Source organism: Microtus oregoni, unplaced genomic scaffold, assembly GCF_018167655.1.
Source record: "Microtus oregoni isolate MIOR12 unplaced genomic scaffold, Mior012 000031F_ref0000149, whole genome shotgun sequence".
In the NCBI taxonomy this organism is placed as follows: Eukaryota; Metazoa; Chordata; class Mammalia; order Rodentia; family Cricetidae; genus Microtus; species Microtus oregoni.
Window position 1 is genome coordinate 2,066,043 of NW_024543090.1, and position 288,358 is coordinate 2,354,400.

The 288,358-nt window shown below is 45.6% G+C and overlaps 4 protein-coding genes and 1 long non-coding RNA gene across 11 annotated transcripts in view; 3 read left to right on the forward strand and 2 right to left on the reverse strand.

The window, feature by feature from the left end:
- Positions 1-3,308: 3,308 nt before the first annotated feature.
- Positions 3,309-26,763, forward strand: Traf6 (TNF receptor associated factor 6). 2 transcript variants are annotated; one of them, XM_041678946.1, is made up of 8 exons: positions 3,309-3,384; positions 6,349-6,516; positions 9,423-9,740; positions 12,644-12,794; positions 14,768-14,926; positions 16,504-16,575; positions 18,148-18,225; positions 20,328-26,763. In XM_041678946.1, exons 3-8 carry the CDS (start codon positions 9,445-9,447, stop codon positions 21,162-21,164), a joined length of 1,593 nt encoding a protein of 530 aa, XP_041534880.1. In that variant the 5' UTR covers positions 3,309-3,384; positions 6,349-6,516; positions 9,423-9,444; the 3' UTR covers positions 21,165-26,763. The 2 variants fall into 2 exon arrangements, with proteins under 2 accessions (XP_041534880.1, XP_041534881.1); XM_041678947.1 differs by lacking the exon at positions 3,309-3,384 and adding an exon at positions 3,551-4,285.
- Positions 26,764-38,565: 11,802 nt separating this feature from the next.
- On the reverse strand, positions 38,566-217,797 carry Prr5l (proline rich 5 like). Of its 4 annotated transcripts, none has more exons than XM_041679263.1 (10): positions 217,672-217,797; positions 197,736-197,832; positions 90,792-91,072; positions 89,527-89,607; positions 76,346-76,394; positions 64,236-64,293; positions 59,527-59,618; positions 53,015-53,155; positions 47,355-47,481; positions 38,566-39,815 (listed from the first exon to the last, which is right to left on the reverse strand). In XM_041679263.1, the coding sequence occupies exons 2-10, from the start codon at positions 197,766-197,768 to the stop codon at positions 39,415-39,417; spliced, it is 1,263 nt and encodes a 420-aa protein (XP_041535197.1). In that variant the 5' UTR covers positions 197,769-197,832; positions 217,672-217,797; the 3' UTR covers positions 38,566-39,414. The 4 variants fall into 4 exon arrangements, with proteins under 4 accessions (XP_041535197.1, XP_041535199.1, XP_041535198.1 ...); XM_041679266.1 differs by having other exon boundaries at positions 39,642-39,811; XM_041679265.1 differs by lacking the exons at positions 197,736-197,832; positions 217,672-217,797 and adding an exon at positions 127,467-127,515.
- A 3,071-nt stretch (positions 217,798-220,868) lies between these two features.
- Positions 220,869-235,271, forward strand: Commd9 (COMM domain containing 9). Its single transcript, XM_041679051.1, has 6 exons — positions 220,869-220,928; positions 228,539-228,664; positions 230,772-230,911; positions 232,614-232,648; positions 233,551-233,654; positions 234,587-235,271. Exons 1-6 carry the CDS (start codon positions 220,878-220,880, stop codon positions 234,725-234,727), a joined length of 597 nt encoding a protein of 198 aa, XP_041534985.1. The 5' UTR covers positions 220,869-220,877; the 3' UTR covers positions 234,728-235,271.
- A 13,361-nt stretch (positions 235,272-248,632) lies between these two features.
- On the forward strand, positions 248,633-256,073 carry LOC121465457. Its single transcript, XR_005976662.1, has 3 exons — positions 248,633-248,936; positions 251,750-252,167; positions 255,714-256,073. It is a non-coding gene; the product is annotated as an uncharacterized LOC121465457 (long non-coding RNA).
- A 25,910-nt stretch (positions 256,074-281,983) lies between these two features.
- The window catches only part of Ldlrad3 (low density lipoprotein receptor class A domain containing 3), a 239,583-nt gene continuing 233,208 nt past the window's right edge, over positions 281,984-288,358 (reverse strand). For all 3 annotated transcript variants that reach the window (XM_041679275.1, XM_041679274.1, XM_041679273.1), the window contains exons 5-6: positions 286,640-286,985; positions 281,984-284,950 (exon numbers count right to left, since the gene is read on the reverse strand). In XM_041679275.1, the coding sequence (XP_041535209.1) occupies positions 284,713-284,950; positions 286,640-286,985 (584 nt within the window). In that variant the 3' untranslated portion in view covers positions 281,984-284,712. The remainder of the gene's footprint in view (positions 284,951-286,639; positions 286,986-288,358) is intronic.

Below are 288,358 nucleotides of genomic sequence, written 5' to 3' on the forward strand. Positions count from 1 at the left end.
TGAGGTCACCTGATCAGGATCCAGTTTACTGATAAGCAAAGCCAGAAGTGCAACTTTGGCATTCTGATTGCTCTGATCAGAAGACAGACTAAGAAGGAAATGTGTCTAACATGGACTGGATTATATTTCAGAAATCAACTACACCATCTCAATGGCTTCAAACAAAAGAATTGCTCACGTAAATCCAAAGTAGGGATTAACCTTCCAAGGTGACTCCCCTCCACACAAGGCAAGGACTCACCTCTTCCTTCTAGAAGACTCTTCACGGCCTCCAGGGTTGTGTTGGTTAACCTTGACTGTAAACTTGATACTTAGGAAACTAGTAATGATGCCATGAATTAGAATCTCAATCATCTACTGGGAGGGGGTAGTACTCTGGAAAGTGGGGTCTGGATGGAGAAGGTTGCTGATGAGGCTGAGAGGCCTGGCCTTAAGGTCAGTGTCTTGTGCTGACCCTTTCCCCTTCCTCTCCCTTCCTCCTCCTCCTTCCACTCCCCGTCTTCTGTACCATGAGCTGCTCACCCTCCACGCTGCCATGCATTCCTTGCCATGGACTTACAGGTCTGAAACAAGGAACTAAGATTAAGTTTTTCCTGTTTAAGTTCTTTCAGACATGGATTTTGGCCACAGCCATACAACAGGAGCTAATAAGGTGGTCAAACACAGGCAGCAGAGCGGAAATCAAATGTGTTAGCCCCAAATGGCAAGCATCCTTCTCCATCACAGCTCATGAGCCCTTTCTCATAGCCCTACTTGACTGCAAGCAGACAGAGATGTGTAAGTTTCCTGTGTCCGGGGCACAGGTGAGCTCAAGACTCTCTGTGTACAACTAAGATTAAGTTTTTCCTGTTTAAGTTCTTTCAGACATGGATTTTGGCCACAGCCATACAACAGGAGCTAATAAGGTGGTCAAACACAGGCAGCAGAGCGGAAATCAAATGTGTTAGCCCCAAATGGCAAGCATCCTTCTCCATCACAGCTCATGAGCCCTTTCTCATAGCCCTACTTGACTGCAAGCAGACAGAGATGTGTAAGTTTCCTGTGTCCGGGGCACAGGTGAGCTCAAGACTCTCTGTGTACAAAAATTAGTAAAGTATGTACAGGATTTATAGAAATAGGAAACAATTCTTGAGGTCCCTCAAGGACGCTTAGAAAAACAGTGTGAAGAAATAAGCACAAAACATCTGCTCTTTTTGAAAGCCTCTTGCTAGCTCTCTCCTGTTCTTTCACTAGTTCACCTTGACAACACACCTGGTTAACGGAGACACCATCCCCTTTTCTATGGCTTAGGAAGTGGAAGATTGATAAGTAGCTAACGTGCCCAGAAGTCACACTAATAAACTGTCGAGGACTAGCCTCGACAAAAATACTTCTTACTAGGGTAGGGGCATGGGAATTTTAGAAATACAAGTAAAGAATATGAAGACGCATGAAAAATAATAAGACAGAAACCGTAGAAAAGTACCAAGAAGGTGTTCCAATGATAACTGAAATCCTGAAAATTCCTGTGTTTATTTTTCCATAGCTTTTATACTCAATGTAAATGAGGGGCTATCAAAAGACTTTATTAACATGATACAAAGGACAACTCAAACAGTCAATCACTTTAACACTTTGAGATAGCAAATCATTAGCATTCTGTTGTCTAGGTAGCGAAGCTGGAAGGTGCTTTAGATCCTGTAAGTTGAAGACCGCCCCTCCCCAGGTGACCTCATAGTTAGAAAAGAAGGAGCAGAAGTACAATTGCATATCCTGACCACCTATCAGGATGACATGGACCTACTTGAATGAGCTGTTTTAATGTTAAAAGAAGCAAGCAATCACATCCTGAGTTGGGACCTGCAACTACACTGACCGACAGACAAGGTGAAAATAGGCACTCATTTTAGCGTCTCCACAGTAAATGGAGGAAATCCGATGCCCTTGTTCTTTCTTTCTCTGTCCTTCTTTTTCTTTAAGTGTGTGCATATGTGTGTGTGTCTATGTGTACACACATGTGCATGCCATTGCGTACACGAGTAGTTCCGAGGATAACTTTTGGGAATTGGTTCTCTTCTAAAATGTAGGTTCCGGAGTTCCAACTCCTAGCGTCAGGGTTAAAGGCGTGCTCGTTACCCACTGGGCCGTCTGACCCTCTCCTCATCTCTTGGTTTTGTATGACCTGTTCTCCATCCCTCGGGAGCTTATGTAAGTGGACGAGGCAGCTGTGGAGGAGGATGCGCAGAGAGTAGCGTCGGCAGGATCCTTTACTTCTTACACCGTAGGACGTGCTCACAGACGCTTCCGTGTAACTCTTTACACTTTTCAGGCCTTAACTATTTCAAAGCACGTTTTAAAGGGCAGACTGAGTCTGAGTAGTGACAGATTCTTACGCTGGAAAGAATACGTTAGTTAAAATGTCAGCAAAAATGGGCATGCAGATTGTTCGTATTTATTGCACTATTATTTCCTATATAACTTTAAACCATTTATTTACGTGCATTTACTCACGTTACCTAGCAACGCGAATGTGAGATGAGAGAGTTGAAGCTTGTAAGTATAGATTAAATAACTTGATCTAACGTGACAAGACTTTGTGTGTGTGTGACAAGATTTATATAGGGGAAAAACTGGTTTTGAAAGCACACATCTAGTTTCAGGATGTGCGCACGTGACCCTGCAATACCCTCCCTACCGAGTGGAGAAGATGAGTCAGATCTTCAGATGAGGGTGAAAATCTTTGGGCCATCTATCGCAGTGTGTCTGTTACAATTCGTAGATTCCATTTAAACTGGGAATTGAAAACGGCTTTCCCGTGACGATGCCGGAGAATGGGCTAGTGCAAATGCAGCAACTGTGAAGAAATTTTTCATGCATCGATGAAAGGAAGAACTACTTGATTAATTAATGTAGGGTTCTACCTACTGGTAGGAGTAGGGGTAGAACTGTAAAAAGTCTAAGAAAATACAATTTTGGATTGTTGCTATCATGCTATCAAGGCTATTGATGCCCCATCACCATCAAATTTCTCATTTTAACACACACACACACACACACACACACACACACACACACACACACACACACACCCTTCAATCAGTTCAGAATTGCAAGGCGGGGTTGACAGCCGCAGGGTGGAGGACCGCGGCCAGGGGGCGCCCTCACTCCCGGGGCCGCTCTGTCTCGGAACGCGCTCCCTTCCCCTCGCTGCTCCTGGCTGGCTGAGAAGGCGGAAGCAGCAGCGACAGCCGCGGCTGGGGCTGAGGCTCCGGCCGTCGGCGGACGCGGCGGCTGCTGCCCTCGAACCCGGAGTCTGGCGTTGGAATCACTCGGTCTCGGAGCGCCGCGTGTGTTGGCGATCGGGAGCCTTCCCGGTCGTCTGTGGCGTCTGTGCGTGGGCGAGCGGTGAGTGAGCGGCTTCGAACTTGGGTTCCGGCGGCCGTGGGCCCGGGAGCGTCACCCCGGCTCCCCGCGGGACGGGGACGTGTCGCCGCGCGCCCTCGCCTGCCACAGACCGGCGCCGCCCTTCCCTCGTCCCCGCACAAGTCCGGGACTCCGCCCCTCTCCCCTCCAGTCTGGGTGGCCCCAGGACCCCCGTCTCGGCGCGCAGCCGCCTCTGCCCTCGGTGCCCGGCGTCTAACAGGTGCCGGACGCGCCCGCAGCCCTCGCACAGGCCAGGGACGCCCTCGTGCCCTCCCCGGGCCGCTCTTGCCCCAAAGTCCTGGCCCGGCCCCTGGTCTGGGAGCCTCTCCCGCCGATCCAGTCCCTTCCCGGCTCACTGCATCCCACTTCCTCAGCCCGGCTGATCCTCACCTCGTGTTTCCCTGCCCAGGGAAGGAAATCGCCCGCTGGGTTTTCCCGTCCCTTCCAGCTTAAATTAAAAAGAAAAAAAAATAAAAATAAAAAAAACCTTCAAACTTCCAGAGTGCAGGGGGAAACTTTTTTGTGTTCCCTATTAAATTCGATAGAGGTCCTAAGCCATAAGTTAGAAAGAAAAGAAAAAAAAAAAGTTCGATGACACCCATGTTCCCTCCCCAACCCTGCTCTCTAGAGATTGTTCCAGACACTGTGTCGATAAAACTGTTCCTAGTATTTGACTTCAGGGGAACTCCAGCTGAGACTTAGACCATCGTGTGTGGACAGAAAGCACCCAAAGCTTGGATGTATAGGATTTGCATGTGTCTCTGAGAGCAGGTAACTAGCCTGCTGCACAAGTCTAGAAACGAGAACAACTTGTCACATCCAAAGTGTAGGCTTTGTGCCTTGAGCCGCTGGCATTTCACACCTCCTTTGATGATGCTCCGAGGTAAAGGAGCTTTTTTTTTTTCCTTTTGGGGTTTGAAGTGGAGGGTGGAGTGTAGATGGCTTGGTGTCATGTGACTCAAGGAAAGTGTTTGAGCTATGGTTGTCCACATGATGCATACAAGAATCATATCTGAGATTCAGCCTTGATGCGCTGTGTGTGTGTGTGTGTGTGTGTGTACTGTTTCAAAATTACAGCCTTGTTTGTCTGTGATAATAAATTCTGCTGCTAAACCAAATTGGTCACTTGGTTTGTGTAAGAGATTGTCCAAAAATCCTTGGCTTTTCGAGGAGCAAACAATGTCTGGATAAGCAAAATCACTTTGAATTTGAGTTCAAAACTAAACTACAACCGTCAAATATTTTGTAGCATTTCTTAACCACTGTACCCCATTTGCAGGTCTTTGTATTTTAAGAATGAGTTTGTTATTGTTTTGGTTTTATGTTGTTGTTTTTCAAGACAGGGTTTCTCTGTATAACAGGTCTGGCTATCATCCCCCCTCCCCCCCAGCTCACTCTGTAGCCCAGGGTGGCCTTGAACTCACAGAGATCCAACTGCCTCTACCTCCCAAGTGCTGAGATTATAGGTGTGGGCCACCACCACCCAGAAAGAATGGGTTTTTAAGGACTTGGCACACAGTTAGTAAAGAAATTTGGGTTTTGCTTTTACATAATTATTTAGTGTATTCCTGTGTGTGTATATCGGCCTTTGTGCCTAAGCTCATGTGTGGAAGTCACAGGATAAGTCACTTCTCTCCTTCCACCTGGTGAATCCCACCAGGTGAGTCCCTTGTAGAAAGTTAAGTAATTGTCAGTGTTTTCTTTTATGTGGCCTTGATTTATGAATTACATGTTTACTTGTGTGTGCACCCCAGTTAACATAAAATGTATGCTTTCAAGAGGTAACATCCACATTTCCTAGCATAGCATTTGTCTTTGTGGGTCACCCTACCCTTCATGTAAGACATCTAACTTCATTGTCTTTGAATTATAATATATACCTAGGTACAGATTTGTAGATACAAGCCATGACTTCTGGTAAGGCTAATTTTATTACTTACTCACTGTGTAGTTGAGGTTAGTTGGTAATGGTTACCTCTGTGGCACTTCACTAAAGTGTGCCTTACTAGAGTCTCAGCAGCAAACAGGATTGCAGTCGTGAGGTACAAGATAAAGAATGACCTAAATTTTATTCTGCCCTCTCTATCCTGGAGAAAGTCATCCAAATAACTAAAAACTATGCTGAGAAATACTTTGTAGCAAAGCGTAACTTACTGCAGTGAGTCTGGAGTCTGCTTTTGTAGCAGCTCGTGGATTGCTCAGAGCACCGTGTTCTACACACACACACACACACACACACACACGCACACACACCACTGTATTCTCACTTCTGTAGCTGATTCAGGACACCATTCCTTCTTCTCTAAGTGTTAATAAAGACAACTACTCACTGTTGGGAAATTATAGAGATGTGGCTTTGTTACTTAAGTCATTGCAACACATAAAAATAGAGGTAAAATATTTTAACTTGCCTCAGAAAAGGTGGCTGTGCTTGTTGTAGCTTAACTTCCCTAGTAGTAATCAAGTTTGAGTCTAATTTCTACACTGTGTGTTAAAATATCTCAGTATATGTTAAACACAGATACACACGTACAGGTGCACACACACCTGTAGACCTTCAAGGTGTATGTATTATCTGAAGAGTATTTGGAAGACATAGAGCTTCTCTGTTCTTAAAGCATGGAAAGTAATGAAAGCAACTTGATATTGGTAGGTTTTTTTTTTTTCTAATAACGCCCATGGTGTTTTATACCCTAAGAGCGGATATGTATGTATGTTCATATTTGATAAACCCATGAGTTTAATTAGGGATGCCCTCAGGACATAGGCAACTTAACAGTGACTGCACTACTGCGGAAAAGTCCCTCCAGCAACCTTTAACTGTAAGTCAGACCTTGGAAAAGGGCAGTGCTCTGTGAACTCTCCCCCACCTTGGCACTGGTAAGTGGATCTTTATCTTTTTAATTAATTAATTCTATTTAATGTGTGTATGTGTGTATGCCTCAGGTGTGTAGCCCACAGAAGTCAGAAGAAGGTATAGATCCCCAGGAACTGATAAGTGGTTCTCAGACTCTGCTATGGAAGCTGGATCTGAACTTGGGTCTTCTGGAAGAACTGCACTTGTTCTTAACTGCTGAGCTATCTCTGCAGCTTCCAAGGAGGGACCTTGAACAGGTAATAATGGCTGCTGAGAGAGTTCAGAATGCTGCATCCCCCTTCTCGCCCTCCTTATGTTCTCGCCTCGCCTTTGCCCACGGATGCCCCTACAGGTTTTTAAGAACGTACTTGCAGTGTGTTCCTTCAGTGGAAATTCTCTTAAATTGTTAATTGTTACTGTCAAGCATGTTTAACTAGGAATGTGTAGTTCGCAAAAGATCTCTTTAAATCAGGTGACACTCAAGTCTTCAAGTGGACAGCAAGAAAGCAATATAAAGCCTGACTATAGCTGAATTTTAAATTGAACATTTGGCAGGAAGGGCAGTCTTAGTTCCCTCAAGTTCGCCATACAGATAAAGCTAACACTGTGATATGTGCTGTATAGCTTAGTAATAAATATCAATATCTCAGAAATGACTTTACTAAGCAAAGCAGAACAAAACAGACTAAGATTCTAAAGGCCTGTTCTTATCAAGGGTGTATAAAATGGACACTCTGGTACATACTATGTGGGAGTGGAGATTTGAAAGCCTTCGATGTATACTGGGTAAACAACGTCATGTATCAGAAAATTTTGAGAATTGCATGCTCTTCCCCGACAGGTCTACTTTAGAAACCATGACTAAAGAAGTAGAGGTAGGATGCAATCTGTAGAGAGGCACAGCTGTCCTTTGTCCTCCATATAAAAGCAGTAAAGGCGGGCGGTCTAATACTCAATCTTTGCCTACTTCTGCTGTGTGCCAGTTTCTCATTCTTTCCTGTCTTCCAATCAGAATGGGCTTGTCCCAGGTATTCACGTTAGAAATGGTAAGGCTTTAGGAGGTAATTTCAACTTTTCAAAACTATATCAAAAATAAAGTAAAATGGTATGAGGTGTCAGGCGACTTTTTGGAGTTAAATCAACTCAGTGTAATAACACTGGACAGCACTTAAAAAGAAATAAATTTTAAATTATTTTGTCACAACACAGATAAACATAATGTAGTGCAGAAGGTTCTAGGGTCAGGTAGACTTGTGGATTGATCCCACTCTGCTACTTAGTTGGTGATCTTAGGCAAGTTGACCTTTTTAAACTCTATGGTTTCACTCTAATAAGCGAAGACAATCCTGTGTAAAACTGTATGAAATAATAACTTGTTCTGACTGCAGCTACAGCTCTCAGTGTTCAGTGCATATTAACACATGTCATCCTAGCAGGAACTCTAGATGGAACTCTCACTAATAAGAGAGGAAACTGAAGCATAGGGTTATCCGGTTTGCCTCAGTCGTGACCACAAGACTAAGAAAGGCCTAGGTGCAGACTGCCTAGCCCCGAGGCTGCACTGTACTACACTCTGCCCCTGCCACCAGAGCACTGCACTTCGATGTTTTGGTTTTTCTGTTTTATTTTGTTTTTTACGATTTATTTTATTTTCTGTTATTTGTCCATGCGAGTCCAGGTGCATAGAGAAGCCAGATTCCCTTAGAGCCAGAGTTACGGGTGGATCAGCCACCCAGCATGGGAGAAGGGCTCCAGCTCAGATCCCCTGGAAGAGCAGGAGCTCTTTACCTCTGAGCTGTCCTCCAGCCCCTCCTGCTTCTGTAGGAACCTGTCAGACAGTGACTGAAAGACTTGAGGCATCCAGAAAGGTGTTTGTTTCTAGGGGTGCAAAGACTGGGAGCCCTGTCCTTATTTCCAGTTCAAGGGGTTGAACCTAGAGCCTCACAGTGGCCAGGCCAAGTCCTCTGCCACTGGGCTGTTTCTCAACCCTCTTTTGACTGTTTTAAAGCGGGCTCATCCAGAATCCATCCTCCTGCCTCAGCTTCCCTAGTAGTTAAGATTACAGACCTGCCCCCACCAGACCCAGTGGAGAACTTCTTTTGTTGTTGTTGTTGTTAGGGGTTTTATTGTTGTTTAGTACATTTGTGTACTGCTGTGTGAGAGGAGTGTAGGTGGCACCTGTATGGAGGTCAGAGGACAACTTATGGGTTCCAGGTGTTAGACTCAGGTGGTCAGGTTTAGAGGCAAGCACCTTTACCCACTGAGCCATCTCACTGACCTGGTAGCTTAATCCTCCAATTGGCAAACTGTAAGACAGAATTTTTATGTAGACAGGTATGGGGGTTGTTGTCTGCTGTATTGACTAGAGGTTTGCATTCTGCTTCTAGAACTATAGTTTACATTAGGAATTTCCTCCAGGATAATTAAGCTAAAGACATGACTGGTTATAGGTATTATAAGTTGCTTTTAAACATTCATAGCTCATATATATAATATAACAGTTTAGAATGTGAAGGCATCTATCTGCTCCTAATACAATAATTTTCCATAGGCAAAGAAACCTCACATGTTTTTCCAGTCACTAGTAGTGAAACATGGTCATCTGATCTGACTTGAAGGCAGAAAGATAAATATACACTTTTAAATTCCATTCCTTCTATATAAAAGAAATTGCCATACTGAGCATTTAGAAATCCACATGGGGTTTAAGTTCTGAGTGGTCCAGATCACACACACACCCAGTACTGCTGTTCCCTGCAGGCTGTACTATTCTCTTCAACTAAGAATACCTAATGGACCCTTGATTACGTGAAAAACCTCCTCAGTAGATGTTTAGTGAGCATCTACCACCATGTGAAGAACTCGTGTGCTGGGCATGGCAGTGAACACTAAATTCCTGATCTTGGTGTAAACAGATGCTCGGGCGTAGTAACTGAAGGGCTTTCCTTTTCCAACCTCCCGTTGTCATTACATAGACAGGGAACTTTCCTTTGTGTTCGGCATAGGTGATTCATAAACATTTTGAAGGAGGGAATCAGATAACTTACCATGAAGTGGTAGTCACTCTAGAAATTATTTGTAAATAATATTACAACAGTATGTGACTAGTATGGGTAAGCTATGTGTTTGCATGCTGAAGCATTTTTTCTCGCTTTGTGTGCAGATTGACTGATAACAAAGCTACTATGAGTCTGTTAAACTGTGAAAACAGCTGTGGGTCCAGCCAGTCCTCAAGTGACTGCTGTGCTGCCATGGCCGCCTCCTGCAGTGCTGCGATGAAAGATGACAGTGTGAGTGGGTCTGCCAGCACGGGGAACTTCTCCAGCTCCTTTATGGAGGAGATCCAGGGATTCGACGTGGAGTTTGACCCACCTTTGGAGAGCAAGTATGAGTGCCCCATCTGCTTGATGGCGTTACGGGAACCAGTGCAAACACCATGTGGCCACAGGTTCTGCAAAGCCTGCATCATCAAATCTATAAGGTATTTGATTTTAAGAAAGAACGATGCTTATAACAACCAAATACAAAGAGCATGTTAGAAACAGGCCATCCCTAGAGTGGTGGTGGCAAATGCCTTTTTTAATCGCAGCACTTAGGAGGCAGAGGCGGGAAGATCCCTGAGTTTGAGGCCAGTCTGGTCTACAGAGCAAGTTCCAAGACAGCCAGGACTACATAGAAATAAACCTGTCTCAAAAGAAAAAAGGGAAGAAGGAAGAAAAGAAACAGGTCATCCTAAGAGTAGGCAGACAGAAAAAGCTGCTCTGAAAAAAAGAAGACGACAGAAAAGTGAGTGAGTTAGGGGCCTATCCCAGTTTGTGCTGCAGTATGAAAGGAGGCTCCTGTGTTTCCCATCCCTTATCAGGCTAGGCTTTGATTTTTTTACCCCTAGCATTTTTCCCTTAAACAATTGATAACTGATGCGGGTTTGTTTTTGTTTTTGTTTTCTGCCTACAGCACTGGAAAGTAGATCCTTGAGACTGAGATGTTAAACTGGCTTTCTCTAGTTACAGCAATAGTTCCTTCCCTCACAGTAGGTGCTTGGTGTATGAATGTTGTAACTGGATTAAAATATACAAGACAAAAAGATCCTCATTCAGTTCTGCTGGGTCTTACCTCTTGGGTTTCCATTACCTTCACACTGACCAACAGACTGAACCCTCAAATGGATAAATCCACTGAGGAGGTCAGAGCCCTCATTGAGTTCCAGTCACATCTCCAAAGCTCTGTTTTGAGCATTGCTGCATTAGGGACCAAACTGCAATGATTTCTAAGTAGACTAAGGCCATCTTGGGATACTTAATGGTCTATGAATTCTTACAGAGAATTTTTGTACCAGCTTTTCAATAAAACTCCATCCTTGGGGCTTGAATTAAGAAACAAAGGAGCAGCACATTTTTTTAATTTGAGGGGAAATGTGTTGCCTGGCATTGAATCAGTAGGAACTGTAGAGGATAAGGTTATGTTATGTGTTTGTTTGCCAGCCTTGGCGCTGCTGATATTTTGAGCCAGATGATTCTTTATTGAGGCAGGATGTCTAGACCCTGAGCTTCATGCCTGCTGTGTGTCCACTGAATGCTAATAGTACCACCTTCAGCCCAGCCTGTGAGGTCACAGCCAGCGGTGTTTAAGGCTCATCCTCCCGTCCCTGTTTTAATGTAGTATAATTAGGTAAAATGGTAGCACATGCGGCATGCTGATGTCTATAAGGGAGAAATGCACACTGTGTCATCAAGTGTCCAGGACGCTACCTTGCTAAGCTTTGTAACAAAATGTTTTGAAAGTTGTAGGATAGTGATAAGAGAAACAAATCCCACAAAAGGAAATCTGAGGCCTTAGTCCTGTTTCCCTCGAGGCTAGAAATGACAGAGTACTATGGTTTTAATCTCTTAAAAGGAACTGCTGTAAAGTCTTCATTGACTATCATTCAAGAAATCAAAATGGGTCTTGATCTAATTCATTTTCTTTTGGGTTTTCTAAAACTGTGGGTAGTGGTTTTAGATTTACTTTGTAAAGTTATTAATTTCCCTTAGATATGCATGTTTTACAAGGTTTGTTTCCACTTTCTATGTTTTAAAAGTATTTGATAGTTTATTGTGTAATTTTTTTTTGAGACAAGGAATATAGTCTTAATTGTCCTGGAGCTCCCTACATGGTCAGGTTGACCTTGAACTCAAAGAGATCCCATACCTGGCATGCATTATGTAATCTTAAACAGAACCCATAAAGATCAGCTCTGTCTCTCTTAGTTCTGTGCTGTTTGACAGTAGTGTTGAAGAAACGTTCAGTAATTGATTAAGGCTCCCGTGGCTTATCTGATTATCACATTTTCTGACACAAGACTGAGACATCTCTGGATGGCTGGAGGGATGGCATCTACTGCTCTTGCAGATGACTCAAGTCAGTTCCCAGAACCCCCAGCAGGTAGTTCATAACTGCTTATACCTACAGCTCCACAGGACCCAATACCTCTGACCTCCATAAGCACCTGCGTTCATGTGCACATGCCCCCACACAGATACAGATACATAGTTAAAAATAAGATATCTTAAAATGATATTTTGAAAATCAAAAAATTCAAAGGGAATAGCAGACTCCCTGGTTTTCTGAGGCTGATTTTTCCCACCAAAGATGAGGGGAGAGCTGGGCGATGGTGGCGCACACCTTTAATCCCAGCACTCGGGAGGCAGAGGCAGGCGGATCTCTGTGAGTTCAAGACCAGCCTGGTCTACAGAGCTAGTTCCAGGACAGGCTCCAAAGCCACAGAGAAACCCTGTCTCGAAAAACAAGCAAAAAAAAAAAAAAAAAAAAAAAGATGAGGGGAGGTAGAACATCGGGAAGCCCACCACAGAAGTCCTCTAGCTCTGCGGTAGTTCACCCTTGATATGCAAATGAAATCATTCTATGGCTCAGGAGATGGTGTCATCATAGACCTCACTTCAGAACTTACCAGAAGCCTCAGAAGAGTTCTGCTAACCAGTTTGACTTGTGTTTGTAACACTATGAATGTGTTGCTAAGACTGTAAGCAGCGTAGTCTGACTTAGTGGTCGACTGTAGAGGTATTACAGAGCACAGCCAGCCAGACTGCCAGAAGTCTTTCCTAACTGACCTTCACTTCATTTTTATGCCAAACTATAATTTTATTCAGTGTTTTGCTTATTTTCCAGCTGGAATTTATCCTACCATCTACAGCCCATCTGCTTTTGATAAATAGTGCAGCGCTAGTTTGCATCCATTTTATAAGTGAATTCATAAACTCCACAGTGCACTATCATTCTGGTGTTGTTGTGAAATATAATGCATGCCTTATTTCATAAGGAGAGCTGCAGTCAGTCTTCCAAGGTGAACGTTTCAGGCTACTAACTTTAAGTTCCTGCTTCTTTTAGGGATGCAGGTCACAAGTGTCCAGTTGACAATGAAATACTGCTGGAAAATCAACTGTTTCCTGACAATTTTGCAAAACGAGAGATCCTTTCCCTGACTGTAAAATGCCCAAATAAAGGCTGTTTGCAGAAGATGGAACTGAGACATCTCGAGGTATTAAGATGTTTTCTAGCTGTTGTCACTACACAATGTAGTCTGTAGAGCATAACGACTTTGCCCTGTTGTGTGTGTATCATTATAGCAGATCAGGATGGGTGAATAAATTCTTGCCGTTATTAAGTGTAAAAAAAAAACAGAAAATGTTTTATTCTTTCTACTTTGACTTTGTCCCCGCAATAAAATAAGTCTGTGCTCTTGGGAGGGTTTCAGATAAGCACTTTTACAGTTCAACAGTTGAAGAGCTCCTTAATTGGAGATTACATCTTAACCTAACTTTATTTCTCTCATTTTGAAATAAGAAACAAAGTGTCTTACAGCCATCATCTCAGTACCTTCATCATACTTTCTCTATTTTTTTAAATTGCACATTGTTTTATTCCCTGAATCAAATATTCATATAGTTTATGAATGTTTAGGTTGGGTTTCAAGTCTGTCCCTTTTATTTTGTTCTTTAAAAAAAAAAAAAAAAGATTTCCTCCTTTCAGTATGTGTGTGTGGTATGCGCAGGTGCTCATGGAGGCCAGAAGAGGTATTGGATTCCCTGGGATTACAGAAAGTTGTTTACAGCCCAGTGAGGGTGCTGAGAACAGAAATCTGGTCTTCCTGAAGAACAGCATTCCCTTTTAACCAGTGAGCCACCTCTTTAGTTCTATTAGTGGGAGTTACCCTTTGTTGTGAGCCATGCCATGGTGGGCTGCCATATGTCGGGAGCCACCTTTTTGGGGTGAATACTGCTGTGATCCTAGCCGTGGCGGGTTTGTGTCCCAGGGTAGGGGCGTGAAGATTAGAAAAGTTGAGGAATCACAGTGACACAGGATAGTAACAGGAGGGCAACTTAGTGAACACTGAATGCTGAATTTTTCTGAGTTCGAGTTCTGAGTTAGCCAGTGTTTATTTTTCCATGCACTTTATTACCCCAAGGGGGTGTACAAAAGGGGGGACAAAGGCAAAAGACTGCTTTAACATGATACAAAGGACAGCCAGAACAGTTACTTGCTTCAGTGCTTGAGACATCAAGCCATTAATTAATGAGAAAAGCATTCTGTTGTTTAGGCAGTGAGCCCACCCTAGACCAAGTATCCTGAAGGCAGCCACACCATAGGTCAAACCTCCTATTTCAAAAGAAGTAAATTCTCTGACCTTAGGTCAGGGTGGAGTGGATCTACCTGTATGGGCCATATTAATGTTCACAACACCAAGCAACCACACCCTAGGTCAGGGTGTGTAGACACAGTTGTTGTCAACAACTTTGAGCAAGCTCAAACTCTGACCTTCAGACAAGGTGGAATAGGCTCACATTTTTGGGCCTCCGTAACCCTTTCAGCACAGAATAAATTACTAATCTGGAAATCTAACTTCTTTCCAAAACTTCTCTAACTGGAAATTTAACTTGAGACTTCTTATTCTTTTTATAAACTTGACATCACAATTATTGTTTGAAAGACTTTATTAAGGCCTCCATGCTGTTTGTGGCTAGAGAATGTGGTCTTTTGTTACTGTCCATATTTAGTCTCTATCCTGTGAAGATACACTCTGACCAAGCAGTTTAGAGTAGGAAAGGCTGTGTTTGGCTTATAGTTCCAGATCGTAATCTGTTGTTGAGGAAGTCAGGCCTGGACTCACACAGAATCCTTGGAGGAACACGATTTCCTGGCTAGCTCAGAGGCCCTTACTCAGCTAGCTTTCTTATACATCCCAGGACCACCTGCCCAGTAATGGTGCCACCCACAGTGGGCTGGCCTTCCTCCATCAGTTAACAGTTAAACATCCCCTGTAAACATGCCCAGAAGCCAATCTGATCTGTGCAGTCCCTTAATTGAGACTCCCTTTTCAGGTGACTTGTGTTATGCCAGATTGACAGTTAAAAGTAATCCTGGAAGAAAAAAATTGTTTTCTTGGAAAAGATTATCTTTAGAAAACATTTTTAGGGTTTTCAGATACTAATCAATTATTTTCCTTTATCACAGGATCACCAAGCACATTGTGAATTTGCTCTTATGAATTGTCCCCAATGTCAACGTCCTTTCCAAAAGTGCCAGTTTAATATACATGTTATTGAGGATTGTCCCAGGAGACAGGTGTCTTGTGTAAACTGTGCTGTATCCATGCCATTTGAAGAGAAAGAGGTATGTACTAACTTAGATGTGTTCGTTACATTTAAAGTACATATTTGAAGGGGTTAGCATTAAGATAAGGATGTAAATACAAAAATTAATTTATATTATCAGGTTTTGTTTTGAATTTTTTTGTTGTTGAATTCACTCTGTAGTCCAGGTTGGCCTCAAACTCAGAGATCTGCTCCACCACCACCCAGCTATATTATCAGTTTTTAAAAGCTAAGTTTTATGAAAGAAATGAAGTTTCAGGGAACCCAGGGACCTTAAATGTAGAGTTCATATTTCCATATCCTTCGAAAGCATTAGACTAATTACTGAGAGTAAACAATGAACAGGAGCTGCTAGGAAAGATACCTGCTGCTTTCCTCCCTGTCCATGAATATCAGTGAACAGTCTGGTGGCAGATACTGTGAAAAAGGGATACAGACTGGTTTACATAGGGTGTCAACTATTGCATCTGTAAGAAAGAATTTATTAAATACAGCAAAGTGTGTTCCACTGGTACTAAGCCATTGGCTCCATTCACTTTTCAGTGTGTATATTGTCCTTCAGTTGAAGCTAACCTTTAAAAAGAAACAGTATGGTGCCTGGCAGCATCATAATGGGACGGCACTTGTTTCCATCCGGCTGGGTTGTAAAGAGGCTAATTAGTTTCACGCTATGTTTCAGTGTTCCGGTGACATTGAACCCTACCCTTGTACTCTGTACTAAAATAACCTGCGTAAGTTTATCTTCCTCTGTAACTGATACTTAGTTACTTCCTTAAATTTATACTCTTCTAAATTTGTTTCTTAGAAAATTGAGCATTTTATATTAAGTGTGTTGATAAAAATAGTCAAGAAAATTGTTGAGCGATGGTAGCGCACACCTTTAATCCCAGCACTCAGGTGGCAGAGGCAGGCGGATCTCTGTGAGTTCAAGGCCAGCCTGGTCTACAAGAGCTAGTTCCAGGACAGGCTCCGAAGCTACAGTGAAACCCTGTCTTGAAAAACCAAAAAAAAAAAAAAAACACATAATAATAATAATAAATAAAATAGTCAAGAAAATTCAGCTAACTTGCTAATAATAAATATGTAAAATCTCAGTCATAATTGGAACAGATTTGGTGAACTGATGAGGAAGGCTTGTCTCTTTTCGGCATATCTGTTAAACCAGAGTTACTGTGTTCTACAAAGTGGGACTCCTCCTTTTGAGAGTTTTAAGTACCAAAGCCTGTGCCCTAACACCTTTTGATTGATGGCTTGCTTGCTTTAAGTTACCGGAAAGAATTGTAATTAGCTTGTTATGCTGCTATTGAAACTTTTGCCCTTGGAGAATTACACCAGCCGGTACTCCATGCTACTCCGGTACCATGCTACTCCGGGGTGCTCTGCTTCAAGTTCAAAAGGAGTCATATCTGTTTTGCATGCTAACAAATTCTTTGAAGGAGATTGAAAACCGAGTCTCATTAACTAGCAAAAGTCTCACGTTGTGACTGTACATAAATGTTCTTCATTTGCACACACTGAAAAAAATTATTGTAAAAATTAGTCTTTTTATGTTTTCAGACTTTCTCATACATTTCTTAATTCTCTCATACAACTTAGATCCATGATCAGACTTGTCCGTTGGCAAATATCATCTGTGAGTACTGTGGTACAATCCTCATCAGGGAACAGGTAGGTGTCTCTTTTGCAAATTACTGTGTCCTTAAGAGCTTAAAGAAGTGCTACCGTTTTTTTTTTAATTGAGAATATAAAAAATAAGGCAAAGTCAGTATATGTTGAAGCATTCTGTTGTACAAAAAAATATGTAAGTTAATGTAATTGAATAAATATTTAAAAGGAACAAAAATTAGTATTTGTAGATGCTTGAATCATGGTGGCTGGTATATACCTTTACTCAACACTCAGGAGGCAGGAGCAGGTGGATCTCTGAGTTCTAAGCCAGCCTCATCTACATAGTGAGTTCCTGGACTTCATAGAGAGACATTTCTCAAAAAATAAAAAAATAAAAGGATTCCATTGGCTAGGAATGGAACTCAGAGGACTAGAGACCCTACCTAGTGTGCCCAGCACAGACAAAGAAATCAAAACTGAACCAAAACAGATGAATTTCAAATGAAAACAATTGAAAGTGAAGGGCCCCACTTAAAAACAGACTCGTAGAAGAACACATGTACACATTGGCATGAGGCCTGGTTGTCTGGAGGTTGACTGAGAGAACGAGGAAGCAGAAGAAAGCTCCGGCTCAGCAGCACAGTACTGTGCAGCACCAGCTCCTACAGAATGCAGAGGGCTTCCGGAACCACTGCAGAGCATCACCAAAGACAACAGTTGTCATAGAAAACTGTTATACTTTAATTGCTAATAAAGGAAAATTCCATCAGATTGCTCTCTGTTGAAAGTTAGGGAGTTTACCACAAAGGATGAATATTAGTCACTAAATCTGTGTGAGCTAGAAGTATAGTGAAAACCTCACTGACTGCCTTACTTGGTAAGACGTTGACTAAATGTTCCCATGGGTTTGTTTGTAGTGTTTTTCCCAAGAATCCTAATTTGAAGGTATTAAATGTTTTGCTTATGAAGTCATCTTGTACCCCTGGTTTTCTTTTTTGTTCTCAATTAATATTTAAAGGAAACTATGCTATGCCAAACTTAAAAAAGCTCAATGAAAGTAAAATTTAATAAAGACAAAAACCATAGTGAAACTTCAGAAAAACTGAACTTTGATCTACAACTATTTCCAGAAGAATAGCAGACGTCAGGCAGCGTTGACTGTGCTGACTGGTGACACTTCTCCTATGACCAGTCGAGTCTGGGGTGCTGTATCCAGCCAAGGATGGTTGTATCTCTACCATATAATAACCAAGTTCCCCAGTAGAGCCAAAATAAATATGCCTGGGTTTCAAAGATAAGATGATTTATAAAAGATTGTCATATGGGAAGTAATAGGTCTGTTCAGAGGCTTTCATGAATGTATGACTGGTCCCTGGGTTTGCTGTGGAAGTTGTTAGGGTGTGTAAACGCCACAAGAGGGCACCAGTGTTCTATCATAGAAACAAACCCATTTTAAGAAATGAAGTTTAGTGAATTGGGTGATGTAGATGTTAATATTTAATTTTTCTCAGAATTGTGAAAAAACCGTAGATAATACACAGTTTTGCTTACTTTAAGATTTTAAATGTACTGTCATCATCTAGAGCATGATATTCAGGGAAAGACATTTTTCAGCTTCATTTTGATTTTCAGATGCCTAATCATTACGATCTGGACTGCCCGACAGCACCAATCCCTTGCACCTTCAGTGTTTTTGGTTGTCATGAGAAGGTAAGGTTTTTTTGAATTCTGCAATATGAATTCAGAAATATATATATTATACACACACCATACTCAGGTCTATACTGAAGAATACCAACAAATTTAAGTGTTTAGAAACATTTATATATAAACACTGTTATTGTAAATTATTATGAATATTAATGCTATTACACATGTAGTAATGGCTTAAGTATTTAGGTACACATGAATGAACATATATTACTGAATCTTTGCCCTTTTTAATTTGTGTGTGTGCACATATGCACATCAGTATGCATGTGGGTATGTGTGTTCCATGGCATACATGTAGAGGCCAAAGGATAGCTGATAGGAGTTGGTTCTTTCTTCGCCCATGTAGATACCAGGAGATCAATCTCAGGTTGTCAGTCTTGGTGGCAGGCACCATTGCCGTCTTACCAGCCTGTGGACTGAATCTTAACAGGTGGGGAAAGCAGTGTTCAGGGCAGCTCTGCAAGATGTCTCAGTGGTTCCTGGCACCGACCTACATCATGTGGCTCACAGTGGCCAGGAACTTCGGCCCCAGGACTCCTACACCTCTGTATAGCACCTGCATTCACATGCATCCCCAAACTCAGACACACACTCCTACCTGTAGTTTAAAATAAAAATAAAATTTTACTTAAAAAAAACAGACAAGAAGACGAGAGAAAGTGAGAGTAAGTGTAGTGACTTATTTTTTTGTTTGGAGGTTTGGTTTTTTTTTTTTAAATATTGTTCAATCTAGCGACAACAAGGAAGATATGAAGTAGAATAAGGGAAGGCAGTATCAGAACTTTTTACTAACAACACTCAAAATAAGGTCAGCATGCATAATGAAAGTGAATGGAGAGAGAGCTCTAGGAACCCTGGACACATTTAGGAGAGAAGGTCTAATAGTAATGAAGTAGGTACAATAGGCAGAGAAGGGGGCATCCAGAATGACTGTAGGTTTATGGTCTCAGTCACTGGGTTGGAAGGAAAGACTTGAACAAAAAGAGTAAACACAGAAAGAGCTGTGCAGCTGAGAACTTAAAAAGAAAGAAAAGGTGTTTTAGTAGTAGTGAGTCTAGCCAGCTCTGTGCATTCGAATGGAGATGGCCCATGTGTAGCCTAGAGTACTGACTTGGAAAAGTAAGAAGAAATGGAAACAGTATTGCAGTGCTACAGAATTTGTCTTACAGAAAAGAGAGGTAAGCAAGGCAAGAAACCTGAACAAACAGTATTCAAAACAAGTGCATGGTAAGGAGGAAAGTCCTGCATTGTCTCCTAGGTTAGCTCTAAGATGAGGTCACAGTGTGAAGTGTCTGACCGCTTACTATGTGTCACTCTTACTATGGCCTGGTTCTCTCTGGTGTACATAATTGCATGTTTTTCTCTGCTCTACTTTTACAGTACTTAGAATAAACATATTTCACAGCTTAAAAGATAAAATTGGTAACTCATACTTAAAGGTTATGAAGAAGTTCTATATTATGTGTGCATAGAGAAAAAACTGAAGGATATCAAAATGCTAAGACAGATAATAGGTAGCCTATTTTCTTTTTAATCACCTGTATTTTTTATTTTTCTGTAATATACATTATTTTATAGTTATGATTATCATAAAACATTTAGGATTTTTGGTGGTCTTAGAATGCTGTGGAGATGGCAGTTTGCAGTAAGTCAGCACCATAAGGGGAGCTGAGGTAGGCTCAGGCGGCTTTAAAGGGGAGAAAAATGATGTTGACTAAAGAAAGCATGATCCATAGAAAGCTTTGCCTTGTTTTTCTAATGCAAAAGTTTTATTAGCTGTACTCTGATGAGAGAAACATTAGAGGAAGGAACATGGGAGAAGGAGACCTAGGTGTTTGCTGTCTTCAAGTCAACAAAGAAGGATGGGTGTCCATGCTGCCTTGACAGAAGGGAGATGAATTGGAGTAACAGCTGAGTGCTCTTGAAGTGCACCAGTCAAATAAGAGAATTATTTCATTGGATCAGGTAACAACACAGAGAAGTGATAAAGGTTTAAGAGAAATTGTGATGCTACTTTTCAAACCTCTTGTCTGTCTGACTGGGTCCTTTTCTTCTTCCTCAGTGAATGCTCCCAACTTGTGACTTGTGCTTTGTTTCAGATGCAGAGAAATCACTTGGCGCGACACCTGCAAGAGAATACCCAGTTGCACATGAGACTGCTGGCCCAGGCTGTTCATGATGTAAACCTTGCTTTGCGTACATGTGATACTTCCTCTCCGTCCCGGGGATGTTGTCCAGACGACCCAAATTATGAGGAAACTATCAAACAGTTGGAAAGTCGCCTAGTAAGACAGGACCATCAAATCCGGGAACTGACTGCCAAAATGGAAACTCAGAGTATATATGTAAGCGAGCTCAAACGGACCATTCGAACCCTTGAGGACAAAGTTGCTGAAATGGAAGCACAGCAGTGTAATGGGATTTACATTTGGAAGATTGGCAACTTTGGGATGCACTTGAAATCCCAAGAAGAGGAAAAACCTGTTGTCATTCATAGCCCAGGATTCTACACAGGCAGACCTGGGTACAAGCTGTGCATGCGCCTGCACCTTCAGTTACCCACTGCTCAGCGCTGTGCAAACTATATATCCCTGTTTGTCCACACAATGCAAGGAGATTATGACAGTCATCTCCCCTGGCCTTTCCAGGGCACCATACGCCTTACAATTCTTGATCAGTCTGAAGCAGTAATAAGGCAAAACCACGAAGAGGTCATGGATGCTAAACCAGAGCTGCTTGCCTTTCAGCGTCCCACAATCCCACGGAACCCCAAAGGTTTTGGCTACGTAACATTTATGCATCTGGAAGCCTTAAGACAGGGGACCTTCGTTAAGGATGATACATTATTAGTGCGCTGTGAAGTCTCTACCCGCTTTGACATGGGTGGCCTTCGGAAGGAGGGTTTCCAGCCACGAAGTACTGATGCAGGAGTCTAGCATCCATTTACTTGGGTTAAAAAAACTACAAACCATATGGAAAACCAGTTCCTTCCTTGCCTGCTCCCAGTCAACAGTATTCAGACAAGCAGTGGGAAAGGCGTAGCACCAGCAGCAAGTGTCGGCAGTGAGGTCCCTCCACTGCTTACTGTTACAAATACCTGAGGCAGTCTTCACAGGAATCTACAAATCTATATGTCCCCTGTGTCTTCAGAAACCTAACATTGGCGGGGCCTGTGGCTCATCTGTCAGTTAGTATACCTCTTTGTTGTACTTCATGGACTTTTTCCAGGTACTTCACTGTAAAAGAAAAAAAAAGGCCAGAGTTAGTGTGCTGAAGCTGAATTGTTTAATAATGCTCGGTGCCGTAGAATGGTGGGCTAGTTTTAGGATGTTTAGGTACTATATTAAGCAGAATCACTACTGCCTGTGCTTACACCAGTGAGAAAGTTGCTGCTCTGGTGCTGAGTTCTCATTTTAGTGGACGCTTGTGAATTTCAGAAGCTTTGATCCATGGCCCTGGAAAGTCTTAAGTTCTCATGTGCTCCCTTCCATTATTCTCTAAGGGTCCAGGGACTGCTTTAGCCCTTCCTTACTTAGTGTAAGCATTTTATCTGTTGAGCACCAAGTACTTCTTCCCTGCTTCCATATTTTGAGGCTCAGGCAGCAGCTTCTCCAGTTTGTAATATGCGGTAATGTGGTTGCCAACTGTTAAATGCTGTGGCCATATAAGCTTCCTTGTCTTTGCAGTGTAGCTTGGTGTCTGCATCCCTGAGCACGTCTTCTGTCGCTTGCCGACAGAATCACCAACATAAACATTCGAAGTGATTCAGCTCACCAGCCATTAAAGGTCATCTGCGGATGACTGCCGAACTCTTACAGCCAGGGAATTTGTCAGCCCTCTTGACTGCCTTTTGATTTAACTTAGTTAATTGAAATAGAACTGATTTTTTCAACGGACTGGAGAGATGGCTCAGCGGTTAAGAGCAGCTCTTCCAAAGCCTGGTTCAACTCCTAGCCCCTGCATGGCAGTTCACAACTGTCTGTGACTCCAGTTCCAGAGAGTCCGACACCTTCATACAGATATACATGCAGGCAAAGCACCAAAGCACATAATTTGAAAATTAATAAATAGAATAGATTTCCTCAAAACAGAGTTTGTTAAAACTTGAGAAATTATAGGTTCTTGAGAGATGACTAAACCAAGGCTGGCAGTCATAATGGTTGTATGAACACCCTGCTCAGTGCCAGCCTGAGCATGTTCTGTCGAATGTCGTGGTGTGGAGAGGGCATTATTGTGCTGTTCTGTGTCTGCTAATGGCCTGTGCATATAAAATACTGTGGAAGTAGTTCTCAGGGAGTCCTACATCTAATTAGAGCATTGGTAAAGAACCTAAGGGGATCTGTCTGCTGCTGTTTACACAAGATCGTTCAAGTTTTCTGGTAGGAAGAAAAGGCTCTTCTGTCTCCGGCCAAATCCGAGCCACTGGCCAGCGCTAGATCTGCCCTGCTTCCCAGAGGACGCTCAGAGACCTCGGTGGAGGAAGGAGTCTGATTTTCACTTGTAGCCTGTCCCCAACAAGTGGCACTTTGACCTCTTAATTTTTCTCTCTTTGCTTCCATTCCACCCACAAAAATGAAGGAAAGGCTTTGTCCCCTACCTTACACAAGCTCACCATGCATCACCAGTTGGTTTCCTGGTGGTGTGGGTTAGCTGTGCCTTTAGCAGTCTTTGAGCCTCTTGCAACACCTCCCGCCTAGGGAAGCCTGCATTGCCCTATTCCTGCAGTTGTTTCCCACTGAAGAAATGTGGGGTTTCCTGAAAAAGCAAGCAATAGTTATTTTTTATTTACTTTTGAAAATGTACTCAATTATTTGAGGGTCTATTTTCTGTGTGTATTCTTAATTTTTTTTTGTATTCCATAGTAAGCATTTTTATCAGTTAAGTGTTACCACAAAATATCAGCCCCCCCCCCCCTTCCCCTCTCAGTTTTGAAAAAGGAAATGATATTTAAAAGCTTCCTGGTCAGATTTCTATTTAAAAGATGTCTGTATTAGGTACTAAGAACAGTCATTTCCTGCCTTGGTTTTGGCCTTTTTTTTTTTTTTAACTCCAGCGTCATAAGTTTTTTGCCTAAGTTAAACTTTTTCCAACATGGTGATGTTCCTGCCTATGAAACAAATTGGACTAGATGTCTCTAGTGTATGTGTTGAGGAGCTCAGTGCTAAGCCACAAAACATTGACAGTACTGGCTTTACCAGTGGAAAATTGGTGTGACTGTCCCCACTACTGACATGAACGCTTTACTTAATGTCCATCAGCTGATGTGCATCTTAGTTTTATAACTTCCTGCATTTGGTGTTTGTAATAAACGAGTCAGCTAGTTTATGATACTCAGTCACCATGGATACAGAGTAAAAATAATCAAGCTGATATTAAAAGACAGCCCTTGACAAGGTCTACTCAGAATCAAGTTTTAACCTAGAAAGCTGGTTTCTTAATTGTCTCCCCACTCCTGAACATTTCCTGATTCACCAGTTAACCTGTGTCTACAGTGTGTTGGCCATGGTTTCTTAACAATCTAGAACATTGCTATTTTTCAAATTGTTTTTTCTTCCAAAAATGTCCAACTTATTATTGGAGATTTTTTTCCAAGTCAAATATCTTCTATTAGAAATCAAGCCTGTTGGTGATTGTAGTTTGGTAATTGGCTACTGTCCTTTGGGTGTGACCATTTCTGGCTATTCAACTTACTTTCACAGACTGAAGAGGGGAAACGGCGAATTAGAATCACAAGTGCTTTTTCACCCTAACAAGAACCCACCCTAACAAGAACTGACAGGCGCTGGGTGATTTCTCAGTTAAATTTTATGACTGGCGTAAAGCTGAGTTTTTACCAGTATCAAGCAAAGTAAGACTAACTTGTGAATTATGTGTGCAATTAGACTGTTCTCTTACAGAGAAGTTGCTTGCTGCTGCTCTACCTAGACTCTCAATCTCTTGTGACCAGAAAGTTAATTACTAGAGAGCTTATTCTAACTTAAGACTTTGAAGGGCTTTTTTTTTCTTTCTCTTTCCTGTTATTAACCCACTTCTTTCCTGACATGCCTAAAATTCTCTTCATTGTCTTAACATAAAATGTCATTACATTTTTTGTGGGGTGTTGGGTGGTTATTTTCCTAGATGCCCTAAGCGGGTGACTAGGACACAGTCAGTAATCATCTGATTGTCTGTTGAAATACTCTAAATGTCAGCAGGCTCAGAAGAGCTGTCATTTGTCTCACAGTTGATGTAACTGTCTGTGGAATGGATTGGTGTTTCCCAAGTCCCAGAATCCAGAAAAATGAACCAAATGTGATCAACCCGAACAAGTTAACACTTGCTCACATGCCTTGAAGTCACTCGAATGGAATTAACCTAGTTCTTTCTCTGAAGGTCACCTGTGTCCTTGATGTTTTAAACTGCTCATCCCCCACCAAAAAAAAATTCGGGTTAATAAAAAGATAAAACTGGAGAACGATTCTAGTTCAAAACATTGTGGAGTGTGGAGAGGTGTTCCTTGTCCTGCCCAGTGTCTCCTTAGCAGACACTTTGTATCTCCTGGGTAGCCCTACCTGGCAGAGAAGAGAAAGGGTGGCCTACAGGACACTTGACACTCAGAATATAGCACCGTTTGTCTCCTGGAGCCGCAGTTCCCTTCTTTGCAGGACCCAGTGAAGGCCAAGGTCCTGTTCTAGTGGCTCCCGAACCCCCTGTTCTCAGCATACTGTACATGGGCCTGAGCAGTATGTGGCAACACCTAGTGGAAGCCAGCTGCTTCCCAGGTAGGCAGCTTATGTAAGGTTGCTAAGGTGAATGTTACGGGTTTTGCGTTTTCCCCAGCACTTTATCATAACAGTTCTCAAATATGGAGATAGGTTTAAACCCAGTGGACATCTGCCACCCAGGACAGTGTTACCCTCTGTGCGGCTCCTACTTCTCTTTAAGACTGTTCAGTCCTCAAATAATTAAACAGCTTGGAGTTGTCTCAGATTTTCCTTGGAAACTTGTGAATTTTATTGTAATTCAAACTGTATCCTCTGCTTTATGTCATCTTAGAGTTTGTGTGAATGTTGTGTGGAGCTTTAATCTCTTTTTGTCTACAGGAGAATTCCCATAAAGGGTTTACTTGGAGGTTCCTGGTTATGCAGACTGTTCTAATGTTACTTTCTTATTTGAGTTAATTCAGTGGATAAGAGTGTAATTTGGGGCACATTTTGCTAATATATATGATTTAGTTCCCTGGGGACTAAAGTGATTTAGCATAGATACTATATTTGGAGTCAGGAGATAAATTGTTGTGGGGCTCTCTGTGACCTCTCTGGCTAGCATCGTGATGGTCCTCAGGAGGCGAGAAAACAATTCAGTTCAGCACGACTGTGCAATTGTTATTAGTTCAAACTTCAGGAGCCTGACCCCAAGTAGTTTTGGGGGACATATTTAAGCACAGTACAGTTTGATGGAAACTTTTCCAGTGAAAATTAATTCAGTCCTGTGTATACAATAAAACATACATAAATCTCTTTGAGGAGCAAAGTAAGCTAAATAAAGATCCAATGTGACCACATCAGTACTTCATAAAGTACACATGACACCTTCCATAATGGATCCTGTAGACTTAATGCACAGAAAGCTTTAGATGGGGGTCTGGAGGAGGGTCAGATGTGATCTCCTACCACACCGATTGCACAAAGGTCACCAAGCTAGACACTTTTCTGTTCCCAGCCTTCCAAGTGGATCCCATTCCTTGTCTTGAAGTAATAGCCCTGTGTGCTGACATTCCAGGTTCCCCTAGTGCTTGTCCATGACTACGGGCTGGTCATATATGTTCAGTTTTATTCTGAGTTTAGCTGCCTGTAAAGTGGGAATTTGAAATTGAAATATTATGGAGTAGGTAGCATTATTAATGCCCAGGTCTGTTTTTGAGGGTATTTTTATAGACTTAGGGAAGGCGCTTATAATTTTATAACTGAAAATTAGCATGAAATCTGACTTTAAAAATCAAAATGCAATGACGAGATGGTCACAAGCCTGCTGTGCTCAGAGGGCTGCTGTGGAATTGGTAAGGGGACTCAGAGTTTCACTGTGTGAGGGGGAGTGTAACGACGAGGTATGCGTGGTAATAAGCTTAGGTTGCAGCAAGCAGGTTTGTTTGGGAACACTCTCTGCCAGGTGCTATGTAAAGCAGACCCTGCCTGGCCCCCACCTTGCCTCACATGGTCTCCCTCAAGCCAATGCAGCTGATTGCAGGATTGATGCAGAGGGAAGGTCTGAGGTTACTGTGCTGCAAACTCTGCACTCCATCTAGATAGGTGTGACATCTTCCCAAACCCAGGTCACACATGTGCACTCCCGTTCATCTTGCAAGAGACACCTGGATCTGACTTTCATATGTGCCTTAGCTGTAAAGATGCGCCAAAATGTATGCCTTGAGTTGTTTTGAACGTGTTGACTGACATACCTCCTCCCCTTCTTATCAGCCTGTATATTGCACACTCTTTACAAACGAATGCTTAATTGAAATAAAATATAGATGCAAATATCACAATGGTATTAAAATAACAAAAGTGTCGGGTAATGGTGGTACATGCCTTTCGTTCCAGAACTTGGGAGGCAGAGGCAGGTGGACCTCTGTGAATTTGAGGCCTGCCTGGTCTACAGAGTTAGTTCCAGAACAGCTAGGGCTGTTACAGAGAGAAGTCCTGTTTTGGAAAATCAAATAATAATAATATATGATTGATTTGCCTTAGGGTTCCCTCTGTTTAGGGTACTGGGCCTCACTAGGACAAGAAGAAAAATAACCAGGCACTACTTTCTATTTAAAATAAAAAATCATGAATACCTTGATCCTTAGGAAACAATAAATGAGGACTCACTGTATTTCCTGATTTCAGCAATGATTTCTGACCTGAAGATTCAAGTTTGAAATACAAGCCCAGAGAGTTTTCTATACTGTAGGCCCAGTGAAAAACATGACCACATGAATTTATTTTAGACAGAAACTGGCAGGGTATCCATTCTCCCCGATTCCAAGCCTCCGGATTTGCTCTGCCATCCCCTTAACAAACTCCCCTACTGTTTTGTTTTTATGTACAGCGTGTGTGTGTGTGTGCCAGGTGCCCTGGGAGGTCAGAAGATGGCATTGGATCCCCTGGGACTGGAACTGCATATGACTGAGCTCTGAAATAGGTGTCAGGAATCAAATGTGTGCCCTCCAGAGGAGCAGCCGGTGCTGGTAACTGAGTTGTCTCTCAGAATAAAGGTGCTCCCGTTATAGGGCTATTAGAAGTTTTTTGGAGCTTTTCTATCTAAAATAGACTCAGCAACCCTAAGGACAATATCAAGATGGTAGGGCGTGTAAATGCTTTAAAAGATGCTACCTTAATTTGAAATTCCAAATACAGAAGGCTTTTTAATTTAGCATCCCACTTCTATTTTGGTAAGCTGCCCACTCTTAGACTGTTTCCATGTGTGTAGTTAATTTTTCTATTCATGTGTACATGTTCATGTGGGGGGATATTCGTGTACATAAAGTGCACATTGGAGATACATGTGCACATATGTCCTTGTTGGGGTCACGTGTGCATGTCAAGGCCAGAGCTCAATGTTGGGTGTCTCCTTGATGGCTCTCCCCCTTGGTTTTTTTGGGGCAGAGTCACTGAACCTGGAACTCACCAATTTGGCTAGACTGGCCAGTGAGCTCCAGGGATTGATCCACTTTGTCTTGGTCTCCATCCCCCACAGTGCTGGAGTTACCAGTCCCATGCCTGGCTATCTTACGTGGGTGCTGGGGATTGAACTCGGGTCCTCATGCTTGTGCAGCAGGCCTGTTACCAGCTGAGCCATCTCTAGCCTGTTTCCACATTTGATTACATTTTATATTAGGATCAGTATGCGTAAGAGTACCTCACACTGCATTAAATATAATCCTTTGCTTTAGAGGGTTCTGTCTCTGGAATGTCTGAGGCAGCCAAATGCCTGGGACAGGCTTATTGTGGCTCTTGGTGTAAGGTGATTCAGTCCACAGCTGACCCTGCTTCTCTGGGCCTCTGGCATGCCTGGCTGGCTGGGGCCTCAGAGTCCCCTCCATGTGCATGTTCCCAATGCTAACTTCTCCCAACAGGCCCCACCTCTTCTAAGTTAAATTGTCTCAGAATACTGCTGCATCCTGAAGCACATGGCCTTTAGGGGGCATTTCCAGACCCAAGCTATAGCACTTGAGATAGAGATTTTTACATTTTAATATGAAACTGAGTCTGATGGCAGACTTCATACTCCAAAAACATTAAGTAAACCACACTAAAAGGCAAATTTCAAAATCCTGAAACAGATAATTTAAAAAATAATAACAATATGGCTCATACCAATACCAAACCAGCATGTGTTAATTTTATGAAATCTGGCTAAGATCACATGTAGTAAAACATTTTATGAAATCGTAATGAGGGAACCAAGGGATGCTACAACTAGTTCCAAGAAGAAGCCAGACAACAGACACAGAAGTACTGGAATAAATATGTAAACAGACCAATCCTTGCTTCCTCCAGAGCGGAGGAGGAAAGAGCAGGGCACAATTCCTCCTCTAAAACCAACGATGACTTTGCATTGCTGTCAGCTATCCACAAGGCAGAGTTGTACGGTAAGTCACCTGTTCTAGACTGAGCTACGCTGAGTTCACTGAAGCAATTCTCCCCACACCCTGTGCTAAAAGCTCAATGAAACATGCGGATTGTAAGTAAATCGAGCTGGGCCCAGTGGTGCAGGGCTACGAGCATGTGGAGCGCAGGTTCAAAGCCTGCCAGTGAGATGGGAAGCCTGGCATCCCAAGACGCAGTGGAACGAAAGAAATGGCTCCTGCAAGCTGTCCTCTGACCTCCACACAGGCATGCACTCGTACAGACTAAGCACAATTTCAAAATTTATTTTAATGACAGTTAGGATGGCAGTTTATTGGGAGAGCACTTTCCTAACAGGTATGAAGTCTGAGATTCAGTTCCCAGAACTGAAGAAAAGGTGTGGGGGGGGGGGGGTCCCAGTTCAGTCTGTTATCATACTTTTCTGTCAGCATCTGCAAAACCCCAGACTAGAAGATTGCCTGACAAGACTGCAGAGCAAAGCCAATGTAAGAACAGCACAGTAGGTGCTGAAGGGATCCCAAGCCTGCGGAGCACTGGCTGCTCTTCCAGAGGACCCGAGTTCAATTCCTAGCACCCACATGACCACTAACAGCCATCTGTAACTCCAGTTCCAGGGGGTCTGATGCCTTCTTCCAGTCTGCACGGGCAATGCACACATGTGGCACACAGACAGAGATGCAAGCAAAACACCCATTCAAGTAAAATAAAAAATATATCACTCTTTAAAAAGAGAAAGAAAAAGAACATTGTGGCAGTAGGTGGCAGCAGAAGCCTACTCCTGAAAACTACAGTCTTCAAAAAGAAAGCGTAGAACAGGCTCCATAAATTTTCCCGATGGTACAGAAGTTGGAATGGACTCATTTTTTTCTGGGAAGCAAGTCCTTAATTTTTGCTTTACACCCAATGAAAGCTATGAGGCATTTTCAGCAAATGTTGGGAAGCCTCATTTCAATTATATTGGATTGCCAAATAGCTTCAAGTTAGAAACCCTTGGGGAGTTATTAGATCTTACCGTACACTGCCATTTTTGAAAGTCAATAAAGAGTTAAGTTTTGGCAGTTTCATGTGATTCAACCTATATATACAGATTCATGGTCGTCCCCAGTCCCCTTTCTATTACAGTTGATGGTGGGTTCACATTTAAGAGCAGCTGCCTTGTCTACGTTTATGTTTAGGAAAATGGACTATCAGGCTCTAGTCCATCCCAAGGCTGAACAATGAGAACCAATGTGGCATTCACATCCCCACCCATCCAGTTCACTGGGCAGCTTTCTCAAGGTGTTTGATCGAAGAACCTCTCCACGTGCTTACCGAAGTGCCTATAAGGGCTGAGGGTGTAGCTTAGGGATTAAGTGCTAACCTAGCCTGCACATGGCTTTTGATTCAGTCACCAGTACTTAAAAAAAGAGAGAAGGAAGAGAAGGAATGTGGAGGATGTGAGAGAGTAGAACAGAAGAAAGGGGGTGGGGAGAAGCCGTCTCCACTACTGCAACCACCTATGCCAAACCCCTAGCCAACTTGCTACATTAGACTCCAAGGGAGTGGGCAAAGAGATCTTGATTTTAAGGATGCTCCTGGCACCAGGAGGAGGGATGAGAGGAGGTGTGTGGGCATCAAATGGGATTGTTAAAACCATGACTCTCACACCAGTGTAGAGACCAGAGCATGTCAAAGTATGTGCTCTGTTCATTAATTTCTGACTGAACCACAAGGTGAAACTAACTCAGTGAGTACGTGGGGAGAGAGACTTGTACAATCCTCCAGGAGATGCCTGCTCAGAACAAGTGGGAATAGCAGAGCGAGAGTACCTGGTTACAGATGGCAATGCTGAGTCCCTCGGGGAGGAAAGGGGATATTATGGAATTTGACCCCCCCCCAAAAAAAGAAAAGGATGCTGTAGAGTTTGACCCAAACTAGCACACAATTTCATGGTATCCAACTCTAACAAAGAACCTGGAGGATCAAACACACAAAAAATCCTAGAGAATCAAATAATTCTTAGTTAATAAACTCACTTCACAGGACAAGTTTATCATTCATAAATTTATAATAGGATCTCATTTACTAATTTTTTTTACATTTTGAGAATGAATAATTAGTTTGACTTAAATAATTATATTGAAGTATGTTTTATATATCATAAATTTCTCCAGTGTCCAGGTGTCTCTTAGACAGCAATCAAAACAGTATCATTCCCAAGTATAAAAGGGAGAGCCCAAATATCCAAGTTGGATGAAAGGTCAAGTCATTATGCATATAATGGAATACTCTTCAGCCTTAAAAATAAGAGAAAAATTTACAGTTCTACAATGGAGGGACCTTAAAGACATCCTGAGTGAAGTGAGCCTGTCGCATAAGGCAGGCCTCCACTGACTGGAGTTACGGGAGTTAACGTAGAATCACTACAAAAAGTAGAATGGCGCCTGCCCATTAAAAGGAGGGGCAGTGAGAGTTGGTGTGGCACGGGTAGGGAATTTCAGCTGGGTAGCTGGCAATGCTCTGGAATGCTCTGGAGATGATGGTGGCGATAGCTGCATGGCAATGTGATTTGCCTGATGCCACAAAACTGTAGGTTTAAAACTGGCTAAAGGTATAAAGACATGTCTGCCATCCCAGCAGCCAGAAGCAAGAGGATCGTGTAGAGGCAAGCTTGAGCTGGTCAGCCTGGCCGCATAGTATGTCCCAGCTGTTTCCAGTTGGGGTTCTAATGCATAACACTGCTTGAACATACATATATATGAGGAGTGTGTGCGCATAAGTGTGTGTGTGTGTGTGTGCGTGCATGTGTGTACTTATTTATTTCTCTTAAGTAGAAACCTAGAGCACTTAAATTTTTGAGAAACTGCCAAACTTACAAAGCAGCTGCACCACTTTGCATGCTGGCCAACAGTGGACAAAGGTTCCCATTCGCTCACTTCCTGGCCAGCACTTGCTACTGTCTGTCTTCTGCAATGGAACCAGTTGTCCTAGTAGGCATGAAGTGTTATCTTGAGGTCTAAAACTCCCATTTCGCCCCTGCTCAGTAGGGTCAATCTTCATTTTGTGAGAGCTTCCCAACCATTTAAATGTTTTCTTGGGTGAACTTTTATTCACAACTTGTGCTTTTTCCCCCATTGAATTTATTGTCATATTTCTAAGAATTCTTTGTGAGTCTTGCTGCAAATCCTTGACAAATATGTATTTTGCAAGTATATCCCTCTAGTCTGTTGTCTTGGTGGTGTTTTCGATTTTCTTCTTAATTATTTTAATGAAGCCTAATGATGTGTTTCTTTATAGCCTGGAAGAACTTTTTACTTAACTTATTGTTTCAATCATTTTCTCCTTTTCTCTTCTAAAATGTTTTGTATTAGCGCTCACGTTAAGCCTCTTGTCTATTGAGTTCATTTGTATGTGTGGTGCTGGCAACGGTCTACAATCACTGCCTTGTGTGAGTATCTGGTATCAGCAACAAGCACGAGTTGTTGGATTATTTTAAGCAGTTCTCTAGTCAACTGCTTTGCACATTTGTAGAAACACTACGAGGAGAAACAGTTGACTGTAAATACAACGATTCTCATTTCGGTTCTGTTCCATTGACCTACATGTCTTCACAGGAGTGACATATCGTCTTGATACTGTGGCTATAAGCACAGGAACTCAGACAAAGCCAGATTTGAATAATGTCTTATCTGTACCTTTGTCTAGCTATGTGACCTCAGGAACTGGGGCTTTAACTTCCTTATCTAGTAAGACTGGGATACTAAAACTTGCTTCATAAAATTACTCAGAGGGCTCATACAAAACAACTAATGTATAATACTTAATAATGGTCCTTGAACTATAGCTGATGACTAACAAATGTTAATTTGTGTATTGTGATTCATATCTTCCTTTTGAATTGATCATTAATCATTATGAAATTTGCATCCTTCTAATTGGCAACATCAAGTTTCTCTTGCTAACTGTTATTTTTACATGCTATATATTTTTCTGTCATTGTAGTATCAGTCTGTTTTTTTATATTTAAAGTGTGTCTCTTGTTGGACATGGTGGCACATGCTTTTAGATTTATCACTCGGGACAGAGACAGGCATATCTTTGTAAGTTCAAGGCCAGCCTGGTCTACATAATGAGCTTCAGAACAGCCTACATAGTGAGACTCTTGTCTCAAAATAAGTAAGTAAATAATAAATTGTGTATCTCTTAGAAACAAAATGCTATTATTTTGCTCTCCTTTGGCCATTTTTGTTTCTCCATTGACTTGTTTGGTCCACTTACATTTAATGTAATTATTGATATAGTTGTGTTTAACTCCAGAATCTCGTTTTGGCCATGATCCTATCTTAGAGTGAGACTCAACCCAATACTGAGAATGTATGTCAAAGCCCCCAGCTTTAGTAGGGCCTGAGTCTCCTCAACATTACGTAGGGACTGAGATGAATTTGTTCTGTTAATCACCATAGCCGCTGTTTCCCGTCAGCTAGATATGGTAGTTTTGGGTGTACGACTGTCTTTCCCATTACTATGACAAAATACTTGAGAAAAGGGGGGCAAGTTTGTCTGGGCTCATACCCTAGATGTTTCAGCACATGGTCACATGAGTAGTACATCACAGTGGAAAAACATGGCAGGAACAAAGTTTCTCACATAATGGTAGCTTGGAAGAAAAAAAAAAGATGAAGAGGCTGGAGTCCCAGTTTTCCATTCAAGAGCATAACCTGCAATGATCTAACTTCCTTCTGCTAGGGCCCACATCCTAGTGGTTCCCTGTCCCTCAATAGACCCAGGGGCTAGTGACCGAGTCAACATCCAGCCTTTGGAAGACACTTGGCACATTAACCATAACATGCTCTGTGCCTGGGAATGAGCCAACACTTCAAGGGAGAGCTTGTCTGTGGATTTCAGTCACCGGTCTCTATCACGTTATCTTCAAGCTCCAAATCCTCCACAGCTTTCCATCTCAGTCCAGAGCCCACTGCTTCCTGCTGTCACCCCATAAATGTGTTGGGGGAAAACCAGACTGAGCTTGTCTCACAGGGTTGCACTCTCTTAGTAACCGGGCCCTCTCAGATCCCACCTGGACTGAGACATTGCCAATTCTTCCAAACATTTGTTTTATGCTTTTTCTTTTTTACTATTATTATTATTATTTGGCAGAGAAATGAATCTGACGCAAGCCTTTGCCCCATGTGAAGAATCAAAAGCCTTACCCTGTTTCCATTTATTGAGCCCATCTCAAGTAGGTAGGAAACCTTCTTCCTGGCAAACAAGTAGACTTGATCCTATATCAGTCTACAGAAAATGGAATGGTGTAATGGATAACAACAAAGTTATCTAAGATATTTAACTAGTATCCAACTGGATTCTCTAAGACTGCCATTGTCTTGAGTATCTGAAGGACTTTGGGGATCCAGGGTCTGATGAGAACACAATTCAACTGAAGAAGGTATTCCCAGTGCTTTAGAAGGCTTTTCGAAGGTCAGTAAACTGAGCCCGAGAAGTCAGAACAGCTAAGGCCAACCTAATGAGTGACATGTGAAAAAGGCATTCTGAAGAGGTGGGCAGTTGTACTGTACAGGAACGAGGCCTGCAAGAATATTTCCAAGGTGTGAAGCTGTTGAGTAATAAGCCATTAATAGGACCCATTGTTTCTTGGGAACAGATGGATGTCACCTGTGTTTCACCTATAACTCGAGGATGCTGAGGAGCTGTCACCAAGATTACTTAAGATTGTGAAGAGCCCTTAGGTGGGGTGAGAAGAATCCGTCGGGAGGCTCCAGTTCTGTCCGCACCCAAGTGAGTAACCTTGGTTACCTGGAAACACTGTTGTCTTCCCCCAGGGAATATAGTTTTCAATCCTGGTCAGTCAGGGTCTAGTCAGAGAACAAAGCTGCATCTGTTATTTTACTAATTTATTTATTTATCTATCTGAGTATGTGTGCATGTGCATGTGTACACCATGTGAGCGGGTGCCCATAGAGGCCAGGAGAGGATATGAAATGCCCTGGAGCTTGAGTTACAGTTGGCTGACAACTACCTGAAATGGTTCCTGAGGACTAAACGCGGACGCTCTGAAAGAGAAGGAAGCAGGTTAAGCTTAACTGCGTAGTCGTCTCTCTGACCCCCACATCCATTATCTTTGCACGGGGTTTAATGCAAGATTGTAGAAATTAAGACAGCAGAGAGGGAATGTGCTGAGATCACACAAGTGGCAGCTACCGGCATCAACCACCACCCTGTGATGAGGCAGAGCAGAGTGGCTGACATAGCAGAGGCTAGAGAGGGCCCAAGAGCTGGACTCCAGACTCTGAAGATGAGACTAATATTTTGGGGTTGAATGTAGTGGATATTTTTGACACATGTGATATCGAATAGAATAAAGCTCATAAGTGAGAGTTCTATAAGTCCACTTTAAAATGTATAATTGAGAATTGACTTAGACTTTTTATGGTGGCATCTAAGCTTACATAGAATAGAATAAACTCAATTGATGGACTTCCAGATTTCCTCATAAGCTCAATTTATCAGCTTTCCTGGAGTAGGATGCCTTTGCTTACCACCAAAACATGAACCAGAAGTATTTAAAGGAGGTGAATTAAGTCTATACATTCACTTAAAAATATGTGAAGTGCTGGCCTGGGTTCATAAACAGGACTAAGCATTATTCCAAGGCATCTTGGAAGATTTTGCTAAAAATCTGCTAGATTTATAAATAGAATAATCAAATCTGTCACCCAAATGTAAAAGCCTAAAAAAGATTTTTAACTTGCTTATTGGCACTAATGGCAAATAATATGATTGGTTAAATACATAATGATTATGTTTACTAAGTATTCAGTTTCAAAGTTACACTTACACAAATAATATGGAAGAGGGGGAAAACCACCCAAGTCTATTCTGTGGACAGCCACCCTGCTCAGGACACTGGACTCTCCTTGTCCAGCTTTTGCCCATGTCCTCTGGAAGTGGCCAGTCCTCAGCTTCTCTGGAAACCATGAAACCATCACTCACCTGATAGCAGGTGCTGGTAAGCTCCCGGCTTGGCTGCTTGGCTCTTCCTTTTCTAATTAGTCAGGATGCCTCCTGGAGCAAGATGCTCCAACACTAGACGTGGGGCTTGGTCCCTACCATTCTAGTGTCCAAGGAAACAGACACTTCGGTCATTTTTCCATCACTGTATTCCTAGCGCCAAGAACAGGGCTTATGCAGTGGAAGCTTCCCTTAAGTATGATGGGTAACTTGGCGTGTATACACTGTGTTAGTCTGACATGGTTCTCACTGAACTAGATTTAAGGTGTCAGGGCTGGGTTCTTTTCAAAGGGCTGCCGGGGATAATGCCTCCTTGCCTATGCAGCACTGGAGACTGTTCCTATTCCTCTGCTTATGCCCTTTCCTCGCCACTGAAAGAAAGACTCCCTGACCAGCACAGCTCCAGTGTAATTAATCAGCGGAGACCGTACCTCTCCAAATGCTTTTACTAAGCCTGCTGAGCCCTCCAACTCATACTGCCCTTCTAAAAGTATTTACGCAGAGAGTAAAACATTATAAATTTCTTCTGTCAAATAGAATCAGGAAAAACATGCGAGGAGCTCATAATAAATATAACACAGTAAGCATTCCCTCTAGGTCAAACACTCTGAAAGGAAAACTTCTTGAAGAGCTTTTTTTAGTGTTTTTATGTTCACAGATGAGATGCTTCTCCAGAAAAACACGCCTACCCAGTCTAGGCTGGCCAACGAAACCAAAGGCTAGGACCTGGCTCTGGAAAAAGGGCAATAAAACAATGGAGCCTGTTGCACACAGCCAGTGCAGGAAGTATTGAGGGGAGAATGCACCATGGCCAGCTTTACCGTGCTTGCAAATTCAGTCAGAACACAATTGAAGTACTCAACACCGCAGCACACATGACAAACAAAACATTTATTGTATCTATTTTAGAAACACACAATAAGAAAGGAGTTCAGTTTGGGAGTTCACTCAGAGCCCAGAGTTGGGATTATACGGTCACCAAACTTCAACCTAGGGGAACCCTTGGCATAGATAGCAAGATGAAATCTCCCTGGCACCAGAGGGAGGAAACCTGGGTAAAGCTTCTACAGGTGACTCTTGCAATAGGTCTGATGGCCAAAGCCCACAAATGCCGTAAAACGTTGCTGTATACAGTCTGGGGTATGTCTGTACTAATGCCAGGTGTGTCCAAAGAGAAACTTGTAAACTGTTTAAAGTCAGCAGCAATGGAGTTCAACAGCCTGTCCACTTCCAATACAAGAGCTCATGTATTATACTGACAACTGCTGTCCTTGACAGAGACATCCAAGATAAGGAAAACGGCATATTTAAAACATGCACTGTTCATCTTATCAATGAGAAAAGCAAACCCAAGCATGACGAATTACTTTGCCAGGGTCAATAAATAATCTCAAGTGTGTGCTTGGTGTACTAACAAGGACCCAGCCATCAGTTAAGTTAAACAGACTACAATGTTCTGCCCACTAACAGACGGTAATTAACTTATGGAGAGGTTTTTTTTTTAAGTTATTTTCAGTGTGTGTGCATGCGTGTGTTTGTCTTGAGTGTATATATGCACACTGTATGCATGCAGATGCCCCCAAGGGACAGAAGAGGGCATCCAATCCCCTGGGACTGGAGTTAGCGATGGTTGTGAGCTGCCTGATGTAGGTACTGAGAACTGAGCCCACGTCTTCTGGTCTTATGCAAGAGCAGAAAGCGACCTTGAGCACCAACCCACCTCTTCAGCCTCCCACCTGTAGACTTTAGACACTACATACAGAAAGATTAGTTTTCGCATGAAGTTCTCAAAGGAATTTGAACATTTCTCTTTGTGTATATGGCATGTGTGCGGTGTGTTTATGTGTGTGCACGCATATATGGGTTCACACACTGCGTGGACGTGTATGCGTGCACGTGCATGTGCAAGAGCATGAGCACAGGTGTGTGACATTTAGACAATTCTGTGACAAGTAGACATCTCTCTTCTGTCATTTGCTCTTGGAAGGACAAACTTAAGATATTTTTTTAAAAAATTTCTAAAGCAAAATGCATCAAAAGCACAGCTATGGTCATATTTCAGATCTTTCCCCAGAAGGGATACACTATCAAGACTTAGATGAGTGTGAATGACCTCTTCTTCTATCGGTGGCTTATGCACTGAGATGCCATCAACAAAATTTCCAGATCCTGAGAGGTTAGCACACACCAAGATCAGGAGAAAGTTTCTATGTTTTTCTAAGCTTCTACTAGCAAGACCAAAAGACAATTATAAAGAGGAAGCCAGGGATTCAACATAGACAAAAAAGTTCCCTTTCCCCAATCTGGAGCAAATATTAGTCAGGACCTAGCACAGTAACAAAGCCTGCTGCTTCAAACAGCATCACAAGACAGATACAACAGGAATCCCAGACACTTCTGGGTACTTCTATAAGCCCAGGGAATAAACACTCCTCCAAATAAAACGTGTCCATATGCCTATCTCTCTGTCCACGGATGCATTCTAGTTACTAGGCTTCTCTGCCTAAGAGGCAGGCTCCTGATTCCAGCACAGTCTTCCCTAGAAGCCTAGACACTTAGAGCACAGGCCCCTGCAGAGCCAGCTCTGAGGTATGTGAATCCCGCCCACTGTGGGTCCCTGTGTTCTGAGCTATCTCATCACCTTTTGAAGGGGTCCACTTGTGTTCCATCTGCAAAGACACTCCTCTGGAAATGAAGAGTGCAAGATCCTACGTGCAAATATTTACGAACTTTTTTTTTTTAACAATACATGTTTTACAAATTCAAGTGAAATCCAGGTAGACTAGGTCAGTCTTTGTCTGCCAGCCTCTCAAATGCACAACAGGAAAGCGGTCAGTTCCTGAAACTAGAGGAGTAAGGCACCAGTGACTGTGAGGGTTCATTCCTGCAGTCTGGGGGGAAAGCCTGAGAGGGAAGCCTGAGGCTAAATGCAAGACAGGGCTGCACCAGTCTGGTAGATTCTCCTAGGCTAAAAAGCCCTTCGTGTAGACAGCACATGACATCTGGACATAAGTAAGGGTGCAACCTGTATCCTCACCCACAAGGAGGATAATGCTTTCAAGGTCACTACAACCAAAATGATAAGGACACATTCCCAGGGCCACGTGTGACATGGGCTACAGTTGACCTTCCATGCTATACAGAACTTCTGCTAGTCTTTCTATCCATTGGCTTCTGCTTCATGGGATCATTTGGGGAACTGCCAAGATTGGCATATTCTAGATGCTCACGTGTGGTCCAACCTTCTGCTATAGTCACACCAGAGCATTATATACTGGGAGCATCGGGCCAGTCCAATATGATAGGAAAGGCCCAGAGATGAAGCTCCAGATGAAGTAGGTGAGCTGGAAGTCAGGAGAACAGTGGCATGAGGAGCTAGTCACAGACACCGAAGTGGAGAGGTTTACAGGTGTTTTCTGAGGGCGTGGAGACTCGGCTTGGGCCCTAAGAAATAAGGCACTATCACTCAAAGCCAGAGCGCCTCGGTGATCCACGGAGGAGAGACAGCCACACAGTCCTCATCCTGGCCACAAAGCAGGGATGGGGAAACCCCAGAGGTGCCAGCTCAGCTAAGGGAAGCACAGTTCATCTCTGAGTCCTCCTGGCTGCCACTTGCTACATCCTCTAGTTCCAGTTCATCGGGGCTGTCGGGGATGCTGGGTTCACTGGAGCACTGGCGGTGTGGCGGCGGGAAGCTCGGTGGCAGGAGCAGGTGCTTGTCCTCGCTGCCAGCCTCCTCCCCTAACCCTGAGTGCATCATGGTGGCCATAGCCAGCAGCTGGATGTCTGAGTGGGCATTGGCCACGGTGTGCCGCCGCACACTGCCACACTTCTCCAGGTACGCCTCTCCTTCCTGCTCTGTCAGCGGAGTCAGGGCCATCTCATTCAATGGCCGGCCAACCGAGGTCATCAGAGAGGCGTAGTTCAGGACAGTCACCTTGGGCCGGACCCTGGAATGCCTCCTGGCTGCAAGAGAAAAGGCAGCAATGTCTGCGATGGGGAACGGTAACAACATCTTCTGAGGAGCTTCTCATCAGATGGAGGAAGAAAGAGGAAGTGCCTCAGACTCCAGAACAGCTTCAGGTGGCCCTCCTGCCCCTGCCCCACTGAATCTAAGGAACTCCCCCTCCCAACAATGCCACTAGCAACAAGTCATGTCTCACACCTTTACAACCACACCTTGTGGCCTGGCTTGTAGGGAAACCACAATCACCCTCACAGAAGCTGGATCCAACAGCTTCAGAGGACATGGACTAGAGACAGTCTCTGTTTCTGAGGTGAGGCACCCATCTGCGAGGTAGGGTGTGTGCAGAAGCCAGAGTCAAAAAGAGGACAGGAGAGTTCCCATTTCAGCTGTGACAGAGACTCCCAGGATCTGGGCGAGCCTCCAGGTAGGGAAGAGACACATTGAAGGCAACACAGGGACATGAACTGCACTGACAGGAGGGGAAGATGTTACATGTGCTAAAACATGAGACGGATTAGCTAGGGTGGGGTGTCCAGGCAGAGCACCGAGTGGGAGCAGGGGCCAGTGCCAGGGAGAACACAGGAGAAGCTGAGGGAATGCAGAGTCAACATGTGGAACTGAGATCCATTGCATTTCTGGCTGAAGGATTTTCATGGACCTCAACCTGCTGGAATGAGCCCAGGAAAGGTCTCTCAGGTTTTCTGGACATGATCCATTTTTCAGTGCAGTCAAGTCCGTGAAGGGTTCTACTGGTAGTGAATTAACAAAAGTTCACTTTGGATGCAGCTGAAAAGAGCTGAGAATTGAAGCCAGACTGAGACTGAGACAGTCTTGGGGAGTGGGAGTGGGTGGTGGAGAACCATGCTGTCTTAGGGCTGGAGAACCATGCTGTCTTAGGGGTGGAGAACCATGCTGTCTTAGGGCTGGAGAAACATACTGTCTTAGGGGTGGAGACCCATGCTGTCTTAGGGGTGGAGAAACATGCTGTCTTAGGAGTGGAGAACCATGCTGTCTTAGCCTTCAGCAAACACTTGCAGAGCTACACTTTGCAAAATGCTGCACTACCTGCAGAAAAGAAGAGGTGCACAAATTTGATTGCGGGGGAGGCCAAAAAGCTTGTGTGGACTATGGGGGTTCGAGCCCAGCTGCAGCTACGTGCTAGGTGCCCAACAAGTGCTAGGCACTGTACCCAAAGGGAGATGGTTCACCAACGACATCTCCTCCCAGTGTGTTGCAGAAGAGAAACGTGAAGTCTGCAATCACAATTACTTACTCAATTAATTATTCAAGTCTGGGGCCCACAGCAGACCTGTTTGTGACCTTCACAAGCTAGAAAGAGGTCAGGTCATTTGAGCAGCAGTAATGGGGCATGAACGGAAAACTTCTGGTCAGGAGGAAAGCATCTCTGGCCTGCTGGGAGTGGCTCAGGGTCCATGACCTGGCCAAGGGCTACGCCTAGCCAAGCAGGGCCAACTTAAGTCATGCTGAAGAGATAGGCAGAATTACTGTTCCTTTAATGAGACACTGTATTTTCCATCCCTAACACAGTGCCTGAAGTTCAGCGGGGGGATTAGGTTTGAGTCCTTACCTTTGCAATGACAAGCACTTTACTGACTGAAGCTCCTCCTTAACCGCAAGAGAGAGATCTTGAAGAGAGAGTACTTCAGCCATACTGGGAAATGGTAAGACACAAGACACACAGACCTCTCTAGGGCCTGGACACAGAGAAGAATGTGTCCAAGGCCTTGCATAATTCTAAGAGGAGGACAAGCAAATCATGGCAGCACAGCATGACAAGGGCTTGGGGTCCCTGGAAAGATTAGTAGGTAACCTCACACCTGGAGGAAGAGTGGGACAGGCTGCCCCTAAGGAGCCCATAACACAACATGGCATGGCATGGCATTGCTTGGCCCTGCCCTTGGCGCTGTTTCTTCCCCTTGCTCTCTCTCAGGAGAGAGAGCACGTGCAGGTTCAAGCCATGGGCAGGTCACAGAAGGTGGGTAACTAGCACCAGACCAGAGTGCACAGATGAGCCCTGGCCTAGTAGTCACCAAGGCCCCTCGCTGTCCATGTTGCCTCCACTCTTGCCATGCAGTGATTTGCCAGAGAGGCCTACAGCTAGCTCTTTCCTCTGCTTTCTGGAAGAATATTTTGGTTCCCAAGATGGTGCTGGCAGAGCCAAGGCCACACAAGCCTCATGGTTTGCCAAGTGTCCTGGCAGGCAGTGCTTCCTTGGTGAGCTGCCAGTCACCACAGCTAATCCTCAGAAGTCAGCAGAATGGTGACTCTATCAGTCAACCCTGCCTGGCTCCTTAGTGAGCCTGAAAACCAAAGGCTGGGACCTGGGCGGACAGGCAGCTTCCCACCGTTGGGCCCATTATATTCTCCCTTTCTTCACTGCACCAGAGACAGCAAAACCATGCCCACAGAGAAAAGGGAGTGGAGTCTCCCATTGAGGGACTGGCTGTGACTGTCTTCCTAGGACCTTCTGAGATGAAGACTGGGCTTTCTTTGCAAGGGGGCACTCTTGCAGGGAGAGGCTGGCCTGTCACCTCAGCGGCCCCCACTCTCAGGCCACTTCCCCTTCCTCCTTGACTTTCACAAGGTAGGGCCAGCAGAGCCTTTATCCCCCCCCCCCCCCCCCCCCCCCCCCGGCCTCCAACTGAGCCAGGAATTCATCCCCGTGGAAGCCAGCACCAGCAGTTTCTTTCAGATTCCTAGAGAGGCAAAGCCTGTGTAGGGAGGTCCTTTGTTGGGGATTGGCTCCCCAACAGGCCTTTGATCTTCTAGGCTCCCAGAATGCCCCTGCCTACCGAAACCATCAGGGGCTCCTGCTCTAGGCCAGAGCTGAAAGGCCCAGGCGGCCTTTGTCATGCAGAGAAGCTAGTGTCCAGCTACAGGGACGATTACAGAGGGGCCCCAGGGATACAAAGGAGGGAGGCTGTGGGAGGCTAGGGCTTTTGTGAAGGAGGAATCTAGCCCGCTAATGTTTGCTGCAGAGGAGGGGCCCTGAGAGGCTCAGAAACCCCAGGCAGCTCAGGAATTTGGGTAACTTGAAAGGTAGCACTTAGGTCAGGCCTGCACTGTGGTTTTGTTGTTGTTCTCTTAGCTTCACTGTGGCCCCCCTCACCTGATACTGCCATTGCCCTCTTACATATAAAAAAAAAAAATGGAGCAGAGGGCTTGCATACGTGTGCATACCACACACGTGCGCGCGTCCAAGTTTCATTTTGGGCTTTAGATTAGATCACTTATCTGTTGTTCTAAAGCAAGACCCCCTGTCCTGGTCCAACTCCAGATCCAGCAAGTGATTGCCCCAGCATCTCTGGAGTCAAAGATGCAGGGACACAGGGTAAGTACCTTTCTAGCCTGCAAAGGTGGAGTGTTTCTCAGGGACTCTGAGAGTAACAGTAGCACCACCCTCCTCCAGCCACGCACACTTGCCAACAGCTTGGACAGGCGTGTTCCACACAGCCACTGGGTGAGTGGCTTTTCAGACTATATCCCAGCTGCCCTGACAATCTCACGCTGCTCTGGGCACCAAAGCCGCAGTACAGCCCTGCCTGAGATGAAAAACGATCTTTCATGATCCCAATGTGACTCTTAAAATTGTTTCATTGTCCACTTTTTAAAAATTGTGCGTGTGTGTGTGTGTGTGTGTGTGTGTGTGTGCACCTGAGTGACTGTGCTCACAGAAATCAGAGGTATTGTAATTTCCCTGAGCTGGAGTTACAGCGGCTTGTGGTGGCTTCTAGAAACTGAACTTGGCTCTTCTGCAAGAGCAATATGCGTTCTTAACCTTTGAGCCTTTCTCCAACCCCTCAATTACTGAACTAATACCCCTCTGCCCCACACTGAATGGATGCTCTTTTTACCATCAGAAGAGGTCTCTGTCCCCAAAGGGTAAGGAAGGCCACCTCAGTTTTTAACATACAGAAGTCTGTGATGAAATGTTGGCCTGGGACCCCTCCTGGAATAAGGAACAGAAGGGCAGGATCACCGGTACTACTGTTCCGTAATGAACTCGGGTCCCCAATGCTGACAGGGCTGGGCTGGGGGTGGTAGACTATCGAAGGCAGCTGCAGAAGCTCAAACATCCTACCTCAAAGAGCCCAGTGAAGTTAAGTGCTTACAAAGCAGGGATGGTGACCCTGCTCCACGGCCCAGCCAGCACACTGCCGATGATTTGGCCCATACCCAGTGCTCTTTCTTGCCACTGGCAACTCTGAATCTATGAAGCCCCTTCAGTTCCTCACGTGCTCCATCCTCTGGCCCTCTCGCAACCCCCTAGACCTCCCAATCATCCTTCCTGACGACTCCCTCCCTCTTGTTAACTCAGCTAACTCCTGAACATTACACACTTCCCCAGACAGCTCACTTCCTCCAGGGAGCCTTCCCCGGTGTTTTGTCTGGGTGGTCCCAGTGCTTCCCCCTAGAGCATCCTTATACAGATGAGTCTCTGCATCCACTTCGCCCACACCAGACAGACCATGGGCAGGAATAGATCCCATTTGCCACATCTGCAGCAGCACACAGGAAAAGTCTGATGACACAGCTGCTGAGATTATTCATCAATGGGATAAAAGTAATTTTTAAATTGCTCAGAAGAGGATAATGGCCACCCTCTGTCCCTTTTAAAGCAAAGTCCCTTTCAAAAACAAAAACTGGGCTGGCAAAATGGTTCAACAGGTAAAAGTGCCTGTCACCAATCTGTCAGCCTGAGTCAGAACCCCATAACCTACATGATGAAAGAGAAAATGGTCCCCCACAAGCTGTTCTCTGGCTTCTATACTTGGGTTGTGGCAGGTATAGATGGACATGTGTGTGCATGCACACACATGCACATGAGTGCACACACATGTGCATACACACATAAACAAATAAAATGTACTTTAAAAACCACACTATTCTTCCTACAAGAATAAAGCCAGGGCTAGAGAAATAGCTCAGAGGTTAAGAGCATTGACTGCTCTTCCAGAGGTCCTGAGTTCAATTCCCAGCAACCACATGGTGGCTCACAACCATCTGCAGTGAGATGGGATACCCTCTTCTGGTGTGCAGGCATACATGCAGATAGAACACTAGTATACATAAAATAATTAAATCTTGTTTAAAAAAAGAAGAATAAAGTCTTGGGCCTCCCCTTATCTGACAAAAGCGTACATTGTTCCTATTTGGGCTGGAGAGCCAGGGCCAGCTCTTCACAGAGTTCTCATATCTCCTCGTGTTCCAGGCATGGGAGACCAGAATATGCCTCCTCAGAACATGAAGTGGGGGCTGAAGAGATGGAGTAGCAGTTGAGAGCACTGGCTGCTCTTCCAGTGAACCCAGCTTCTATTCCCAGCAGCACGCAGCGGCTCAAAACCACCTGCACCTCAAGCTCCAGGGGAAGCAATGCCCTTTTCTGGCCTCTTTGGGCACTAGACACACAAGCTCACACATACAGGCAGAACACCCAGACGCATAAAAGAATAAAATAATTTTTAATAAACACATGAAGGATTAGTGAACTAAAGGCACTGAAGAAGCAGGTTCAAGCTGGAGGAGCGGAAGTTCTAGGCCATCCTCAGCTACATAGGAAAGTTGAAGCCAGTTTGGGCTACATAAGACCCTGTCTCAAAAATTACTGTTCTTTATTAAAGATATTACATAAACAGGAATTCAAAGCCAACTCTTTGAAAACTACTTGTTCCCTGGATGTCTCTCCTGCATGTGAGAACACATGTTTCAATACACTCATTTGTTTTTCTCGTTAATCTGTTACAGGAATCTGTTCCAACTAAAAGCTTATGGGGCTTGAAGAAAAGTTATTTTTCTTCCCCTCTTCTGGCATTAGGCCCTGACTATGGTACAGTTCTTGGCATAGCTCAGCTAACCTGCTGGCATCCTGACATCTCCCTGGGTCCTCATCCCTGTAATCACATGAGCCCATGCAGTAATAAGGAAGGGAGGCTCCATGGAGACTGTGCAATATAGCATCTAGCTTGGGGCGCAGGGTGGGAGACTATCTTCCTTCGGTAGCTTTCTGATCTTATGTGGAGGGAATGAGGAAGAGATCAGAGATGGAGGCTGTGGGCCGACCTGGGGGTCAGCTGACAACCGTCAACCTCCTCCAGTCTGTAGATACAGTGAAGCTAGTACCTCCAGAGAAACAGGAGCAGGAAAATGGTCAGTAGAAGGCTCGGCTGTCTACACAGAGAGACCCAGGAAGGGCAGCAAGGGGGCTCCTTGCCCCCTTGGCTGTGAAGCTCAACTACAACTCGATCACAGCAGAAAGAAGGCCAAGAGACTCTAGCCAGGTGATGCTTCCTGTTCTGCAGCTTTCTCTGGGTGCTGGCTGCCCAGGCTTGCGAGTACAACTGCCTGCATGGATCTAACAAGCATACTCGAATACCTGCAGCTTTGCTGCATGACTGTGTGCACGGCACAGACACCACTGCAGATGCTGAAGACAGAAATAAGCAAGTGAGCGTCTGCACTGTAAGTGCTTACATCCCAGGCAGTAACCGAAGTATCTTTATCACGAGCCTTTCCCAAGGCTGCTTCCACCAAAACAGTGGTTTTGTTGGGAACTATTCTACAGTACATTGTACTGCATCATCAGCCATTTCTACTGAGACCATCTAGATTGTGCTCTTCCTGGAAGAAGGACCAGATCTGATTCTCCTCTAGATACTTTAGAGAGACTAAGACAGAACCTGCTACTGCAGTAGCTTCATGGTCACCAGAAGAGGAGGCCCCATCCAGAACCCATCCCTTGCAGTGAAAGCCCTTGCAGTACCTACGGAAACAGAGAGAGGACAGTAGGTAAAAGGTTTGCCTGTGAAGATGACATGGAAGCTTCACATGCTGAGCCACTGTCAAGAGCAGAAACACCATGGGTGGGTTTCCACTCATGTGAGTGAAGGGTGTTATACTGGTTAGTTTTATGTCAGTCTGACACAAGCTAGAGTCATCTGAGAGGAGGGAACCTCAATTAAGAAAATGCCTCCATAAGGTCTGGCTGTAGTCAAGCTGGAATGGTATTTACTTACTTAATGGGGGGAAGGCTCAGCTCATTGTGGGTAGTGTCATCCCTGGGCTGGTGGTCCTGGTTTCTATCAGAAGGAAGGCTGAGCAAGCCATGGGTTGCAAGCCAGTAAAAAGTACCCAGTGAATGAAATCAACTCTTTCTTCCCCAAGCTTCTTTTGGTCATGGTGTTTGATGATAGCTAACTAAGGAAGGTTTAATTATAAAAAAAAATACATTTTCTAGCAATAGATACAAGAAAATTAATGTTCAGACACATACAAAGATCAGAGCCATTGATCAACGGCTGAGACAGGAAGCACCACAGAGGCTGGGATCAGTCTCTGAGGAAAATTGGTAGAGGCGCGGGGTTACGGCCACATGGCCTCGGAACATCTGTAATTAACAAATCAAGATCTGCCCTGGCCTTCACTGGAACAAAGTGCTAGGCAGACAATCAGTGCTTAGCACCATGAGGTGGGTATCATTACCCCCAAGTGTCTAGACTTTAGAGTCATGTTCTTCTTACCCAATGAGTACGCGGGGCCTGTGCAGCTGCGGTCCCCACTGATGCCAAGGAAGGGAGACACCACTTGCTTCACCAGCTCCTCCAGCTGCAAATAGCCCTCACTTGGGCCTGTGGGCTCATGAACACTCTACAAATAAACACCCAAGATAAAGGTTAGTGAAAAGTGTCGCAGTGGTGGACACCGGTCAGCGCCTGCCAATGACCTTCCTTGCCGTGTGGCCACATCAGCCTCCTTGTGGTTAGAATGGAGGAAATGGGCCAGAAGCACTGGTCATTTGTCCCAAGTCCATGGATGAGAATGAAAGAAGACAGGAAACGAAGATGAGGTCATAGGTGGGAGGAAAAGGATAAACGCAAGGCTTGGAGCTCCGTGGCTCTTGCAGGTCCATGGGCCACAAGGACAGAGCTCACATTGAGCCCTACAGAGGCAGCAGTCCTCATTTCTCAGCCCCTCTGCCAGGTTGTCTAGCAAAACGCAAAAGACAGATTTTCCTGGCCCAGTACAAAATGAAGATGCGAGGCCCTGATTTGAAAAATCAGTTGGGATGCTGAGTGGAAGATGAGAGAATCAGTAAACAGAAACTATGAGGCAAGTGGAACTCTGAGCTCGAGGCCAGCCTGACCTACAGAGCAAGTTCTAGAATAACCAGGGCTACAACACAGAGAAACTCTGTTTCAAAAAACAAAACAAAAAACAAAATCAAACCAAAAAACTAGTCATTCGAAGGTCAATATGTGGGTTCTCCCAGGACAGTGTAGGCAGCAGGGTCCCAACTCTTGCTCTAAAGGGACAGGGTGGCAAGGCCCAACAATTACCCCACCCGCAGAAGAGTGGGGACCTTACCGACAGTGCACAGGCACACCACAGAAGCACCACATAGGGACTAACATGCAGGCCTCCCAACAACCCTTCCAAGGACGAGAAATAAAGACGAGGAGGAGGCTTAGGAAGCTTGTCTAGTATAACACAACCAACAAATGGCAAAAACAAAGAACATAACAACAACAACAAAAAGCCCCACTGGACTGGAAGCCAAGCTATCTGGCTCTGAGTCCTTGTGACTGTCACTTTGTTAACCAGAGTAGAACATGGAGAAAAAACACTTAAAAGTCCAAAACAGGAGAAGGGAAGAGTGGTCCAGCACAGCCTGAGGCCTCAAACTAAGACTTGGGTAAAAGCCAACCAAAATAAATGCATGGCAGCCAAAGCTGGAAAGGGGCTGCTAAAACCTGCTTTCTAGAAATCCAGCCGCTCCTTGTGAACTCTGTTTCTCATTGGAAGAGGTGATAAATGTGCACTCCTGAGGAGGGGTGGCAAAGACCCAGGGCCACCAGGAAAAGGACAGGGCCTGGGAAAGAAAGAAGGAAGGCTCCAGGGGTCTCTGTGCTTAGCCAGAAAGATTATCTCCTCGATCTCTCAAAAGAGAAAGCCCTAAATGGCTTTCCTTAAAAACAAAGAATTCACCATGGTCCCAGAGTTGTCTGCGGAGCGAAACAGATGGGAACAACTCCTGAAGGTAGGGACCCGTGGGTAAGATATGGTTCCCAAGGAAATAGGCCCTCCCCTGGTCCTTCTCAGCTACATCAAATGAGATGCTTGGGTGTTGGATAGCTTGAGAAAACAAGAGGCCTAAGAAGCAGCTACAGGTGTATGCAGAGTTTGCCATCTGGGATGACAGACGGAAGGAAGGGACAGGTGCAGCCAGTGACTGTCCATTGGGACGACCTTGACTGTGGCACTGGGGATAGGCATGGTGATTCTCCATACCCTCTTTTGAGCTCCACTCCCCCTGAGCTCAAGCATTAGAATGCTTAGCGTTGGAAATCAAAAGAAAAAGAAAAGAAGCTGCTTACACATGAAGTTCTGCCCAAACTGGAGGGGAGCACTCAAGGCAGTAGGAAGGAAAAGGCACAAGAACCAAACCAGACTTTAGGGCAGAGCGGTCCAAATCATAAAGCCACCTTTATTAGGTCTCAAAGCCCAAGAAACAGTTGTTTCTTCTTCTATTTCTTCTCTTAATAGTTCTCATCAACTTCTTCTCCCCGAAAGAGACATGACAGGAAACAGAAGTGACAAAAGGCAGGAGGAAAATGGATAATAACACAGCTTGGAGTTGGGTAGCGCTCCCAAAGACATGACCCTTGGGGGCATCCTCAGTCTTCTGTCCCACCGCTAGCCCAGTTAGCAAAACAGTCAGTAAACGACAACTTTTCATGGCCCAGTATGAAACAAGATGCTAGGCCCGACATTCGAAATGTGAAGAGTGTTGAGTGGGAGATGGGAGACTATTAACCAAGGCACAGGGCCCTCCAAGGACAATGTCACACACCCTGCCTCTTGGTCAGGACCCCATACTGATTGAACGCTTCCCTCATCTAGGTGGGGCCCCTTGAGAACAAGAGCTTTCTACCTACAGCAGGAGATGCCCTGGCATCTTCTTATAAGGGAGGGGTTGATTCAAGAAGGTTTGAAGGGCTGGTAAGAATGGGAGAGCTGGGGCTGGAGAGATGGCTCAGAGGTTAAGAGCACTGGCTGCTCTTCCAGAGGTCATGAGTTCAATTCCCAGCAACCACATGGTGGCTCACAACCATCTATAATGAGATCTGGTGCCCTCCTCTGGCATGTGGGCATACATGGAGGCAGAATGTTGTATGCATAATAAATAAATAAATCTAAAAAGAAAAAAAAAAGAAAAAAAAAGAACAAGTGCTTTAAAAAAAAAAAGAATGGGAGAGCTGAAGTCTGTGAAAGGCTCTTTCTCTTTGTACCAGATTTATTTGGGAAAATCTTCCCCAGGTCCCATGTCCCTATGGAGAGTTAGGGCCTAAGAAAGACAATTCACAGTACATCCCTATAGCAGGCATGGCCCCAGAGTGGATTCCCTGAAATTCTATTCTGACTCCGAAGCTGCTGCTCCTCAGGACCCAGAGAATCAATTTGGACCCAGGGAAGACCTACACTGATTGCTGTCAGCCTCCCTGCCTCAGCTCTCTGAGCTCCAAGGGAGAAAGCGGCTCAGGAGACCTATTACCACGAGGCTCAGAGGGAAGCCATGCCAAGTACCCCACCCCGGAGAGTGGCTATCTTAGAAGTTCGAAGGGTGTTTCCAGTACCCGAGGAGGATACAGGAAGGAAGGCTAAGAGGTCAGAGAGAGAAAGCTAAGGGAAGGCCGATTGGTCCAGCTCCCTCACATTAGGCTGAAGTCCTGCTGGTTAGCTGGCCTCTCTGATCCTCTTCCTCCTTGAAGTGGGAAAAAAAGATCCACAGCCGAGACTATTTCCTTGTCCAATTTTCCAGAACTCCAACATAGCCAGGGAGCTTCTCCAGCTGTATTTTACTCCTCTGAAAGAAGCCATGGCCTTGGAATCCTCCTTGGTCATTAGCAGCTGGCTCCAGCACTTTATGAACACCTGCTTTTATGATCAAGACTGGGCTGGGTGCTGAGGGCACAAACGTGAGGAAGAAGCTTAAGATTGGCTTTGACTATTCTGGACAACAGTGTTGAGATCAGAGGGGAAGTGAGCACCAAGATCTCAGCCTCGCACGGACCACGAAGGCCAGAGCACCAGGTAAGCCAGCTCCCAACATCTGAGGGAGAGGTGGAGGGACTCCAGGTCCAGGGACAGTCATGAGCAGCTTTCCTAAGATCAGCTGGGAAGAGCTGCAGGTACACAGCATGGTGGGTAAATGCGACAAAGGCAGAGTAGTCCTTCTGGGACATCTTCAGGGGCTCTAAGGGGTGATGACATGTGTCATCAGGAGACTCCACAAGACCCAGAACCTCAAAAGGCTTTTATTAATAGAAACATGTCCTCTCGCTCCAGCTTCAGTTGGGGAGAATCTGCAGAGGGCAGCCACACTCGCAAACAGAAAGGGATGTGTGGTAGTTAATCTTGACTGTCAGAATGGAAACGCCCCTTGAGGGCTTATCTAGATTAGGTTAATAGGGTGGGAAGACCCCACCATACACATGGACAGCATTGTTTTCTGGGCTGGGGTCTCAGAGTGCATAGAAAGAGAAAGCCAGCTGAGCATCTGCATCTGTTGGCCAGCTGCCTCGCCTTCCTGTTGCCATGCCTTCTCTGCAGTGATGATGAAACCTAAACAACCCTTCCTCTTTTAAGTTGTTTTTTTCAGGTATCTTGTCACAGCAAAAAGGGAAGTAACTAGCGCTGGATGCCTCCCCAAAGCGTTAGAAATGAAAACAGAAAGTGGAGCCCAACTTCCGAACCTCACTCCCAGAACCCTCAGGGGCTCCTTTCTACACGCCATATTTGGGAGCTAAGCTCTGTGTCCAGTACTTCAGGTGCTAGCTGCCATGCCTATCCTTTTCTTCCCTTTTACAGAAAGGCTGGATGTAGACTGATACCCACCCTCATCTCTGAGACGACCCTTCCTCTATTCTGATTAGAGGAAAGGGGAATATGTAGAGAGATAACCAAAGGCACATAGATGGGGCTGGTGGCATCTCACTAGTCATCAAGAGCCGGATGGAGGCTGGAAAGTGAGAACTGCCATCCACGGGAAAGGGCTCCCCAGAACATGTTGGATCCACCTGACCTCACTCAGGGTCAGCTGATTGGGCAAAAGGGAACTCCAAACACAGCACATGCCAGTCAGATCTCTTACCCAGAAGAGGGAGCAGGATTCTGAATATTAGAATCTTACCACCTCTTACCAGCTGGGGGATTTTGCTCAAGCACTTAAGTGTCCTGCTTTTGTTTCCTCGTCTGGAGCATGGGAATAAAACAATGCTGACCTCATTAGATGGTTATTTGGATTGTTTAAGAAAACAGTACATTTATAGTCCATGTGCCTGCACCTGGCAAACCACCAGAGCCTGTGAAGTGTTAGCTCATCTTCCTGTTGCAGATTTAGGATTGGGACAAGAAGACAGCATGGAGCCATCTGGGTAGTGTCTCTCTGGTAAACACCACGGAATGTCACATGTAATCTGATCCGAATTATTCCACAAACAGAAAGACCAAGTCCAGAAACAACCAGGCAGGCCACAAGAGACAGCATTCACACACACACACACACACACACACACACACACACACACACGCACGCACACACACAGAGGAAGAATGATCCAAACAGAGATAGAAAGTGACCAGAGTTGGTGGCTCTGGGACCCATGTAGGAGTTCTAGGTCTGTCTTGACTCAACTATGGGAGATGCTTTGTCCCTGTTTGCACTCCTTGGATGAGCACAGAAGGATGTCTCCTCCTCACTAGCTGGCACCACAGTGGAAACCTTCTTCTGTGCTCACAACCCTGGGTTGGGTGCTAAGGACACAAGCTGAAGGAAAAAGTTTAGGAAAGGCTTTGACTGTTTCAGGCAACAGAGTATTTAGAGCAGAGGGAGGGTGAGCACCCAAATCCCACCCTCACAGGGACTGAGAAGGCCACAGCACCCAGTGAATCAGGTGTTATTTTCTTCTCTTACTCCAACACCAGCACCAGGTACAACACCAGGAGCCTGCTGGGCGTACAACAAATACACATGAGCCAATGAACCAAGAAACATGGACGAATAAGCAGAAAAAGGCACAGGTCAGCTGCTCTGCTCTGCGTTAGCCCTGCTCCCCATCTCCATCACGGCAGGATTACTCGGCTGCTTGTGGCATCAGGGGCAGGCCTCCCCAGCACTCACCTGCAGAATGAGCAGCATTTGTATAACAGATGAGGGTAACTTGGACTGTGCCAACAGCAGCGAGTCACCCAGCTTCACCTTCAGCAAGACCAGGTCCCGGAAGCCCAGCAGGGAGATCTGGCGGATGGTCAGCTCCTGTCCCTGGGGAAGACAGGTGGAAAGGTGAGAGGGGACGCTTGCTGAGTTCCCACCAGCCTTCAGTGCTTCAGGGGAAGTGTTCACAGTGCACTCAGGACGGACTGGCAGTGCAACACTCGTGGGCTGTCACAGAAGACCCGGGTCTGCTTTCTCCTGGCATTAAGGTAAGGTATGGGTCAACCAGATTAGATAACCTAGAGACGATCCAAGAAACATATAATAGCGGATCTTGCTGTCAGGAGAGTCCAGTGGTTGGGAAAGAGGAAGAGAGAGGAAGGGAGGAGAGACGAAAAGGATTACAACTCTCTCCCCACCTCAAGGCTGCTTCCTCAACTTCATCCGTTAAATATTTAAGTGCTTATCACAGGTCAGGCAACAACAGCCCGTACATGGTTACATAAGACATCAGCTTCTTCCATAATCACAAGTAACTGAGGAAGAAAAGTGATTTGTAAGTAGGAAAAGCCTCACTATTTCAGCTGCTGGGGTAGTAGGCAGGAGATGAAGATACCAGTCGCCATGAGAGTTTGTGTTCGCTAGGTTTTGTGTGCTAGGCAGGGCCCTAAGATTCTAGATGTAAACAGTGCATGTAATGTCCACTTCTGTCGTGGCTTGTGTGTGTGTGTGTGTGTGTGTGTGTGTGTGTGTGTGTGTTCTCACACCCGTGTGCAGGAATCCTGGGACTTGGAGAGGCATTTTTACATTTTTGAAAGTGTGTGTGTGTGTGTGTGTGTGTACACGCGCGTGCTCAGGTGAGTATGTGACGGAGGGGGAAACCTGACTAACCCCACACTGTCCTGATTAAATATGACTCTTCCCTGTGCCTGTGATGGCACTTCGCGATGAGATCAGCCCTGGAGCCAGCAGACAGGACAGAGCGCTGGCTGTCTCCAACACGGGTGGGCATTCTGCAATCACCTGAGGCCTCTTCAGGGCATCCACCAAGCTGTATGTCTGTGGAGCTGGGGCTGGACTCTCCTTAGAGGCCTGGCCATACTGTCCTCTGTCTGTCTATGATGTTAGTAACCTTCTAATAAACTTCCTCTGTCAATTCTCAGTGGTCCCTCAAAGCCATCTGAGATGTTGCAATTTTTACCTCAAGGTTTTTTGTTTTTCTTTCTATAGCATTAAAATGATTACAAATCACAGGAGAAAAGCACTTTTACTCGGTCTTAGGGCTCAGGCAGTACTTAGGTCTAGAAATGACATTCTCAGCTTAGCTCAAGCTGGACTAGAGAAGGATTTCTGGTTGTTAGATAAAACCCCACCATTCCTTAGAAACTTGTGAAATGGGTCCACCCATCAAAAGGACTCATTTCCCTTGCCTCTGGCAGGGACATATGGCTCTCCATTGACATATATGGGTGGTTCCTCATCAAAGCCCATGCTGGCCTCCAAGCTCCCCCAGTCCTTATTCACAAGTACTTGTTACACATCTGAAGTTCCCCACACTAGCCGGCTGACCCCTCTCACTCCCCTACTCCCGCACTATGCTAGCCCCAGGCTATTCCATCCCCTTTATAACAGCAAGGTGCTTGCCTGTTACCCTACCACACCCACTCTCTACTATTTCTGCCCACTATTCTCTCTCTTGCTATTTTCCCCACTTCCCTGGCCCATGTCTAGTCTGCTTATTTTTCTCTTGGATCTGGATTCTTCTCGATGCCTTTGGATGTTCTCTCTCACATCCACAACAAAAACCTTCCTCCCCCTAATCACGGTGCCAACAATTCGGTGATTTCTTTACTGCGTCCCTCACATACGGTCTTATTCTTTCACTACCCATGCTTGATAGCTAGATGGTTAGGGATGCAAGACCCAACACTAGCCCCTCATTAATCTGTTTAGGCCAGGCTACTCAATGATACAGGATGCTGGAGGATGATAGGAACTATCCAACTTTTGTTCATGGCCCCTTCTGTGGTATCCATCCGTAGTAAAACTGTCTGATTTAAATCACACCAGCCAGAGAAAAAGAAAAAGGCAGGCAAGGGCAGGCAGACTTTTAGAAACTACACTGAATGTCAATCTGGAGGAAAGAGAAGACAGGAGAAATAAGAAGGCAATTCTAGAACTCCCCGCCCCCACCACTAGCAACTACTTGGCATAACTGGTCTTTTGGGCCACCCAGGCACTGGGGCCTCTCCACTTGCAGCCAAAAGAATGACTCCTGGTACTTTGTCATTTTGTTTTGGATTTCACTTTTAAATCATTGAGTAATAGATATTGTTAGGCTACAATTCAAAGTTAGGACAGGGTTAAGGCAAGCAGAAATCACCTTCTGTAGCTTCTTGATATCCATCCAAGAAACCCCTCTTCAAAAGCTTGTATTTATCTTCTGGATTTTTCTAGAAAGTTTTTACCTCTATAAAATTCACATTTAACCTTAAACATACATAGAGAGCATACTTTTCATGCCTGTATTTAGCTTGGTGTACCTTGGACATTTGTACAAATCAACACACCTTGCTTCTCCCTTGCCCCATATTATTTTAAGGTCACATAGTATTCCAACATGCGAGTATACTCTAACTGCTATTTCTTCAACTAAAATACCTTTTTTACTACAACAACGCTGTAATAAACATGTTTATCCATGACTCTCTGGACCCTTTTGTTAGTATACCCAGATCACTACCACTCTTCGAAAGAAAACTTACACTATCAAAAATCCACCTTTAAAAAGGAATGGGGAGCCAGGCAGTGGTGGTGCACACTTTTAATCCCAGCACTTGGGACACAGAGGTAAGCGGATCTCTGTGAGTTCGAGGCCAGCCTGGTCTACAGAGTGAGTTCCAGGACAGTCAGAACTGTTTTACAGAGAAACCCTGTCTCAAAAACAAACAAACAAACAAAGAGCATGGGGAGACAGGTGAGTGCTGAACAAGTCTGAGACCTGAGTTTGAGCCCCCTGAAGCCACATTGAAAAGACCAGATGCAGTCTGTAATCTTGCAATTGGATAGGCAGAGCCAAGCAGATTCCTAGGGCTTCCTGGTCAAGAAGTCTAATCAAGTCAGTGAGGTGACAGGCTTGGGAAAACCCTGTCTCAAAGTGGGAAGGGCACCTGACATCGGCCTCTGGATATATGCTCACACATGTACACGCATACACACACAGGTTTTATGGATACTGCCACATTAGCTTTTCAAAAGAACTGACTCATGTTCCAGTTGATGTGGGATTCCCCTCTGCTGTGAATATCATTGGCCAATAAAGGAACTGCTTTGGGCCTATAAAAGAGCTGTAAGGGAACAGAGCTAGGTGGCGAAAACTAAACAGAATGCTGGGAGAAATGAGGCAGAGTCAGAGATAGACATGGAGTCCCGCCAGAGTCAGATGGAGCTTGAGCTGGCAAGTCACAACCATGTGGCAATATACAGATTAATAGAAATGGGTTAAATTAATATATAAGAATTAGCCAATAAGAAGTTAGAACTAATGGGCCAAGCAGTGATTTAATTAGTGCAGCTTCTGTGGGATTATTTCAGGGCTAAGCAACCGTGACCAACAAGCGGCCCCCTCCTTACAATACCCAGTGAGTATCTGTGAGCACATTTTCTCAGACAGTGGAGGGAATGGAGATGATTGTTTGAGTGGGTAAATATGGTAGACATTCAAGAGTAACCCATTCCAAATCCACCTGCTTGGCCAGGCTAGGGAGCAACAGATCTAAACAATTAGGGTAACCTCTCCTACTGAACCCCCAAATCAACCTGCTTTATTATTGCCACTCCATCCTTCCCCATGCCATTTCCTTTCTAGAATGTTCTTAGCCTCTTCGCATGAAAATACCTGCAGGAGTGTGGGCTAGCAGGAGGGTCACAGCACTCCCCAGGAAAAGATGAAAGACTGCCCTAAAGTACCTTACGTATTTGGAGAGATGACCGACTTAGTAAGTGACCAGAAGGCTATACAGTGTCAGTACCAGGTTGAAATGTGAGCCCAAGAGGGTTCAGACTAGCAGTGTGAGATGCCGCTTGCACTGGGACTGTACTCAATACCTCACACCTTCAATGCAGCCTGAAACGTGGAACTTCACATCTATGGTCCCAGCAGCCAAAGCCTTTCTCCACGTGCAGACTCTGGCTTCTCATACTGCCCGGAAATGCACTGGATGTGAGATGAGGTGCTCGGTTCTCAACAGAAACAAGTCAGTCACTGCTTCCTGGGACTTTCAATTTGTGGTTCTCAGACTCTGACAGGGTTTCCCTTCGTAGTGGACCAGAGAAGAGACACCTACTCATCCAAAATTAAAAGCAAGTCTATCTTTGCCCTTGAAACAGAAAAAAGTCATCTCCACGTTACCTAATACACAGACCTCCCACTCTCTGTGCCTTCTACCTTGGTGCTGGTTTGTGCAAGCCTCCCTTATCGCCTTTGAATTTTCCATTTATTCTTTGAGTCCATGCCTCTCCCTCTCTCCCTCAGCCAGCAAATAAAATGGATGAGCATAAGCAGATGTCCTTCAGGGTCAGCAGGGGGAGAAAGTGGCCTCCAAGTGAGTGAGGGCCGCGAAATTGCTTGGGCTGAAGAAAGTGAAATAAACAGGCACGTAGGATTGCCAGACCTGGCCGCTTGGTCAGAGAATCAAGACAGACCCCTCATTAGGTCTACAGAACTGTGCCCCTGCCTGGCTCTGAGCCCCTCCGTGCCCATCCGCCACCTTCTATAGCCACCACCTCTTCCTGGCAGTTGCTACACAAATGAGCCTTCCTTTGGGTTAAACACAAGACACCGGCTAAATTTTGTTTCCTACACACGTGTAGGAATCCATTGTCATTTACATAAAATTTATAGTTAAGGCAACACCTGGCATTTTTATTTGCTACACCAGTGAACCCTACCCTCAGGTCTATTGTTCTGATGACCTGCTGCTTGGTAAGGGGCGACAGCTGCAAGGGAGAGGGTATCTAAGGGGTCAGAAGCCACAGGGTCTCCAGCATCACTGGTTCAGACTTGAGGATGCTGAGGGGAGCGAGCGACAGGCCAGGCCTCTACTTGCACTGTGATATAGGAGATGGGAGAGGCAAGCCTGAAATGGGAAGTGACACTCGCTAAACAAAATTTTAACTGTTGGGTGTGGAGTGCAAGCAATCCTATGCTCCTTTAAAACCCCTTCCGTGCAAGCCATATCCTGGGGCCTTCGCTGCGGAATGAGGAGATTCCAACCATTGCTGGTGGCTCTGCTTGCAGTATGGTTATTAACCCTCCCCCCTCCCCCCCCTCCCATCAACAAAGCCAGAGCCGGCAAAAGCCTCAGCCCCAGGGGCAGGAGAGGAATGTGAGCAAGCTGCAGGTATGGGAGAGCAATCTGGGAGAGGAATAGCCTGCCAATTAAACTAGACTGTCTGGCCAGCAAGGCTCAGAGTCCCGCTGTCTCCCCCCACCCACCACCACCACCACTGGGGTTAGGATGTGCTGCTACGCTGACTTCTAAATGGATGATGAGGATCTGAATTCAGAGCTTCATGCTTGCTGCGACAAGTTCTTTACTGTTGAACCAATCGCCTTCCCTAAATCCCACATTCTAGAAAAACATTTTATTATCCTTATTACTTTAAATTACATGTATATGCTTGTGTCTCTGTGTGGGTTTGTGCTTATGAGAGCAGGGACCCAGGGAGCTCAGAAGAGGGCAGCGGAGCAGTTGTGAGCCATGCAACATGGATGTTGGGAATTACACCCAGGGTCTGCTCAATAGCAGTACAAACTCTTAACTGCTGTGCTATCTTTCCAGGCCAAAATCCCAATCCCCAGTTTCTCAGGAACTGGATGGTGTTGTGCACAAAGTTAAGTGCGTAACTCCTGACCTGCACTGTAGAACTCCAGCCCGCCCACTCCCCATTCCCCACCCCCCACTCAGCACTAATATGTCATGTAGTTCTTTAGGTGAGAGACCATCACAGACAGCGAGGGATGGCATCCTTTCCCACGACTTCAGGACAACAGTAATTTGCTTAAAATGTGTTACAATGAGATGGGGGGAGGGGTGGAGTGGCTGGGTTTAAGGGGTGAAAGGGCATGAGACACACATGTGAAGTCATCCTAATGAACCAAGACTTTCTGATCAGTGTGCACTAGTAAAGTACTTTAAAATTGCACTTCAAGGAGGATGCCAGTAAGAAACAGAGGTGGGGTAAGAAAGAAAGAGAAAGAAAATGAAAACCCACCCTGTTCAGTATATATACCATCAAAACCACAGGGATAACAAGAACCTACAAATTGCTGGTTATATATAAGCCTCTCTTCTCTTGAAGTTAGGGGCTAAACACAGATCCAGAGAGTCCTCAGAAGGCCTCCGAGTCCCTTTCTAACCAAGGTGCCCACCTAGGTCAGTGGAGGAGACAGGCTGTTGCATCCCAGTGACACTAACCTGAACCGGATAAAATATTGCCTGCAGGGTGGGGAGAGTCTCGGTGAAGAAGTGATCCCAGACTTCAGCCAGAACCTCAATGAGACTATCACCTACACATGGGAGAGAAGATGGGAGAAAGAAGAGAAAATGCCATTACTCATGGGAGAGGCCACAGGGCCACTCCTCCTCAAATGAAAGTTACATACACTAGGGATCTTGTAGCCAGGAGCCGCTGATACCCAGAGATCATAGCGACAGTGTACAAGGTCTTTGTCCCTCTTAAGGCCATCAGAAGACCCAATTTGCTCAAAGGATACACACAACAACTGAAATTCAACATCACTAGTTGCAGGCTGCAGAGGGAGGCCCTTTGGGTGAGGGTTTTGGAAATGAGCTGGTCTTTGGCTTCTGCTCTGTCTTCCTGGCTTCCTGTGTGGTCTCTTCCACACTTGCCTACTGATGGAGGAGGGTCATCTGTCTATGTGTTACTTTCATTGGTTAAAAAGAAACTGCCTTGGCCCTTTGATAGGACAGCAGCTTAGATAGGCAGAGTAGACAGAACAGAATGCTGGGAGAAAGAAGCAAATTCAGGCAGTCGCCGTGATTCTCCGACCCAAGACGGATGTAGGCTAGAATCCTTCCCGGTAAGCTACCACCCCGTGGTGCTACACACATTAATAGAAATGGGTTAATCAAGATGTGAGAGTTAGCCAGTAAGAGGCTAGAGCTAATGGGCCAAGCAGTGTTTAAAAGAATACAGTTTCTGTGTAATTATTTCGGGTGAAAACTAGCCGGGCAGCCGGGTGGGCGAGCAGCAGGAATGCAGCCCGCAGCTCCTTCTACAGCCTACCACCACAACGACACCCACCATGAGGCTCCTACCAGAAGACAACCCAAGTGTCTGAGCCTCCAACTCAGTGAGCCAAGTCAACTTCTTATTTATAAAGTGACCTTAGGTATTTTGTTATAGCAAAATTCAGGTGGGAAGCCTCAACTGAGGACACAGAATGTGCTTTTCTATCTCCAAACTCAGGAAAGGGAGGTGAAGATTTAAAAATCACACAGCAGTCAATATCCATGAGTATTTACAGCATTTTCAGACGCTCAGCTAAAGTACTGATCACTACTATGTGAGTACCCCACTACCCCATCTTACAGGCTCAGAGACACAAGTAACTAGGCTAACAACAAACTCCTCCTCAAAGGCAAAGTTGGGGTCCCTGACCTCATGGTCTTTATCTGATTGTTTTGAAGAGTGCTTGCACAGTTGTACACTGATCTATTTGCAGCTATACATTGCTCCATCTGGACAGTTGTTATACTCGCCTAGATTTGCAGTTATACATTGCTCTGTGCACAGTTATACATGGATCTGTTTGCACAGTTATACACTGCTGTTTGCAGTTATACACTGACCTGTTTGCACAGTTATACATTGCTGCTTGCACAGTCATATACTACTGATATACTACTGTTTGCACAGTTATACACTGCTGCTTGCACAGTCATACACTGCTGTTTGCACAGTCGTACACTTCTCTGTTGGCACAGCTACATTCTCTGGCCTGATTCTGGCTGTGAGCTGTCAGGTGAGAAGCAGAAAGAAGATCTACAGTATCACCTTCACCCACTGCTGCACCATTGCTGGGAGGCACCTCCTAACTGTGCCTGCTCACCCCTGGCAACAGGAAGTCAAATGCCACCCACAGGCTAAAGTATACAGGTCATATCATGCCACTGAAGGGATGAGAGAGGAGAGAGCCTGGTTGAAGTGGCAGCTGCTTAATGACCTAGATGTCAGAGCTTATGGGCTACTGTCTGCTCATCCTGAGCAGAGAAACTGGGTCAGCCACGACAAGACACCGAGAGACGTGTTTGGCAAAACACCACTCGTTCCACGGAAGGAATCTTGATAGTTTCATTTAGAGTCTTCTGTCTATTAATTTAATGGGCAATAAAAGCAGTGGCCGGGGAGAAAGCACAGAGCAAGGGCACAGCTCGTCGCTAACAGCTGCTGGAAGGGCAGGCTGGGTGCAGAGCGGTGCCATGCTCTGCTTTCCCTGGCAAAGCACTAATCAAATATTGCTAGGATTGTCCTTGGCTAGAACTTGAGAGACTTCAGCAGGTTTGTCTTGGGACGGGTTTGTCCCTCTTCCATTTTAGGTGCAGAGCATCCAGCCAGACACATCAATAAACCACTACATAAAGGCCTCCATGGCAAAGAATGGCAAGCACCAAATGTGTAGGCTTCTGCACATGCCAGGTCTCTCAAGGGTAGGAGGTTCCTGTCTGACCCAATAGATGACATTACAGAGCCAATCTTTCAAGTTAGCAGGAACACTTTCTGTTTTCTCGTGCAAGAAGGACACTTCTACAATGTGGACCACACAGCCAAGAGGCTCTGCTTCCTTCTCCTTGTCCTCACCCTCAGCTAGATTTCCCTCTGTCTTTGAACTATGGCTGTGCAGGAGCCTTTGCATATGATAATTCCTCTGCTCAGACTTCTCTTTCTGTCCCTCTTTGCCTAACTTGCCGGTTAATCCTCCTCTTTTCAGTTCAGCTTTGATTCTTACAGTCTGACTTTATTCCTCCAGTTAATCAAACTCTCGCCTGTGTATATTAGTAGAACTAGTCTCGGTTACACTCACAACTGATCACTAACACACTCACCCTACTTCCACACACTCACACACAACTGACCTACTAATAGATGGTGATTTGATTCATATCTGCTCCTATTTCCAGTTCAGCAGTCTCAGAATCTAGCAAGGACCTGGCATCCAACAAGTGACTGATCAGCCACACAGAACCATCTTCCAGATGTAAGCAAGGCTCATTCACAGCAGGGATGAGGCAGGAGGACACTTGATCTCCTAAATCCAAATTGAACCTCGAAGAGCAATGAAGGCTGTTCCGGCTGCTTTGTTCATAACCCTTATCTGAATCAAATGATTTCTTTAATCTAATTTTATGTTGTGCGTGTGTGTGGTTTGTGAAACACACGCATACATGCATGCAGGTGCACAAGGAGGCCAGAAGAGGGAGTCGGCCCTCCTGGAGCTGGAGGTACAGGTACTAACTAGTTAAGTGCCTGATGTGGATGCTAGGAACCAAACCTAGGGTCTCTCTACAAGAGCAGCGATCATTCTTACCTGATGAGCCATCTCTCTCCAGCCCCAGTTTCAAAGAATTTATAGCCTTGGTTTTGTTTATTTGCACAGGATATTTGTACACTGTGTGAAAATGTATTGCTGTGATTGGTTTAATGTAAAGATGAATGGCCAATAGCAAGGCAGGAGAGGTTAGGCGGGACTTCCTGGCAGAAAGAACTCAGGGAATGGATCTTAGCTCCAGGATTTCATAAGAGACACAGAGGAGTCAGACATACAAAATGAAGGGGGGGGGGGGCTAAAGAACCACATGGCAGAGCTTAGATTAATACAAACAGGTTACGTTATAAGAGCTATCTGGGAAGAAGTCTAAACTATACTCCAAGTTTCCATAATTAATAATGAGTCTCTGTGACATTATTTGAGGACTGGTGGTCCAAAGGAAGGCTGATAAGAAAGTCCAACTAAATGGTGTAGTGGGTATTTACAGACTTAGGGAAACAAAAATCACAGCCTAAACGTGAAAGAGAAAATGCTTGAGTGTGCACATGCAAGCATATGTGCAAATGGCTTTCACTGGACATGATGTCCTCAAAGTTCGTATGTGCTGCACTCCAGTATACGGCTAGAATGGAAGGAACATGCTACGTGTTTGGAGTCTGGGTCTGGACATCCACCTGAGCTACATTGAGGTCATCAGGCTAGAGTCCAAAGAAAAGGTAGACCAGCTGTCTGCAGAGTATGATGTTATATGTACCTGATATTACTACAAGTCCTCACCCCACTCCGTAACTTTAAAATGACACTCGGAGCTGGGGATGTGCCCCAGTTGCTAGAGTAATCGCCTAGCATGCACAAAGCCCTGGGTTTCATCTCTAGCTCGGCATAAACCAGGCATGGTGTTGCATGCTGATATAGCAGAATCAGAAGTTCCAGGTCATCTTCCGCTATGCAGGAAATCTGAGAATACAGGAGCTGAGAGGGAATGAGAGAGAGAGAGAGAGAGAGAGAGAGAGAGAGAGAGAGAGAAACTCGGCAAAATTCACTAGAGAACTAAGAAACAAGCTGAGTCTCTAGAAGCCCTCGGTGGAATTGAAGGGGTGGCCAGTTCTTTCTTTTGAGACTACCTCCCTTCTCTAGCCAGTTTCTTTCCATCCAGTCAGCTGGATTCTAAAACCACAGACAGACAAGGAAATTTCTTTTCATCTTTCAGACAACTTCCCATGGAGGGGGAGCTTGCTTGTCCTAATGTCCCTCAAATGGAGAGCACTTCTGTCTACCGTGATTCCAAGAAACATATCGCAACAGTGGATGGGGACCAGAGCGACCAGCAGCACCTACGGTAAAGCAGCTGCCAGTATCCCCTCAGAGGACACCACCTGGACACATCCACAGAAACCCCTTACCCAGGTCTCCAATAAATCACCCCATCCCAATGCATTTTTGCAAAGACAGTCGGGGTTGCACAGACATGGGCAGCTGGCTCAAACCACTGAATGCAGCAAGGATCAGGGCAACTCACTCCTTGGGAGCCTGCTGCTTTTGGACAGCAGAATCTCAGCTGTGCAAACATCAGAGGTTGAGTCACAGCCCCGTGCACCAGGGCCTCGTACTTGCCTTCACACTGCTTGATCTTCTCTTCCACAAAGGACAGTCCTTTTGCAAGAAGCTGGTTCTGCCAAAAGAGAACAAAGAGGACAAGAGCTGGGAGACTGAGTAGGAGTGACCAGCCCTCTCCGATTCCAACTTGTAGGGCAGACTTTCCAGGCCTGTGGTACCAGTCAGGCCTCTACGTTTAAGAAGCCCTTTGTCCTCCTGGAAGGGCACGACCTCAGAGGAAGACTGTGACGACCACGTGGCCAAAGGGCAGTAAGCCAAAAGCCAAATGCAGTCTCCACCCAACCTCTCAAACTAAGGGACACAGAAGGGGCACAGCCCAATTCACTATTGATCCCAATGTCCTTGATGACTTAAACCCATATGGAGAGTCTAGACAAATGTGAAATTAAACGAGATTGTTTTTCTTAAGACAGGTGTGGTGGTATATGCATTTAATCCCAGAACTGAAGAAGCAGAAGCAGGTGGATCTCTGAGTGCAAGACGAGCCTGGTCAACACAATCAGTTTCAGGACAGCCAGGACTACAAAGAAAGACACACACCCCCACAACACACACTGCATCTCAGAATAAATAGATAAATAAATATAAATAAATTTGGGGAGCTGGGAAGGGGCTCAGTAGCTCTGTTCCTCCAAAGGACCCATGTTTGAATCCCCGCACCCCCATCATGTGGCTCACAATTGCCTACGTAACTCTAGCTCCCTGGGATCCAACCCCTCTGTCCTCTCTGTACCTGTTCTCATGGTGCACACACTTAACCGTCAGACACACACATACACATACTTAAAAAATTAAAAAGAATAAATTTGGGGTTTCTCACTCTCGGGGTTTCTTACACTGAACACAACAGAAAGAGCTCCTTTGCAAACCCTCAGGCAGCAGTGAGTGTGTGCCCATCAGCAGCACCAGGTCATCAAGGGCTGTGCCCCGTCCTCAGGCAGGTAGAGAGCAAAGGCGGCACACCAACAACAAAACGCAATGCCCTCTCCTCACACTGCCCTTCAGAAAACCTCAACTCCCTCATGCAGTTAGCTTAGTAAGAGTTTCTTCCGCTGGACTGAAACACCATGACCACAGCAACTTGGGAAGGACAATGTCTATTTGGCTTATATACCCTGAGTCCCAGTACATTGAGGGAAATCAAGGCAGGAACTCAAGCATGGCAGGAACCAGGAGGCAGGAGCTGATGCAGAGGCAATGGAAGGGGGATGCTTACTGGCTTGCTCCTAATGCCTTGTTCAGCCTGCTTTCTTATAGAACTGAGGACCACCAGCCTAGAGAAAGCACCACCCACAATGGGCTGGTCCCTCCCTCATCAATCACTAATTAAGAAAATGCCCTATAGTGTATATAGCTTGCCTACGACCAATCTTATGCAGGTATTTTCTCAAGTGAAATTCCCAGCTCTAAGATGACTCTTGTTGACACAAAAACTAGTCAGCACAACAGTGACGATGGCAGTGTGTGCAGCTGAGTGAGAAGAATGTGGGTACCACATAGGTTCAGGACCTGCTTATTAAAAGTTACCATCACAGACAGGGTTAGTTACAGACAAGGTCTCACTATGTAGCTCAGTCTAGTCTCAAACTTGTAACCTTCCTTCCTCTGCTTCTTGACTACTGGGATAACACGTATATGCCTCCAGTCTCTCCAGGATTTCACTAGTTTTCTTTTTTTTTCCCACTAACAGTATGATTTTATTATGTTTTCAATTTATTTTAGTATGACTTAATTCTTGAATACCTATGTTTATTATCTGTAATGATGTGTCTGGGTCTGTCTGTGTGGGAGCGTGAACATGTGAGTGCAGTTATCACGAAGGCCAAAGGTCTCAGATCCCCTGGAGCGGGAGTTACAGGCAGGTGTGAGTCAACCAATGTGGGTGGTGGGAACTGAACTTGGGTTCTCTTCAGGAGCAGGATGCACTGTTCACCAAAGTGCCACCTCTCCAGTCCTATAGTTTAAAATCTTAATGGACATATAAAATAGTTGTGTATTCATGGCCTTCAAATGCATGTGGGTACTAGGTAGTGATAACTGACATATCTCAGATATTTAGAACTTCTTGGTGTTGGGAACACTTAAGAGCCTCATTATCATGATACCTGTGGCACATCATTAAGTTGTTACAAAAGCTGTAGACACAAACCATCATATAACCTTAGTAATTAGTGACGGAGGCGTCTACATCCTAATATCTTCCCGGGAGTGAGAAGCGAAGAAAGATAGTCATGGACAGGGCTTTAGCAGAGGTACTGGGAGTCTCTGGAGAGTATTGTGTGGCGAGCACGCCTGGGTCGGTGTGTGGTACACTTGCCCCTGTGAGTGCATGATGTTGGAGTCTTTCCACCCCTGCTCCACTCTTTTCAGCAAGATCATTTAGCCAGCAAGACCCCAGCATCCTCCTGCTTCTGCCTTTCCAGCACTGGGGTCACAAGCTCACACAACCAGGCCTGGATTTCTCACGGGTGTTGGGGACCCAAACTCGGGTCCTTATTTTTGCACAATAAACACATTACCCACTGAGCCATCTCTCCAGTCTCTGTATCAAGACAGTTTACCAAAGCACTATCAAATTTCTTTGATTCTAAAATCCCACAGAGACTCAAATATGAACCAATTTGAAAAAATAACTGGCCACTGTTTAATTTTAAGATGGCATATGGTACTTCAAAATCACAGTTCAAACAACACCATACTGGAGTGTACCCATTTTGTTGAAGGGGAAAAAAACTGTCCATCACAAAATACCATGGACTGGACAGGCAATTACACCAGAATCCCCACCTGTTTCTCCAGCTCTGGTTGAGCAAATGCCTCTGGGTCAGAAAGCAAGAACGCAGCCCGAAGCCAGCTGGTCTAGACCTCCTGGAAGCCAAGATGGGTGTGAAAGATTACTCGGATGAGGGGTTAGGGCAGTCACTCCACCTGAGCACAGATTCCATGTGAGCTCGGAGTGTCTGCCCTCCTCCTTCCTCTGAGTCGGTCTAGGTGAGAGTCTCAGAACGTCACCCTGCACCGTTCAGGACTCCTGATGTCAACACTGGTACCCCAGCCTCGTCCAGAACAAAGCTGCACATTTCCAAGGCACCAAGACTCCTTCCGGTAGGGTTTATATCATCTTGTTCCATCTCTCTAGTTATCTACACAAAGGGAAGAAGCAGCAGTAATCTAGGATGCTGAAGGAAAGTTTTTAAAAAATTAGTCCAGGTTATAACACGATTTAGTAAATACTTCCAGGGCTAGGGACATACGTCAGTAGGTAAGAGGTACTCGGTAGGCAGGCATGAGGACCTAAGTTCAAATCCCCAGTTCTCATGTGCCAGAAGTGTGGCAGGAAATGCAGAGAACTCCAGCTCTGTAAGGGGTTGGGACATTAGGCTCTCCCTGAGGTTTGCAGTCTGCCAGCCTAGCACCAGGTTTAGGGAGAGATCCAGCCGCAAAGGATGAAGGTGGAGCGCGAGAGACAGGACATCTCACATCCTTCCTCTGAATCCCATATGCACACAGGCGCATGAACATCCACATGCACAAATACTCAGATATAACACACACACACAGAAAGAGGGAGGGAGGGAGGGAGGGAGGAGAGAGAGAGAAAGAGAGAGAGAGAGAGAGAAATGCAAACAAAAACTAAATATATCCTCTAGGTTTTTAGAGCCTTGAGGGCAAGGACCACTTCTCCCTTTAGCCCTCCATTCCCAGCACGATGCTGGGTACAGCTGATGCATCACAAATCTTGGTTGAATTTAATCAACTGCCTATTTTGATGACAAGAATTACTTTGCATTTTTGAGGAGTCAGGATAATAAGTAGAATGTTTTTAAGGGGCTGGGGGAGATGACACAGGGACCCTAAATCTGTCACCATTCTCTTCATTTGGTAAAAATTCCTTTGCCCAAATCAGAAGGAATAAATTTCACCAGATGGCCCGGTGCCTCTTCTCTGGCCCTTAGTCGTCTCCCTTTGAGGAGATATTGGAAGGAAAAATGTGCGTTTCCAGGGAACGGGAGTTATTTCTGGCTTAGGGGGGAAATGACACAGAAAACATTCTTTCTAAGGCTCTCATGATACACAGCACGGAAATTCTGCAGCTTGGATCAAAACAAACAAAAACGTGGGGTCTCAAGGAGCCTTTCGGGTCATCTACTGCTTCTCCCTGCTAGGAGTCTGCGGTCGCGATTGTCTGCTCACACACAGATTTGTTGATATTTAAGGGGCTTCGTTTTGCAAGAATCTAAAACCCCTTGAAAAGCATGCCACAAAAACTTTGATCTTCCAGTAACTGGTTAGGTTAGAGTTTCCTTGCCCGGATTCCAGCCCACAGGAATGCAGCTTAGATTCCACTAGACATCCTTCATTCGGGGCCTGCTCAGTTCTGCAGGGTTCTCAAGGGCAGCGGAGCCCCCAGCTTCCCTTCTTCGAGGAAATACTGCCTTCACCCCCTTCTCATTCACACACTAGCTTGACCACAGCCCTGTTCTCTGCTCAGCTGCCAGGACCGCTCCTGTCCTCACCCTCCTCCTGCCAGGACCCTACTGAACAAGAGTCTTCAGTCCTGTGAATCTGCAGTCGCTCATCGGCACTCCTGTGGATCCTGCATCCCCTACGGCCTAGCATTTAAAGGGTGCTGCAGCTGGAGCTCAGGGCTCTGTAGTTGCCATCTCTAAGTCTTCTGAGTGCACACATGCATGCGCGGCACTGTAACACAAAATCACAGGGATCCCAGGAGGAGTTTGCTCGCTCTCTTCATGCCCCCACCCTGACCTACCACTGCTGTCATCCTACCTCTAGGGTGGTAATGAGTTGGTATTCGTGTTTTGCTGGAAGCTTCACCCCAGCCCCTGGCATCTATATACCCAAAGAGTCTGGAATGTTCTGGCAGAAATTCTACCCCAAGGCTCCTCCCTCATCTCTCTCTAAACCCTGCCACATCTCAGAAAGCCCGCCAAATGATGACCCATCACCCAGAGATGCTCAAGACCATTCCCACAGGGTATTTAAACTGCACCCCCCCCCTAGAAAACAGACACGTGGTTTTCTGGTCTCCCTTTCTCATCTCCTCTCTGGGGGGTTGGGAAATCATCTGGGAGCATTTTATTCCTTAAACCTGTGCTTTTTCTAACTCGGTTTGATTTGGTCTGATTTGGATTGCTGTGTCGGCAGAGAGGCTTCTTGGGGCGCAGAAAGTTTTCAGTTAGGAGATGTCTAGGTCTAGGCATGGCACATGGAGGTCTGGGTTGGACATGTGTCTACTAATTCATGAGCAGAAGCTTGGTGACAGCCACCTCCATCTGGGTCTGGTACTGCTGTGATACATTTGCTAGGTGGGCCTCGTTGTCTCTCACTCCCATCCCCGCCCTGTGATCTGTGTGCCACAGTGCTGAGATTGCAAAGCCCTCTTTGGCGTTTCCTGACTTCTGTACGAAGCAGGGACAGACCCATTAGAAGAACAAGAAGTCCATACCCCATCTGTCACCTGTAGCCCCATTTTCATTTAGCACTGGGCCCTACAGCTTATGAAGCCCACACCACCACCATCCACTTCACCTAGGAAGATGTCAACTTGGCATCGATGGGGTTTAGGCCTGCTTAAAGGTTCTGGGAGATAAAACAAAACAAAAGAAAAAAACCAAGGATAGAAGAGAAAGGAAGGAAGAAGGAAGTGAGGGAGAGAAGGCAGAGAGAGGATCAGGAAGGGAATAAGAAAGAGAGGGAACTACCCTGCACCATGGGTGTAAGCATCTGTTCTCCCTGGACCTTACCTCAAGGACTTCCCATCCCTGACAAGGGGCGGAATCCTAAAGGTTCTTCGCAGACCTTTGCTGCTAAGCAGTGTTGACTTAGCTAGGGACTCTCCTTCTCTCTCCCTGCCCCTCGCCCTCCCCACCACCTTTCCAGCCAGACAGCTTCAAATCACAAACCACCAGTTCATTAAATAGTAGCTCCTTAGGAAATGACTCGGGGCTTGGCAATGGGCCGGTTGTTACTTAACACATCCTTCTGGCATACCATCCATGAACTTGGCCACGGGCAAAACAGCACATTAATGAAGTGGTAGAAGGATCCGGAAGTGGAAAGAGCTGACATTTCCCCCCTCTGAGACACAGAGGAATGCACTGCAAACAGAAACACGAGGCTTGGGAAAAACTCCTCTGACAAGGGCGTTTGGAGGAAAGCATCCCAAGTCACCCACCTCTGATGGGAAATAAGATGGACCTATCCTGGGCAGCATGGGGAATGATGGAGGTGCCAAGGTGGGCAGAAAAGAGGTTAGGCATGTGTGGGGTGCAGCCAGTCACGCATGTACGTCAAGCAGGGTACCTGTCAACCCAGCCAGAGGCACCCAGGAAAGAAAGTAATCAAGAGAGAGAAGAAAAGAGAAAAAAAGCAGGCTAGGGAAGAAAGATGCTCACCCCGCCTTTCCAGGGGGAGAACGCCATGCCAAACAGGATTACAGGCGCGTACCGCCATTCCTGGCTTCCGAGGTGTGAGGAATGGAACACAGAACCTCATGCATGCTTGCCGAGCACATTACCAACTGCGCTACATACCCAGCCTCAGTTGTGACGCTCAAGAAAGCTTCCCAAATGAAACAAAAACTCCCGACAACCTTTTCTTCTCAGGAGCACCGGACAGCTGAGCACTTTTACTCATTTTAACCCCGCATGCGCAGTGCCTACTGCAGCCTGCTGTGGCTCCCTCTGCCGCCCCACCAAACTTGGCTCGTTCAGTCCTTCTCTGGTCTATTAGAAAACACTCGATTTCACACATAACAGGCTCCCGGAAATATGTTCTCACAGAACAACAGGCCTACATGACTTCAAAGGAATCCTGCCTCCATGGAGAGCCAAGTCTCTTCAGAGCCCACCTTCGGGTGATCTCGTCTCAGCCTTTTGTGCCTCTGCATTCCTGTCCTTCATAATAAAAGACACAGGAACCAAATCCAATGAAGCCAATGGAATGATCCATTACCTCAGCAGATCTATTGATTCTCATCTTTATCTAAAATCTATGAAGGCCTAAAGTTATCAATTTTAAGACTCATGTTTCCACTTAGTTTCATAAAATATGACAAAAGCACAATAAAAATATCCGAATAATTGCACAGAATTAATGTAACTGCTCCAGAGTCTGGGGGCAAGAAATCCGTCGACAGGTAACTCCTGGCTGGCAGAGAATACTCTGTAAGCCCACTCAGGTAGCTCCACCTCAGAGGTGCCCCCCATCCCAATGCCAGGCCTTTGTCCCAAATACCGGTCAAACCTCAATCCTGAGGACCTTCTGACCTAAAACATAATCCTCACCCAGGCTCCTTGTCAAAGCCTCTTCCTGCCCTGGCCCCATCTTTAACCTGCAGAGTATGCATGGAATTCCCCTTCTTCCCAGATGGCAACGTCACCATCTCCGCTTCCTTTTGGGGAATCTTGCTGATTATAGAAGTCTTTGGAGACGGATAAAAAAGGGAGCTGTACTTCTCCTTCCCCATTCAGTTGGGATTTGAAAACCACAAGAGTTTTTCTCATCACTCTGTCCTTCTCATTTTAGTTTTCTTTTTGTTTCTGTATTTGTTTTTTGTTTGTTTATTTGTTTTCTGAGACAGGGTTTCTCCATGTTGCCATGGCTGTCCTAGTCCTAGAACTCACTCTGTAGACCAAGGTGGCTTCTCACCTGCCTCTGCCCACTGAGTGCTGGGGTTAAAGGTGTGCATCACCACCGCCAGGATAGTCCCACTTTCATAATTAGTTATTTTATTTTATTTATATTTATTTATTCTGGGTCTGATCTGAAGACCCCGCCATCAGTCAATGCTAGTGTGTGTGCTGCTGATAGCAGATTCATTTATATTCTTGCACTGTTTACAGTTTAAACTCCATTCTGCCTAGGACCTCAGCATGGGTCTCCTCTCTCGGCCCCTGCCAAGTGCACATCACACTGTGACGATTGGTCTTGCAGCAATCAGATAAACAAAAGTACGCACACTCCTATGTATATTCATTTACATGTGTGTGCTAACCTGTACATGTGCATACACACACGCATGCACGTGTGCACACACACGTTTCCCTCCTCCCTAGCGCTAACTCACCCAGGGCCTTTGACTTCAGCTTAAGTTTCTATATAAAGCAAAACTTTAATCCCACCAAAAAAGAAAAGAAAATGGAACCTTCTGGGCTTGGGGCAAGGTTTTTCGCAAATAGTGTAACCCACAGATGCAGAACTGAGAAAATGTGGTATCCTACACCCTGCCCTCACACTCTGAACAAGAGAGATACCTTCCTAGGTAATCCAAAAATGCAGATCATTTTATAATATCCGTTTTTGAGCATGGAAGAGAGGCAATTATTCCTCCAAGCAGCCACTAGGGTAGGGTTCTACTTGGAAACCTCAATTTTCCTCCCAGGCAACAATTCAAAACAGACAGGGGAAAGCGGGGAGGGGAGTCAATTCTGGAAATGTCAGAGATTTCTCTGGCCAGTGTCTCAGAAATCTATTCAGGCTCCTGTACTCCGAACAGGCTGTGTTCTCTGCGTGCAGACCAGAGATAAGCACCTTTTTCCTACCCTCACCTCAGGTCATTTTCATTATTCTTCACTGTGGATGTTCTTTCTTTAAAACCGTAAAATGGAAATGCTAGCCTGCTCCTGCAAAAGCAGAGCCTCAGACAGGAAGAGTCCTGTGTGGGGCTCTGTAAATAAGGAGCTCTCACTGGGAGGAAGGGTCCCAAGACAGGGGCAGACCTCACTTCCAAATGCAGGTGCCTGGCGATGGCAGGGATGGCAGGGATGGCAGGGATGGCGGGGGATGGCGGGGGATGGCGGGGATGGCGGGGGGGGGGGGGGATGGCGGGGATGGGGGGGATGGCGGGGATGGGGGGGATGGCGGGGATGGCAGGGATGGCGGGGATGGAGGGGGATGGCGGGGATGGCGGGGGGGGGGGGATGGCGGGGATGGGGGGGATGGCGGGGATGGCGGGGATGGCGGGGATGGCGGGGGGATGGCGTCTGAGCCTCGCACTAAGGAAGACTACAGGGTCCAAGGAGTTTGTTAACATTCTTCTGAGCCACCAAGGTTTAGGGACTTCCCTGATTGCCCCGAGGCTCTGCTACTGTAGGCCCCCACTTCCCTCCAGTCCTTTGTCGGAGCCTCTTAAGGCTTCATCCCTGAAAATGAGACTGTTGTGAAGCTAAGTTTGCCTCTGTGAGCCTGACTTTCTCCCGTGGGGATTTCTTGTGTAGCTTTGAAAGCCTCCTCAATAGTTTCCAGCCCCAGCCTTCCCACTTGAATGTCTGCTGAACCTCCTTCACCACGGGGCCATAACCAGGGCCACCTGCACCATCATCCTTTATGGGCTATTTTTTTTTCTTAAAATTACTTATCAAAATTGCCATTAGGTATTAAAAGGAACCAGTAGCCGCACCACTCACCACAAGTGGAAAAACCACTCAGAAATGAACTCACAGCAAACAAAATCATGCCACGAAATCTCAGCTAGTCATGTATTCCTAGCTGAAGATCCCAAGTTCAAGGCCAGCTCCCTCTTCCTTAAATAAGGAGACTTCAGAGTCCTGCAGAACACTGCCCAAGACTTGAACACAAGGGCTAAAGAAAAAATTTAAAAGGGAAACATCTCTGATGTTATTCATTGTCACTGTATAGGTCACCAAATGTCACTTCTGGTATGCATGATAGACAATCCTCCTGCCCTCCCTAAAAAGGTAGACAGAACATCCAATATACACTTTACGCAAAAGAGAAGGATACTTAAATGCTTAAAAACACCAGGAAAGAAATGTACACCCACAGCTTAAAAAAAAATGAAAACCTACAGTAGAAAAGTATCTAGGAGAGCGTTCCTCCAGTTTAGCACCCTAAATAAGGAAAACCCCAGATTCAAAGTTCTGAAAATCAGACCTCATATCACACCCCCAGAAAAAGACTCAGCGTTCAACCAAAGGCTTCACAGCCCAGGATCCTGATAGGAAATGCCGTGTGGTTATTAGTTTTGAAGAAGCTGGCATCTTTGTAAGCAGTATTTGCCAACCCCCAAAACCTCAGGGCTTCCCTTATGCATCAGTCCCCAATCGGACACACCCTTCCGATGGGCCAAGGGGTCGCCCCCAATGCCAAAAGACAGCTGACATTTACAGATTGACTGAAACCACACGGACCCTGTCTCTTTGAAATGTCAAGGCAGAAAGCAGCCAGGCCCAGCAGGCTTCTTCAGGATTGGTGAAAAAAAAGAAAAAAAAAAAAAAAACCTTCTCAGAAGGTTTCCTTCAGGGCACTCAAGAGAGACCACAGGGGGCTGAGTGCGGCAGAGGCTGACCTTTGAGAGAAGGTCAACTGAGGTGATTCACACTTGGGATTCTTGTCACAGTCTGAGCCCTCAGGATCCCCCCACCCCCACGCCAATAACAGATTCTGAGGAAGATCTGAGTGAACTCCAGGTTTCCACCAGATCTTGGTCTGTCGAGGCTTAGAGTTAGTGTTTCCTGCATGTGTGTGTGTACAGTGTGCACACACATGCACATGTGTAACGCACTGGTGTAAAGATGATTGACACCTGTCATTTTTTAAAAGTGGACGAAAGAGTTTGACATTTCTTAATACTTGAGTAGAAAAAGAAAATGACTTCAGGGTTTTTAGCAACAAAATTCTCTTCAGTTTTAAAATTGTGCTCTACTTGGACACGAAATAATACAAAACAAAGTGCCACCGAGGTATTCACATTCCTTTCCCGTTCAAACGGATGGCTGGCACTTCAGGAATGTAAATAAGGACCAGCATAAATTTAACAAACACTATTATCTTGTGCTGGCCAGTAAAAATTATTAATTCATTTTAATTAACAAGCAATTTATTTAACCCTACAGTACCACTATAAGGGTATGTCCTAAAGGTTACGTCCTGGCTTTGCAGAGAAGGAAACTGAAACAGAGACACAACAACTCACCCATAATAATCAGTGAACGGCTGTGCTGAGCCCTGAACCTGGGTAGCCCGCCTCAGTGAGCCATGATCTTGACTACCACGCTATGTTGCCTGCTATAGCTGGCATTGAGTTCTCCGCTGCTATTATTTCATGCAAACCACTAAATGAGGTCAACTGAGGTTCTCATTTTACAAACGAGGAAACTGAGAGACAGGCATAAAACAGCTTGCCACGCCCCCACTAAGCAAAAGAGTGAAAAGTAGAGACTACTGAATCCAATCCTGCCTTCAATGGACTAGGAGGCTTAGTGACAAGCAATAACCTGTCTAAGGGGCACATATACCTAATCCAAATAAATACCGCACATAGGACAGGAAGGGCTGAGGGCAGGGAGGGAGTCAGGGGCCTCTGGGTGAAAACCATGTCTTCAGTAGCAGTGAGCTGATTCTGTCTGCTCCCTCCTGTGTCCCTGGGCTGAACAGTGTGGCTGTCCTGAGACTACCTGACATGCAATACACGGCCCACAAAAAAAGAGGCAGACAGGAAAAAGAATTGCTTTCTACCAAGCAGGCCATGCAGATGTTTGGACAAACACAAGACCAACAACACTCTTCTCACTTCTTTTTGTTCTGGAAACTTTTTTTTTCCCACATAGAAGTGCTCTGTATTCTTCTTTGAGTTAATCAAGACAAACTGGCTGTGTATTCTTCTGTGAGTTAAACACACTTGCAAAGCCTCTGAGGCACAGTTCCTCATATGGTAAGGACAGACAGAACCCAAATGAGCAGCAATCTCTGACAATATAAATAAAATCCCGAGACTGAATGCAAGAGACCCGATCTCCACTAACATCAGTGAGCAAGCTGGCCCAGTATCCTCCTATAGCCACATATAACTGTAGACATTAAAGGGGCTGGAGAGATGGCTCAGTGGTTAAGAGCATTGCCTGCTCTTCCAAAGGTCCTGAGTTCAATTCCCAGCAACCACATGATGGCTCACAACCATCTGTAATGAGGTCTGGTGCCCTCTTCTGGCCTGGAGACATACACGCAAACGGAATATTGTATACATAATAAATAAATATAAAAAAAAACTGTAGACATTAAAGGATGCCCTTGTTGGTATGGCAACTAACTGCAAGGAGGATGGGTGCTGGGGCCCCCGAGCTTACCTGGAAATAGTCTGAAATGAATGATCCAAGTTCACTCTTCAGCAGCCGCCTGGGGAGAGAGAAACACAGAGCCACAGTCAGGCAGCCGTCTGTGTGCTTACAGCTCCTGAAGGATGACAAGAGGCTCATCACTGATGACAATGTGCTTGCTAGCCCCATAGGGGTGGAATCTAGGCCTGAGGAGGGAGGATGCTTTCCTGGGTCCTGGTAGCGCTCCACCTCCAGAGCCACTGCAGTAATAATAACATTTACAGACACTGTGTAGTCTAAAACACACTTCCCCCATCCAAAGATGGAAAGTGTGTGCAGGACGGTATAGTTACAACTACTGTAGATAGAGAAACCATGCCCACCCCCATCCTACACATTAATCCAACAGCCTAGGTTCGAAGCTAGAGCTTCTGCAGGCTGAACATTGTTTCCTATAACTCCACCTCTCCTCTCCTTTAATTCCATCAGGGATGCCCAGACTTGAAATTCTCCTTGAGGATATGATGGGGTGGTCTCACTATTCATCTTGAATGTACTGAGGCAATCTGCAAAACGGACCACAGTGAGGAGAATTGGGTTTCTGGTTACCTAGGCAACACATTTACTGAGCTGCCCTGTATGTTCCCACATATTGTACTAGCAGTGAGACCACCAAGGTGAAGAAGACACACAAGGTCTCTGCTCTCATAGTTTCTACTCTTGGGTGGAGGATGTGGACAGAGACAGCATGGTAGCAAATTTACAAGATGATGTCAAAGCATCTTAAGTTCAAAAATATAAATGAGTAGAGATTTGAGCACCAGGTTTCTTCCCCTTTCACAAATAATGGGCCCATCCCTACCGATCCATCTTGAATTTGAGCCAGACAAGAGGAGAAAAAGCTAAAAACAAGAAAAACTGGCTCCCAGAACCCAATAAGTTCTCTAGGGAACAAAGTCTCCCTGACTCCAGTGTTCTCATTGCCCCTCCCATTTGCTATGGTTATTAAGCCACAAATACTCAAATTTCTGACAATCTTGCTAGGTATTAACTTCCCTCGAAACATGCTCACACATGTCACTAAAGGACAAACAGGCGGTTACGGCAATATGTCATTATGTGCATAAAACCTGGACAAGAATTTGGGGACAGAACAAGAGAGAAACACTCATGTTTGAAATTTTCACAAAAGCTTGGGAAGCTGAAACACATGGAGGATAGCACCCTTTCCCCAGAGCAGAAAACACATTCGAGAGAAGACAAAGCATCTTGAGATTCAACTTAATGGCAGGCAACCTAAGAGTCACTCCAGCAATACAGCCCAGGGGTTCTCGGGATGTGGGCAAGTCTAACGAGAGATGGAAACTTATCAAAAGTTCCTGGGCCGGGACTAAAGAGATGGCTTCACTGTAGACGACCCAGGTTCTGTTCCAGCACCCACGTGGAGGCTCGTGAGTCTGCTATTCTGTACCCCTTTCTTATAGATGCTGCAGGTGAGGCTCAGAGAAGGGTATTCTTTGTCTAAGAGCAGAGCAAAAGGTGGACCAAAGCCCTGCCTAGGCCACCGGGCCACAGAACAAAGTCTCCCAGATTCTACTATACATATATAACCAACTGTAACTTCAGTTCTAAAGGATCCTATGCCCTCCTCTGATCTCCATGGGTACCAGGCACACATGTGATGCACATATAAACATACAGACAAACACTCATACACATAAAGTAGAAAGGAATTCATCTTGCTTTAAAAAGCCATTGGGCGAGCACACACGGGAGGGAAAACAGAACTGAGTGGCTGACACTACATGCATGGAAGCGTCGGAGAAGAATGAAGCATGGGGTCCGCTTCCAATCGAGAGCGAAAATGTCTCCTGACGGTCTCTGCAGCCATCAGTAAGTCTCAAGAGTATGGGTGAAGAAGACATGTTTGTGGAAAAGTACAAGAGTCTAGTGCTATCAGCTATAGATATATTTATTTCTGAGTATATTCCTATACACTCAGAACGATATTCTCAAAGACTAGTCAGTGAAATGCTGTTATAGTCACACCTGCCTCTGAAAAGAAGAAATTAGGCTTTTGGGTTACAATAAAGATTTTCCACCTTGTACCCTTTTTATAAGAGTGTGTGTGTGTGTGTGTGTGTGTGTGTGTGTGTGTGCATCAGCACATGTTCATGTGGGTTTCTTATGCACATGGAGACCAGAGATCAACCTCAGGTGTTCCTCAGAAGCCATCCATCTTGTTTTTTGAGATAAATTCTTTCTCTCTCATTGGGACCCATGGCTCAATGATTCAACTAGGCTAGCTAGCTGACCAGAAGCCTCGGGATCCTCCTGGCTCTGCCTTCCCAGTACTGTGATTACAAATGAACACCATGCCCAGCATTCACAAGCCCACTGGGACCAAACTCAGGTCTGTCTGCTTATACAGCAAGACTTTATCACCGAACCTTTTCTCTTCCCAGAATTCTCCTAGACTGGTAGACCTACCTATACTTTCTGCCTGGCTACTGGTCAATTAGCATTTTAGTAAACCAATGCAAGTGTCAAATATTAACAATATACAAGAGCATTATCCCACAGCACCTGGCTATCCTAGAACTTAATTTGTAGATTAGGCTGGCCTCGAGCTCAAGATCCCCCTGCCTCTGCCTCCTGAGTGCTGGGATTAACGTTGTGTACCACTATGCCCTGCTTTTCTTTGCTTCCTTTTCAACATGACCACTGAATTAATCTCCTTTCTCTGCTTCTCAGCATCACTTGCTTTTCCAGTTCGCTGTTGATGACAGGTCTAGCGTGTTAGGGCAGCCAGGGCCCAGACTCTGATCCTAACACACTGAACACTGCCATCTCCAGGGCAATCTAGACGTTGTCCCTCTTATGGCACACTCTGCACCCCTTCCCCACTAAAACAGAAAAGAACAACTGACAGAGAGAATAGGAAGTCGGCTAACTATTTCTTTGATCTATAATACTTTACTAGAAGCCTGTTAGGTATTAGATACAATGCCGGGCAAAAAAATGGAAAGGAAACAGAACACACAAGGGTCCTCTCCTCACTGACCACACCCTCATTCAAAAGCTGAGATTTCTTTAAAGATTGTTCTGGGGGCCTGAGTTGGAATCCTAGAACCCAAGCTTAAAACAAAACAAAACAGGCATGGTAGTGTGCACTCATAACCCCAGACTAAGGAAGTGGGGACAAACACTACCGCTGGGGCTCGCTGGCCAGACAGCTAGAACTGGTGAGGCTGGTCCTAAGAAACAAAATGGACGGCTCCTAAGAAATGATACCCAAACCCAGCGATGGTGGTGCACGCCTTTAATCCCGGCACTTGGGAGGCAGAGGCAGGCAGATCTTTGAGTTCGAGGCTAGCCTCGTCTGCGAAGTAAGTTCCAGGACAACCAGGATAGTCAGGACTGTTACACAGAGAAATCTTGTTTTGAAAAGCAAAAAACAAACAAAAAAAAAGATTGCCTTGGGTTCTCACACATGCACATTACATATATAAACACCGAAACAGACACATATACACATACATACATACATACACAGAGGTACACACAAACACATACACATATACACTGAGGTACACACACATTTATACACACACAGAGACATTACACACATGTACCTAGATACACACACACAATCAAGGTATGAGAGACACCAGTCCACATCACAGCAGGATAACCTCCTACAGCTTCACCATACCCTGGCTCACCAGGTTTATCTAGTTCACACATGAGGCATAGACAGAGGAGACTCCCAGTACCCCAGTACCTAGACATAGGTTCCATCTATTTTCCCCAGTTTTTCCCAAGGTTCCTTCTTTGTCAACAGAAATGCAATTATTTGCTGGAACAAATTAAAATAATAAGGAATAAGAACAAACTGTCCCTATTATGGTGTCTCTTATTCTAAGTCAATTTACTATTCATGTGTATCAAGCCCTGGTGCGCATGACATTTGTATTTCTGTACTTTAGCCCAGGCAGCATCTGCAGAGGAGCAGATAAGGACCAGCTTGTAACCCAGAAGCTGACCTCGGAGACAGCAGCTCATTAAATCTGGAAGCAGCTGCCTGGGTCTGCTTCCCTGCTACTGACAGTGGTAAGCAAGCAAACAAGCCCAACTTTCCTCCTCCCAGTCCTCAGAGAATGTGTGGGTGGAGAGATCACCTCAGGGCAGGATGGCAGCAATGGGCAAGCGAGTGCATCCTTGAGAAGATTTTGTGGATGAACTCCTGGCTTGGCAAGCGATAGTCCCAAGGATTCTACCAGGTCTATCAGACTCTGGAGCCTACAGCTCTACAATCCCACCCTACTTCTTGACTCCTGCCTAGAACAGCAGGAAGCCTTGCCCAACCTCACATTAAGGCCCCGGGAAACCGGTGAGTGGAATAGCTTGGGAGGCTCTTCTATCCGTGAGCATAGCACTCAAGAGGCTAAGGGGTAGAAATCAGGTAGGAAAGGGGAGCTGTGGCTGGAAGCCGATGTGAAAGGGCCTTCGGGTCCAGGCCACGCCCACATGAGCATTCCCACACCCCTGGCTTCATTTGACAACAGAGTTCCGCTCACAGTCCCTCCACCGCAAGCAGCTGAGCACCGGGAAGGAAACGGTTATGTGGGACATGTGAGCCCAGTGAAAGCAGAAATAGCGTGAAGTTCAGTTAGAAGCCAAAAGGAGCCACAACAGGGGAAAGGGGAACAATTTACTGGGCTACACCGTGTCACACCCCCATCCCTGCGCAGGCTGCCCAGTTGAGCCGCCACCCCAGCTCACAGGACTTCCTATGATTACACAGACCTTGATTTCAATCTCACACCATGCTGTCAGCAGTCCCCACTAAGGCTGGCTCGGAGGTAAAGCTAGCCGCTCCAAAGCCGGGTTCCAGCCACAGAGGCACTGGGCAGAAGGGACTCTGAAGAGCCCTCTGAATCAGCCACCACCCCCCTCCTGCATGTATAGGCCAGCCAAGTCCCTCTGCTTCTCAGTCTGCTTAATTTGTCTTCCCAGGTCAACAGTAGAGAAAGGGAGGCCACTTTGGGCAGGTGCCACCATTTAGGTGGGATAGGTCAAGAGAGTAATACTGGTTGTTAAATATTTGGCCACCCCAAGTTCTCCCCAGGCCCCTTTTGTGGGACCCACCTCAACTGCTTCAAAATCCAAGAACAGCAAGGCCTTCCAGGCAGGGCTCCAAACCAGATGTCATAGCTATGTTCATCCAACCTGACCGCTTGACTCTGAAGACTCCCACCTTACAACAGGACTTGTTTGGAGGCGCAATTGTTTAAGTGGTAGCATACGAAAGTTCATCTTTCAAAGTCCTTTGTGCTATTCCACTAGGATGCACTGGAGTTAGTGGGGGGCACAGTACTACCAGTTCCACATATCTCTGTTTGTACCCCAGTGGGTATCAGTGGGAACAATGAGGGAAAAAAGATTCACCTAACAATGGGCACAATAAATTCCTATTATGAGGTACAAGCTGTGTGGGCCAGCTTGCACACACTTGAAACTCCAACAGCTACCCAAGTGGGAGTCTCTGAGGTTGCCTTCCTCTGCCCAGAAAGGACTAACGCTCAGAGAAATCAAATGGAGACAGTACACCCTGTCTACAGAGGAAGAAGGCAAGCCGGGGAGGGCTGAGGAAAATTCCTCTCAAACAAGCAGGCAAGTCTCAGATCCCATGACTGACACCAAGCCAGGCTGTGGGTCTAACATGGCCAGATTGGAACTTGGCAGAAAATCTAGAAGCCTTGAATTTTAGGGAAGAAGGGCAGATTTCTAAACAATATTCTGACCAACACATGAGCCAGCTGCATTGGCTTCCAGCTGCCACTTCTTGCTAAGGACTTTCCTGTCCCCCAACATTTGTTTCTCAACTTCAGTGCAAGGTGCCAACTCAAGAGGAGGCAGAGCCAAAGAGCTCAAAAGGCAAGCAACCCTCCAGAGTCCAGCCTGGTGGTACACGTGTCATTAATCCAGGGCAAGGGAGGCACAGCCAGGTGGATCTCTGACAGTCTGAGGCCAGTCTGGTCTACAACATGAGTTCTAGGCTAGCTGGGGCTACATGATGAAACCTGTCTCAAAAAGAAAGAAAAGACAGGTCTTATCTTAGTTCTTTTTAAAGACACCATGCCCAGCACCCCCGCTTACTTCCAGATCTACTTGTGAAGCCGCACCCAGGGGCATCGGGCCTAAAGGAGTCTGTGCCAGTGCTAGGGGACACCAGAATCTTCTGACACCATGGCAGGCTGCGTTTAAATCCCAACCCTCTCTGCAGAGATGACCTCAGTGAGCTGGACCACTCTGTGCAGTCATACTTTCTCATCACTTTGACAGGGAGTCAACACCCATCTTCCAGGCATGACACTTGTACAGCCGTGGAAGGGCCTGGCACATAGGGCTCAGCGGGCACCTGCTGCTGCCATCTGCTTCGGGGAATGGTGCCTCACACTGGTGTTGGAGCCATCAGCTACCCTTGGGTGAGATGTAGGCTCCCCCTCTTCTCATCCGTCTGCCAAGCTTTTCCCAGCTGTGGTTCCCACACCAGTCAGCAGACTCAGAGAGATGGGAACCTTGATGGTGGATTTCCGTACAGGATTCGAGCAGCCCACTCACTCCTCCGGTGGAAGTCTCGCCCCAGACCTGCCAGAAATCAAACAGTTGGAGCCTCCTCTCCTTAAAAATCTCGGGTTCCCTTTATGCCACCTTCCTCCTCAACAACAGAAGCGATGTGATTGGAGAGAGAAGGAAAATGTCCATTTCCTACCTCGGGCCAGCTACAGACAACTCATCTCCGACTTCTAAAAGAATCACCTCTGAGTATTTCTGCAGAGAAAACATCCTCCCTGGGAGCTGAGAACACAACACGAGTGGTGGAAAGACGGTTCCATCTTCAGCTGCCCTGTGGACCCGATGGCTACCTGCTCAACCCTCAGATTTCAGCTTAGGAATCAACCCTGTCCGCAGTCTAATGATCTGCTACCACCCCGCTTCAACTGTCAGACGACGTCTCCCTGTCCAGCTCCTCTCTGCTGCAAACTCTGTGTCACCTGCCTCTACAGCTGCCCCAGAACGTGTCAGGGACCTGGCAGAGCCCACCACAAACGTTCAGTGAGTGGACGGCAACACCATCTACAAGCCCAGCCCAGGTTCTCACAAGAGCCAGTGAACGTCGGTCTGGGTTTTCTCACTGTTCTCGCTGGCCAGGGAAGAGCCGAAAAAGGTGTTTGCTGAGAAAGGATTGTAATCCACGTCAGGAATCGGCCACCCCCGCTTCTAGAAGATTCCTTAAACCCAGACCTCCAGCCAGGGGTAAGGCGGGAGTGTTAAATACCACATCCAAGCTCCGGAGAATTCAGTCAGGAAGGCGTGCTAGTTGAACTATGCACGGTGATGACTGGGAATCTGGTCCACATCAGTCTATTCAGAAAGTTCATCCCCTTGTCTCTGAGGATGTCGAACCACAGTCTGCTTCCTAATGCAGTTGCAAATAGAAAATATTCTGGTTTATGGTTTTCATATTGACAAAAACAGGTGCTTGGACTTTATTTGGGGAAAACTGGCCAATCTGTTTTGGATGGACTTCCTCCTAAGGTCTGGAAACACTTGTCTATAAACTCAATATTGTGTTTTAGAACTTAGTCACACTTGGACCCAAGTTCTTACCTGTACAAGCAAACTATCTACAAAGATGATGTTTACAATGACGTGTCTTAAAAGAAAGGGCCAATTATAAGGTATAGTTATACAGACGCCTGCCTTTGGCCATCTTGCAAGCTGGCTCCCACTTGCAAGCATCCACTTCTCCCAGGCGCATCTCAACTACATTGTGAGAAAGAGGGCCCTGTGAGGCTGTCAGCAAAATCCCATGACAAGCATGAGGACCTGCCTTGTATCAGACCCACACGGTCTGAGCATGTGGTGTGGGTCTGGAATGCTAGCATTCGTTTCCTAGATCTCATTGGTCAGTCAGCTCAGTCAATAGAGATACCCCAGGCTCAGTGTCTCAGAACACAAAGTTAATGCCGGGCAGTATGCACACCTTTAATCCCAGCACTCAAGAGACAGAGACAGGTGGATCTCTGTGAGTTCGAGGCCAGCCTGGTCGTAGAGAGAGTTCCAGAAAAGGCTCCAAAGCTACAGAGAAAACCTGTCTCAACCCCCTCCCCCAAAGATTAAAACCCTAACCTACCTCTCTCTCCTCTCTATCTCTCTCTGTCTCTCTCTCTCTCTCTCTCTCTCTCTCTCTGTGTGTGTGTGTGTGTGTTTGTGTTTGTGTGAACCAAAAGTGTGCAGGTGCCCAAAGAGGCCAGAAAGACACCTGATATCAACCTCTGCCCACTCCTCGAGTATACACACACACACACACACACACACACACGAGAAAGAGAGAGAGGTTGAGGGAGAGAGGAGAAATGGGGGAGGAAGGAAAAGCGGAGGGGGAAAAGGAAGGCGGCCAAGCCTGGCTGGGATCAGAGACCCAAGGGAGAGGATTCAGCTTTGGACACTAGACTTGGGTGAGCATCAAAAGGCTCACTACTGCTTGGCTGAATAGAATGGAGAACTGAGAGAGTCATTTCCTCTTAGACTTGGTCTCCACAAAAAGACGAAATAGCTGTCTGTCCTTGTAAGAACTCAGCCTCACCCAAACTTCAGTTCCAAGCACAAGTTCAGAGTGAGCTCGCCTCATCCAAAACACTGGGGAAATGTCATGCTCGCTCTGTCCCTAGGATGACTCGCCACCCTACCCTGTGGGATCCTTCGTGGTGTTTAACACGCATTGTCCCCAAGCACGGACCATAACAGCAGAGTATGCCCAGCACTCACGAAACCTTTCCTGTACCAGATTTTGTCCTAAGACCCCTTAAGCAAGACCACAGTCCCCCAACTGCTGTGAGGTTGGTCTACTATCACCCACAGTTTATGAAATGAGAAACAAACAGAGAAAAATTAAGCAACTTCCCCAAGCACATAGGGCTTAACTAGTCTGGATTCCATAGGCTCCGAATCAACGGTGGCTGGCTTTCTTACATTAAAGCCTTCTATCAAGTCTAGAACACATAGGTCACGTAGTAGGACTGGTGAGGTTAACTTAAGAATGAGGCTGGGGACCACTCAGCCTTCCCTCCTACCACATCCTCTTTCCAACATTCCTGTTACCCCTGTTGCCACCGTGATGCCCTCCAGACTGAAAAAAGTGTAGGTCTATCCTGCAAACAGAGCTTAGGAGGAGACAAAGGAAATTCAATGCTCTGTGTCTGTGGCCACGTGCAGAGAGCGGCACATTCGCTTAAGTGCTGAGATCGGTGGAGCAGCTGTGTCTACAGATACTTGCAAATATGGGAATATATTGGGTGGCTTGCTTTATGCAAGTTGAGAGGTCCAGGTATGGTGGTCTGAATGAAAATAATCCCCATAGGTTCATATGTTTGGATGCTTGGTCCCCAGTTAGTAGAACTGCTTAGAAGGATAAGGAGGTGTGGCCTTGTTGGAGGTGTGTGACTGAAGGTGGGCTTTGAGTTGAGATTTCAAAACCCCTTGCCAGGCCCAGTGTCTCTCTGCCTGCTGCTTGTAGATCAGAGTGTATAGTTATCAGCTACTCCCCCAGCACCACGCCTGTCTGCTTCCTGTCATGATGATCATAGACTAACCCTCAGAAACTGTAAGCAGGCCCCAATTACATGTTTTCCTTTATAAGTGTTGCCTTGGTGATATCTGTTTACACCAATAGAACAATCGCTAAGACACCATGTCACACATCTGCCTGGGACATGTTCCACATTCCCAGGCCGACTCTGTGCCTGTGTTAGGGATGCCTGTCTCCACGCCATCACTAGATTAGAGAAGCCAAAGAGCAGAGCTCCAGATGCAAACAGAGCCCAAGCTCTGCATTCTAAGAGCTACAGCTTACTCTAGGTTCAAATCCCACCAACCACTGTAGTTCCCACCAGACCGAAGACAGAGAACCTTTGGTGGCACCCCTAAACTGTCAGGAATATCTGGATGGTCAATGTTTCTTGGGGACATAGGGTAGAATCATCATATATATATGATGAACTCAAGGCCCTGTGAAAGAAACTAAAGCAGAAAAAAGCCATGGACATCAGTTCAACCGACTTCCCAGTAAGAAACTGCTCTTGGACACCACACTACGGTACTGAGTGAGGTGCCACTGTGTGCTGAACTGTGCACCCTGCCCCCCCAATTCCTATATCTAAGGCCTGACCCTCCACATGATGAGACGGTGAGGCCCTTGGGAGATGCTCAGCTATAGCGGGTTTTAGGGGGTACAATCCTCAAGGCAGACTGGCGTCCTTCTAAGAGACACCAGAAAGCTGGCTTTCCACCCTTGAACACAGCAAGAGGCCATGTGCGCTGACGGTGAGGTGATGCAGAACTCCTACCACCAGAACTGAGCTGCTTAGCACCTTGACTTTGGGCTTCTGGGCTCCAGAACATAAAGGAACAGGTTTCTGTTGTTTAAGCTACTCTGTCTGGTCACTTGTTAGCAGCAACCCGAGCAGTCCAGTGTGGACTTCAGATGCAGGCGTTCAGGCAGGAGATCAAATCTGGACCTATATTTAGAGTTGTGCCACTATGGTCCAGTCACAAGGTTTCTCTCACTCACGGTTTTCTTGTCTATAAATTACACAAGGAAGATATGGCTGTGTGCACACAGAAGGTGCCTCAAGTTGTCTAGGACACAACACACTTCCTCAACAGGAACATCATATACACTGCATATACACTACCTTCATAGTTACGGGTAGCATGTTCGCCACATTGGGACCACAGTGTTTTGTTAGGTCTGCACCAAAGCTTGGAGAAATACACACTTTTAAAAACAAACCTTTTTTGAAAGACCAGAAAGTCAGATACACCAATTTATAAAAGATAATTTCAAAACATAATAAAGCTTAAAGTCGTAAAAGAGCTGGGTGTGGCGGCTCATGCCTTTAATTCTATACTCAGGAGTCAAAGGCAGGCAGATCTTTGTGGATTTGAGGCCAGTTTGGTCTACATAGTTGAGTTCTAGGAAAACCAGAGCTACACAGAAATAAGTTTTTAAAAGAAAAAAAATTCTACATAAAAAAATTTAAATTTTGGGTTTTCTGGGAGCATCTTTGCATGCATAGTTCCCAGCTGGCCTTGCCATTCAGAAGGTTCCTTGGCACCCGGTGGCTGCTTTGCTTCCCTGGGTTGTGGGGGCAGGTAACATCACGGGCTTGTTCCCACCTTCCTAGCTGCCCTCAATATTTTTTAAGTACAATGTCCGGATCTGTCTCCTGAAGGGAGAAACAATTAGCACATTCCTGAGCTACTGAATTATTTATTTATATTTCCACTAGGGGTTGAGGAATGGGGGTAGGAACTCAAGGTTTTTGGAGTAAGCTGTCCTCTTTTTTATAAGTCTGGCTGGTGACCTAGCTCTGCCCCTAAGACCATTATCTTCTTGGGACCTCACTTTCCTTCCCTGTAAAATGAGGCCTTGGGCTAGATGGTCTCTTCCGTCTCTTTCCACATTTATGTAACTGTGACATGAAATTCAAGTACATAGATAGAAATGTACCACAACAGTTTGCTTATGTGCTTGAATGAAAACAGACCCAGCTGACCTTAACACAGACCCTGATTCAAGGTAAACAGGACTTGAACAATGGCCTTGTTTGTTGTTGGCCCATTAAAGGCCTGGATCCTTACCCTAGATGTTCTGCCTTTAACATTCTCAGAGAGGAATTAAAAGGCTAGCTAACTCAACTTCCCAGCCCTTGCTGAGCCTGGGGCTCTGAGCCCTGTTCTGAACCTTTCTCATTCCAGGACACAAATCCAGCTGTGCCACGGTCCATCCAGTACCCTATGTACGTAGGCTTTCTTATCCGCATGCACAGGGCCTGTGCACCTGCTGATTCCTCCCGCTGGAGCCTTCTTCCCCCTAATGAACTCCTGTAGACCCTCACATCACAGCATAAGCATCACCTCCATTGTCCCTGGACTCTTGGCAAGACCAAGTCATGTTAACATGCTTTCTTCATATCAATTATGTCATCATACAGCTCAAGACTGGTTGACTAGTGATCATCTCCCATCAGACTGTACATCCCAGGAGAGTGAGCTGGGGATGTGGCTCAGTTGACAGAATGCTTGCCCACTAAGCAAGAGGCCCTGGGCTCCATCCCCAGCATCTTTTCTTTTTTTTCCCAGCATCTTATAAACCATGGATGGGCTGGGTGGTGGTGGTGCACGCCTTCAATCCCAGCACTCAGGGGGCAAAGACAGGTGGATCTCTGTGAGTTCGAGGCCAGCCTGGTCTACAGAGCTAGAACAGCCGTGGCTGTTACAAAGAGAAACACTGTCTTGAAAAAACAAAATAAAAATGAAATAAACCAAAGATCGTAGCACATACTTGTAAACCCAGCACTCAGATGGAGACAGGAGAATCAGGAGTTCAAGTTCATCATCAGTTATATAGTTAGTTCAAGGCCACTGCAAGCTATCTGATGGGGGAAAAATGAAATTTATGCCCTGGCAATGCTGAAGCATGCATGGGCAGCCCGCATATGGTGGTTCTGTTGAGCTTGTCCATATTGGGTTTCATGGTCTAAGTTGATGAAAATGACTGACCGGGTCTCTTCCTCAAGAGGGCACCAGATCTCATTACAGATAGTTGTGAGCCACCATGTGGTTGCTGGGAACTGAACTCAGGACCTTTGGATAACAGGCAGTGCTCTTAACTGCTGAGCCATCTCTCCAGCCTATAGGCTACCTGATACTCTGTCTCAAAACAAAGCAACAACAAAAACCAGGAAAGCAGGGTCCACATATGTCTGCTCCAGCACCTGGCCATCAAGGAGGTACTCTAATATTTGTTACTAAGTCCTTTATTAACAGAAATAAATCTCAAGTATCCTGGCTCCAAACACTAAGTCATATTGTCTAATATAGTTCCCAATAAATGTTTACAGAATTAGTATCAGCTCCTATCTATCAATCTGTATCCCCAGCACAAAGTGCATAATACACGTGAGCATGGGCATTGTACCTGAATGAGAAGTCTAGATGGCAAAGGTCTCAACACAACAGACACAAGAACAGTTTTCCAGCAAGCAAGGGCTAAGTAAGACAATGGGAGTGGGAGGCGGGGTAGGGGGACCCTAAGCCTCCTAATGGGAAAACAGCACTGGTTTTGGCCAGTCAAGTACCTGATGTTCTCATTCAGTGCATACAGTTCATTGCTCTGCAAACCGCCCCCTTTGAAAACGTTGATAACAGCTGTCTGTACACTGCAAAGAGAGAAAAACATTCCAGTTAGGTGATCTGCCTTCAGGAGCCATTTTTTCAAACAGATCACAAGAGAGGTCATGAAGAGCTGGGAAGCCCTAGGGGATACTCGCAGCTGCATCTTCTGTCCCTTTCCTATAAGTACTATAGGTTACCTGTCCTAGAAGTACTAAGGAGACCAAGGCAAACAAATTCAAACGCAGTTCCAGGCATCTTGCAGGTCACAGAGGGCTTCTTCCCCCTGGTCACATAGAGGCAGACAGTGGACCAGCTCTCTGAGAATTGCCACTACTGGGGCCTGCAAGCATCCAGAAAGCGTTCATTGCCAGCAGGGGCTGACCCTGTCTGATCTTACAACTGGGAAGTCACCATCTTCTCAGATAGAAACTGCAACCGTTTGCCTTAATAACAAAATTTTCCATGGGCCTTCCTTGTCTTTGTATTTCACGCCAGTGAGGGAAGTAGACAGGCATAGAGTTAGGCTCTAAGGGCTCAAGTCCACTCAACTCCAGGGACCTGGGTCCGAAGTCTCAGCAGAAGAGCTAGTTAGAATATTGTCTGTGCTGAGGAATTTTACAGGAGTCAATGACCCTCGGAATGCCAGAATATTCCAGACAGCCCCACTGAGAGGCACCAGCCACTTAGAAAGAACACAGAGAATTCAGTGATGCTTTCATTTATCTGGAGGCCACCCCAGATCTGGAAACCAGTAGCCCGCAGACTTACGAGGCAGTGCTGGTGTGCTGATCTGGTCAGGGCTTGGCTCACAAGCTCTGCCGGACACCTTCCAAAGCTGCATCTCCTGCCCCAAGCACTAGCGGCTCAGGTGAAAGAGACTGTGGCATGTGCCACCCACCGAGCTTTGCACAGAATCATGCCTAAGCTTCCTAAATAGGAGATATGAGGTCATTTGAAAGACTCTGCCCTTAAATCCTCATGCGGTGAAGGGTGTTAAGGGGCATGAACAGTAACTGTAAATTCTAACTCAATGATCCCAAGCTGGCCAAACGGATCCTGATAGGTTAGAACTCACAGTAAGCTACTTACGCTATGAAAACAAGGGGCACTTGCCCCAGTCATCATCAACACTAGGATCAGACTTCATGAGCAAGGCTCTCAAGACAGCAGATGTTCAACCCATCCCCAGATCATCCCAGACCTCTCCCTCGTGGTCCTGGACCCTTACCTGTTCCAGGCAGAGTTGGAACTCAGCTGCAGAGCCTGCTGGGCAGCCTGGAAGCGGGGCAGCTCACTGAGCACGGGGGAGCTCATAAATCGTGGTCTGGGACGGCGGAAGGAGCCCATCTTGTGGAACTCAACGGGCAGGAGGGGAGCAAGGCCTCGGGTCATAAGTCTAGGTGAGGACTGAGCTGTGTCTTCAGGACCAGACGTTTCTGGCCACGCACGGAAAAGGCTTCTCCCAACGCTGCTTCTGGGATCTCTTAAAACTCCACTCCGAGCCAACACCTGAAACAAGAGGCGACCTCTCCTGAGAATCTGGCTGGAAACATCTAACTAAAGGATGCTGGAGAGACTCTCTAGCTAAATGATCCTAAAATCAATGATGAAGGAGACACAGCAAGAGCCTCTATTACCACTGATGCTCTTGTTCACTGTGTGTGCGTGTGTGTGTGTGTGTGTGTGTGTGTGTGTGTGCGTGTGCGCTAGGCAGGCTTAGAGCATGGGACATCACTTCATGACTGAGATACACCAAATCCTCCAAACAGAAAGGCAGCCTTTGTGAGCGCCTCAAGAAAAACGTAAAAGCTCCTTTTCCTTGGCAATAAAGACCTTCCAACCTCTGTCCCATCAGCCACTGTGTTGTCCAATATTCCTCGGGTCACGGGTGTTTCCTCTCTCAGGCACATCTTGCCATTCCTTTCCTTACCTATGGTGTGTTTATCTAGTCCATCAGGACACAGTTACTGTTTGATGTGTAATAACCATTGTAACAAGTCAAGCAACCAAAATCTCTAAGGCCCAGGCCCTGCCTGCCTTCCGGAGGTTCTCACTTCATGGGAAAGATGACTGATTGCTCTTGTACTTGTTCATTCAATAAATACTCACTGAGCCTGTCAGCTCCAGGTGCTGAGATACTGCAAGATGATAAGAGGAAGGCCACGGGACCCTTTCATGTAACTGTTCCGCGACCCTGTCCCAGGCACTTTCCAAGGCTTTTAAGCCATTTCTTGTTCTCCTTTACCAGAATGATCTTCCTTTGGCTCTCTGCATTTCTAAATCCAACTAATTCTGTCAGGTCACGTCAATATAACCTTGTCACTGAGCAGGGCTAGGTGCAGACCTGTGATCTTAGCTACTCAAACGGCTGAAGCAGAAGAATCCAAAGTCAAAAGCATTCCTGGGCTACAGTACATGTTAACGTCAACCCGGACAACTTAATTAGACCTCCAACTCAAAATAAAAATAGAGAAACTATAAAAAGTGTCAGAAAGATGGATCAGAGGTAAAGGTCTGTCACCAAGCATGACAACCCAGCGTTCAACCCCCTAGCCTAGGACACACATGATAAAAGGAGCGAGCCAACTTCCACAGGTTGTCCTCAGACTTCCACAAGTGCACTGCACACACACACACACACACACACACACACACACACACACAAAATAAGTAAACATTTGTCTTAAGTAAAGAGGGCTGGGAATGTAACTCAGAACTAGAACGTGTATACATGTCATAAGCTCTTTGGGATCAATGTTCAGTTCCACATATACAAAATAATCTTGTTCCTTGTAGCAAAACAGAAGATGCTTTATATCTCCCGTGGAAGGCGATGGCTTTGCAATGAGCTTTGGTTCTGGGGTTCAGAAGTTTACTCAGGCCCTCCCACGTCAAATGACTTCAGACACTGTGAGTGTTCTCAGGTGCTAGTGTACCAGCCTCACAGGACTGGGAAGGGATGAAACGAGATGGGCTGAGATGCCCAGCAGGCTGGCAGAGCTGTGCCGCAGGGATAGCTCGCTCCTTCTATGTTCTTCTCTCAGCGCTTCGGGACCCACCATTGCAGTCACCTCAGCAGACTGGAGTACAGCAGGAAACAGCCAAGGGCGCTTTCTCTCTCGAAAGGTTTAGTAGATTTCACTCAGGGTGTGTTTTTGTTTGTTTTGTTTGTTTGGGTTTTTATTTTGTTTTGTTTTTTACTGCTTCTTCTGGCCTAACTCAGATAAGTTAACTCTGATAAGTCCCAAAGACCAAGGAAGGAAAAAAAGAAAGATACCAGCCATGAGTGGCAGTCTGCAGGTTGGCAAGGAAAGTCCCACAGCATTGGCTGCAGCATTTGGCGCACAAGGAAGGGACACCACAGCCAGAACCATGACAATTCAACTTGTCAGGAGGTATGGAGGTGCTGGTGGCTTCATGTAGGCAATGGGCCTACTGACACTGGATTCACAGGCTCAGAAGGGTGACTAGTCCCACTTTTAACTCTGTAACTGCTTTCCTTAAGAGAAGCAGTTTCATGTGCCATCTTCTTAAAGTCTTTAGCTGGGAACCCTGCACACTGAGCAAATCAACAGTTATCAAAATCGATTAATAAATGCTGCAGAAGCCCGTTAAGTTCTGGAGAGGGTTTCAACAGGTTCCCAAATACCAGAAAACCTAGAAAGATCTCTGCACATCAGTGATGAGGGGAGGGTAAAATGAAACCATGGATCCCTCAGAATACAAACACTGGCTGGCCCAAGTCTTCGCTTGCCAACAAAGGTCCCTCTGCTTTGTCAGGATGCATCGCTGGGCCCTGCTCTGAAAGGCCTGTGAAGTACAACCACTATGTAATTACCGGATATTAACTCACCCTGTAAAGCTGCCGCCCACTCTGGGGCACTAGCTCAGGGAAGCAGAGGAAGGCACAGGACACAAAGTAGGGGCCGCGCACATGGCATTTCTCCTAGAAGCTGAGACTACAGAGGCTCTAAGGAGGCTCCTGCCCCTCCATATCTCAGCTACAGCTCCTAGATCTCCCATCTGAACACCCCACACAGCACCCTAGGCAGCCCCAGTCACATGGGCCAGCTTCAGCAGCATAGCCTGCCCTGTTATAAACAAGGGTAACTCTCAGCCCAAAGAACAACAACTGCAGTGCAAACACCTGAGTCAGGGACACACGCAGCAAAAACTTCCCTCTGGTTTGTTTTCAGTCCCCAAATATCGGCCTTCTCAGCTGCAGGTCCCCACCACCCCTGCTTGTCACAGAGGCAAGCAGTTGCATGGAGACCAAGGGAGGAAGCTCTGCCCACAAGGGCCTGAAGAAAGGTTGGTGCACCCTGTATGCACCTGCTAAGGCACTGGCCCTTCAAGCACCAGCTTGTCCTGACCCAGATACGATGAGTCAGAAGTGACAGGACAGACAGGACCTAGGAGCACAGCCGTTAGAAACAACAGACGTGGTACTCATGAGCAAACAGATTTATCCAAAGTCTCCAACATGGGATGAAGCCAACACGGCCTAGAACTTCCATTCCGCAGTGCCAGGCCTGAGAAGTTCTGCAGCCCCACCGGTGGGCCAGGGTAGGAAGCCCTTGAAGCCCGGGAGGAGATCCACACACACACGGAACGTATAAGCCTTAGCTTACCACTCAGGACAAAGGTAGAATTAAGGATGAAGGGGGCATGAGTAAACTGCCTGATAGGATACTGGGCACAATCACCAAGGTGACTGACTATTCAGCCCTCTCGAAATGCCATCTGAAGTTAAAGAAGTTAAGTAACCTATCTGAGGACACAAGTCACTGCCATATCATGGTCAGCCTGCCTTCCCAGCCCATCTCCACTTTCCACACTACTAAATTCAGACAGGATCCTAGAATTACAGTTACTGAGTTTGAAATACCCATCACCAACCTTCATGTCAAAACCTAAATCTCATGTCACCAAGATAAGTAATCTACCAAAATCAACTGGATGGGCCACACACAAACACACACACGATTGGGACCAAAGAAACAGAGTAAGAGGAAAGACCCCATGAGGAGATGCAGGCTTGCCAGTCAGACAGACAGCCTTGCCTACTGTGTGACCTTGGACAAGGTACACGACCTCTGAAGCTTGATTTTTCTCTCCAGGAAAGGGATACACCAACAGTGAATCCTCAGGGTACGGGGAGTGTTTGTGAAGCACCCACATGCTTTACCTGACAAGGAGCAAGCTTGACACAGTACTGACCAAATCAATAAGGGAATACTGTTTTGTATTGTACCAAGATTGCCCAGCCCTCACAGCAGCGGCAAAACACCAATGCTTCTCTCATTGCTTGGGTCTTCCCCAGAATCTGAACCACATTCCCTCCAACCAGGCCCCTGACACTGTCAAAGAAACGGACTTGATCTCTTCAGACATTGGTGTCTTACACACAGCTTCAGGTACTAAGGCTTCACCGCCCTAACTCATAAATCCCTTGCTTCTAAATCTCACCCAGCCCCAGGCTGGGGATGCAGCTCCGACAGAGGGTGCCCGAGTAGCATAAACCAGCGTGATGATACATGTCTGTAATCTAAGCATTGCAGAGGTGGAGCACAGGATCAGAAGGGCATAAGGGTGTTCAAGGCCAGCCTAGGCTACCAGAGACTCTTCCCTATAAACAAAAAAACATACATACATACACACATACATACATACAAATAAACATATCATGCCCAACCACAGGAAGCAGGCAGAGCAAGGATTCCACCCTTAATTAAGAAACTGAGGCAGAGGGGGCTGGAGAGATGGCTCAGTGGTTAAGAGCATTGCCTGCTCTTCCAAAGGTACTGAGTTCAATTCCCGGCAACCACATGGTGGCTCACAACCACCTATAATGAGATCTGGTGCCCTCTTCTGGTGCGCGGGCATACACACATACAGAATATTGTATACATAATAAATAAATATTTAAAAAAAAAAAGGAAACTGAGGCAGAGTGACTCATCCAGGAACTGGCTATAACTAATCCAGAGCTAGTCAAGAAAGGCTCTACCTTTAAGCCTGGTCCCATAACATACCAGCCCAGGTGACTGGTTTTGTCTTTTTTTTTCCTAAATATTTCAAGATTATGACTCATTATGAAAGTTATGACTCATTATGAAAGTTATGACTCAGTATGACTCACACTTGAAAAGTGTATGCAACCCAGGCAGTGGGGGCACACATCTTTAATTCTAGCACTCAGGAGGCAGAGGCAGGTGGATCTCTGTAAGTTCAAGGCCAGCCTTGGTTTACAGAGTGAGTTCCAGGACAGATTCCAAAGCTACACAGAGAAACCCTGTCTCAAAAAAAAAAAACAAAAAAAAAACAAAAAAAACAAAAACAAAAACAAGAAAGAAAGAAAGAAAGAGAAAGAGAAAAAAGAAAAGTGTGTGTGCACATAAGCACATATTTCAAATATGACAGAGACCTGCCAGCAGCTGGAGGAATACAACAGCGCCTCAGAAAGCCATGCCCCCACTTCCTGGACAATGGCATATTTGCTTCTATAGAGGAAAGAAAGGAAGAGAGAGAGAAAAAGGAGGAGGGGAAGGAGGAGGGAGAGGAGGAGGAGGAAGAAAGAAGAAGGAGGAGGAGAGAGAGGGAGAGAGAGAGAGAGAACATTCAAGGTGTCTGCAACAGGAAGTGGCAGGCTACCCGGCAACTGAGCGTACACATATTAATGCTAGCCATGATGTCACCCATAGCCACTAAACACTTAATATGTGTCTTGTACAACTGGAGAGTGAATTTCGATTTTACTTAATTTTGTGCCTGTGTCTACATGTTCGTGTGTGTACATCTGTAGGAGCGGCATTCACCATCAGGTGTCATTCCTCCTCAGGAATTCTTGATTCTAAAACAAAACTCACTCTCCTTCCCCAAGAAGCTTTCAATAGCTCCTCAGCCTGGAATGGAGCCTCTGCTCCCCTCGGTGCCGCACACTGATTGGCTCGACCTTGTGCAGATCTTGCCCAGGCAGTAGCAGCTGCTGAGTTCTCCGTTGAGTGCAGGGGTTCTACCATGTCTAGGAAACACCATTTTGCTTTAGTCTTCCGCCATTTCTGTCTTATGCTCCCTCTTTAGCGGTTGTCCCTGCGTCCTGTGGAGACAGGAGGTGACACCAATGTCCCCTGGTAGATGACCCCTCCACAGACATTCTCTATGCGTGACCAGTTATGGGTTTCTGCATTAACATAATCTACTGCACACAATGCTTCTCTGAGATTCAGCTTCAGGACTGAGATTCATTTATCTACAGCTAAAGATATATCTCCAGAAGGCAGTCAGATACTATGTCCATTACCAAAATCTAGCAGTTTTACACTTGGGGCCTAACAGTTGCCCAGCTTCAGATTCTGGACCAGATTTATAGTACTAGGTATGTTCGAGCCTGTGGATTAAGCCCTAAGGACAATCAGAAGGTAGTTTGTTACTCCCACAACATCCATTCCATGGTCGTGATAACCCGATGCCTATCTTGTAGGGACAGTCATTATTGGGTGTCACAGAGCCATAGCTGTTGATGACTTTTACTCACCACCTTGCTTTTCATTCAGTCTTCCATTGGCCTAGACTTGGTTCCCTCAGCTAGACTGGTTGGCCAGCGAGCCCCAGGAATCTTCCTGTCTTTGCCTTCTCAATGCTGGAATTACAAGCCCACTACATGGCTTCTGAGGAGCCAACTCGTCTTCATGCTTATGCGGCAAGCACCGTACTGACGGAGACAACTCCCTACCCCTTACTTCACTTTTAACAGCCACAATATTTTATTTTTTTTTTGGTTTTTCGAGACAGGGTTTCTCTGTGGTTTTGGAGCCTGTCCTGGAACTCCCTTTGTAGACCAGGCTGGCCTCGAACTCACAGCGATCCGCCTGCCTCTGCCTCCCGAGTGCTGGGATTAAAGGCGTGCGCCACCACCGCCCGGCAGCCACAATATTTTAACAAGGGCGGGCGATCCTTTCTTCCTGCTAGTACACTACAGGACTCTCCTACCGCTTCGTTGGTCTGCTTTTCAATTAGAATGGCAGACAAAGCAACCCACTGAGGGGAAATCACATTTTATTCAGCCATCACCCTGTGAAAGGACATTTAGGAAGATTGCAGGATTCTGGGATGGCAGAGGGTGAGTCAGTTTTTAGGTCCAGCAGCCCTGATGTGCTTCTGATGCCTAGGCTTGTCTGACAGTTCCTAGCCAGCTTCACTCTGTGGCTCTAATGTCCACCCACACAGAAGTCCAGAAATAGCACACAGGAAAGGGGAAAGGGGTGATGTCTCTGGCTCCAGGGGATAAGACACCACAAGGCCATGTCACTCCAGGCTGGGGATCACAGGAGCTATCATCATCGTTCTTTCTTTTACTAAGAGGCAGGCAGAATGACCTGAGGATACCTTCTAGACAAAATCTCACACAGCCCAGGTTGGCTTTGAATGCACTCTGAGGATGACCTTGAACTTCCGACCCACCAAGTGCTGGGGTTACAGGCATTTGCCACCGTAACAGGTTTATTTTTGCCTTAATCCCCAGAACTCATTAAGTTTTACCTTATATAGCAGAAGCTATGATGAAGTTAAGCTCTTAAGAGCAAGAGATTATCCAGGATCTGTGGGTCCTACATGTAATCCAGGCAACTTAAAAACCATCGTGAAGATGAAGGAGCAAAAAGCTGGGAAGACAGAGACAAAGACAGCAGTGATGCAGATATAAGCCAAGGAATGCCAGATGCCTCTTAGAATCAGGACGAGGAAAGTTTCCAGAAGGCTCCAGTATGACCTGACTCTGGACCTGGGCTTTCCAGAACTGTGGATAAATAAATTTCCATTGTTTTAAGTCACGAAGGTCACGGTAACCTGTCACAGCAGTTACTGGAACCTACTACTTACTGCATTCACAGCCTTGGACTATCTGAACTACAGTTTCCATCAAGAAGAAAGACTAAGGAGAGTTTCCTTGGAGAGATGTGAAGATCAGAGATATTACTAGGAAGTGCAGGGCTTGATTCCTGTAACTGTCTAGGGAATGGTCCAGGTAGAGAGAAGCTCTGTTCATAAAAGACAGGCAGAGGAGGCCATGTTGATGTCCGTGGTCTGTGCTGCCACTGGAGGTCATGCTGATATCAGTCTGTGCTGCTTCCTGAGGTGATGTGATCCATGCTGCGATTGGGGGCCAAGTTGGTGTCCATGGTCCGGCTGCCACTGCTATGGACAAGGAAGCGTCTTTTGCAGTGGTATCTATGATGGTAAATGGGAGCCACTGAAGGTTTCTGGACAACCTCCCCTGCCCGAAACAAACAGTCCAGAAAGGAAGCTTGCAAACTGTGATAAAGATGCTGAAGTGTCGCTCTTCCCTTGATGGCTTTTGGCAGGAAGGGGGTGGAGCTCAGTTTTCTTTAAATGGTTGGCCACTGGGAGTTTGACCAATGAGTATATGGAAATATGAATTAGACTTGGTGGATTTTTTTGGGGGGGTGCAAGGGTAGAAGGGTGAACGTGGGAAGGATGGGAAGTGAGTGTGATAGGGGTGGATTGTACAACATTCCCAAATAAATAGTAAAAAATGTCATCTTTGGAAAAAAGAATAAGAAGATGGCCACTATTATACGTTATCATTATTTCACTCCTCTGGTACTTGATCTCTTTATCTTCTTGTTGATGTTTGTTTGTTTGCTCTAATAAGCTTACATGCCAGTTCTGTCTTCTGGAGATGCTATATCTGCCATCTGCGTTTTTGTGTTTTCTCAAATATGCATCCTTAATAAAAACTTACTCTCCTGGGCCGTGGGAGGGGGTGCCACAGGCAGGATCGTGTCAATGGGATGCTCTTCTCTGTCCCATAATCCCGCCTGTTCCTGAAGCCACTTACAACATATCACATAATAATGTGGCTTATTATCAGTTACAATTGTTAGGCCAACGTCTTGGGCTTCGTACTGGCTAGCTATTATTGTAAGTTAACCCGCTTCTATTAGTTTTCATTTTAGCATGGGGCTCGTGGCTTGTTATCTTACGTCTTGCTTCCCCGGCATCTCCGTGACCTCACCTTCTCTCTCTCTGTATCTTTGTTTGGACTTCCCGCCTAGCCATATTTTGCCTGTCCATTGGCCAAAACAGCTTTATTTATCAACCAATAAAGCAGCACACATCCAGAAATACATCCCACATCGGGATGGCACTATCACTTCTGGCTGGGCAGCTGACTCAAAAGAGGGATGAGGTTAGGTGTGGTGGCTCACGGAAGACACACAGGAAGTGTTTGGTAGGTGCAGCCCGTTGTTTATTTGTATAACCACCACCACTCCATCCATCGGCTGAATCCGTCAGAACGAAACACCACAGCCCGGTTGGCTTGCACGGTACCAATGGACACCCTAGCTCTGGAGGTTGGAAATCCAAGAACCAGGAATCAAAGGGGTTGGTCTCTCCTGAGGCCCCTCGCTCTGACTTGCAGATGACTTCTTTAGCACTGGGTCTTCCCTCCATGCTCTCACTGAGTTACCCACACGGCTTATTCTATGGAGATACTAATAGATTGGATTAGGGCAAGAGTCAAGTTCTTTACACATGTGCAGAGGCACGGTGGCTATAGCTTCAATGCAGGGACATCACCTCAGCCCATACCCCCACGATAATCACAGGAAGCTCAAGTCTAGTATCTCTGCATTGAACAGATTCTCTTCTGAAGGACCAAGCTACGGAAACTGTCATGTAAGTGTGCTTTAAATGATAGATTTGGTGAATGGTCCACTTCTGTTCTGCACACAGCTGGGGTGTGGGGTTGACAAAGCAACCGTGAGGGTCGCAGAGCCCCTGAGAGGCATCACTGGCCGGGCTCTCTAGGTGCCCCACCTAGTTTCTTTGCCAAGTTCTTCACCCATCTTGGGAAAGAATTTGTAGCCACGCTTCTTCCCCACAGCTGGCAGAGCTGGAGTTTGGGGTCAAGACAACAGATTGTGGACGGCGTGCATGAGGCACGGAGTGGGCGTGGAGATGAGGAGGGGAACAAAGAAAGAGCAGGGGGTGAGGATGGGGAGTGCGTGTGGGAATGGGGTTGAGGATGGAGGCAGGGCAGGAGGACAGGCGGGGGGATGAGGATGGGGAAGAGAATGAGGGTGGAGATAAGGATGCAGATGGAGCGTAAGGACAGGAGTGGGTGTGAGGGCATGAGGAGGGCAGGGACAGGGATGGGGAGGAAGCATGAGGGCAGGGGTGGGGATAGGGATAGGAACAAGGACAGGGCCTAGGAATGGCGGTAGAGAGATTGAGCATGAAAACAGGAACAAGATAGGGACTGGGGATAGGAACACAAAGCATAAGGTCGGCATTAAGGAGAAGGCCTGGGGACAGGGTTCTGATGGGGCAGGGGAATGATACAGGGACCCTATGCACCGATAGATACAAGGACAAAAGGAGACGCTGCATTTATGGCACATGCAAATGAAATCCACTAGGGCTCCAGCTTGGCCTCTGAAAACGGAAGTAGCATCCTGACACAACAGCTTAACATAAAGAAGTGTGAGCTGGTGATGGCTGGAGGCTTCCAGGAAAAAGCCGCTTCAGTGTAAACAAGAGTCAAAGACAGAGCCACCCAGTCTGATGTAACCTCCAGGAACAAGAGAAGAATCCAGTTCCCAGGCAGACAGAAACAGCCCGCTTCACATGCTTTCCCGAGCTCAGCAGCATCTGCCTTGCATCCTGAACACAGGCGTCAGTGTCTCCCTGAAAGGCAAGACTCAGCGGGACTCAGCCCCACATTCACCGACACCGGAACTCGCTGACCTGTCCCCTCCCCCACAGCAGAGCAGCCTTGATAATGATGGTTTGGATGGCCGAGCTAGTTCCTGGGGGTCCCTGTCAGACAGTGGGCACACAGATATACCCCCTCTTCTCAAAAACAGATTTAGGAGCAGTGGCCTGGAGATAACCATACCTGCCGTGCTGGCTGGCGTTTTGTCTATTTGATACAAGCTAGAGTGGTCTGAGAAGAGGTAATGTCGACTGAGCTCATAGGCAAATCTGTAGGGCATTTTCATGATTGACGGTTGATTGGGAAGGCTCATCCCACTGTGGGTAGCGCCACCCCAGGCGGGTGGTCCTAGGGTATAGAAGCAAGCAAACTGAGCAATACATGAGTAACTGAGCAGCAATCCTCTGTGGTCTCCTTCAGCTCCTGCCTTCAGGTTTCTCCCCTGACTTGCCCTTCACGATGAACTGACTATAAGCTATAAGATGAAATATGTCCTTTCCTTCCTAACTTACCTTTGGCCATGGTCTTTATCACAGCAACAGGTAGCCCACTAGGGCACTTAGACGCTTATGCTGACCCACATATGTGCTACATATTTCACAGTGTACCCCGAAAGTTTGTGGAAGCCCTTGGACTTGGTCCTCCAGTCACCAGGAGACAGGCTCTGTGACCATCACACAGAGGATGTGGGGTGCACAATGGCAAATCTATCTAAAGTCGCACACTCAGGAGAGAGTGTGATGGGACAAGAATCCAGCAATGAAGAACACACAGTCCTCATGCCATTAAAGTCACTGTCACACCAACACCTTCTAAGACTCCCCACAGCTCGGAGAGTAAACCCAGCTCCACCCTTAGCACCCTTGCCTTCAGGTACTGCATGCCAACTCCTTAGCTCACTTCACTTCCGCCACCACCTTCCATTCCCCACGGGGGCCTTCCCATGCGCTGTGTGCCCAGCCCATTCTCAGGCTCAACCCATCCTCTTTCCCCTTCATCCCTTGATTAGGTCTCATCACCCCCAAAGAGCCCCTCCTCGCCAACTTGGTGGTCTTATCACAACTGGCCTTATAAAATGTACAAAATTGTTACTTTTTCTTTCAACATATTTTTACTGACTTTTGGGGGGATTTCACATCACACACCCTGATCACACTCATTTCCCAGTCTTTCCTGCACCGCCCCAACCCCCCAGCCCTTGTTCCCTCCCATCTTGACAAAAAAAGGGGGAAAAAAACTCCAGTCCAATTTGTGTTATCTATTTACTCTCTGAGGCCTGTCCCCAAATAGAACTGAGTCCTTCCCTTCCAGCACCCCCACCGGAAGTCATGAAGTGTGGAGAGCTACACTTCAGCATTCTTATCACACTTTATAAGAGTTAGCTTCAAGGACTTCCTGTTTAGGCTGCTACTTTTGAGAGGTGTTGGAGGGGGAGTAGGGGTTGTCACAGAAGCCTTCCACATCTGCGATCATCGGTATCACTGCCAAAGTAGCTTCCTTGCCCTTTATAGTCAGGGGAAGCACGGATCATGGGTCTCCACCCAACAGCACAGACCACAAACACTGCCCCCACCCTACCCGACCCCCTGCTGCAGTAAGGCCAAGGACCCAGACCTGGCCCTTGGCAGCAGCCCGGACTGTGGACCTCACCATGGCCTCAGGTGGCAGCGAAGGCCTCACATCAATATGACCCCTGAGGGCTGTACAGACCAGAGAGAGCAACATGGGTGCAGGAGGCAACACAGACCACGAACATCGACAAAGACACCAGCTGCAGTAAGGTAAGAACCAGACACAACCCTCGCCAGCAGCATGGACCTAGATATCACCATGACCTCAGGTGGCGCAGTACAGGCCACTCACATAGCCCCACAGACACCAACGTGGCTTTAAGCCACCACACAGACCATGGATACCCACATGGTGTTAGGTGGTATCACAGGGCTCAGACATTAACCTAAAGCCCTGCTGCATCAGGACCACTGACCCACACATAGCCCTCGGCAGTATCACAGACCACAATGGCCCTTCAAGGAGGTCCAATTGTTCCTCACCTCTGGTCTACCATCGCCAGGGCTATCCTGAGGCTGGGCGATGTGCTCAGGGGCTGAGTCTACATCTGCAAAGCTCCAGGCTGCTGTACAACACCCTGCCAAGCCCACTGGGCAATGACATGTTTCCCTGTCTCCCTCAGCCCTCACTTACCCTGTCACCCTGTCACATCTCTGGTTCTGCCTCTCTTCACAGTACACACACTGCTCAGCTCTTCCATCCGTCCAGCACGCATTCATTCTAAGTGTGGCACCTGCCCAACGGTCCCCTCGCTTGTGTGAGTACCCAAAATTGTTGCCTCTTAAAAGGCCATGTCCCCAAGTACCCTGTGGTAGCCCACCCACTGAGGATACTGTGAAATCATGGGTGCTATCCAGGGAGTCATGGAAAGAAACAAGGCTGCACACAGCTATGTGTATACCATTTTGCTGCTGACACAGAACAACTCAGGGGTCATTTTCATATTTTAATTAAGAGCATAAAGTGACTATGGAACCCTGGTCCAGATACTGATCATGCTCATCCCCACTAGGGCTTCTGCCGGGTGGCAGGCACGCCAACACCAGGGAAGTCTCTTTTCTGTGTGTCCTTCTGTACTTTCTAAATTTGAAATGTGAACCAGGATTATTGATTCAAATAGACAAAGACACCAACAGTGGCTCCTACAGCCCTGAAAAAAAAGAAAAACGTAAGAGAAAAGATTGTGTGATTTCCTCACAGTCAGTGTTTAGAAGGTAGGTGCTCAGAACCAGAAGCTGGCTTTTGGTATCAAGCCAGGCCTAACAATCCCAGCCCATTCACACACGTGCCGGTTCACTCAGCTCACTCAGCAGGCTCCCACAGTGGGGCTGCTGCGGAGAAGGACCTGGAGGCCGAGGACTCGCTGATGGAAGAGAAAAGGAAAGATCAAGCAGTTTCTCCCCACCTCCACCACTTTTTTTGCACCATACATCACAAACTGACCAAAACTGGACAGCTCTGACCACGGCAGAGAGTAAGGGGAAACCCACTTGTCAAACTAAAACAGCACCTACCCAGCTTAAAGAAGGCAGTCACTGCACAACCCAATCAGCTTTTGACACTGGGATATTAGTCCAATTTTATCTGACCTTTCCCAAAATTTGTGTGTGTGTGTTGTGCTCACATGGTTGTGTGTGTGTGTGTGTGTTGTGCTCACATGGTTGTGTGTGTGTGTGTGTGTTGTGCTCACATGGTTATGTGGATGTGTGTGTGTGCCATGCTCACAAGGTTATGTGGATGTGTGTGTGTGTGTTGTGCTCATGTGGTTATGTGTATGTGTGTGTGCTGTGCTCACATGGTTAGGTGGATGTGTGTGGATGTGTGTGTGTGTGTGCGTGTGTGTGTGCTGTGCTCACATGGTTACGTGTGTGTGTGTGTGCTGTGCTCATGTGGTTATGTGTATGTGTGTGTGCTGTGCTCATATGGTTATGTGTGTGTGTGTGCTGTGCTCATGTGGTTATGTGTATGTGTGTGTGCTGTGCTCACATGGTTAGGTGGATGTGTGTGGATGTGTGTGTGTGTGTGCGTGTGTGTGTGCTGTGCTCACATGGTTTTGTGTGTGTGTGTTGTGCTCATGTGGTTATGTGTATGTGTGTGTGCTGTGCTCACATGGTTAGGTGGATGTGTGTGGATGTGTGTGTGTGTGTGCGTGTGTGTGTGCTGTGCTCACATGGTTAGGTGGATGTGTGTGGATGTGTGTGTGTGTGTGCGTGTGTGTGTGCTGTGCTCACATGGTTATGTGTGTGTGTGTGCTGTGCTCATGTGGTTATGTGTATGTGTGTGTGCTGTGCTCACATGGTTATGTGTGTGTGTGTGCTGTGCTCATGTGGTTATGTGTATGTGTGTGTGCTGTGCTCACATGGTTAGGTGGATGTGTGTGGATGTGTGTGTGTGTGCGTGTGTGTGTGCTGTGCTCACATGGTTTTGTGTGTGTGTGTTGTGCTCATGTGGTTATGTGTATGTGTGTGTGCTGTGCTCACATGGTTAGGTGGATGTGTGTGGATGTGTGTGTGTGTGTGTGCGTGTGTGTGTGCTGTGCTCACATGGTTTTGTGTGTGTGTGTTGTGCTCACATGGTTATGTGGATGTGTGTGTGCTGTGCTCACATGGTTAGGTGGATGTGTGTGGATGTGTGTGTGTGTGTGTGCGTGTGTGTGTGCTGTGCTCACATGGTTTTGTGTGTGTGTGTTGTGCTCACATGGTTATGTGGATGTGTGTGTGTGTGCTGTGCTCACATGGTTAGGTGGATGTGTGTGGATGTGTGTGTGTGTGTGCGTGTGTGTGTGCTGTGCTCACATGGTTTTGTGTGTGTGTGTTGTGCTCATGTGGTTATGTGGATGTGTGTGTGTGTGTGCTGTGCTCACATGGTTAGGTGGATGTGTGTGGATGTGTGTGTGTGTGTGTGTGCGTGTGTGTGTGCTGTGCTCACATGGTTTTGTGTGTCTGTGTTGTGCTCATGTGGTTATGTGTATGCGTGTGTGCTGTGCTCACATGGTTAGGTGGGTGTGTGTGGATGTGTGTGTGTGTGTGTGTGTGCGTGTGTTGTGCTTGCATGGTTATGTGAATGCATACTCATGTACATGCAAGTAGAAGACAGAGAAAGAACTCTACAGTTCTATAATGCCGGCATTAAAGACATTGTCAATCATACATAGCTTTTTACATAGCTTCTGAGGATTTGAACTCAGGTTCCCTTGTCTGCACTGAGCCATCTCCCCAGACCTGATACTTCTAATGTGATTTTTTTCAAAGAATTTCTCACAGCTGACTCCTATCAAACTTACTCAGCTGGCTGGGTCCTTTAGAGAACAAACGTATAAGTCTTTGTTTCATCCCATCATAGCATATGATATGCATATGACCCCAGCATTCTGACCAGAATTTTCCTCCCATGTCTGCTGACTTAAAGTTCACTAAGGGTTTGTCCTCCCAGAGCCGAGATTTTTCTCCTGCTTGGCTAGCTGTGCAGTCTCCTACTTGCTGACACTACCAGAGGTGTCAGCAGCAGGCACCACGGAGAGTCCTCCCAAAAGAACTCAATCCCTAACATAACACAACCACAGCCAGCTTCAACCTATGATTGGCTCCAAAGCACCACTTCTTCAGATTCGCTTGTCTTCATTTCTCTGTCTGAGCTCATCATCACCCCATCATCTATCTGCTCCTTCACTGAAACACAGTATCCTCTCTCTCTTTCAAGGAGACAGGGTGAGCCTTCAGCCCCCTCAGCTATCACAGAGACACACAGCAAAGCAAAACCCTCTGAGCCAATGCAAGAAACCAAATCCACATTCCAAGGCCACTGCATGAAAACCAGGTCAGAAAGGCTACTATTAACAGAAAGGTTGTTGTCAGGGAGTGGGGCGGGGGGGATCTCAGCAGAGGCAGAGGCAGGTGCTCTCTGAGTTTGAGGCCAGCCTGGTCTACAGAGTGAGTTCCAGGACAGCCAGGGCTACACAGAGAAACTCTGTCTAGAAAAAACAAATAAATAAACAAACATTAAGGAAGAGGAAGCAGAGAAGAAGGATGATGAAGAAAAAGAAAAAAATGACAATTAAAAAAAGAGTGGGATTGTTTCATCATATAAAATGACTAACATGGCAATTTTATTGACATTATTACTACTGGTTAGATTAATATTAATTATCACTAAAGGCTACTTGTGATGGGCCAGGCCTCAATCTGCATGTATTATTATCATTAATTTCCACCAAAATCCAGAAAGGCTGGCTTTATTAGATTATTATCTGTTTTATAATCCCTATGTTGTAGGAAGAGACTGAGGCACGGAGAGTCACTTGCCTGACAGCAGAAAACTCATAAAAGTGTCCCAAAGAGCGATCCTACAGGCCCCAGAGTCTGGGCTCCCAAACTCTCTGCTTTACACATGTGTGTGTTGGCTACACAGGCTGCCAAGAAGCTGGACACCGCCCCTCACTTTCCCTGTGAGCATCACCTTTCCTACCTCGTCCTTTCGCCCTCCCAGGAGGAGACCTTGCTTCTCCAGAGCCCTTGGCACGCCATTGTCTTTGTACCAATCGTTCTTTGTGAGTCTGACCAGCCCTGAAAGAATAAAAGTCCTTCATAGCAAGGGCCCCACCTGCCTTCTTCCACCACCACCTGATACTGAGCACAGTACTGGGTACCACACACTTTTAAATGGGTGAGGAAAAGGAATTTTCTAAGTCCCTGGGAAGAGCATTACAGAGGGGTCAGAAAAATCCTCGTCATGATCCAGCACATATCCATCCGGGCATTCCCACTCACCGGCACCTTGTGGACCAGAATCACAAGGGCAAGGAATTCTGGGTCAGTTGATCAGCCAGTGGCACTTGTAGACCTATCAGGGAAAGGATGTAGAGTGCAGAGTGGTCATACTCATTTTCTTAAGGACCAATGTTCAAAAGTCTGTGGGGTGGCTCACATCTGTAATCTGAGCCCCGAGAGGTTCAAGTCAGTGTGTGCTACACTGTGAGACCCTATCTCAAAATAAACAAACCAAAACCAACATGGAAATCTCTAAGGATGCAAAAGGCTAAGGCACAGACACTGGGTCCCAAAATAAGATAAAAAAGGCCCCAGGAGAAAGATGAACAACTTTCTCAGCGTTCCCTGGCAACCAAACCGAGAATCTAGAAGTCCAAATTTGGACACTCTTCTACATCTGAGCAAACAGAATACAAGCTCAGGGCTTGACCTTGATTCAGCAGAGGTCACTAATTATCTGGAGGACCGAGGACACTGGTAATAAGTAACTATATGACATTACTGCTTGGACCAGAAACACACTGTATAATTACAACAAAACCCCCCTTCTTTGGTGCAAGTTAAGCGAAACTGTGAGAAATACCACACTTCCTATTTACTCACCTTGACATCCCCACTTAAAAACATCAATTTTCTTGGAGTGCACGTGGCTTGGGTGTGGCCCGTGAATGTCATCCACAGTGGTTCTGCAGTGCCTACTCAATGGTAAGCCAGAAAGTCTAGACGCAGACGGTAGCTGAGACGCACCATTAAGGAGCAATTACATTTCTGACACATAATATATCTAAAACACTGATGGGTGAAGGAGCGGTCAAACGCGACTGCCTGGCAGCCAGAGGCACTTTGAAGTGCTGGGAAATGTGCTCCATGTTAAATGTGCTGTTCCTTGAAAAGTAGGTCTTCTCTCAGAGATAAAATGCTTGTTCCAAAGAGAAGGGGTGAGGAGAAAACAAACTCCCCAGGTAATAAGTCAGGAGCAGAGTTATTGCAATGCAATTATTTCACGGAAGTCACAAGTTGGCCAAAGTCTCTGTACCTCAACCACAGTTGAGCATGTGCCAGGACCTAAGCAGAGAAGCCATTGGCCCATAAAGAAGACTAAAAGTAATACTATCATGGCGACAGGCACCAAGGTTACTGCTGAAGATGGTCAGTCAGACAACCAGAGGCAGAATGTTAGAATACATTCGGAAATGACAAGGCTAGACCCATCAATGGTCAGCTGAAAACTATCGGTTCCCCAGTCCTTGCCCAGGACTCTGGAGTGTGGGAACTAAGCATGGGGAAGGAGACTTTGAGAAAGGAAAACAAACTTTTGTAGGTAAGACGTTTTTGTTTTGTGTTTGTTTGTTTTTGAGTTAGGGCTTCTCTGTGTAGACCTGGCTGTCCTAGAACTCACTCTGTAGACCAGGCTGGCTTTGAACTCAAATTCTTCTGCCTTTGCCTCTGGGGGGCTGGGATTAAAGGCTTGCACCACCACCACCCCAGGGTAGATAAGTAATAGTAAGAACTTTAGAAGCCCTGAGGGCAGACAACACTGTCTCTGCGAGACAAAGATGGGTGACATTGCATTGCATCCAATACCTACTGCTGGCTGTAAAGACAACTCATATATGCAGCCTAGTAACAATAAGAAAATAAAAGGAGAGAATAATTGGTCATGACTAACAAAAAGGATAGGACCCCCTCCTTAAAGGGCAAAATCAGTAATGGTCAAGGCAGGAATGCAGTAAGATTACAAGCAGGACTGTGGCTAAATAAAGCGCACATCTGCCTTTCTATCTGTCTGTCTCTCTTGTACTGTGGACTGCTTTTCAGAGACAGAGTCTCAGCATGTGGTCTAGACTGACCCTGAACTCGTGCCCTTCGGGGCCCTGCCTACAAATTTCTGTGCTACACTGTGCACTACTACACACGCCCTTTCCAGAAAAGCTGAAAAGTTCATGCGTCAACTCTCCCAGTTTGAAACTTGTGTTTTGAGTTTGTAGAAAAATATGCCCAGTTCTCAGCCGCAGCAGCAGCTTAAAGGGGCAGTGTAGAGAAATCTTGTACTGGTTGTTGAGGTAGGCCTGAGAGAAAATGAACACAGGACTGAGTAAAACCAAATACAGCAATACGGCAACCAAACCAACATTGAAACACAACTCCAGAGGTCGGCAGCAGTACAATGCCTGCTCACATCTGCACGGCACATGAGTACCTAAAGCCCTTTCCCTGGATGGGGAGGCTCTGAGAATTTCAACGACATCCCCGAGGCCCACTGCTGCAGCAGCATAGCTCAGTCCTAACATCTGTACCATCCAGAACCTCAGAACTACAGCATCCATCACCTTAAAAAGTGCAGTCATCCCCCATCATCTACAAAAAGTGCATTCCAACACCGCCAGTGAATGCCTCAATCTACAAAGAGTGATGAACTTTATATATTCCATGTTTTTCTTCTACATACACATAATCTATCATCTTAGTTTCTTTTCCTGTTGCTACAATATAGCACCATATGGAAGGAAGGATTTATTCTACAACCCACCATGACGGGAATGTCAAGGCAGCAGGAGGCTGAAGAAGCTGACTACATTGTATCCACAGAGATACAGGGCAGGAAGAGAGAGTGATGTACGCAGGCCACTGCTCAGCTCCCATTTTGTTTCCACAGCTTAGGATCCCAGCCAGGGAATGGTGCCACCCACAGTGGGCAGATCTGCTTACCTCAATTAAGACAATCGAAGTTTTGCCTCACAAATATGCCCAGAGGCACATCTTCCAGGGGATTCTAGATTCTGTCGAGTTCACAACACCAATCCCACACCTAAGATAGTTTAATTATAAAGTGAACAAAGAGATTGACAAAAACAGAGTAATAACATACTCTGTTAAAGATTTGTAGTCAGTGTTCATTATTAGGTAAAATAAGGGTTACTTGAACACTAGCCCTACAACACAGTAACAATGGTTCTGATCCCTTTGACATCTGCTCAGGCACTAACAGGCAGGTAGTGCATACGAGGGGAGCACACTGCACAAAAGCATTATTCACCCAAGCAGCAAATCACAGAACAGCATAGACTTCATGATATATCAGAACAGGATATAATTTAAACATGAATTGTTTCTTTGGGGAATTTCCCATTTAACATTTTCATAGTAGCTGTAGTTAACTGAAACAAAGAACAGTATCAGGAGTAAGGGATAACAGCAGACAGATTCCGGGGCCCATTCCTGGGTTTTGATACATTAACACTGAGGTTTGGTACTGGTTTATGCCAGATGACTCGGTATACACTAGCACTGATAACATAGGGCTAGGCCAACATTCTCAACCAAAGTGACAGTCTCCTATTTCCCTAGGAGACAGTCAGCATGAATGGATTGTTACCACTGTGGGGCTCGGGGCAGAGGACACCATGATTATCTAGTAGACAAAGGCCATCTCACAGCACCACAAGAACTCTGCAGTTCAAAATGTCAGTAGAGCCAAGGAGGAGAAACCTTGCTTCAAACCCTAGTATCTGGGCACAAATACTATGTTCTGAGATGCTACATGACCAATAGCACCCTGGAGTGGGGTAGACCCAGTGGAGCCACAGGTTGTAGTTTCATGGGATTTCCTTGTGACCCTGCTATGTAGCAATTTCTTATGAATTAAAACATCCCACCAAGGAGAGGGGCTCACCAAGACTCAAGAAATAAGCAACTCCCAAGTTTAGGAAGTTACTGAAACTCATTAGATTCACAAGCCCCAGCCACCCCAACAAACTTAGATTACCAAGGAAGACTGCTAAACATCAAAGACAGTCCAGCCTGTCCATCTGCCTAAATGTCATGCAGAGAGAGCCAGAGTTCCCCACGTTGGGCTAGGCTTTTGGCAATGTCACTGCCGTTGAGTCTTCCAGGCTGTCAGTAACCACAAAAAGCTCATTGGTTCAGCTGAGCAATGGTGGCACACACTTTTAATCCTAGCACTTGGGAGGCAGAAGCAGGTGGATCTTTATAAGTTCGAAGCCAGCTTAGTCTACAAGAGCTAGTTCCAGGAGAGGCTCCAAAGCTACAGAGAAACCCTGTCTCAGAGGGGGGAAAAAACACTCACTGGTTCACCAATTTGAACTTTGGAGGCATCATTACTTTGCTCTGTCCCTGGTTCCCTATGTGGGGTGAAGAGACATCTGTGCACATCTTCCCAGGTATAGTACCACACAACAGATTTGTGAGCACTTTGGCCATACTGGATGACACTTTGGAGTAGGTCAGTTTTACAAGATTTGTAGACAGCAAAAGTGAAGTCCAGAACAACTGAGAAGATAGTACACTGTGATCAGAGTCACTCAAGGCAGGGCCTCAGTCAGATTCCCAACCTCAAGTCCCCAGCCCGTGTGGTCTCTCCAGTGCCAGTAAAGGCTAACAGTGGGCACAGGTAACAACTCTGCATTAAAACAGACCTTTGGGAAGAGGTGTGTGTGTGTGTGTGTGTGTGTGTGTGTGTGTGTGTGTGTAAAAGGGCATCCTGTGAGGGTTTTTCTGAGGCCTAAAAGACATCTATTATCCTGCTGGTAGGTGAATTTTTAAAAAATAATTTTAAATACCACCCATTAATTTTGTCTGCAGATACCACAAGTAAAATAGTCCAAGGGCTCCAAGGGGAGGAGGAAGACAACTGCCTGATGCTTCGGAGTTCTCCAAACGCCTGCCAAAGTTGACTTGGTCTCCCAGAGACACCAGGAGAGGACGATGAGTCACTTTCAAAGGATTTCTGAAGCATTCAACAGCAAATATGAAAGAGTTTACCCTGAGGAGCTGCGCTGCTGAGGTCAGGAGCAGGTTGTGACAGGGTGGGAAGCCGCTCAGAGCAGGTTAATACAGACACATTTCAGAGCCAGGGGTAGGATTGCGTCCCAGTTCTGCGCAAGGGGAAACAACCTTTGGCTATTGTTGCAGGCTCTGCTTGAATTGACGCATATCCCAACGGTCCAAACAGATGATGGCACCCAACACAGTCCTTTCTTTAATCCCCAAATTTGCAAGCAACCCAGCTCCTTCCACAAAACCAAGAACTCAGCCAGTGTCAAGAGCACCAGCAAGGTTGGAAAAAAAGCTCTGTAAAGTAAGAAGAGAAGTGGGAGGAGGAGGCATTGCTGATGCGCAAGAGAGAACCTGAGTGTACACGTGAGGTTCTTCTCCTGATACCTCAGGACCAAGAAGGGAGCTTGGGAGAACAGAGAAAGGCATGAGGAAATATACAATCCGATGTAACACGTAATCACACGCAGAGTATACGGCACATGTAGTTATGCTGGACAGCAGCAGGGCGTGTGTTTGCCAGGTCCTTCCATAGACCACAGTCAAGAGGAAGAGTCTTCTGGAGAGTTCGCCATTCTCCACTAACCTTCTAGGCTACCTCAGCAAACTGGGTTCTCCAGAGGCTGCTGAAAGTGGCCGAACATGGCCATGAACTTCTGATTTTTATAAAAATGTCATGCATTGTCTGCTACGGAAATGTAAGGCTTGGATAGCGAGATCTACATATGTAGATCTCTCCTCTCTCTCTCTCTCTCTCTCTCTCTCTCTATATATATATATATATATATATATATATACACACACACACACACGTATTTATCTCTACATTTATATACTATATAAAAACGCCTTAAATTCTTGAATATGTTACAGTTAAGAATGCTGCAGGTTTTTTTAGCCAGCTTCTATTTAATAGAGTGTTTAAATTCCTCGTTAATGGTAATTAGAGAGCAAGCAGCATTTCTTTAAATGCTGCTAGACAGAACTTAATCCAATTTGGTAATCACTAACCTCTGGGCGTTTTCCCCCCTCTTTCTCTGTCTCCTAAATGAAACCCAAGCATTGATCTACAAAGGCTATAAACTGGCAAAGCATAAGAAAAGAATATTTAAAGAGCGAATGAGTGACTGTTAGCTCACAGGGCCAAGTCCAATTAAAATGGAAACAGGTCTCACGGGCTCCCTTACATCTACAGACTATAAGCTGGTGCAGAATAACAAAAGGCACTCCCAGGAGGTGGGGGACTTACTTTCCCACTGCTCCCCCTCTGAGAACTGCATCCAGTATGTCATTCACCAAGTCTTCTTATTTGGCTCTGTGACCGAGGACCACTCCTTCCCAAACCAGCATAGCGTTATTCTCTATATTAACTCTATATCCCTTTCCTTCCATGGGCCTATCCCCCTGAGGCCACTGAGTACTACAACCGCCTCTTCCCCCACTGGAGATTTCCTGTGTAGCTGGAACACTGACTTCTGATTTGGAAACTTCCGTGTAAACCACTACAACCAACTTGAGAACTTGGGAATCTGCCAAAATGTGAATTATCTCAAGCTGATCTCTGATGGTTTCTCACTGCTTGTGCGAGCTACGTCCCCACTCCCCTTCTTGACTGCAGTGTGGCTTCTTCCTTTATAAAAGCAAGGCCTTCTGCTTACCAGGGTACCCTGAATCCTGGACAGGGCACATAAATCTTCCTTTCAAATCTCAGAGACAGAGGTATTAATTCTCTCTGCTCTGTAAGGAAATGAGTATTATCTATAAGCACTGCCTCTAAGGTATTTACAGCTTGCATAGAGGCAGGTAGCTCTACAGACCAAGCCCTTCGAAGACGCAGGCATTGTAAGAATTCCCTCACAGAGATGCACATGCTAGCCCTCAAATCAGTCCTATGCTGGCCTGGTTCTGCAACATGGACTAAAGAGAGAAAGTACGCAATTCGGAAAAGGCTTTGAATTTGTTTCACCTGGTACAGGGGCTCTTTCACAGGCACGCACACCCGTATCACTAGGACAGAGGAACTTGAACAGAGCTGAAGGCGCACAAGCTGTTCCTTCTCCCGATGTGTGGATTAAACGTTGAACATGCACTAAGTTAATGAGTAAGCTGAGAATAGAACATCCAGGTAAGTTCTCTCAGTGGAGTTCTCAGGGAGACATTGCAGTAGGGCTCTGGGACCAGACGAAGGACGTTTTCAGTAATTGTGTGCTCTACACCATTCGAAAAAAACAACAACCCAGCACGTGGGCGGGGGAACAGCTCCATTGCCACACAAGCCTGAGGAACCAAATGTGCATTCTCAGAACTCGTGTAAAAAGCCAGACCTGAAGGCTTGCTTGCACCGGGGCAGCTGTGCAGAGGGAGATCCCACGGACTTGCTGGCCAGCCAATTAGCAAAATCAGTGAGAAAGCCTGACTCAAAACACAAAATAGGAATCAATTGAGGAAGACACTGACATTAGCACACACACACACAATGCAATATGCATATACATACCGACATAACACACGACACACACACACTGACACACAAATATAATTAAATGATGATCTAGTGAACATCTGGAAAATCCCACAGAAGGGGAAGACGTCTTGGGTGCCCAAACCTAATCTAGTTTTCACCGTTTTCAGAAGGAGGTTTTGTTTGGGGAAGGAGCTTTTTTTTTTTTTTTGAGACAGGGTTTCTCTGTTTAATTTTTTTTATTTTATTTTTTAAAATTTATTTATTTATTAAAGATTTCTGTCTCTTCCCTGCCACCGCCTCCCATTTCCCTCCTCCTCCCCCAATCAAGTCCCCTTCCCTCGTCAGCCCAAAGAGCAATCAGGGTTTCCTGCCCTGTGGGAACTCCAAGGAACCCCCACCTCCATCCAGGTCTAGTAAGGTGAGCATCCAAACTGCCTAGGTTACTCAAGAACAGGGTTTCTCTGTTTAACAGCCCTGGCTGTCCTGGAACTTTGTAGACCAGGCTGGCCTCGAACTCATAGAGATCCGCCTGCCTCTGCCTCCCGAGTGCTGGGATTAAAGGCATGTGCCACCGTTGCCTGGCAAGAAGCAGGTTTTTCTTAACGTTTCAGCATTAAAGATAACTGCTAAAATTACACACATTGAAATAAATACATAGCCATGCCCCTCCAAGAGCTGAAAGAAATGCGCTTCACCGGCTATACTCAGGTTAGACCCAATGTAAGCAGGCTTATTTCTACTACCGACTTTCTTTTACACATGAATGGGTTCAGATGTTAGAAGGGCATTTAGAAAACTAGAATGACACGTGGGTGTGGAGAAGCCAGAGACAGCTTGGTAGCCTGGTCAGCCATTGCTCGCCTTCTGTGGAAGGCAACATGACACAGAGCCCACTCTCCACGGCCACGCTGGTCCATTCTCAGTAATGCAATGAGAGGACTCCTCTGCCCAGTGCCACCTGGTAGACCACCGTACTCTCTCCAGCTGTAGAAGGAACCTTACTAGGGGCTAATTCTAAAATGTGACTACATTGATTTCCATTTCTATCCTGATTTTCTTGCAGCTTGGTGTTATCAGTCAACAGCGCCTTCTATCTCCAGAGTAATTTAGCAGATCTAACAATGACCTTTTGCAGTATGCGGGGGAAGAAATACTATTACTTCAAACCTTAAGTGGTCAATATCACTAGTAGATGGTCAAAGGCGTAGTCTTGAAGGCTGATAGATGCCATGCTGGAAGAAGGCAGACGGGTTGGGGAAAGGGGCTGACAGGATGATTGTCTGGACTGCTGTTCTCCTTATCATGACTTTCGGAATTTACATGTGTCTCCTGGGGAAGGATTCCAAAACTCCAAGTTTTGGATGCCTGGAGATTTTTTTTTCATGCGGGTCTCAGCAGCAGACTTGTAGCTGAGCCGACGCGCGTAAGCATCTCGTCTTGGGCGCGACGCAGCGCAGTAATTGAAACCTTGCACACCGCAGGATTGCAGTGGCGTCTATAAATACTCTCCACTTTACTGCTGACAAGCAAAACGCGGGCTTCTGGCACCGCGGAGGAAGAGGCGGCGGTGGCATGTGATCCCCGGCAGGGCGAGGGCAGAAATCGGGGAAAACCCTACTGCCCACGAAGGTGGCACCCTAGAATCTATTCATGAAGACACTTCTCAAGCACACCTGGTCCCAGTCACAGTCCAGGGAAGACTGGGAGCGATCCCTGGGAACCAAGTCTTGCTGCGAGGCGCCCGTCCCACAGCGCCCCCTGCGCGCAAAAACGCGCAGTGCGCGCACACACGAGGCGCGTGGAGGAAATCCCAACCCAACGCCCCGCGGGCGCGAAAGACGAAGCGGAAAGGGGACGCCGCGGGCGCCCAACACTAAACCGCAGCGAGCTGTCCAGAGTTTCCCGCCACCAGGGGCCAGATCTCTGGCGGGCTGTCCCCTAGCTACAGTGACCTGCACAGCGCATGCAACCAAGTGGCCACCTTGTGCTTGCAGGCCCCCTCCAGGAAAGAAGGGGACGGGTGGGAGGGTCGGCTTCGCGTCTGTGTCTCCCCCTGAGCACCCGTGGCTCTTTAGATCTGCTCCTCGGGCCGTGGGAGGATGAAGCAGACACACGTACTCTTTTCTGCCTCCTATCTCGCTAATGGGTCTCCCCCGATCAGCATCTCCCCAGAGTCATTCACAGGGCTTCCTCGCTCACACTAAGCCAAGGGTGGCCTGCCCCTTCCTTATCCACTTCTTGGTGGTCTACCTCGCCACCCTCTGCATCCTGTGCGGAGGTTCCTTAATCACGCGGAGCCTCCTCTGGCCCCCGTTCCCACCCCCAGGTCACGCTCGCCGAGTTGTTTTCCAAGCCTGTGAATTTGCAGAACGGATGACTCCAGGCCCTCCAGGGACTTCCCCACTCACCCCCTTGGGGTCCCTGGCGTGAGTCACCCGAGTCGAGGCGCGCACCGCCGCCGCTCGCCTCCGTTTCAGACACTGCGCGCGCAGGAAAAAGTTTCCGGCGTTCCAGGGAAAGTTTTCTCGCTGGAGAGAAACAAGCGATCTGGATGGTTTTCGCCTAGGTCTCCCCTCCTGGGTCCTCTCCCAGTTCTGCCCTCCGCCTGGTGGCGTACAGCCTGGGTTCCTCTCCGGAGTAGTTCCCGGAGTGACTGGTGACTGTTTCCCTCCTCTCTCTCAACTTACGGCCGCCTCCTCTCCTCCCCCACCTCCTCCCACTTTTCCTGTCCGGTGCACATCGCTCTAGTTTCTCTCCAACGCCCCCGCCTCGCTTCACCCCGTCCCACGACTCCTCTCCAGCAACAAGGGGAAGCGGGGGACCCTGCGCTGAAATTCACCTCAACAATTTCAGGAAATCCAAACTCGTGGTCTTAAAAAAGCAGGAGAGGATGCTGCAAGTCAAGGAACTCCGAGATACCTTTCGCTCGCCCAAGAGATTGACCTCCAACTGCTAACCTCGCGAAAAGAAACTGCTCAGGAGCCCAGAGGTGTTTGTGCAACCAGATAAAAAGGAGCGGAGGTCTGCAGAACATTCCTGAGACAGAGAGGGTTTTGTTGTTGCTTTGGAGCACGCACGCGCGACTCTGTTTTAAGGAAAGTTTCTCAAACAGATTCCACACTTGTTTGCGTCTCTTCCTTAGCATTGCAAAACGACTTTAAAGATCTGGGATTATCTTTCCAGGCGAAGGTTTCGCGAACACAACAGGTCTTCAGAATTGAAACCACAGAAAACCAACGAATGTAAAAATTTGAAAACACTAAAATTATTTTTATTTATTTTTTTGTTGTTGTTGCTGTTCTTTGGAAGGTGCTAAGAATTTGAGCTGATTGTGGAGCATTCCTGATCCTAGCAAGGTGTTACTCAACCTATGGGTCATGACCCCCCTGGAGGTCGCATATCAGATACCCTACATATCAGATATTTACATTATGATTCATTGCAGTTATGAAGTAGTAACGAATATAATTTTATGGTTGGGGGGTCACCACAGCATGAGGAACTCTATTAAAGGGTCGCAGCGTCAGGGTGGTTGAGAATCACTGCAGCACGTTGGAGGTAGAGGTAGGAAGACCAAGAGTTTAGGAAGGACATAGTGCTCTACACAGTGAGTTCTATTCCACCCTGGGTTATATAAACCCTAGTCTCAAAAAAGAAAATTCTTTTATGCAGCTGTTTGTAGGACTCCTTGTTAGCATAAGTGACTCTGTGGTTGAGCGGGAACTACTTTTAAAAGCGCTGTCCAACCTCCTATTAACATGTAAACTTTAAAACCACAGTGACATTTGATGAAGGAAAAGATGTATGTTCCCTTTTTTGGTTAAAACTAAGTATGAGTTTGCTTTGGTCCCTGTAACCCCATGAAGCCTTTGTGTTAAACTGTGTGTGTAGAGGAGTCTATGAACCCCAGGGATAGTAGAGAAATCTAAAGGATTCTGAAAAGAACCCCCAAGATGGACAGAAGGCCCTTAAGTCTCACTCTAAGAATCTCCTCCATATCGGGGAAGGTGCGCAGCACAGTGCAGGAGGCAGATAGCCTGGGGAATAGGCAGTGATCAAGAAGCAAAAGCTGGCCTGGCCAACAGGGTGGCAGAGGTCTTTAAGTCCGGTGAATCTCTGCAAGTTCAGCCTGGTCTGCATTCTGGGCTACATGGAGAGACCCAGTCTCAAAGCAAAACAAAAAAGTAGGAGAAACGGGAAGAAAGGCCAGGAGGAGGAAAAGGAGAAAGCCCAAAAGCCTGCAGCTTCAAGGCCTGGATGTACACCATCACCTTCATCCTCGCCTCAGAATAGCATCCCATTGGACCTCAGTTTACTCCTTTGAAATGGGAATAAATAATAACTATCTCAGGTTCACTGATAAGGATGTAAGGAATACACACTGAGGACTTCCGGAGAATCTCTACAGGAACTCAGAGGACAGAAAGCTGTTGTTACTGTTATCCCTACCGTGGGGAAAGGATAGCCTTGAGACTGGCATTTCCCTCTCCAGGGCTCCTCCCCTACAGCTCTTTGTTCAGGGAGACCTACTTTATTTCTATCTGCTTGTAAACAGAGCCCGGGGAAGCAGTAGCCAGAGAACCTGAAGTTCCAGGTCAGCCTCGGCTGTATAAGGAAAGTCTGTCTCAATACAAATAAAATTGCAAACCATTCCTTTTCCCCAACATCCTTCACTCCACCCCTTTTCCCCTTTAGCATCCATTACCTTGCAATATACTATGTACCACATAAGTTAATTTTCCTTCCCTCCTATCTACATAGACAACTATCTAAAAATCATTCCTTCTGTTCTCTGATGGTTATTGTCCAAATTCCCAGACCAGTGCCAGGCACACAGTATGCCCATGGTATACTGTAGGAATAGAACGATGAATAAATTCATCCCATGCTGCCTCTGTCTCCGTCTCTGCTGAGCAGAGCCTTGCGCAATAGAGTGTGTGTGTGTGGGGGGGGACTAATTACTAGACCTGTCCAAGGATGAGAGGAGACACTCTTCCCTGTGGAAAAGCATCTTCCTGGGAAGGAAAAGGGGAGGGTCTGAGAAAAAATATCCAAAGATTGAGAGCAAGTTTTCACGAGGTTTTAACCTGAAGTTTTGCTAATTTAAGTTTGCTTGCTTGCTTACTTGTTTGCTGAGGTAGCACTCTCAAAGTCCAGGCTGGTGTTCAACTCCCTTAACCTAGGATGACTTTGAACTCCAGGTTCCCCTTCCTCCACCTTCTGAATGATGGGATTATCCACATCACACCCAATTAGTGCCACCAATTTTGTAAACAGAATCTTCTTAAAAGGAGAAGCCAGTATTCTGATGTAAATCAGGACTTCTCTAATGCCATTCTCTCATGCTTGTCACTTTGCAAATATATAAATATATATGTGTATATATGCACACATGTATATACATGTATGTATGTGTATGTATGTGTAATGTGTATGTATATGCATATGTATTGTATGTATATGTATGTGTAGTGAGCACTGCCTTTTCTAACTAAGAAACAGAGTCTTGCTGGGAGCATTCAACACAGATCAAGCCATTTAAGCACTCATTTGGTGGGGGGTGCTATCTCATTCTTTAGTAAGCAAACCCCCTTGTAGAGTTTGCATGTCAGTCTCTGAAGTGGAACTTGGCCCAAACCAGGCTTCAGATGAAAGGGTAACTCCTAGGCAGCCCTTTTAGGACTAACAGTGGGAACCTGACTTAAGTTCAACCAAGCCATAGATTTGTCCTTTGACACAATCTGTCCCAAAAAGTATTGGGTAAATCATATTCCATTTTCAGAACTAGAAATAGAGAGAGAAAGGAAGAAGAGAAAGCTAAAAGGTCAGGCTTCTAGATTATAGACGCTGCAGACTGTCTGCAGATAGACTAGTTAGACGCTTCTTATTGGAACTTCATGCTGTTCCATTTTCTTCAATCAGAAGACTTCATATTAGGGCTGGAGAGATGGCTCAGAGGTTAAGAGCATTGCCTGCTCTTCCAAAGGTCCTGAGTTCAATTCCCGGCAACTACATGGTGGCTCACAACCATCTGGAATGAGGTCTGGTGCCCTCTTCTGGCCTGCAGACATCACACAGAGAGAATATTGTATACATAATAAATAAATAAATATTAAAAAAAAAAGAAAACTTCATATTAAAAACAGATTCTCAGCCTGCCATGAAGGACCTAGGAGCAGCGGTGTTAGCCTTACTGTAGGCCTGCAGGACCACATGACCAACTTTGCAATACTTTCCTCCCTGTTTCTAGTTTGTCACAATCACAGCCACTCCCTGCTTCTCTGGCTCCTGGCCTAGGCCACTCTCACTGTACCTTGAGAGGGATGCCTGGGCTAGGAGGGGCCAGAGTTCTGAGCAAGCCGATCATGCAATCGAGTGTCATGGGCTTCAAACATTTTACCCCTAGCAAGAGAGAGAACCCATTGTTTTCAAAGCTTTACACATAGTGACATCATTTGAGTACTACTAAGGTAAAGGCAGCCACAGAGGAGACACACAGACAAGTGAGCACAGAAGGCAGGAAGAAGCAAAGGCCTTTAGGGGGGAGGCCCCTAGGAACACAAACTACCTTCCGCTCCAAAGGTCTGCTGTTCTGCTTTTTCTTTGTTCTTACGGCAATCCTGCCCACCCAACCTTTTTCCTCATTGCCACCCAAGAAGAGCCCCAGTCAGACCACAGTCAGATGAGCAGTCAACACCATCCTCAAGCAGGAAAGAATAACACAGGGCTTCTGTGAAGTCAATACAGGTGTTTCGTTACCTGCTTCCAACTCTGAATCACAACAGGAACCCACTAGAGTCAACAGTACTAAACTAGGCAGAGCCTTACAGGCTTGGTAGCCAACAGGGGTGACGCACTGTCTCCAGTTTAGGCCATAGGGGTCTGCTCTCTAGCTTAGAGCACCTTCCATACCTCAGTGAGGAAAGGCACCACCTCCCTCCAGACCTTGTCTTGTCTCCTGTGTGCATGTCTGTGTGTGTGCACTTGGGGAAGGAGACATGCACATGCGTGTACAGGGTGGAGGCTAGAGACTGAAGAGGGCTGGATTCTTTAGTTGCTCCCACGCTATTTTTTGAGGTGGGTCTCTCAATGATGCTGAGCCTCATCCCTTCTGCTGGGGTGGCTGGATGGTGAGCTTGAGGGATGGGTCCTCCTATCTCTGCTGCCACAGCACTCAGAGTACAGGCGTAGAATGCCCAAATCCAGCTTTGTTCAAGTACTTCTGATTCCCCAAACAAGGGTTTTATGCTAATCTCCCCAGCCTCCCTCCTCTTACGTGCAGGGGGGAGAGGGCAGGAGGGGAGACCTCAAAACTCCTAGATCTTTTGGCTCAGAGGTTATGGTAGAGGTACGGCGCATAGGTAGGTCTCTCAGTCATGTGTACATTCAGGACTCAAAGCTCCAGTCATAAAATAAGTTAACGTGGTTATTCACGATAGGTGCCACCCTGAATAGAGAACTCGCATAAGCACCGAGAAATCCTCAGCATTCACCAGCCATAAAAACAGGACCATATAAGAAACGAGTTCTGCATCTGACCCAATTGCAAGGTATAAAATCAGCGACCTTTGGTACACAGGGAAGGTTTATCACACACACACACACACTCCCTCCAGCCAGCATCCACCAGAAAGAGTCAGAACCTTGACGTTTGCTGGGGGTGGGGTAGAATTAAGATGAAACAAACAAACAGTGAAAATTCCCTTCCACCTTTTTCTAGTCAGCAGCAGAGCATTTTAAATACATTGATCCTTGACTTTTTTTCTTCTTCTTTGGGTATTGAGGAGTGTCCACATTCCCATTTAAGACAGCTGGTGATTAATTCATACTTTGAAAATGATGAGAACGCTTGAAAAAGTAGGTATTGCAGATGGAAAGCAAGGTAGAGATCCTACACGAATAGTCCCTTGGAAAAAAATTTCAGTTATTCCTTTGCACAATCCCAACTCCACTGGTGGGCCAAAACATTGTGCAGTTGTTGATTTGTGTTAAGTACTAGAGGTGCAAGAATGAACAAAAAGGTGTGGTTCCTACCTTCAAGGAGCAAGAGACAAACACATAGGACAGGGATCACTTTTTCTACTAGGGAACGTTCTTTCTGCTGTGATAGAAACCTGGCAGAAACAACCTGAGGGAGAAAGGATTTATTTCAGCTCACAGTTTCAGGGATGTCGTCCAACATAGCAGAAAAGGCATGGTGGCCGTAGTAGCAGAGGAATGTGGCAGAGGCTGCTCGCACATCGGTAGATCAGGAGGTAAATAGCTTCGCTACAAACAGGCTGGACTATGACCCTCAGAGGCTCACCTTCAGGAAGCCACTTTCACAGCCATGTTTCTTTCCTCGGAGGTTCTGCAGCCTCCCAAATGTACAAATATGAAGTTGTGGGAGACACTGCACATTTAACCCACAACAGGTTTCAAGACTGGTGAATTTTGTGAAAAGGAGAGATCAGAACACTAGTGACCAGGCAAGAGAGAAGGGCTCTATGAACAGTCCTCGGGAATGATCTCTCCGAGGAGGTAATTATGGAGTGAGACCAACACAATGAGAAGCACTCCCAGCAACACAGGAAGCCTGAGTCAGGAATAAACTTGGGAAGCTGAAGGGCAGGGAAGAGCAGCCACCTGTGCGAAAGATAACAAACAAATAAAAAAAGGGGAAGAATGAATTCTGGAACAAAATCAAGGTCACATCAGAGACCTGGTCCTATCACCACCGGATGGACTGACATCCAGTCACCACTGGAAGTTATGGAAGGGTTTTATGATCAGTTTGTACCTTGAGTGTCCCACAAAGGACATTGGTAAAATCTGGTTCCTAGTGTGGTGCTATTAAGAGAATGGGTCAAGCAGAAAGTGATGGATCGCTGAGAATGTGCCCCTGAAGGGGGAGGGAGGGCCGACCCCAGCCCCTTCTTTCTCAGCTCACACAGTAAGGCCAACCAATAAAACCAGGGCCCATATCTAACCTGTCATCCTAGACTGAGTGTCTTGGGTGTGTGCTAGTGACACAAAGATGACAGACTCAGGTCGAGTGCCATAAGAGGCTACTTATGCCCATGAGTTATCTGACAACATTTTCCCCAGGGAGACACAACACACGTGCGTGCTCACCCCAGAGTTCTCACAACAGACCAAAGGACAGATACCATCCAAGTCCACTTCGGCTAAACAATGAATTTTACTGGGGTTACTTACAAGAGCGTGGGTGAGCAGAAACAATTCAAAGACAGGTGCATCACCAAAGTCCTTTCTCCCCCCCCCCCCCCCCCAGCTCACAAAGCTGGGAACCTGGAGCATACTGCATACCCGCCCCAACTCAATAGCTTGAAAAGTGTCCTTTCTAAGTGACTCTGATACAAACCTCTTTCCAGGAAGCTCGGTTAGTTTCTGCTTTTGCCAGGCCCTGGTCTGGTCTCATAGTCTTTTTTTTTTTTTTTTTTTTTTTTGCAGTTTAGCTGTGCTCTCCTGAGAAGGACTCTGAGCTACATATGTAAAGCTAAACATTCATTTACATAAATTCAAAATTATGAATCTTATTTTTCTATTAGGAAGAAGGTCTATGTAGCCCTGGCTGTCCTAGAACTTGCTATATAGATATAGACCAGGCCAAACTCAAGCTTTCAAAAATCCCCCTGCTGAGCCTCCTGAGTGCTAGGAATAAAGGTATGTGCCACCCCTTTGGGCAATTTTTTTTAAAGGAAGCTCTCACTGGGCTGGAAATATGGCTCAACGGTTGAGGGTGCCTACTGCTCTTCTACAGGACTCGAGTTTAGTTCCCAGAAGATCTCAACAGAAGACAGGATGAGCAGATCAGCAGTGGACCCTTTAGGACTTGGCAGTGATAAACCAAGGAAGAAAGAGATGGTGATGCTCAGGGATTGAGCCCTGATGATTGTGCTACTATAGCTTTAGGGATGCAGGACTGTCTGGTGTGCTTGATGGATGAGGGAAGGCAAGTGCTCATAGATAATGCTTTGTTTTTCAGTGGAAATGCTGGGCTATAATAGAGGTCAACACACACCTACCCATTAAGGCTGGGCCATTGGGGGGCATTCCAAATAAATACTAACGTTCATCCAGAAAGGAGATTCCCATCTCCCTCCATCATCACAGAAGGCACTTAAAGGTACCTATGCCAAGAACCACCACGCTTCTGACTGTGACATGGAGCAGTGGATGGTTCCATGAGTTATGTCAAGTGGCTGGAAATGGCGGGTGGACACTAACACAGGAAAGACGAGCTGTGACAACCAGACTGCCTTTTAAGGATGCAAACTAACGGTGCTTGCTGAGGACCCAGGTTTGGTTCCCACCACCCACATGGTGACTCACAACCATCAGTAACTCCAGGGTCACATGATCGACACTCCCTTCTGACCTCCGCAGACACCAGGCACAAATATTGTGCTGTAGTGATATTTCATTTGTATTTTAATAAATAAAGTGTGCCTGAAGTTCAGAGAATAAAACAGCCGCACTTCTCAGCCTTACAGACCAGGCAGTGGTGACACACACCTTTAATCCCAGTAGCCACACTAGTTTGCCATAGAAACTGGGTGGTAGTGGTGCACACTTTTAATCCCAGCCCTAGAGAGGAATATAAGATGGGAGGAGACAGCTCTCAGTCAATCTTGTTCTTCGGATTTCTGGAGGCAGGATTGCCATTTCAGACTGAGGTAGAGGTAAGAGCCAGTGACTGGCTGCTTTGCTTTTCTGACCTTCAGGTTGAACCCCAATTTCTGTCTCTGTGTTTTTATTAATCATGCTACATTGTGCACATACATATGTGCAGGCAAAATTGTCATACACGCAAAATAAAAGAAGCAAGTCTTACAATAATGATAACAACAACAAATTAATGCAAGTTAGGGAATGGGAAGATCGCCCAGTGGCTTAAAATGCTCGTCCCTGTCTCAACCCTTATAATCTACGTAAAAGATGGGGCGCAGCACAAGCGTCTGTCATGGGGGTGTTTCTATACAGGTAGAAGGTAATGACAGGAGAATCCCCGCTCTCAGACCAATTAGCCTGTCTCAAATTCAGCACTAAACAAGAAATCGCAGTCTTAAACAAGGTAGAAGGTGGAACTAACATCCAGGGCTGTCCTCTGACCTCCACACGTGTGCCATGGCATGTTTGTACCTTCATTCATGCACACAAACAATGTGCACACATGAATACCACATATAACATTCATGTACATAGCAATTTCTTTAAATTTTAGTCACAAAAATTAAAACTAAGGTTCTGTTTTGGGGGCTAATGAGATGGCTCAGTGGTTTAAGGCTTTTGCCTCCTTGCCTGATGATCTGAGTTTTATCCCTGGGACAACACCTGAAAATTATCCTCTGACCTCTCCATGTACACACAGAGAGACAGACAAACAGAAGCAGAAAGAGACAGAGAGATAGACAGAGAGAGAGACAGAGAGAGAGAGAGAGAGAAAGAGAGAGAGAGAGATACACAGAGAGATTAAATACAATAAAAAAATGAAAGTGTCAAGTATGGTGGTAGTCCATGCTCTTAACTGCAGGGCATGGTGACAGCCATAGCAGGGCTTTAAGTTCCAGGCCAGCCTGTACCATACAGTGAGACCTTGTAACAAACAAACAAACAAAAACATCAGTATGAAAAACAGAAACTATAATCCACACATAGTTAGGATGCTTGAGCTCTTCTGGGTTGATTTCCTCACCCCACCCTCATCCCCGCGCCCAGCAGAAGCTGTTCCTCTCTGGCACGTGTTCCTTGTCTCCTAGAGACTCTTGCAGCCTCTTGATTGCCCTCTGATCAGCACAAGCAATAAGGCCAAATAAGAATCTCTTGATCCCCTAAACGACATCATCAAATTATCCTTTCTCTCTCTCCCCCTTTTCTGATCCATTCCCCAGCCCAGTCTGTTGTCAAGAGCCTCTTCCCTGTTCTCTCAGTCCAAAGGTTCCTCACCAGCAGAATCCTGTAAATCTCAGTGCCTTACCAACCTTTAAGTCCAGACTTAGAAGATCAATATTTTAATCTCAAGATGCTTTCAATCATTTAAAAAAGTGATTCTGTGCCCTAAATATGGTATCTGTCCTTACTTCCTACATTCAAAATTAAAAGTTAAAACTAATACAGGAAGTTTAAAATAATACAATTACTGCATATTTTATGAAAGATAAGATTGTTCAGAATGACACATTGGGAAAGAAGAGGCTGTTGCATCTCTGAGACTTTTCTATCCAGCCTCGTGGAGGACTGCTGGATTCTGCTAGCTCAGCATTCAGCCTTTCACACTGGCACAGGCACACTGCCCCCAGAACAGCAGTGGACTTAAGAAAGAATTGGAGTGAAGAAGGTAGATGACCCTTTGGATCTCTGTGAGAGTCATGTTACTCTCATGGATCTCTGCCTGGGTCCTGGGCATGGATGACCCTGGTCTTGGAGCACATGGAGAATGACTGTCCTGGTTGGAATCCTGGTTCTTCCTTGGTTCCCTACAAATAGTCCAAATGCTGTTGTTGCCCTCCAGTGTTCCCCAAACTGCAGACCTGGAAATGAAAGTGCTTGTCTTCCTGTTCTCACCTCCTGAAGACCACAGCCTTCCCCTCAGAATGGGCACAGTATCGTCAGGCTATTCCAGTCACAGCCTGTCTTCCTGTGGCCATTGTTGACTCCAGACGTAGCCCATCTTTCTTTAAAAAAAAAAAAAGATTTATTTATTTATTATGTATACAACATTCTGCCTCCATGAATGCCCCCATGCCAGAGGAGGGCACCAGATCTCATTACAGATGGTTGTGAGCCGCCATGTGGTTGCTGGGAATTGAACTTAAGACCTCTGGAAGAGCAGCCAATGCTCTTAACCACTAAGCCATCATCTCTCCAGCCCTCCCCATCTTTCCTTAAAGCTTTTATTTTATTCAAGTGACCTGGTTCATGGTCACTCTCCTAAGAGTGGCTCATGTCAGACTTCTTGATAATTTTGATATCCATAGCAAAAAATTCTTTCTGAAACGATGGCAGATCAGGTCCTCGAATTCTCTTCCAATGGCCTTGCCCTCTACTCTGCAGTCACTGCTTATTCTCATGGTCATCTTTGATCTTGTCACTTCCTGTGAACACTCCCTCCCACTTTAATCACAATAGCCCATCTTCCCAGCTAGAATTATACCTATTTTAACTCTACTGGGGCCCCAGTTGTAGCTAATAGCTTTCCATGGGATTTTAGTGATGCCTAGATGAAGTGTATGGGACATATGTGAAATATTTGTAATGGTGTTTGACACACAGAATTGTATTTTCAATGGCAAAAGCAAATATTAGGCATAACACTCAAAGAAAGAGGATACTTTTGAGACACAGTCTTATATAACCTAGGCTGGTCTTCAACTCAGTATGATGATGTGGGATTCCCCCCTGTATGCTGTGAATACCATTGGTTAATAAAGAAACTGCTTTGAGCCTATAGCAGAGCAGGGAGAACAGAGTGAGGTAGGGAAAACTAAACTGAATGCTGGGAGAAAGAAGGCAGAGTGAGGAGAAGCCATGTAGCCCTGCCGGAGACAGATGGTGGAACTTTACCTAGTAAGCCACAGCCTCATGGCCATACACAGATGATGGAGATGGACTGATTTAAGATATGAGTTATCCAGAAATATACTTAAGTTATTATTATCCAAACAGTGTTGCAAATAATATGGCTTCTGTGTGATTATTTCAGGGTTGAGCAGCCGAGAACAAGCAGCCTCTTAAGACAGTATGCAGCCAAGGATGACCCTGAACTCCTCAGCTTCCTGCCTCTACCCACTAAGTGCTGGTGTAACAGATATTTCCAGTTTTATGCATGTCAGGAATCATCAAACCTAGGGCTTTGTACCTGGCTGGAAAGCAGCCTACCAACTGAGCTACATCCCTGATCCCAAATAAGAAAACTTAATGTGTCTACTGTCTGTGTTTGTTTCCCTTGATAAATAATCCCAGTTCCTTTATCAATTTAACACTGTAATGTATTTTTAGTTTATTCTAGTTTTTCTTCACAGTCTAATATGTGTTGAAATTATGAATAATAAGAATGTTTAAGGAGACCTCTATAAGTAAGCCATAGATAGATAGATAGATAGATAGATAGATAGATAGATAGATGATAGATAGAGATAGTCTGGTATAGTAGTGTATGCCTTTCATTCCAGCACTTGGGAGGCAGAGGCAGGTGGATCTCTGTGACTTTGAAGCCAGCCTGGTCTACATAGTGAGTTCCATGACAGCCAGGGTTATATAATGAGATCTTGCTTCAAAAATATAAATAAAATAGTCATCTTCATAGTAAAGCATGACATTCATATTTTCCCCACTTCTAAAACTTGTGTAACCATAGCATGAATAACGACCTTAGACAGTGATCTGAGCATCAGATACATACAAAGACAGATGGAACAAACAAGAGTTTGTTCATAATTGCCCATATCTGTTTTGGGGGAAAAAAAGAGCGAAAAGGAGGAAGAAAGCAAAGAACAACCAGAGAAAGAAGTTCTGTGGCTCCTGGGGTAGAACCCCAGCCAGAGCTTTCATCTAGGTGAGTCAGAAGCTTGATCAAAACTCGCTTAGGAAGACTGGGGAGATGGCTCAGTAGATAAGGCTCTTGCTGGGGATCTTCTGAACCCACATAAAAGCCAGCCAGGTGCAGTGGCCCTTTTGCAATCCAGCACTCAGGGGCCCCAGGGTAAGCCAGCTATCTACACCAGCAGGAAGCCCCAGGGTCCATGAGAGGCTCTGCCTCAAAGTAAAGTGAAGACAAAAGATGATACCCAATGTGAACTTCAGGTCTACACAGACACACACACACACACACACACACACACACACCCTGAAGGCAATCTGGGTCACCTTCTTCAATATCAAAGCCCACACACCACTCTAGAGCCACCATTTAGTATGCTAGATACCATGACACACATGGGTCCATCTGATACACTTAGCGGATCAACTCAAGCTGAGTTTTTCAGAGACTGGTGTATAAACTAGAACACTAATGAACACAGAACCTGTAATACAGATTTTTTTAAGACTTTGGCCAGAATTCCATTGATAAGTTGTCTCTTTAGATAAAAAGAGATGCTATTAATAGAAAATATAATAATTTTTCATTTGATCTAATGTTTCCTTCATAAATAGAATTCCTTTTATATTCTCTGTATAATATACACTCTATATGGCTCTCTCCCTCCTTCACTCCTCCTTCCCCTCTGTCTCTCTCTGTCTGTCTGTCTCTCTCTCTCTCTCTCATTTTTTTATTTAATGTGCAATGGAATTTTGCCTGTATATACTCCTTGCGATGATGTCAGATCCCCTGGAACTGGAGTTACAGACAGTTGTGAGCTGCCATCTGGTACTGGGAATTGAACCTGGGTCCTCTGGAAGAGCAGTTACTGCTCTTAACCTCTGAGCCATCATCTCCACATCCCCCTTCCTCTTTTCATCTCGCTCCTGCATACACACAAATACGAGACCTATATGTAACAAGTGTAGCTGACACTAACACCCATGCAGTATGTGACACTGTTGAGGGGACTTTGCTAGCAGAACCTCACGCCTTGGACAAGCTGCGAAATGACTGTTGTCGTTACCCCTACCCCCATTTCACAGAAAACCACTTTGAGCTTTTAAATGGTTGAGCCCTTTTACAAGGTCTCACAGCCTCCTGGAAACAGAAATAACCACCAATCACATTATTCTATTTGCTGTTCCTCGGTCTTTCTCAATTTCAGTAATCTTTACCTCGCAATTTTGGAAGGGGCAGTTGGTAGAACTGTTTAGGAAAGAGAAGTGTTCTCATCCAATGCATCCATTCTGACAGACGTGGGGAATGGGGGAAATGTTGCAGGAACAGAAAATGAAAGCTGTCAAAGCAAAGATGTTGCTGTCCCCAAGAACCAGCTGGCTCTGCCCGTGCCAGAGTGTCCAGCCCAGACAAAGTGAACCATGCTGGGCAGGGTGCACAGCTGCGGCACAAAGACATCTCTGTTTATTCTGAACATGAGGATAAAGTAGTCCTCCTGTCCCAGCAGGAACCCAGACCAACTCATCATTCAACATCTCCTCCAGAGATTGCACTCCGGCCACCCGAAACCTGATGTTTCACACCCTTTCACCAAGGAAGTCTAGATAGCTCCCCCAGATGGCTGTTTCTGAGAAAGGCAATACTGCAAGATTTACTGGAACAAGGTAGTTAAATTCTCAGAAATCCTGACTATGGCTATGATGTAGCTCAGTTGGCACATTGCTTGCCTAGCTTGTATGGAGCCTGGGTTTAACCCCAGCACTGAGTAAACCCAGTGTGGGGGTGCATGCCTGTAACCCCAGAACCAGGAAGGTGGAAGTAGGAGAATTTCATTCTTGAATACATGGCAAGTTGTAGGTTCAACCTAGATTATAAGAGGGCTGGGAGGGAGAGGAGGAAGGAGGAAGGACGGGAAAGGGAGAGAGAGGAGAGGGAGGGGAGCTTGCATATAGTATGCTAGAATGTTAAGACCTTGGAGGTGGTCTTCAGAAAAGAAACATTCAACAATTTAATTTCTGGGCTTGGAACACTCTTAACAGCTTAAAGAAAATGCACTCTGCAGAGCACAGTTGGGAAGTGTTGTCCAAGACAAAAGAATTCCGTCTGTCAAATGCACATTGTGCAGGCCTGAAGAGAGCACAAGATCAAGGAGAGATCTTAATTGAGTCTACTTGGTAGTCCCTGCTTTCTGCGCTTTAATTTCTTGGATGACTAGTCTGCTGATAGTATCAGAAATTCACAGAGAAAGAAACAGTCCTGCTTCACTCTCCACTGCGGAAGCAGAATGAGTAACCTTGAACATTCTCCCCTTGTCTTGCTTCGTTCTGGGGAAGCCTAAGACCTACAATGGTGGGATGTAAGAACACCTGAGCGCACACCAGATGCCAGCCCCAGCTCGGCATCCCACTCCTCCCCTACTCTGTGCCTCCACAGTAACCGTTGAATTCCCAAGGCCTCACTACACACACATGAACTGTGCGATGGGGGACAGCCAGGAGGAGGTGCTCAAGGAGTGATCATTAAAAGAGAGTTAGGAGGAGAGGAAAAAAGAAGAAAGTTAACTACAGTCTGGACTTACCGGATTGCCCAACTTCACACTGTAGCAAGAAGCACCAGGCCCCTAAACACACCATCTGAGCTCTTTGGCACCTCACAAGCCACCAGGACTTGTGGTTACATGAAAAGACTGTTTGCTGGTCACATTTGCTCAGTGTACTAACTCTGGTCAAATTTTAGCTTGCACCAAGTATGGTGGTATATGCCACTTTGGGGTGGAGGCCAGAGGACCGGGAGTTTAAGCTCATTCTGGGTTTCATATTGAGTCAGAGGTCAACTTGTATTGCATAACACCCCCTTTTCAAAAAAGGCCCATGTTGTGGCTTGCATAAAATTGTGTGGTATGTGGTACCCCTTTCCTTCATGCTTGACAATGACAACAGTTGAAATTTGTTGAGCACTTACTGGATGTCACACTTTAAGAACTTCACAGAGCTCACTGCCCACAGCTGTTCCCTAGAAACAAGTGCAACTATATCTTTACAGGCCAAGGAGCCAAGCGGCACAGAAAATAGTTGCTTTAGCCTCTAATTCAGTGAAGGAGTCAGGATTTAAAATGATGCAATTCAACCTCAAACTGCTGCTTTCCTCTTCTTCACTAAATCCACTCTTTCTGTCCAGTGGCAGAGACCTCGAGAGAAGCAAAGAGGTGAGGCAATGGGCTGGGGCGATGTCTCAGTCAGTAAAGTGCTTGTCACAGGCATGAGGGCCCGAGTTCAGATCCCCCGCACTTCCATAAAAAACCAGGTGTCGAGGTGTCCAACTGTAATGCCGGCATCAGGGAAGCAGAGAAGACGGGCAGATCTGAGGCTCACTGGTCAGCCAGTCCAGCCACACTGGTGAACTCCAGTTTCTGTGAGAGACCATGTCACACACATACACACTCTCACACACACACACACACACACACACACTCACACATACACACACTCTCACACACACACAAAGGGGCAGAGAAGCAACTGAGAAAACAACTAGTATCAATCAATCTCTTTATCTGTGTACACACACACACACACACACACACATACACACCTGCATGCATGTGTATACACCACACAAACACGTTCACATATCACAAACACAGACACAAGTAAATTAAAAGAATAAGGTGGAGAGCAGTTGATGAAGACACCCAGCACTGACCTCTGGCGTCATGCGCATGCACACATATGTGCATGCACAGTCACACACATACACATGTGCAAGCACGCACAAAGAACACAGGCAAACAGCACTCACACTTGGAAGGTTAAAAGTAAACAGTTTATTGATTTAACCTGTGGTAGCCTGTTACTGTATGGGCTATGTAGCATTCTAAGCACATCGCAAATATCAACTCACTTGATTCTCCTGGCCTCACAAAGCTCAGCTGAGGCCACCACTACTCTATCACTATCCTCACTTCATAACGAGTAGACTGAGGCACAGAGGTACAGAGACTAGTTACTTTGAGACTGAAAGCCAAACATTCTGCCTCTCTAATCTGTGGTGCTACCCACCCCTGAAAAGGATGGGAAGGAATCTTATTTAAAATGAAATCATCATCAGAGACCAGTGGCTGAGCATGGTCTCCAAAAGGAAAGCAGGGGCATCCATAGTTCTGAAGGTTCCCAAGCTGAACAGCTAGGTGAGTTAACCACTGTCCAGAGTAGAGTTCCAAGACAGACGGGCTCCTATTGGCCCTTCTGCAAGCTTGTGACCAAATGGGTGTTTTTGTTGGTTTGTTTGTTTGTTTGCATGAGGTTGGCTTCCTTGTATCAAACTGGTGCAAGGTTGTACTGTCAGTCAGGGTCAGGCAAGTGGAGAAGATAAGGCATCAATGCCTGCACTTTCGAAACCCAGCAGAGGACATGTGGGGGCAGGGGGAAGGGGGCTGGAGTTGTGTCATTTGTTAGTAATAGGAGCCAAAGTTCAAAGGAAGCAGTGGGAAGGTTCAACCCAAGTTAGGGCAGAAAGCAGTCTTGAGCTGAGTAGCTGCAAACCCCTCCTGACTCAGGGAGTCCTGCCTCAGAGACTGGGGCCCTGATATGAGTCTGAGCATGTGACATGCATGCCATATATATAAGCTACATAACTCAGAACAGAAACATGAGTAAAGGTACCTAGAAGGTCCACAAACTTTGTATTTTTTTCTGTTCGTTGGCATGCCAAAAGGAAAAACCAGACAGACCACGAACACATCCCCTTGCCTGTTTCTCCTCTCCCTACTTATCTTTGTCAATCTGTCTGGTGTTTGAGAAAGGTAGGACTATACAGGTGGGTGGTGCCGGCTGTGGGGTACCACACGGCACATGGGATCCTGGGTGCATGATGTGATCTCTAGGGCCTGGAACACTTGATTCTCTCACCACCACCCCTAGACAGTTCAGTTGCTAAGGTTCTTGCCATGTGAGCCCAGGAACTGAGTCCATTCCTCAGAACCCAGGTTTGGAGGTTCTTCCTTGAGCTCTATGCACTGAGGAGGTGGAGGCAGGAGGATCCCTGGGGCTTCCAGGCTAGCCAGCCTGGCCTAATAACAGAGTCTCAGAACAGTGAGAGTTCCTGCCCCAAAATAAGGTGGGCTGCACCTAAGGAACAATACCCAAGGTTGACCTCCGGCCTTCACACACATGCACACACACACGTGCACACATGTACACACGCATACACACACACACACATGCACACACACACACATGCACACATGCACATCACACTCTTACTCTCAGAGCTGGAGAAAAGCACCGTCCCCATTTCTGCCTCCATCCCAGGCTGCTCTGCACTTTACACATCCTTTCCGTCCAGTATCTCTTTTAGCCTGTTACAATCATTAGGTTACCTGCTCATCTCCACTCTCCTCACACCACACAGTTTATCTCTGCGTCCCTATGCCAAGACAGTGAACACGACAGAGAGCACATAGAGCCTTTTACAGTATAGGGGGAGAGTAAGAATGCAGAAGGGAAGATGGGTGGAGAGGAGGAGAGAGATGGAGAGGATTGCTTTTAAACCTCAGGTATGGCCTGAGAAGCTCCATAAAGACAGCCTTTACTGACTCCGTCCATTCTTCTCGTCCAGCCCTGCTTTACAGGAGTGTTCCTTGGGGTGAAGGCTCTGACCCAGGTACCTCCTTTCTTTTCTCAGGGTGATATGGGAGACTGAACAGTGAGGCACCCTGCCATTCCTTTACAAGATGAATTTTTAAAAGACAAGTGGGAGGAATTCATATCTGAACTGTGGAGCTGAAAGTGGAGGGAAGGGGCCCCACAGGGAAGAGAGTGATCAGTTTCAGTGAGTCAGAATACAGGAGTGAGAAGCACGCATTTCCATTCCCATGCTGCCCTCCCGCGTGCTTTTTTTTGAGCAAACCCTCTCTACAAGCTGGAGCTGGTGGCTGCTTCGGCTTCCAATGCCCAGAGTGTGAATTTCTAGTGACTCCTCCAACGGCTTGCAGGCTGACAGAGGGCCAATGTCGTCTCCTGCCTTCCCACACCCACTTCATGTATCTGTTCCCCACGACTTCAACCTCGTGACTTTGGATCTGGTGAGGAGCAACTCTGTTGGTTATCTGAGCCACAGACAGAACCTCCATGGTCACTTCATCCCGCTCTGCGTTGTGCAGAGGACCCTCTGCCTATCTCCTTGGGAAACAGCTGGTTTCTGTGTGAACCCGAGATGGTCACTCCAGCAGCATTGCCGTCTTGAAGAGCTCCAAATGCCACACAGACTCCAGATCCTACTGTTCTCAAGCTTCCACAGAGGAGACAATGAAACAGACACAAGCGCATGGGTTGGTTCAAAGCTGCGGTAAAGGGAGCCTACATAGGCTTTACCCACAAAAATAACAAATATGATCACGCTGTGTCTCTTGATCACTCTTGATGGGTTCTTTCCTCTGGTAAAAATAATCTCTTAAAAATTACGATGATTTCTGAAGGCTTAAGTTTCTTCCAAGTTATATCTGATGCTACTTAACATATCAGGAACTGACATGGATAACAAACTTGTTTATTCGGTACTAAGGATCTAACCTAGGGCTTCACCCATGACAAATACATGTTCTATTGCAGGTATACCCAGGGGTCATAGAGAATATTATTCAATGATAATTTATTTAAAATAATAAAAACCAATTCCATAAAGACATAAATAATATTTTCATGAGAGTATAATTACACTTTCCAAAACCAAAAGGTATTTTTGCAAATCTCTTTAATGTCCAAATTGGGAAAATTCGGCTAAATTTCACTTTTCCAGAGACAAAAATAGAGAAAGGCTGCAGAGAAAGACAGACACACAGGCGCACACACACACACACACACACACACACACAGAGGACAGGGGAGCGCTACTGTACCACTTATGAGCCAGTGTTTAGAGTGACACCATGCACAAAGGGTAAAGCCTAACTTGGCCTTGAGAGACAGCTTGGTGAGACAGCCCTTGTTGAGCAAGGATGAAGACCTGGATTTGATCTCAGCACCCATGTAAAATCTGGACGCAGCTGTATGAGTGCCCACAACTGTGGTGCTGTAGGGACAGAGACAGGAGGATTGCTAGAGCTTTCCAGATGTCAGACTAGTTCCGGGTTCATTGAGAGACCCTGTCTCAAGAGAATAAGGCAGAGTGGTCATCCTCCTCTGGCCTGGGCATGCGTACCCAACACATATACCCCCAACACAAGCGTGACTCACAAAGCTTTTCCTTGGTATCCAACAGTAAAACCATACACCACTTTCAGCCTGTTAGTGCCCAGTAACCACATCCCTCCACACCCCTCAAACTGTGTTCCAAATGGCTACACCCTAGAGAGATACTTGTCACAGACTCTTGCCCTGTGTTTTGATTGTGGGCACACTTTGATCAACACCACAGATACCTAAGCTCCTCATTTTCCTGTTTGGTGCCTTCCCATAGCAGGCATGGCCAATCCGCAGCCTGTGGGTGGCAGGGAGCCACACATAGCCAAGGCTATCTATAAATGGGGCCCAACACAAAAACAACCATAAACTTACTTAAAGCTGTAGCAGATGTTGTTTTTTGCAATTTTGTTTTTGTACCCTGTTTGCTCCATTCTTGAGAGAGAACTCTGCAGATAACAATCTCAAAAAGCTGGACCCGGCTGCCACTCTAAGCTGAGTTGAATTTTACAGCTCTGGTTGCCAGGGAAAATTCTACTTCCTAAATATTGCGAACAGTGGATGAGTAGTGACACAGATCATTGCCTGATTCTCCTTCCTGAGAACTGAGCACGGGGGTGGGGGGGGGACCTGAAGCCCCACTAATAACAGGTGGGCGTGTACAATCAGGGAAGGACAATTCGCTGCTCTGTAGTAACAAGCTTATGGTGAGCCATGATTTCTCAGAGTCGAACATGTGGATGTGGCTGATCAGGGCTGGGAAGATGGCTCAGAAGTTACAAGCACTTGTTCTTGCAGAGGACCTGAGCTTAGTTCCCAGTACCCATGTGGAGGCTCACAACCAACTGTCTCTCCAGTTCTAGGGAATCTATGTGAAAACACCCTCGGATATATGAAGTGACTGATTCATCCAAGACCACGAGTCTGCGTGACAGCAACAGTGGGATCAAACCCAGCAAATGAGTTAAAGACTATCCACATCAGGAGAACGCGTATTCCGGGGAATCACAGGTCCAGGCCATTGGAGAGCCAATCACTGGCTCCAGAATAGTCTACCCTGGACTAATTGGAAATCATCCAAACCATAGAAAAAAAATTATTTCTGTGAATGTGCTGAACACCATCCCATCCCAGGAATCTGAGTTCCCTTTCCTCCCCATCAGCATCTTCTCTTCTCCCTAACGGCAGACCCTTTCCTTATTCCCAAGATATGTTCATCACCCCAGGAAAGGGGTAAAAAACAAACTGTGTGGCTGGCTTCTTGTTGCTGTAGTCCTATTTGTTTCTTATCTGCTATTGCCGAACTCCCAGGACTGATACATACATTGTATTTCCACTCGTTCCCCCCTCCATTGACTCCTTGCAGCCTGGCTGCCTTCCCAGCACTTGACAGAAACCACCCACTCACGGATCAATGATGCACTTGTCAAAGGGCTTTCACTTCGTTGAAATTCCTGCTGTCCATGCCCAAGCTTCTGTCATCATGAGGGAGCCATTGTAATAACACAGACGTTCTTTTTACTTAAAAATAGGTCAGGTATTTAAAGGCTGTTGATCGCTCAGTGGCTGAAAACAGGGTCTCTGGAGCCAGACTGCCCAGTTCAAACCTTGCTGCCCCAGTTGACTAGTTTATCCCCAGAAGCAAGCCACAGCTAGAGGCTCCCATGTCCGTACACCTACCTCATTAGCCTTGGGGAAGCCCGTGCGATAGTCCGGGCACCGTCTTGTGCATAGCTCAGTGTTTTCACAAGCCTTAAGGCTGCACCTGTGCACTGCCTGGTAAGAGTCATAATGGGAGCCGCGTCTTGGCTGCAGCTGTGTGCCAGCTCATTTGTGACTACTTGCCATAGTAGTACCACTGCACCATCCAATGCTGCACCCCGCAGGCACATGCATGCAGCATTCTGCATGTTTTCCACTTTCAAAAAAGAAAAAAAAAAGGCTCCACTTTCATTATGAGAGGGCATCTCTTTCAAGTAGCACGTTTCTCTCATTGCCTCTGTGTGTATAGGAAATAACAGGCCCAGAGGTATTTATGTCACCTTGAAGCTAACTATGGGTACAAACAACAAGCTGTTTAATAAGGAACAACCAGATGATCCACACCAAGGAAATTCCTCTAATGACTCGCCTCAATCTTTGGGTGTGCTTTTGCTGGAAGTGCGACTTTGCTCCTAGGCTCCTAGACAGTATAACCTGGGAGGTGACTAGAGACAGTTCTGTGGATTTGTGGGGTGTTGTGCTGGCCCCCAGCATCGCAAAGGACAGGTGTCCAGAACACCATAGGTGAGCACTACTACAGTCTGCATTCCACAGACAACATGCGGGCACAATGGAATCCACCCAGGGACTGTCAGCCAGGCTTCCAACACACGTGCACCCGCCACCAAGTCCTCATCCCATGTGATCTGTTTCTGTGACTCCTGCAGAAAATTAATGGCATGCACCACCCACATTCAGTCCTAAATCCCAGCTTTTGTATTGTTTTGGGTTTTTGAGACAGGATTTCTCTGTGAACAGCTCTGGCTGTCCAGAAACTTGCTTTGCAGACCAGAGTGGCCTCAAGCTCACAGAGATCCACCTGCCTCTGCCTCCCGAGTGCTGGGTCTACTCCAGTGTGTGTGACACCTATGTCAGGCAAGTTCCAGTTTTTAAAGTGCTTCTGTTAAGGGAACTGTCAACAGAGAGGATCAAACGTACATGTCGACCCACTTTCTGGGACATTTTCTGCTGCTTTTTTTTTAACAACACTTTTATTGTTATATATGATTATAAGATATCTGACTACTAGAAAATATTCAGAAAAGTCAGAGGTCATAAATGAAGACTATCCCTAGTCCCACCCCCGGGCACTGTTAACACTGGAGGAAAGAAAGTGCCCTTCTAGACTACACAGTCAACCTATGTGAACCTCCGACATCGAAATGCACCGAGCTCTTCAGGAGGTATTTACTGTGCACAGGCCTGGATATAAACGCACAGTTAGAGAGTAAAGACAGCAGAACAGAACAAACACAAACCCCACGCAGGGGCTGGAGACGTGACTCCGCAGTTAAGAGCACAGGCTGCTCTTCCCGAGCGCACTGGTTTGATTCCCATCCTCCACACAGCAGCTTACAAACATCTGTGACTACAAGTCTAGAAGACCTGATGCCCTTTTCTGGCCTCCAAGGTCACCAGATGGGCACACAATGCACGATATACATGCAGGCAAATGATCCATCCCCATACTTAAGTTTTTTTTTTTTAATTGAAAAAAAAAAACCCTTAATCTGTACTCAGGTGGAAAAGACAGGCTAGATACTAAATAATCGAGAGGCGTGTTGGCAGGTGTTTGGTATTATGGAAAAAGAAGCATATTCTGGGAACAGGGACTCGAAGTGTGAGGAGAGGGAATTTAGCATTTTTCACCACGTGATCCCAACGCCTCACTGAAAAGGCAGCATTGCAAGAAGACATGGGGTTGACAATGCACGGAAAGAATATTTCAGGTGAAATAATAGCAAGTGCCAGGAGCCTGGGGTAGTAAAGCCCTTGCTGGGTCACAAAAATTCAGCTAGGCAGTGAGGGGCTGGAATGGACAGAACAATAGCAGATAAGACAAGAGAAGGAAGGTGCCCAGGTCTGAAGGGGACAGAGGACCATGGAGAGGGCTGTGAATTGGGGCTGCTGGAAGGCTTGGAGCTGATAAGTAAAATAATAGGAACTGAGACAGAGAAAGTCCCAGAGAAGTCGCTGCAATTGCCTGGCAAGGATGCTGGGGACGTGAAGTCAGGTGAAACAAACCGGTCTCCAGGCCCATCTCAAAGGACGAATATGCCTCCCCATGCTCCAGTTTCCATAAGGAGAGAATGGGAAGGAGAAAGGGAAGGTGCCAAGACATTTGCTGAACACAGCTGGAAATAAGCTATCATTGCTGAGGGGAACTGAGAGGTGATGCAAAGAGGTGTTTTGTCTGTCTGTACCTTTTGTTGGTGTGCTAACGCTGACTGGAGATTGACATGCATGTCTGAAGGTCAGGTGCTATAGTTAATGACCTTTCTCCCCTATAACAATAAGACAACTGGGGCTTTCACCCTTTGTGTGTGTGTGTGTGTGTGTGTGTGTGTGTGTGTGTGGTTTTTCGAGACAGGGTTCCTCTGTGTAACAGTTCTGACTGTCCTGGAACTCACTTGGTAGACAGGGGTAGCCTTGAACTCACTGAGATCCTCCTGCCTCTGTCTTCCAAGTGCTGGGATTAAAGGCATGTGCCACCACAGTCCGGCTCTCCTTTTTATCTAAGTATTTATTAATTTTGACACAGAACTTCCCTCCCTAAAGGCCTGTTTGTAGGGATGCTTTCCACCTCCTGTCTGGTTAGTAAGTTCTTTGAAAGCCGTGATTCGTCTTGGTGTAGTAAAAAGGCAAAGAACATTATTTTAAACATTAACTGGTCACAGCAATTTCTGCAGTGTGCACGTGGGGGTGGTATCGACTGCAGTGGGGGGAGGCCTTAGGAAAACAGGATGAGCTTTTGTTTGGAAAGGCAAGGGAAGAAGCCATGGGGTACAAAGGTTTCTGGGGTTCAAATGGGAAAGAAAGGCAAAAATAAAGGAGGGCAAATGGTCAACAACACAATGGCAAAAGTGTTCTACCTTTTCTCTTGCAGCCTGAGTCACAGGCATATGGAAAGCGCCCCCAAATCATAAGAGACAGGAAGAAGTTGTTTTTCAAGGTAGGGACCATCACGGATTCTGCAACACAGAAGGCATCTGTTCAGAACAGAGCTGCCAAGGATGCTTTGTTGCTGCCTCAAAACCCTGCGCCAGGCGTGGTTCTGCCGCTCTGGAAGTACTCAGTTATTTAGTCTCCACAACAGCGCCACCGACAGGCATTATCCAGTACTTCCGTTTTTCAGAACTGCGGCAGAGGGAGGCTGAGAGGCTGGTTTAGCAACTCTAGGCTCCGAGCGATTGGGTCTGGATCTAGTACCCACCACTCATTATGTTGGCTCTAAGATGACAGCTGTTAGCTAGTGCAGTCTGGGAATCGAACTGAGAGATACTTGAATTCACTCTTTTCCTCAGGAGACAGGGTACTGGAGAGAACTGGGGGTGACTTCTAGCATCCACACACACGTGTTGGAGAAAAGCCAGCGGCAGAGTTCAGAATAGAGATGGCGCTGCCCCTCTGCTCTGTTCAGTCCTCGGTGGGACCTTTCCTGGTGACGCAGAAACCTGGAAACTTTGGGGACACTCTGGTCAGTCAAACTTGGACTTTTCCAAGAAGCTTTGTACAGAGTGTTTGTTTTTGTTTTGTAAGAACTTGAAAAATGTTCAGAAGTGAGACCAGAGAGACAGCTCAGCGGTTAGCCCTTGCTGCTCTTCCAGAGAACCTGCATTTCTTCCTAGAACCCACACTGAGTGGCTTATGACAGCCTAGAACTCTAGCTGCAGGGAGTCCGACATCTTCTAGCCTCCACACACACGTGACACACACACATGCACACAGTATGCATACACTCACAGACACATGAGCACACATATACACACACAAGGATGCACACAGACAGAGACATACACAGGCTTTTTTAAAACGTAGCAAGCAATGTGCTAAACCTGCTAACCTTGCCACTGAGCAGACACGGAGGAAATGGCTCAGACAATGTACCACTGCCTCCCGCACCTCACCTCACCCCATACCCATAGAAGGCAGGCACTCTCATTATTCCTGCTTCGGAAAGAGCTGGTACCTCGGGCTTCCGGAGAAAGAACACTCAGCTTGCCTTCCCTCCCATGAACAATTGAGCAGAAGGAAACAGGACATTCAGGCCTGGACTTCCCCACAGGAAACTCGGGCCTCCTGCTTCCCTTCTCCCTGGCCCTGGTGGAGTTCCAGGTGAGCTACAGCCCGCTTGATAAGCAGACTCCAAGGAGGAACAGCCAGCTTAGAGGGATTTAAAAACATTTAAAAACTCTTTGCATCCTTAGAATATTTAAAGGTATTTGTGGTGTTTCGCCGGCATGTGTGCCTATGTATCTCAGGTGTGCCTGGTCTGCTGGATCTGGATTTACAGATGGTTGTGGGCTATCATGGTGGTCCTGGAAATCAAACTTAGATCCTCTGGAAGAGTAGCCAGTGATCCTAACCACTGAGCCCTCTTTCTACCCCCAACTGGTGTCAGTTAGAATAGCAGCCTTTTGCATTTCCAATTCATCACTGAGGCTGCACATGAACTCTGCTGGAGCTGGGTGAACTGGAAAGTGTTAGTTCTTAAATACCTGGATCCACTTGACCCCCCTTACTCTCTCCTGAGCTCTGCTCACCACACAGCAGGGACACGGACGCTACCTCATGTGGGTGCCTCGCTATTAACAACATTCCTGTTTCTGAGCAGGGTCTTAGTGCATAGCTTAGGTTGGCCTTGAGCTCTCCTTTCTCCTGCCTCCACCTTCCATGTACCGGGATTAAAAATGTACATCATGTCTTGATTTAAATGTCCTTTTTACATGAAGAGATCTAGCACTGTATTGACAACCTGATCTTGAATTTAGCATTCACTACTAGCTCTTAATTGATTATGTGCATGAAAACATACAAGACAAATTCTAATTCTCTAAGACATTTCTTTCAGCTAAGGCCATGAAGAGCACACATACAACCATTTAGGCTACAAAGTAATGTCTGGCATCAGTCAATGGACAAGGCACATAGAAGAGGTGGGATCTGAGCTGGCTGGAGGAGAGGGGAAGGGTAGACCTGCAGACAGGTGAGGCAGAAAACTCCAGGCTTTGTATTTTTATTGCTCACAATCAGTAGTCTGCAACTTACTCTTTGGGTCCATCCTAGAGGGCACTGTGCATCCTCCTGCTTGTTCACAGGAGACTAGCAAAGAGCTGGGCCCAGAAGCCAAGTCATCAAGTAATCTCCTTGGTTGTATTCAAGCTCACAAGGCTCTGAGGCTAAAGAGAGAGTTCTGCACACACAGGTGAAGAGGAAAGGACAAGAGGAACGTGACAGTAATATCCACATTAAGAGCCATGGCAGCAAGGCATTTACTTATTGTGGCATAGCCGGGCAGTGGTGGTGCACGCCTTTAATCCCAGCACTCTAGAGGCAGATGCAGGCAGATCTCTGAATTCGAGACCAGCCTGGTTTACAAGAGCTAGTTCCAGAACAGGCTCCAAAGCTACAGAGAAACCCTGTCTTGGAAAAAAAAAAAAAAAGGAATCTATATTTTTTGTGGCATGCACCAAGAGAGGAGCTGGACGTGGATCAACTCCTCTGACTCTTATGACAACCTGAAGAAAGATGTCCATTCTTATTATTTCTGTTGTTGTGCTTAGGATCCAACCTAGCTCCTCCAGGATGCTAAGCAGGACCTCTCCCACTGAGCCTTATCTGTGGCCGACATTGTTATCATCATCACTATAGTATTATGAGGGAAGAAAAAAAGGGATGGAGGGACTCATAAATGTTCTCCAAGTTTGCAAAATCAGGTCAGTGAAACACAAAGCACAGCTTCTGAGACACAGCAGGATTTCCCCCCACTCAGCTCCTAGGTCCTGCCGAGAACATTTCCTTCTACAGTAATTTAGAAAAGGAACTCATGTGGCCTGTCCTCTCTGGCATTCCTTGATGGCTGCTAAATAAGACTGCTGAATGACAGGGCTTGAGATGCAGCTGGGGCTGGGATGTTCTTCCTTTCTCTTCCACAGCAGTTTGGGGGTGGGTGAGAGGACAGCTGCCCCCACCTCTGCAGGCCAAGGGAGCCTCCTGTCAGGGCTTCCCTTTACCTTCAGAGTCTCTGTCTTGAGAAATCAGCTGGTTTGTCCACATCCATTTCATATCCCAGGAACCTCAAACAAAAGAAAGCCCTGGATGTGGCTTGACAGGAGGTGGCACACCAATGGGATGGGCCTCACACCAATGGGATGGTCCTCACACCAATGGGATGGGCCTCACACCAATGGGATGGTCCTCACACCAATGGGATGATCCTCACACCAATGGGATGATCCTCACACCAATGGGATGATCCTCACACCAATGGGATGATCCTCACACCAATGGGATGGTCCTCACACCAATGGGATGGTCCTCACACCAATGGGATGGTCCTCACACCAACGGGATGGTCTTCACACCAACAGGATGATCCTCACACCAATGGGATGGTCCTCACACCAATGGGATGGTCCTCACACCAACGGGATGGTCCTTCACACCAACGGGATGGTCCTCACACCAACGGGATGGTCCTTTACACCAATGGGATGGTCCTCACACCAATGGGATGGTTCTCACACCAATGGGATGGTCCTTACATCAATGGGATGGGCCTCACAATTCATCCCAGTCACTCATGCCATGGGTTACTGTATTGTGGAGTGATAAAACACCACAACCAAAAGCAACCTTGGCTTACAGTTATAAAGGGTAAATGTCCACCATGGGGGTGGGGGGACTTGGAAGCAGCGAGCTGCAGACATGGGTGGACAGAGAAGGAAGCTGAGAGCTCACATCTTTAACCGTAGCACAAAGCTGTGAGATGGAACTGGAAGTAAGGCAAGGTTATAAACGTACGAAGCCATTCCCCATGACATACTTCCTCCAACTAGGACCTCCCCAAACAGTGTCGCCAACTGAGGACTTTGCCAACCCCAGAACCAATGGGGGAGATTTCTCATTCAAACCACAGTTATTATCCTCTAAAATTGGGTCAACGTTTTAGCAGTGACTAGGTTCTCTGGAGCTCATGGTTAACAAATTCCTATAAGTCCATGCAACACTTTCCCACTCCACTAGCAAAGGAATTTCTCTATTGCTGAGAATCTCAAATGTTCAACCACATCATTTTAGGTATTTAAAGAATAGATTACAAAAGCAGTATATGTGTTCTGTTTCACATCAAAGAGAACAGAAATGGAAAAGGAGACAATAATCACCCCATCACTCCCTATAGTGGTTTGAAAGAAAATGGCCTCCAAAGGGAGTGACACTATTATTCCTTGTTGAAGAAAGAGTATCACTGTGGAGGTGGACTTGAGGTCTCATATAGGCTCAAGCTTCACTCAATGTGATTCAGACCATTTCCCGTTCCCTACAAGATGTAGGACTCTCAGCTCCTTCTCCAGCACCATGTCTGTCTGCATGCAACCATGTCCTGCCATGATGATAATGAACTGAACCTCTAGAACTGTAAGCCAGCCCCAATTGAATGTTTTTATTTATAAGAAAACATTTGGTCATGGAGTCTTTTCACAGCAGTAGAACCATAACAAAGACCCTCCCCCTTCTTTCCCCACAAAGTAATTAGCATGAACAACTTGAAGCCTTTCCTAAACACATAGACAAATGCACGCAGGTCTTCTCAAAGCTGTGTCAAGTGTAAACAAACCATAACCTGTAGACTAAATCTGACCCACTGATTGCATTTATCAAAGCTTTGTTGGAACACAGCCCAATCTATTCTTCTATATATTGGCAATAGCTGTCTTTCTACCAGATGTAAAAAGATGAATCATTATGACAGCGGCTTTGGATCACACAAAATCTGAAATAGTTGTGATTCAGCCATTTGCAGAAAGCGATTGTTTCTTCCTGACCTGTGCCTACTCTTTCAACCATCATGAAATAGTTGAGAGATATCGGAAAATATCATGGACATCTTTTAGGTCACTGAGTACAGGTCTAACTTTTTTCTTTTCTTTTCCTTTCTTTTCTCTATCCTTCCCTTCCCTTCCTTTCTCTTTCTCTCTCTTTGTTTTGAGAGATAGTTGTGCTGTACATGCAGCTCAGGTGGGTGCTAACCTTGCTATCCTCCTGCCTCACCCTCCAAGCACTGCAACTATAGAGATGCCCCACCATGCCCAGCTTAGATCTCCTTTTCTTTTAAAAAGCTAGCTATGTATCGGGGGGAACGGTACCTGTGGCCAAGCCTGATGACCAACCCCCAGGACTACAGCGTGGCTTAATGTCCTCTAACCTTTACAGACACTGCGCACACAGATGCGGAAACAAACAAATAAATGCAATACTGATGAAATGATTTTAAAGACATCTCCCTATCATTTCATGACATAAGCATTACTGCTTCTCAAATGTCACTATCAGTGACCACTAGATTGCTTTCAGGCTCTTGCGTCTGCGGATAATGCTAAGGGAACTGAATGTGTAAATGGAATCCGAGGGGCTCTCAAGAGAAACAGCCTCATTGCCAGCACGCAGCTCCCACTGTGCACTTCCTGAAGCAACGGTCTGAGCCAGCCCTGATCGGAGGGCTAGGAGGAATCAGACTTTAAGGAAACAAAGTACATCTCCAAGTGACACCCGTGTCCTCATAGCCGCCTGGTGCTTCCTGGATGTCTCTCTCCCGTGTGCAGAGCTAGTGCTGAGCATGCCTTCTGGTACTTGACTCATTTGTATCTTCTAAGAAGTCCTCCCAGGGCCAACCTGGTATACCTACCACCACATCCAGACAACGTTTTCTGCCACTGGCAGGATAAAAGGCCTCTTAGAACAAGCAGAGAGAGTCACAAAGGGAATCTTCATAGATTCCTGACCTCCGTGTGGGTCAGAAGCATCAAGTCACAGCCCCTCCTCAAGAGGTAACACATCTGTTTTTTTCATAAGAATTCTGTGTAAACTCAGATGTGTTCTTCTGTCATAAAGGTGCTACCATGGTACTGTGTCTAGGTTATCAGTCAGGCTTGAGGCCTATCACATTGGCCCTCCCCAGCAGCCTTCCCCGACTCTGGCCAGAGGGTCAGATACAGCACATTTCTCAATGATTCATGAACACTTCCCTCCTGTCCCTGACCTTGTGTCTGTCATTCCAAAGGTCTTCCTCAGGCTGGCAGTCACATGCTCTCTTCTTCCTCCTGCCATCCTGTTTGGGAAGATGAATTCATCTCTGAGCCATCAGCCCAGCTCTTAACTGGGCAAAGAATACCAGTGCAGTCCTCACCAGCCCTTCTTCCGGTTGCTGCTCCCCCCATGACCTGCTTTCCTAGCTCCCAGTGCAAGCCTACAGGGGAAAGACCCTTTTATCTCCAGCATTATACCATCTGGAATAGTCTTCCGGAACATTCCTGAAAGCCATAAATCTTTGCAAACTAGGTTTTCCTTTCTGGCTCCGGCCTATAAACTTGAGGAGCATGGTGTTGCTAAATTTTAACAAAGAAGCCATGATAAAACATTACTAAGAGATAAACTTCAACAGGAAAGGCGGGTGTCCCTTGGTGTTTGTGCTGCCCCCTATTGGAGAGAAATCAATACATCTGCTGGCCAGTCTGCTCTTGGTCAAAATGTGCCTTGTTTTAATTTAGGTTACTTTAAGTATCAGTCTTGGAAAGTAACACTAGTCTTTGTTTTAAAGGCAAAGTACACTGTGGCCTATTTCAGGCCTCCCGATGGCCATTAAACTGTTCTTGCCCTTTGACCTAGTAATATCCTTTCCAGAAATCAGCCCTGATGAAATAAGAAAAGTAAGCAAGAGATTACTCTCAGAGATGATTGTATTGTCATTAATCATGGCAGCCAAGAATCAGAATGAAGTTAAACGTCCAACAAGCAGGTGGTCCATGATAGCCACAGGCCAGGCTAGCAGGTCTTTAAAAGCAACCTAGTGATGCTGAAGGGTATGAAGAGGTACTGATGTCATGGTAAGTCAAGAGACCTACCTCACAACTATACAGTCTCATCCAAATATTGTATGTGAACAAGTCTGGGCTGGATGCGGTAAAAACCTCCTATGGTTTCTTTGAATGATAAGATTAAACTATTTTATATGCTCATATATTTTTTTTTCAATTTTCCTGCAAACAGGAAAATTGCATGGTGGAAGAGCAAGGCTTTAGGACCAAAAAACTACAGTTTCCATCTTCATTCTGTGTGCCTGGACAAGGGATTCAAGCTGTGCAGACAGTGACACAGTGACCCTCGGCAGAGACAGTCATAATGGGATCTACGCCTCCGGGAGGACCAGGCCATCACCCATGTGCACTGCTCTTTGGCTCCTATTGATAAGCAGTGATGTCACTCTAAAAGAGGATAGAGTGGGCACACTGTTCCCCCACAACCTAAAACCAATCTGCATCCACTCTCCCACAAAATGCAGAGGAGCAGAAATCATGTGGTTTCTATAAGCCGTCTTGCACGCTTAGGGAAGTCCTTGCCTTCTGCTCTTTCAGCTGCTAAACCAACCACTTTGCATGACTACATCTCCAAGACATCGAAACCACATTTCAGAGGTAGGTTTGTGGGCACCGCTTCTAGCACTGAAGAAATTATCCGAATAGCCACAAAGGGGGCCCAGACTTCTTATATATTTTCACAGTGGGTGCAGTCAACAATACTTGAGCCAGTATATGATTTTGAGTACCATTTATGGATTGTGATTGAGAACATTCTAACATTTATTAGCATGGATCTCAGCAGTGGAAATCCATTTCTGACGTTTAGTATGTTCGTTAGCAAAACATCCAATGTCTTTCAAAGATTAGGGTGTCTGAAGCATTTAAAATGAGCTATTTGCAATGCGATTTTTCTGATATAATATTGGCTGAAGGTTGGGAGTATGGGAGCTGCCCATGGGATCCAGTTTCAAATAGTAATGCATACATAAATACCTTACATTATGTACTTACGGGCTTCGGGGGAGATTATAGACCTGCAAAGCGAGAAAGACAGCCCCTGCACAGCCAGCATGCAGCAAACAATGTGGTATAAACTCGTGTGCAAAAGTTCTATCTGGCTGAACATTCGAATTGTATACTTTTGGCATGTACACCCTTAAAGATTCTGAACTATAGTTTTCTACCTTCGTTTCATTGCTTCCTTCTTTCTGTTAGTTTTTCTTTCCTCCTTCTGTCGTTTACATTCCTCTCTCCCTCTCTCCTTCCTTTTTTCTTTCTTTCCTTCCTTTCTCCCTCCTTTTCTCCTTCCCTCCCTTCTTTCTTTTTTCTTGCCTCTTCCTTCCTGTTGAAACCACTGGGGTCCCGGCAGAGGTGGTGCACACCTTTAATCCCAGCACTCGGGAGGCAGAGGCAGGCAGAGCTCTGTGAGTTCGAGACCAGCTTGGTCTACAAGAGCTAGTTCCAGGACAGGCTCTAAAACTACAGAGAAACCCTGTCTCAAAAAACTAAGAAAAAGGAAGGAAGGAAGGAAGGAAGGAAGGAAGGAAAGAAAGAAGGAAGGAAAACTGGGAATGGGGCTGTGACATAGTTTGGTTAGTTCTGAGCCGAACTTAGAACTGATCATAGACTAGTCTTGGAAGAATCATGTGCTGTCTTTGCCTTTCAATATATCAGCCCTTCACACTAACGTGTGAGTCTTAGCTGTGAACTTTAAAAATCTTTTTTTAATTAATGGCTAAGATAGCTCAGTGGGTCAAGGTACATGCCACTAAGCCTGACAACCTGAGCTGGATCCCTGGGACCATGTGTAGAGAGAGAAGCAGTAGCTACTACAGGTTGTACATTGGCCTCCATACACGTGATGATGCACCCTCCCTCCTCACAATAAAAAGATATTTCTTTTTTTTTTAATAAAAAAAGGGGGGGGGGATCCTTCTTTCACAAAACAATGCCCTCTATTGGAAAAACATTGTTCTTGTTTTCAGCTCAGTAATGCACTTCCTGAAATCCATTCATCTGTCCTGAAGGAGGCTTCACCAGTGTGCAGCATGCGGGGGCCTGGCTGGTATTTAAAAGCACCTGCAAGCATTTAAACAGAGACAACGTGGGAAAAAACAAAGTGGCCAAACCACCTGATCTTGGAAGAAGAGTTTTACGAATTAATTTTTCCATTTTATACTGAAGTGTGGCCATGTTTAATAGGGAAGCAAGCCTGGGTCTCCAAGCAGAACCCCAGTGTGAAAGGTTGGGTGCTGCCCCTCAGAGGCTCACAGGGTTGGAGGAAGCGTCCACCTCACTATCCCCTCCAGGTCGCTACTCCTCAGGAATTCCACAGAGAGGCCCGCTTTGGCATTTTGAGAGTTCTCCATTTAGGGAGGTTTTATCAGAGAAATCAAAGCGGGAGGTATTTGGCTCAGATAACAGGGCTTAATTGGCATTCCTCTCATTCTGCAGAGAAACATAGATCAAGGCAGGGGACTGGGGACCAGCCAGTGTGAGGTAACACTGCACACTCTTAAAGTGCCCAAGACTCCATTATTTTTTTTGGTTGTTGTTTTTGTTTTTTTAGAGACAAGTTTTAGCTGTGTCGTTCTGTCTGTTCTGGAACTCACTCTGTAGACCAGGCTGGCCTTGAACTCAGACCTCCTCCTACTTCTGCCTCCTGAGTGCCGGGTTTTACAGTGTGTGCCATCATGCCCTGCTTCACTGGAGATTTTAAAAAGCTATTTCTTTTTATTGGAACCTGGGCTTCTCCAGCAATAGCATGCTCCAATAATACCATGCCTCTTCTCGAGTGGCAGGACTTTCTCTTTCAACCTTTCCCCCCTTTTCTAGGGTCTGTTTCCTGGTTGATATGTTCAGATGGAACTGATTTACACAAGAGAATGGCAATGGGGTCAAGGGCAGGAGCAGGTGCTTATGGGAAATCCTCTGTGGCTCAGGAGTGACCGTGGGTTCATAGACTAACATACTCACAGTCATTTGACCAGATTCTGACTTTGGAGCTCAGGGAGGTTTTAATATCTCTCACTCTGACCACCTGTCCAGCTGGGTCCAGAGGGTGCTAGCTTCATTCAGTCCATTTAAGCCCACTCTCAATCACTGTGGTAGAATCTGAAAACCACCTTAATCACCCACTGTCATGTGCACAGCTCTAGGCTCAGGGAAGTGGGAATGTTCAATGAACATCTTCAATTTATAGCTTGCAGGTACCATGCCCCACACCCTCAGCAGCCACACATAAACTCTTTCTGCCTCTAAACCATGGAGATTTCCAAGCGCGACTCTCCCTTGAGCACCAGAATATTAAAATGACCCAATTTCTAGAGACTGTTGAGCAAAATAATCCGAGCAGATTAATTTCTCTCAGAAGGACAGGAACCATTTGTCACACTATGAACTGGGTAGCCCATGGGGCTCAGGTAGCCTGGTGACCACTGTGGATGTGATATGAAGATGCTGGATATCTCTGCTCCTGTTTGTGACCTACCCCACCGCCTCTCCAAAGACAGTCAGGAATCCAAATGGTTTTTTTTATTTGTTTATGGGCTAATGTTTCAAGTGAGACTTAAGATTCAGGCTGGACAGAATTAAATTCTCTTTCTTCCAAGGGCGATAAGCTTGTCTGTTCACCACCGCTGGCTCCGAAGTCCCCAAAGGCACTGCTAAGTCTCACATGGACCTTTCACTACCCTGTTGTCAGATCAAGTTCAACTTTGTTCAGAGCAAGAAGTAAAAACAGCTTTTTCCTGCTGACCTGCTGTTTGCCTAGGAGCAGAACTTTGTGCCTGAAGTTTTCAATGTGTGGGCCTTAAGCCACAGAAGGCATCAAGGCAGGTCCCCTATCTGTTCTTTGTCCTTTCAAAGCAGGGGCACACACTTCAAGGTTTGCAAAAAGGTATTGGTATAGAGCTTAAAACCAGACTTGGAAGCCAAAAAATGCCAGGTATCGCGACCCAGCACCAACTATTAATTGTTCCTCAGTTTCCTGGGGAGAAAGGTAGTCTCTCTTCCACTCTGGTACACAGCATTTCATACAAGTACAAGCTGTACCATTATTGTCATTTGCGGCAGGCTAGTAAGGAAAACTAGTGTGGCTGCAGGTGTTTCAGGAACGGGAAAGAGAAAACTGTGCTGACCCAGACAGAACAGGCTGCACGTGACTTGGCAGCCTGAGCCCACAGGCAGACCCACCCACAATTCCCACACCTCTCACGTGTTCCCAGGGAAGCCCCAAATTCAGACTCTGCACCATGGTCCAGTTTGTAAACACTGACAATAAGTTGAAACATCATCAGACCCTGGATTGCAGTAAACTGAGCATGGGAGTGGGGGATCAAGCCAGATGCTGTGGCTGCTGCCTTAGCTCAGTCACTCCAGCCTGCCACCACCAAGTGTTGGATATGATAAACAGAGTCTCCTGATGAATTTGGTCTCTCTCTCTCTCTCTCTCTCTCTCTCTCTCTCTCTCCCTGACTTTCTTCCCTTTCCAGTTTTTCAAGGTAGGGTTTCTCTGTGTAGCCCTGGCCGTCCAGGAACTTGCTTTTTATCCAGGCTGACCTCAAACTAAGAGATCCTTCCTCTGCCTCCTGCATGCTGGAATTACAGATGCACCATGCCTGAATTTCTTTTAGTTATAACCTAGTAAGATTTTGGTGTGGGAGGTTCTTCTGTCTATATGTTGCTTTTATTGATTAATGAATAAAGAATTGCTTTGAGCCTGTGGCAGGGAAGAATAGAACTAGGCAGGGAAAGCTAGGCTGTATGCTGAGAGAAAGGAGGTGGAGTCAGAGAGACACCATGAAGCCACCAGAGACAGACGTGCTGAAATTTTGCTGGTAGGCCATGACCTCATGGTGATATACAGATAAATAGAAATGGGTTAAATTAATATAAGAGTTAGTCGATAAGAAGCTAGAGCTAACAGGCTAAGCAGTGATTTAAATATTATGGTTTCTGTGTGATTATTTCAGGTCTAAGCTAGCCAGGTGGCTGGGAACCAACAACCGGCCCTTCCTCCAACAGACTGGCACCAACGTGGCTATCTAAATCCACTTAAAACCTGAGAGGGCTTACAAAGGAATTCTAGACACAAAAATACAGAGTTTAACACAGCTTCTTGCTGTTTGCTGGCAGCATGCCACAGCTTCTTTAAGAGAGGTTTTCCTGATTCAACCATTGTAGGAAAAAAGCCACACCATTGTGAAATGCTGGCTTTCTGGGCCATCCTGCCAGCGTGACCTCTGTCTCTTTCAGGCAGGAGGTCTGGCTACAGAGCATTTGAATGGGCTTTGTGAGTAGTGTGCTGCGGCTTGCTTGGTGGCCACTTGGACTGGCTGTGTGCCTGGAAATGGGGCAGTGTGCGCTGCTCAGAGGCAAAGAGGCTCTGCCCTGTTGGACTGGGGGGAAATCAGGAAATACCATATTACCCCTGGCAATGGTGCAACTGAAGTTTTTAAGAAGCACTTAGCATTTTAAGAAGCTGTCCTGGTCAGTAAGGAATTACATATACACAATAAAGTCAAATTCAAATGGAAAAGACCTCTAAATGGGTCACAGTATCGGATAAATGTATTTAGGCTTGGAACAGAGAAGAATAAGAATATAGAGAGTTGGAAAAGAAGTAAATGGCTTAAAAACATAAAACAAAGTCTTTAAAGAGACAGAGTACAGACAGTCATAGATTAAAAAGAGAAAAGAAAAACAAGCCATATAAAGATGGAGTATACACAGAGTCTGGATTATGTATATTATTGTGTTCTTAAAATTTTTTGACTGTGAAGGAGCTAAGAACAGAGAGACATTTCATTATATGGACTGCTAAGCTAAACCAGCATGTATATTATAAAGGTATCATGACTTCCAAGTTTGGGTCTAAGGATATGTTGCTTTGGAAAAGAGTTTCTTCCCTTGTTTCCACAGAGGATGAGAACCTGTGGATTGCTTCCCGACTAGTGTGGTTTGATGGACCAAGAACCACCCAAAGGTTGCTGTGAACACCCCAAAAATACTCTAAAAATTACTTCACCCAATAAACAGCAGAAAGCAGTTTGGAGAGAAATAACTACACCCATATTCTACAAATAATATACTACCAATATTCTACAAATAACTACAAATATTGTCTGTAAATGTTACATTTAAAGGGGGATATGCTATAGAGTTAGATATTTTTCATTGGTACAGATCTTGGTTTATTGATATAAACTTAAGGTCAATTTTGTTATATGTATGTTTCTGCTCTTGATTAAGGTGTTGTGTTTGTGTAGTTCATTTAAAATGTAATGTATAATTAATAAATATAGGTTAATAGATAGTCATCTATAATAGTCAAAATTATAGCCATGTTAGTTAGGTTTTTCTAGATATATAGAGATATAGTTCATTTAGTTAGGTATTCTTCAAATCTTTCAGAGACATTCAGAATATGACTTTTAAATGTTTTAAAAATTCAGGACTATTCATGACAGTGAGACACATGTGCTCCTGGCAACACCAAGCTACTTCAAGAGAAATATAGGCATCGAAGAGGCTCCTTATGGAGTTGGTTAGACATTTGGGCAAGAAATTGCTCTTGTCTGGACTGCTTAACTGGAAATGCAGGACTTGCAAAGAAATGACTGCTGAACATGCCAAAAGGTGAGATGATCCTTCGGGGTTCCTGCTTCATGAAAGAGTCTGCAAGAAATTCTGCAGGATACAGAAGAAAGTGACTGAACTGTCTTTGAAATTTCCTGCTTCATGGAAAAGTCTGCTGGATACATGGGCCTGAAGGCTAAAGATGGATGTCCCAATGGTACAACTTTAGGTGACTGTCCAGGCAGCGAGATGTCTTTGTCAATTCTAGAGTTTTGGAAGTTGCTTACAATGTACTTCCTGTTTACTTAGGTAATATCATATCCTTCTGGAGTTTTTGATTCAGTTGAAGAATTTATAGTTATAGTTTTCCTTAGTTATGATATAAGATAAAGTAAATAGAAATATTGTAACTATAATTCTTGGCTTGATAAGTGTTTTGTTATATGTAATTTTACTATGTTAAAGCCTTCCTTTTTGTTTATACAGAAAAGGGGAAATGGTGTGGGAGGTCCTTAAATCTGTGTGTTGCTTTTACTGGTTAATGAATAAAGAACTGCTTTGAGCTTATGGCAGGGAAGAACAGAACTAGACAGGGAAGGCTAGGCTGTATGCTGGGAGAAAGGAGGTGGAGTCAGAAAGACACCATGAAGCCACCAGAGACAGACGTGCTGAAATTTTGCTGGTAGGCCACGACCTCATGGTGATATACAGATTAATAGAAATGGATTAAATTAATATAAGAGTTAGCCAATAAGAAGCTAGAGCTTATGGGCCAAGCAATGATTTAAATAGTATGGTTTCTGTATGATTATTTGGGGCTAAGCAGCCAGGAAACACCAAGCAGCCTCTCTCCCTACAACATGATTTGATTATTAAAAGGGAAGTAGGGATAGAGACTGACGGCTGAACTCCTAATGAAGCTGGAGGTGGCCTGCAGTGGCCAGGGTCAAGGACATCCCATCCCAAGAATGCTTCATGTTGGGATGGAGTGGCAGGCACAGTCCTTGTGATGGATGTCAGCAGATCTTTGAATCATAAGATCACTCTTCTTTTCTAATCACCCTTTTAAAATAGTGAGAGCCTGAGCTCAGGATCAGGTCCTGCCCCCACCCCTGTGTGACTTCAGGGAGGAAACTTGCTCTGTCTGTCCATCATTTCCAGCTGGACAAGTTCAGGTGCTGGCAGACAAAAGTTCTGTGGGTGCAGGGGCTCTATCGTCATCGCAGGGGTGGCAGTGAAGAAGGGAAGTGGTGACAAGGTCTATGCTTTCAGGAAGCTTAAAGGAACAGACTTTAGAGCTGTGTTGCTGCTTGGTTGAAAAGGGCTTTCTATGATTGGCTGTGGTGCAAACTAATGGCTAGGCTCCCTTCTTTACCTTTAACAAAGCATCTGATATAGGGGGCTAGCAAGATGGCTCAGTGGATAATGGCACCTGTGACCACTTGATGGCCCGATTTCAATACTTGAGAACCACAGGACTGGAAGAAGAGAAACAACTACCATAAGTTGTCCTGTGACACAAAATAAGTAAATGTAAATAAAGTCTACTTTATTGGTCCCCAAAAGGACTGACTATACTTCTCTGCCCCTCTTTTGGTTGACTGAGGCCATGTGACAGGTTGAACTTAAGGGAAAGTCAAAGTCAGACACAAAGGCTGGAATGTCGGCTGTCATCTCACATTCTGAGGTAGGATTCTTCTTTCTGCTGAGCCTGACTAGGGTGATTTATAGGAGCATAGATAAGGGGCTATTTGTGTGTGTATGGGTTAAGTTACCATGACTATACCACTGAAGACAATGTCTTTCCCTCCTTAAGCAATCATTAACTGTCCATAAATCTTCAGGGAGTCGCAGGGCCCTTAGAAGCCTCTCCCTAGTCCATGACACATGACATTAATAAACCCAGTCTTGTGCAAGGGATCACAGCTGAACATTCAAGAGTGCAAGAGCCATATCGTGCCAGGAAGACATCATTTCACAGCCCCCACCCCTCCCTCCGGCTTGTACGTTCTTTCTTTACCCTCTTCTAAGATGTTCCCTGAGAACTGGAGGGCGTAATGTGGATGTCCCAGTTATGATCGAGAATTCAATAATCACTTATCCTCGGCTCTCTGTCCGGCTATGAGTCTCTGCGGTAACCACTCCCCACTGCATCCAGAAGCCTCCCTCACCAAACCAAGAGCAGCACTAGTCTGCAAGCAGGAACATTTGGGAAGCAGTTTGATGAGCACATATCCATTTATCAAAACGTGGGGGCAGTAAGACGACTTAGTGGGTAAAAGCATCGGCTCTGCAAGTCTGGTGACCTGAGTTGGATCCTAGGAACCCAAGAAAAAGTTGCAAGAAAGAACCAGCTTCACAAAGGTGCACTCTGACTCTGACCTTCCCCTGTGTGTTCTGGCGTGCACACCACTACATATCACACACACACACACACACACACACACACACACACACACACACACACTTTGTTTTTTAAGCAGCGTCTTCCTCACTAGGGCCTTAGCTTTTCACCATTTTTTGCAGTCCTAGATGTGAATTACCTCCTGTGTCGGGGCCCTCAAATACAACCCGGAAGTGATCTGCTGCCCTTTCAGCAGTCACGCTTCTGCTGCGCCTGTGGGCACCTTGCGCCTGTCAAGTTGGTAGTCAGTGCGACTGTTGAGGGCATGTCTCCCTGCAAGCTTCCTAGCATCTTTTAGCAGCATACAGAACAAATAACCAGGAGGAAGCTTCTGGCTCAGTCCCCACTTGATTTCTTTATGTTTTGCAACCAAAGCTTGTATCGTCTTCAGCAATGGGGTCTTACCATCTGGCTCTGGCTGGCAATCAACAGCAGTGGCAGTAGTAGCTGAGGCAGGATTTTGAGGACCACAGAAGAGGAAGGAAACAATTTCTGAATGACTCTTACTAGTGGCAGGCAGTCAGCCTCCAGACTTATTAAGGAGAGGAAGGGAACTTCTTTGCTATGCACCATTGTTTAGATCTAGTCTTAACATATGGTTGGGCTTAATCCTAACTGACAATCCATTGACTGTTCTTTAACCCCAAGCAGGATGCAACCATCAATTGTCTATGCACAAACAAGTAGCAAATTGAAAATGCAATGCAGGAAGGTACAGTGCAGGACAGCATGATGGCAACTTCACAGTACTGAGGTGGAAAGGAGCATTCAGAAGTAGAGCACTGGGAGGGGAGGCTGAGTGCAGTAACCAAGAGAAGATAAATGAGCAAGGACTGAAAACTATTTGGTGTGTGTGTGGGAACTAGAGAGATGGCTCAGAGATACTGAGTTTAATTCCCAGCAACCACATGGTGACTCACAGCCATCTATAATAGGATCTGATGTCCTCTTCTGGCCTGCAGGCATACATGCTGGCAGAACACTATGCATCATAAAAAAAAATTTAAAAAAAATCTATATTAAAAAAAGGAAACTATTTGGGGACCCATCTTATGAACTGGATGTTGTTGTTGTTATTGTTGTTGTTTTGTTGTTTTTAAGAGATTAAAAACATGCACAAATATTGTCTTACTCCTTTTACAAAATATCTTAGCCTAAGTAATTTTTAAATGGTAGAAATTGGTTGTTCACAGTTCTGGAGCCTGGAAGTTCAAGGTCAAGGGGCCAGCAGATGCAGTGCTGGGGAGAGAGGGGAGGGGTCAACCAGGCTCCCTCTAGCATCTTGATAGGAGCTCTAATCCACTTGTCTAATCCCCAGTCACCTAATCACCACCCCAGCCGGTTCTTAATACAGTTGCTCTGGAGATCAGAGTTTAACGTGGGAACCTGGGAGGACACCAATCTTCAGGCTAGAGCATAGACAATGTATGTCAGGTCCAAAGGGCATCCCACCCTCCCTAAAAGAGCAGACTCTCTGACTTTGACCAAAATTGAATCAGTCCAAACTGAACTAAAGAAGGATTGCTGATGGTTAGATAGATGCTAGCATTCCGTCCCATCAAATGGAGTCATTTCCCCTGCCTCTGGCAAAGGGACATAAGGTTCTCTACTCACACATATTTGTGACACCTTTCAGCATATCAGAGCTCATGCTGACCTCCAGGCTCCTCCAGCCCCCATCTTTGTTAGAGGTCCCCTTTCCCAACAAAGTTTGTCCTCAGGGTTAGGAACATCATTTAGGGATTGATTATAATTAGTATAGGGTTGGGGGGGGGGAATTTTGTAGGCTCAGAGATCTCTTTGGAATAAAAGGGAAAATTGGATGGGAAAATCAAGATGTGAGAGTTAGCCAATAAGAGGCTAGAGATAATGGCCAGGCAGTGATTTAATGAATACAGTTTCTGTATAATTATTTTGAATGTAAGCTAGCTGGGACAAACAAGGGCCCCCACTCTATCTACAACACCTATTTTCGTCCACCATATTTGTATACCTAGGCAAAGTTATTTTGTCATATTGTATGCATGCATGCTTCTGCCTCTACTTAAAACATTTTTGTATATTGATACAATTTTAGGATATATTTATCATATTGCAATGTAAATTTATACCTCTGATCAAGATACTTACACATTGTTTACATTTTGAGGTCATTGTCCTCATGTTTTGCATGGTTGTTTATTGTATAATATTCTAATATGAAGTCTTAGTCTTTAAGTTATATAGGTATTAAGAATTATAGGTCAATAGTCATCCATGTTTGTCATACTTATAGTTAGACTAATCAGGTTCTTTAGATACATAGATAAGCAATCTTCAACCACTTCAAAGAGCTGTAGAATATGACATTTAAATAACTTAGGGTTCCTGACAGCACCAATCTATTCCCAAGAAAATGTTGAACACTGAAGACACACCACTTGAAGCTTCTTTTCTTCTTAGCAAAACTGGCCTTTGGGCAAAAAAAAAACTGCCCATGCCTCAACCACTGACATGTTACATGGTTTCTGGAAATGGATAAGCAGGACTGTCAAATCTTGCCAAGGCACTTTTTAAAAAAATTCCTGCTTCTGAAAATGGTCTGTCAGTTATTCTAGGCCTTAGCTAAAGTTGGTTGCTTCAATGTTACAAATGAGACTTTGGGTGATTATTCATGTAGCCAGTTGTCTCTGTCATTTCTTGCACATTTTGGAAGTTGCTTGATTGCACTTCCTGCTTACTCAAGTAATATTATTTTTCTTCTCATATCTTTGATGGGGATGAAGACTAGATAGTTGTAGTTACTTTCCTCTCATGACTTGCCCAAGTTATTTATTATACAAGACTTAAACTAGTTAGGAAAGGATAATTATTGAATATATTTGTTCTTATTCTATATAATTTTGTATTAGGCTTAAAACTCTCTTATTTAAACAAAAGGGGGAGGTGCTGAAGGAAATCTCACAGCCAGTAGTTACCCGCCCACTGGGCTGGAAGCAAGGCAGCATGAAGGCAGATGTGGCACTGGAGCTGAGAGTCCTACATCTTGACCCATAGGCAACAGGAAGTGGGCTGCCTCATTGGGTGTAGCTTAAGCGTAAGAGACCTACCTCAAAGTTCACCCCACATTGACACACTTCTTCCACCAAGGCCATACCTTTTAATCATGCCACTCCCTTTGTGGCCATTTTTCTTCAAACCACCACAAGAGGTTTAAACCACTATCATCATGGTGGGACATGATGGTGTACAGGTGGACATGGTGCTGGAGAAGGAGCTGAGAATCCTACATCTTGACCCACAGACAACATGAAGTGGTCTGAGATATATATGAGGGCATGGTCTGAGCATATATGAGGCCTCAAATCCTGCACCACATTGACACATTTCCCCCAACAAGGCCATACCCACTCCAAAAAGCCACACCTACTAATAGTGTCCCTCCCTATGAGCTTATGGGGGCCAATTACATTCAAACTACCACCCACAGCCCCTATTCATCTGTACTTGTTCTACACCTCATCCTGGCCCTTCTCACCTCTTCTTCTACCCTAAACTCCCAGGCTGCTCTAGCTGCTTCCCTTCCTTAGCTATTCATGCTCCTTCTATCCTGCATGGTTTTTCTATACCCAGCTTCCTTAGCCCTGGTCATGTCTAGTCTGCTTTTTATCTCTCTGATCTGGCCTCTTCTAGATGCCTCTAGCTGTTATCTCTCCCTCTCTTGTCCACAATAACAACCTCCCCACAAATCAAGGAGCACCCTTTGGTGGTTTCTTTATTTCCTGTTGCTTACAGTGTGCTTCAATGACATTGAGAAAGGCTGTACAATTTTATCAGTCTGTCTTAAATTGATAGGTGAGATGATGTGGCAGGATCAGAGAATATTACCCAGCACAGTGAGATCTTTTAAAACGATGCAATAATTTCCATGCTCAGGTTGCTGCTGAAGGTTAAATAAAGTAGGCTACTCATACATTTTACAGATGCTCCCTGTGTAGTACATTGTGCTGGGGATATATTGATGGACCAAACCACCAGGGAGCAGAGGTGTGTGTCTAGTCAATAAGAAGAATAATAAGAAAGTGGTGAGATGGCTCTGCAGTTATGATTGCTGGGGAGCACAGTGAAGCCTGGTTAGTGGGGAAACCTCGGTGGTGGCCAAGAGGACTCTACCCAGGGATTATATCGTAAACATTTATGTTTATAACAGTTATAGATTTATAACATCTTAGAAAAATATACTTCTCCATAGGTGATAATGAAATTTATTCATTGAACAAACATTCTTTTAGTCCCTACTAGGTATTATCGTAAGTATTTCAAAGACCAACAGAAAAATTCCTGACCCACATAATTTGTTTGTGTAAATACATTTGTTTAAAAATAGAATCTTTCTTATTAAGTAAGCCATGATGATGGCTAGGGCAAATTGCATGAAACAAACTATGAATGGACTGGGCCATGTCACTCCCCCCAAGGGGAGGGGCTATGTGGGTTATGGCTCTCTCCATGAACTAAGATCTACTTTTCCTCCTTCCTCCCTCCTTCCCTTCTTCCACTCCTCCTTCCTTTTCCTTCCCTTTCTCCCTTCCTTCCCTTCCTCCCTTACTTCCTTCCTTTCTTCCTTCTTTCCTTCCTTCTTTTCCTGTTCACATTTCTAGTTTTCTATTTATTTCTTCAACATGTAGACAGAAGTTTCTATCCTGCCCAGTACCACAGTCATTCAGTCCCAAAGAAACATACAAAGGTTTATATTAATTATAAACTGCTTGGCCTATTAGCTCTGACTTAATATTAACTAGCTCTACAACTTAAATTAATCCATAATTCTTGTCTATGTTTAGCCACATGGCTCGGTACCTTTTCTCAGTGAGGTATTCTCATCTTGCTTCCTCTGCATCTGGGTGGTGACTGTGTCTTTGCCTTTCCTTTTCCAAGAATTCTCTTAGTCTGGTTGCCCTGTTTATACTTTCTGCCTGGATATTGGCCAGTCAGTATTTTATTAAACCAATACAAGTGACAAATTTTACAGTGTACATAAGCATTATCCCACAGCATCAACAAAATAAAAGTATTTCCTTTTCAAATTTATGAGAACCCACTGATGATAGAAATCACTGAGACAAAACTTCATAAATCAAGGACACTTTGTATAAAGAAATGAGCATAGCTGGGCAAGGGTAATGCATGTCTTTAATCCCAGCACTCAGGAGGCAGAGACTGGTAGATCTTTGTAAGTTCAAGGCCAGCCTGGTCTACCAGAGCTAGTTCCAGGACAGGCACCAAAGCTATAGAGAAACCCTATCCAAAAAACAAAATAAAACAAAACAAAACAAAACGAAGAACAAAGAGAAGGAGGAGAAGGAGGAGGAGAAGAAATGAGCATTAAAAATGCTTTCATGTTTGCCTATGGTACAGCTGGTTGAGCAGGTATCACCTAGTGGAGAATCTAGGCCTTGAATCTGTTACTATCCTATAATCTTTCCGTCAGATCACTGCTGTAAGTAGCCTGCATTGTATCTTCATTCAAAATCAGTAGCACACACTGGAGAATAGCCTGCATATCAACACCACCTGTCCATTAAAGGAACAGTGTAAGCATGTCATAGCATGCAGCTGCTGTCCCTGGGCACGCATGCGCACGCACACACACACACACACACACACACACACACACACACGTCCTATTCCAACTCAAAGTAATTCAGTCCCCCTCACAGGGAAATAGTAACTGAGGAATTTTCAAGTAACGTTCATGCCTGTGAGCCTTACTCACTCCACTCCCTACCCCAGCACTGAGGCAATGTTTACAGGGAAATTCAGCTCCTCTCAAAGGTGGTGACTTAAAAGAAGATTCGGGGTGAAGGACAAATGATTAAATGAAATACGAAGCTGCTGAGCATGTATCTCAGTGGTGGCATGCTTGCCTGGCATGCACCAACACACCAGCTGTATTTCATTTTTATATAAAAGAAAACAGCATCCATTTAAAAACATACTGATTGGGGCTGGAGAAAGGGCTCAGTGGTTAAGAGCACTTGCTGCTCTTTCAGAGGACCCAGGTTTAGTTCCCAGCACCCACATCAAGTGACTCACAACTACCTGCAACTCCAGTTCCAGGGGAACTGATGACTCCTTCAGACCTCAAAGGTCACCACACATATATATGGCACACATACATACATGCAAGCACTTACACGCATACACATAAAATGCTTTTAAAATGTACTGATAGGTATGTTCTGAGTTCTATACATAAAACCTTCTAACGACTACTACAACCAAGGTTCAGAACTGTAAGCAGAGACTGTACTTTAGTTTCCAGCCGCCCAGACCCAAATAATCACACAGAAACTGTATTAATTACAACACTGTTTGGTCTATTAGCTCAGGCTTCTAATTAACTAACTCTTGCATCTTAAACTAACCCATTTCTATTAATCTATGTGTCTCTACGAGGCTGTGGCCTACCAGTGAGGTTTCAGCATCTGTCTCCATTGGCAGCTACATGACATCTCCTTGACTCCACCTATTCTATATATATCTCTGTTTGGATTTCCTACCTGGTTTTATTCTGCCCTGCCATAGGCTAAAGCAGCTTCTTTATTAACTAATGGTAAGAAAACATATTCACAGCATACAGAGAGGAATTCCACATCACAGAACCTTTCCGCTATCCCATCACCACCACCATCAGACATCCTATACCTCTGCAGTTCCCCTCCTCTCTCCCACTCCTCACACCAGTCCATCCTGCTATACTTACTGTCACCATTGGCTGTTTTTCACTTCCTAGAACTTTAAATTGGATCATATAGTATGCACACCTCTTGTGTCTGGCTTCTTTCAGCATGTATAATTATTTTAAGATTCATATGTGCTGTGGTATCAAGTTCATTTTTCTTTATGACCAACTTGAATGTTATTGTACATATTCACTACCACTGGCTTAACCAGTTCCCCAGATGATAGACATTTGATGTGGAGTCTAGCTCACTGTTTAGGGATAATGTGAACCTAACTGCTACAAACATGTACAGAGACTTTTATAAACCCCGAGGAGATACCTGGGAGATAAACAACTAGATGTTTAGAGAGACTGGGGAGCATGAGTGAGCACTAGAAACTTATTTGACACTCTTGGAGAATTTGCACACCAGTTGATCCACTTCCTCACCAAGATCTGGAAATGTCAGTCCTTTGAATTTTAGATATTATAATGGGCTTTTAGTGAGATGCCTCCATTTTTATAAGAGAAGGAGAAAAACCTTGTATGTTATGCTTATTTGGGATTTTCTCCTGCTGTCAGACAAAGCTGACTGATCATCCCAAATAGTCAAAGCAATACAGAAGGGAGGCAGAACAGCTAAAGACATCTATGATTCTAGCAAGAGGTGGTGGCTACAGTGGCAAGGCGGGAAATGAGAAGGAGGGCATGGTATTAGGCAGATGATGGCTTTAGATTCATTAGTGGACTAGTTATGGTGAGTTAAGAAAAATCACTCAGGTTATAGCAGCAGGGGAGCTGGGCTCAGACTCAATCCTACTTACTGCTTGAAAAGTCTCCTAACTATTGCCTTTTCCAAGTCACACATAGAACTGACAAGCACATAGGCTCCATGACTTTTGATAACATCCTTGGGTGTGTCTATGATTGTCACAGGAGGATATACTCAGTAGGAGTGAGGAGAAAGTATGAATGGTTGATGTGGGATTCCCCTCTGGATTCTGGGAATATCATTGGTTAATAAAGAAACTGCCTTGGCCTGTTGATAGGGCAGAACTTAGATAGGCAGGAAAAGCTAAACTGAATTCTGGGAGAAAGAAGGGTGGAGTTGAAGAGAAGCCACGTAGCCCCTCTGGAGACAGATGCTGGGAACTTTACCCAGTAAGCCATAGCCACATGGCAATACACAGATTAACGGAGATGGGTTAAATTAAGATATAAGAGTTAGCCAATAAGAAGCTAGAGCTAACGGGCCAAGCAGTGATATTTAAATAATATAGTTTCTGTGTGATTATTTCGGGGCTGAGCAGCTGGGAAGGAACAAGCGAACAAGCGGCCTCCTAACAAGAAATGGTGAGGGTTTCTTTGTAACATTGTTACAGATTTTAGTTTTACTAAATGATGATTGTTAATTATATCTATACATAGTTCTCTTACTATAAGTCTATGGGAAAGAACCCCCCTCCAAAAAAGTAAACAAACAAGAAAGAGCCTATCTATATTAGTTTCTTGTGTTCTTTCTGTCACAAAGTACCCAACAATAGCAATGTATAGAATGAAGGAAGAAAGGGTTCATTTGGCTCAAATTTTGAGGATACAGTCCACCACAGTTCAGGAAGTCATGGTGGCTAGGGCACACTACATCTGGTCAGGAAATAGAGCAATGAATGCTGGGGCTTACTTGACTTTTTCCTTTCTCCTTTTTATTTTGATTTTTTTTCAAAGATTTACTTGTTTTATGAAGATGAGTGTTCTGTTTGCATGTACAAATGTAGGTCAGAAGAGGGCATGAGATCCCACTGTAGATGGTTGGTGGTTGTGATCCACCATGTGATTGCTTGGAATTGAACTCAGGATCTCTGGATGAACAGCCAATATTCTTTACTGCTAAGCCATCTCTCCAGTCCTCCTTTCCCCTTTTTATTCAGTCTAAGACTCCAGCCCATGGAATAGTGCAATCCATAGTCATGGTGGATCATCCTGCCTCACTTAAATCTGTCTAGGAAACCTTTTAGACACACTCTAAGGTGTGACTCCATAGGTTAATTTGACAAAGAAGACTGTCATATCAACCTCTTGTCAACTTGATACCTAAATATGCTACTTTTAATCTCTAACTTTCTACCCCTGATCTTCAAAAGCCTGTGGCATTCTCATATTGCAAAAATGTGTTTAATCCATCTTATAGAGTCTCCAAAGTCTTAACAGTCTCAAAACTGATCAAAAATTCAAGAGACACAGGGCAATCTCTTAACTCTGAGCCACTTTACAAAATCATAATGCTTCGTATTTCCAATGTACAATGGCACAGAATAAACAGTCCCATTCAAAAAGGCTGGGGCATAGCAAGGAAAAATCAGACCAAAAGAAAACCAAAACCCCAAAGGGAAACCAGAAAATCTTTCAGTTAGAGGTCCAGCAACTGGAGTTTGCAGGATTACCTGTTTCCTCCTCCTCTGGTCCTGGCCCGTCACCTGCAGCACACATAGCATCTCTCTTGAGCTAATTCCACCCTGTGCCTGCAGATTTTCTCCACAGACATCCCATAGTCCCAGTATTGCCAACATTCCGGGTTCTCCATAGCAAACAAAGCTGCATCTTCTCAGCTTCAGGAATTATCTGTTGTGCCCTCCTTATAGGGAATTCAGCCCTGCTACACATTATCTGGCTCAGCATGCTTCCAGAACCTTGGTGTAAGCCTCCATGACCCTGTAACTCCTGTAAAATCCTGTAACATCCTGCAAAATCGTGTGATGAACACTGTCAAGTTCTGCCAGCTTGGGGTGTCACCTGGCCATCGTCTACCACAGTTAGAGTTGTCTCTTTATGCCTTGCCAGCTAGCCTGGGGAAACACTCTGTAGGAAGTCCCTTGACTGGCATTCCCAGTTCAGTCGTTCTTTGTTTGGGTAAATCTGCATTTTGACACCTGCAGCTTTGGATGGGCAGTCTTGCCTGGAAGGCTCCTTTCCTGCTGGCCTGATGAAGAGTGAGAAGTCTCCTTGTTTGCACTTGACTCCAGCTGTTTTTTCCCCTGTCTCCCTAAGTGCTCATGGTCCCTTCCTCACCTCATCTCTCCTGCTCCATTTTGCTGCTTTCCCACTACAAACCTGGACAAGAGCAATGAGAACCAACTATGCCACAGCTCGTATGCTCACCTTCTTGATATTTCCAGTGCAAGTCACTTGGTTCACTGGTTTAGAATTTGGCTTTAGCGAATTTCTCCAGACATGGGCAGAATGCAGGCAGACCCTGCCAGAATATAATATGAACGTGCTGTAGCCCAGTGCCCAAGAATGTCCTTGTTCCCCTCTAAAACTTCATGAACACATTCTTTACTGCCTGCATCTCTTTTGGCACTCCGGTTTCCCCAAAATCCCACAAGAAGGGTGCATTCATTTCTGCTTACAGCATTTTAGGACTTCTGTAGCCTTTAGCCCCAAAGTCTTTCTCGTTTCTCCTGTAAACCAATTCCAAAGACCAAAGGCCCACATGATCAGCCTTCTCACAGTAATCGCCCCACTCCTTGGGGCCAGTTTTCTATATTAGTTACTTTTCTTGTTTCTGTAACAAAATGCCTGACAATGGGCAACTTAAAGAAGGAAGGGAGGGTTTGTTTTGGCTCCCAGCAGTCCATCAGCAGCTGAAAGACCAGAAGCAACTCTGGTGAGAAGTCTGGTTACACTGTATCCACAGCCAGGAAGCAGAGAGAGGTGAACACTAGTGTTCAGACCATCTCTTTTCTTATTTTTATATAGTGTGGGATTCCAGCCCATGAGCTGGTGCTGCTCACTTTCAGAGTGGATCCCTTCTCAGTAAAACCTCACACGGACACAAGGGTGTCTCCTAGGTGATTCCAAATCTAATCATGCTGACAGTGAAGATTAGTCACCAAGCTACTTGAAGCCAAGAACTAGAATCAAAGCTTTAAATAAATGGTTTATATCTCATCTTTATGACAATCCTGTTTTCTGTATTTCACCAGTTAGGAAGCTAAGATGCAGAGACATTTAACGACCTGTTCAAAGTCATACAGCGTGTCAGTGATACAGCTTATATTTGGAGTTTCACTTTCAAAGGAGATAATGCAATTTAGTCTTTTGGGATTGTGATGGGTAGAAATGAGCATAAGAGGCCTAAAGTGAACCTAATACTGGCTCAGCAACTAGAAACTTGCTTTGGGCATTTCAGATAGTGCAGTGAGAATGGTCCCCATGGGTCATATATAGGGATGCTTGGTCTCCAGTTTTGGAACTGTTTGTTAAGGATAAGGAGGTGTGGCCTTGTTGGAGGAGGTGTGGCCTTGTTGGAGGAGGTGTCACTGGGGGGAAGAGAAGCTTTCTCCATCTCCTGCTTGTGAGTCAGATGTAAGCTCTCAGCTACTGCTTTAGCACCATGCCTGCCTGCTTGCTGCCTTGTTCCTGCCATGATGGTCACAGACTCACCCTCTGAAATTGTAAGCAAGCCCCCAATCAAATGCTTTCTTTTATAAGTTGTCTTGGTCATGGTGTCTCATCATAGCAGTAGAACAATAACCAAGACAGATAGCTTAAAATTTTATTTTGATCATTTCTTAGCTTTATGGTTGAGATCAAGTGTAAATATTTTGATACATTAAATTATCCTCCATAAATTTGTCATATTTGTTTATTTAAAAAACCTTATTTTAAAATTTCACTTATGAGGACTGGAGAGATAACACTGTAGTTAAGAATGCATACTGCTCTCCCAAAGGGCTTGAGTTCAGATACCTGTATCCACATCAGGTTGTTCACAACTGTCTGTAACTCCAGCTCAAGGGACTTGAGACTCTCTTCTGGCTTCCATGGGTATCCACACACGCATGTGCACATATAGTCACAATGACACAGACATAAATAATGAAAAATAATAAATAAATTAGAAATCACTTGTTCTTGCACCTTAACAACTTAGGAAAGCCACTCTGTCTGTAGTTATCTAGTGCGTAACTCCCAGAAGTTTTCCGGCCGAGCTTCCTCCTCCTAGTCTTGCATTCACTGTTAAATGTTATCAGCTTTGTTTGAGGACGATAGAAAATCTGTAACAAGGCCCCTCAATTTCCATCTATTTGCAAAAGAACCCTGTAGCATGTGGAGCCAAGCAACCCACTTAGCTCTGTGTCAGTGTATGAATTCCTTAATCTTGCCAAACCTCAGTTTCCCAGTCTGTAAAAGAGGAAAAGTTTTACTTGGTTTTAGTATGAGGGTAAAGAGACTTAGGATATACAATTTTGAAGAGCAAGGTTTCCTAGATGATCTTAGCAGCCTACAGGAGTCTCCCAGGAGAATGTAGCAGTTGTAAATCCTCGGCAAGAAGGGTTGCAGTCAACCTTTAACTTAGATGTCATCTTAAGATGGCATCAGGTTAAGATTTCATCTAAATGTGATCGTCTCGTCCTCTGCCTGGGCAGCACTATGTCAAAAATTTAAAAAAAAAAAGAGTCAGAGTAGATGGATACAAAATTAACAAAAAAATATTGTCCTCCTATATTCAAATGACAAGCAGACTGAGAAAGAAATAAGGAAAACAACACTTTTCATAATATCTTGGGTTAAGAACCAAACAAGTAATAGACTTTTATGATTAAAAAGTTTTGACAAAAAGTCTTCAAGTCTTGGAAGAAAGAAATTGAAGAAAATACCAGAAGATGGAAAAATTTACCATGCTCACTAATCAGTAGCATAGTAAAATTAGCATAGTAAAAATGGCTGTCTTACCAAAAGCAATCTACAGATTCTTCATCAAAGTCCAACACAATTCTTTACAGACCTTGAAAGGACAATTCTCAGCTTCATATGGAAAAACAAAAAACCCAGGATAGCGAAAACAATTCTGAACAATAAAGGAACTGCAGGAGGTATCATTATTTCTGTTTCAAGTTGACTACAGAGCTATAGTAATAAAAACTGCATGGTATTGAACACAGGGGCACAGGACTTTCTAAACAGAATACCAATAGCACAGGCACTAAGATTGATGATTAATAAATGGGACCTCATGAAACTGAAAAGTTTTTGTAAGGCAAAGGATACTGTCAAACAGACAAAGCAGCAGCCTACAGAATAGGAAAAGATTTTTGCCAACTCCACATTTGATAGAGGGCTAATATCCAAAATATATAAAGAACTTAAGAAACTAGATATCAAAAAACTAAATAATCTAATTTTAAAATGAGGTATGAATCTAAACAGAGAATTCTCAACAGAAGAATCTCAAATGGCTGAGAAACACTTAAAAAAAATGTTCAACAGCTGGGCGGTGGTGGCGCATGCCTTTAATCCCAGCACTCGGGAGGCAGAGGCAGGCGGATCTCTGTGAGTTTGAGGCCAGCCTGGTCTACAAGAGCTAGTTCCAGGACAGGAACCAAAAGCTACGGAGAAACCCTGTCTCGAAAATAAAAAAAAAAAAATGTTCAAAATTCTTAGCCATCAGCAAAATGCAAATCAGCTACTTTGAGATTCCATTTTATCCTTGTCAGAATGCTAAGCAATAACACCAGTGACAGCTCATGCAGGCAAGGATGTGTAGCAAGCAGAACACTCCTCCATTGCTGGTGGGAGTGCAAACTTGTACAGTCACTTTGGAAATCAATAGGGTGGCTTCTCAGAAAATTGGGAATCAATCTACCCCAAGACCCAGCTGTACCACTCCTTGGCATATACCCAAATGCCCAGGATGCTTCATCCTATTGCAAGGATACTCATTCAAACATGTTCATTGCAGCTTTTTTTTTTAAAAAAAAATAATAGACAAAATCTGGAAACAATCTAGATGTTCTCAACAGAAGAATGGATAATGAAAATGTGTTACATTTACACAATGGAATATTACTCAACTGTTAAAAATGACATCATGAAATTTGCAGGTAAATGGAAGGAATTAGAAAAAATCCTGAGTGAGGTAACCCAGACCCAGAAAGACAAACATGGTATGTGCTCACTTGTAAGTGAATATTAGTCATTAAGTAAATTATAACCTAGCTACAATCAGTAGACCCAGAGAGGTTAAGTAAAGAGGAGGGATCTAGGAGGGAACACATGGATCTCCCTGGGAAAGGGAAATAGATTTTACAGTGGGCAGGTGGGGATGAAGTGGGAGGAATCAAGTGAGGGGGATGGAGGGATTGAGTACAGGGAGAGACAGCTGGAATTGGGGGACATGTCGGGGGGTAATGTGGAAACCTAGTACAATGGAAACTGCCTAAAATATATGGAGGTGATGCTAATGAAGACTCCTAGTAATCGGGGCTATAGAGTCTCAACCGGCCGGCTCTTGTTGCCAGGCAAAACTTCCAGTGGATTGGGTTGCATTCAGTTGAATTGTTGGCAGGAGAAGTACCATAGAACCAAACAACCCAGGCTGACACTGAGACAAAGGATTACTCTCCACAAACTGACAGTGGGCCCATTGCCAATTACAACATTCTTACAACTCTGTTGAGAATGGAGAAGTTGAGCTGGTGCTACATGGAGCCTTCACATTCTAGTCTATTTGGTGTGGTGGTGTGGGAGGTCCTTCTGTCTATGTGTTGGCTAATGAATAAAGAAACTGCTTTGAGCCTATAGCAGAGCAGGGCATAACAGAGCTAGGCAGCAAAAACTAAACCGAATGCTGGGGAAGAACACTATAATCAGAATATATTATATAAATCTATTTTCAATAAAAAGAAAAAGATAGAAATAAAGGAAGGCAGATTTGTAGAAAAGAGCTGACAAAATTACCCTTCATTATGGGCTCAGATTCTCGTTAGGAAAGAATCCCATGACCACTGTGTGTGTGCACGTGTGTGGGGAGTGCCTTGAAGATGGAGAGCATTAGAAAGGGCAGAACATTATTCCACAGACGGCATGCTGAGGCCTTGTAGGGAGAGATGGTCTTACTTTCAAATCTATGGACCAAAAAAGGTTTATACTGTGTGAAGATGTGTCATTGTGATTGGTTTAATAAAGAGTTGAATGGCCAATAGCTAGGCAGGAGAGAATAGGTGGGACTTCAAGACAAATAGAGGAACTCTGGGAAAAAGAGAGGCGGGGAGACATCAGTGAGACACTGAAGAAGTAGGGCACCTGGTACAGAGAAGAGTAGCCAAGGCACATGGCAGAATGTAACTAACACAAATGGGTTAATTTAAGTTATAAGGGCTAGTTTGGAAAAATCCTAATCTAAGTCCAAGCTTTCACAATTAATAATAAGTCTCGTTGTTATTTGTTAATGAGCTGGTGGCCCAAAGAAAAGTCTGAATACAAGACCTCAAAGCTTTAGGGGCTAGAACTTTGTGGAGTAGTTTGGCCATGAGGTCCCTGCCCTCATAAATGGGCTTAGAGACTTTCTAAGAGGGCTGGATGGAATTATTCCTTCACTGCAAGGACACAGCAAAGTGCCATCCTGGAAGCTCAGATAAACCTATCAGATGCCAAGACTGTTGACGGCTTGATCGTAGGCTTTCTGACCTCCAGAACCATGAGGAAACACATTTCTGTTATTAATAAACCACATAGTCTCATGTGGGCACAATCAGACCTCAGCGCAGGAGAGACTAGAGCCCAGACAATGAGGAGGACCACACCTTCACAAGGACTGCCTAGGCACGCATGTCTCACGCCTCTTCTCTAAACCTAACCCTCATGTCAGGACCCCAAACGTGAACCTGGGGAGCTGTTGCTTGATCCCTTTGTTTGTTCCTTGTCCCACTATGAACACATGGAATAACTCCCCTTCTCTGCTTTCACTATTGTCTGTTTAATTGATCTGTGGAGGATGGGCGGCCAAAGTCAGTTTGTTAGGGTCACCAGAGTCCAGACTCTGATCCAAACGACTCCACTAACAGAGGCTCAAGCCCGCAATCCCAGCACTGTGGAGGCTAAACAGGGAGAACACCATGAGTTTGAGACCAACCTCTGTTGCAAAGTGAGTTCAAGTCCACCCTAAAGTATGGTGTGGAGTCCTAATCTAAAAAGAAAATCCATAAAGTAAATCACCTAGCTTTATATATCTTGTTATAGCAACAGAAATGGACCAAGACACCTGGTTCTCTGATTTGAAGATGCTGAATTAAACAACTGATCTTTCTATAATAGTAGATTATGGAACCACTCAGTTTCCATATTTACATAAAACAATTCCTCAAAATAAACCCTTCACCTGTGTCTTAGTTTGGGTTTCTATTGCTGTGAAGAAACACCATGACCATAGCAAATCTTATCAAAGAAAACATTTAATTGGCTGGCTTACAGTTCTGAAGTTCAGTCCCTTATCATCATGGTGGGATATGGTGGTAGTGTGCTGGAGAGGTGACTGATAATTCTACATCTTGATATGCAGACAAAAGGAAGTGTACTGAGATATGGGGCATATCTTGAGCATAGAGACCTCAAAGCTCACTCCCGCAGTGACACACTTCCCCAACAAGGCCACACCTATTCCAACAAATCCATACATCCTAATAGTGTCACTTTAATGAGTTTATGGAGATCAACTAACTACATTCACACTACCACAACCTATATCTCACTTTCTATTTCTACTTCTGTATTAGTGTTTCCTTGGCTGCCTCTTCAGAGAACCCTGATAATGCAGGCCCCAAACACTATGCACCACTGTGCAGTCACATTTTGCCCAGGAACACACTTGAATAAAATTCTACTTTTACTATTCTCATATCAGTTGAACTCCCATTTCAATACCTGTCCCAAGCTGCTCAAGACTGAACAGATTTATTATTGTAGATGCCTTTAAATGTCAATAGCATTTCAAAGTAAATCTTAAAAAGATAAAACTTCTTAGATTATTGGTCTTTTAATATGACATTGTAAAGGGGGTGATCTACTAGCAAACAAAATTTTTGCAATTATCAGAATTATTTTCTAGAAGCTTCTACACAATGCTTTCTGGGATACTTCTGAACATTTGATCTTCCTATCTCTGCCTCCCAAGTGCTGGGATTAAAGGCATGTGAGGGATTTTCGTGTCTTTGATTATGGAACAGAACAAAATCTTTTGAGGAACTTATCTATGGCTCTATTTAACTAAGCATTCAAATTTTTCAACATCTTTGACCACTTCCCTAAGTCAAATTCTAAATGAAGTGCTCTTGATTCTGAAGAGACTCTGAGATCAGAGGACTACCGGAGACCCCCACATTTGTCCTGCCACCTTGCAGGAACACACCTAGGATGTGATGTTCTACACCGACTAGGAAGCATTGTCAAACAGGAAGAAATGCTTAATGCCATCTACAGCATATCTGCCTTGTTAGATATTATTAACAGGTAGACTTCTCTTCTAAGCACTCAGAAGACAAAGTGATTCACCTCACTAATTTCCTGAGAATTTCATACATGTGTACAATGCATTTTGATCATATTTCCTTTGTGCTCTGAAACCCATGGAAGGGACCATGACACTCCATACAGGCTTCTGATGTCACTGCCTAAGTAACTTTAAGACTGAATCAGCACATTGAGAGGGAATTTTCCAGCACAAATGGAGTCGTAAAACTGCTAACCCAAGATGAAGCACAGGAATTAATCCCGCAGGCCTAAATGAAGTGATGAAGAATGGTCACAAATTTTATGGCCTGTGCTTGGAACATTGTTTCTACTTTAATGTTATACTTTGTGAGTATGAGTGTTCTTCCCTTTTATCCCCACATAAATTCTGTGACTTATTCGTTTGTAAACAAAAGCGACAGATTCATGTTTTCCTCCCTATACCATGGCTCCGGAATCTGGAGACCATTACTGTGGCATCTTATTTCCATAGCAATTCGTACAAGTTCTCTAAGAACTTGTTCTCTGGTAAGAGCGCATCTGGAAATACTGGGCCTACAGCAGGCTCTGAGTGGTTGGCCATGTTCGAGAATGACGTCCATAGAGTGAGATTCATGCAGCTAAGTGTGTCTCTGTGGAGCTCGTGCTAAAAAGGTTCTAGTCCTTACAAAGTGGCCCAGTTCCTGGACTGCAGGGTTCTCTGCCTCCCAGATAAGTGATAAAGGGCATGTTTATGACAGTCTATGGCTTCTGGGAAAAGGTATAGAGTCAGTATTGAGGGTGTGGCCCCTGGTGGCCCCACACTAACAGTACGTGGGAAGCACAAACTGGACTTAGTGAGCTAATTTTTAAAAAAGGATTACAAAGTTGGGATGGGAAAGGGAACAGATCTGGGAAGGATAAAGGAGGGATGAATATGATCAAAATATATTGTACACATGTATGAAAGTCTGAAAGAATTATGTATTTTAAATGATCAATTTCTGATAGTGTTAGAGGGATTAGAATACATATATTCTAACATGCATTCTATGTATATCTCATATATATGCATACACATATATGTTTGTGTACACACATAATATTTATATAATTTATATTTTTGTTTGGCTGTTTGTTTTTGTGTCTTAGACACATATTGCTATTAGCATAGATGGTTCTCAAGCTCAGACTCTTCCTACTTCAGCCTCCCAAGGTCTGGAATTACATTTGTGTTCTACCTAACCTTGTTCTGAGTTTAAGATATTCTCAAGACTTCAACTGTGATGTGACCATCACATCACAGTCAATCTTGATTATCAACTTGAGGAGATTTAATGAAAACAGACTTCTAGGCATGTCTGTGAAGGAACTTCTAGATTGACTTCATTGGGGTGGGAGGAGTCACTCTCAGTGTGGGTGACACCAGACTATGGGCCGTCCTGGACTGAGTGAGTGAGCATGAGTCAGTGTGTCTGTGTGTGTGTGCGTGTGTGTGGTGCGTGTGTGTGCATACACATGCGCGTGCCCGTGTGTGTAGCCGGACACCAGCATCTATGCTCTCTGCTCCTGGATCGTGGACACAGTGTGACCTTTTACTCCTTAGACTCCTGTTGTCATTGGTGAACAGAATCCTTAGGTTGTGAGCTAAAAAAAAAAAAAAAAACCCTCCTACCTTAGCTGTTTTGCCATAGCAACCAGAAAAGTATCTATAAATACCTCAATAAAAGACTAATTCACCTAAATCTCTGGGTTCCAGTTAATTCCGACAGTGAGTTTGGTTCTCGGCTTCCTAATCTCAAAAACATTTTAAAGTCTGGTCTGAGATTCCTTTCAAAAGCTCCAGTTAAGGAAAACTTCAAAGGCTTATGTGATCAATTACCATTTTTTGCTACATTTATACAAACGTTCAGGCTAAATTTAATGAGGCTGTAGAATTACTTTGTAAGCAAGAGTAATCTGACTGTAATTGTCTTTGATCAGAGTGAGAGCAATTATGGACCAAAATGTTATGCTTGGTGGAAAACTACAACCCACCCTTGTGTGTTATTAGATTCTAAGCCACAGTCATAATCTTTATGCCATGTTTGCCTGTTTGTAAACTGGATATTCCCATCTAATAGTATGCCAGTAATTAACGTTTCTAATATTCCTCCCTTCGATGAAAACCAGCACTGCCCTTTCCCAAAGTTCTGGAAGCTGAAGTTGGACAATTTGATATAACTTTAAAGAACTATCAGGAAGTTTGGAGCACACAGAAAATTTGCAATAACGAACCCAGTCTCTTGTACGCCACATACCACTAATACCCCGACTCCATCATGTAAAGACACTTCAAGCCCAATATCTGAAAATCTTTTTGCACTCTGGGTTTGAACACACTTTGAGAAATATGCAACTCCACATGAGCCCCATAGAAAGACCTCTCTTCCAAACATACCACTGCATCATTGCAACCAGGGGCAGAGTTGTGCACCTTTCCCAGGCAGGGGTACTGGTTTTCAGAGCTCTGGAGCAATCAAGTAACTTGGCCCCTTAGAGGGGAGATTCTGATGAAGCAAGCACAGAGATCCTATAAACACAACTTAAGGTGTCTCCCCACACATCCCGACCCCCTCTAACTGTCTAAGAGCAGAGCGGAACCCAACAATAATAAAACCAGTTGCAGAATATAGCTTAAGACGTGTTACATTCATTTGTGCTGTGGAATATGTGTTTAATGATGCAAAGACGTGTTGCATTCTTTTATGTTACATTTACTTAACTCTAAAACTGTGTTACTTTGATTGACAAAAACACCTGATTGGTCTAATAAAGAGCTGAACAGTCAATAGCTAGGCAGAAGAAAGGACAGACAGATCTGGCAGGCAAAGAGAATAAACAGGAGAAATCTAGGTTAGAAAAGGAAGGAGTGGAGAACACCAGGGGCCAGCCATCCAGCCACACAGCGAGCCATGGAGTAAGAAGGAAGAAAGATATTTAGAACAAAGAAAAAGAAATGGCTGAGAGGCAAACTGTAGTTAAAGAGAAAAAGGATAAGTTAAGTTAGGAAAGCTGGCTAAAAACAAGCCAAGCTAAGGCCGGGCATTCATAAGTAAGAATAAGTCTCCATGTATTTATTTGGGAGCTGGGTGGTGGGCTCCCAAAGAGAAAAAAAAAAACACAGCTACAAAAACTGTCTGTGGAAGTCTGTTACAGGAGAAGACTAACTTCTGTCAGTGCACAGGAGAAGCTGGCACTGCAGAAGAAATAACCTGTACAGACACTGTCAAAAACTATCAGGTCTGCCATCTTGTTTCTTAAGGCTCACTCATCTTTCCGAGTCATTCAACTGTCTGCAAGCATCCTTTACTGCTGACTTTTTGCCAGCAGATGTTATACAAGCCCCCACTTCTAACCACTTCCTTGGCTCACGTTTTCCCATGAACCTCCACATAAGTGAATGAAAATCTTGCCAATCAATATGTGTGTGTGCGTGCGCGCACGCACGCACCAATGTGAACACATGTACTCATGTGTGTACGTGTGAATGTGGAGGCCAGAGGACAGCTTCAACTGCTGTTCCTCAGAAACCATCCATCCTGTATATTGTGGCAGGGTTTCTCACTGTCCTGGGGTTTACAGAATTGGCTTGGTCAGACTGCTCAAGGCCCTGGGGATGCTCCTGCCTCTGCCTTCTGTTTGGGGATTACAACTGTACAACACAGCACTCTGCTATTTCCCCTGGGTTTGGGGAACTCACACCGTCACACTTGCATGACAAGGACATTACTAACTCAGTCTGGCCTCCGCCCAGCAACCTGTGTTTTCTCGTTCTAATTGGAAGTCTTCCAAGTAATGTAAGAGTTGTAGGGAAACCCTTTATCAGTCGATCCCACAGGGGGTATGAAATCGATAGCTATCCATAGGACAATAATTCTTTTTTCATCCAGTGTTCTCAGCCAAGAAGCCCAGAATTAGTGGTGACTAAGCAAACAGGGAAGGAATTGTTGTCCCCACCCTCTTTGGCTTGCCTGGGAGAGTCCACATCACTACACTTCCTCTCACTGGTATCTGGAGGAGTCTGCCAGATGCCATAAGCTGGCTTTAGTTTCATTACCCCCAGTTAGGCAAAGTTTGAACAAACACTTACCCTGACATTCAATTGAGTCCTTAAGAATGGTTTAGATTTTTAAAATAGCTGTGACCTTTCCAGGGGATATTTAACAGCCAGTTCAAGAGTTCGGCAATTTTAGAACGATCTAATATAGCTTCTGCCAAAATAACACCTTGTGGGCTTGTTAGGGTATGAGAGGACCATGTGGAAGACACTTTAGAGATGCAGCCAGTCAAATGAAGAATATGGGGTCTTCTCAAGACAAGTGATCCACCCAAGGCCTCCAAACAAGTGGAAATAAGAGGGTACAGAGGGAAAGAGATGGGGACTTCAGACGTAGATGGCTCAAATCAATGCTGAGTTCTTCCATAATTCCAGCAAACAGAATGTATAAATGTGTGTGTGCACGTGTGTGTGTACAAGTGCATACATGAGTGGAATGTGGAGTAGATATGAAAGATTCAGTCAGAAATGAATCACAGATTATGTGTGATGGTGACAGTGGTGTGTACAGGGATATACGCATGCATGTACGTGTTATCCTTGTCTAGTAAAGATACTATTTGAGGGTTAAAAGAACAACAGCACCTACACTTTGCTTTAAGTAGACTAGAAAAGAATATGCTGTGTGTTGTGGAAGGGAGAACACATTGGTAAAGTTAGGCTTCATGGAGGCCCAAACATTGTTCTAATGTTGTGTGTTCAAGGTTGTAAACAACAAAAGGCAAAACAAAGCCCACACACCAATGCTGTTGGTAGCATCCACCAATGAGAACAAAGCCCACACACTACTGTTGGTAGTGTCCACCAACAAAAAATGGGACAAATAACTTGAAATCTTACATCAAGAGTAATAGAAGATGTATTTACCTTAAGGATGGAAGAGAGGAAGGGAGGAAGGGAGGAAGGGAGAGTAGATCAGCACTTTTATCAGTCTCATCTGACTCACAGAAAATCTTCCTAAGGAAAGGTTTTGGAAATACATAAAGAGCAATAAATGCATATTGTTTTTTCCTCAGAGAGATTTCTAATGCCAATCCATGAGAAATAATCTTCAAGTTCACCAAAAATGAATTTAACTTCCAGCGAAGGGATACTTTGGTGCATTTTGCCAAATGGAAAATAGTGTTGAAGACTATTTACTATCATAAAAATGTACCAAAAAATCAGTTCTCTTTAATCTAAATTTTATTAAAATTAAGAGAATGAAAATATTTTATCTCAAAAGTGAACAATGATTTTTCTTTAAATAATGAGATAAATAAGAATAGGTTAAGATTCTTAATATTTAATATCATTGTACAAGTTTAAAAAGCACTAGTTTTTCTCCCAGAAAACTAGTCATTTCCCTAGAGTTTTCTCCTTGCATGATAACACACCTAAAAGGAAAGGGCACTGCTGTGATTGCAGGGTGGATATCGCCAACTTGACAGACTCTGAAGTCACCCAGCAGACAAGCCTTGCTTGTGAGGAATTCTCTAGGTCAGGTTAACCGAAGCAGGAGACCCGGCTGGTGCTGTAGTCGGCACCATGCCAGGGACTGGGATCTCGGACTGAACAAGAGAAAGTGAGCTGAGACTCAGCACTCGGGTATCTCTGTTTTCTGACTGCCAGTGTCACAGGCTTCTGCCTCCTGGGCCGCGCTGGCAGAATGGACCACACTCTCAACTGTGAGACAAAATACTCCTTTCCCTTAAATTGCTCTAGTCTCCTGTTTTGTTGCAGCAAGGAAAAATAACCGATACAGTGTCCAGTGTGGTTTTAGGCATGCTCAAATGTTACCGCACCCCAGACTGAGACACAGAGCACTGGATACATCAGGGTGTCTTTTACACCTCTTCCCTGTTCCCTGGTGTCCCATCCCCCTTCTTATCCCCCCCATTCCCTACCTCCGCTTACAAGAAACCACAATTTTAGCACACACAAATATTCAAACGCTTATGTTGCTTTTTCTTAGCATCATGTAAACGGATTATATAATGCATATCCTTTTGTATGTGGTTTTTTATAAACTAATACAATATCAGGTTCATCTATATTCTTATATGCGTTGATTTTTTTCTATAAACTATGGTAGAATTCCACTACAAAAGTATACAATCATTTATTTATCTATTATCTTGTTGCTACGACATTTGGACTGTTTCAAGTTATTGACCATTAGGAATAAGTCTACAAACTTTTTTTGTTTAAATCTTTTTTGGACATATGTACTTAGGTCTCTCTCCTGGGTTTATACCTAGTAGATAAATAACTGGCTAGCTTTATGGCAACAACCAACTAGTTCTCGAAAGAAGCCATGCTATTTTTATTCCACTAACAATGTGCAAGACTGTCAGCTGTACCCCACCCAGTCAGCACATAAAACCACCCCCTTTTAAATTTTAGTCTTAGTAATTTGGGAAGCGGTCTCCAAATACTCAACAGACTGGCCGCTAATAGTACTGAATAAGCCAGGGTCTGTTTCGTTTCAAATGACATAATTTGAGGTCAAAATGGTGTCAGCAAAAACAGGGGCTACTGGCTCATAACACTGAAAGATGAAGTTGTTTTTTCTCAGCTCTTTTCGTGTCATGGCACGCACAGCAGATGATCACAGAGCCCAGTTGCCTTCCTATACACTAAGGGTAAGGAAACAGAGAGGGAAATCAGAGAAGCGTCACCTTTCACGATAGCCACAAATAGCATAAAATATCTTGGGGTAACTCTGACCACAGAAGAATCTTAAACTGAGCTGACTACTGTTGCTAACCCCAGCCGGAATGACTACAAGGCTGAAGGAACCAACATTTCAGGGTATTGAGAGCCCTCCTGTCCTTAGTGGCTGGGCTAGGAAGCTCTGAGGCAGGTATAAGGGATTGCTAGGAAAGCAGGGTAATAGGTCGGACTTGGACTTGGAATCAATGACGTCAGAACCCACTTCCTATCAGCCCAACTCTTGTCTCATGTCACCTCTTTGGTTTGGACCTTCTCTCTCTCCATAGGCTGGACACGGTAGCCATATCAAATTCTCAGGTTCCATAAACATATTAGCATAAGGGTGGGAGTTATACTAAGTCCTAGTGCTTCTGTGGGAAACCGCCTGCCTCACGCTGGGTAGCTTTTAAAAAGATAGAAACGTAGCTTCCTGCAGTTCTCTGGACTAGCAGGCTCCTTGTATGTGGACCCCACTCAGCTTGTAACATCATGGCAGTCCGCTTCCATCCTCCAGTGCCATTTCCCTCGTGTGTCTCTTCTCATCCTCCAAGGACAGTGGTCAGATCAGAATCCGGTCCACTGCTGTGTGGTAATATCCTCTGAGAGAAAACTCCACCTGGAAGGGAAGGTCCTGAAGACACAGGATGTTCTAAAGGGAGGTGAGACATTCTGTCCTGCAGGGACGATGTCCTGGTTAGTGTTACTATCGCTGTGATAAAACAACATGACCAAAGTAACTTTGGGAAGAAAGGGATTATTTTTAGCTTACACTTACAGGCAGCAGTCCATCACTGAGGGGAGTCAGGGCAGGAACTCAAGCAAGGCTCAAGGAGTCTAGAAGCCATAAGAACAGCTGAGAGATACTACAGACAAGCCGGGCCACCTGGAAGAGGCAGGGACTCACTCATAATTGGTTTCTAGCCATAAATAAAGGACCTTGAGCATATAATTTGTGGTCCTAGAGAAGCTAAATAAGAAGGTAAACCCAAAGAAAAACATATAGTCATCCGCCTGGATATGGGAAGTAGTCAAGATTCCCGGGCAAAAACTGGGAACTTGGGGGTGAGGTGGCATGGGGCTAAGGGGAATTGGGGTGAGAAACGTGAGAAGGGGAGGATTGGGGGAGCTTGGGGGAATGGGACGGTGGGGATAAAGGAAGGGTGGACATGGGAGCAGAGAAATATATATCCTAATTAAGGGAGCCACCTTAGGATTGGCAAGAGACTTGACTCTGGAGGGGCTCGCAGGTGTCCAGGGAGATGTCCCCAGATAGTACCTTGGGCAACTGAGGAGAGGGAACCTGAAATGACCCTATGCTATAGCCATACTGATGAATATCTTGCATATCACCTTAGAACCTTCATCTGGCGATAGATCGAGATAGAAACAGAGACCCAAATTGGAGCACCCTCTGAGCTCTTAAGATCCAAGTGAGGAGCAGAAGGAAGGAGAACATGAGCAAGGAAGTCAGGACCACGAGGGGTGCACCCACCCACTGTGACAGTGGAACTGATCTATTGGGAGCTCACCAAGGCCAGCTGGACTGGGACTGAATAAGCATAGGATGAAACCGAACTTTCTGAACATGGCGGACAATGAAGGCTGATGAGAAGCCAAGGACAATGGCACTAGGTTTCGATCCTAATACACGAACTAGCTTTGTGGGAGCCTAGCCTGTTTGGATGCTCACCTTCCTGGACCTGGATAGAAGTGGGAGGACCTTGGACTTCCTGCAGGGCAGGGAATCTGGACTGCTCTTCATTCTTGAGAGGGAGGGGGAATGGAGTGGGGGGAGGGGGAGAGGGGGAGGAGAGTGGGGGGAGGGGACAATGTGTGGGAGGAGGGGGAGGGAAATGGGAAATAGGGAGGAGGCGGAAATTTTTTTTCTCAACAACTAAAAAAAATAAACAAAAAATAAAGAAAAAAATTTACTTTTACTTATGTATATATTTCTGTGTCTGACTGTAAGAATGTGCACCATGCGTACTGGCTTTGTGGGAGCCTAGGCAGTTTGGATGCTCACCTTACTAGACCTGGATGGAGGTGGGTGGTCCTTGGACTTCCCACACGTCAGGGAACCCTGATTGCTCTTTGGGCTGACGAGAGAGGGGGACTTGATTGGGGGAGGGGGAGGGAAATGTGAGGCGGTGGCGGAGAGGAGGCAGAAATCTTTAATAAATAAATTAATTAATTAAAAAAAAGAATGTGCACCATGCATGTACAGATATCCCTGGAGGCCAGACAAGGACACTGGATCCCCTGGAGTTACAGGTAGCCATAAGCCCCCTGAGGCGGGTGCTGGGAACAGAACCCCAGTGCTCTGGAAGAGCAACAAGTGACCTGCTGAGCCTTCTCATTGGCTCCCAGTACATTTTAACAGTATTTAATTGCTTGTCAGCTAAAGCATTGTCTGACATAGTTAAATTATTCAGGGGTTTTTTTTGGTGTTACATTTGTTATGAATTTGTTTTTAGGGTTCATTATATCAAGTATATTGAGGTGGAAATCTTAGTGACAGATGCCAAAATTAATAAAAACATCTGCTTTAAAACAATACTAGGGGTTGGAAAGATGGCTGTTCCTTCAAGAGAACCCTCTGCTTTTCTAGGGGGCCTGAGTTCGGGTCCCTGCCCCCACTTCATGTAGCTCACAGCTCTTTGTAACTCCAGCTCCAAGGGATCTGACACCCCAAAATATCTTCCTCATGTGCACAAACTCACATGTAGACACACACATCTACACATAATTAAAAGTCATAAAAAAGAAACCTTTGAAAAGCTATTCTTATAATAAAATTTTCAGGTACATTGATTTCCTGACTCTTGAAAGAATTTTAGTAATTAATTTCCTTAATGTCTGGAGCAAAATCAGCATAAATTCATTTCAAAAAACATTTGGCATGGGATGAGAGAGAAGCCCCAGTGGTGAAGAACTTTTGTGCTCTTCCAAAGCACCCGAGTTCAGCTTTCAGACCGCACATCCTGAACTTCACAATGCCCGTTATTCCAGCTGAGGGATATTCCAGTTCTCTTCTGGCTTCTGTGGGTAGATGCATTCACGTGGCATACATACACACACATACACATAAAAATGGGGATGATTATGAACTATGGTTATGTAGCAAAGCATTGAAAAAAAAGGTGTTCTATGGATTTGGCTTGCAGGTGGGGACTTTTTATCCCTTCAGACTTTATCAGTTCAAAACTACTGCACTGAGTTTCCAAACCCTAGTACTGGACTGAATGAATGAAACTGGAGTTGGAGAAAGGCCTTTAAAGAACCAATTAAAATAAAATGGGGTCAAGGGGTGGGTTCTAAGCCAAAGGGACCGGTGTGAATATAAGGAGGGACCATGATAGGCACAAACCAAGTGAAGACATAGAGGAAAGACAGTCATCTACAAGCTAGGGGAGAGGTCTTGGAAAAAGCCCTGCCAACCCTTGATCTAAAATGTGCAGACTCCAGCACCTCCAACACCAAGAGAAAAAAATTCTTTGTTTAAATGCCACCCCACCTGAAAATCTACGGTACTTTGTTGTGACAAGCTTAGCGAGCAAACAGGGATCTATGAACATTTAGAGGATTAACGTGGGGGTAGCAGGCAAAGGTCATGCTCTTTGGTTACCTCCTAGTCACAGAATATCCCTGGAACATCCTGGAGCAGCACCTGAGGCTGTTAGCCAGCCACAGAGACCAGCACAGCTCAGTTTAGCATGTTAGTGGCAACAGCTTCTGTGCACTTGGTTCCAAAGCTCTCATATCAAGCGGGGTTTATAAAAACATTTATTTGAGGCTTCAGGGAAATAAGTGTTATTACCTTTTGGGTAATCCCACTGAGAAAGAGCTTTGTCTCTTTCTATAGGATGTGGAAGAAGAGGAAGCCCCTGGATTGGCTGAGAATGGTCTTGTGTTTGGGCATCGAGATGATTTACTATGATAGAGAGTCAGAGCATAGACAGAATAAGGAAACAACCTTCAGAGACATTGATGTGTTAAATATTAAACTTAGATGCCCTTGCAATTACCGCAGCCAATCAAAACACTTTCTTATATAAATGCCTGCTATTGTACTAGAAAATATCCAACTCTAATAGTTAGAAGTTTATAAAAATTAATTAGGCATTTGTTACTTTCATAATTTTAAGAAAAATAACTAAAAGCAACCAATAACATAAAACCAAAAATAATATTTTTTTAATTCTGTAAGAACAGTGAGAGAAAGAGATAAATTAGAAGGGAGGGAGGGAGGGAAGGAGGGAAAGAGGGAGGGAGGTACAGAGAGAGAGAGAGAGAGAGAGAATGTGTGTGCGTTTTCCTCCCAAATAAACAATTCTTTTAAATAACAATTATTTTAACAATTTTTTTTTAAAACTCTTGTATGTACAGGGTATTGTATGGCAAGCCCTATACTAAACACATTACATGTAGTTTCTCACCTAATCCTTATGGCAATCCCATGAAGAGGAATTTAGAAATAATCTCATTTTACAAACACAGAAATCTCAGAGAGTTCAAGGGTTTAAATAGTCGGTACAATCTTGTACAATAAAAAAAAAAAAAAAACTAAACAAAGATGGAATCCTGCTGTCCAAAAGTCCAGAGCCACCCCCTGAACTAGCCTGGGCACAACGCTGTGGTTCTCACCCCTACGCCACCGTGCAGGAGAGGGCTGATCGAGGGCGAGGGAATGGACGCTCACAGAACACACGTTATCACCCACCACAAGCTCCTCCAGCTGGTGATTATGTAAAAAGGTCAACTGCGGGGCACGGGGTGTTACGTCTCAGAGATTAGCTGGCGAGATGATGCCTATCTGGAAGGGGGTGCCAAAGCTTGGCACTTAAGAGTCTTAAATGACTAGGTTCTTGTTTTCTTTTTGTTTCTGAAGAATGAAGACTCGGAGAAGCTTTGGAGTGAGCCCAAGTCCAAACAGCGAGCAAGTGGCAGCAGCGCGAGGACACAGGTCCGGTCTTCGGTCCGGTCTTCTGTCCGCTCGGGGAAGCTCACAGCTCTGGGGTTGGTGAGAGAACTCCACAGAGCAGCTCCTGAAAGTGCTTGACTCGGGAAGTTGCCTTAATAGAGATCCGGCATTCGGAGCCTGTGTGCCTCCTTTTCTTCAGTGACGAAACTCTCTCCTCCTGCAAGTGGCCGTGGAGGAACTGGTCCCTTCTACTGATCACGTGACACACACTACACCAATTTCCAGAGAATTTGAGTTTGACTGTTTTGGTAATGAATTTGTCATTTTCATTACAGAATTCAGAGCCAGTTTCCATCGTTCACAACCTAAGACTCTTAACCAACAGGAAGCCGGAGCCAAACACAGGAAGATGTACTTGGTTAGACGGTGGGCCCTAAATTGTGTGATCGCTCTTAGTACATGCACTTTCCCTGATGGTCTAATGTTCTTGTAAGTTTTTTTTTTCTTATTTTGAGTCAAGGTCCCTCTATATGGCTCTCTCCATCCAGGAACTCATTGTGTAGACCAGGCTGGTCTTGAACACACAGAGATCTGAAGATGGACGCAAAAAAAAAAAAAAAAAAAAAAATCACACACTAGCTCAGAATTGAGTACAATAAAGGGTTATTTATTTGGGCATAGACTCACAGACCACAGTCCTCTGCTTGAACGGGAAAACAGCAACCTAATCCAGCAGCCGGAAGAGAGAGTGAGCACGAGTTTACATGGGCATTTATAGTATTAGAGGCCATGCGCAAGTAGACAGGTAACTTAAAGGCTACTGGCTGAAGGATTTCCTACAGCAGAGATCCACTTGCCTTTGCTTCCTAGTGCTAGGGTTGGCAGAGGGCAAGGCCACAGGCAGCTCTTCCTGTGGGATGTGAGGAGAATCCTTGTCCAGCGCTTCCTCAGCAGTAACACTCCTGTTATTGGCGAAGTCATCGGCTCTCCTTCATTCCTGCTGGTGTGGTTGAGCAGAGCTGACTCCACCCGTCCATGCTGGGCCCTGACCATATGCTATGTTTGCCTCTATCCACTATTTACTTTGAGATTGGCTATGGCAGCGAGAAGTTGCTATTGTATGGTACTTTTCCCCCCTCTAGAAAGAAGATGCCATCTTGGACATTGCCTTGTAGCCAAGGCAACTAAGAGCAGACAACAGTAGTATCCAGGTCTGTGGTAATGGAGATCTAACATTTCCTAGTAGATGGAAGAAAGAAGGGTCAGGAGACCTCACTTGAGAGATCAGCTTTATTCCACTGCTCCCCCCTACCCAGTGCAACTGATCTTAGGAGAGGCTAGTAGTATATAGGAAGTGAGCGGTTAAATAAGAGCAAGACCTGGAGACTCCAGGCACCAACCTTGATGAGGTCATCCTTTGCGGTGATGCAGTTGTTTTGGGATCACCTGTATTTTTGTAAACAATGCCTCATTTGCAGTCTGAAAGGAAGCTTAATGAACTCATTGGTCTTACCAAGATGGACTTTGGTGGAACTCTCCTTTGGCTTGTTATTGGTGCCCAGTTACGGTAGATGTAAAGCACACATGTATGTATGTTGCTGAGGCTTGCATCCCTCCTAGAAGGACAGTGATTAGACTATGGGGCACTCGCTAACGCTGGACTCCATAGAAGCTATTCTAGAGACAAAACACCCAATTGATATTTTTGCAGCCAAATGCCACAGAGGCAGTCTATCAGATCATGAACCGGGCTACCAGATCCTGAACTAGCAGACTACTAGAGACTGATGTCTAAAGACCAGTCTGGCCTCTAGTTCAGCAACTCCATTGTTGAAGCCAGGGGCCTCAAACACATGGAAGTTCAGAAGACTGGGTACATTTAAAATCCCGGAAGTCAGGGTCCCCTCCAGACCAGTCTATCCCAATGGAAATGGGACAAGGTCTTTTCTTACCAATTATTCATTCTTCCCTTGCATCCCAAAGAACGAGTCCCTAAGTTCACCATGCCAGAGTAAGAAGTCAAGTGAGTCTCAGGGGCTGGGTTAGTTAACATTCTGCAGCTCCAACAAAAATAACCCAAGGGGCTCAGCTAAGAATTATTTATTTGGACTTATAATTTTAGAGATTGAACCCATTCAACCACACAGTTCTTGGGTCCCTTCCTTCTGGGCCTGTGGTGAAGCAGAGTGTCATTGTAGAAGGGAGCCCATGGGAGAGCCCGTGCACCTTGGGCAGATGGAAGCAGAAAGAGACAGACAGGCCTAGGAAGAGACAGGCTCATCAAGGACAAGCACCCAGTTACTCACTTCCTTCCTGCCAGCCCCACCCTCCAAACTCTAGACTCTCCCAGACAGCGTCTCCAGCTGGAAAGCCAGCATGCACAGCCCCCTTTGGGGTCACTTCCCACCCAAACTGACAAGTGTTCCTGTGAACTGCAGCCAAAGTTCACATTAAAGAGTCAGATAATAAGCAGAGACGAGCAGCAATGACACTTCCACTTACTCTCCTACTCAGTCTTACCGGAAGTTCAAATCGCATTCCCTACAATCGTATTATAGCGTAAAACAGTAAGTATCGGCCTGCTTGCTTAACTGTGCTTTGGCCTGGATTCCTCAGGACATTAAGTCTATATTTTCTGGGCTACTTAAGTTAGAAATGTCAATTTCGCTGATTTTATTCATGGTTTATGTCATATTTAGACGTGCCTTAAAAGGTCTCAGTGAAATTACTACGGATAAAATAAACTAAACTGAACTCTGGCTGCAGGGTCGCAGCTCTTTCTTGCTTTCTTGTCTAGAGTTTCACCCCTCTAATCGGTGAGGTACAGCACTCCCACCAGGCCACGCCTGCTTTAAAAGAATGACCCCCATCCTCAGTGAACCCCTCAAGAGTAGGAGCTGACATGTCCTGGGAGGCTCATGGACTTCTAAGTGAAGCAGGAACCTTTAGGAGAAGGTTCTGTTCTAATCTTTGTTCTTGGGTCTGTTTAAGCTTTTGGAGAAAACTAACCATTCCCAGAGGTCCTTCTGCTCAGCATCTTTATTGCATGAACTGTGTATGTCCTGAAGTGTTCCTGTCCACGATCTTAATCCTCTAAAATATTACCATGAACTGAGCAAGCTACAAAATAAATTTACCAATCTTCTGTCTGAACTATGACCTTAAACTGAGTGTGTTCAGAAATGTGCCCCCCCCCCTTTATGTGTAGAGTCCCTGACTAAAATCCCCATGCTCCCCTTGTCTGGAGAGCTGGAATCACTCCAGTTCATCCTGCGTGTGCTGTGGACAGAAGCTTTTCTCCGTTTTTCCATCTTCTGGGCTTGCTTTGCAAGCTTTGCTCTCAGAGAGACGCCATTCTACTCAGGGCAGCGACACCGTCTGAGCTGCCGGAAAAGGCCTCCTCTAAGGGCAGCGCCTGCTCTAGACCACTCCATGATGGAAGCTAAATCCTTCATCCGACTATTGAAGTTCACGTTGGGACTTCACTTCCTTGCAAGCAGGAGCTCTATCGGTTCCTAGATGGAACTCTCCGAGATGCAGATCCTTTTAGGCTGGACTAGTTCCATAATCTTGACGTGGGCTATGATTTTCACAGTGCTTGCTGCTGCTAAAATGCTTTCATTCTCTTTATTTCATATAGTACCTTAAAGTGAATGATCCATTTTACTCCCCGTCAGGAGGGGGAAATAGTGAGCATTAAATGTCTCTATTATCAAAACATCATTGTTATGTGATATAGACCATTAGGGCCTTCCAGTGCAAGACAGAGAGAGAGAGAGAGAGAGAGAGAGAGAGAGAGAGAGAGAGAGAGAGATCAAAGGACCCAGCCCCCTACCAATACCTCGCTTTGCTATATTTGAGTTTCTTCTTTCCTGCCTTCCTCCCTGTCTTCTGTCTTTTGGATCTACCCTGAGACACATTTCCTCCCAATTTCTCTTCATTTTCCAGAATATTCCAGAGCCTTCCCTGGCTACGTTTTTCGACTGCTCAAATCTCTATCTCATTCCACCTAACTTCTCCTCTGAAATCCTGTCCTCTTGCAGGCTTATGCCTTCAGAGACGTCCTCCACCTTCTCTTTGGTACAACCATCCTCGGAAAAGCAGCTGAAATGAGCTCCCACTCAAACATACGCGATCACTTGACAGCAACTGTGTGTGTCTACCCTCACGTGCATTGAAAATGGACTTAACCAAAACGGCTAGTGTTTCACAAACTCGACCATAGACTATAACAGAATATATTCAACAATAGAATATCTCTGCAGTAGAAGGAAATTATTAGCCCAGTGGTTCTCAAATGGTGTTTGTGAGTGGCAGGTAGTATAAGAATTAGGATCTATGTGCTATCTTATCATTTCACAAGATTTTAAAAATGGAAGTGGGATTGACATATAGAACTATATTTAAATCAGGGGTTTTCTTTACCAATTAATATCTGTAACAGCTGAAGGTCTCAGGTCCTGATAATATGAAGAACTACTCCAGCTCAGTATGAAAAGCTGACCTTCGAGGACGCAGTATATGAACGTGAGTATTCAAATGTTGATCAGTGTATGAAAAACCACACAACCTCATTACTCGCTAAGGAGATGATACTTAAAACCACCAGAAACCAACAAGGCAAGCAACTGGAATTCTCACAACGTTGCTCAAGAAAACACCAAGAGCTCTATCAGTTTTCTAGAACTGTTTAGTGTTTACTAAGCCGTTTGTTATCTCCTAAACATACACAGCCCAGAGCTAGACATGAACGTCTGTACATCTCTGACACGCAGGTCCTCTCATGGATACACTGTGAAATCAGTGAACTCTAAGCACTGACCCGGATTTTGAGATGCAAATCTTTATGAATGGTGATAAGTCTTTCAACTTCCCTAAATTAAAAATAAAATAGCATATAGGAACACACCACTACCATTTAGTATATGCTGAACAGTTTACCTACCAAAGTCCACCTGGCCCTCCCCACTCTGAGGTCGGTCCTATCATTCCAATTGCAGAGGTGGCTTAGAGAGGCAAAGAAACTTGCCAAAGGGCACACACTTAAGTCAGAAGATGGGGTTCAAACCTAACCCCAGTCCCCCAGTCCTTGCCAGACTCTTCCCATTCTGTGATCTCTCTTCATTACCTGGTTCCCTGCTGGTTTGGGTTCTTCTCTCATGGCTATAACAAAACACCTGATAAAAGAAACCTAAAGCTGGAAGGGTTTTATCCCGCAGTTTGGGGATATCATGGTGGAGATGTCCTGATGGCAGGCACTCCAGGGCTGCAGGAGTGTGCAGCAGGGATGTACCACCTCTGAGTATCTCGAGTATCTCGGAGGAACAGCAGAGAGTGGAGGGGAAGTGAGGCTGTGCTGTAAAACTCCAAGGCCTCCCTAAACTGTATCCGTTAAAGCTTCAACAATTTCCTAAAACAGCGCCACCATCTGGCTTATCTGTTCAAACACATAAACACTTCCCAGCCAACCCCCCCCTCCCCCGACACAAGCTGGTGGTTGCACACAGGAACTCCCGCAGCTGTTGCTACCTACACAAGGTCCGTGCAACATCGGGATAGTTAAAAATTCCAACATGGAGAAACCCTGTCTCAACCCCCCGCAAAAAAAAAAATCCAATATGGATTCCTTTACCAACAATTCCCTACAAGGACCATCATGTCCTGCTCCTAAGAAATAGTCTCCCTGATCATCCTCACCCCATGCCCAAAGGGAAGCATCTGGACACTCCACGTTCTGGTACACCCCAAAAGGCTCTAAGTTGCTTTCTGCTCCCGATAGGCCTAAACCTTTCCTTGGGAGCTGATCCTAGACGGACTTGCTTTGAGCTGTAGTCGTCTCCATGAACTACATTTGTGTCTAATTACCACCAGGCACAGTATTGATTTTGCACAGCCTTTATAACATCACATTCAATTTGATGCAAGCTTTATTTGATCTAGGCATTACACTCTGCTCAGGCATCCACAGTCCATCTCCGTATCTAGTTGCTGGTGGAGTACGGCCAATTGCTAGCAATTTACACAAAATCAAAGGGCACGCTGGCCAGAAGTGCTGGGCTATTAGCTCATGCCTCAAATTAATTCTGAATGTGGAGCTGACGAAAGGAAACCACTACAAAGCTAAAAGGCCCCGAAGAAGTTGAGATTTCCTAAGCCAGAAATCAAGAGGGAGCCATTAGTACATTTATGGATTGTGTAGCAATTTTCAACCTCTAAAGCTAACGCTATTAGACAAAATTAAATGATTTCTGTCTTGACCAAAGCTTTCAAAAAAAAATAACATCAAGATTGCCCAAATATATCTGAACCTTGCAAACTCGATTTTTATACTGGGAAAAAAAGCAAATATACTTTCATATCCTAACAGTGCAATTCAAAGAATGAGCTATTAGTAATACCTAAGCTTTTTAGACTCTGAGTTGGACTAGACTGTGTTTTACAAATATTATCTCATTTAATTTTCCTACAAGTCATAAGTAAATGTAACACTCCCCATTTCCTGATGGGGCACGTTAATATGGAGAATGGTGAAGTAAGCTGCAAAAATCTCCACCACTATATGTGACCCAGCTCTTTACACCCTTGTGTTCCATAGTGCTCTCTACACATTCGCTAACACAGTTATCAGTGGCCCCTTTTTATTATGAAAAGCCCCACTTACATGAGGCCTGGGGCCACCCATTCATCCATACATGTGTGCACTGCAGTCTGAGTATGTGCCAGGCACTGTCTGTTCCCCAGGCCTGATTCCACACGCTCTTCCCCATAACTCTAATGACACTATCATTATCTCTGTCTCTCAGACAGCTTACCTGATTTTCAGATGACTCTAGTAGGAGCTGTGGGCTGCATTCCTGCCACCCAGCTCCCGGTCGCCTGGCTAGCTTATGCCCCGAAATAACAACACACAAACTGTATTCATTTAAACACTGCTTGGCCCATTTCTATTAATGTGTGTTGCAAAACAAGGTGTGCTTACCAGGAAGATTCTAGCCTACGTCCATCCTGGGTCAGAGCTTCATCGCATCTGCCCCAGAGAGGAGAGCTATCGAGTCTGAGCTCACTTCCTCTTCCTCCCAGCATTCTGTTCTGTTTACTCCACCCACCTATATTCTAACCTATGAGGGCCAAGCAGTTTCTTTATTAATTAACCAATAACCTTCCTCCATCAGATGACGAAGAAAACAGCATGCCCCAGGCCACAGGACTAGAAAGCAAAAGACTGCATGTTTTCATTGTTGACTCTGGGTTCCCCGAGCAAAGGGTCATTTTGGTATATCAGTGTGCCGAGTCATAGATGCTGGCCTTGCACATGGTCAATGTAGTAGGACTGTGGAGGAGGCTGTATTAGGGCCCAGGAGCCCTACTTACTGAAACGAATAAGGAATTGGAATTTCCCAGGAGGCGGACAGAGAACAAGACTGGCTGCTGGTGTAAGGAAAAGGGCATGGGGGGAAACCCTCCGAGCATAGCCAAGTGGGACTTTGGAGAAAAGAAACCCCAAGAGATGTTGAAGCTGTTTGCTTGCTGTGGGATAGGCATGTGTGTATGTGTGTGCACAAGTGCACACACGCTATAAACGCACAGCTTCCATCCTTCCCGGTGATCTCCACAGTACCATGAGTAGACTCTACCCAGCCTGCACATATGTGAGCTCACCAGAGCACCAGGAGTAGACTCTACCCAGCCTGCACATGTGTGTGGGAGTTCTTTTACAGCAAGTCACCGCATGACCTTGAATCTGGATTGTCACCAAGCAAAAAAGAGGACACCGGAGCCACGCCTTAGCCACCAGCTGACCTCTCATCCACGTTTTATAAGTAATCTCAGGAATTAGTTCAGTGACCTCATACCAACCACATGTTTCCAGTGAGGTAAGCGTTCTTCAGTCCCAGGTACTTTACAAGCACAAGGAAAGACGTTACTGGTTATTTGAGGCTCAATTCCTATGCTGCTTACGCTGAAGGTTATTTCTCCTTATTAACGCCTTAAATCCCCACTGCAGCCTGGGGAAACACGAGCTGGTATCACCAGCATTTTCAGCGGAAGACAAAGTGAAGGAGAGAGAAGGCATGTGACTGGTTAAAACCACACCAGGTGCTGAGGAGAAGCTCGGCTGGTTTTAAACTCGGGTCAGGTCACATGCCCCAGAGCCCCTAATCCAGACTTTACCTGATGCTGCGCCACGCAGAGATCTGCTACAGCAGGACCTGCAAAGCCCTTTACCCCCTGCTCAGCTCTAATTTGACAATATCCGCACCCTTTAATTGTTCCTCAAAGCAGATATGACTGGCAAGGCAGATAAGGTCAACTGCAGCTTGGCAGTTGCTGGACCGTGGTTTTGAAATTTTGGGCATGTTCATACAGGAAAAGATGAATTCAGACCTACGGCCCTCAGATCCCTCGCTGTTCTCGCCACCTGTCTACAGGAAGAGTAGGCTCAGCTGCTATTGGCTTACCTCATGCGTCCAGGACGAACTATTTGGTGGTACAACGAAGAATTATATATCTGCCCAGAATACAGACCAGGACCAAAAAAAAAAAAAAAAAAAACCTGAGACAGCCTTCACTATATTCCCACTTTGGTCTTGAATTCCTAGGCTCAAATGATGCTCCAATGTCAGCCTCTTGAGTAGCAGTGGCTACAGGCACATTCTGCTGCACCAGTACACAGTCCTGCAGGCTTCCCCTCCTCCCCCTCCTCTTCCTCTTATTCTTATTGTTCTGCCTTGGTGTTGGCTATTAAATGCAGGGTCTCGCACATTCTAGACCATCTATACCCAATATTTTCGTACTAAATACTTTAAAAACATGACTAGACTAAACTATTTGAACCCCAAATATTGGAGGAACTTAAAATTTCCTCCTCCAGGCAGAGTAAAACATATCACATTAAAAGTGGAGAATCCCTAATAACTTGGCTGGCATCTACTTTTCTTTCTCTTACCTCAAACAAGATTTGCTTATCACAAATGAAACTCGAGGAGGCTCATTGATTAGGGTACAGTGAGAGCCATCACTTCTCTCTAACAGCTGGTGTGGCTGGAGGAAGGGAGAGGGCTTTTCTATTAGAGGAACCATTAGCATTTAGAACCATTTTGCAATGACATTAAACCTTTTGCTTAGCAGTCGCATGGGGAATAAACACTTGTGGGGTGTCCGAGAATACAGTTGTGTGGCTGAATCTGAAAAGACCTCCAGAACCCCACTCTGCCATCTGAGCAGTGCCCAAGGGATGCCTCAGATAGAAGGTTCATGTTGTCCTGCTCTGCCTGAGAAATCATAGACTTGGTACTACCTTAAGTACAAAAAGTCAGGGCTTGCACTCCCGATTGCAAGCAGCGTTGCTAATGTAGAACACAGATGCTTGAGCATCTATAGCGGACCATGCACTGACCTCCTCCTAGGATGAACCTCACAAGAGTATGGTGGGCACTCATGCTATACATGTTTCATAGGTGTGGGGATGGAGGCACACAGGTGATTAAATAGATGTGAGACTCACATATCTAGTGAAGGCCAGAGGTAGGGTTTGAATGTAAGTTGATTTTGTCTCCGGAGCCACTATCTTAATGATCCCCTGCCCTGCCTCCCCAGAACAGCAAAGAGAGGTGGGCCCAGCTGCTCCTGCAGAACTCCAGCTGCCTCGCACCTCAGTAGGCACACTGCCAAGCTCTGTTCAGAGGTGTGCATAGCTGCTCCACAGGATGCAGAGAACACACCAAGGACATGCTTAGCAGGAGGGACGCAGTCCTCTGCTGTATGAGACACAGAGAACACACCAAGGACATGCTTAGCAGGAGGGACGCAGTCCTCTGCTGTATGAGACGCAGAGAACACACCAAAAACATGCTTAGCAGACGGATGTGGTCCTCTGCTGTATGAGACGCAGAGAACACACCAAGGAGGACACGCTTAGCAGATGGATGTGGTCCTCTGCCTTCAGGCTCAGCACTCGGTTTCTTCTTGCTCATATCTTCCTGTCCTGTCTTCTCTTCTCCCCTTCAGTCAGGGTAAAGGTCATCCCAGTGACTCATAATGTACACAGAAACAATTATTTTCAGTTATCCCTTCTCTATCTACCTTCCCCTCCTTGGGTTCTCTGTGTATATATGTATGTATACATAGGGAATATATTCTGTTTCTATGAAATGATATTGAAAAGTTTCTAGATCTGGGGAAGGAAAAGAATATGATAAAATACATTGCAGAAAACTCTCAATGAATAAGCAAAAAAACATTTTTTATTCCCATCAGGTTCCTATCCACCTCATTGCCGTCCTTAATCCCTATCAGTACGTGTCAGAGCTGCTGCTCTGTTGCTGTGGAGAGAGACCATGGCCAAGGAAACTCTTACAAAAGAAAGGATTTAACTGGGGCTTGCTCACAGGTTCAGCTTCAGAGGCTTCGCTCATTATCATAATGGCAGGAAGCAGACAGGCATGGTGCTGGAACAGTAGCCATGCTACATTCATGTGTGTCCTTGGTGTGTTTTCTGCGTCCCATGCAGCAGAGGACCACATCCGCGTGCTAAGCGCAGCCTTGGTAGGAGAGAGGAGGAGGCGATTTCCTCCAACAAGGCCACACCTCCTAATCCTTCTAATCCTTTCCAAGAGTTCTGTTCCCTGGTGACTATGCCTTCAAATTAGTGAGGCTACATGGCCTGTTCTTATTCAAACCTCCCAGGGATTCCTTTCATGCATCTTGTATGTATGAGGTGCTGAAGCATGCAGGCCTCCCTCCCCTCCCCCACTCTCACAGCTTGTTCATAGGAACAAGCTGGGAAAACATATTCCTTCTCTTTTATGGCCGATATCATTCCATCTTATGGATGCACTGTATTTTATTTAATCAGTCCCTTATTATCAAACAGTGATTATTTCTAATCTTTTGTTACATTTAAGCTGATGTTTTAATTTTCTGCCTGTACGCCAATTGGCTTTAACACAGACAGAAGAAAGGAGAGGGCATCCCAGAATTCCAACACTGCCTTCCGCTGAACACTGGAATAGAGGAAAAAAGAAACACACTCAAAGGCCCCACTGTAATAAATAAATAAATAAATAAATAAATGCCTTACTAAGTCCTGGGAAACTGCTACATCCACTTGCTCTGCCGCCAGAGACCTCATTTCTTCTCAGAGCAGAAGAGAAGAACAGGCTAAACTGAGTCATCTCTCCAGGTGTGTTGTATCTTAGAAACATTTCTAAAGTGACAGACCTCTTTAATTTTTCAATTCTACTTTCTTTAAAGTCATTAACGTAACTCAAAATTTAATCTAGCACAATTTAGCAGCTCAAGGCCAAGCAAGGAGACCTTACTTCCTAGGCTGGGACTGTGAAGAGCTAAACAACAGCCACTCTGCTAAGATACCTGTGCCCCTACCCCTGCTCCATGCCAACCAAGGCATTCCCCTAAGCTGTGGAAAGGACATACCAGAGCTAGATTTGTATATTCCTTCTCTCCAGCCTCTTTAACATTCACAGGAAGAGCTATGCCAAGCAGCCACATCTTCGCATGAGCCACACTAAGCAAAGAGAGACTCAAGAAACACCCCTGACTCCTGACATCTTTGCCTTCCCCAAGTTGAGTCACTGTTCCTGACTCTCTTCTATGCTTTTCTCACCGTAGGTGATGCCATATATCCAGGAATTAATGCCACCGTGTGCATCACCTCAGCCGATCACTGGACAAAGTTGGTATAAATAAATAACCCAGCTTTCATGCCACTTAGTTGAGATAACCTAAAAAAAACATTTCATATTGTTTTCCAAAGTTCTCCAGCAGGATTACGCCTGTTTTGTAATGTGCACGTTAATGTATCCTTACCTGGTTTCTCCTTCCTGGTGGAGCTTCCATCATCTTCTAGGAGAACTGCTGGACCAGATACATTATCTTCAAGGTCTTCTTTATGACTGAAGTGGTCCTAAGAAAACAGAACGTCAAGATAGGATTCTCAAAGTTGGATCTTTGCCTGGCTGGTGACAATACAGATCTGTTGATGGTGCCAAGCAAGGAGTTCCTGATTCCTCAAGAACTAGCATCCTGATGGTAGTGGATTGGGTTGGAGCACAGGTGGAAGGAAGTGTCTGGCGTGTGTAATATTTAGCAATAGAGAGAAAGGGGAGGAAGTATGACATCTGTAAAGCTTTGGGGTCAGTTACTGGTTGAGATGTACAGAAATAACAAAGGGGAATAATGACCAATCCAAACTATGCAGCCATCATGGACAGTGATGATACATGTCTTTAATCCCAGCCCTTGAGAGTCTGAGGCAGCAGATCTCTAAGTTCGAAGCCAGCCTGGCAAAGATCCAACTAGCTACAGAGCTAGTTCCAGGACAGTGAGAGCTACAGCAAGAAACCCTGTCTCAGAAAACAAGAACAAAACCAAAACAAACAAGCAAAAACAACAACAACAACAAAAACAAAAACAAGCTATCAACTTAGGTTAATGATCTAACAGCTCCTATGGAAGTGTGTAATGAGACTCTTAAAGGCTGTGCCAGAGGGTCTATTGTGCTGGTAACCAGTTGCACAAACAGTAAGGAAGCATGGGAAATATAGGAACAGTACACCTCTGGGGCTAACATCAAAATCCTGATATGGAAGGAGCATTAGGTCCTACAATGCATTCATAGGAAGAGTTTACTTTTCCTCTTCTTGTCAAGGGACAGCCAAGGCAATGTTCCAAGAACCATAAGATCTACTACCTCCATATTATACCACACCACACAAAAGCTATTTGTCTAAAACTAGATTAAAACAACTCACCAACACATAAAGGCACAGGAGAGAGGCCAACTTTGGGGTGACCTCTTATGTAGTCAAGGTACACCCCCATGAAAATGCGGTATATTTTGAACGAGGAGTCATTATCTGGTGCTGTGTCCCCAGTCACTAAGCAACAGGGATTCAGAGACCATGAAATGTAATTACAACTAACTCTTCTTGCTGTAACTCCAGTGACCTGCTAATGGACTTTGTGCTTCTCATTTGCTCAAATTTAATATCTATTGATTCTTAATGGGAAGATAGGGAGAAGATGAACTTTCACCATGGAAACAGTAAGAGTTACACCCAACCTAAAACTGCTAGTAAACCAGCAGACAAAGGAAGGAGCTTTTATACAGATGTTGATAATTGATCTGGGTATCAAAACATAGCAGAACCAAGGAAGTCTATATCCAGAAGCTGCAGGAACACTTGGGCACATTTTAATATATCGGACTACCGTGATAACAAGATGGGTAACTGTCACACAAATACATCTTGACTAAGTCACAGCTACTAGAAGATCAAATCTCTTGATGGTGTCAGCCTGGGATATCTCCTTGATTTAAAAACCTGTGCCAACAGAAGTTGTAGCTAGGGTAAGGAATAGTAGGACAGGATGGAAGAAGAGGAGAGGATCGTCTGGTTGATCTACAGAGAAAGGTTTGTAGATACCAGAGTTGGTGCTGCCTCTAAAGAGCAGTCCCCATTCACCAAGGTCATTGTGCTCAGGCTTGTGGAGGGCCATAAAAGCTAGGGAATTCATACCCATGGAAGCATTCTCAACCATCAGCCAAGGAAGCTGGCATAGAAATGCTCACTGACTTCTTCCCGAATGACCTAACTCTCAGGTGTATGCCCTACAGTCTCCCAAGGCTTTTAGGAGTTAAACTACAACCACCATTACAGGGATAATTTTCCTTATAACACTACATTTATGGGCCAGTTTTCCCTGCCTTCTCAGTTTCCTGCTTTGATAATAGTCTTTCCCTTACCTTACAAATATATTACTTGTGCTTTTGTCTCAGGATTGGCTCCTAGGAAAACTGATTAAGACACTTAGTTCCACTCCAGTTAATTCTCTCTGGATAGATGCTGATGGCCTCTTCCGTCAGGTGCAGATGACTCATGTGGTCCAGTGGAGTAAATTTAAAAGGTTGTGGTGCTGATGCAATGGGCTAGACATGTAGGAGCTGTGTGAAAATGTGCTGGCAAATTATGACCAAATGACAAGTCGTTGTCAGTAACAACTGATTGCCGTTATTGTATGCTGTCATAGACTTGTGAACTGATCCTGTCTCAGAGGAAGGGGTACAGCATACAGCTCTGTCAAGCCATACATGGGTGTTCTTCTGAGATGACTTTTATATCTGGGTGCAAATATCAAGCTCTGCTCAGATACTGACATCAAGGCAAAGAGCCACCACATGCAACTCTAGGATAACAGTGGGTGGTTAACAGATACATTGATGTTTGCAGAACCATAGAAAATACGATATAAGGACAGCTGAGCTGGGCAGTGGTGGCGCATGCCTTCAATTCCAGTCCTCAAGAGGCAGAAGCAAGTAGATCTTTATGAGTTTGAGGCTAGCCTGTCTACAGTGAGAACCAGAGCCAGCAAGTCTACACAGAGAAACCCTGTTTCATAACCTTCCCCATAAAGAAAAGCTGAATTGTTGGGTGTTGTTGAGTCTTCTCATCCTTATGTTGAGTTTAACAGCACACACACACACACACACAGAGAGAGAGAGAGAGAGAGAGAGAGAGAGAGAGAGAGAGAGAGAGAGACTGTAACTCTGGATTTCCAGTTACAATAAGAAATACAGATCTAAGGGGAAGAGAAGAAGATGAAAACTTCGGAGAGACTTTGAGGTCATATGCCACCAACATGCCCACTATTGCCACCACCCGTGCTTGCCAAGTATCTTTACTGTGTCAGTATTTTTTTAAACAGGCTAAAAAGAACCCTAAGGGTGCTAGGTAGGAACTTGACACTGAAAGACTTACTACTAAAAGTTAACACTGAAAGACTTGGTACTAAATGATGATGGTGTAGACTGTACTCAGTGATTAGTTTTATATGTTAACTTTGTTGGAAAAGGGCATCCTACTCCTTAAATGCAGTTTAGGAACTAATAATAAACATGCTCCTTCCTTCCTTCTTTCCTTCCTTCCTTCCTTCCTTCCTTCTTTTCTTCCTTCCTTCCTTTTTGTTTTGATTTCCAGACAGGATTTCTCTGTGTAGCCCCGACTGTCCTGAAACTCATTCTATAGTCAAGGTTGGCCTTGAATTCAGGGATCTGCCCCCCTCTGCCTTCGGAGTGCTGGAATTAAAGGTGTGCACCACTACCACCTGGCAACTATTTTATTTTTATAACCACCTCCATCTTGAAGATAAGGACAGTGAGATTCAAAGAGGTTGAATTACTTATCCAAAGGCGCAGACTAGACAAAAGCCAGGCTGTGGCAAGCAGCTGTGGCCCAACCCATGCCACACCCCTCACTCTTTCCTCCACATACTGCATGTGAGAGGCGATGATGAAATGCATGGTTTAGCAATTTCTTGGCCATGAAGTTGATTTAGGTGACAAGGGGTCACAAACAGTTTATTAAAATTTCAGTTTGGGTTGCTTCAAGAAGCTCACCACGATACCTCCAGTTCATTCCCGTGATAAGCTCTTCTCAAGGCTGCTGTCCTAGGAGCTGCTTTAATGGGACATGTCCTCACAGCTTGTCTCCATGTCTACACACTTGAGTAAAGCCCCCAAATATCAGTCTGCTATTGCCCCGATGATGCTATGAAAAACAAAAACGACTTTGTGGCCTAAGAAAACAAGCACATGGGCTGGAGAGATGACTTAGTGGATAAAATGTTGGCTGCACATGCAGGAGGACCAGAGTTCGGATTCCCAGAACCTTTGTAAAAATGACAACATGTGTCTGTAATTCCAGTTCCTCTATGTCAAAATAGGACGTGACACAGAAAAAGCCTTAGACCTCCCAGGCCAGCTAGCATGTCATACCGAGTACCTGCCTCAAGCAAGGGTTGAAGGCGAGGGTTAACTCAAAAGGTGTCTTCTGAGTTTCACAAATGTGACCTGGTATTTTTACCTGAAATCATACAAATGAATACACACACACACACACACACTAAAAAGAAGAAAAAAGAAAAACACTAATATGCCTTACTTGAAGATCTGTAGGTGGGCTAGAAGAATCCTTCGTCTAGTTGGGCTGAGTTCTGTTTCCTATGATGAATTCTGTTTGGGGTCTCGAGAGAAAGGACTGCAGCTACCCTCAGCATGCTCTCTCCAGCCAGGCAAACTGCAGAAGCATTGTTTAGCCTCAACCACCCAATCTGTACTATCATACCCCATTAGCAAAACAAATCCAAGGACGTGTGCAAGCTTCAGATGACCCCATGGTGGAGAAGGAGAGTGGAGATTTGCTGACTGACACCCGTCCCCCATGCTAGGTAAGTAAGAGTGTGCTTCCCTGCGAGAAGGTAAGAACGCCTTTCCTAAGTCCTTCAAACCTAAAATTCTCCCAATTTCCAAAATCAAGCCTGCAAACAGACCTGTCACCCTGAAGAGACTTCTCCTGGGAGCCCAGAGAGAGTTAAATATCCACCAACCAGCCTAGAGACATCCAAGAAGGAATTATCTGTGATTCTGGGATAATTCAAAAGCAGCCGCTTTGCTCCTATGATCTATGCAAACCAAGTCTGCAGCACCCTGCGTCATAAAGGCTGCAACCTGGGATAAAACAGGAGGGCAGATGTGGGCATTTCACACCCTCTACCTTCAAGGCGTTCACTGTCTCAGCGTTATAACCTGAGAAAATACGCTAAAGGAGGGGAGATTTACTTCAGTCTTCCATTTCAGCCCATAGTCACCTGACCGTGCACTTGGATACTTCACGGTAGGCAGAAAACAGCTCACTGTGTATATTAACCTCACGTAAGGCCCCGTGCCCAACAGAAGATCGCCAATGCAAAATGAACTCAATCTCATATTGTTTTTGTAGGCATTTTTTGTCTTATTGGCCTTTTGCTTGTAAATTATGGTTTCCAATTTTGTTTTTATGAGTTTGTGTGTGTGTGTGTGTGTGTGTTTCTTGTGTTTTTATTTTCCTTTTTAAAAAGATTCTGGTTTTGTCTTTGTGTTTGCCCGTTTGTTTTTAAACAAAGAGAGAAAGAAAGGTGAAGTGTTGGGTGGGTGGGGAGGTAGAGAGAGCTGGGAGGAGTTGGGGGAGAGGAACCTCGATCAGAATAGATTATGTTTACATTAATAACATATTTTTTAAAAAAGAATATTTGTTAACACAGTTTTTAAGCACACCCTCGTGTATCATCCTTGCCTGGGAGTTTAAGGCAAGGCAGCCACTTACTAGTCGCGTGCATCCCTGCATCCCGTTATCACCTAACTCGCTCACTGCATTTTTGCACTGGCCCGTGTCCCGGAATTGCTGTGAGGCGAACGACATTGCGGAGGAAGTCTTTGAGACCTGACAGGGTCTGGAAGCTGTGCGGGGTGCAGTGCCACATGGCCATGGCTTTTATGGCAGGGAATTTGGAAACTTTCAAGTAAGAAAATATGGGCCAGTGACAGCGGCCGTCCTTTCCCCATGTTTAGTTTGTCGCCCCCTAGCTGCCGCTTCCAGAACTCATTATACAACCTTCTCAAATTGGGAAGGGCTCCCAGCAGGTAGCATCAATGAGGGCTCCTACACCATGGCTGCCATTGGTGGGACCCCAGGAGGAAGATGGATGGCTGCTCTTATTTTAAAAACATTACAGTTTGTACAAGTTCCCTTTTCATGAGAAAAAATACAATCAGTTTAAGCAAGAGGAAAGCGTGTTCTAGGTTCCACCGCCCGAAGGAAACGCCCTAGACACAGGTATGTCCTCCAAAGGTTTTGGTGCTGGCTGCTTTCGAGAAGAAAAAGGAAACTGACAAGCAGCCAGCCAGGTTCCCAGGGGTAGCCTCCCACAGCAGCCTTGGGGAAGAGCCTGGTCGAGTTTTCAGGAGAAGGGTACAACTGTGCACAATCTGAAAAGAATGCTGGACCCGTCCTCTGGATAAGCAAGTCTGCTTGGAGGGAGGGGGAGAAATAAGAGAAAAGTACAAACCAAATTGTTATCTGAGGTTTCTGTCCTGCCTGGTTCCCTCATTTGTTAAGTCCCAAAGAAATCACACAGAGGTCTACATTAATCATAAACTGATTGGCCCATTACTCAGGCTTCTTATTAACTCTTAAAACTTACATCAGCGCATTATTTTTATCTGTGTTAGCCACATGGCTCAGTACCTTCTTCAGCGGGGTAGTCACATCTTGCTTCTTCTGTGTCTGGGCAGGACTGCAAAGGTAGCTTCCCTCTTCCTAGAATTTCCCTGTTCTCATTGACCTGCCGCTACTTCCTGTCTGGTTGTCCCACCTACACTTCCTGCTTGACTACTGGGCAATCAGCATTTATTTAAAACATAATTGACAATTGTCCTGCACCACCAAATGCTTATGAAAAAGGCCACAATGAAACCCAATACGTATGCTAACTTAATAAAATTAACTTTAAAACCAGGCAGTGGTGGCACATGCCTGTAATCCCAGCATTCAGGAGGCAGAGGCAGGTGGATCTCTGTGAGTTCAAGGCCAGTCTGGTCTACATAGTGAGTTCCAGGACAGGCTTCAAAGCTACACAGAGAAAGTCTGTCTCAAAAAAAAAATTAACTTTAAAATGTGTTGAGTGAGCTGTGGGCCTGCTTTTCGTCCCGCCTGGCTCCCGCCCTGCTAGCTTTACACCAGAAATAACAACACACAAACTGTATTCTTTTAAACACTGCTTGGCCCATTAACTCTAGCCCTTACAGGCTAATTCTCATATCCTGATCAACCCATCTCTAAGAATCTGTGTAGCATCAGTCTTACCGGGAAAGATTCAGCATGTCTGACCTGGCAGCTTGCTTCATGGCATCTGCCTGGGAGAGGGGAGCATGGCAAGTTTCAATATAGGAATTCGTGGGAGGCGTGAGCATGGCATTCAGAGTTTGGCACCTGGTATAAAATTAAACTATTTATAGTCCATAACAGCTCAGTGATTTAAAACACGTTCTCAAATGTGGCTCATTTTAAACATATTTATCACTCCAAAAAAGAAACCCAACAGCATCTCTCTATTCCCATGCTTGCCCCCATGCCTTTTAATGACTTACCCACCTCCTTCTTTTCTTCTGGAAATGTTCTACAGTAGATTTATCTATTATAATGTTGTTTCTGACTCATTTCTTTCACTTAGCATGTTTCCAAGATTGTCCATATTCTAGCAGCTATCAGTATTTAATCTCTCTTTAATGCTGAGTAATATTCCAGTTTACTGTAATAATACAGTAATATTCCAAATATATTATACATATATATGCTAGTTTACAGATATACTTTATATATGCCAGTTTATAGATATACTAATTTTATATTTAACCCTTCATTAGTTGGTGGATACTTGAGTTACATCTATCTTTGATACGCTACAAACAAAACTGCTATGAACATTTTTTTGTGCAGACATCTATTTCCATTTCTCCTGGGAATAGACCTAGAAGGGAACTTCTTGGATTAAATTACAGTCTGGGTTTTCCCTCTCGAGGAAACGTCAGACTGTCTTCCAAGGTAGCAGCAGCATTTTCCACTGTGACCAGCAGGGGGCGGGTTTTCTCATTTCTCTCTACCCTCACCAACATTTCTTACCTGCTTGATTATCTTATTGTGCCTATCCCTGTGGGTGTGAAGTGCGGAGTTGAAGTGCACTTCCATGGTGTCTGTAGAAGCATTACTTCACTAGTGCAATTGTACAGAGGGGGAAAGTGAGGTACAGAGAATCAAACTAATTCACACGCAAACACTTGGTGTACACACTTACATATCAACACAATGTGCAAAAGAAAGTATGAGTATGTGTGTGTGTGTGTCTATGAGTGCTTGTCTGCTCCATGTGTGCCTTCAGAGGCCAGAAGGTAGTGGTGCATTCCCTAGGCTGGGGTTCCAGGAAGACATGTGCTGGGAACCAAATTCAGGTCCTCCGGGAAAACGGCAAATACTCTTAAACCACTGAGCCTTCTCTCCAGCCTTGTTTGTGAAAACTAATGACAACTCCACTTGCTTATCTTCAGGGTTTATCAAAGGACAGGGAAGGTCAGATGGGATGAATTCCAAGACAAATTGCTAGTGAAAAGTTACAGAACCACACATACAGTATGAACGTGTTTACCTTTGTGAACGTATGGGCTGGAAGACTGTATACCACATTGTCACAATATTGCCTAGAAAGGGCTGGGGAAATGGCTTAGCAGAAAAGACTGCATACTGATCTACCAGAGAACCTGTGCTCTGTTCCCAATCTTCACATCAGGCAGGTCAAGAACACGTGTTACTTAGCAGCAGGGGAGCGATACCCTCTTCAGTCCTCCATGGGCACAAACACACATGTGATGTACATAACCATACACACATAGAGAGAGAGACAGAGACAGAGAGAAAGAGACAGAGGGAAAGACACACACTAGCATACAGAAATAAAAATACAATCTATAGAAAGAGTATCAACTTGGTCAAAAGATCCGGGTGCTAGAGGACACCCATAGGCCTGGCTGGCACTGGTAGAGGGACATCCAGGCTGGCAGAGGAAACCTGAGATGCCCTTGCCCTCAGTCACATGACTTGGGCCACAGCCCAGAGGATGTGAGCTCTAGAGAACTGGCCCCGCCCCTTGTCAGCAGGGAAGTGGCATGGGAACGGGAAAGATGTGTTGTGCCCCCCATCCCACCTCACTGCAGGCGGGAGAACTGTCCCTGAGAGCCCCGTCTCTCACCAGTTACAGCCATCCAGGGAGCGGGCCCACACCTTGCCTGGGCAGCACAGTAGAGCTGGGCCTGGGGGCATAGGCACAGGAGATCCACCTCGAGGGGTGAGGCAGAAGAGTTGGTTCCACCTCTCACCAGGGCATCGCTGGCGAGCAGACCCTGCTGGTGGGGGTATAGGAGGGTGGGCAGCTTGACAAACTCAGCTACCACCCAGGCCCAGATCCAGGGCTTTGAGCTGGCCCGCCCCAGCATCTGCCCCATCTGTAAACTGCTGGAGCATGTGAAAAAGCTGATCCTGCAGATCCAAAGCTGCAGGATCTCCATGACATAGAGCAACAACAAGGCATCCGAGAGGAGTCCCGTGGGGATCTGGTCTCAACCGTGTAGCAGAAGCCAGAGACCTCAGACTACACATTTGCAAAGAGAGACGTCTGGACTAATGAACAGACTGTGAGACACACCACGGCACATTGCAGCTTCCAGGGAAAGAGGTTCTTTAATTTTAATTTTTTATCTTTTTTTGTTTTCTTTGGGGGGAAGGTTGCAAGGGCAGAGGGCAGGTATGGAGGGGCAGGAAAATGAGTGGAGCTGATATAAAATTCACAAAGAATCAATGAAGAAATAAGCTACAGGAAGGCAAGGCTTTTGTCATCTTTGTGCACGGCTCTGTCGCCGATCCTTTACATAGTGTGTAGCATGGAACAGCAGGTGACCAAAGAGTTCTCAGGAAGGTATGGCGAGAGGGGACTGCAGAGGAGCTTGTGTTTTATTCTGCAGACCTGTGTCCTCTGTGCCCGACACGGCATAGTGCTTGCCCCCACCGCCACCACCATGGAAAAACCAACCAGGAATCTTGAGGCCTTGAGGGGGACAAAAGAATGGTAAAAGGCGACCCTCGGAGATGTTGATGTGAGACAGAAAAGTGGCCTCAGTGGCCTTCAAGGGTGCTATTGATTCTTCTGGACCATGGTGCTCTGCCCTTCAAATGGGTTCAATTTGTTCTCAGTACAGCTCCATCTCTGAAGGCTGATTACTTTCCCGGGAAGAATCCTGTTCACTGGGAACCCCCACCTAATCAATAAACCACTCTTCTAGGGAACAGGCATCCGATGTCAAGATACTAGCACTGAGTCTTGTTTTCATGCCTAAGAAGATCCCACAAATCAATAAGCATTAGAAGACATGGCCATGTTCTTTTCTTTCTATCGCTTTCCAATATTTGCTTAATTTCTCATACCGGTTAAGCATTCTGAAGAGGCTCACGGATCAAGGGCTTCTGGTGAGTACACACAGGTGTGTGATCATGCCATCCAAGGCTAAGGCTACGATCGCTAGGTCGAGGAACTATTAGAGAAGGGACTGGGAACTGGGGTTTGCCTGGACTGACAATCAGCTGAGGGCACAAGGGTACAGGAATGGCCTAGGTATTACAGCAGCTGCAGATTACAGGGCTCACACCGTACAAATGACAAGTTGCACCAATGATTGTTAGCAGAAGCCAGGACAAGGGGAACGTGAGCTGACTGCACAACAAGCCACCCAGCTGGGCCGAGGAGCACGCTAAGGGGCTGCTAGCACTTGCTCAAGTTTTTAACAATTAGAGCATTTTTGTGCTCCCTCATTCTGCTCCATTTCTCAGGCCAGTGCTATGCAAGCTCAGGTTTTCAGTGGCGGAACAAACTGATCTCTTCTTTGATGTCAGTTATGAATACTTGCTCTGAAATTTCCCCGTCCCCTCCCCTTTGTCTCCATCTCCACTGTTACTTTGTTACTTTGTCTCCTTCAAGGCTCCACTACCAGTTGCCTTGACTGACTGTTCCACAAGGCTTCCTGCCTAAACTGGTGGCCAAGTCCCCATACAGAAACCTGAGTGGCCTGGAGCAACACTGTAACGCAGTCTTTAAAGCATAGGCCTTGAAGTCAGGCCACCTCAGTTAGAATCCAGTGTCCTTCAGACCTGGGGTGACCTTTACAAGTTACCCGGTCCTTCTGAGCTTGGTTGGTTTACACATCAAAGAGAGATTCTAGTGTGCACGTAGTTGGTAAGGGCTCAGCAAAGCTAAAGTAGTATAGACTAAGTGTTTGGAACTGGAACAATTGGGTCCTTATAGCCCCATGCCTGTTAGCTGGCCTGTTTCAAAAACATATCCATCCACCTCTTTACAGTGTGCTGAGAATAAAATCCAGATCACTTCCTGAAACACACAGTCATACATGCGCACATGCATGCATGCATACACACACACAAACACACACATACACACACACACACATACACACCATACACACACACACATACACACACACACACACACACATACATAAGCCTGTGGGACCTGATCTTCCTGCCTGTCACTCACCCTTCAGTGACTAAGCCATTGCTTCCCATCCCACACTGACATTGAATGTCTGTCTATTACTGTAGGAAGATGGGCCCCCAGGCCTACAGACACTCTTCCCTGTGCCTGGAACATTCCTGATCCACTGTCTCTCAAGTCTTAGGTGGCATTTTCTTTGGGATATTTATGTCGCCTGTGTCAATCAATGCCTTTGAAGAAATGTCCTTTCTCATCCATGTCCTTGATACTTTGAATTTAAGTTTTCATTGTGAAGCCTAAACTTTCATGCTCTCCCAGCAATTGAGAATGTTTTACGCGTGTTTGTCTCTCTATCTCTTTCTATAAATATTATTTTTATGTAAATTACAGGCACCATGGATTTTCCCCATGAGTCTTCCAACTTAATTTTCCAAAAGAAAAGTGAAGGGCTATTCTCCCAACTAACAGGAGATATTAGGACCATAGTTTAAAATGACTGATTCTCTAGTATCACTTACTACTTGGTCCTCATTCCCATTCCCCCCCCCAAATTATTCTCCAATGTTCCATCAAATCTCCTGCGCTGCTCTTCCTGTATGCTGTGTCAGCTCGAGAGGCACCAGCACATCCTGTTTTCCATGCAAGCACTCAGCCCTGTTGACGTTTGCTGAAAGAGTAGTTACCATGTCTCAGTCTCTCCAGTTAGGAAGGATTCTCTGTTTATTCCATCCACACACAGATGCACACACACACACACACACACACAATATATATACACACACACCATACACACACATCTACACACATATGCACACATACCACACACAAACACATCATCCACACACACATGCACACACATATGCACACACACCATACACACGCACACACACCACACATACCACACACACCATACATACATACCATCCACAAACACACACACATGCACGCACATATGCACACACACACCATACACACACCATCCACAAACACACACACACCATCCACACACCATTCACACACACACACCATACACACACCATCCACAAACACACACACACATATACACACACACACCATACACACACACACACACACACACACACACACACACATATACACACACACACATATACATGTGCTTTCCATAGATCAGATCAGAAACTCCGGGCATTTCTGTGTCCCTCCCTTGGCTGGTCCCACTGGTACCCACACTCTGTCTTTTCCCCTGTGGCTTTGCTTGTTTCTCTGCGTGTTTCTGAAATTCACACTCATGGGGTGTAAAGTATTTGCACTGGGTGAACAGCTGCTACACATTGATTACACAGATAACAGGAAGCAGACTGAGACACTGGGTGTGGCTTGAGCATATGAGATCTCAGAGCCCTCCTCCACAGTGACACACTTCCTCCAACAAAGTCACACTTCCTAACAGTGTCAATCCCTCTGGAGGTCATTTTCTTTCAAGCCACCACAGACACCCTCCTTCCGATACCTATGTTCTCTTAAAAACCCAGAGAGTAACCCAAAAGCCTCTCCTGGTGAGGGTTCACAAAAGCTTCTGACATGACATGAACTAAACTGCTGGACAGACAAACAGAAAACGCATTCTGTCCTTCCCCCATCTCCCTTCCAACTGCATCCCCAGCCTTCTAGGTTCTGTTGCTTGGAGCTCAGCTCCACCCCAGCCCAACCCAGCCCTCCACTGCCATTAGATGATCCCGTGGGTATAATGTTTCCAAATGGCTGCAGAGAAATCCATGGCTTCCCTTTCTGAGGCATAACGTTTGTTTGTTTGTTTGTTTGTTTGTTTGTTTTTTAAAGCATAGTTTTAAGGTAGAGTCTTATATTTTTGAAGCCCTCTAGGCAACAGGCTCCTAAGGAAGCAAGCGATGGCACGGCCCTTCTGCCTCCCGTTAAGATCCTGAGTAAATGCCATCGCTTTAATGTGCTCCGACAAAGAGACACTTCACTCCCATTCATTCTCCCACCTTTTCACTTAAACTGTGGGGAGGAGAAGGGGCTTTTCAACCATCAAAGGCATCTCCTTGGAAGAAGAAACTCATCTCACGCTGCACCTGTCACGCCTGTCGGCGTCTCTACATCACAGACATAACGACCTTCAGAACGCTCACCAGAGGAGGACGCTTATGCAGTGCACACCTAACTGTGACAGGCAAAAAAGAAAAAAAAAAAGGCTTAAAGTATCTCGGATGCTGATGGCCCAGAGAAGGGTAGATGGATATGAGCTAAATCTGGACTCTTCACTTCCCTCCTCCAAACCCCATCTTGGGTGAATTCTTTAACCTTTCCTAGTTCCAGGTGCTTCTCCCATCTGTGGATAATAATATCCTAGGGTTCTCTGTGAAAGCAAAATGAGGTGTTGTTTGGGGAGCAGGAAGTAGAAGCTATTCTGGTCTCAGTTTAAGCTGAATAGCCGGCACATTCCAAGCAAGCAGGGATGCCAGGATGCAGAAGGAAGGCCAGCAGTTGCACGAAGCGCGTGTCCCCTTTCTATCGCCATTCTGGCACACAAAGGAGGCTGGACAAGGGAGACAGCTGGCAGGTGACAGGAGGAGTTTGGGGGAAAGCAACGAGGACGCTCTCAGCTCCAACCATCAGCACCCAACTATTGCCCCAAAGAGTGGCTTCAGAGTCCAGGGGTAAGTTGATCCCGAATTTCCTGAGAAACCGAAACACTGACTTCCACAGTGGTTGCACAAGATGGCATTCCCACCAGCAATGGATGAGGGTACCCGTTCCTCCACAGCCTCTCCAGCAAAGGTTATCCTTGGTGTTTTTGACTTTAGCCATTCTGACAGGTGTAAGATGATATCTCAAAGTTGTTTTGATTTGCATTTCCCTGATTGCTAAGGAGGTTGAGCATGACCTTAAGTGTCTTTTGGCCATTTGAACTTCCTCTGCTGAGAATTCTCTGTTCAGTTCAGTGCCCCATTTTTTAATTGGGTTAATTAGCATTTTAAAGTCTAGTTTCTTGAGTTCTTTATATATTTTGGAGATCAGACCTTTGTCTGTTGTGGGGTTGGTGAAGATCTTCTCCCGTGCACCCACCCACTGAGACAGTGGAGCTGATCTACTGGGAGCTCACCAAGGCCAGCTGGACTGTGACCGAAAAAGCATGGGATAAAACCGGACTCTCTGAACATGGCGAACAATGAGGGCTGATGAGACGCTAAGGACAATGGCACGGGGTTTTGATCCTACTTAATGTGCTGGCTTTGTGGAAGCCTAGCCAGTTTGGATGTTCACCTTCCTAGATATGGATGGAGGGGGGAGGACCTAGGACTTACCACAGGGCAGGGAACCCGGACTGCTCTGTGGACTGGAGAGGGAGGGGGAGAGGAGTGGGGGGAGGGGGAGAAGGGTGGGAGGAGGGGGAGAAGGGTGGGAGGAGGGGGAGGGAAATGGGAGGCTGGGAGGAGGTGGAAACTTGTTTTTTGTTTATGTTTTTCTTTCTTCTTTTCTTAATAAAAAAAATTATAAAAAAAGAAGTGAAAAAAAAATAATAAATATATCAATACATTGATAAGAAAAAAAAAAGAGTGGCTTCAGAGGAACACAGTGTCCCTTCAGAGGAATGCAGTGTCGCTCGAGCTGAGATGTTTCTGAGGACATAGGTCTGCATCATGCTTTAGAAACCCAAAGAAAGGGGAAACCAAGGAGGAGGTAGCAAGCTGGAATAATGGGGCTTGCCTGGGTAAACCGCGATTATTTTCCACAAGCCTGAGACACACCACAGGTAACCTGTGGACTCTGTAGCTCCTTGTTTATGTGGAAGCTATTAATACCTGTGTGCCTCCCAAATTCACAAGCTGTCCCCAATAGTTCAGGATAGTACTGTATAAGAAACCAGGACTTCTAAAAAGCTGATTATGGGCCGTAAAAATGGCTCAGTGGGTAATTGAACTTGCTGTCAACCCAAATGACCTGAGTCCAATCCCAGCAACCTGCATGGTGGAAAAAGAAAAGTGATTCACACAACTTGTCTTCTGGTCTCCATGAATACTCCACACACACACACACACAAACACACAATTTGTCTTCTGGTCTCTATGTATGCACTGTGACACACACAACACACACACACACAAGTTGTCTTCCGGTCTCCACATATGCATTCTGGCACACACGCAACACACACATACAACTAAATCACTATTTTAAAAGTTGATTGTGTTAAATGACGAGGTCCTTAGTGTAGAACCTAAAGCAGTGTACACCAGGGTTTTGTAAAAACACAGCAGATGAAGCCGGGCGGTGGTGGCGCACGCCTTCAATCCCAGCACTTGGGAGGCAGAGGCAGGCGGATCTCTGTAAGTTCGAGACCAGCCTGGTCTACAAGAGCTAGTTCCAGGACAGGCTCCAAAACCACAGAGAAACCCTGTCTCGAAAAACCAAAAAAAAATAAAATAAAATAAAAAAATAAAAAATTAAAAAAACACAGCAGATGAACACAGTGGGAAGACAGGCACCTGCAAGAGCTATCCTTGGCTTTGGACTTCGAGTCTCTAAATTTAAGTTATTTAATTCCCCAAGTCTTGTGTGTCTGTAGCAGTCCTGTCTCTGATGCTTAAGGAGGGAGACTTAGGCAGCCACTTCCTGGGGTGTTCAGAGATCCTCAAAATTTACTAAAAAGGGCGCTCTCTGAAGTGCCCACAGATCACACTAAAAGATAAAACTTAGGGCCCAGCCAGTGTCACCAGCTATATGTTAAGCATCCTTTAAAGACCATATACTAAATGCCTAGTCACCAGCCTGAGGTAGTATCAGCACTGGGGTGGAAGCCATGGGACACTGGGCCTCTGGAGGAAGTTGGGTCACTGGGACTGTGTCCTTGATGGGGACGTCTGGAACTTAGCCTCTCCCTCTCTTGTTATGGTTGGTTTTAAAATCAACTTGCCACACATTAGAGCCACCTGAGGAAAGAGCCTTACCTAAAAACCTGTCCCGATAGCCTTGATAGAGCTGGGAAGACACACCCTGGTCGTGCTAGCAGCCTAGGTTAAATAGGTAGTCAGAAGGAGGGTTGTCTGACCTTTCGCTAGGTCGGCCTTCCCTCTGGCCTCACGTTGATTTGTGCTGCTTTCAGCAGCAGCAGAACCAGCATTTCCAAGCTGTTTTCCTGGGATAGGGACCAGAGGACCTTCTGGACTTCCTGCACCAGATAAGAACTGCTGAGGCCCTCACTACATGGACTACGATACTACCAGTTGCTGCTTTCCAGTGCGAGGCAGCCACTGTGGGACTACTCCGACTGTTGAGACACCAGTCTCAAGTGTTAGGTCCAAAGGAAACTCCATTTCCCCAAATTCTGGTGGTTAGACAAAAGCCAGAACTCCTTGGAAGCTTGTGAAGCTGGTTCCCCTCTACCAAAAGAGCCATTTCCCTGTCACTGGCAGAAAAGACAAATGGCTCTCCGTGGTATCTAATAGCATACCAAGGCACATCCTGGCCTCCAAGAGCACTCAGTATCACAAGTACACATTTCAGAGTCCATGCTGGCCTCCTGGCTCTTCTCCCCTCCTCCCCTCCCCTAAACTTCAGCTCATGGCTTTCCCTCCTGACAGCTACTCATTCTTATAACCCTACTATTTCAGCTCTATGTGCTTTCTTTGGCCTGTGGTTCTTTTTGTCTTCTTTGCTAGATCCCCCTCCTGCCCCTCTCCACTCCGGTACCTCTCTCTCTCCCTCTCTCCTCTCCTGTCCCCTCCCTGCTTGGATCTCCTGTACTGCTCCTGCTTCTCTCATTTCTGTTTCTCTCATGGTGAGGTTACCATGTTTAATCTACAGCTTTCTCACTCTGCTCTAGATTCTTCCAGATGTCTCTGGCTTCTCTCTCCCTCATGGCTACAGTAAAAAGCTTCTCCTTAGCCAAGCCATGGAGTGGTCATATTGTCAGTTCATACGTCAAGGACCTAGGAACTACTGGGTTCTCCATGATTCAGGTGTGATTTGACTGCCATTACTCTTTTCAACCTGACTTAATAAACCCTGATATATATTCTGTATACACACACCATCCCTTTGGTTGTGTTTCCGGGAACCCCAACTAAAACATCTCTCCTCTTTGCTTTCCTGCTGCTGTGAAGGGAACAAATTGCTTCTACTGTGTGTTTCTGCCATGAGGAACCCCACAAAAGTATGGGCCAAAATGAAACTTGGTTCCTTAAAAGCTGATTCATTCAGGTATTTTGTCCAAGTAGCAGAATGTTAAATAACACACCATACATGAACCAAGCTGAAACTTGGGTGGCTTTTCTGCTTCCCCTCCATGGGAGGTGGTGGGGAGGTCGCCACTCCAGATGGTGCTGGAAGTCTGGCATCCCTCACAGGACTGAGAATATCATTTCTCAGTGACACCATGTTAAAATTCTAAGTAAGGAGCCGGTTGGTGGTGGTACAAGCCTTTAACCCCAGCACTTGGGAAGCAGAAGCAGGTGAATTACTGTGAGTTCAAGACCAGCCTGGTCTACAGAGTGAGTTCCAGGACAGCTAGGGCTGTTACACAGAAACCTGCCTTGGGGAAAAAAAAATAAAAAACAAATAAAAAACTAAAGTAAGTAGGAAACTTTTGGTTCCTGAAGGTCATCCAGGAGAATTACAGACTTCTTTAACTTTTATCCTAGGACAACAATGGGGCCTACGGAGAAGAATTAGACAGAGAGGCGGGCAGAAATACAGGTGGCTTCCTGAATATGCTCCCCATGTCCTGTTACGTATACAGCTCCTCAGTCCACCTACAGCCAAGCACGAGGCATCGTCCACTCACAGTCATTACCGTTCCCTCCCTGTCACTGTCGGGGAGTCCGGCTTTGCTCAGACAAAGTTGACGGCTGCAGGTCAGTCATTTCACATGTACTCAGTCTTCCAGCTGCACAGTTTGGGTGCAGAAATCCTACAAAGCCAGGAGGAAATGCCCCCCTCTAACACACCAGTCCATTGAGGGACACTGACTCCCGGCCAGCAGGGAAGCTGGGCAAGCCTCATAGTCAGGTAATGCTCCAGTGAGAACCGAGTTCAAATCTCGCCTCCCTATTTAAAGGTCATGTGACCTTGCATGGAAGATTTCACTTGTCTGTGCCTCTATCTCCTTATCTATTAAATTGGGGTAATATAGCACCTACTTGATTAGGTTATCATCTAGAATAGAAGAAAAAATGCAAAACTCTTAAAGACAGTATCCAACCAGGGCAAAGGACTCAGTACCGAGACTTTCCCTGACACTGCAACGCCTCTCAGAACGAAATGCTGTCATGGTCTCAGTGTATTGGCAGCTTGAGGAGCTCCTGATGGAGACCAGATCCTAAAACCAGACTTCCTGGGCTTGAGTTCTGCAGGAATGGGAAGCACGACTGTGTAAGTGTTTAATGTTATTGCAATTAGCACTGTGATAAAGTAACGTCTATATGTACATGGTATATACAGTAAGACAAAGTAATGTCTATATGTACATGGTATATATCGTAAGACAAAGAAACGTCTATATGTACATGGTATATACAGTAAGATAAAGTATGTCTATATGTACATGGTATATACAGTAAGATAAAGTATGTCTACATGTACATGGTATATACAGTAAGATAAAGTATGTCTACATGTACATGGTATATACAGTAAGATAAAGTATGTCTATATGTACATGGTATATACAGTAAAATAAAGTAACGTCTATATATACATGGTATATACAGTAAGATAAAGTATGTCTATATATACATGGTATATACAGTAAGATAAAGTATGTCTATATATACATGGTATATACAGTAAGATAAAGTATGTCTATATGTACATGGTATATACAGTAAGATAAAGTATGTCTACATGTACATGGTATATACAGTAAGATAAAGTATGTCTACATGTACATGGTATATACAGTAAGATAATAAAGTAATGTCTATAGTACATGGTATATACAGTAAGATTAATAAAGTCTATACATACATGGTATATACAGTAAGAGCTTAGTAATAACAACTGCTCTTTAGAAATGGTTACTTTGATAAACCTCTATGTCCCTGGAGATTCTGGTCACTCATAGGTCTCAGAGGCATTAGGTGTTTACTTCCTCTTACACTGTTGGGGGGGGCAAGAATCTTCCAAGCTTCCATTCTTCCATGATACTGTGACCACCTCTCTCCAACCCCCTTTTTGGAGCATATGTTTCAGTTTGGAGATAATGTTGCCATTGGTCAGAACATGCCACATAAGAAGGCAAAACATCCTTATGCATAAAATGAAATGAATAAATCTTTAAAAATGTTTTAAAAGGCATAGCTTCCCCCTTATTATCATCAGAGTATTGAAGTCAAGACCCTCGGAGACACCAGAATCTGAGAATGCACAAAGCCCTTGTTTTAAAAATTGATAAAGCCTTTTCCATAAGATGTGCATATCTTCCATATACTATGGTCATCACTAGATTGCCGCCCTATCTGGTACAACATAAAGGTTCGGTAACTTTATGTTCTGTGTTGCTTAGAAAACAAGGAAAAATGTCTCTGCATGCTCAGGACAGATGAAATGTAAATGATATTTTTTATTCAACATTGGTTACATTCTTATATGTGGAACCCATGGGTAGCGCAGACTAGGTCTGCTTCCCTGTTGGGAGGCTGTCACACCTGACCACAGTTGCTTTTCCCTGTGTGTGAGCCAGAGGTGTCTGTCTCCAACCCAGAGCCCCATCCTCCTTGGGCTACACTCTCAGCCGCTGCCTGCAGTGGTCCCGCCCTAGGCTCTCAGCCTCTCTCCAAGTTACCTGTCTGGTTCCTTCTCCCAGGGTGGTTCCTACCTTGCACAGGAGAGACGAAGAATCCTGCCCTGCCAGTCTCTTGAAGTGGTGGCATTTTGGCAGTCCAGATCTCCCTGGGCCTCACTCACCACTCTGACCCTTAAGATTGGGGGAAATGGAAGAGAATATGACAACCTGCCCCCTTCTAGCAGGAAATCATAGTTTCGCCAATCCCAGAGCTGATAAACAAGTGCAACACTGGAGAAGGAGGACACAGTGCGGCTCAGGCTATTGTCACAGCCGCTGCTCTGTGCATGCGGGAACAAAGGGGGCCTGTGTACAAACACAGGGACAATACTGTTGTGTTGCCAGCTGCTTCTGTGTTACTCCCGGGGACAGCGGATGAAAAATGAGACCATGGTGAGCTCTGGACCTCACTAATCTTAGCAACCAGGCCATTTAGGACATGGAAAAGACACAGGTACATTCCTGTGGTTTCTATAGTAGGAAACAGGGGACAGTACCCCAAGCGTGATCTATTGCTTACAGGCCATTTTCAATACATGTGAAATCCCCAGCATCTCTCTCCTCTTCCCTTTCCAGCTTTCAAAGATGTTAGAGTAAAAAGAACTGTTGTGGTCCTATGATGCTCAATGCTTAGTTTTCACAAACACAAACAAACTCTAGCCAATATTCTGACTTACAGCCACTTACTCTGTGGTTATCTTCCATGCTTCGGCAACCCCCAAATGTTTTGAAACTATTCAGTGGGAGTTTTTAACCTAAGTAATTGTGCTGGTTAATTTTTAGATATCAACATGTTACAGCCAATAACTCCAATCTGAGAAGGGAGTCTCAAGGGAAGAGTTACTTGGGTTGGGTTAGCCTGGGTGCATATCCCCAGGAGGTTGTCTTAGTTGTTAATTGAGATGGGATGACCCATCTCAATGTGGACAGCACCTTTTCATGGGCTGGACACTGAAGGGTGTAAGAGAGATGAAGGCCAGCTGAACATAAGCAGCAAGCAAACAGCTTGGGTGCCTTTGTTTCGCTCTGGGCTCCTGAGCGTGCTGGTGTGACCAGGGTCTCGAGCTCCTGCTTCAGTGATGCGCTGATACCAGGAACTGTAAGTCAAACCCTTTCTTCCTGTGTGCTGCTTTCTGTCAGCGTTATTATCACAGCAGCAGAGATAAAGCCAGACTGTTTTAATTTACATTTTAATTGCCTGTCCTAAGAAATAAATGAAATCCATGGTAGTTTGGTAACTTACAGTGTGTGCATAAAGATCTCTGTCAAGATGCACTTTTCACAGGAAATAAATAAATAAAACAGAGAAATGAATCTATTCAAAGTCAACATTCAGTCTGGTAGATTTCGGTGCAGGACAGTCTATAACAAGCATGTCTGCCCTTATTCCCACAGCTGCTCAGCTTCCAAGTTTAGAATTTTTGGAAGCCTTTTAACTGACATTTTATCATGCTGATATCTGGCACACTCCACAGCATCTCCAGCCAAGCTCCGAGCACTTCCAATTCCCTCACGTATGGGGAGAAGTTTAGTTAGCAGCATCTGGAACTCCAGTGGGGGAGGAGACTGTTCTGACACCTGCAGTGGCTGCTGAGGCTGCCCACACACCACAACGGCATGCATCAGGTGGTCCATACCCTCGGTGCATCCACCTTTCACTGATAACTAACTCTTCACCTAGCTGTGTTTATTCAGGGAAGAATTAGCATCTTTAAAGTCAGGTAATCAGGAAAGCCCAGCTCCCTCCTTCACAGGTTTCTGGGTTTTTCTTAGTTCTGGAAGCCCATTCTTAAAACTGGGGTCACTTCCCATCTTGCAGCAAAGAGAGCTCCACACATGCCTGTGGAGGTGACTGTTCCGGCCACAGTTTTTGCTCCACTGGGATGTGAGCCTCCCTTAGCACAGGCAAGCAGTGATTAGTGTCTTGTGCCAGAGCTCACAGCCTGCAGCCGCTTTGAACCAGGATGTGAAAAAGGTCACACTTAAAATTGTATGCATTATTTCAAGGCCAGAAACTCTGGAATGGCTCAGCTGAATGACTCTGCCTCAGATCTCCTAAGACGTTTGTGTTGGTCACTGTTTGTCACTGTGACACAATACTCTGCAGGAACGACTCAGAGGAGGGAGGTTCATTTCTGCTCGTGGTTTCAGAAGTTGTAATCTAACATGGCAGAGCAGGGTGGCAGTAATATCCAGGCAAGGCTCCTTACATGATATCAGACAGGACACCAAGCAAACGGGCCAGAACCAGAAGCAGTATAGCTCTCAAAGTCCTGCCATCAGTGACACTCGATAGACAGGTCCCAATTCCTAAATTGCACAACATTCAAAGCAGTCCCAGAAGCTGGGGACCAAGTGGTCAAAGCCTGAGCCTGTGAGGCAGATTTCAGAGTCAACAAATAAGAAGGTTGCAGTCCAGCAGTTGGTTCGGCTACTACTACTTTCAGACTCTCTAGAGGCTGGAATTTCTGCCCTTGAGGAAGGATGTGTTTGTAGACCTCAGTGCCTTGCTACATGAGCCTCAACGTTGAGTTGAGTTCCCAGAGTGAGAGACCCAAGGAAAGAGCATGTGCGAGACAGGCAGCGCTGAGGGAAGCAATACTTTCATATGCCTTCCTGCCTTCCAGCCCCTTCCTAACCACCTGTTCTTCACACCAGAGCTCTCCTGGGACCACAGGAAAGTCACTAAGAGCCCTAAATGCTTTGGCTTCACTGTCTGGTAAGGCTGATTATAGTACCGAGCCCGTACTTCTCTACAAACAGGAAAGAAACTATCTGCATAAGAGCACTGTGTTTTTTTTTTACATGGTTACTGCAGGTGTGCATGCGTCCACGTGTGCGTGAATTCCAAGAATTCGAATCGGCACAGCTTCGTTTAAATCCTTATGGCGAGTAGGAAAATCACTTCTGGGCATCTATGTTGCCGAGGTGCCTGCCAAGTGTGCAGGTGCATTCCCCAAATCAGCCAGCCTACCCAGAAGGGCAAAGGCAAAACTACTTTCCCTGACCTAGGAAGTCCAGACAGTTGCTCCTTGGAAATCATCCCATACCCGAGTTCTCCCAGCACCGTCTCTCTGGTCGTTGAATACGATTTCCAGACCTTCTGCACACCCTACTACTTTTACGCTATTCTCGCCCGACACGGTGAAGAACTACAACTCCCGGCATGCCCTGCCATGCCCTGCACGGTGTCACGTGGCACGCCCCGCTTGCTCTCTCTGTCACATGACTGCAGAAAGATGGCGGCCTTGTCAGCGGAGCATTTCGTGGCGCTCCAGAGCCTGCTGAAGGTATCTTGCAGGGGTGGGGATGCGTTCGGCGGCTGCCTTAGACTCTGGGACTTTGTACAAAGCAAGCGTTGGGAATAAACCGGCTCTGTCTCGGAGCACTGCCCCCTTGCAAGTACTTGTCTGTGTGACACTGAGAAAATCACTTAGCCTTTCTGAGTTTTTAAACAGGAGCAACAAACTTAATCACTCCCTGATATTAAGGTGGAAGTTAAAAAAATAGGTAATCGATGTGAATTCACCGAAGAATGAGTGACTACGAGTGGTTTTCCGGACTGGAGCACCCGAGTGGCAATCAGTTCCCCATTCCATCCAGGTCCGTCTGCCCGCACTATCAGAAATTCTCTTCCTCGGATTGTATGTGCTTCCAGCGCTGGGTTGTATGTCCGTTCGGACCCACTGAGGTCCAGTCTGTACTGGCTTGGCCTGTATGCGGCCGGGACACTTTCCTGACCGTCTTTGGTAAGGTTATGAGGTTGAAAAGGACATGAAATTTGAAAAGAAATTTATGCCCAGGCAATGCTGAAGCATGCATGGGCAGCCCGCATATGGCGGTTCTGTTGAGCTTGTCCATATTGGGTTTCATGGTCTAAGTTGATGAGGACGACTGATCAGGTCTCTTCCTCAAGACGGCACCAGATCTCATTACGGATAGTTGTGAGCCACCATGTGGTTGCTGGGAATTGAACTCAGGACCTTTGGGAGAGCAGGCAGTGCTCTTAACCGCTGAGCCATCTCTAAAGGGACATACTACTGGGGATACCATAAAGTTTGAATTACTCTGTAGAAGGGTGGCTTTACCATCCCTCTTCGAACTTAACCACTAGCTGACATCGCGGATCTGTTTATAGTCTTTTCTCAAGAACATGATTTCAGTTTGTTTTCCTTTCTTCTCTAAAGATCAGGAATGATACTGGTGGCACTATCATTATCAGCCACATTTGCTCGCTCTTCTCCTGAAGACTTTGACTTTTGTTAGTCACAAGTGTATCCCAGCAAGCAGAACAACTCCTGGCACCCAGTATGTGCTGAAGAAAGAGCTACTGAGTGCATTAGTGCAACAGAACGAACTGTAACTAGGAACTAGAGTTCTCATGCCCAGCCTTTAGCCTTTGTGGTGGTTGATTTGGATCATTGCTTCTCCATTGCTGCTTATCTTGGGACATTTTGTTTTCCTTGATAAACTTTAAAATGTAATCTATAGCATAGATGCTGAAAATGCGGAAATCGTGAGGGCTTCACTTTCTGACTTCGTCCTCGTAGCCAACACTAGATCACAAACTGAGACACCTGCCCCCGGAAGTCCCTCCCAGTTCCTTACTTCTTCCTCTCGCCTTCCCAGTAGTGCACTGCTTCTGCCACAGCTAATTTAATATTGCTCATATCTGAACTCCACAAAACTGGAACAGTTGAACACATTCATTTTCACATCTGGTTCTCAGGCATGATGGTGTAGCGGTAGCTCATTCATTTGCATTGTTAGTTCTATTTTTAAAAATTAAAGTTTATTATAAGTCAACCGTAGAGCCACATGGAGTTGTAAGAAATCATGCAGGGAGATGTCATTTACCTTTTGTCAAGCGTCCCCTAATGGTTACTTTCTGAGAATCTACAGAACAGTATCACCGTTGGGGTATTTATGTTGATACGCTCAAACTGTACAAGGCATTTCTGTCGGTGGAAGAGCCCTGTGTTGGTGTCTTACAGCCATGCTCCCTTGCAATTGGTTCCAGACCTCCCTTACACTTCTGTGTTCTTCTGTCTTTGTTTTTCATTCCGAATACTTTTGTAAGTCTCATTGTAGATGATGTTTGTGGATTGGCTTTCCTCACTCAGTTCAATTCTCTAGAGCAGTGTTCTCAACCTGTGGGTCTTGACCCCTTTGGGGGCCACGTATCAGGTATCCTGCATATCAGACATTTATTTTATGATTGATAAGAGTAGCAGAATTACAGTTATGAAGTAGCAATGAGCTGGGCTCATTGAAAGAAAGAAAAGAACTAGCAATGAAATAATTTTATAATTGGGGGTCACTGAAACATGGGGAACCGTATTAAAGGGTCGCAGCATTAGGAAGATGAGAACCACTGCTCTAGAGCATCATAAATCGTGTGTGTCAACAGTTGCTTCCTTTTTAGTGCCTAGGAGTCTGCTGTAGTATTCTGTTTGCTAGCTCACCACTCTATTGAAAGACGTGTAGACTGTTTCCAGTATTCCCTGTTACAGAGAAAGTTGCTCAGTCATCTGGAAGTCTCGTGATATAAAGACATCTCCAGACCTTTCCAGAGCGCCTGTGCTACTTCATACTTACATCTGTGCCCGCATCAGCATCTGGGGCTGTCTCTGTGTCCTAGATGAATCCTTCGGATAAATGTGCCTTGGATCTCAGTGTGTTTGGGGGGGGGGGGAAGGGTGTATACATATGTGTTTGGGGGTGTGATTGTGGGTGTGTACATGTGGTGGTCAGTCCTTGTCTTTAGTCTGGTTGAAGACAGGATCTTTCTCATCATTCATTGCAGCATACACCAGGCTCACTGTCCCGGAGCTTCTGGGAATTCTTCTGTCTATCATTGTGTGGCAGGAGCCCTGGGAGATATGTGTCCTACTTCAGCTTTTGCGAGTGTTTTGGAATCCCGCTTCGGTCATCAGACTTGTGCAGCAACTGCTTTACCCACCAGGCTGTCTCCCCCAGCCCTGCATCTGTCTTTAATATTTCAGTTTGTGATCTATACAGAGCTGGTTTTTATAAAGTATGTGATATTTAAATTGCGGGTGCTTTTTTAGTGTCAAATTGTTTTAGTACCATTCGTTAAAAAGAAAATTTTTTCCTACACTGAATTACTTTGCAATTCAAGAATCCTTTGGGCATATCTGTGTAGTTTTGTTTCAGGGTTCTCTGTTGCCTTGATCTATGTGTTCTTCCCTCTGAGTATGCCCAGTGATTGCTCTAACTGTATAATAAACCTTGAAATCAGACCGGTTCCTCCTAGTTTATTCTTCTTTCTCAAAGTTGATTTGGCTAGGGAGATAGCTCAGTCTATAAATCACGTGTTATGCAAGCGTGAGGCTGTGAGTGTGATCTCTGGACCCCAGGTGAAAAGCTGATGCGATGGTGTGCACTTGTAATCCCAGTGGGTGGTGGTGTGCACTTGTAATCCCAGTGGGTGACGGTGTGCACTTGTAATCCCAGTGGGTGACGGTGTGCACTTGTAATCCCAGTGGGTGACGGTGTGCACTTGTAATCCCAGTGGGTGACGGTGTGCACTTGTAATCCCAGTGGGTGACGGTGTGCACTTGTAATCCCAGTGGGTGACGGTGTGCACTTGTAATCCCAGTGGGTGGTGGTGTGCACTTGTAATCCCAGTGGGTGGTGGTGTGCACTTGTAATCCCAGTGGGTGACGGTGTGCACTTGTAATCCCAGTGCTGGGGAGACATGGACAGTGGGATGGCTGGGGATGGCTGGGCTTGACTGTTGACTATTTGGCTGGCCCAGACCAATGAAGAACCTGTTTCAGGAAGCAAGGTGGATGGTGCCTGAAGAACCACAGTGAGATTGTCTTCTGTCTTTACAGTCATGTACACGCATGTGCACATGTTCTCCCAGCACATTCCCAGGCGTGCGCACGAGCACACACACACACACACACACACACACACACACACACACGCTTGCAAATGTTGCTTTAGTTGTTTTAACTCTTTTGCCTTTCTTAGTATACATTTTTAAATGTTGTTGGGTATTTCTGAAACAAGCATGTTTAGATTTTGATAGGAATTGTTTTTTTAATCTATGTGTCAACTAGGGGGAAGTTGCCCTCTTCAGGGTGTTGAATCTTCCAGTATGTAAACTTGGTGTGTCTCCGTATTAATTTCATCTTCTCTGGGCTCTTTTGTCTGCTGTCTGTAGTTGTAGCACAGAAGTCCTAGAATTCATTCTTTGACCGTAGCAATGAGGCACCCCTAGGTTTCAAGTGTGTATACTGGCCTCCCATAATGCCAGGTAGGTTTTTTCTAAGAATTTTATATTTTTGAGAAGGTTTTAATTTTAAATGTATTTATTTGTGCGTGCACAGGCACACACACAACACACACACACACACACACTCACATATTCAGGTATGGAGGTCAGAAAACAACTTGCTGTAGGTGGAAGTTTCTGTCTCTTCCCTCTCCAATTCCAAAATATCCAACATGGAGACTTAATATTAATTATAAATGCTCAGTTGATAGCTCAGGCTTATTACTAATTAGCTCTTACAACTTAAATTAATCCATTTCTATTAATCTATGTATTGCCACCTGCCTGATGGCTTTACCTTTCCTCTAGCATGTCTTGCTCCCTCTGTGTCTCCTGGTAACTATGCTAACTCCACTCTTCTTCCTCCCAGCATTCTGTTTGACTGTCCCATCTGTACTTCCTGCCTGACTACCAGCCAGTCAGTTCTTTATTAACTAATGAGAGTGACATATATTCACAGTGTACAGAAGGATTATTCCATAGCGCTTGCAGTGGTTGGTTCTTGCCTTATAGCATGTAGGTTTTAGAAGTCAAGCTCAGGGTCTCAGCTCATGCCTTTCTTTACCTGCCAAAACAGCTCCTTGGTTGAGAGGGTTTTCTTTGTTTGTTTATGTAAAATATTGATGTTTTATTTTATCAAGCATTGTTCTTGGGTTTTTTTTTTTTGAGATTGTGTGGTCCCCTTCCTTTAATCTGTTAAAATGTGAATTATGTAGATTTTCATATACTCAACTAGATTTATATTCCTGGGATAAATCCCATCTGTCCATGGTGTATAATCCCTTTTATACACTGTTTATATATTGCTTTTTCTATATGTTAATATGTTGCTAAGAATTTCTGTGTCAGTTTTTATGAGGGGATACGGATCTGTAATTTTCTTTTCCCTTCTTTCTCTTTTCCCTTTTTTGAACTCTCCATCTGATTTGGATATTTAGGTAATTTTACCAATGAAATGCATTGGAAACTGTCCCTTCCTCTGTATTCTAAAAGAGATTTATAGAATTGATGTTTTTAATACTGAAATGTTTGTTAGAATTCTCCAGTGAAAATGTCTAGGTCTAGAGATTTTTTTTTTGAGTTAATGCTGTGGATTCAATTTCCTGAGTAGTGACAGCTGCTGCATATCTGTTTCATGTGAGGGGCGTCGTGATGGGTTTTTGAGTAATTGGTCCATTTGTGGAAGCCGTCAGGTTTGTGTGTAGGCTTCCCTCATCCTTTCAGTGTCTGGCTTGTCGTTCTTGCCAGCTCTTTGTTTCACCTGCTTCCCCTGTCCTCTTACTGGGGGATGTTTCACGGATGTCAATTAGAGTGATGGATGGTGTTGCTTAATTCTTCCGTGCCCTCTTTAATATCTGGTTGGTTCTATTGGTGGCTGAAGGAGGAGTGCCACTGTGCCCGTGGGGTTGCGGAAATCCTGTTTCTCCTTACACTTCTGTCAGTTTCTGTTTTGCAGTTTGCAGTCCTCTTGCTGGTTCTATTATTTCTTAAATGTTATCCGTCTACTGTCTATCTCTGTCCATCCATCCATCCATCCGTCCATCTATCATCATCCCTTTCCTCTTTTCTTTCCTTCCGTGACTTAACTGGTACACTTGTTAGGTCTTTGGTGGAGCCCTGCAGACCCCCAAGGCCTTGTTGATTAGTTTCAGTCCATTTTCCTCTGTGCAGGCTGGGTAATTTCTTAGGATGGCCTGTCTTCCATCTATTAGTTCTCTGATGTCCTTCCATGTTGCTGTGCTGCCTTTGTTCTCTGGGTGTTTGTTTGGGTTGTGTCTCCCAAATGCAATTGTTTGCTTTATATTATTGTTGCCTTATACTTTTTGCCAGTCTTTTTATTTGTTTATTTCAGGAATGTTTTTAATGATTGGAATATTGCAAAATCATAGCTGCTTCAAAATCTTGGTCAGATAAATTTAACATTGTCCCCAGACAGTCCCATCATATAGCCCAAGTTGATCTGCAACTTGTAATCTTATTCCCTCAGCCTCCTGTGGCATGTGTTCACGCCCCCTTTCCATTCATCCCAAAATCTTCCTGGTTTCTGGCCACAAGGGTGATTTTTATTAGAACCTGGACATGTTCCTGTTATGTTCTGAGACTGTGCATAGTATTTAAATCTTGTTTTAGCTATCTTTCCTTAACATTGCTACGGCAGAGAGGAGGGATGTCTTTTGTCAGCTTGACACAAGCACAAATGAGATAGAGTCTTCTAGAAAGAGGGAACTCCAATTGAGAAAATGCCTCTATCAGACTGGCCTGTAGGCAAGACTGTGGGCACATTTCCTTGATTAATGATGGATGTGGGAATGCCCAGCCCACTGAGAGTGGTGCCAGCCCTGGGCAGACAGTCTTGAGAAAGCAGGTTGAGCAAGACATGAGGAACAAGCTGGTGAGTGCTGCTCCTGCATGGCCTTTGCTTCTTCCTCTTCCTCTTCTTCTTCCTTCTTCCTCTGGATTCCTGCCTTCGCTACCCCCTGATTGTGGACTGTAACCTGTAAGCCAAATTAACCCTTTCCTCCCCAGGTTGGTTTTGGTCAGTATCTTACCACAGAAAGAGAAACCTCATTAATTCTCCATGGAGGTGGAAGTCCAGATTCCCCACAGAACAGTGTGGCTTGCTACAGGCCATTGGGAATGAAGATCCAAACTCCCCTGTTGCCTTTCCTGGTCCTGGATACCATCTGCATTAGTCTGGCTTCTCTAGGGTCACAGAACTTTTAGAATGAATCTCTCTCTCAAAAAAGAAAAAAAAATGTGAATCTCTCATCTTGAGATGTATATGGAATTTATTGGAAGGACTTACAGGCTGTCTGTCGTCTAACAATGGCTATCTGTGAATGGGAAGTCTAAGAATCTAGTAGTTGCTTAGTCCCACGAGGTTTGTGTCTCAGCTGGTCTCTGTGTATCCTGGAGTAGGTCCCAGTGAAGGAATGTATGTGCCGACACAATGAGGGCAGGCGGGTGAAGAACAAGCAATCCCTTCCTCCTTCCACGGTCTTTCTATAGGCTTCAGCAGAATGTGTGGCCCAGATTAAAGGAGCGCCTTCCCGCCCCAAGGTCTGGATCACGAGTGTGCCCTCTGTTTCTGGACTATAGTTCCAGATATAGTCAAGTTGATAACCAAGAATCGCCTTCAGACCACCCTAACAGGTGTTGGGATTCCTTGCTGCAGCCTCGATTACAGGGCTTACTGCTCATGGCGAGACTTCCTGTCAGCCATTGTTAGCCCCATGATGTGCTCACGGTTCTCTATGTGACTGTTGTTGGGGCTGAAGTAGAGGAGTCACTGTCTGAAGGGATTCTGTCTTAGGAGGCTTCCCCTCTATGGCAAGGTTTGGGATCAGTGAGACAAAGGGAAACCAAGAACCTGAGCCCTGTGTCAGTCCCTGGGCTTCATCCTAGCAGGTCCGCCTTCTCCCCCATTCAGGGCTTGTTTTCCCCGAGTGCTCAGGATTGGTTCTCAGCAGGAAGAGTAGGGAAAGGCACATCCAGTCCGCCTCCCCAGAAACAGAAGTGTTAAGAAACTCTCAAAAGAATCATAAAATAACCAACACAGGTGTTTGCAGGGTCTAACTGTGTGTGCTTCCCTAGGCCTCCTCGAAAGATGTCGTCAGACAGCTGTGCCAGGAAAGCTTTTCCAGTACAGCCCCTGACTCAAAAAAGCTCCTGGATATTACGTGTTCCGGCTTGTCTGTGACACAGGAGGAGGCAGAGCAAGTAAGTGTGCTGAGAAGTGGCTGTCACCCGCCAGACCTTATCTCCTGTTAGCCCTTTTTCTGACTTCCTGGTCAGCCGCATGTCCAAAGACATTTTCTCCTTAACACATTTGTTGATACTGTAGTGAGCCTCAGATAGTTCTTAAAAAAATATTAATGAACTCAAAGGAGCCTTATGACACATAAGCCCACTTACGATAAGTAACTAGAGTTCCCAGTCACTTCATTTCAGGCTTATTACCTAGGCAGTGTGGGTTAAAACAAACAAACAAACAAACAACCTGACCTTTTGTGATTTCATGTGTGCCCAACATGTGACTTGTGGGTGCTGATGAGCCGGCAGCTGAGGGCAGACCTAGCAGAGATGTCTGAGCTGAGGCACCAAGGCCTGAGAGGCGTTAGAGAATACCCATGCTGGGCTCAATCAGGCTCCCTCAGGGATGCACACCCCATTCTTGTCCTCTGCCCCTGTGGCATCTTCTGCTCAGGTCACGTGATGTTCATCAGGCTGCAGAGGAAGCCAGAATTATACAGTAGTGGCAATGTGGTCCATCCCCGGCAGATACGCTTGGCAGGAGTGTCTCCACCCAGATGGCCTTGTTACTGTCATTCTCCTTTAATCTAGAGCTTTATTATGGAAATCAACTATAGGAAAATGAAAGACAGAAGTGAGATTGTGGACTTAGTTTGGATGCCCTTAAAATGCAAGGACTTGGATACAGCTGGGTGATTCTAGGAAACAGGAAGGAATGGGGAGGACAGGATGGAGACAATGGAGACAAGCCCATTACCAAGCACACTGACCAAGTGGTCACTTCTGTGGCATCAATGCCCACCCTCACTGCGGAAGCTTCACTTTTCTTTGCCTCCGAGCTGTGTCCGTTTATAGGCAGACAGCCTCCCTGGTGTCATGAAGCCACAAAGCAGGGAACAGGCACCTCCAGAGAGCTTCCTTGGCTTCAGCTTAGCATCATTATAGTCATAAGTGAGCTCGAAGCTACATTTGGCTACAGATCTACAAGAACGTAGGATAGTTTGCTGGGAGTGTAGCTCAATGATGGAGTGCCGGCCCACTGTGCAGAAGCCTTGGGTTTGCTAGGCAGCGCCTGCAAGGGTATAAGGTGGAAACACATAGCAAGGCAGAGTCCAAGACTCCCCTTCGCAGAGGGGACCCACTGCTGGCCAGGAACTGTTTTTCTTTGGTCTTCCAAGTGAAAGCCTAAAGGTAAAGACAAGATGTGCCTTCCGCTCCAGGGAAACCATTACCTTGTCTAACAACTCCATAAGCACAGGTTCTGATTCCTGCAAGGAGGGTGCAGCCTCACTCACATAAGCATGGTGTAATGTTAGTCCAGAGGCATTGGGCCAGTGCAGGGTTGCCTAGTAACTCAGCTGGCTTTGCACTTCTCTCAGGTTACCAGGGAAACAGCATCACAAAGTTAAGTGAAGGGCAGATTCTTCTACAGAAAGCAAAAAAAGATATATCATCCTTTTGCCCGCAACTAACAAGTTGCTGACAAGCTGATGACTTCCTGGGTCAGGCAGCTGCCTCTGTCTTCTAAAAGGGCCAGTGTGTTAGCAAAGTCAGGTGGGTGTGTGGTGAACTAGCAGTCAGGTGTGCAGTGAACTAGCAGTCAGGTGTGTAGTGAACTAGCAGTCAGGTGGGTGTGTGGTGAACTAGCAGTCAGGTGTGCAGTGAACTAGCAGTCAGCTGTGTAGTGAACTAGCAGTCAGCTGTGTAGTGAACTAGCAGTCAGGTGTGCGGTGAACTAGCAGTCAGCTGTGTGGTGAACTACCAGTCAGGTGTGCGGTGAACTAGCAGTCAGCTGTGTAGTGAACTAGCAGTCAGGTGTGTAGTGAACTAGCAGTCAGGTGTGTAGTGAACTAGCAGTCAGGTGTGTAGTGAACTAGCAGTCAGCTGTGTAGTGAACTAGCAGTCAGGTGTGTAGTGAACTAGCAGTCACCTGGGTGTCAGCGCCTGCTGCAGAGGCCCCAGACTTGTGTTAACTCACATGTGACTGGCGGTGTGTCTGTCCGTGGTGAGTGTGCAGAGCTCCATCCCTGCCCCTCGTGTGTACCCTTGTGCCTTCGCCCTCTTTGTCCTGCAGTTGCTCCAGGCTCTGCACCGCTTCACTAGGCTGGTGGCCTTCCGGGACCTGTCCTCTGCTGAAGTGATTCTGGCTCTCTTTCCAGAAAATTTCCACCAAAACCTCAAAAACCTGCTGACAAAAATCGTCCTGGAGCACGTGTAAGTGCGTTTTTGAGAGTCCCTTCTTGTTATGACTGTTCTTGTAATATTCATATTCTTGTTATAACTATTAGCACATTATGTGTCCTGTTATATACACAAAGCCTAGAAATAATGTAAATTGTGGTTGGAAATGCATACAGATAAATTACGGAAGAAAATAAGATGCTTGTAGCCCCACAGCCGGAGCTTAGCTGCATCCAGTTTCCAATGGGAAGCCATTTATTTGTTTATTTTTGTTGTTTGAGGAAGGGTCTCACGTAGCTTAGGCTTGCCTTGAGCTGCCTCTGTGGCCAAGGATGGCTCTGAAATTCTGTATCCACCTCCCGAGTGCTGGGATTACAGGCATGTGATGTACCACTGCTAGCCTGAAGGTGAGAACCTGGCTGGTGTTTCTTTTTGCATTTATATGGAAAAGCCAACCTTTTGGTTTTGGTTTTAACAAACAGGACCTTGCCATTTTATAGCTGGTTTATTTTCAGCAAACGGTATTAATATTAATGACACTTCTATAAATGTTTACTGTTAGGGTCATTTTTAACAGTTTAAGGAAAGTATACTCTAGAATATGGAGGAATTTAGTATAATTTTTTAGAAATCATTTAAGGCGTTGACAGCTTCTCCCAAAGACAGTTTGTAATAGAGCTTTGTTCTGTATTCAGCTATTGACTTACCGGCTTAAAGGCCATCACACAGCAGGGCATACTAGGTTTTGTCATACATTGTCAAGTGGACCAGGTTGGCTACCAAAACCATTGTTCCAAGCCCCCCGCCCCCTTTCTTGAGACTAGGTCTCCGGGAGTCTGTTGTTTCTGCTGCTGTGGCTGGAGGCATGCTCCACAAGGCCTGGCCTCACAGCACTGAGACGATTTCTCTTTTCTGTTCTCTCCCCAGTCCTATGACTGGGAAATAGCACCCCATTTTAGCTTTGAACTTTCTGAAATTAGAGATGTTGATTGTCTTTTTCCTGTACTTATTGATTATTTTTAGTTTCTTTTATGAATTATCTGTACTTTCCAAACTGGGAAGATGCTTTTCAACACGAATCTTAAATAAAAGTGGATTGTTGTTTAGCTGAACGCTTTAAGGGGTCTGTTCGTAATGGTTGTTTACCAGGAGCTTGGTTGCTAATATATGCTGACCACCATATATTCTGTTGGCCTGGCATCTCGCCCTACTGCTGCGTGCTCTAGCATCGCAGGACTTGTGTGGTGTGTTTTGAGTAAGATGCTCAGGGAGGGGATAGTGAATTGACCTGTTCTATTTCATCTTAGAGACCAGTAGCTCAATAAGATTGTGACCCACTAAGCTTTCTGTTCTGTCATATTGCATTATTTATTTGGAGGGCTGTGGAGCATGCCATGGTGACACAGAGGTCAGAGGGTGGCTTGCAGGACTTAGTCCTCTCTTTTCATCATATGGGTCCCATACATTGAACTCAGGCCCTCTGTTAGGGCTGTAGTGTGTTTATTTTCTGCCTTTTATAGTTTTTTGTGTTTTGTTTTTCCTAAGCTATGAAAACTACCAGCTCTTGGGCCTTGCCATCACTGAGCTTTGCAAAACAATGAAAAGCTGCATTTGATAGGGGTTGTTTCTGAAGCCTTTTCTTGATGAGAGGCCCCAAGCTGGGGTCCCTCCTTATCAAAAAGCTTACTCTCGTTGCTTTCTCATGGTTTCCTCCTTGTCTTTCCCTCCTAAACAGATCTACTTGGAGAACTGAAGCCCAAGCAAACCAGAGTGAGTAACTGAGCCCCCGCCGCTACTCCCCTCGTGCCAGCACTGAGTCCCCCAACCAGGCACTTAGCCACAGACCAAAGAGAACTATTCTAGTGAAATTTAAATTTCACTCTAGGCGATAATGATGATGATGATGATGATGATGATAGACACAGCTGCTAAAATGCAGAAATACCTAAGCAGAAAGTGAAGTACTTGTCAGCTAAGTACTGTGTCAGTTAAGACAAAATAAAGAGGGGAGCAAAGCAGTCTAATAGGAGGGGGAGGAGGAGAAAATGGGTGACGCTGACCTTAGGTAACACAGTACATGTACAGTGACCGTAAGCAACGAGAATTGTATATATACACACGTGTGATGTGCAGAAAGGCAAGATTAGTCATTAGCATCACTCCTAGAGGTTGCGTAAGAGCGTGCTGCTGAGTGACTGCCCTTGCGTTTTTGTTAGCTCAGTCACACAGCTGGAGCTGTGTCCGTGCCGACCCATGCAGCCCTCCCAGTAACCCTGGAGTCCAGGCTTCTAGATGAGGGGGTTAGGAAAGTGTGGGGCTTGCCTTCAAACCAAGGCCATTTCTTCTATAAAACAAAGTCTCTAGCGCAGTCGCCCAAGTTCCTCTTTCTCTACGACTCAGGCCATGGCTGCATCTCCACCTTGTGTCACCTGGCATTCTCTCCCAACATGTGGCGTGTGAGTGTCTGGAGATGCACCCACCAGGAGCAGGCTAAGGACAGGTGGCCCCACACCATGTGTAAGGCATATGACACGTGGGTCTTAGGCCCTCCCTGTCTCTTTCTGAGACTTGCCTGTATTATATGCATACATTCCTTACAACCACCTGTCACTGAATCAAAGCTCAGGAGACACAGGTTGTATAACCTCTTACCAAAGCTGTCCCCTCCACAGTCTCTCTGCCACGCCTGGTGGACCTGGACTGGAGAGTGGATATCAAAACCTCCTCAGACAGCATCAGCCGCATGGCCGTCCCCACCTGCCTGCTCCAGATGAAGGTATGCCCTCTGTCCCGCTCCACAGAAGGAATAATAGTGCGCTGACCCTCCCTTTCCCACAGCCATCTAAAACACCAGCAGTCAAACGCCCTCCCCCAGTGTGGTGTCTGTTCAGATTCTACCTGCAGGCCCATATTGACGTAGCATGGTCACAATGAAGTAGATACTAAAAGCAGAGGCTTCAGAATAGCAGGTGCAGGGCATTGTATTCCTTAAATAGTGTGCTGAGCCTGGCATTAGCCGCCGGGTTACGCATGTGGAAGCTGATAGTCCTCTGGATCTCTTGATAGCTTCCTGTCCAGTGGAACTGGGCCGGCACGGCTGCAGGACAGCCCAAGCGTCCGCTGGCAGTTGATTGTCAGCACTGTTTTCCTGCTCACCTGCTGGTCTCATTCTCTCCACCTTGGTGTTCTTTTCCGGAGCCCTGTAATGGCACAGAAGCCATCTTGTAGGGTTTGTGTGGTTAAACTTAGGAGAGTGCCATGCTATCGCCACTTCAGCAGACACCCAGAAACTCAGCATCCGTAGAAGACGAGGAAGTGGCTCTAACAGGTCCCTTTCAAAATATAGTAATGTTTCATTTCCTCTTTTAAGATCAAATCAGTATACCCAGAACTTTTCTGTGTCTGATTGTTTTCTGCATGCCATAGAGCCCGCTTGTTAAAGTGTCATACAGACGGGATGGTTTCTCATTTGAGTGCTAAGACCCAGTTCCAGAGAGATAAGTGAGCCTTCACTCACACTCGTGTGTAAAAGGAGAGTGACCCAGGCCTTCCAAGCGTCTCCTTCATTGCCAGCTGCTAAAGGATGCGAGGCTGGGGTCCTCTGCTGCACCCCAGAGAGCCCTTGTCTTCAGGAGCTAGAACTGTGTGGGGCTCACTTCCTGGAAGCAAAGACAGGCAGCTCTGACTTTCTGGCCCGTGTTCTTACAGATTCAAGAAGATCCTAGTCTGTGTGGAGACAAACCCTGCATCTCGGCTGTGACCATGGAACTGAGCAAGGAAACACTGGATACCATGTTAGATGGTCTGGGCCGAATCCGGGACCAGCTTTCTGCTGTAGCCAGTAAATAGGCCAACCAGCTGCTGACCTGTGGAGGTGCAGTGCTCACCACACGGGCTGACGGTGGGCACGCAGCAGGACAGAGACGCCGCTGCTCTTCAGAAAGCACAGTGGAGGGAAGGAAGCCGTGGCCATTCTTTCTCTTCCTCGTTTTGTTTCTTTTCCTAATGATGAGCAGAAGCCCCACCTCTGAGAAGGCCTTAAGTGAAGCTGACATACTGCGCTGGTTGTGTGAGGGAGCACGTTCTTTATATCAGCTTCCTGAGCAGGCTGCTGTGGAAAACTTGGGCCCAAACTGGGGAGCTTACCTCCAGCATTACCTCGGAGGAGTTCATTGCCCGCCCTGGAACACATGGGGTGATTGGAGGTGATGCCAGCAGCTCCTGCTTGCCCTTCAGAGAAGCCGCACCACAGCACAGTCCCACAGAGCCTTCCCTGAGCCTGCAGCCCTCCTGGGCCACAGCTTTAATTCAGAAAACTAAAACATCATATTTGCCACTACTCCTGAGTGAGAAAGTGGAAAGAATTGGAAATAAATAACAGTCTTTTATTCTGGTCATGATTCTTTTTACTTGAATTGATATCTTCAGCCTTGCTACCTCTCATTCGGGGAAATGACCTTAGCTTCTTAATTCCAAACTAAGCTCACAGCTGCATGGTAGGAGGCCCTGCACGGTTAATGAACCTCACCACTCTCTGCTCTTGTCCATCATGTCAACCCAAACAAAACGGTTAACAGTCAGGAGAGGCGCTTCCGAGAGCTTCGCCACGGAGAACAGCTCTCTCATGCTTCACATGCTGGCAGACCCCATGTCAGGGACCCTCTTCTCCTTCAGTGATCTCCATAGCAGCTCATGCAGCCTGAGTGTGTGTGTGTGTGTGTGTGTGTGTGTGTGTATGTGTGTATGTGTGTATGTGTGTTTGTGTATGAATGTATATACTTGTGTGTATATGTATGTGTCAGTGTATGTATGTGTGTGTGTGTGTTTCTGTGTCTGTGTGCATGTATGTCTGTGTATGTGTGTGTGTGTGTTGGGGTGGGTGTTGCAGGAAGGAGGTAGCACCATTGCTGAAGAACAGTCAGGCATCCAGGCTGGGGAGACAGCCCTGCTTCTTGATGGGGATGTGCTTGACCTCTAAGGATCAATTCCTACCCAGCCCTGCTTCCCTTTTTTAATTAAGTAGACACATAATTGTATCTTCCTTCTAAGACTGTGAAGATTAACTGGTGTAACACACCTGAAAGCACTTAGCGCTGGAACAGCTAATAGGCTCGGGAACGGCAGCTCTGACTATTAATAGGCACAGCGGTAGGACGCTCCGGCTTCCGATTCATTGTCTCACCGACAGGGTTGGTATGAGGATGCACGCGGGTATCCTCCCTTTGTGGATGAGACAGCCAGTTCCTGCAGGTTGCTCACCTGCTGGCAAATGGCCTCATTAGGTTGTGGGGACAGCTTTCCTAGCTTTCTCCCTGAGACGCAGGACTCTGCAAGGGACGTGAAGTTTTTTAACTGGCTAGGTTTGGAAAATCCGAACCTGGAGATAAGAAATCTAACCTCTGGCCACCCAGTGAAATACTGGGAGGTCAAGACAACCCTCTGAGCTTCTCATATCGAGCAACCTGATCTTAAAATACATTTTTACTAATTGTTTAAGAATTTCATACAATACATCTTGGTCATATTCAACCCCCCCCCCCACCTTTCTTACCGACTTCTCCCAGACCCACTCCCACCTCTCCCCTCCTAAGATTGTGTCCTCTGTTTGGGTTTGTTTTTTAAAGATCTGTTGTCTGTACACTCATCGGTACCCAACCACCTCCTAGTGGATGATTGACTTCATGGAGGTCACACCCTTACAATGGTCTCCTCCTCTCCCAGAAGCCATAGATAGTCAATATCTATCCAGCTAGGAGTGGAAAATTGTGCTGCCCGCCCCCTCTATTCCGACATGCTGATTGGCTTGATCTTGTCTAGGTCTTGTCCATCAACCACAGCTGCTATGCGGTCATCAATCCAGGGTCCTGTCATATCCAGAAGACACTCTCAGTCTGGTCCTCCACCTCTGGCTCTTACAGGCTTCCTGTCCGCTCTTCTGTGATTGTCCCTGAGCCTTGAAGGGGTGAAGCAGGATCCAGATGTCCCGTTGGTGGCTGAGAACTCCACAGACTCTCTCTGCCCTTCAGCCTCTTGTACATTTCTGCCTTCACATCTGTCTGCTGCTCAAAGGAACTTCTCTGAGGTCAGAGAGCTGTGCTGAGCTGTGGGTGTAGAGGTGCAAAGTAAGGGGCAGTAGCCTGTTCTTAAAATGGTAGACCTGAATTCTTTGTGGTCACCACCCTTTGAGAGCCTATAGGTCCTGTCTGTAGAAAAGGGCTGTTTGATATTTTGCATGCCATGGCCAGTCATGAACCTGAGACCCCAGCCCACTACTTAGGGTTGACAGTCCCCGGTCTGCTCTCATGGACGACTCAGCCTTGATAGGAATTTGCCCGTTTCCTTCGAGCTCCTGTTATCTGATGAGGTCTCACATTGCTGGCTTCACATCTCAGTCTCCCATTACCCGTTGTCTTTCGTAAAGGACATACAAGCAGTGCCAGCTGTGTGTCTGGGAAATTGGATATTCTATTTGAATCAATGACACTTGGGGTGTGAGGTCACACTCGGCAGACCTGGGAAAGTCAACAAATGTCTGGTGCCCTTGGATAATCCTTTTTAAGAGACTCGGGGGTTTTTTGTATTTTTTAGCAAGGATAGACTCGTTATAGGAACATATTTCTGGTTGGGTCAACAAGATTTCAGAAAGACCTCTCACTTCCCTGTTGATCTCAAGGGAAGTTCTTCACTGGGTGATTGTCTGGTTTCCTGGGATCATTGTTCAATGAGCAGCTCTCTGGAAGCCCCTTTCCTAGGGTGCAGAAAGATTTGACATGCAGACTCTGTTCATCAGAGGGTCAGTCTTGGAGGGATGGTGCTCCTGCTTCCCCAACACATCCCACCTACAACACAGCAGGAAGGTGAGCAGCCGCCTCAGTCCTGATCAATGCATCTGTTTCTGAGTCTGTACTGTGGCTGTGCCAATCAGTCTTTCCCTGCCAGAGATGTTCAGCCCCGCCTCTGGGCTCCTTCAGTGAGTCAGCAGTGCTGAGACCTGCTTTCCTGTGCTCAGAGCCTGTCTGCTCCAGGCCCCAGAGGATGAGGAGGGAGATGAGGGTGGTGAGCCAAACCCACTCCTCTTAGAGTGTCCGCCCATGCTGGTGGACGTCCATGCTATGTTAGGGTACAAGGGCGTGTGCAAGCAAGACTTCTTCAAGAGTTGTCCACTTGGTTTGGGGAGTGCTGACCCTCTCTCTGGGGTGACAGCTGGTTCAGCCTTGAACTTGCTGCAAGCTGGGCTGACAGGCCAGTGGGTCCAGAGATCTGTTTCTGTCTCCCTGGCACTGGGATCATAAGCATGTGCCACCACACCCAGCTTTTTTTTCTTTTTTTTTTATCGACATATTTACTTTTATTTTAAATGCGTTGGCATTTTGCCTGCCCACATGTCTATGTGAGGATGTCAGATCTCCTGGAACTGGAACTACAGGCAGTTGTGGGTGCTGGGAATTGAACCTGGGTCCTCTGGAAGAGCGGCCAGTGCTCTTAACCACTGAGCCATCTCTGCAGCCCCGACTAACCAGCTTTTTTTTGTGTGTCCTAGAGATGCAAACTCGTGGCCTTGTGCTCGAACAACAAGCAATTTACCATCTGAGCCATCTCCCTACCACTGCTGACTTAGTAGGGGAAGAGAGCGTGTTATTCTCCACAGATGACCTGAGTTTGCCTTGAATGCGGTGACTTCCCGCTCTCCCACATCAGCCTCTGGGGGATCATCCTCCTTCCCTTTTCTGCTGAAGTTCAGTCTGACAGTTGGCATCAGAGTCAGTCACGCACTGGGTCTCTGCTCACACACAGGCACCCTGTCCAGGCATCCATAGACAAACTCCAGCCTGGTGTTCACAAATTGCCAAGTCCGATATGGTTTAAAAGCTGAGATGTTACCACCCGTGAGAAACTTTTATTAGTTACCATTCTTTTTAAATTCTAATCTAGAAGCTATTGACCACCTGGCACTTTGAAGATTTTTCAAGTCATTAGACACAAGGACTATTCTCAGCTTCTATCGGCTCACGTCCAAATACTGATAGTTTTTTAATATTCTTAATTGCACACTGGTGACCTTTGTAGAGCTTCCCGCCTTGTTTGGTGCCCATATTTCTGTGGCTTAGTTGCCCTCTTCACAGTTTTGAAAAGGGAAACCAGTTTGTTGACAGTAGTCCCTGGTTGGTGCTAGAGGACCCTAATCTCCAAGGAGAAATTTTGCCAGCCCTGAATGCCCAGGAAAGGCCCTGGTGGGCTTTCAGAACTCAACCCTAAGGGGAGGTGAAGACACTATTTAGGCGGCATGGGTTTCGGTACACCTCATGGTCTGCTGGCTGACGAATGGTGTCAGTGTGCACACACTGCATAGAGAAGGATAACATCACCCCACATAGTGACAAATGCAGGGATGTCTCCAGTCTTCAGGGGACCTGGTGGGAATTGCTAGGAACTCGCAGGGTGTGCATCCCTAGGGTTAGCCTCTGGCTAGGATTTCAGAGGCTCTCGCTGAACTTCAAGGAGGGAGGTTTGCTATATTAGTTTGTTGATTTGGCTGCATTAACAAAAGCACACTTCCCGTGGATCCTAACATGAAAGTCTGAAGCGGTAGAAGGCCTGCATTGATAGGATGGTTCTGTGCCTGAGATCGTGGATGGAGGTTCTGTCTTCTGCTTTACCCGTCACCAAGGTGTTGCCCCCACTGCTGTGGACAGTCTGCTCACCTCTGTGTTCTGAGGCTGTACCCCACGGAGGAAAAAGAGAGTACACCGGAAGCTACCACATTCTTTCCTGTCACTGCCCAGACTCCCACAGCCTGTCCTTGGCCTCAGCGTAGGTAGAGAGAGGACAGCAGACACAGCTGACAGGCAGTGTCGTAAGCGCCTACTCAGCGACTTCAGCGCAATGTAACCTCAAGTATGGGTGACAAGAAGAAAACAGCACCATGGGGTTTGGAGGTAGAGATGTATATGCCCAACGCTCAGCAGACTGACCAATAATTACCGAATTATGACTCACAAATTCATACAGGGTTTGATCACTATCGCTAAACTGTGGAGTCACTTTCATAGAAGTCATGGGTGAATCTGAGTGACAGTTCGACATTCATTTTTATTATCTCTTGATAAGGCTATGTTGCTCAGGCCCTAATTCATCAACTTCGGCCATTCTTTATGCTTTCAAGCTCTCACTGACTTCAGGTCCACAGGAGTCCACCTGTAGCACATCCTCCTACCCGCCATGGCTTGTGGGTAGGAGTCCACTCCAGAGGTCCCGCCATTATTAGAGGTTGGAGACCAGCATTTTTAGAGGGCCAGTGGAAGGAGGTGCTGGATTCTCTCTACCAACTAGGCAGACAAATGAGGGATTTACTGGCTGGGTCTTAAGTAGAGATGAAACCCAGAGAGCCAGCCCTTTGTCCCAACCGAGCCCTGTCTGGAATGCCTTCATTTGATCCCACTCCTCTCATAGGTACAGGAGCAGTACCCGGCAGGGGCCTAGGGAGTCAGACCACTAGCCTTGGTCCCCTGCATGCCCTCCTGCACTCTTCCTGTGGACACACTGGGTGTTAGGGGTCTGTGTCCTTGTCTCTGACTCCAGACCCCTCACCCCCCCACACAGTTAAACACTCAAATGCTTGGTAGCTCCTCTCTGTACTGTATCAGGTAAATTGATAACTTGTCTCTGGAATTAATTTTATAAAAGATGGCACTGGTCAAGAGGTCACACCCTCTTTGGTGACCCAAATGCCTAAACCCGAAAATGAAACCCTTGAGGAAATTGCGGCCTACTTCTCAGCCAGGCGCAGCTGGAACTTGCGTGATAATCCCAGCAGGTGGCGCACTTGTCCTCTCGATCTCATCCAGGCCTAGTGTTGAAAACAAAGACCAGAGTGAGGAAGGTGGGGAAGGAGGCGGGCCGTGGTAGAACCCCAGCTAGCGAGAGGCTACCTGTAAAAGAAGATCAAGGCCTGCGACCTCCAGTTATCTCCGCAGGGCAGCAAGGGTTGGAAGAAAGGGAAGAGGGTAGGCAGGGCAGACTCCCAGGGAGCCCCTGAAGGACTCCCCCCCCCCCCATATCTGGTTTCCTGAGATAGCACCTCCTTGCTGCTTCTGCCACAGATTAGTCGATCCTGGGTTCCTGTCTGTTATGATTCATCAGACGCAGCTTCTCCAGACACGGTCCAGGATTTGGCCAACAGACATTTCTGTTTCTTTGGTAGATGGTGGAGACAGGATGCAAGCCCAGGGTTGCTTGGACTAAGTCTCGATTTCTTCATCTGTATAAGAGAGAGATTAAACTTAACTCATCCTGACAACCCAGCTTGGAGCGGATTAATTATGTATGAAGGTATCTGAGTCATGGAAGATGCCCATCAATGTTGGTTAAACTCCTATGCATGAGCTGCCTCTTCCAGGGAAGCCCCTGCGTGAGCAGAAGGCTCTTCGATTCTGATGTGAGGCAGGTCTGATGTGTTGCAGCCCCGTGGGTGGTGAGGGCCCTGGGTAACTGGCATCTGGGTTTCCTTGGCAGCTCAGTCCTCTTCTCTTCCCTGCTGTAGGCATTGTCTGAACAGAGTCAAATGGCACCCATCTGCCCCAGATTCCTAACACTTACAGAGTGAAGGCTAACCTCAGAACTAATACTCAATGTCCTTATAACCTAATTTCCACCTACATTTTAAGTTCTTAGAACAAAGCTAAAGAAACGGCTTAAATCTGAATTAACAGAGTAAAGCCCAGGAACTGGAGAGGACGGAGGCTGTGAGTAATGAACGAAGACAGGTCTGAGTACCAAGAATGGAAGTCCTCCACCCCACACCCCCAGAGTCTCTCTCTTTCTGTGTCAGGGGGTGTCTTGCTATATAGCTTAGGCTGGCTTCAAATTCATGATTCTCCTGCCTTGGCTTCCTCTGAGGGCCTGATGTCCTCTTGATGTGTCTTTCCTTAAGGATAGAGTTATAGCATGATTAATAAAAACCTAGAGGCAGAAATTGGGGTTCAACCTGAAGGTCAGGGAAGCAAAGCCATCAACCACTGGCTCTTACCTCTACCTCAATCAGAAATGGAGATTCTGCCTCCAGGAATCTCAGAATGAGACTGTGTCTGAGAGCTGTCTCCTCCCGTCTTATATTCCTCTCGAGGGCTGGGATTAAAAGTGTGCCCCACTACCGCCTGCTTTCTATGGCAAACTAGTGTGGCTACTGGGATTAAAGGTGTGTGTCACCACTGCCTGGTCTGTAAGGCTGATAGATACAGCTGTTTTACTCTCTGAACTTCAAGCTTTGGTTATTAAGTACAAATTTTAAAAAATTTCTTTGTATTTATTAAAATACAAGTGAAATATCACTATACCCAGCATGGATGAACGAGAATGAATGAATGAATGAATGACAAGTGTCCTAGAAGTGCCAAGGGTTGGCTAAGTGACTTTGTCCAGTGTTTCCTAGCCCCTGACCTTTGCTAACCAGAGAAGCCAGAGAGGGAGCTGCTGGGGAATAGTGCAGCCAAAGAAAAGAACTGTACCAAGCAGAGCAGCCTTGGTCTAGAAGCAGGGAAGTCATGCTGACAAGGACGGCAGCCTGCTGTGCCCACAGCCTCTCTGAATGCTCCATCCTAAACCTCCCAGGAAGGTGACCCTGGCTGCAGGGCTCTGGTCAGCCAGGGGGCGTGCCTGTCCAGCCATCTGTTTCCCAGGATACCGTTTCCCTGGCACAGATGGTACCCAGAACTTCCTCCCCATGTCAATCAGCTGTGGAGGATGCCGCATTGCTGGGGCTCAGCCTGGTCTCTTTTGACCCCATTTTCCCCATCCCTCACCTCGCCTCCACTCCCCTCCATATGGTGGTTTCATTTCAGTGTTCTCCAAAAAGAACTCCTTCATCTGGCTGGCTGCTCAGCATCTCACAGGTGGAAATCTAGAGCATTTAGGGTAGTTTAAAAGGCACTTTCTCACTCTGCCTTCTTTCCAGCCTAGGGATCGAACCCAGGGCCTTGTGTGTTTGACAGACGCTCTGTCGTTGAGCCACAACCCCAGTGCCCTTTTCATTGCTTGCTAAGGAGGGCATCTGTCTCCCTGTTACCACCCTGGGACATCCTCAGTTTCTCACCGGGAATCCTGACTCAGCCTCTAATCAGGCTGCTCCCTTGTTCTCCTCAAATTCAGCCTTTGCAACCCTCTTTGGGGTGTCACCCTGCAGCAGGACAGACAGACAGACAGACAGAGGGAAGAGGCAGGGAAAGGCGGCCCTCAGCCTGGAGTCCTGTTGGAGTCTCACAGCGGCTGACAGTTAAGAACTGTAGGATAATTCTGTGAAGGTTGCCTGTGTAGAGACAACATTCCTTTTTTATAGCGGCATTTCAAATAAGAATGCTAAAATATCAATAAATCATGCTTTAGGCCTAAGCCGGCCTCTGAGTTTGGCCTTATTCCTTCCCCATATGCAAACTTGCAATTTCCTCGGAATCTCACAAGAAACCCCATTTACAGTGAAAGGCATGTCAAGTCCCGTGTACAACCCTTGTGACCCATGCTTTCTTAACAAGGCTCTCCAAGGCACCACTGGAGCAGCCCTCTAACCTCATGTATTGGGAAAGAAGGGAAAGGGGGTGGTTTCTTGGCAGTCCTCTGAGAGGTAGTGATAGCACCCAGATGGTATTTATGGTGACTGATAAGACATCTGGGTGTGACTCTCCCTTGAGAAGCCCATACTCACACTTGAGTCTTCCCACCCCCTCCAGTACCCCTCTTTTTATTAACCCTATACATAAACCTTTGTTGAAATATCTTCATAATAAAACCCAGCTCCACTTCATATCAGCTCATCCTGAAATTCTTTTCCGTGGCAACGTCATGAGTCCCAGCTTTGCCTGAAGCCTGTGGACAGCACCACTCCGACAGCTAAGGTGGCATCGTGGGACTGTGTCTCTGGTCCATGCCCATGCAGCCGTCGACAAACCTGGTTTTGTTTTACCCTCCAAACGTGATCTCACCTGCCCAGGCTTCTTTACCTTAGGAAATTACAACCCCAGCCAGAAATGTGGAGCATTTCTGCCTGCCGCCTCTGTCCCAGACAGGCCTCATCCCCAACTCTGTTTAATGTGGAGCGCACCCTGACAGTCTGTCTCTTAATGCGCTCTCCTTGGGCCGTTCTTCTTTATCCCCGTTATCACAGCACAAACCATCCTCAGCCTCTACCTCCCCCGTATTATGTTGCTTCCCATCGCTTCACACCTCACTCCCCTGCCTCTGTCGGTGTCGGGGTCCCTCTCTATATTTCTAATGACAGAGCCTTTGTAATCCCTATGCCCACCCTGCTATGTGCACCTGGACACGCTCTCCCTGCTCTTCAAAAGAACGGCTTCTTTTCATTTTTTCAGGGCTCATCTAGGTCACTTCCTCAGAGGAACTCCAAACAGCTCTGTCTGAAGATAGTTCCTCTCTGTGTCCCCAGGCCCTGTTCCTTGTGGCTGAGAAGCTTGATTTGTTCACAGTATGTCCACAAAGCCAAGCAGAGTTCTGGCCCAGAAGCTATTCTAACAAACAGTGACGTGCAGGTAGTGCGTGACAGGAAAAGCCCTTGCGTCATCAGGCCACTGCCCTGCTCTGTCAGCCAGTGGCTCTCCTTTATCTAAATCCCACAGGACCCCTTAGCGTTTCTTCATGAACTCACTTGAGTTCCCCTTCTGCAGTCCTTACCGTGTGTGTTCGAAATCAACCAAGAGGGGAAAGCTCACAGAGCCATTGGTGCCATGGTGCAGACAAGGGCTCTGACCAGCGGGTGAGCAAAAGGAATGTGGGTCTGGTGTTTTTATGATCCCGGGCAATGCCTCCATTCTGTGATATCTGAATTTTTATAAAACTGTAAGAGAAACGGAAGTCTGGACCACAGAGGCAGGAGAGAAACTCCAGAACAGAAGCAGCTGCTCTCTGAGTCTTGGTGTCTGAGGAGCTGACTTAGGCCAGTCTGCACAAAGACTCCCAGGAGAACAAGAACTCTGAGTAGGGGTGAGGCACATAGTGGCTGCGGGAGTTCATTTTCATTGTCAACTGGATGACATTTAGAATCTTGATAGAAACAAATTCCCGAGCTTGTCTGTGAGGGAGGTTCTGGATGGGGTTGATTGACTTAGGAAGACACACCCTAAATGTGGAGGGCACCAATCCGTGGACTAAAGTCCTGGGTGAATAAAAAGGAACAGCTTTTGTTTCTCTCTGCTTCCTGACCCCAGACAGCTTGCCTTTCTGCAGCCATGACTTATCCACCAAGATGGATTATGTCTCTTCGAACTGTAAGTCCGAATAACCTTTCCCTCCCCTAAGTTGCTTCTTTTCAGTCAGTTGGTCACAGCAATAACAGTAACTAAATCCACTGGCTTAGTTCACACTTTCCAGGCATCAGGTAAGCCTTAGAGGTCACACAGATAGCCCCAAGTCCTTGTCCGGTAGAGAAATGAAGGCATCAGAAGTCACAGTGTGAGAAAAAGATCCTCTGCAGAGGATAAACAAGTCAGAATCACTGGGAAGATGCCCCAGAGGAGAGTGGTAGAAACTCTGGGCACTAGGCTGTGTTCCTGCTAAGACCAGACCAATCAAAAGCCAAGGAACTAGTGAAGGATCTGGGACCTCTGGCCTCGTGGTCTCAGATGAGGTTAGAGAAGGAAAATGAAGAAGAAACCTCCTAATATAAAAGCTTTCTCATGGATTCATGATATTCCAGGAGGAGGCAAGGCTGGGACTGGCAGCAGCAGGAAATGTTCTTTCAGGGAGTCTCCCTTTCCAGTGATCACCGCTGCCTGTCTAACCTCGTCAACCATCTTGTGAAGTTTGTAAGTTTTGGGAGCTTCCTGGGCCTTGTAATTTGCATTTATCTGGGTATGTGCACATATTTCCTTTACTTCTTGAGTCTTAGATGCTCTCAGGAGAGGATGTTTCAGGTGAGGCTAGAGCTGCAGAGCACTGGGTATGCTTTGTAGGTTCCCTGCCCTTCCTACATGTTTGCTCTGCCCCTTTTCCATCTGGGCTCTGCTGTAGGTGCATGGGCCCACCCAGACCAAGGACTGAAGTCACATGGATGGCCTTCCCCAGGCAGGGACTTCCAGGGCCGAAGGCACGTCATGACTGAAAACTGGAGCCCCAGAACATGAATATCCTGGCCTTGTGCCCCTTTCCACACCTCCTAGTGCTCCTGATTTTCCAAACTTCCATTAATAAGTGTGTAGAAGGGTACACCTGCCAGCCAGAAGGCCAGCCATCAGCTGCTCAGTCTGGAGGCCAGTGACCCCCTACCTCCCACTAGTGAGACCCAAAATGAAGGAGAATGACTTGGGGTGGAAATGGCCTTTGTTGATTGCTGGGCGTGCCTGGGTGTGATCTGTCTTCTTCCCACAGAGTCCTACTGTGTAGTAGCATCAGATAAGGCTCTTTTGTGGTTGTCACTGCAGAGTCATAGTGGTGGGTGGGGTGGGGTGGAGTGTGTGTGTGTGTGTGTGTGTGTGTGTGTGTGTGTGTGTGTGTGGAGTTCTCTCCCCTGCTATCACAGTCTGGCTCCAAGAAGCCCCATTGATTTTGGTCTACTCTGCACCTCCGATCAACTCCCTCTTCCACTCCAACTCTAGAATCCTTCTGTAGGCTTCCCCACTTACATGGCCTGCTGAAATCTAGTCTATGATTGGTAGCTAAGTGATCACTTTAAAATGTCTGATGTTCTCACTCCTAAACCTAAGCCCTGCCATAGAGCTAAACATACACCTATGCTCCTCACCGCATCCTCTGAGCCTGGGGCGGACTCACTTCACCAGAGCCAGCCAGAGTTCCCTGCTGTTCTCAATCACACAAAGCTCTTCTTCTGCCCTCTGCTCCCAATACCATAGGTTGGTGCCCAGGTTTTGACCCAAGCATGAGCCTCTCGTGTATCATACTTTCCAACACGACTGGCTTGGTGTCTGCTGAACCAAGTGAGCCTTTGAGGAGGCAATCTTCAGGCACACCGGGACCTTGTGTTTATTTTCTGTGTGGTATCCCCACCGTCTAGAACTCAATATCCTTCTCATTAGCATTCCATGGTATGGGGCCATGGAGGTCTTTGTGCTCACAGACACACACTAGGGGAACCTAGGGTGTTACGCACACAGGCTTGTTCCCTCAAGAGAAGGAAGGCAAAACCTGCTCTCTGCCCAGGAGGCTGAAGCAGCTGTGCTTCCTAGCCTGGTGACACTGTCTGTGTGGCCAGAGATTTTCTGGCACTAGTATTTCCCCAGACACTTATCGTGGATTTGTTTTTCTCACTCAATCTACAGCTTTACAAGGAGTTTTTATATAGCCACGTCTGATCTGTATTTAGCTTACTTTGTTCTTCATAGAGATTTATGTATTTTTTGTTGTGTATGCAGGATCAAGTTTTCACCAAATGGTGCTGTGCTTAAATAACCCTAAAATAAACCACTTGGGGTCAGACTTTTGAAGTTTGAAACAACACTAGCAACTGAGTCACACTGAGCCAAGCTGCCTTCTTGCCTCTCATGGCAGCTCATCACTCTGCTGGCCATGAAGGTTGCAGAGATCCCTGCACCGTGGGAGCAGTGTTTATGTTATACCCCTGAATCTGTTCACCTAGAAACTTCCCTGGGCAAAACGTCCAGCAGCCCCTGGCTTCTGTTTTCTGTAACCTACCTAAGATTCACTAATTAAAGTGCTGAGAATCCTCTACCTGATTGTTTCTTTGTATTTGATGCCAAACCCGTAGGTGTTCTCTTCCTTCCTGCTGCCCCATCTCACTCCATCTACTCCCACCCACAGGGACAGAACCCTGGACCCCAGCACCAACTTCCTTGCCACTCCCCATCAATGGAAGGCAATCCACTCAGGTACCCAAACTTCTCTTAAACAAAGAGAATTAGGGAATAGAGTTAAAAATTAAGAACTTGGAGAAAGCCAGGAAAGAGCTTGTCCCAGTCATAGAGGAAGTCAGATAAATCACATGTACCAGGTGATGTTGGAGATGCCCATGCCTGATCCAGCAGTTCACAACATCATGCATGTGCTTGCTCAAGCTGTGTGTCCATCACTCTAAACCAGCCTTAGGTGTCCGGGGAAAGCACTAGAGAGTTGCGTTAACACCAGTTTTACCTTGCACTTGTCAAAGTATCACAGACACAGGTCTGAGTTGGTCCTGCATCTCTTTATTTCCTTGTCCCTTTATATCGTCCTTGATCCCCATCTCTGGGTAGATATAATAGCTAATATTTATGAGCATTGTTGCAAGCCAGACATTGTTCTGAGCCTTTCATATAGTTAGAGTATATAATTCATACAACAGCTCCATGAAAGAAGAATTGTTATCCATATTTATAACAAAGAAGAAAACAGGTCCAGGAAGTAACTTGGTCCAAGGTCATGTGACTAATAAAGAAAGCTGAGAGTTGAGTTGCTCCCAGGCAATCTTGTTCCGGAGTTTGTGGTCTTAACCCCTCCACACTGTGTGTCTCACACTAAATAGTGGTAGTGAATACGCCTTGAGAAATGCAAGCTCCCGAAAGTTCTCTCGTCTCTACTAGTATACTTCCTCCCCAGGGATATAGAGTACCAGGGTGGGGTGCTCTTCTCCTGGCCATCAAGTGTCCAGGACACAGCCTCCCAGAACAAAGGGCACATCTGTGTCCTCAGAGAATGCATGAGGAAGAATAAAATAATGGGGGAGCCAGGGTTCTGGGTGAGAAGTTACAAATAGCAAATGTTTGCCAAGTTCTAATCACGTGTCAGGCATGGTTTGGAGTATTTCACATACGAACAGAAGTGATTGTGCTAGCCAGCCTCCGCAGATCCTCACCTCTGCAATTCTTGCCCTTGTCTAGTTGCTCCCCTCCCCCATACTGAGCGGAGCTAACCTGTGTGACCAGGAGATCCTGCATAACCGTGTGTGAAATCCATCACCACCTCCTCCTGTTCTTTAGATGGTTCTTTTGGAAGGAAGACAGCCACCGCACGGTGAGGACGTTCACAGAGCCCCGTGGGGAAGGCGGTGGCCAACAGCCGTACAAACAAGACCACCGAGGACTTCCATTCCGACTGGAGACTTCAGGTAACAGAGCACCAGCCAGCATGTGACACGCCTTTGAGAGACAGCTTGACCCAGAACTGCCCAACGGGTAACCTCTGAATTCCTGATCCATACAAATGTGAAGAGATATAAAATGATGATTGTTATTTTATGTCACTAGGTTTGGGGGCAATTTGTGACAACTCTACTGTACTAACGCAATCAGCACAACAACTGTGCAAAATGCATCTTTCTAAGTGCTAAAGGTGAAGTCGTTTTGAATTCCTAGAGTGACACAGTTGGGAGGAGGACCTTAGTCTACCGGGGAAATTCCACCGGAGCCTTCCCTCTGGGAGGTCATGTGACAATGTCTCTGCTCTGAGTGTTTTTCTGGGTGGATGTAGAAGTTCATATTGCAGGGGTCTCCAAATGTTGCTAATCCTTAGAATTGCTTTATTAAAGATCTATCATTTCTAGTACCCTTCCAAAATATTTCTTCTTGCTGGGTCTAGAACCAGATCTTCAGGTGATTTCCCATACGTGTTTCAGGACCCACTGGTCTTCTTGGAACTCCTCCTTCACAACCATGACAACCTCATTTCTCTGAGCAGAGGAAATTAGAAAATATTGCATTAACCAAGGATCTTATGGTGTGACCCCCCTCAGAGATTCACTTCCCTTTCTTGTCTTATTCTGAGACCCACTGAGCTGTCTGCCTGCATCTGAACAGTGTCATCTGGATCGCATGGCTGTAATAATTACTATTGCAAGACAAGGAGAAGAAGGAGCACACATGCTCATAATGGCCACACCTAGAGTTAGCATCACCCATGCCCACCCACATTCACTAGCCATAGCCTAATGATATAACTGCAAGGCAGGCTTCAAAATACCAGGAACACATTAATGCCGGGGGTACCCCAGAAACCTCTGTCATGTCCATTATTGATTATGATGATTACTTCTCTCCTTATGCATTTACTTATTGTTATGCTGAGGACTGAGCCCAAAGCTGTAACCTGTGAGGCAGTTTGCATTGCTGAGGTTCCTGCCAGCCCCAATGTTCATCTTGATTCTCAGCTAGATGAAGAGATTTGAGGACGAGGGCAACCTTAATTTGTTCTGTGTGCTCCTGATCACTTGGACTTTGCTGAGTACATTCTCCTGGTAATGTCACCACTCTAAGGAAGTGTGGTGACATAGTGGCGGTCTGACAGTTGAGCGCACCTTGGTTCCAGCACTCAACAAGTTTTCTAAGGCTCAGTTACTTTGTCTGTAGCATAGGAATGGCTGTGATTGCCCTGAAGGAACGTTGAACCACGGATCATTATGATCACAGAGGAGAGGCTCAAAAACAAGAGCTATTACCAGGCATCATGTCCATCGACACTGAATACTGAAAAAGAGGTGTTACAAATGTGAACGCAATTATAACCTCCTTAACCAAGGATGTGAGAAGGGTGAACTTCCAGGGCCCCTGAGACCCTTGAAAAGATATGCAGATATTTTGCGGAGGCCTAAATGCATAGAGACCGTCCTACACATTCTTTCTAGGTTGTTTATAAAGGCAGATAGAAGTTCTCATGGTGAGATGCTTAGCCATTAAGGATTCCAGGAGCTAACATGTATTGAGGGCTTTAAGTATGTTCCAGGTAAGGGCTTCAAGTGTGTGTGTGTGTGTGTGTGTGTGTGTGTATGCTTAGTCCATTTCCCTCTCATGGGAACCCCATGGGGTGTGACTCTTTCCATCTGTTTTACAAGTGAGGAAGCTGGTTCTTAGAGAGGTTAAGTTGCGCGACTCCAGAGTCCAAACCTAACACCAGAACCCCAGTCACTTGGGGGCCTGTTAGAAACGCAGAGTCCTGCCTCCCACCACACCTAGGCTGGCTGAGGCAAGTGTGTTGCATGTATGTTTGTGTTATATGTATGTGTGTATGTTCATATTAGTGCAAGTGCATGTGTGGTTGTGTTATATGTATGTGTGTATGCTCATATTAGTAAGTGCATGTGTGGTTGTGTTATGTGTGTGTGTGTGTGTGTGTGTATGTTCATATTGGTGCAAGTGCATATGTGGTTGTGTTATATGTATGTATGCATGTTCCTATTGGTGCAAGTGTATGCCCAGGTGTCTGCTTGAGTGTGGAGACCAGAAGAGAGCCTTGGTGCTGTTTCTCGGGTACCAGCCACCTTTTTCCTCCCCTGAGATGGAGTCCTTCATTGGTCTGAGATTTGCCTTGGTGGCTACGTTAGCAAGGCTTAGGATTCACCCACCTTTGTCTCCCAGGTGCTAGACTTACAAGCATGCCTAGCTTAAAACAAACAAAAATGTGTTCTGGGGCTCGAACCCAGGACCTTGTGCACGCAATGAGCCTCTCTCCTGCCCAAAACGCTGTTTTTAATGAGCTCTCCAGGTGGTCTCCAGTCCTGTTAAAAGTGGAAGGCGTCTACATTCCGCCATCCTGTAGCTCCCCTGTCTCACCAGCTATCCTCCTGGCTCTTTTCTGCCTCTCAGTGTCGGAGAGCATCAAAAAGAACACACCTACCCAAATGATTTAAAAATGTTTTCTTTGCCTTGCTGGAGTTCCCTGCATCCTCAGATCTCCTCAGACCGGAGAGCTCAGTCATCTGAACAGAGAATCAGACAAAACTGAGCCAAAGCTCCAACTCTACACGTGAAGGAAAAAAGCAGAAGGGAGCTCATCGCAACCTGGGCATGCTATTTTCTTCCTTGCCAAAACCTATGCTTCTCAAATTCATGTGCTGCAAACAGATTGAGACCTGGACTCCCTGGGCCCTCTGCCTCAGCTATTTCTGCCTTGCCTAGACCCCTTTTCTATGTTCCCTCTGATATCCAGATGGCAGCGGACACAGCGGCAAAGGCAGCTCCAGGCAGCAGTTCCCAGGCCAGCTGCAGATTTGATTAACAAGAAGGCTGGACAGATGCATCCTATCACAGAGGCAGTGAGAAAGCCCCCACCAAATGCCAGCCTGTTTCATCACTTCCCAGCCAAGGAGAATTTTCATATGATCCTGATGCCTGTCTGGTCAACGATCCCATAATGGCAGCTCTGGTAACTGAACACTGGCCATGGGTCAGGTATCCTGAGTTGTGGAGATAGCTTTGGTGGCAATTACACATAAGTAGTCTGAGGCCCAGCGTAGTAGACTAATTTACCCACGGTGACAGAGCTGAGGTGACAGGATCGGATGGACCTATAAGCCCTCTTTACGTATTCTGCTAATCATTTGCTGGTGCAAATCAGGACGGGAAAGGTGAGTTTGGGCCAGACTGGCCAGCAGAGGCTCTTGTGCATCCAGAATTTACCTTCTAAACCTCCTAAAAACATCCAAGCAAAGGCAGCGAATGGCTCACCACAGCCGTTTAGTAAGCAGATAATACCTTGTGGTATTTTGCCTGTGATGAATTCTTTTCCCTAATTTAGAGTTGTAAACATATTGCATTAAAAAGCCTAGGGAGATGGCTTGCTTCGTACAGTGCTTGACGCACAAGCATGAAAATACTCAAAAGTCAAGTACAGCTTTGTGTCCATAACTTCCAAGTCTGGGAGGGCTCAGGGACAGGCGAATCTCTGGAGCCCGTTGGCTGGGAAGTCTACACCTCTGGGTTTAGTGAGAGAACCTGTCTCAAAACTAAGGTGGAGACCAACTGAGGAGGACATCAACACTGATCTTAAGGCTCTCTATGCACAGGCACACACGTGCATCTGCATCTGCATGCACACACACAGTCATGAGAACATGTACTTCTCGGATGCAAATCATATGCAAATATATACATGTATATCCTTAGAGTATTAATTACGTTGCTTATGGGACTTCCTTGTGCTCCCCTAAATTTGAACTTGACAAGGGTCTCACTAGACTTGCTGAACCATATAAGGTAGACATGGGGCCGGTAAACTGTTGCAGACACTTAGATGGGAACGCTGAAGCCGAAAGGCATGTATGTGTCAGGTCATACGCTGAGCTCACTCTGTAGGAGTCGGGGCCTGGCTTCACCCCACACTCCTCAGGCCCCAGAACAACTATTCTTTTCTCTTCACAAAGCCTCCCTGGGGCCTTTCTTCAGAGTCACTGCATCCTACACCATAAAGGACCATAAAGGCGATTCAGGACAGACAGCGCTGCTCTCTGGACTGTCACACCCAGACCTCCCCTGGGACGGTAGAATCTGTGGTGCACAGAGCATGCGGGCTGAGCTCCAGTCTGCAGCAGACAGGGCAAGGGAAAGAGAGGGCATCTCAGCACAGCACTCTGAAGCCAGAGGGAAGAGCCCTTCTGCCCTCCCTTGGGTTACACTGAAGGTCTCAACCCCCTTCTCTCCCTCCACCCTCTTCCTCACACACAGAGAGCCACGGCAGCAGCCTGTGGGAGGATACAAACTCCGATCATTTGTCTCTTTTGTCATGTGTTTCCCAGCTACCCTTTGTGACGCACATAATTTGTTGGATGGAAAGTGTGTAGACACTCTTTCTGTGATTGATTTGTTTTTCTTCTGTTGTTTAATGTTTCCTAGTTGCCCACGGGTCTTGGGGAGACTAGAAAGAGGCCTAGCTTCTGCTCCACCCTTTACTGGGTGTTCTATGTCTTGGCTTTGGCTGAGGTTCAGAGGGGTTCAGGGCTCTGTGCAGGGGACATTTGTATTCAAGGCAGGAGCTTGGGTGTATGAAGAGACAGCGGATTGCTGCTGGACCACTGGTGGCTTGGGATTGCTTCAGAGACTCAAACATAGGACCTGTAGCCACCTTTGTCCAAAATATAAGCTGTTCTCCAAGAGTGATGGAGGCCAATTCATCCCCAACATGGCATCTTTTTATCTGGTGGCCTGGGGGTCACGTTCAGCAATCTTGGTCACCCCCTCCAAGGGCAATGAAACCTCAGCTCCCATTATTGGCGTTACAAGGCTCTAGAGGTCCAGGATTTGGTGGGCTTCTGTCTCCACCTTGGATACAGACTCTTGAATACAGGCTCAACCCAGGAGTTCTTTCATGAACACTCATTCAACTTCCCATTGCTTCTGGCCCTTGAAAGACGAAGACTGAAAATGTGTTGGTTCTGTTGCTATGAATGGTCAGCCCAGTGAAACAGTTTTAAAAACATGGAGGTGAGATGCCATTTGGCTGAGTGTAGTCATCTACCGACATATAACACATAATCCCAAGCTCACCAGATCCTGGACCTCTAGAGCCTTGTAATGCCAATATTTGGAGCTGAGGTTTCATCGCCCTTGGAGGGGGTGACCAAGATTGCTGAACATGACCCCAGGCCATCAGATAAAAAGATGCCATATGTTGGGGAGTTGACTCAAGCGGGACATATTTATTATCTCACACTTAGCGTCTATCAGGAACCCAGACGGTATAGCCAGGACCTGTCTCAGGTATTTCAATGGCTGAAATCAAGGTGGCGGCCTCATCTGAAGACTTTGCTGGGAAATTCTAAAATCATGTGACATTTAGGAAGATTCAACCTCCAACCGTTGTCTACAGTTTGCCCACAGCTCCTTGCTAGGTGGATTATAGATATCTTTCAGACGAGTATACTGCAAGAACACAGAGAGAGAATAACCAGACATGGTCCTTTCACTTAATTATAAAGAGATACCCCCATCACGTTTGTCATCTTCTACTGATTAGGACTGAGTCATGAGTCCATCCTATATCCAAGGAGAAGGACATGCCCAATGGCAGGAATGTTAGAAGCTGGGAATCACGGGTGGTCCTGTCAGCATCTACCTCCTGTAGCTTGTTGGGACTGAGTAGACCACATCTAGAAACTGTATGTCCATTGTTGGGGGATCCGCACACACTTGCAGGGAATTCTTTATCCTTGGGTGGCCCCTGCTAAATAGCTTATGACATTGGGTTGGACCATGGTGGAATGCCTGAACAAAAAGGAAGCTGATGGAGGCTTAGCCCTCAGGTCCCATTCCTTGGAATGCTTTAGTAGTGAGCACAGAGAAGGACATGGGACATTTGTTTATTTAAAGAAATGTTCAAGGCATTGGGTAGATGAAGTTCACACAGCAGGCATGCTCCCTGTCTTTATGGGGGTAGAGTAGAAAGAAGTATTGCTTTGCACAGGGCAGAGGCAACAGGCAGGAAAAGGAGGGCCTTGATCTGGGATGGCCAGCAGGCACAATAAGAAAGCACTGGTTTTTAAGGAAGTGAGAAGAGGGAGAAGCACTGGTATTTCACTGTGGAGGGAGCAGAGGCAGGAGCATAGCTGAGGGAAGCCCGTGCATAAGGAGGCATGCACACTTGTTCCACTTAGCACCCAGCTGAACAATCCAGTAGAGATATGCAATTGCAGACACACAGAGGATCCAGATTGACCTCATTTGAAGGTCAATCATTTCTATTACTATTGAAGCAACTGGGCACCTGGCCAGCCACCTGTGTCCGCTGCCAGGATCAGCTTCATTTAGGTCAGCGAAAAGTGGATTCTGACTCCAGTGACGTCACAGGACATTCATTCTCTCGAAGACCCTTCTGCTTGTTGTTTGTATAGGTTATAGGTCATCTTCTCTTTTCTTTTGTTCTTTTCCTTTTTATTCTTTTTTGGCAGTAGTAGGAATCGAACCTAGGACCTCATGCATGCTAGACAAGAATCTTCCACTGGGTAATCCTCTGAGAAACAGAGCACCTTTAGTTTCCTGGGCCAGTAATCTGACATAGTAAACAGGGCACACACATCTCTATTTCTGTCTCATTTAATTCTGCATAATGCTATATATTGGAAAGTTCTCAAATTGACAATTTTTCCTTACAACTCTTTTTTTCCTATTCTCCTTTTCAGGTAGGAGCACAGTGAAGGAAAGAGATTGAGTTGCCCTTGACTCCACCTGAGAGTTCATGGCAGCATACTGCTCAGATGGCTTCTGGAGTCCCTGCTGATTCATTTTTACTTGGTTTATAATTCCAAATCTCTGTCCAAGATCCCTGAGCAGCGGTTATACCCGCCTTTGCGTGTCTCTCTGCCCAGTGCAACATTCAGCAACATCATATGGTTACCTGGAAATTGGCCCTGGTGGGCGTATTTACACCACAGAACTTGGCAAATACCACAGCTCACAACGTCCCCACCCCAGAGCTCCTGGTTAAACACTGACTTGCCTCTAAGGAGAAGCCTCCAGACACTGCCTTATTAAATATTATTTTCCTGTCCTTTCACAGTTGTGGCATCTCTGGGTTATTTCATTTCTCTGCTTGCCTCTCCCACACCACTGCTTTTAACATTTCCACTCCTAAACAAGACCAATGATTCTGTAAATTGGTTGATATAAATCCAAAGCTTAGGGCGATCGATGTAAGAAAATCTCAGAATTCGACAGCCAACTCCCGTCTTCCAGAAGTTTACAAAAATCCTTGTATTATAGCCCAGTTTAGCACTGGTTAGGATTCATTTTCTGCCGTTATGCCTCTGCTCTGGTATTTCTCGGCGTGATACACTTTACAATGTGATCCTTCTTTTCCCATGACAAATTCACTTACAAGGTCATGAGAAAAAGTAGAAGGAACACAGGAAAGCAAATGATGGTGACAATGGAGTGCCGTACACAGGGGACAGATGTCTGGGAGTGTGAGCAGAGCAGCGGAATCTCTCTTTGTATTTTGTGTTTAGTCCCTGGAATATAAATCAAAAAAAGCTCAATATTGAACATATTTTCCCTACAGTTTTCTAGACCTATTTTTAAACGTGCTAATTTCTTACCATTGTGTGTCAAGATTTTCACTAAGTGAGCCGTTGTCCCAAGGATTATGTGTTCCCTTGAAGTCCTTAAGTTGAAATCCTAATCAAAGGTACCCTGTTGACAGAGGTTTCTGTCCCACCCAGTCCCACAGCTGTTCAGTCCCAAAGAAACACACAGAGGCTTACACTAATTGTAAACTGGTTGGCCTATTATCTTAGACTCCTTATTAACTCTTAGAACTTACATAAACCCATAAGTCTTGTCTGGGTTAGCCACGTGGCTTGGTACCTTTTATCAGTGAGGCAATCTCATCTTGCTTCCTCTGTGTCTGGGTGATGACTGCAGACTGACCCTTTCCTCTTCCCAGAATTCTCCACTTCTGGTTTCCCCACCTATACTTCCTGCCTGGTTACTGGCCAATCAGCATTTTATTAAACAAGTACAGGAGACAAATCTTTACAGGATAAAACCATTGTCCCACAGCATACCCCAAACAGTGACCCTGTTTAGAGATGGGTTCCTTATGAAGAGGCAATGAAGTTAAGGACAGGTCATTATTATGTACCCATCTCCACATGACCCACTGCCTTGTAAGAACAGAAGATTCAGATGACTGTAGACAGAGTAGGGAGAGCATGTGAAGACACAGCTGAGGGATGGCCATCGATAAGCTAAGGGGGAGGCCTCTGAGAAATGCATTGGCCAACAACTAATCTCAGACTCCTTAGAACGGTGAGGAAATGAGGAACCATGAGGAAATGAAATCACCTCGCCTGTGGTCTTCTCTGTGGCAATCCTAGTAAACCAAGACAATTTCATTTAGCTGCTTTTACTACAAATTGTTATGTATTGAATACAAAGTTGGATAAAAAGGAGAACTGGGCCTGACCTATGGTTTGCAGTTAGACACTTGGTGGCTGACCTGCCATTGGGAGGCGAGGGAACGAATAAGAAGCAGATCCTGGGTCTGGCAAGATTTGCTCAGTAGGTCTGGCCACTAACAAGTGTTACCAAGCCTGACAACCCAACTTTACTTCTGGGGACATATATAATGGAAGGCAAAAACAGATACTTGCCACTTGTCCTGTGGTTTCCACATATGTCCCATGGCACATGTACTCTCTCCCTACAATAAATTTAACAAAGGGGGGGGCTAGTCAAGGTTAGGTCACAGGACATATGCCTTGAAGGGGCCATCAGACCCAAGTCTTCCACCTTTTCTCTTGGCTTCCAGGCTACAGTGAAGTAAACAGGCCTCTTCTGCCACATACTCCCTCCATTGGGTGCTACATGGCTCAGACCCTACCACAGGCTGAAACCAAGAAGACTGTGAATCAAAAGTAAACATTGCTTCCTTGCCAGCTGATGGTCCCCGTGGTGGGCATCTTAGTCAGGAAGAGACTGAGGCCTTGACATCCTAAACCTATGATAAAGTGACCTTCATAGCAGGTCACTATGTGGGTGTTCCTGTGGGTGTTTCAGAACCTCTGGAAGGGGCCATAGGTTCAATGACTCAACAAACGAAAGACAGGAAACTTCCTCATAAAAATTTTGAGGGGACTCCAGGACAAAAGCCTCTCAGTCACTTTCGGTCCTCAGGCTGGCATGGGTTGCTCTGAAGTCTGTGTTTCCAGCCTCCCTGTGGGATATTCTCTATTAATTCAGCCAATACCAGACAATTGAGATCAAAACAAAATGCGCACAGTGAGACTTTGTACTTATAGTTTAGCCAAAACAAAGCTAAGTGAGCGGGAGGAAAAAAAAAAGAAGTAAATCAATGGCAAAAATATCCACCAGATGAGGCAGCTAGAAGGAAAGTTCTAATTATACCAACACTGCATCTGCAAGAGCAAAGAAAGACTAGTTGCAAATCCTAGGAGAACAAATGAATCCAAAAACATTCTAATGCAATAGGTCAGAGACATTCAGTCGGATTGGGAAAAAGGCCCTGGTGGGGGCATCTGTTGGTTGGGAGTCCCTTGGAATGTAGGCAACTGAGAATCTTCGAAATAATCTCAAAGGCACTTTCAGATTTGTCAGAGATGAAGACCACCGCTCTAAATCCAAGCATCTCCTTAGACTACTGAAGTAAAGCAGAGCCTTGCTGGTCTGGTAGATTTCTCTGAGCAAAGTAAATTGCTAATCTTTTATAGAATCGCTGGGAAAGTGTGTTGGATTAGGGTGGGTTTTAGAGGCGGGAGTGGGTCGATGGCCTTCTCAGATGGAAGCTCCCCCAGGGGCTGGTTGATTTCCATACACAAAGCTGTCTCTGAAGGGTTGGCTTTCAGAAGCGTGTTCATTGAAGCAAGCTGCCATTCATCCATTCATCAAATTTAAAACAGCTCTTGGCGTGTTTGATTCAAGATTATAGATTGACAAACCAGACAGGTTTAAAACCAGTTCTGGTGGAAGCTTATCATCCCAATTATGGGGGAAAAAATCAGCTTTCCTCTGAGTGTGGAACGTCATGGAATTTATCTTTTATTTTACCTATTTGTTTTGTTTATTACCTTCACTCCATAAAAGCAGGTATTTTAAATTTGTTTTAATCCCTCATGGATTTCCAGCATCTAGGACACTGCCTAGCTTACAGTAGGAGTTTAATAAACGTTCACTGAATGAGTGAATGATCCTGGTCTTAAGAACTTCACTACAGAAATTACAAAGAAATTACAAGAAAGATGTGGCTGGGTTTTTTTTTTTAAGGCTCTTTTTTTCTTCCAAGACAGGTTTTCTCTGTGTATCCCTGACTGTCTTGGAAATCACTCATAGACCAGACTAGACTTGCAATCATAGATCTGCTTGCCTCTGCCTCCTGAGTGCCAGGATTAAAGTCATGCACCACCACTGCCCGACACTTTTCCTTATTTTTATTAAAAAAAAAAAAAAAGCAAGCACACCACCTCATCATGGGACAGGGATGGAGGTAATCATGATAAATGCTCTTGAACTGAGGGTGATTAATGAACTGTGGAACAAGGCTAGTGCATGCTGTGCCAATCGTCCCCTGGACTGCATCCCACTCCACTGATGCTGTACATAGAACATATTTTGGATACAAGTACTTGGGTCATTATTCTTGGAGAGTTGCTTCTCTGGCCTGGGGAGACCCAGGAGACATTCTGCTTTCTCCAGAAGGCACTAGAGCACAGTGACCAAAAACTCAGGCTCTCGAAAGTGCTGACACTTTGAGATGGGCCATTTAGTTTTTTCCAGTTCCAGTCTTTTCCCCTCTCTCTATAATAACCGTGCAATGCACTCTGTGTGATTTTTTAAAAAGATTTGTTTTAATTCTCTGTTCTCTGAGGGTTTCATATGTGTGTACAATGTGTTTTGATCACGTGCATCTCCCCCTCCTTCTAGTTTCTCCCATACCCTCTGGGTAACCCCCTCCCAACTTCATAAATCATCTTTCTTACTTTTTTGTCTATATAATCCACGAAGAGTCCAGTTAGAGCTACTTCTTTGAGCGTGAGTGTAGGGCTATCCAGTGGTACATGAGCAATCTGGAAGAGGCCACACACACTCCTAAGAAAACTGACTCTCTCCCCTCGGCCATCAACTGTCAATGCTCTCAGCTAAGGGTGGAGCCTCATGAGCCCCTGCCCATGTGATGGGTTTTTTGTTGTTGTTGTTGTTTTGTTTTTAGTAGCAGTACCACTACCATGAGCATTTTCAATCATGCTGTGGGTGTTTCGTGAGCTTTCCTGAATCCTACCTGCTGCTTTATAGCTTTATAGTTTTCTTCCTCTAGGCACAATTCAGCTCGCACATTATAACCGCTATGACCATTGCTGTCATGGAACAGAGATGGCCTTGGCCCCTATAGTCCTAACAGTGAAATAAACAAAGCAATGCAGTGATAGTCGGTCACGGTAACAGAAACGGAGCTTTCATCCTTCTGGAGTAGAAGGTAGGGGTCCTGGGAACCCTCACCTGGGAACGCAGCCATCACTCTCATGATTCTCAGCTTCCACAAGACCATGGGTGCATCACGGAGTGAGACTTTGGGTGCTACAGCTGTTTCAGGGTCACCCACACCCTTACAAGTCACCTCTCACCCATTCTCCAGGGAGTAAGTGCAACAAGTTCACTCATTTATCAAACTGGGCCTGGGTGGAGTCTTTAGGTAAGCGGATCAATGGTGAGATATCTGGGGTGAATAGAGGCATCTCCCCAGGAAAAGGTATACAACATGACAGCTAGTTTACCCATCCTCTGGATTCTCCAAGGTTGTGTAAGATGGCCATAGACTTTTTTTTCCCCCAGTGAGAGATGTTGAATCTAGGATTTTACTCAGGCTGGGCAATCATCCTACTACTGAGCTACATTTCAGTCCCTTGCCTGGGTTGGCCTTGAACTTTCCTTTTATCTAGGGAAGGTCTTAAACTTGCAATCCTCTTTCTTTAGCCTGCCAAATAGGTAGGACTTTAGGCCTTGTGGGCATACACTGGGCTAGAGAGCTGACTTTACCACAGGAGTCAAAAGAGAAGCTGAGCTAGAAGAAGCCTCTGAGCATGGTCAACAGAACAACTTTATTATTGGCGCACATTCCATAGGTAGGAACAAGTGAGCAGAAGAAAGGGAACACTATGCTTGGTTAATGCCTTTCCCTCCTCCAGCGTCATAACAGAGTGTATGATTCCAGTCTGACATCAAAGCTGAAGCACAGCCAGCAGCCACATATAGAAAAAACAAAAAGCACAAAGCAGGTTTATTGAAACCATATTTTCAGTAGCTTGCAGCCCAAAGCATTCTTAAATGATGCAAGGGCAATCGATCCAGGTTTGGATGATCATCTTCTACAGGTGTACTGTCTACCAGTCTACAGAGGGCAGTCATGGTCCACACAGGACCTACAGACACCTACCGAGGGCCTGAAGGAGTCTAGCTGTGATCGCTTCTGCATATGGAGAGTCTCTGGAGGCGTAGATACATAGTTAGGAGGAAAATAAAGTAAGGGCCATAAAAGATAATGGCCTTCCTAAAGATGTCGGCCTCCTAAACCTAAAATTAGTGACTCCGTTACCTTACAAGGTAGCAGGGATTTTTGCAAGTGTGATTAAGTCAAAATTCCCAAGACTGGAGATCATGGATCGTTTTGCCGGTTTGTAAAATTCTAAGATGGAGGCTGAAGAATGAGAGAAGGAGCTTGAAGGACAGAAGCAAGGTGGGAATGGAGTGGCTGCATCGACCGATGTGGGCACCCACAGAAACTGGAGAAAGCAAGGAATAGTGTGCCTTCTGGAGCCCAGAGAAACGGCACATGTCTGCCAACACTTAGATTTTGATCCCAGTGGGATCCAATTGTACTTCTGGCCTCCAGAACTGTAACGTAAGTAGGTGCTGCTTTAAGCTACTGCCTTAGTGGTAGAATTTCTGAAGAGTGATCATAGCCTAGTGTAAGGACATTCTACTCTCCAGTGAACTTTATTCTTTTCTGAAATCATGGTTTCAATCTCCATCTGATTCTGTGGAAACCAAAGGCTGTTATGTTATATTAGTTATAGTCGGGGCAAAATACAACTTCCTGACAGAGCATTCCAAGCCTGTCTCACGGGTGCGTCCAGGTCTGTACAACTCTGTGCAGACTCCACCCTCCCAGAAAACGACATTTTAAAGAATCTTTCCCAAGTGGCTTGCAGGTAACTTGGCCAGTGGGCATTGTTCACAGAAGATAGAAAAAGAAAGGTCAAAACACTTATCTTTCTCTCTGCCTTTAGTAGATTCTCCAGCTATGGTTGCATTTCTCTTTGGCTCCCATTCCTACTGGGCAGTCCTTCCTTCTGTAGAATCCACTGGGTACCAGCTACCGTGGTTTTGGCTCCTTCATTGGTCATTCGTTTCTGAAAATGCAATAGCTTCTTGCAATTGCTAATCTCTGGGTGGTTTAGCTTCCCACCAGTCTCCACCCTAAAAATCCCATCCCCCCTTCCCAAGACACTCCATATAAGCCCTGTATGCTGTTCAGTTCCCTGGTGTTTTTCACCTGAGCAAAAGCAGCCCTCCCCCCGGTTTTTCCCCTCCCAATAAATCTCTGTGTGAGGTTTGTTGTGCAGTGTGACTCTGTGGTATTCCTTGACTCCCAGCTGCCAGGACACCTTTCCATCAGAGCTGTACTGTTTACAGAAAGGCTATCTTGCTTGAGTGTGGTCTATTTTGTTCTCAGCCAAGCAGACAAGATTCATCCACAGTGAGGTCGAGGCACAGAGACTGGCATGCATGCAGCCCTGTATGTGCTTCTGGGCTACTGACCAAATGGCTTCTCTATGTCGTGTTAGGGGTGGTAGATTTGTTTTTTTAATGGCAGTCCTCTGAGACCAGGACCTTTCTTTTTACATAAAAATTTCTACCTCCTGGAATCTACTACATTTTTGCAGAATTAATGATTGAACTGAAAAATCAATTTGTGGCCAATAGGGCCCTGGGGCACCAGGAGGCCTTGGGACCTCTTGACCGGTAGCTTTGGGCATTATTCACATTAGAAACATAGGGTTCTAATACTTTAAAATAATTCATTTAAAGTTCTTACTTTCCCCAGTGGAAAGCTAAAGCTAAAGCAAAGAGCCACCCAGCATGCTGGCATTCACCCAGGACAGAAATTCAGGTCCATTGACTATATGCTTGTTCTCCTGTGTAGTAGGAGATTGCTTGTTCATTCCCAGTCACCTAGGCCCGAAATAATTACATAGAAACTATATTAATTACAATACTGCTTGACCAATAGTTTAGGCTCATTATTAACTAATTTTTACATTTTTTTTTTGGTTTTTCGAGACAGGGTTTTGCTGTAGTTTTAGAGTCTATCCTGGAACTAGCTCTTATAGATGAGGCTGGCCTCAAACTGACAGAGATTGGCCTGCCTCTGCCTTCTGAGTTCTGGGATTAAAGGCATGTGCCACCACTGCCCGGCAACTTTTACATCCTAAATTAACCCATTTCTATTATTTTATATTTTACCAAAGTCTCGTGGTTTACTGGTAAGGTTCCAGGGCATCTGTCTCCTTTGGCAGCTACATGGCATCTCTCTGACTCCCCCTTCTTTTCTCCTCTATCTCTGCTTGGAATTCCTGCCTTTCTCTATTCTGCCCTGTCATAGACCCAAAGAAGCTTCTTTATTAACCAATGGTAATAAGACATATTCATAGCATACAGAGGGGAATCCCACATCACTTGCCCTTTTCTGTCTAAATAAAAAGGAATGTTTTAACTTTAACATAGTAAAATTACATATAAAAAATAGGTATCAAGCAAGTGATGTGAGAGTGTCATATATCAATCTGTTGATTTCATTGGTTAAGCAATAAAGAAACTGCTTGGCCCTCATAGGTTAAAACATAGGTGGGAGGAGTAAACAGAACAGAATGCTGGGAGGAAGAGGAAGCGAGCTCAGTAACGCCATGCTCCCCTCTCCCGGGATAGCTCTGCTCTCTGAGGCAGACGTGATTCAGCTCCAACCCAGGATGGACGTAGGCTAGAATCTTCCCAGTAAGCGCACCTTGGGGTGCTACACACATGATTGGAAATGGGCTAGTCCAGGTGCGAGAATTAGCCTAGAAGAGGCTAGATAGAAATGGGCCAAGCAGTGTTTAAAAGAATATAGTGTCCGTGTAATTATTTCGGGGCATAAGCTAGCAGGCGGCTGGGGTGCTGGGGACACAGCCCCACTGCTCATATTATAACAGCAAGAATTACAGTTAAAATATTTATATTTATTTTATCCTTTATCACAACTAAGGAAAATTATAATTATAACTGTGTATTTTTAACTCCATCAAAGATCCCAGAAGAATATAATATTACCTAAGTTAATAGGAATTGTGTTGTAAACAACTTCCAAAACTCTAGAACTGACAGAGATATCTTGCTGCTTAGACAGTCACCCAAAGTTCTTTTTATCATTGGGGCATTCACCATCAGCCTACAGGCTCATAGTATCTGGCAGACTTTCCCAGAAAGCAAGAAATTTGAAGATCTGTTTTGCCTCGTAATAGCAAAGTTCATCAGATGCTTTCTTCTGTGTCCTGTAAAATATATGGCAGTTTTTTAATGAGGTGGAAACCCCAAAGGACCATCTCACCTTTAGGTAAGTTTAGCAGTCATTTTTCTGTGGATCCTGCATATCTAGTTCATACAGCATAACATCAAGCAGTCCAGGCAAGAGCAGTTTCTTGTCCAAATGACTAACAAACTCCATAAGGAGCCTCTTTGATGACCAATCATCCTCTTGAAGTAGATTGATGCTGCCAAGAGCAGATTAGTCTCATTGTCATGAAAAATCTTAAGATCTTAAAACATTTTAAATGTCATATTCTGTTAGGTTTGAAGAATACCTATCCATCTGAAATAAATCTTTGTACATTTAGAAAACCTAACTAACATGACTACAACCTGCTTATTATAGATGACTATCTATTAACTTGTATTTTAAAATTATATATTACATTTTTAAATGAGCTGCACAAACATAATACCTTAATTAAGAGCAGAAATATGCATATAACAAAATTGTCCTTAAATTTGTATCAATAGACCAAGATCCATACCAATGTAGAGTATCTCTATGTCATACCCCCCTTTAAATGAAAACAATCATTTATAAACAATAATTGGGAATTTGGGCATAGTTCTCGCCAAACTGCTTTCTGCTTTTTATTGGGAAAAGTATTTGGGGGGTTTATGGAGATCTTTTGGGGGATCTTGGTCCATTAAATCACATTAGTCTAGAAGGAATCCATAGGTTCTCATCCTCTGTGGAAACAAAAGCAGAACCTCTTTTCCAAAGCAACATTTTCTTAGACCCAAATTTTGAAGTCAAGATACCTTTAAAATATATATCTTGGTTTAGCTTAGCAGCCCCCCAAATCAAGTATCTCTCTGTAGTCAAAAAATTCAAGGAAAACACAATAATATACGTAATCCAGACTCTTTGTATATTTAATCTTTTTGAGACTTATTTTTCTTTACTCCTTTAATTTATTACTGTACTCTTTTATATTATAACTGTCTGTACACATTTCCTTCATTATCTCTCAAGCCTACATATATTTATCCAACACTGTGACCCATTTAGAGATCTTTTCCATCTGAATTTGTCTTTATTGTGTGTGTATCTGTAATTATTTTATGACTGTGAGCACTTTTTTATAAATGCTAAGCGGGCATGGCTAGGGTCAACTCCATGGCCCTGTTGGCACTGCCCAGTACAACATGGTGGATACATATTTACTGCTTCTGAGAGCCATGCACAATTCTCCAGCTCCAGGGCCATAGTGGGTCTATGTCACCATTAAGCATTTTGTAACACGCTGCTCATCGACCCTATTTAAGTGCTTGTCCTCCTGAAAGAGCCAGAGCTCTTGGTGTATCTAATACAAACCAGGAAGCCCTCCCCTAAAGAAGCTGTGTAGTCTTTGCTGCCAATGCTGAGTCAGGAAGACCTCTCTTAAAGGAGCCATGGTGCCCCTGTTTGCTACCAGCAAACAGAGTCCATTCGAAAAACAATATGGCTACCAAGAAGCTGGGCTAAACTCGGTTCTTTTGTGTCTAGATTTTTTCCCAAGTTCTCTCAGGTTTTATATGGACATAGTTGCCTCACATTGGTGCCATTTTGTTGTAGGAGATTGCTTGTTCATTTCCTGCCATCCAGACCCAAAATAATTACACAGAAACTATATTAATTACAACAATACTTGGCCAGTAGCTTAGGTTTCTTATTAAATAATTCTTACATCTTAAATTAACCCATTTCTATTATTTTATATTTTACCTCAAATCTCGTGGTTTATTGGTAGGGTTCCAGGGTGTCTGTCTCCTTTGGTAGCTACATGGCATCTCTCAGACTCCACCTTCTTTTCTCCTCTATCTCTGCTTGGAATTTTTGCCTTTCTCTATTCTGCCCTGTCATAGGCCCAAAGAAGCTTCTTTATTAAACAATGTTAATAAAACATATTCACAGCATACAGAGGGGAATCCCACATCACTCCTCTCTGGGCCCGTCACCTGCACATGGGCATTGCAGCTAAATGGCTTCAGTCATGCTAGCTCTGGGCTCTGCAAGCTTTCCTGTTCTCTCCATGCTTCCTCTCCAAAGGCCTGTAGTTGGAGTTCCCAGACCAGCAAGCATCCTTCACTTGGGTTCCATGGGGTAGTTTCTAGCATAGTCTGATGTTATACCACCGGCCAGGCAGTAAAGATACCTACTAGTTATATTATCAGCAGGATTAGATTTGAAACCTTTTCTCCTTTCCTGAATTCTGGTCTGTCCATAATATATTGATGCAAAAAGGTGAGTGTTGCCAGGGGTTTCTGTTGACAGAAATTTCTGTCCCACCTGATCCCACTGCTGTTTAGTCTCAAAGAAACATACAGAGGTCTACAGTAATTATAAACTGATTGACCTATTAGCTCAGGCTTCTTATCAACTTTATAACTTATATTAGCCCATAATTCTTGTCTGTGTTAGCCACATGGCTTGGCACCTTTTTGGCAAGACAGTCACATCTTGTTTCCTCTGTGTCTGGGTGACAACTGCAGACTGACCCTTTCCTCTTCCCAGAATTCTCCTATTCTGGTTACCCTGCCTCTACTTCCTGCCTGATCACACTACCTATACTTCCTGCCTGGCTACTGGCCAATTAGCATTTTATTAAACAAGTATAAGAATCAAATATTTACAAAAAAAGGCGGGGGTAAGTGCTGTGGGACAATGATTTTATCCCAAACACAAAGATCTGTGTCTTGTACTTGTTTAATAAAATGCTGATTGGCCAGTAGCCAGGCAGGAAGTATAGGCAGGACGACTAGGCAGGAAGTAGAGGTGGAGTGACAAGAACAGGAGGATTCTGGGAAGAGGAAAGAATCAGTCTGCAATCGTCAGCCAGACATGGAGGAAACAGATGAGAATGCCTCGCTGATGAAAGGTACCAAGCCATGTGGCTAACACAGACAGGAATTGTGGGTTAAGATGTAGGATGTAAGAGTTAATAAGAAGCCTGATAATGCAGAGCTCTCTGTATTTTGGGGGGACTGAATGGCTGTGGGACTTGGTGGGACAGAAACCTCCACCAACAGCTGAGAAAAAGGGGATTCAAAAATAAGTTTTGGGTGTTGACTAAGGTTTCTGTCCTGCCTGGTTCCCACAGTCGTTAAGCCCCAAAGAAATCACACAGAGGTCTATATTAGTTATAAACTGATTGGCCTAGTAGCTCAGACTTCTTATTAAGTCTTATAACTTATATTAGCCCATTATTCTTGTCTATGTTAGCCACGTGGCTCAGTACCTTATTTGGCTTCTTCTGTGGCTGGGTCATGACTGCAGACTGCAGAATCCTCTTCCCAGAATTCTCCTGTTCTCATTGCCCGGCCTCTACTTCCTGCATGGTCACCTCACCTATATTTTCTGCCTGGCTACCAGACAATCAGCATTTTATTAAACAAGTACAAGAAACAAATGTTTACAGGATAAAACCATTTGTTCCACAGCATTTGGGTCTGAAAGATGGCTCAGTGAATAAAGACACTTGTCACGTCTGACGGCTTGAGTTGGATCCCCCAGAAACTACACAGTGGAAGGAGAGACATCTGCAAGTTGTCTTCTGCATGCCACATGCACACTAAGGTGCGCACACATACATATACACATACAAATAAGATTTTAAAATTAGCTTTGACAGTATGTAGGACAGGCTGTGGCTCAGATGAGTCTCCCTTCTACTTCTGTCTGCAGACACGCCATGCTAGTCATCCTATCCTCTGCAGTCTCAGGTGGAGGAGCAGGAGCAGGATGTTGACAGCAAGCACCTGGCTGTGTTGACTAATGGTGCCTCCCTTCCAAAGTCAAGCATCAGGACATGCTCCCGGCAGCCACTCATGTGGTTGGGAACAGCTGACTCTCCTACTTGTATCCCTCAGAAAAGACAGTCCTCTTAACTACTGAGCCATTTCTCCAGTCCCAAAAGTAGGTGAATATTAAGAGGAAGCTGGGTAAAAGGACTGTGAACTTGCTGGGCTCAGAGCCTATCTACCATACTACAATGTGCATATGACTTTGTATGTAGGTTACTTAGCCTGTCTGTGGCATGGGTTTTCTCATGTAAAGTGCAGGTGATAAGAATTCTTTTCTCAGGAGATTTCTGGGCAGATTCAATGAGATGACGGCTTCAGAGAGTTAGCCCAACACTTGGCGCATGGTGATCAATAAATCATTTCCCTCTGTGCTGAGATCTATGAAGGTAGGACTGTGAGACTGGAGCCATGGGCTGAGCCGGCCTTATCTAGGAAGCTGCGAAAGGTTGCCATCTGAAGCCAGCTTCTCCATGCGCCGCCTTCAGTGGGTAGAGAATACAACCTTTGTCCCGTGGGGCTTTCTCTATGGGAGAGACACAAGACCATGGCCAGCAGGGGCCAGGCAGCTACCTGCCAGCCCTTCCCTCCCTCCCGCTCAGACAGATCGCCCTTGTCAGGCGCACCGGCAGCCTGCTTCATCACTGTAATTGCAGTGTGGTTTGCGTTCATCAAGGAAACAGCAGGGATTCCAAATTAAATTCCAACATGCAATTTATTCAAGATAGAAGGCCGATTGAGAGACGCTCTGCAGATACAGAGCTATCTCCTCTTTCAGATACAGAATTCTGCTCCTGAGCCGCCAACCCCACACATCTCCTGGGACCAAGGCTAGATGGGGACTCTTCAGCGCTGCTGGCTGCTGGCCAGCTGTTCTTCCATTTCACAGACGGACGTGCTGAGGGAAAGATGAGAGACTCAGACATGAGAAAAGTGCTAGGATTCGCAGAGGTCAGGACTGGCCTGTGCTGTCTATCTTTGGGTATTATGTGTGGCAGTGTGTATTTAATACTCCCTGAAATGACAAATGAGTCAGGATAAGTGCTTGTGAGGGCCACGGGGATCTCGTGTTGACCATCAGTGTTATTTCATCACCATCCATTAGCTTGGGAGAGGCTGCTGGGAAGAAGTAGAGTACCAGTCCACTTGCTAATGCTTTGCATGCATGACCCAGGCCCTTCTCAGCAGACCCACACGCCAGCGGTTTTCGGACTGCTTCTAGCCACCTGCTTTCCACAACAATTAAGCATTTCTTGATACCACAGTGAGGATGCCAGCCCATCAAAAATCACTAGCATTATGTTCAGAGAGTCCGGTTTTATCCCAGGCTTTTCCAGACCCAGGCCAGCTGGCCTTAGTGAGTTCCGAATAGAACATCCCCATTGTCTCAGTGTGTGGGTGCACCCCTTGGGGTCCTGAGTTCCTTGCTTGTGCTCTCTCTCCTTCTGCTCCTGATTTGGACCTTGAGATTTCAGTCCGATGCTCCAATGTGGGTCTCTGTCTCTGTCTCCTTTCCTCGCCTGATGAAGGTTAATTTTCAGGAGGATGCCTATATGTTTTTTCTTTGGGTTCTCCTTATTTAGCTTCTCTAGGATCACTAATTATAGACTCAATGTCCTTTGTTTATGGCTAGAAACCAAATATGAGTGAGTACATCCCATGCTCCTCTTTTTGGGTCTGGCTTACCTCACTCAGGATAGTGTTTTCTATTTCCATCCATTTGCATGCAAAATTCAAGAAGCCCTTGTTTTTTACTGCTGAGTAGTACTCTAATATGTATCTATTCCATACTTTCTTCATCCATTCTTCCATTGAAGGGCATCTACTGAGAACTCAAGAACAATGGCAATGGGTTTCTGATCCTACTGCACGTACTGGCTTTGTGGGAGCCTAGGCAGTTTGGATGCTGAACTTACTAGACCTGGATGGAGGTAGGGGTTCCTTGGACTTCCCACAGGGCAGGGAACTCTGAGTGCTCTTCAGGCTGAGGGGGGGGGGGACTTAATTGGGGGAGGGGGAGGGAAATGGGAGGCGGTGGCGGGGAAGAGACAGAAATCTTTAATAAATAAATTAATTAAAAAAAAGAAGTTAAAGTTTACCAGCTACCCAGTAAAAGTCACAAACGATCAAAAATCTATTTATGAAAACAAAATTCCTGCGATCCTCTAGTTAAAAAAAAATAAAACGTCAGACTATTGGGCTGGTTCAATGGATCATTGGGTAAATACTGTGCTAAGTCTCCTGTACATCTGTAATGGCATGATGGAACCATAACTCCCACTGAATACTCCACATGTGTATTCTGTATATGTCAAAACATGAATACACACGCAAAGTGAATAAAAATGTAAAAACAAAAAAAAAACAAAAAAACAAAAAAAAATCACTAGCATTAGGAAGCAATTTGATGGTGAGGTTGGTAAAGTCAGAATGGTTCACCTAGCAAGTGGCTGTCCCTTGGGTCGGTCCCTTCTCAGTTCTACCCCGTCAATCAGTAAGTAGGGAGCCCACCCTGATAGCCCTTCTCTAATGAACCATAAGCTGCAGCACTAGCCTTGATTTATAGCTGTTTACTCCCAGAGATTAATCCATCCCAAATAAGCTCTGGATTCAGATGAGAAGCAAGGGATGTCAAAATAGCACCTAGGGTGAGCTGGGGATACAAAAGGGACAGGACTGGAGTCCTAGGGATGGATGATTCAGAAGGAATTTTCTGAGCAGTTGGCCCAGAACTCAATCTGATAGCTCCCTAATCTGATAGCTCTCCTGATGTTCACAAAGAAAACATCAGGGCCTTGGGAATAGATTGATTCTGAGGGCAAGAAATCAACTAATAACCCATGGGGAAGAAGCATCCAGTTCTGAGCAGGAGCCAGAGGCCACTTCCAACCAGGCCCGATGCTGTCATCAGGAAACCATACAGAGAGGGAAGTCCAGGAGGGATTTGTGCAAAGCCTTTAAATAAGACAGAAAACAAGACAGTTTCTTCCCATGTGGATCCTTACTTCAAACTTGTTTTTAATTTAAACTTTAAGAATTCGTATGTGTATCTGTATGCACACATGCCTGGCATCCAGAAGAGGGTGTTAGATACCCCGGGGGCTAGGGTTACAGGCTGTTGTGAGCTTCCCAGCAGGGAGCTCGGAACTCAACTGGGGCCCTCTGCAAGAGAAGCATATGGTATTAACCACGGAGCCATCAGTCGACTCCAACCTTCTAACTTTTATATATTTGCATCACATAGAAGTGAGCATGTGTAGAGGCCAGGAAACTAGGAAGGGACCCGTGAGAGGAGAAAGAGGAGACCTTACAGGAGAGGGACCTGGAGAGCATAGAACTCGTCGTGTGATTAAGAGTGTGAACTGCCTTCACAGAGGACCCTGGTTCAGTTCCCAGCACCTACATCAAGTGGCTCACCGCTGCTTGGAGCTCCAGCTCTTCCGGATCAGGCACCTTCTGGCCTCTGAGGGCACCTACCCTCACATTCACAAATCCCACACAAGCTAACACACATATGCAAATCAAAGAGTGTGAAGGACTGGTGTAAAGGGGTTTAAGTGGGGATGGGGAGCAAGGAGATGGGGGCAGGAGGGGCTGGGAAAAGATCAACCTAGCCTAGTATGTGCAAACTTCCTACCTTGTGAACTAACTAAGAAAACAGCACATGGACAAGCCAAGTGGGCAAAGCGGGAGAACCTGCCTGTTTCTGCTGTGGTCTCCAGCCCGAGAAGCCCATCACCTCCAACACCCATTCTACACAATGCAGGGTCGACCACATTTCTCTTTCCTTTGAAAAAACATCCTCAACGATCAACTTAAAAATGCGTGTGCACATGCGCATATGTGCATCGCAGCATGCAGGAGGAGATCAGAGGACAACTTGGAGGGGTTCTTTTATTTCCACCACATGAGTCCCAAGGACTCCTACAGGACAGCAGGCTTGGCAGCAAGTGCCCTCAACCCATTGAGCCCCGTCACCCGTCATAAACTGTTCTCTCTCAATTCAAGTCTCTAAGAGCAGGGCCTGATAGCAGCATTTGGGCCCCAGTTCCCTAGGAGTCTGAGAAAGATGTATGGATCCTGTCCTTGAGGAGGCAAGACTCCAAAACAGAATTCTCCAGAGCTGGAAAGGATATTCAAAACATGCTGAGCCAACTCCGTTCCTAGACATAAACCCCAACCAAATAAAGGTAGGAACATGAGATGTTATTTTTACATGCATGTTCATAGCAACATAAGTCATAATAGCGAGGAGGGGGAAACAACCCAAATGGCCACGAATAGGTGAATAGGACGAACATGTGGTATTTCTATACGGTGGGAAGGCAGTTCTGAGGTTCACTATATGGATGAATCTTGCTAACAGTATTTTCATTAAAATAAAGCAGACAAATGGAAAATTACCCAATCCTACTAGATCAGTGATGGAATTAAGACCTTAGGTTTAATAGGTGTTAAACGATTACTAGTCTCCAGAGTATATGTTTCTTTCATAATAGCTGATAACCCCTCCCCCAATACACAAAACGAACAAAAACCTAACAAAAACAACCAGACCAGAGCTCTCTCAATATATATAGCTCTTTAATTCTCAACCTTCCCATCTTTTAGTGGACAAAGTAGGTCTACAGGTTAAAGTCTGAGGACACCTAGCTACTTTGGACACTTGTAGCGTGACGTTTTACTCTTGGCTTTTTTGGGGGCCCACCACATAACTCCCAAATAAGTCACACGGAGGCTTATTATTACTTATGAATGCCTGGCCTTAGCTTGGTTTCTTTCTTGCCAGCTTTTCTTAAATTATCCCGCCTACCTTTTGCCTCTGGGCTCCTATCTTTCTCTATTTCTGTATCCCTTTCTTTCCTTCTTACTCTGTGACTGGCTGGGTGGCTGACCCTTGATGTCCTCCTCTCCTGTTCTCTTGCTCGGTTCTCCTTCTATTCGCCCTCTCTGCCTGCCAGTCCCACCTATCCTTGCTCCTGCCTCGCTATTGGCCGTTCATTGCTTTATTAGGATCATCAAGTGTTCTAGACAGGCAAAGAATCACAGCTTCACAGAGTTAAACACATGCAGCATAAACAAAAGTTACACACTGGAAAATAATGTTCCCCAAAACATTTGCTTGTTCCAAAGAGCACAAATTATCTTGTCTTAGAAACTCGTCACCAAACATGGGGAGGGTTGGAGAAGGAGAGAGAAAGGGAACAGAGAAAGAGGACTTGAGAGGAAGATGGGGCTGGAGTGGGGGACAAGGACAGACTGATGACTCACATTTTCAAGGCTAATTCTCCCAGAAACCAAGACATCCCTGAGCTCGATGTAAGCAGTTGAGTACTAGTCTGTTCTGGGCTGCCATGACCTGCATGCATTTCTTTCTTCTTTTGCTTTTCAAGATAGGGTTTCTCTATGTAACATTCCTGGGTCTCCTGGAACTCACTTTGTAGACCAGGCAGGCTGCCCTTGAACTCACAGAGATCCGTCTGCCTGTGTCTGCCAAGTGCTGGGATTAAAGGCGTGCGCCACCACCATCCAGCTCTGCCTGTATTTCTTACTTGATTGGCACTAACATAGTCAATGTGCTTGACAAGATGTCGGTTAGCAGAAAGATGCCAGGAGGAACTCGGCACCCTTTTTCTTTCCGATGTGGTTTCTAACTCTGACCTGTGGCCTGTCTACTGGTCATGCCCGTGAGGGGAGGAGACAGCCACCCACTCCTATCCTGATGAATCGCTCAGTCAGCCACTCTCACAGCTACCATTTATGAACATCTCTCTGGGCAGGAGAACATTGTGTTCGGGGGCAAACCTAATCACCAGTAAATTCATCTGCAAAGTTATGTCTTTCTAGTTCATAACGTGAATTGTGCCCACACCAATTGTCCAAATAATTTACAAGAGATGACACCATACTTTTCAGAGGAATCTCTCCTGGTTTGCAAACCGTGCACTAGGGTGTAAGCTATAAAGAGACACATTAAAGGTCAGAAGTGAGACTTCCTTTCCTCATTAGGTACATAAAAATTAACAGCCTAACACTTCCTGACTGCCTTGACTTTAATTTCCTGCAAAATATGAATCCTTGCCCTGGAAGGTGCAATACCTGTTCTGAAAACCACTGTGTGATTAAGATCAAGGTCCCTCAGGTGTGATGGGGACAACTGTTGCTGGCATTCTGGGTCACACTTCCTACTGTCCACTCCTTCCTCTGGTTGTGGTCGCAGGGGCAAGCGTGCCAGTAAAAGGAACCCATGCAACTTTAAAAGGCAAAAGAGCTCAGCACTATCACACACTGAGCTTATATAATAGCATATAAACTTTTATAGTATTTTATACTATTATATACTCAGTTTCTCTTTCTCCCTCCCTCTTCCTGTCTCCCCACTCTCTCCCCTCCCTCTAACCCTTCCTCCTCGTCTTTCCCCAGTCACGTGTGGTTAGATACAGTGACTTTATAGACCTCAATGTGAGCTCCCTTGCAGTACCTCCTTTGGAGTCTTCATGAAGTGGCTTCTGGCCATCTTTGCCCACTGCTTTCTTTCTGAGTCCCAGACTCGGAACTTGCGTACGGTGTCTAGGTCCTCTAGCTGGAACTTCCCAGCCATTATCTCATCAGCTCTTCCCATGTCACCGTAAGCCCCGATTTACACATTAAACCCCTTATTCCTGTAAAGTCTGCTGTGGCTCTAACTGATCTCAGAGGACACAGCAGGCAAGTGCAAACACTGCTTTCATGAAAGAGCCACTTATTAATCTAAGCCAAGCCAGCAAGTGGGGTTAAGACATTTACATTCAGCCATTTCCTGGTGATTGATTCCAACTAGAGCAAAGACTTGTGAATGCGGTTTACGTTATACTCACAAGGAGGCCAGCACAAATCTCCTCTTTATCCTTGTTTGAGCAAGGGGTCTGAACTGGAAAGATCACTCCCTAGTAAGAAAAATCTGTGGTCCTACTCCCTCCAGTCATGAGGCACATTTGCATGCTCTTAGTAAGTTAGTACACCACACAGTTATAAGATTGTAGCCATCTCAAGTTCCCTTGCAGAAGAGCCATGCTGCATGCTCGGTCACCCTGCATGAAGAGCCACACTGCACGGAGAGCCACACTACACAAAGAGCCACACTGCATGAAGAGACACACTGCATGAAGAGACACACTGCATGAAGAGACACACTGCATGAAAGGCCACTCTGCATGAAGGGCCACACTGCATGAAGAGTCACACTGTATGAAGAGTCACACTGTATGAAGGGCCACACTGCATGAAGAGTCACACTGCATGAAAAGCCACACTGCATCAGGGTCAGCAGGCATATGTTCAGGAGTCATTTGGATCCCTGGCATTGGTTCCTCACACTTGAACTATACTATTCCTAATTTCAAGGTATTTCTTGAGTTGACTTACCTGAGCACAGATCACATTGAACAAAACTCCTAGCACCCCACCCCCCAAGATCCTGTGTACTACCTGGACCTAGGACTCACTCCCAAACACTTGAGTAGTAATTATATTTTGTCAACAGTGGAACCTGCATACTTAACTCTTTCAGGATCTCAAAGTATCCATAGCTGGAGTCCCAAGGACATTAACATCAAGATTCCCAGCGGATGTGGCTCCAATTGAGGAAGGATATTCTAGAAATCCAAACAAGGGTCCTCCAGCAGAAGACATGGCAAAAACCAAGGCCTTGAACTGGGAACATGCCTGGTGGGTCCAAGAGTTGGCAAGGTGACCAAGTCAGTTGGAGCAGAGTAAGGGGAGACTAGAAGACAGGGTGGATGGGTTGCAGGCAGCCATCTGGCTTCAGGTCCTGTGGAACAGCTTTCTGATTGCCATCCTGTTCTACCCAAGTGAAGTGAATATTACTCAGTGGTTTTGAGAATAGCCTAAAGGAGGCAATCCAGACGAGATGACAAGAGCAGTGTGGGGTGAGAAATATTCTGTCCAGAGGAACCACACCTGGAACTCTCACATGATCCTAATTCCTGAACCACAATGAATGGCAGGCTCTTTTCATGGGACACAGGGTGAATGTGGTCTCCATAGGAATCCAACCACGTGAGGTGACTAGCACCCCACTCCTCTTCTGGTTCTTTGTGGTCACACAGCTGGTCTGTATGGCAGGGAGGTGTGGCTATGGTGCTGGAGGGAGGGCTAGGCAGGGGAATATGAGAGGTGTATGCGCTGCTTCCGGATCCCTCCATACACACTGCCTGGCATGTTTCTTCCCATGTGGTTCCCTTTGCTAGCCCATTGGGATGACTTTGCACAGTGAATGGGAGCAGAAGAAAAAGTCAACTACGAAGTGGTTCTGCAACATCAAAGAGAATCATCCTTGTTCAAATAGCAAACCCAGCCCAATGGAGACATCAGTCACACTTAAAGGAACATGCTTCCTCCAACAAAACACCTTTGTCCTGCATGGTCAGGTATTTAAACTCTACATCTAATGGTAATTTACCCCTCAGCTCTGTAGTGATGTGGCAAGCAGGCCTGCTTTTCATCCTGCCCGGCTCCTGCATGGTTAGCTTTACACCAGAAATAACAACACACAAATTGGATTCTTTAAAACACTGCCTGGCCCATTATATTTATCCTCTTCTTGGCTAACTCTCATATCTTGCTTAACCCATTTCTAATAATCTGTGTAGCACCACGAAGCGGTGGCTTACCGGGGAAAGATTCTAGCCTATGTCCATCTAGGATTGGAGAATCATGGTGACTGCCTGAATCTGCTTCTTTCTCCCAGCATTCTATTCTGTTTATTCTGTCTTTGTAAGCTGCTGTCTTATCAAAGGGCCAAGGCAGTTTCTTTATTAACCAATGAAAGTAATAAATAGACAGAAGACCCTCCCACATCACAGCTCCAGGGGCAAAAACTGTCCCAGAATTCCCAAGGGTGGCATCCTAGGTGTTGACACACCCTTGCTCTCTGGCATAGATAAACAACCACAGGAAGCCCAGTTAATTAACACCATGCATATGTGAATCTTGGGGTTTTGGTGGTGGCGCACATCTTTAATCCCAGCACTCTGGAGGCAGAGGCAGGTTGATTCTGTGAGTTTGAAGCCAGCCTGGTCTACAGAGAGAGTCCCAGGGGCAGACTCCAAAAAGTTACAGAGCAAACCTGTTTTGAAAAACCAAGAAAAAAAGAAAAGAAAAAAAGAAAATAAGAAAAAAAAAAAAGAAAATGGGAACATATTTCTGATCCACCAGTCTTTAAAAATGCAAACTGCAGGACAGGGCGGGGGAATCTCATGGTGGGATAATTATCTCATTTCAGCACATTCAGAGCTTGAGGACAGGTCTGAGTTTGGAAGCTACTTCTTCCTATTTATAGGGTAGATTTCCTCCTACAGATACTCACTGCTGTGTGACCAACCCCAGATGACTATCTTGTGAAAGCACGCACAATACTGGCTTCAAATGTATCATCTTAATTATTTTCCTTGCCTCTGGGTTTGGAGAAAGGCTTGTTGACTTTCCTGCAGTGTTTACTCATGTTGCCTCAGCACTTTGCAAAGCATTTAATGCCTGTAGCTCTATTGCCCAAAGTCTATGTTATTTTCTTATGTGTATTGAAATCTGGGCTACTTAGCTGTGAACCCTTCCTCAGGGAAGCTTTCCAACAGATATACTGAGGTTTTGATGTCTCCTAGAACCTTTCATATAGGAATCGCCCCTTTCCTACTCCATATAATTTTGGTGGTGCTGTCAATCATGGGGTTAAGTCCCACCCACAATAATAGATCAAGAATGTCTGATTATGAGTTAGTCTGAAGGAATGTCTATAAATTCTAGGGGAAAATATCTCTTCATTTCCATGAAGTCAATATTGAGCAAAACGGGGCTGAGAAATTTGAGGAGGAAAACTAAATGTGCATGTATATATTTGTATTGTGTGAATGTAGGTGGGTGTATGCCATGGTACACATGTGGAAGTCAGAGGACCACAGTCTTGGGTTTTAATCATTGCCTTTGGTCTTCCTTTAAACAGGTCTCTTTCTAGTTTTCTCCACAGGTATGTTAGGCTAGCCAGTCTGTCAATGCCTCCCATCTCCCTGTGGGGGTGTTAGGACCACAGGGCCTTAACCTATGTACCTAGCTTTTATGTGGGTTCTGGGGATTCGAACTCAGGTCCTCAGGCTTGCACAGCAAGTGTTTTTGTCCACTTACTCATCTCCCCAGGCCCAGAAGCAAATTCTTTTTAATTATTTATTTTTAGTTCATGTGCATTAGTATTTTACCTTATCAGGGTGTCAGATTCCCTGGAACTGGAGTTGTGAGCTGACAGGCAGTTGTGAGCTGCCATGTGGGTACTGGGAATTGGATCCAGATCCTCTGAAAGAGCAGTCAGTACTCTTAACCAATAAGCCCTCTCCTCAGCCCACAAACTTTTTTTTTAAATTGATAATTTTCTACACAAGTAACATTATGCTGATTTTGCAATCATATTCACCACTCTCCCCCCCCCCTTTTTTTTTTTTTTTGAGACAAAGTTTCTCTGTGTAACAGCCTGGGATGTCCCGGAACTCACCTGCCTCTGCCTCTCCTGTGCCACCACTGCCCACATATTCACCTCTCATTATCTTCTCTTATCCCTTCTTATTCCCGTGGACTCTCTTCTTCCTTACTAACTGCCTTTTTGGTTATTTGTTTCTCTGGTGCAGTCTTGTTTGTGCAGATACCCATACTTTCTGTACGTTCTTGATCACAAAGGCTGTACCATTCCCAGAAAACAGTGTTTCACAGTTTTCCTCCTCATCCGCCAGCTCTGAAAACCTTCCCAACTCTTCTTGCAAGATCTCCCCCAAAGGGAGTGAAATCAGTCATATTTAGGACTTAGCACCCACTAAACATTTATTTTCAACATTCAGAGACTAATTGTGAGTCTCTGTACTATTCACCCTGTACAAAAAGAAGTTTCTCTGACCCAGGCTGAGAGCAGCATTAGTCTCTCAGTACAAACTTAAATACTCAGAAGGTGGTTTGGCTATAATGTCCACCCCGCAAAGCATCAGTAGTACATTCTCCTCCTGGCCCCTTGACCTTCACAGCTGCAGTGGTTTGAAAGAAAATGGCTCTCAAAGGGAGTGGCACTATTAGGAGGTATGGCCTTTTTGGGGGAAGTGTATCACTGTGGAGGTGGGCTTTGAGGTCCCATATATGCTCAAGATACTTGACAGTGTCTCAGACCACTTCCTGTTGTTTGCAAGATGTAGGACTCTCAGCCACCACTCCAGCACAATGTCTGCCTGCACACTGCCATGTCTTACCATGATGATAAATGACTAAATCTCTGAAATGGAAGTGAGCCATCCCAATTAAATATTTTCCTTTATAAGAGTTGTCGTAGTCATGGTATCTCTTCACAGCAACAGAAAGCCTAAGACAACAGCCAAAGACTTTAGATAAGGTTTACGGTATGAGACATATATTCCCCCTTGTACTCAGACTTAGCCTAATTGAGAAGTGGGTGGTTAGCCCATAACCAGCTTTGTCGGTAGATTGTTATTATAGGACAGAGTCTGTAGCTGGGAACAACTGTTGATATCTTTTCTCCCCACGTTTTGGTATTATAAGCACAAGCATGCAGGGAGGGAGCTGTCATCTCAGTTTAGACTGAGATCTCTGTGCCTTGTATCCAACACATACGGTGTCTTCAGCAATAGGGTCATAGCATCCAGTTCTGGTGGACAACACATTACGGCTTTGGGAGCTCCCCACAAACACACTATTAATGACAACTGTTCATCAGCTGCATCCATCCAGGCCTGAAGACTTGTTTGTAATGGACAACATTCACTTCTACATGAGCTCATTACTTATGACTGGGAGTTCACATTTACGTCTTATGAACTTGCTGGATTACAGGACTTTAAAGGAGTCAGTAGATTTTCTCACCAACCTTTCAGTGGGGACATGGCTCTTTTTTCTTCCTTAGAAACAGGAATACTAAGTGCACCTCCTTTGCCCCCGTCTAATGCTTTTCATCCAGTCGAGTCTTTGCATAGATAGACTTACACTATCTGTGGATTGTAAGCTAAATGGAAGTGAACAATGTTTCCTAGATCACATAAAAACACGCTCTTTCTTGAACACAGACATCGTCTAAGTCTATGACCTTGAGGGACTCCGAGTGGTACCAATTTTTTTTTTTAAAAAAACTAGGCTCTCTCTGTTCAACCCAACTGTTTTGAGATCTCATTACAAAAGCCTCTATTAATCTTGTATTTTCTTATTCATTGGAAAATGAACTGGTAAGGGCAATTTCAATTATATCAGGGCCTTGGACACTCTGCCTCATGAATTCTTCATGGTTTCTAATACCACAAACCATTGTTTGTACCCTAAAAACACGGTTTCTGCCTTACAGTACCCAAGCTTAAGATTTCCAAACCCACTGGGGTCCACAGTACCAAAACTAGCTAGGAGTCCACAGGTCAGAACTACCCAGGTACCTATTTTTATATAATTTTAATGGAGCACAGCTGTACCTAATCATTGATGGATTATCTATGTCAGAGTCAAACATACTATCTAGTCTTTAGGAGTGGGGGGAGGGGGAGAAGGGTGGGAGGAGGGGGAGAAGGGTGGGAGGAGGGGGAGAAGGGTGGGAGGAGGGGGAGGGAAATGGGAGGCTGGGAGGAGGTGGAAACTTGTTTTTTTTTTCTCCTTTTCTCAATAAAAAAATGGAAAAAAAAACAAAGGAACAAACAAACAAACAAAAATAATAAAAAAAGAAAGGTTGCCAATGTCTGCTCTAGATTAGAGTATTATAATTATTTCCTTATCTTGGGATCAACAAAAATAGGATTTATAAGACACCATGAGAAATGAAAGACTGAGTACATGAACAAACATTTGGGGCATTGTGTGTTAGAGCATTCTGGGTAGGATATGACACAGTGCTCTTGGGATACACTTGCCTGGCAGTGCCATCTTTTAGGAGCAGGAGAATAAGACATGACCCAAATCATGGTCTAAAGATTTGAATTTAAATTTGATTTAATTTTCACGTACATTTCAATTCTGCCAAGGATGGAATCACTTCTCTTGGCTTTGGGTGGTGGGTCCTACTGAGCATCTAGATTCCTATTGTCCCTGTTGTGTGTCAGTTAACATTTGGCTCTAAAGTAGATCTAAAAGGACATGAAGATGCTCTCTTAGTGGTCTGAAGCGAATTACAAGCATGGCATGAGATGTTTAAGCTTTGAATCTGAGGCAAGAATCTCCAGCAGTTATGGCAGCCACTTGCCCTTTCCTGGAGGGAATGAGTGATGTAATGAAAGACTCACTCACTTCCCAGGGCCATCACACTACCTGGGGTGCACAATTCCTCCCTACTCATCCAACCACAACAGTAGAACCCCAAATACCCTCCACATTTTGAAGTTTTACCAAAACATTCTTCTTCTTTCTCATTTTATTATGGTGTACATTTATTGCGGAAGCTAAGCCAGAAACGACCATCTTCTTTTTATGTCGTTGGGGGATAGAAAAGTGGGTCAAGAACCATTTCCACAGCAGAAAGAATGAAACTGCAAGTTTATTTGAGAGTATAAAAATTAAAAAACAACCAAAAAAAGCAACCACATAAAACCTTCCAGTTTACATTAATTTTGAATATCACACACTATTTATTAACAACTTAGTTGCATTTCAAACCATTGTCAATTCCAAGGAAGAGGCAGTTAAGTGAGGCAGAGTTTCCAATCACAGTGAGTCTATAGTGTAGTGTCGAAATAAAGCGCTGATCTCACTGGACAGGACACGGTGGAGACCATTTTCCTGGCTGGTATAAAATTAGGCAATATAGCACTTAAAAAATCCCGGCTGGAATGAATTTAAAAAATATTGCTAACCACTTACTTGAGAAAAAAGGTGGAGAGAAAACCTCAAGTCCCAGAGCTTTGCTATCTTATTTATTATTACTATTTATTATTATTATTTTTAAAAAACCCATTAAAAACCAAATCTATAGTAAAAATGTTCCTGTGTTTTTTTGGAAAAAAACAAAACAAAAAAACCATTAACAGGCTTCCCTTATCTACTAAAACCATTTGTTTTTCCTAAAATGCCTTGAAGCAGAAAGCCCATGAGATTAGCTCACTGCACAATTAATTAAAATTAGAATCCTTTCTTCCAGACAACTTTCAGAGCACCAAAAAGAAGCAGGGACCCATCAAAGGGAGGAGGGAGCAACGCTGACTCATTGGGAAGAGATGCACAGCCAGAAAGACTCCGTCTGCCACCCAAGTTCTTTCTTCACTGTCTCTCTCTCTCTCTCTCTCTCTCTCTCTCTCTCTCTCTCTCTCACACACACACACACACACACACACACACACACGCACACACCCCCTCAATCACTATTTTAAAAATGAAAGACAGAAGCAACTAGGCTTCTTTAAGCAAAGCAAAACAAACAAACAAACAAACAAACAAAACCCCAAGTGGCTAGCTTTCCAGCAGCCTAGTTTGGATTTACTTAAAAAGGAAAGTCAACGGAACAGCGTCATTGAAGGCCACTTCATCCCTGCTTCCTGCAGGCTCTGTTTTAATTAGCATCGACCAGGTTATTGAAAATTTCGTCAGCTGCGGAAAAATGCTTTGAACGGGTGGCAGCCGCCTGAGGTGGCGCCACCTGGTTCCAGTTTTGTCCCTGGTTAGTATGGCTTACCCATTATTGCCTGATGGGGTTGGGTGGGTGATGGTGCCATGCACTAGGGCTGGCTAGGCATCAGGAAAGAGGAAGGGCAGTTGAAACATACAGACAATGGATGGGGATTTGTCTCTCTACATTTTTCAAGAACTCGATAAATAATGACTCCACGATGCCCCAGTGTAAGTGCTGGGCATGTGAGTGAGTCTGAGGTGACATTATGGGATGGGGCTGGGGAAAGGCAGCATTTCCTTTTGCATCTTTCTTTGGAACTCACTGAAAGAGAAACAAAGCCAAAATCAAACAAAGAGACAGCTTTCCTACACACATATAAATAGTCCCTTAACTAGAAGGGAAAAAACAAACACACTGTTTCAAATGCATTTCTAAGAGACTTAAAAAAAAAAATCCAACAGGAAATCTTGACTCCAAGTTATCTATTGCCCATTTCTCTTAGAGGAGAAAGTGCCCGGATGTTTGGCTGGGTCTGACCCTGACTTGGCGCACTGTTCCTGGGGTTGGTGGGCAGGACAGTGACCCGAGAGTCCCCACAGGTGGCACTGAATGTGGCTCTCATGCTAGAATGAGTGTCCCCAAGTCCCCATGTCCACATGCACATGGGCACAGACTCCCAGGTGTTCAGGGAACTCGGGCGCCTGACTAGGAGAGCTTTACTCTCCATGAAGCTGCACGTATGAGCATGTCACACTGGCGCTGTTTCTCTGGGGCAAAGGGTTCGATCACAATTTTGGCCAACTTAATTTGGGTCTTTATCCTTAGCTGTGCCAGATCATCTTGGATGGGGACAATCCAGAAGCCAGGACAAGGACCACGAGGTCAAGGCAGGCCTGGGCTCTGGTCACCTACACATTAGGAGTTGAGGGTTTCCAATAATGGCAGGGTTCCCTACTTGTTCAAGGATGGTGCTGAGGATCTGCGCTGCTCGGGAAAGCTCGCAATTTTAAGGCCAGGTAGGATGTTTCTGAGTCTTTCAAAACCAAATGAGGGTGCTGAGAGCCAAAAGCAGCTGCTCATGCCAGATCTTTCCTTTGGCCTCTACTGAAGTAAGAACAATGCATAGGACAGTACAGGTGGGTTTGATCTTCACCTGGACACTTTTTGGAGTGGCCTTCTGGAAGAATCCTCCAACCCACGTCTCCAAATGTAGCTATAAAGGGGCAGCCCAGAAGACACCTGGTCTGCTGTCTTCTGACCTGAATGAGCAATGTGGCCCCAGAACCCTGCCTAAGACTCCTCACATACAGCTTCCACCTGCTGCCTGCCCAGTCACAGCCGCCTGGATGGAGCAACAGTAGCACAGTCATCTGAAGCATGAGGCTGTTATCGCAGGCCCCGAAGAACAGTGACCTCACAGAGAAGATGACAATGCATCATGTCAACTTAGAAGGCAGAGGAGTGCCAGGTCATCCCAAAGAACACCCCTGAAATCTGGAGGAGGAGATGGTGACATCAGCACCCCAAACTTCAACTTGAGACATCCTCAAAAGGAGCTCAAAGAGCATCTCATGAGCACGGGCAATTAGAATTCAACCAGGCGGAGCAGATCTACCCACATGGACTTTGGAATCGCTTTAGTTTTATACTTCTTCAGTGCCCTCGTTGGGCACAGAGTCTCTGGGCTCGGCCGTGCCCTCTGGAGGGCCAGGCTGCTCTGGGCTGTGGCTGCTGTCTTCCACACTCACGAGGCTGCTGGCCGCCTGGGAGCTGGCGCTGTAGGCACTTCCTGACCGCGAGCGATAAGGAGGCAGGTCAGCTTGGTTCAGAGACTCGGTGTCAGAGGAATAGGGTGGTGGAGGAAGGTCATACCACGCAGGTCTGCAATAGAGATGGCAGAAGGGCAGCAGACGGGAGAAGGCATTAAAGTCAAGACGAGACACATGACACAGATTCAGCTTTGACAACAACCCACTTCTGAGCAGATGGTTAGGGGAAGAAGGTTTTACTGGCAAGCGCAAAGGCGACTGAAGACCAGCAAATCCAGTGGTTTAAAACACGACAGAACACTGTGCTCTAGCTGTTCCTGTTCGATAGGCACTGCCCACACCATATCTATCCCCTAGGTAGGCAGCAATGAGGTTGCTAAACAACACCCTCAGATCACCTGGGGTGTTCTGGGCTAAATGACTTAGGGCAAAAGTCAAGGCGGAATTGTGACCGTGTCTTTGATAAGGAGGGGAATGTGGTTTCTTACTAAGTCTAAGTCTTCCTGTAGCCTTGGGTGGGAAGTCACTCTCTCGGTGCCCTGCCTCTTTCTCTGTACCTTGTTTGTACCTGCCCACTGCTGGTAAGTCAGGCACGTCTCTGTGTACCTCTCCCTGTCCCTTTACTGCTCACAACGACCCCTGAGGCAGGCATTACTTTTATGTCCACTGTCCCGGTGAGGAATCGGAGGCCATGAGCACAGATTCATCAAGCAGCAGTGCAGGGACTGGAACCCACCATTCTATCTCCAGATTCACCAGTTTCATCCTTACTCTGCTCCGGTTGACCCAAACGCAGAGGTTCTGAGTGGGAAGCTCATTAGGCCAGTGAGTCCTGTAGGCAGGACTCCCCAGGCAGCACCGCCTCCATCCCAGTCCCTGGAGTATCTACTGTCTGCGTTTGAGGGGGCGGGAAAATGAGCTGCCACCAAGAGAGGTCCACGGAGGAGCCCAGCCACCCTGAAGGCACGTCCATAAGATGTTTCATGTGACTCCTAGTGAGTCCTGGGCTCTGAGGAATTGGGAGCACTGAGCAGAGGACCTGAAGGCAGGACATGGAATGTTATAATCTAAGCAGACGCCAACAGCTGGCGGCAGGGCAGAACTTCCAAGAGGGTTACCTTGTGTGTGTGTGTGAATGAACACAGTGGTAAAGTATGTGCTTAGCATGTGTGAGCCATTGATTCCAATCTCCAGCCCCCCCCCCCCCCCCCGCCCCGCACACACACACAGAGCTTGGGCTATACAGGATGTTATTGAAGCTGTGAAAAAGAGGGAGAAGGAGGCTGAACATGTATGATTTAGGCCTCTGCTGTAACTACAGAGCCAATCTGGGCCTTCTATATTGGGGTTTCATGGACAATGTCATCTGTGCTGAGCATTCCATTGCTCAGTAAAGCTTGGGGTGCCCTGCACCACTCTCTTCACCTCAGAAATGAAGCCAAGCAAGGTGAAGGAGTTCTTTATTATCCCATTCAGTCAACAAATGAACCATACCTCCCATGATACTTTTCTGGAGTAGCAGACAAGGCTCAGAGATGGCCAATGGCCTGAAAGTGTGATATTATGGCTTAACCCAGGAGCAGCAGGGATGCCTCCCTGAGGTCCTCAGATAAGTGACTTACAACTGCGGAGCCTCAGTTACCTCTCTCAAAGAAGTGCCCAGAAGAATAGAGGGCATAGAACAGTCTGGGAGTAGGGAAATGTCAATCACCACTACTCCCTAAAGCTACCAAACTCAAATTCTTGGCTAGCCTTGGGTAGCCCGGTGTGTGCACGTGTCTCTCCCGTGTCAGTCTCTCACCTTTGGTCCAGCAGGGCCTCTGAATAAGAGGGTGGAGAGCCTACTTCTGAGGCATTTTGTTCAGCCTGGCTAGCCACATACTGGACACCATTATTGACGTTGTAGGTGACGTTACAGTGGTGGGGGTGGTCCAGAACCACCAGCCGAGAGAGCAGAACCGGATGCTGCAGCCGGTGCACAGGCAGAGTCATGAGGTTGTTCCGTTTTCGCTGATGATGCAGGACCAGGGCCAACAGGGCCACCACCAGGACGAAGATGACGGAGCTGCCGATGATGGCGTATGTGATACTGGGGTAGTACACGAGCTGGTTCTCTGACGTCACGAACACCTGCCCACTGCCTGGTTCTGGGAACACCAAAAGAAAGAGAAAGAGGGAACATTATGAGGGGGCTTTCCTAAGTCTTTGAAAACCATCCCCAGAACTGCCGTGCCAATTAGCATAGGAGGGCTATTCACAGCCCCCAGAAATGGAGACCCCCCAAATGTTCATCAACTGTGGATGAACTCTTACCCAGCCAAGTGCAAATCCTGATACATCCCATGAGTGTGAATTTCAGATACACGCAGAGAAACAAGCCACACCCCCAATGTTCCAGACTGTAGACGGTTTATATGATGTATCTGAAAGGCCAGCTCACAGAGACGGTCAGCATGACAGCTCCTGGACCAAAGTCAAGTGGGCATGAGGGGTCTTGCTGGGTCATGGACAATGTGCTCAAACTGGACGGTGATGGCACACGTTGGGAAGTGAACTAAAAACCGTTGAATTATACAGTGAATGTGAGTGAATTTTATGTTCTATAAGTAAGACAGCAACGAAATTAGCTGAGAACTCAGATGTGGGAAATAGAATACCCAGGGGTCAAGAATGAGAGTTCTTGGGGTTCAGAAGTCCATTCTTCATTGAAAATGGATGACAAAGCTCACATGAGAAGGGTAGGTGTGGACATCTGGGCCCCAAATGTCTGCACAGTGTCTGTCTGTGCCAGGCCCTGGGTTGATCGTCACAGATGCCGGGGCAGACTCTGGAGCCAGACAGGTTCCAGCTGTCCCTCAACCTTCGGAAAGCACCGGGAACAAAATGGGCTGGACGTTCTCTGGGCTTCTGAAGTTTGGTCCAAGCAGCAATAAAGGTTTAGAACAGCAGCTGGTGATACACTCACACAAGTGTTTGATACACACAGTATCTGGTACTGAAGGGTTGAGTTTTGCTTTTATTTATTTATTTATTTATTTATTTCACATATTCCAGGCTGGCCTGTGGCTTACTATGGCTAAGAATGGCTTTGGATTTCTGATTCTCCTGCTTCTCCCCCTGATATTGGGATCTCAGGTTTGGGTCACCACTCCCCACTTCTGCAGCATGGGGATGGAACCCAGGACTTCAGGTGAGCTAGGCAAGCACTCTCTCAACTAAGCACTGCTTTTAAGATGGGCACAGTGTGTCCTGGTGAGGCAGGGTCCCCTGATGAAGATTACTGAGGTTGAGGGAGGAGCCCATGGGACCTAAGCTAGCACCTGACCCTGCTCTATGAGCACCCAAGAAGGCCCACTAGACAACCGGCAGGCATTTCCTCAGGTCTCAGGGTGAGGTCTGGGTCACACCCCATCTCTGCTGACTAACAATACCTTATCTTCCTCCCACGTATGCTAATGAGCCACACTTCAGTGCTTTAGGTGACCTGCTTCCCAGTCTGCAGGACACAGCGGACAACCCC

Bases quoted from the DNA above. Each gene is read 5' to 3' on its own strand.
- Commd9 (XM_041679051.1), top strand. From the start codon at position 220,878: ATGGCGGCCTTGTCAGCGGAGCATTTCGTGGCGCTCCAGAGCCTGCTG. The intron at 220,929-228,538 runs GTATCTTGCAGG...GTGCTTCCCTAG, and splicing joins CGCTCCAGAGCCTGCTGAAG to GCCTCCTCGAAAGATGTCGT. The intron at 230,912-232,613 runs GTAAGTGCGTTT...CCTCCTAAACAG, and splicing joins AAAATCGTCCTGGAGCACGT to ATCTACTTGGAGAACTGAAG.
- Prr5l (XM_041679263.1), bottom strand. From the start codon at position 197,768: ATGATGGAAGCTCCACCAGGAAGGAGAAACCAG. The intron at 89,608-90,791 runs GTAAGGGTCCAG...CTCTCTTTGCAG, and splicing joins TCCAACTCTGCCTGGAACAG to TGTACAGACAGCTGTTATCA. The intron at 53,156-59,526 runs GTTAGTGTCACT...TGTCTTCCCCAG, and splicing joins CAATATTTTATCCGGTTCAG to GGACAGGAGCTGACCATCCG.
- Traf6 (XM_041678946.1), top strand. From the start codon at position 9,445: ATGAGTCTGTTAAACTGTGAAAACAGCTGTGGGTCCAGCCAGTCCTCA. The intron at 12,795-14,767 runs GTATTAAGATGT...CCTTTATCACAG, and splicing joins TGGAACTGAGACATCTCGAG to GATCACCAAGCACATTGTGA. The intron at 16,576-18,147 runs GTAGGTGTCTCT...TTTGATTTTCAG, and splicing joins CAATCCTCATCAGGGAACAG to ATGCCTAATCATTACGATCT.